Genomic DNA, 288358 nt, shown 5'->3' on the forward strand with positions numbered 1-288358 from the left:
TTACTAGCACACCTCGCATATGCACACACTAAATCAAGCAAAGTTATGGCCACAGAGAAAAAAAAAAAAGAAGCATATGATGCAAAGGATGCATTTTTACCTTGCATTTTCAAGGGCTCAATGGTTGAAGTGCTGCATTGTCTGGCTGCTTCAAGGCCATCAGACCTCTTGGAAACACAAGAGGTTCTACTCGTGTTGCTTTCACCAGCTGAGTTACTCCTGCAATGAAGGGGAGGAGTTGTGGTAGTTTTACTCTCACCAGCAGAGTTGCTTCTGGAGAATGGCCAGAATGACCTCGGAGAAATGGGGAGCCTACAGGTGGATGTAATGCTATTGTCCCTGGTAAGCTGGGAAGGGGAGAGATCCATAGAAACACTCTTGAACTTGAAAAAATCCTTGAATTTAGTACAATATTTGGATGAAGATGTTGATGATAATGATGATGATGATGATGATGATGCTGCTGCTGGTGATGATGATGATAATGACCCTGATGGTAATGATGATGATATTAATGATGATAGTGAGGATGATGAGAAGGCTGTGGACGAAGAAGGGGTTGTAGAAGGAGAGGCTTCACAAGGGGAAACCCTAGAAGGTGAAGAAGTACAGGAAAATGTTTCAAATGATAGATGTGGTGTAATAAAAGATGAAGAAAAAGAAAACGAGGGCTTGGAGATCTCAAAGCTGAGGTGCCTTGCCATGGACCTGTTGTTATGTGATTTTTGAAGAGAAAGCTTGACTTGTTGATGGTGGTGCTCAGATGTCCGTGGAAAACAGAGATCATCCCTTGCTGCCCAGTTGTTAGGAAAGGGAAGGGGCAAAAGCTTACCATCAGAAAAAAGCTCATCTGCAGACAGCATGAAACCCTTGGCTTGATCTGAGGCGCCATAGACAGGATCATTCTTTAAGAACTCAAAGTCTGCAGAATAATCATCTTGCTGGTCCCACTTTCTCTTTTCTGGAGAAACCCTAGAGCTGCTGCTATTACTGTTGTTGTCTGAGAGTGTGTCAATGTCTGCCATGGCGAAATCCTGCGAGAAGGAGATGCGAGGGCTCACCCAACCCTGCATTTCTCCATCGCCCACTTCACAGAGAGCATTTCCGCCATCGCCCACTTCGCAAAACAGCTTCTCTTCATCGATCAAAGCTCTTCTGCCATCGCGCGGTTCACGAAACCCTTTTGTTCTATCGCCCATTAACTTTTTCCCATCGTCCGCAGCTTTTCTGCCATCGCCCACTTTGCAGAAAGCTTTTGCGGCATTGTCCAGCTCGCAAAAGGCTTCCATGGAGCTCGACAAAGAGAAAAGAAATTGGCACTGTTGCGGAGTAAAGCCAGGTGCACTTTTACTCTCAAAGAGGGGGCATGCCTCGAGCAGCTGCCAGCAGAATTATATGCGCAAAGGCAGCCTTTTCTAACAACAATCACAGGCATAAAAGTGATGCGGATAACCAGAAAATTTTGCTTAATAATGAGAGGGATAAGATAGAAAACAAGCAGAAACCGCCATGTATATGGAAGTGCACACGAGTGCCGAGCTTTTAGAAAAAGAGGGTGCAAGTTCAAGTTCCGATGCATGGAAGAGAAGGGACAGCAGATATAAGAAAGAGGTGGTTGGGTGCAGCTTGCAAGAACGTGTTGGTGGGGAGAGAGTACCCACCCACATACAGAAGAGGAAGGAGAAGAGCCAAGCTGTCCATGAGAAGTGGTGATTCAATTCACCAAGGTGGGCCAAACTGCCAGCCGTAACACGAAATGGAAGGAAGTGGCCTGCTTTGATCGCTTACATACGGCTGTTTTTCAGGTTATCAAAGCCTACAACACATGCCCGGACACAAGTTTGGATGGAGAGTAGGGCGCCCAACATCCAATTTTAGGGCACGGTGACCAACATCCTCCAATTTTGGTATTAATTTATGAAGACTATTCCTTCCTCCTTATGTTTGCCTCCGAAGTTTATTTTTTAAAGGATAGGTATGACAAGTGGATTTCATGCACATGGGGAATCCTACATCTCTCTCTCTCTCACACACACACAACTTGGCTAGTGTGAGGGCCCTTATAAAGGCCATGATCCGCCCAAGTTCAAGTCCCACCGTTGGTCATATATGCCCTCGTGTTGCATTCTACCGATGTTAATACCTCTCTCTCTTTCTCTCTCTCTCTCTCTCAGCTTGCTTCCACGGACGTCCAACCCCTGAGGCTCCGTGAGGCATGGCAACTCTCTCTCTTTCTCCTCATCAGGCGACAACTATTCACTCCATGCTCCACGTATGTGTTCTGGCTCTTTGTGCCGCTATAGGCACATGAAGGCTAGGGAAGAGGCACTTGGGAGGATTGAGGGAGGGTGAACCCCCCCCCCCCTCTCTCTCTCTCTCTCTCTCTCTCTCTCTCTCTCTCTCTCTCTCTCTCTCTCTCTCTCTCTCTAGCCCCGTTTGTAAGGAGACCCGTGCTATGGTAGCACGAGAGCAAGACGATGCAGGCATGGAGTGAATCGGCAAGTAGAGGAGGATGAGGAGGAAGGATGGGAGGAGTATGGAAAAAAAGTCAATGATGAAGCCTTAAGGTATGCCCCCACCACTAGCAACCTATTAACTAAGAGAAATGTGGAAACATCTTTATAAGCATCTTAATAAGTCAATATTATCTCTAGTTACCCAAAAATACTAGGAGAAATGAGGAAACGTCTTTATATGCATCTTAATAATTCAATATCTTTAGTTACCCAAAATAGCATTTGAAGTGCCGCTAAAAAGCAAGTTCAATGGGCACATTAGCATTTCTCTTTAATCAACCCATTCTTGTGTGGGGAGGTATGTAGTGATAACCTAAAACAAGGCCAAGAGGAATAGTTGGAATGTCATAAAGAGTAAGTTTTATACCAATCAACAATGGACACGTTATCATTTTTCATGCGAACCTAAAACAAAGCCAAGAGGAATAGTTGGAATGTCATAAAGAGTAAGTTTTATACCAATCAACAATGAACACACTATCAACTTTTCATGTTTTTCTAGATTTGTTCCAAAGTTAGGAACACATACATTGGCACATGTTCTATTTTGGTCCTCTACCTTAATTTATATGCCTTGCTTAAGTAGCAATGGGTAATAAATATGTTACATGGGAATCGAGATGGCCAAGCCAACTTCCATTTCCTTGTTAGCATCATTGTATTATACTTTTGGAATTGCATTAATTTTTGCATACCACATTGGAAGTATGGGGGCTACTAAGAACTACGTTCTTTTCTAAACCATGTCAAGCTGATTGCAACAAACACCCTTGCAAAGCTAGACAAGGATTAGCATGCAATACCCCCTCTTGAACTAAAGATGACCACATGTAGAGGGTAACAACGCTTGATAAAAACCGTCTTTTCAACCAATTCGAATAAGGACGATTTATTAAATCCATGAGTTTTTGTTATGAGAATATATATATATATATATATTTCGGTTTTATAACTAGAATGTGTATTCCTTAAAACAAGACCTTGAAAAACATTTAGCTGATTTTCTTTGATCTAAACGAGTATAAATACAGTACAATCCAACTTCAACCAATTCAAATAAGGATGATTTATTAAATCCACGGGTTTTTGTTATGAGGATATATATATAATTAGGTTTTATAACTAGGATGTTATTCCTTAAAACAAGAACTTGAAAAACATTTGGCTAATTTTCTTTGATTTAAACCAATATAAATACAGTACAAAGCCAAAATTTTCAAGCTCGAGATTGTAACTTAAATCCATAAAGCAACATTTTGCACATGAGTTCATTTTTAACTTTTCAATGCATCAACTTTTCCATTTCAAGTGTAAGTTCCTTAGTCCAAACTTTTTCTAACTTTTCAATACTTTAGCTTGGGCGGGGTGTGTGTGTGTGTGTTAGCTTGGGCGGGGTGTGTGTGTGTGTGTGTGCGCGCGCACACACACACACGCACATATGCATGTGTTTGTGTGCATGCATGCTTGTGTGTGTGTGTGTGTGTGTGTGCGCGCGCGCGCGCGTGTGTGTGTGTATGTGAGAGAGAGAGAGAGAGAGTGTGTGCTTATGTCACATCATGCTAAATCATTCTTGTCCAATGGCTCCTCTACATTAAGAGGAAGGAATATTTAGATCCTATGAGATCTTTAATGGCATAGTGACATAACATACATAATTTTCATTTCAAAGCTATCATTATAACATGTTAAACCAGAGGTATACAAAGTACATGTACCTTTAGGAATGTATATATGTAATAATTCATGTCATCTATTTTAACCTACTAGAGAAGTGGGAGGAAAATATAACCTTACTAAAGAAGGGCATGTGAAAGAGAATTGTTATTTGGGGGGGGGGGGGCGCGGAAGGGGGGAGAAGTGGACCTTCACATGAAGGGAGCTTGTATGATTTCTTTTAAAGATTTTTTTAGTATTTATAAATTATGTTATGACTTGAGTTTTTATTTAACGTATTTTTGTTCGAGGATTTATTAGCTTTATTTTAGGCTATATTCTCGATTGTAGACGTGAATTATATTTATGCTTGCTTGAAAACATTTTCATGGGGCACCTTTTGCAATAGCTCATCTATGGAAGGGCAAAGTATTTAAAAAAACCTTCTTCAGAAAGCTCATTTTCATGGGGCATCTTTTGTACTAGCTCATCTTTGGAAGGGAAAAGTTAAAAAAAATGATCCCTTCTTCAATTGGCATTCCTACAAAAATAATGTACCCCACTTGTAAAAATGATGGACCCCATTTGTAAAAATGAAGTTGTACACACCATCTTTGCAACATGCTACCATTTTTTAAATTGTGGCTCATCACCTTTGGTTCTTGTCAACATGAAAAGGAGAAAAGATTGCTATTGTCCCTACTTTTCCAAGCCACACCATTTATGTCCCTGCTTCATGCCACTTCCATCACCTCATGCCTGTTGGTAGTGTTTTTGTCATTCTTTTGAAATATAAAATAACTCTAGTTCCCAATGATGAAAAACAAATCTTAACCTTTTGGACAAGCACCTGATTTTGTAGCACACATGTCTAGTAAAAGTCAACCACATTTGCACACATACATGTCCTACACATGGGATTCTCAAGTTGCCATTGATGATCACTCACTTGCCACATCCTACACATTTGTATACAATAATCTTACTTGGAATACTCTTTTCTAGTGTGTAGTTAATTATTTCTAACATTACTTAATTGTTACAACTTCACTAAAAGTTGGCACATTTGCAATGAGGTTGCCTAACTTTAAAGAGTATTCCATGCGCATTCAATATATAAGATAAATTTCAATCTAGCATTACTTAGTTGTTACAACTTCACTAAAAGTTGCACATTTGCATTGAGGTTGCCTAACTTTAAAGAGTATTCCATGCACATTCAATATTCTTGGTCTTTTGCATGCGAGACCCCTAAAGTTCTATATGTCAACTATCTTCACATAAAGGTATCACAAAATGGTGGCATCGGCATTTTCTTTCTATGCAAGTTACAACCAAGCTTGGACTTTGTTAAATGAGCCCAATAAATCAAGGTGTGGAAATATCAACTTATTCTTCCCTTATTTCATCATGGAACCTTAAATAAGTTTAATGTTTAGTCCACCTTACATACGTACGCCGTATCATGTCTTTATCTCATATATTTTGTAATGTCTTATACATCCTAGAGACTCAAGCCTATCTTAATCCATTTCATTAATATTGATCATGGCATTGTAGTACCTCAATATTTAGCTTACCTTGTTTAGCTCACACTTGCAATCTTCATTTCTATCCTAACCACACACCTCTACCAAGAGCCCTTTGTATAAACTCAAAGAATTTTCACAAGCTATGCTCCATTGCCCTAACTTACATACATTCTTTCTTTCAAGAGTACATAAGCTTCATAGTTTATTGTGTAAAGGACTAGTTTAATGAGGAAAATAATGAGTTTTCCTTTTTCTTGAATGCATGCATTAAAACTCATGTATTGGTGTCTTTAAGCAGGCTTAATTTATTCCAATTGAACTTATTTACCTAAAAAGTCCTACTCCCAAAAGCATTGATGAGGAAAACAATATGGTGAGAAAGACAATCTTGCAAGGATATCCATGTGCTCCAACTTAATGTTTACCTAAATTCCTACCTTACAAGCAAGCATTAATGAGGAAAAACAATATGGTGTGTAAGACCTAAGATATCCATATGCTCCAATGCCGAATTCAATGTTGCTTGGATAACCATCAAGGCCTCCACCTCCAATTATTGTTGGTGGCCATGATTGGGCTCCATTAACCTAATAATCACACTTTGATATACCTATTAATTTCATGTCGGGCTAGCAATCCTATAGCTCAACATTTTTTTAGCAATAATTAATGACTTATGTTCCTCTCGTGAACTGGGGATTCTAAAGCTACTACCAACAAAATGACTATGTAAACAATGCACCCTAAAATCATGGCAATTTTAGAGTGGATTGTAAGGCCATGTAGAGAGAAACATAAGGAGGTGGAGAGAGTTTCATAAAAGGGTGGAGAGAGGGGTTTTCACACATGACTTTTGCTATAGAGGGTTTGGACTTACATAGGGGAGTAGAGAGCATGCACACTTCTGTGTGTGTGGTGTAGGATCTTGGTACAAGGAGAAAACTATCACCACTCACTTACCTTTCCTCATAAAATTGGACTTGTGTTTCCAAAAGTAACCATAAGTCTTGTAAATATGGTTGTAACCATAAATAATTGCACTAACATGGGCATAAAATAATTGCACTAACATGTGTTTTACAAAAATAACCATGAGCCTTGTAACTATGGTTATAATTGCAGTCACATGGGCATAAAATATAATACCCCCAACTATACAAAAACGAGCGGTAGAGACATAATAACAAAATGTTAACACGTGGCCAAACAAATGAAGTAATTCTAGGTGACTGCAAAGCAATAAATATGTGCTATGCACAACCTTGCACCCATATGACAACCTAGTCGGCTCCATCATAGTGCGCATCACCTATTACTAAATAATGCTAATCATGTTAGTTACATACAGTCAATTGGACTCCTCATAATCAATCCCAACATGATAACATATGACAGGTACAAACAAAAACGCCAATAACACTAGCTCTTTATGTAACAATGTAATGGATCTTGTCTCCAAGTACAAGTTAATATGAATTAATTCAACAAATACCTTTCAACTACCAATCTCATTTGCATATGAAAGATGATTAAAACACATATACAAGTGAGAGGGATAAAAAAACCATTAGCAACATACAACACAAGATTGGGTTCAATCTCCCTCTTCCACCCCCATGTATGTGGCTCTCTCCACACAACATGGTATTTTATTCATATTGCAAATTTTAGCCCTTGAGCCAATAATAGAGTGCACGTACAATATTGGGCTTTCCTTTTACAAAATTGGCAAGGCACTTATCCTATTCACACCTATGTTCCTTCCACCATAAACTTTATTAACGTGCACCTACAATTTAAGCATCCATGCCCATACACAAAAGGGGGCGAATAAAATATATACATCAAAATCATGGCACATTGCTATAAAATAACCATACAAAATAGTTGACGCAAGGTAGGATCCTCCACATGCGACACACTTGCACTTCTCATCATCATTTACACCTTGTATAACCCTTAAATAAATTAATCAAATTAAGGTTGTCCTTCGCATATATTTAGCACTTGCACCTTGTGCAACCTTTCAATAATTTGCTCGCACATTCGACATAGGGTTTGGTTCCTACACATATATTACTCGAGCATATGTTCTTTATAACCACTCAATGTCATGACTCATGTGCAAGAATTAAATATAGTCAAGGGAGAACCATTAGCTAAGCCTTATACATGAACTATGGGAAGGAGAAGAAGAGAAAATAAGGTGGGAGGAGACTTTGCTGATGAGAGAACGGTGGGACGAGTAGACTTTGCAACAATTATAATTCAAGATGGTTCGGATGAGGGAATGGTCAAAACCGCCCACCACTGATTCAAGCCAGAAAAAGGTGATGACAAGGAAAGAAGATGAAGTAACATGGAAGGACCCGATAAGCAGACTTGGTTGCACGTCATGTAGTAGCGGACCCGGTTGTCCCCGTCGTGTCGGCACACTAAAGATCACTAGGGTCCTCTCTAGGGCAGTATACCCTTAGGAGTTGGCATAGGCTAGGGAGATGGCGACCTCTCCATCCCACTCCACTACACTCTCACACAAGAACGGAATACAATGCAGGAGCCAAGAGTGACATGCACATGCACAAGACTGAAGTCAACAAGAGTTAGAACATCACAAAACTATGTATTACATTGGGGGTCCTCCTCAATACACCAAGGTCTCTATTGCATCAAAAATACAATAAATTTCATACCCGTAAAGCAGTTCTCCTGTTTTGAAGAGCAATTATCCTTAGTTGTAAAGAATTTGAAGAGCAATTATCCTTAGTTGTAAAGAATTTGAACTCTGTAAACAATCATCCCATTTCGAAGAGCAACTATCCCGATTTGTCCCATGAAGTATACTCAAAGGTCGAATAGTGAAGCATGGCTCAAAGGTTGATCAGGCATGGCCAAGAGGCTCACATAATCATGGAATATAGATATCTCGTACGACACCTCAATTGTACCCTCATATGGTCTATGCAAGACCTCAATCGGTGATCCTCGCATGAGTACGACACCTCATTCAATACCCTCATACTAAGCTTTGAAATGTGTTAGATTTTCCTAAGAAGGTTAATTGTTAAATTAAGCTTTGAAATGTGTTAGATTTTCCTAAGAAGATTAGCAATAAAATACTGCATAGTTTCAATGTAAAATAACAAATGAATAACATGTATTATTCCATGAGATCGATCAAAGGATTTATTTATAGATCATATTTTTAAACTCATATAAGTAATTGGATAGAGGTCAATCCTAGTACCTTACAATTCTCACTAGTCCCGCTATGTTGCTTAGGCTCATCAAGCCTCAAGAGTTTAGTTCTCAAGCAATGGTGTGAGAGGTTTTCATTGCTTACAATTCTCACTAGTCCCGCTATGTTGCTTAGGCTCATCAAGCCTCAAGAGTTTAGTTCTCAAGCAATGGTGTGAGAGGTTTTCACGACTTAATTAATAGCCTAAGAGGCTATAAGAAGGTGCCTTTGCAAGACATTTTATGGATTCTTAAATAGACCAAGGTCTACTATAACTTAGGAAAAAACAGTGAGAATTTACATTACCTTGACTGGACTTGAGATTTTTATCCTTTGAGAAAAGGCTTGAAATAGTTTTGGGGTTAGGTTTGTCAGTGTATAAGATAAGTGTATATAACATAAATCTTTAAATTCTCAATTAATACAAAGATTACAATTCTTTAAAATTTAAGCTTATGAAGGCTTAGTTTGAATTTTTGGGTGTTGTAGTCTTATGGGGCCCAAGGAAAAATATATGTATATTAATAAGCTTTGATTTTTAACTTTATGAGCCTTGGGAAGTAAAGCTTAATAGCTTCATGCTTTAAACTGCCGCATGACTGAGATAACAAAGGGACAAAAAACACTCCTCATTTCTAATAAACTCTCAAAGAGTTCCAACTAGATGATCATTGCTTAGATCCAAGTGACGAAGATTTGGTAGGCTTCCAATGTCTTGAGGTACACAACCTACCAATCAGTCCTTGTGGAGGTACATGTATCTAGCTATAGGCTTTAAACTGTCGTGGGACTGAGATAATGAAGAGATGAAAAACACTTCTCATCTATTTATAATATAAAGGGGCTTGCACTCCCTCTTGCCACGTGTCTTTATTTTTAGGCATGTCCTATTCTCTCCTACTCTCTCAAAGCCTAGCAACTTTTTTAGGCATGTGGTTAGGCGCAGTAAATGGATGGACGAGAAAAAACCAAAGAGTTGTTACCAATCTGAATCCCATCTTCCCACACACCTCCCAACTTTCCAAACAGGGCCAAAACAGCATTGCATAGGACGTGGGAGGCCCAGTGTGGTTGACGGTATGTACGTGACGTGCATGTATGTATATATGTGCGTATGATGCGGGTATGCAAACTAATGTGTGCTGAGCATAAGATTCACAAGGAGATTACCACACAGAGGTTGTTAGGGACTGATAGTGTGCTTGGCAGGGATAATGTCTACTTTGAACCATGCATAAGGTGTTCTTGGTATCTCTTGGACTTCTCACATTCAACAATATCTATGTATAGATCTTGTAAAAGTGTAATGAGTGCTTGAGGAGCTTCTTGCTCGACATATGCCCAGCAAAACCAAGGTGCAGAAGCTATGAATTGTTTTGAACAAATGCATCATGACTACCTCTCTCTTGCTCTACATATGACCAGCAGGACCAAGGTGCAGAAGCTATGATTTTTTTTGAACAAATACATCATCATGACTACCTCTCTCTAGACACAATGACCTTTGCTTGCATGTTGAAAGTATGTGGAAGCATAACAGCAATTGACAAAGGGCAATGCATGATGAGATTGCTATACAGATGTTGCTTGGAAAAAATATTGTGGGGTTGTTATTGCTTTGATGGATATTTTGAGATTGCAGTGCTCTAATGTTGTCTCTTGGAATGTATTACATGTAAAATATAGCCTGAAAATAATACCATGTTTGGCAACGCACTGGTGGATTTGTATAAAGTGGCATGCTATGGGGAAAGCTGATGAGATCCAAAACAAATATTTTTTTGGACCAAAGCTAATATAATGTGTGTGTGTGTGTGTGTGTTTTCTTCCTATGTATACACATGTGCATGTTTTTTCCCATGGTAGACAAGTAGGCCCAAACCCACATATTTGTACTCATTTTACTTGGTGTTATTAGTAGATAACATGTGTACTTTTGCTCCTTTGTAGAATGGTCTGCCCACTCAATGTAGTGCTTGGTCTGCACTATTTGCACAATGTGCCCAATAGGAGGAGGTCAAGGAAAAGTGAACTTTTTTTAATGGTTATACAATTTGAGGACCTTTGTCTAGACATGGTCAAATTCACTTGCATCTTAGGCATGTGGGCAGTAGAGGAGCAAGTGACAAGGAAAACAATTGTCTGTCAAGGGTTCTTGGGCAACACCTTGGTGGACATGCATATCAAATGAATGATGCTTGCAACGATAACACAAGTGCTCTCGATGAGCTACAAATTAAGGCTTGCCTCCATGGTATGCATTCCTCCCCGTCCAGAAGACGGGTGGGAGGCTAGTTTCTAATAAGCTCTCAAAGAGTTCCAACCAAATGATTATTGCTTAGACCCAAGTGCCGAAGATTTGGTGGGATTCCAATCTCTTGAGGTACATGACCTGCCAACTGGTTCTCATGGAGGTACAAGTATCTAAGCTCCATCAAATTTCCTAATTCCTTGGAATGGGACCCTTCAAGTTGTTGAAGCTCAAGTATAAACTTTTCAAATTCTTTAAGTCTCCTATTTCAGAAGGTATTGAATCGTGCAGTTTATTCCAGCAAAGGTTCAAAGTTTCCAGGTTCTTCAGTCATCCAATCTGAAGGGGTATAGATCTCGTCAATTTATTACCATGAAGGTCCAGTTTCTTAAGGTCCAACAAATTTGTCATTGCTATGGGAAATGGGCCCACAATGGAGACTCCAAAAAGCTCTAATTCTGTAATGACATAATGCTCACCCTGAATGGGAGGAGAGCAAGTAATTTCAGCCTAAGGAGCAACATGCCCCTTTCTGCAATGATCATCTCCAACCCAAGCATACACTACCTTCCAGCCAAGAGAAGCTTTGATATTGACCAAGGGATGACGGAGCCGACTAGAACGTTGTATGGGTGTAGGGTTCTATATAGTGCATATTGGGGATGCCTAAAATACCATTGCACCATGCTAGGAGTTGGTATCATGGGTGATTCCATATTAAATACTAATGGGCTAGTGTTATTGGTGTATGCACATTTGGGGCCATGCTAGTGTTATTTGCATTGTCTTGCCAGCGATTCTGTGTTATATACTAAGCTAGTGTAATTGGTGTTTACGTTTGTGCCTTTCATATTTTCTCATGTTGGGATTAATTGTGAGCAGTGTCTGATTGATTGTATGTAACTAGCATGATGACATTGTTGAGTAATAGGTGATGAGCACTAAGATAAGGTTGACTAGGATGTCGTATGGGTGCAAGGTTGTGCATAGCACACATTTATCACTTTGTTGTATCATGTGGAGTTACTTCATTTAATTAGCCATGTGCCAAAATTTTGTTATTATGTCTGCCACCCTTTTTTATAGTTGGGGCATGCTATATTTTGTGCACATGTGAGTGCAATTATTTATGTTGCAACCTTAGTTGCAAGACTTATGGTTATTTTTGTAAAAGACAAGCCCAATTTTGGCCAAGACATCCAAAAGCACAACAAGAACATAAACTCAAGTGCCAGGAAGCTCAACCATCCCCAACATGCAGCAAATGAGCAAGCTGCCAAGTTAGAAGACAAGCTAAAAAAAAGCAAAAAGAGAAGTCCACAAGATTGAGAATACACTCAAGCTGTCAAAGGCCACCTCATAGGAGCTTGCTAACTCTCACAAATAGGAATAGGACATGGAGGAAAAGTAAATGAGTAGTGAGAGATTTCTCATTTACCAAGATCTTGTTGTGTGTGTGAGAGAGTGAGTGAGTGAGTGAGTGAGTGTGTGTGTGTGTGTGTGTGTGTGTGTGTAATAGTAGATGGACAAAGGGCTAGATTTCTCCTTGTACCAAGATCTTGTTAGTGTGTGTGTGTATGTGTGGTAGTAATAGTAGATGGACAAAGGGCTAGATTTCTCCTTGTACCAAGATCTTGTTAGTGTGTGTGTGTATGTGTGGTAGTAGTAGTGGATGGGCAAGGGGCTAGATCGTGAGAGAAAAGGATCTATGGAACCTTATATTATATTAATTAAACAGTGCTCATAGGGACCACATAGCGTTGTCAAATGTTGTTTTTAGGGCATACAAAAGTTTACATTTTTCTAGGCATACAAAAGCCATAATGTATAATAATTTAAGGCTATAAGTGTAATTACGTATTATGTAATGTAACTAAGTATTATAAGTATCTCTTTAATACTTGTCTCTAAGGAAGTCAAAAAATTTAGTAACATTTTTTTTTTGTGTGTGTTATCTTGGGTTTGAGAAATTTTACGGATCTCTGAACTTGGCTATTATTTTTAAACAAGGTGGCTTGAAAAAATGGGCTCTCCAAAATCCCATTTTGTTGCAGTAATAAAGATGGAAACTCAGGAAGTTGGACTGCATTCCCCAAAAAAAACCCACTTTGTGTGTGTGTGTGTGTGTGTGTGTGTGTGTGTGTGTGCGTGTGTGCGTGTGTGCATACTACATGTGTACATGTGTTTTTGAGTAAATGTTATATTAGCCACAAGTCACCTTTGTGATCAAGGGAATAGTTTTAAATACTCTTGACACAAACCCTTTTAAGAGTACAAGTCACTTTTGTGTGATCAAGGGAATAGTTTCACAAACACTTGTGTGATAGAAACCCTTTTAAGAATACAAAAGGTGTTTGGTAATCCAACATTGTAATTTTTAAGGTTACCTTTAACTCTAGTAGCACCCTCCTTTTAAAACTCCCAAGGGTGTTTGCGATGCCAACTTTGATTGATTATCCCCGTATGCCATCCCATGCTTTATGTCCTAGCTTATTAATGGAAAAAAGGCATGCCAACTTTCATTGACTTTCCTTGTACGTCATCCCATGCTGGATGTCCTAGTTGCATGTTTTGTGTTTGTCTTCACCATTATAAACAAAACTCATAGGGTATTTACAAACCTAGATTGTTGTGCTAAGATTAATGACAGTCTCCTCCTTTTTTTGGGAACAATAATTATATATATATATATATATATATATATATATTCCATAAATTCTTTTACAATAGGGCCTACACCAAGTTACAAAATTACATCTACAAAGCTCTATCCCCTATATGATAGTCTCCTAGTTGGTGACAAAACACACTTTTACATTTGGAAGCTCCACTTGTTGACATGGTTAGGCAATGTTCCCCTTTGGGCTCCAGCCTTCAACCACTAGGTTAGAAAATAGGGCCTCCAACCACACGATTGATAAAACTGTTTGTTCACACAGAGCCACAGGTGGATCCATGATGGCAACAGGTAGCATACTATTGTCACCCTCCCTCTAGGCGACAATGTTCATTAGAGAAGGGGTCACGGGCGCACGCTATGAAGGCACCCTTAGAATACCATCCCATGAGGCATTGGAGAAGGGTATATGACAGCAATAAACTGGATGTTATGCTTCTTTAGTCAAAAGCATTATGGAACGGTTGGAACTTTCTTCCTTTGGTTCTATAATATAATATGATCGCCCTTTACAAAAAAAGAAAGAGAAAAGAAAAGAAAAACTGGATCAAGCCTCAATTTTTAAGAATAGATTAGAAAGATGCATAGTTTTAAAAATGTTAGTTGTTCTCTAGTTTCAAAATGGTGCTAGGTGAGGCTCTTTTTTTTAACGGGCGCCCTCGCCCTTCAAAATTGACGGGTTTGGTGAAATATAGCAAGTTTTTTTAAATATTTGAGTGTAATTTTTGACAAGCGGGCATGACGCGTGTAAAAAAGAAACTATGGAGGAAGGGTAAGTAGGCAGGTGAAAAGAATTTAGAGCATACACTCCTTTCATGAAACTAAATAAGCAGCCGGTTTTTTTTTAACAATATTAAAAAAAATAGACGGTCTTTAAATGCCTCTCCCCACCGAATTATATTCAAATTTCTAAAATGAGGATAAATATATTTATCCACTTTGCTAAATTCCCATTGGCGGCACCGTGCGACCATAGGATCTAGATTCTAGTCTCTACGATCTACGCACGTGAGGCATTTAATCAAGCCGATTAATCATTGACCTTTGTAAGGTTAAGGTTGTTTGCTTTATTTATACTTTAATGCAGCTTGACAGCCACCGGAGGGTCCGTGCGATACGTCACACGTGTCACTAAATCCGTCATCCGACAAAGAACCCATCAAGTAACTCGTCCCATGCCCCGTGGCCCACCTTACCTACATCATGACACAGTTGAAAGCTTTCCCCCCTTTTTTTCTCTTTTTTCTTTTTTCACCTCGCAAAAATATTCCTTATTTTCTACCGCTTGTTGCTACTAGAATCACATTCCAAGTTCCAACCACTGCCCGAAAAAAACTATTTTCTCAAAAATTGGAAAACCTTCATACATAAAATTGAGAAATTATCAACGAAGAGTTTTTTTAATTTTTGAAGATATTTGTACTATATTCCCTCAAATTCTCTCTGCAAGTATTGGCACCTTCAAGCTATAAATTTGCAGGTATTTTTTAAAATTTGAAGGTGATATTACACTAAACTCGGGTTTTTTTCTTCGAGCAATGATTCCAACCTTTTATATCCTTTTTATTAACACTTACAAAGGCCCCAACTCTTCTGGCTACCGCTAAATACCGTCATGGTCGGCAGGGCATAGGTTCCATGTGTTGACATGGGTGGCCGTCGAGGCACGACAGCCCGTAAAAATGGTCATCCATCGGCCATTTTCTAGTAGTGGCTGCCCGCCGCGCCGCCATTCACCACTGGCTCTAGAAAATGGCCTCCCATCAACCATTATGTACTGTATGAATTTTTAGAAATATCCCAAAATATCATGTGACATTGGGGATACAGGCATCTGGTCATTAGGTTATAGCCAACTCGGTGTGAACACTCTAGGTGTAAACAACCTCTTAGTTAGAGTCAAAAGCTAGGGTTTAATGCCTATAAAAGGGTATTGTACTTGGTGGTTCATTCATATCTCATCTCATAATACAATCACCTTGTGTTATGCCCAACTTGCTCTCTCTTCTTCTTCCTCCTTAACCATGGAGAGATTTCATCCTCCATAGCTCCATGGTTGAACCTGTAAAATCACCAACATGGTATCAGAGCCTTGTTTTTCATTGCCAAATCATGACCTAATCTCTATCTAATCATTTCTTAGCACCATTCATAGGTTTGATTAGTTGCTAATTATAAAAACCCTAGATGAGAAGCTTGAGGGTGTTCTCCTTCATTGCCCATAGCTAGTGGAGGATTGATTTCTCCTTACACACCCATTCATTGAGCAAGCCATTGCTTAAGGCATGCTCTCAGCTCAAGGGTGCACACCACAACCGCATCAATCGATTAGAAACGCGCTAGATTAAGTCGGGAGAAGACGATTGAGAAAAACACAATTGTTTGGGCAAAAATGCAATTGATTAACGCAGCCAAATCGGCACAATTAAACTCATCCTCGGAGGTTTTCAAGGGTGGAAAATCCGCCTACAGCGTCAGAATTTCGAATAAGCACTTGTATCAGAGGCCTCGACTCTGTGTGCTTCACAAAAGAGAGTGCGAAAGGTGGGATTAATGCATGATTAAAAGGGTTAATCTCATGACTATGGGCTTCAATCTTAACTTAACCTATTGCTATAAGTGCCCCTTGAGTTTTTGAAGAAGATTTGTGAAAGGGCTTCAATTTCACACTCCAAGTTGCCCCTTCTTTTTTTGCACTACAAACAATAAATTGCCTCTTCTAATAAGTAATTAATCAACACTAATCCTTTTATTATTGGACCATTGAGGGTTCAATCATACCATTGGGGACTTGCTATTACTTGCCAAACGCTCATATCAAGAAAGCCCTTTGATTTCCCCCTCCGATGGTGCTCTCCAAATTAGGGTATTTTCTGCTCAAATATAAAAATTGCTTTCACCAATACCTTGATTATAGTGCTAATCATCTAAGGTTTTTAGGGCCATTAATGGTTCATATCTCACATTCAAGTGTTGCTAAACCTCTGTAAAGCATCAAATCAAATTTGCCCCTTGATTTGAGTGGCCAATTTATTAATCCAAAATCGGGTATAAATCTGTATTCAGCATTTTTTGGGACAATAGGATTTCTGAGCTTATATGCTTCATGTACCTCATCTATCATGCTCATAAATCAATTGTACAAGGGCAAGACACTGGCCATTGAGGCTAAGACCTCCTTAAGCAGATTCAATGCATTATCATTTGGAAGGGATATGCATCATCATCATGCCAAGCTTTATGAATACATTGAGAATATGATCCATCTTTGCCTACATGGATTTCATTACAGAATGAAATCTACATCAACATAAAGAAGATCAAGAGCTACATCGACATTACGAGGAGCTACATCAAGAAGATCTTCAGCATATTGGTCATCAAGGGGGGACTCTCCCTTTATTTCTAATTCCTATTTTATGTTCAGTCAAGGGTTCTCTACCCAGGTCATCTCCCAAAATCTAAATCTTTTGGACTTTTTTTTTTGGGGTTTGTAGCCTTTATGTTATAAAAGGCATAGGTGGCTTCCTAAACCAGCCAAGGTCACCCACCTGCGGTCACCCCTCTATCCTAAGTGAAATGTAATCATAATTAGATGTCTAGCATTTGTCATCATTATTACTGGCATTGTAAACCTAATTGGAGTAAGACCTACGGGCACCAACATGGTCATCACGTTTGTAAATAGTAACTAGAGCTAGCATTGACATCATAGTAGCCATGGATATGTTTTTGAGGGAGGGTGTTAGAAATACACCAAAATATCATGTGACATTGGGATATAGGCATCTGGTCATTAGGTTTATAGCCAACTTGGTGTGAACAACCTCTTAGTTAGAGTCAAAAAAATAGAGTTTAATGCCTATAAAAGGGTATTGTACTTGGTGGTTCATTCATATCTCATCTCTCATATCATTCGTAATACAACCACCTTGTGTTGTGCCCAACTTGCTCTCTCTTCTTCTTCCTCCTCAACCATGCATAGATTTCATCCTCCATAGCTCCATGGTTGAACCTATGTTGCCTATATGAATCTCCTCTCACCAGGAAATTTTCAATGTATTGTCTTCGGGCCAGTTTCCACGAAGCCTATGGCTTCGGGTAGAGGCCCCAGTTGGTTGGAATCCCAGCTCTAATTATTGTTTTCTATGGGCTATGGGGAAGTTTCGAGGTTGTAGCTAGATAGATGATGCCCCCCATTAATCTAGTTCACACAACCACAGTGAACCATTTGCATTGGACCCCTCTTAAATCACTTTTTTCCCCCAAATTTTCCTTTCTTAGGCTATAATTTATTACAAGGCATTAGAGAACCCTTGAGAGTTTTACATAGAACCATGCTTGCCATGAATCACCCAATTCCCAAATATGATGTACATTGAGAAACAATATGTAATCAAAAAGTTGACAAAGGGATTAGAGCACTAGCTTTCAGATAAATACATCAATTCATAAAGATATCAGGCCAATGAAAGTGCAGAGGATGCAACTCAAGATGCGATGATAGTTGACCTTAACACTAGCAAAAAATTCAATACCTCCAAACTACCAAGATAAAGAAGCTTCAAGAAACCATTAAACAATAGCATGAATAGCTAAGATCCCAAAAGAGAGCTCAAGAAGAGGAACAAGTTGAGCTTTAAAGTAGACTATAAAACTTCCATGAAAGTTAAGGTAGATTGTGTACCAAAATGAACAATTTAACAAAAGAGCTGGAAGATAAATCCAATAGCTTAGAAGATGACAAGAAACTTCATGGAGAGATGTAAATATAGGTGCATAATATGTAGGATAAACACATTATGCAACTGTGGCTGATGTAACCAAATAGCACCAACACAAAAGTCCAGAGTTTGTTAAAAGAGTTAGAGACAAAGAAAAAATGTTTAATGCTCAAAACATATTGTAAAATGTCGAGCAAAATATAAACTTGATAGAATGCACCCACAAAAAGCAATTGGAGACAATGGATGAGGAAAAAGTGCAAAACAAGGCAATATTTTTGTGGTTTGCAGCAGTTATATGTAGAGACATGTGAAGCGATAAACAAAGAACTACTACAAACCTCCAAAACAAGGGTACAAGATATAATGCAGGAAAAGGAGGCCATGATAAAGAGCTATCAAGCTATCTCATGGCATATTTAGACAGACAAATCACAAATGCCAAGGTTAACATCTCAAGATTAGAAAACACCAAAGAAAAGGAAGAATTAACACACAAATTGGTGGCTAATAGATTGATGGAAGAATAAATTACCTAGTCTTTGGAAGATAAGGAAGTACATGTAGTATTTCTTAAATTATGATTCACTTATATATATTTTTGCATGTAATGGAATGGATGTAGCGAGCTTCCTAGTACACTAGAGAGAGGATAGAGATAAAAGCTTCTCATTTCTAAAATCGCACGAGCTCCGAAAGGAAGCTCACCAAAAAATCGAACCCTCATGTATGCATATAAATATCCTTAAAATGTTTAGAAAAGAACAACACATTTTCTTTGAGATAATGACATAGTATATTATAAATGTTACAAATCAAGGAATACTGACATGCATTGCTTTGTATTTTTAATAAATACATAGAGAATCCCTTCGCTTGAATGTTGATGCAATTAGATTCTTGATCATGTGTCTAAATTTTGAATTTTCTTCGTGCTCACTTGGGTCATGTGTCGTATGTGTGTTGAACTCTTGATTGAATAATTGAACAAACTTGGACTACTGATGCTCAAAATCCTATGGCATAAACCTATGAGATGGAGATAAGTAGGTGGGTATGTAAAGCATGACAACTAAGGCCATTTTCCCAAAGGCAAAATTAACTTGGCTAAATACATTTATTGTAATAAATTTTGGATTTCATACACATTTGGGTCCTGGTGTCAAATGTTTCTTGAACTCTTGAATAAATAAAATAACTTAACTTGGATTGCTAATGCTTAAAATCTTATGGCATAAACATGTGAGATATAGAAAAGCGGGTGGGTACATAAAGCATGTAAACTCATTCCATTTTCCCAAAGGCCAAATTCAACAGATCAATCACTCCCCCAATGTAACATGCTACTCAAGGTGGTCAAATGTGGTATTAAAATATGTCTTCACCCCCTGGGTGCATAAGTTACTACCCTCAAGGAGTCAGGTGTGATAAAAACAAAAGACTAGGTCTACTCATTTGGTGACCTTTTACAATCATGGGCTAAGGTGGTAAGGCTTGTTGATGTAGCTTTAGTTTTTACAAGAGATGCTCATCGAGGGTCTTCTCTTTTCTTGATGAAGGCTCCATGTAGTTTGGTTCTTTAGTCTGTATTCCTCTTCTTTGTGCCCAAGTTTGTTGTAGTGTCCACATTTGGGCTTGTGTTTAAGTCTACACTCACTTTTGAAGTATCCTTTCCTTCCACAGTGGTAGCATTCTTTTATGCCCTTGTTGGTGTAGAGTTCTTGTTCCCTTGTCATACCTCATGTTCCATTCTTTAACAACTTCTTTTCTTCAAATATAGGGAGAAAATACAACCCTCAAATGTTGGTTCAGGTAAATTCTTTAGAGTGGCCACTAGTACACTATATTCCTCATGCATGCTTTTGAGAAGTATGGCAAGTGTATCCTTTTCACCTATCTTGGCATCAATGCCATTCAACTGGGTCATGATGCTTTTCATTTTGCTTATGAACTATACTAGTGACTCATGAAATTCCATCTCTAAGCCATAAAATCCTATTTTCAAATCAATATCTTGATTTTTGGCCTCCTTGGAACCAAATACTAAATTTAACTCATCCCATGCTTGTTTTTTTATGGTTTTGGAATCAATAGATGAATGAGATTGGTGCCCAAGTTCAATCCAATTAATAACAGTGCTTGTTCATCTTTTTCAGTCCAACCCTCAATTGAATTAGAGGGTGCATTATCCTTAATTAATTTCCATAGCTTTTTGTGAAGATACTTCATTTGTGTGGCCCACGTGGTGTGAAATCCTTCCCTAGAGAACTTCTCAACATTTGTGATAGTGCCTAATGCCATTGCTGCAAAGGCCTTACACCAGAGTTTTGACTCTCGATAGTATCTAATTACTTACAAATTGGCCCTATAGTGAACTTTTGATGTATGTGAGAGTTTTCAAGTGCCAAATACAATCCCCTCTTATGAGTTACAACGTCAATTTTTACTCATAATACATAATTAAATACTAATTATCCTAATTATACCTTAATTATAGTGATTAGTAGGGCTGATTTTTGGATGATTAAATTGAGCTTGGAGAAGACAACATTGATGGGGAATTTCACATGAGAATGTTTTCCTTGATGAGGAGATAAGGCACACTTAAAAGAATCAGCTTAATCCATGCTGAAAACATGCAAAATGCCTACAAATCGACCGACTGGTTTTTCTCTCTTTCCAAGTCGTACAATGGATCGTTTGGGCTGGGTGCCATGAACTGTATCTTAGTGGTGCAATGCTCTAGCTATTTCTAAGAGCAATTAGAAATATTCGAAGTGTGCGTGATTAATGAGGCGAATATATAAGTGGCAAGAGCGATAGCAAATTTGACCAATTCAGGGCGAAACGAAGGAATTCCTCCGGTGCTGCATATGGACGCCTTGATGTGCTTGAGATGCCCCTAAGTTTTGGTGGTCAATGGTAAAATAAACAATGGTGAGCTCAAGAAATTTTGGCTATAGATGGAAGTTTAGATAAGGAGGGCTTAATCTAGAGATTATGGCTAATGACATGGGAATGAGTGATTTGGGAGCTAAGAGAATGATTTGGAGAAGCTCAAAGAGGACATGGAGGCACTAATACCATGTTAAGAATTAATCATAGCACCTCAAGCATGGCTATTGTGTGCATGACCTAAACCCTAATTACCATGATTAAGAAACCTTAATCCTATAGTGGGTGCAATCTAAGTAAACACATAATGTGATGAAGAGCTAAACTAGTTAAGCTTGACTCAAGCACAATTAGGTTACAAGATTGAGACTTGTACTCATATAGAGGCTTGAGAGAAGCTTATGTTCATTGCTTGAAAATTATCCTTTTATATGAGGATGGTACACCTCTTACAAATGTGCTCATGTGGGATAATGTCAAAGTGTGATGTGGATGCATGCTCCTGATCCTGGTCCTCTACTCATGCCTTGCCCTAAATGGCACCACAAATCTCAACAGTTAATAATGACGAACCAACCCCTTCAAAAGGACTGAGATGCCAAAGAAGGATAGTGTGTATGATTGATGATGATGAAGAGTAATTGTAAGTACCACTTGCTTCAGAGATGTTTAATAAGCACATAGCATGGAGAAACATTTATCATGTTACCCTTAAGGACTAAAACCATTGCCAGGGTGATAACAAAAAGACCAAACTCACTGATTTCTGTCAGCCTTAGTAGAGGCCAATCAATTCAAGTTTTCATTCTTCACAAACTTCATGTTTTACTAGTAGAAAGTCTTTTGATGTAGATATTAAGGGGGGCAATGGAAGTCTACACTTGTAAAATCGAAGGGTATAAGGACCTCAACATCTCCACAGGGTAATGAGAGGTCTACTAAGATTAACCTTGAGGATTCAGATGAAGAGAAAGTCCAAGGAAGGAGCACATCCCTTGGCTAATGGAGAATAGTAAGGCCAATGTGTTGAGATCTCGAATTGGGAGTATAAAGAATGTAGTACAAGTGACACAAGTACCTAGCATTTACAATAATAATCTCATCAATGTTCCCTCCAGAATTTGGGAAGGTAAATGGTATGGATGGGATGGAAAAAAAAATTTGATGGTCATATTTGGACAAGACCCACAACTACTAATTTATCCATCCAATGCACTGTGAGATTGAGTTATTGTATTGGTTCATTAAAATTACATAGGACATCTTGTCCTTTCTATGCCAATCGTAAGAAATTCAATAAAACTTACTTTAGAGGACATGTCCAGAAGAAAGTTTCCCTTGGTCTACTTGTAGAGCAGAAAAGTGATAAAATTGTGTGTCATTTTGGCTAAAATCTTGCACATTGCATTTGTGCACTGTACTATGTCGTGCCCCCATAATGTTAATATGACATGACTCATGGTTCATATTGGTGAACATCAACATCCCATTCAACCAAGAACATCCAAGGCTAAGATTGAGAAAACAAAGAAGTTAGTTGCTGATGTCCTTAAGGTGGATAAACATGTAGGTCCTTGGAAAGTTCAAATGAATGTGACAAAGGAGAGTATGTCATCTATGATGCAAGGCAATGGTCTAGAGGGGTCCACAATACTTGGAAATGTAGAGATAACTAACTTTCATGAAGAGGTAGTCCCACATGTGGAAAACCAGAGGTATGGTCCTTTATATTGAGTAATTGTTGTCTTTGTGTTGTGCTCCAAATTGATTTTAATTATTTTAATTTCACATCAATTTTATAGGTTGAGAAGGATTGTGGCACAAGAGAAAAATCAAGGGTTCCTGTGGGTGAAGGGTTTAATAGCATTTTATTTTTGAAAAGAAGGTCAACATATTGCTTCTTCCAAGGAAGTCACTTTCTTGGCCAAGAGTTACTTGAAGATAGATGCTTTGTGTTCAAAATGTCGACTAAGGGACTAGCATATAAGATGTCGATTTGGTTAACCACATGAGATGGGGAGGGACTAGAGATTTAAACAATTCTTGGGCTGCTTTGTGTTTAAAATGTCGACTAAGGGACTAGCATATAAGATGTTGATTTGGTTAACCACATGAGACAGGGAGGGACTAGAGATTTAAACAATTCTTCGGGCAAAATTTGACCGCACTCATCAAGTTGTTAATTGGAACATGATAGCATGCCATGTGTATGATCCTAGGTAGATATATGGTTGTAGTTTATCAAAATGATATTTTAGAAAATGAAATTTAACCATGGTGTTATGTTAGAGAGTAGGATCTCATGATTATTATGACTTGTGAAATGAAAGAGGAACACACCAAAAGCTAGATTCTATTCTGGGAGTTGTTGAATGCAATAATCATGCAACAAAGTGGTTATCCACTAGTCGACTTCCATGGATTCATGGTAGATGAGGCTGGGGCTAATTAGTTATAGCGGTAAGAACAATATTCAATGGTGGCCAAAAGAATGCAATGGTGGAGAGAGAGCTCTCATGTTTTTTTAATTGGGAGCACATCCTACACCAATACACAAGGAAATTTATGAAGGAAGATGTGAGGAATGAGCACTTAGTAATGTGTGAAAAATGGAGGTTGTGCAAGACAAAGGAGGAGGCCACCAACCAAAGCAATAAAATCAGACAATGGTGGCATGAAGGAAATGTGCAAAATAATCACATTCCATCAATGGACATTTGGTTAAGCTAATGGAAACTGTAGATTATCGCACATAGGGTTAACTTATGTCTGTGTGGTAAGCTTAATTCATGATTACACAATATACTAGTAGCTTGCAATGAAGCCAAAAATGACTAGTACTTTGTCTTATTGTTAGATGGTAGATTCCATTGGAGGATGCATATACTCCAAGAGTAAACTTGGCTGAGAGCATGCATGGGAGCTGGCTAGCTAGGGAAGGATACAAAGCTAATATTACTCTCTATGATGCATATGTCTTAGATATGGCAAATGTTACAAAGTTACAAAACTAAGATTACTCTCTATGATGCATATGTCTTAGATATGGCAAATGTTACAAAGTGTTAAGCAATATGCTTATTTGATGGGTAGGCATGTTGGTGATGGTCCTAGCTTGAACATAAGTCAACAAGGGTAGAAGTGGACAATATCTCGCATTATCCATGTTACATTATGGAGAATCAAGATAGAAAGCAAAGAGGTCAACCAAGCAAGATCAACTTCCAAGTGCAAGGAGGTGGTGTTGCTTAAGTAGAAGTTGTGTTGAGATTTGAGGTGACATGTGAGCTAGAGAGAAGAGTTGAGAATTATCCCACATTTATGTACAAGCACAAGAGTGTACCTCCTCATATAAAAGGGGACCATTTCAAGCAAATGAAACATGAAGCAATCTCTCTGACGTTCTTTATGAGTACAAGTTTTAATCTTGTAACCTAATTGTGCTTGAGCCTAAAGCTTAATTAGTTTAGGGTATTCATCCTCATGATTGTGTTTAGGTATCATCCTCCCTAGTTTAGATTAGTATTAATCACGTTGTTAATATAGGATTAGTACACTTTCATCTCCATGGGAGCCTGATCCTAAAGCTTCAACAAGATGGTGTGGCTAGCCTAGACATTCAAACAGGCAACCAAATGGGCCATGTGGTTGAAGAGACAATCTATAAAACTTTTTGGGCAGTTCAAAGAACTCCACTCAACTCAAAAGTCAAGTGTTTTGGCTTGATGGTGGATAAGAAACTTAACTGCAATCAATATAATCAAAACTATACTAAAGACATGTCATCGCCTTGCTTCTACTCAAAGAGGAAGCACCCAGGACTAGGAGGACCCAAGCCACAAATGATGTGGTTCTTTAATGATGATGTTACACATACTTCACACGTAGATCATAACATCACACATGTTCCCAAAGAAGTTCCATCAATGTGGAGGTGAAGGCGAGGACTAGCCTGACAATGACAGAACTAAAAGCCCTGGTTAATGTGGGTTTTATCTTGCAAACGATGCATCCTTTCACTCATCTTAGAGCATCACTCATGTACCCCAACCACCAGATTAACACCAAATGATGCACATCATGGATCAACATCAATTCCAATGATGCACATTATGAATCAGCATCCCCAAGTGATGTGCATCATGGATCAGAATCCACACCCATGACTCATGGAGCTCATCATAGCACATCGTGATGCTCAAGGTGGAGGCCTATGATATCCAAGGAGGCTTAAAAAATAATTAAGAAAGCTGAAGATATGGGAGCTGCTCTATCATAGAAGAAATCGTAATGGAACCTACACAACACGTTATTTTTCATGTGGCCACGCATGGCTCTGAGAAGGAGGGGTTTGTATATGACGTGCATATAAAAAATTAAATGCCTAGATTCCAAAAAAAAATCTACCAGAAAACTATACCTAGCATGCAAGCATTTATATTATATTTTCTTGTGTATCTTGGGGCATAATAAAAATGAGCACATGTTTATACATTAGCCCACACTATCAACTATGGATGTATCATCAGCACTTAGCCATCCTAGGAACAACATTTAGTCGCAAATACCACTACTCTTTTGCCCATTTTTGGTTGTGAACTTTTACATCCCACCATCTAAGGAAAATTGCCACAATATGTAATGAAGGTTTTGGTTTTGAAAATTGCCATAATACATATTATATTTAATGCCTTCCTATCTTGTCGAGATGAAAGTTTTGTTATATTGTAATTAAAGTTTTGTTTTTGAAAATCGTCATAATATGTGTTACATCTAGTGCCTTCCTATAATGTCAAGATCTTGACACCTTGAAATATATTTTAACCAATGAATATGTTTTTCTATAAATTAAAGTCACGTTTTTAATAAATTAGTATCATAAAAAATCAAACAATTTCTTAGGAGTGACATAAAAGCTCGCAGGCGATAATTTCACCAAATGGGCAAAGGCATGGGCTACATGAAAAGTTGACGGTCGTATATTAGCTAAATTTTTATAAGAGCATGTAATTTCAATATATGGGTGCCTATTAGAGCTAGTTAGTGCTAGTGGTCACACTTCATTAATGAAGTGGTCGAACACCTTCTGAACAGGTTTCTTAGAGGTGCACCATAAATCTTCAACCTACTACCCATAGGCCAATGGTCAAGTAGAAAGTACCCAAAACATTTGTGCTCCATAATGACTAAAATTGTGGAGGCATGCCGAAGTGTCTGGTAGCACAAACTGAACTATGGCCTTGTGGGCATATTGAACCTCATACAAGGTAGCCACCATTAAGTAAACACCTTTTAAATTGGCGTATGATGAAGTGGAGAGAGTGATGCCCATGGAGTATCTAGTGCCAAGTATAAGAGAGATGGATTGAAAATGCATTTGCTAAAAGTATATTGTACTTAGAAAAGTTGGATGAAACTTTCTTGTTTAGCTATGCATGGTGTTATGGTAGAAAAGTATATATGCAATTGACCACAACCTCAAGATGAAGGAGCTTACAGAAGGGGGTTTAGTGCTTATATATGGAGGTGGCTCAAATAAACACAAAAAGTAAAAACTGCAAGGGCTAGGACCATTTAGAGCCACAAAGTTCGCTTAACAAGGGTCGGTGTGAATTGAGACCATTAATAGAGTGAAAATGGAAGGCTTCGGGTCAATGGCAACAACTAAAAAAGTAATATAGCCCTTGATGCTAGCTCAATAGCATAAAAAGAAATAAGAAAAAGGGGCTTAGGAGGAAGTCAAGGCCAAACAAAATGTCAAACATCAAACATTGTAAATGAATATAGCTATTCTTAACCTGATAGAGGAAAAGGATATGGAAATTGAACCTACAAGGTTAAGCGTAAGTGTGTCTATTTCAAGAAATTATGCACCTTGAATTGAATTAATTAACATGGAAGCAAACCACAATTTTCTCTCGTATGAAACTTGGAAAAAAATGGGGCAGTGTAAGATGGAGCCAATAAGAGCTAGAATTTGGAGTATACACTTAGGAATAGTCAATACTTTGGGAGTCTTAAGTTTCTATATCGACCCAAAATAATCCCCTACCAGGGAAGGTATATTTTGTGCTTGCGTGTATGATAATTGGAGAGATGTTGCTAGGAAGAGGATGGATTAGTGCATCAACATGCACCATCAACTAGGCTCACAGGATGTCACAGCTCCAACATGGAGGGATGTCCCTACACATGCCACTATGGGAAGACAACAATGAAAAATTAACCTAGAAAATCCAAAAAGATCCGGATCACCATCCCAAAAAGATCCGGATCACCATCCAAAAAGATCCGGATCACCATCCCAATACACATGTTGCTTGCCCTTGAACAAGGAAAATGTCAGAGTACCAGATTAAGAGAAGAAGCCAAAAGCAAAATCCACTCAGCAAGGTGGATTTTCGAGGATACTAAGGCAAAAACAATGGGTATTAAAAGAACTCTTAAGGATCCAAGGGTACTATGAAGGATAGACACAGATTAGGATTCTAAAACAACATGGAAAAGTGAACAAGGACACAATTGTTGCTAATGGGAGGCCTCTACCATGACAACCAAAGAGAAGAACAACTAAAGTTGACTAGCACCACATGAAGCTATGGATACCAGTGGGAAGTTTGGAAGCCCAAAGATATTATGAAGGGAGCAACAAAATCCAAGGATCATAACTAGTAGAATACTGGAATAGAAAAATAAACCTCAAAGGGAGAATGTTCAAATGGTATTAGCACCCAAAATTGAGCCCAACAGTGTGATGGACAAGAACCTATGTCAAAGCCATAAAAACCTTTTCAAATAAAATCACACTAACCCTAAACCATGGAGGAAAAGATGGAACCCAAACAAGAGCTTGCTCCAAGGGGGGTAAGGAAAAATTCGCAAAAATGTAAGAATATAGTCTAGAGAATACAAGATGTTACCCACAAGAACCTACCGGTGAATCAACATAAACCCAAACAAGAGCTTGCTCCAAGGGTAAGGAAAAATTGGCAAAAATGTAAGAATATAGTCTAGAGAATACAAGATGTTACCACAAGAACCTGCCGGTGAATCAACATAGATCTTAATAAAATGGATGGAATAGGAACTCCTATGCTCTAAATAGAACCTAATAGGTCTACAATAACACCACCATCCACATCTAGAACAACCTCAAGGTATGCTTGGGCATAAGTAGTGTGCTCAAGAGACATTGCCCTATAAGAGAACTAATGCACTAACATATTTCTATAGCCACTAATTAACTGATGTTATGGAAGCCAACAAAAAATGATGGGAAGATTCTAGTAAAATATTCCTTATACCCCCACCATCATGAAGACAATCACCTTGTGTTGACACAAGCACCGCAATGAATACAATCACCTTGTGTTGTATTTACTTCACTCCACCGACCAAGAGTAGGATCTTCGCTCAACTTGTGCAAGATTTAATGTCTTATCTTCTTTGTGTAATCTATTGTATTCCCTATATTGTTTACACTGAAAGGGATGTTAGCTATATTATACAATTGTTGTGATAGACACAATCCGCATTCTTTTTCAATCAAAAAAGGGTAAAATCTTGAAAACACCTATGATCACAAAAAATAGATAAGTCAATCGGGCACGATTCTGCAGTCACACGTCTACCTACAAAATCATGCCTCCCCAAGAATGCCAAAAAATGCATGTACCCCCCAATACTCTAATTGGGTTTACCAATTAAGTAATAAAACCATCAATGCTTCAAAATCACTCTCGTGATTAGTAGTAATGTCATGATCAACATCACGCCCTATATTTTTGTGACTGCATAATAACAGTCATGATTGGCAGTAATAACGCAATCAGCAACCATGCCCAGTGCTCGAAAAAAATATGTTTTTTAACCCTTAGAATTAAAGGCAATGCTTATGCTTAATCGACATTTGGACTTGAAAATCACTAGAAATCGTACAAATGCCAGGATTTTTAACTAAAATGTACAAATTTAAACCCTTAAAATTAAAGACAACGTTGAATTCCAACCGGTATTTCTAAATTTTAGCTGAGAAAATTATACTACAAATCGGGTAATGTGAGCTGACCACGCCCCATATATTCATGCATAATAATGTTTGTGATCAGTAAAATCATGCCCTATATTTTCGTGGCTACATCATAAATGGATGTGTCCAAAACCTTCATAATAACAACATATGATCGGTAGTAACGTCCCATATTTTTGTGACTGCATAACGAATGTATCCAAAACCTTCATAATTACGCCATTCTAAATTAGGATTGGCTCCCAAAAATAAGTCCATCCAGTTATATTTTTAACAAAAATCAACTATGATTGAACACCATCTCAATCAATGGCCATGAGATCTCTTGGAAGAAACTAGAGAATAAAAAAGATGTTTATTAAATTAAAAAAAGGAGATCACCCTCACTTCGCTGAATTGATCTTGGTAATGAAAGACCCCAATCTTACCATGATGATTGAGAGCCAACCCTCCCACACCTGGCCTAAGACATGTGTGTCTCGAGATGACAAAAACCTAAATAGAAGACTTTTGGGCCTTGGGCCACTCAATGGGACTCTTCTTTCATGCCTTGATGGGGAGCCTAAACTCCAACCCGAACCCAATATGCCATGGGAAACATGCAATGCATTAGTGAGGCAACTCTCACTTACCTCTATCTTGTTTGCTTGAATTGGGGACTCCTCATGGTAGCTATATCAATGGAAGCACGCCGACGTAGCTTAACAAGGCTGCACCACTCCTCTCTCTCACTCTCTCCCTCACACACACACACTCACACAAGCATTGAAGGCAAGTGATAGGCAAAGTAGAGACTCACACACACACTCACACAAGCAATGAAGCAAGAGATAGGCAAGGTTTGAGAGAAGAATAGAGCACTATCTTCACTTGAGAACATACAAGAGTGCATACATAAATGAGGATTCAGAGTTACAATTTGACCTTTATACTTGGCTCATAGTGTTCACACTTGGCTGGCCAATGTTAAAAATGAGGTCCTAGTGCATCCAATTTTGCCTACACTAGTGTAAATACCTTGTCCTAGCTAGTAACTCTAACCTTTTTATCCCATGGTGTGCCTTTCATATACAAGCCAACGATCGCACAAAAATAATCCATTATAAGATAAATATGAATTCTCTAGTGTCTAGGCCAACGAATGTGAAAAATATGTGGTGGCCAACCGTGGTGCCATAGAGGTCTTTGACAGCACTTAACATGCCCCCCTTCCTAATACAAATTCCTCGAAAGATGTCATTGAAGAAGTTTTGAATTCACTGGATAAAAGCAATGCAAGGCTTGGGATGATCTGCAAGGCAACATTAATAACAAGTAATATGTTTTTGGAGTAACAAGTAGAAGTTAACAAAGAAATAGCAATACAAGAAGTAATGAAATCATGACTGGCTAAGCTTCACAAAGATACTACAAAGATGAAGATTAATGATGCGGATCTAACTTAGAAATAGGTATAAGTCTACGATTGATGAACTGAGTTCAAAAAATATGCCTATGGTTACAACCATAGTCTTAAACACAATGACGCACGTACAAACCATCTAAAGCCATATGTTAGCTCTAGAAGTAAAACTGCATGTGATTTGACAATTACTTACAAACCAAAAGTGTGTTTTTTAAAAGTTTTTTTTTGCTTTTTTTATGAAATGAAGAGTGATAAGCTACCACCCCCCATGGAGACCAAAGCAATGGCCTAGTGACTCTCGCCAAGGATATCAAGAACCGCTACGAGCCTTCGATGATGATGGTTTATTACTGAAGCAAAGACACAAGGTTTCACCCTATGAGAAATCAAGGCATTGGTCTTATGGTATTATTTCTAGTTTGCCAAAAGACCTACTAGGATTCCACATGGCGATGGCTATCTTCTTGGGCATGTTTTTGTTTTTTATTTTTTATTTTTGTTTAATTATGCTTTTATATAATGTAACAACCATAGGCATATCATTCATTTCATAGCTTGTGAGCTTAAGCTAGGAAACTCACTCTCCTTGGCTACCATATCCACATTTTTAGTGAGATTCTTGTTGCCATCCCCCTCATGTGGAGGCATATTTGGAGTGAGAGAAATTTGCAAGGTTGAGGCATGGCCAGAAGAAGCGATGGCAACAATGCTCGTCAAAAACGGCATTTACATGTATTTGTACTACCAGCTAAAATTTGAAAAAACCCGCTATAACTTTATCAAGCCTTTATGTGTAAGGGTTGAATTTTATCACTTTGAGTTACAATACTGGAAAAATAGCCAAATTTGGCATAAAAATCCAGTTAGACATGTGAGCATGCCCTTTTTTTTTAACGGTTGATAAAAATGTTTTTGTTAAACCCTAAATGGCAGTTAGCCGATGCAGCACTAGTGGAGCAGATGGGTTGGCGTGTAGTCACAAGGAAGAGTAGGCAGGGCTTGGTGCCTTGTTAGCATAAGCATGGTAGCCAAGTTACAATAGTCGTGGACATGGCACCGGCAAGTAGGCGGTGAGTGTAGTTTCCTCCTTCACCCTCGTCTACACGAAGCTCACGTGCTGTGTGCCCCACAATGTCATCATGAGAGTTGATTGGTGGGCTTGGGCCTATAGCTAGTTGCACGCATGGACTCAAAACTGGCACAAGCCATGAGCCAACTTGGTGATGGCAGGAGCTGGCTCATGGACTCAAAACTGGCACAAGCCATGAGCCAACTTGGTGATGGCAGGAGCTGGCGCAAGCAACGACCTCCTGTAGAAGCAATAATGTGCCATGGTAAACATGCAATGCATTAGTGAGGTTTATCTCTATCTCATTTTCTTGAATCAGGGACTCCTTGTGGTAGCTACATCCATGGAAGCATGCCAAAGTAGCTCAACAAGGTGGCCACCACCATGCCTCAAGTGTAGCCACTCTCCTCTCTCACTCCCTTCCTCACACAAGCATTGAAGGGAAGTGATAGGTAAAGTAGAGACTCACACACACACTCACACAGGCAATGAAGTAAGAGATGGGCAAGGTTTTAGAGAAGAATAGAGCACTATCTTCACTTGAGAGCATACAAGAGTGCATCCAAGAATGAGGATTTGGAGTTACAATTTGACCTTTATACTTTGCTCATAGTGTTCATACTTGGCTGGCCAATGTTGAAAAGGAGGTCCTATAGTGCATCTAAGATTGCTTACACTAGTGCAAACACCTTGTCCTAGCTAGTAACTCTAACCTTATTATCACATGGCATGGCTTTCATATACAAGAAGAAATCACACATGTAAAATAATCCATTACAAGAGAAATATGAATTTTCTAGTGCCTAGGCCAATGAATGTGAAAAATATGTGGTGGCCGACCATGGTGCCATAGAAGTCTTCGACATCACTTAACAAAGACTATGAAAGACTCCTCCTACTGGCCTAAGATTCAAGAGGCAAAACTGTTGCTCAATGTTTACAATAGGATGGCAGTCAAATCAAACTATGCATCTCTCAAGGAGAGGACTCCAACAAAGTAGAAGGCCAAATGCACACCCGAGAAGCCTAACTGACAAAAAATAACATATCTTGAGGACTACATTTACAATGTACAAGGGAGAATATTGTTAGTAGATGAAGAAAAGGTATAGAATAAAAAGTTATACTTCCAATATCACTTACCATAGTGTATGTAGATGAAATACTAAGCTCTGCATAGAATACTTAGCCACATATGATCAAGGTACCAAAAGGGGTGTGGTAACCTACTATGATGGTAAAAAAGTTCCCGTCTTGGTCACATAATAGCTTATGTGAGATGCCTTGCATTTTCCAAAAGGGAAGAAACCCATTTTCCAAAAGGGAAGAAACCCATTTATTTCAGCAAAAAGAATATGGATTATAAAGACATATGCTAACTAGACAAAGTTAACAATGGGGTAGAATTTGCCCACATCAAAGACCATTAATTAGAAAATGCATGCAGGGCGGTGAGACCATGATAATGCAAGTGAAACCCACCAAACTGTATAGGTTGCACAAAGCTCAAAAAGATAAATGGGCAGAGATGTTCCATAAGGATTTCACCACCTATATGACAAAGCATGGATGCAAGGTGGTGAATCCATATTTGATGACAAAAATTCTCAGCCATGTGGCGGCATTGCCTTGTTGGATGAGCCACTCAGGGCCCCTTCTCTGTGACCCTTAGGGCCTATTCATGCCACTGGGTGAGTGGGAGGCTGGGGGGCAGTTGGCTACCCTCCACAATTCACACCAAGAAAAAAGAAAACTTCAGAGGCCCTCCAATGGTAAATGTAACACCACCAAAAACAGTCAGCTAGATATACCAAAAATAGTCAGCTAGATATACCACTGCGTTAGAGTTGATGAAGGCCCGCCATCATGTCCAAGAGCCTACAGCTTTTCATGACCATCAACCAATGGCTTCTTCCCGTTTTGGTATAAATATTTATCTTTTTCTTTTTTGCTTGTTTTTTCAAGTGAGAACCAAAAGCCCACCAGTGGCATCCACTGGTGAGTTGCTGGTGGGAGATAATGGCTCATGCGTGAACAGCTCCTCAGATAGCAAGGAGTTACAAAAGGATATTGGTATATGTAAAGTAGTCATCACGACTCCTTGTAGCTACTAGAGATTTAATGAAGAAGATAACAATAAATAAAGGCGGACAAAGTTGCAGAAAAAACTCCAAGAAGAGAAAAAGAAAAACGAAGTAAAGGAGGCCAAGCCTTGAATGAAGCACACACATGTAAGGCCCACTTCCACATCAAACTACGAAGGGCCTGTTCATGCCACTGGGCGAGTGGGAGGCTAGAGGGCAGTTGGCTGCCCTCCACATAGGAAAAATGAAAACTTTAGATGCCCTCCGATGGCAAATGTATCGCCACCAGAAATGGTCAACCAGATATACCACCACGTTGGAGTTGATGAAGGCCCGCCATCATGTTCAAGAGTCTACAGCTTTTCACGACCATCAACCAATGGCTTCTTCCCATTTTGGTACAATAAATATTTAAATTTTTAAATTTTTAATCTTTTTCTTTTTTGCTCTTTTTTTGCGAGAACCAAAATCCCACCAGTGGTATCCACTAGTGGGCCTGGTGGGAGATAATGGCTCAAGCGTGAACAGCTCCGAAGCTATAGAATAAGTAGCCACCCCACCGTCCCTCCCATCTTTAGTAGAGTTGCAACAGCTAAAAACAGTGGATATTGGCAATTATTCACACCACCAAGGGGAACTCAAGAAACTTTGGATATGCCTAGTGAGAGCAAGGTGAGAAAAAAATGTTAAGGAAATTCTTAACCCTCAAAAATGAAAGGAGATATCTATTAATCATGCAGGCAAGAGATTAAGAAATGCAGCATACAGACACCAATACAAAGGTTTTACAAGAACACGGGGGGAATAGTTATAGTATGCATTATGCCAACAGAGATAGTCAATGTACCGATGGCCACATTGACCCCGTGGGCCAATGTATTATAATTGAATATGGGACATCAATTGACTACCTCTTTGCCCATCAAGTAAGCCATAGTAGAAAGATAGGCCACCACCTCTCATGAAAGCATGAAAGAGCTAAGCTGACCTTGGGTGAGGCAGATGTACTAAGTTGCTTGTATTTGTATATTTTGCCTTATTTTTTTATGGTCACTAAAAATTAAAGGCTATATTTTAGGGATAAATTGCCCAAAAATGGGCATGATGCCCATTGAAAAAAAGCAACCTTGCAAGGTAGTTATGTTATTTAGGCACGTATGTATTGGAAAAAGATGAAAAGGGGCATCTAATCTTTTGTTTTGTTTGAAAAGTATGGTTTTAGTTTTTTTTTGGGTTTTTTGGGCACCACTGACTAGTGTGGGAACCCACTGGGCATTGTGGGACTGGATAGCTCTAGCAGCTAGGTGGGTTGGCAATGTAAGATTCCTCCCTCCAGCTTTTGAGGTGTAAAGGTGTAAGAACCTCCCCTTCTATTCTTGTAATTATTCCCCTCTCTGAAATAAAAGAAAGATCTTGTTTTACCCTGTTTTGGCCTAGAGAGAGAAAATGTCTAGAGAAAGATAATCTAAAATTGAGATATTTTTGGATATAAAAATCCTCCTAGTGTCTAAAATGGTTTAGCTTGAAATATATATTCAAAAAGGACTTTCCAATGTGCATTTGGAATTAATTGAAAATGTGTATAAAGGACCTTAGCCTAAGCGTCAAGATTTTCTGAAAATTTTAGATTATGCTCCAATTAAGGTTCCTATGGACCGATTGGATTGATCCAAGTGTGGGGATGAGATAAATCCAAAGAATAAAAGAAAATACCTAAAAATGAGTAAATGCTCACATAAGATGAAGAGTTGACTAAGTACAAGGTTTATTAGTTAAAAACTATGAGATATTACTAAAAAAATGAGATATTTTGGTATAATGATACATTTTTGACACCTTGGTAGGAGGGGGGAGACTCTAAGGAGGCACCTATTTCACACATGTGAATGAGTTTTTAAATCAAAAATATTAAGATATTTTTATGTCTCCTCTCTCCTAGATCAAACCAAATCAAAAAGGAAGCCAAACTGATCCAAATCTTATCCAAATTTAGCCAAACTGAAGCTGGAAAATTCTAGAACTTAGTTGGACTCAGTTAGTGGGCTCCCTCACCTATAAATATATCCTCATTCTTTTGTATTCTCATTTGTGAACTATATACCATGCCAGTATTACATTAAAATAATGATATTTTTTATTATCCTTTAAAAATCCTCTACATTTTGGAGAGATTGGAGCTTCTCTCTCTCTTCAACCTTCCTTGGAGCTTTCCTCTCAACACACTAACCAATTGATTGGTTGGGGGATTCTTAGCAAGCAAAAACAAGAGATAAAATGTAATTTTATGGTTTTTCTCTACTATTCTCAATGTTTTCACTTCTCAACCCCTCTCAAGCTTGAGAAGTTTCTAAATTAAGTGTTTATAATGCAAATCAAGCTTTTATTAAGAGTTGTAATGAATAATTAAGAAAAGTTTACATTTATGCTTAATTAGGATGCTTTTTATGTTTATCTCTCTCTCCCCAAAAGAATGGTCATTCCTATGACGACCAATTCTCTATTCAAATAATGCTTCTCATTGATAAATTCTCAATTCACAAATCTAACTCTAGGCTTCTGAAGCTAGAGGTTAAGAAAGTGGCTTTTTATACTTTTATGCTTTTAATTTTATAATAATCTTATGATTTAAATCCATAAATTGGATTGATGTTTAGTTATACTATCATAATTGTATTACTAAGTTTATTCTTTTCAAAAATATTAAAAATTATCAATAATAGCAGCAGAGCTATGGTAAAATTTTTAAGAAATTGATACATAATTCATTCTTATGCATAACGTGAAAAGAAGGCTTCCTACCATATTCTAGGATTGGTCATCCTATGCTGAAAGAATGATTTTCATCACATTCAATGGAAAACTAATTTTTAAGATTATGCATAATTAAATAATTAAGAAAAGAGAAAATTATGGTAATTTTATTTGAATGATAAAAGAGGAATTTCCATGATATTTAGAATTTAATCATTTAAATGGAAAAAGTGAAATTCTTAGTATATTGAATTAATGGATATTTTTATTAAAGAAAAGAGAAATTTTAGATAAATTTATTTGATGATAAAAGAGGAATTCCCATGACATTTAGAATTCAATCAATTAAATATAAAAAGAGGAATTCCCATGATATTTGAGATCCAAGAAATTAAATGAGATGTGATGTGAAATGTATGTGATGTGATGTGAATGGATGAGATGTGATGTGAAATAGATGTGATGTGATGTGGATCGGGGTAGATATGAATGGATGAGATGTGAATGAATGTAATGTGATGAGATGTGGACATGGGTAGATGCGAATAGATGAGATGTGATAAGGATAAATGTGGATGAATGTGATGAGATGGAATATGATGTGATTGGATGAGAATGTGAAGGATGCGACTGGATGATATGTGATAAGGATAAATGTGGATGAATGTGATGAGATGGAATATGATGTGATAGGATGAGATATGATGTGATAGGATGAGAATGGATGAAGGATGATGGGAATACATATGATTGGACGTGGATTAAGAAATGTAGATTGATGTGAAACAATGTGGAAAGACGAGAGTTCATTATAGAAATTGTATTTATGACCTGTTTTTAAATGACTGTTTTATGTCAAGAATGCTAGGGAAGCATTTTGACCGTCTTGTGAATGAGGTCGTGGTGGAGACCTAAGTGAAAAAGTTGCAACAGAAGCTGACGGAGAGTCAATGGAGGACGTCTCACATAGCAAGGTCGGAGGTCTTGACCAGCCTCGGTTTGATTTAAATGGTGAGCTTTCGGTATGGTGGATGAGGGACCAAGGAAGTGGCCTATAAGTGAAGCACTAGGTGACCTGCGAAGGATCCTAGAGGGTGCTGACCATACGGTGCTTGGGCTCTAGGTCGCCCGAAGATACCCACGCGTGCATCAAGGAAGAAAATGGAACAAGGAGTTAGAGTTGTTTTCTGAAACCGGGCATGGATCTGGTTGATTGACCTTGCTGGTCCTCAATAGATGAGTCCATGGCTCTTTTATATGGATCTGTTGGTTGATCTTGCTGATCTTCAACGGAGAGTCCATCTGGATTTTTATAAGTGAATATATTTTCAGGTACTATGAGCTAGGAAACTGAAATTCTCAAGGAGGAATGATCAAATGGAATTTTCGGTCTAATGGACCATTAATGTGTTAAAAATATGAATGAATTATTCTCTCTGATAATGAGTTCTGTATGTTCTTCTCTAAGAAGGGATCTTTATCCCATGATTCTGTGGGGGAGCTAACCAATCTAAAGAACCCCAGAATCAGTTGGATCTAAAGTCGGATTTGAATTATAAATAAAGGAACTTAATAAGAATTTTCGTATTGATAGGATCATGGATCGAGGTCATCGTGGTAGGAATGATAACCCCCAACTCGATGAGGAAGAACTCGACTTGGATGTTCATAAAACTCTTCATAGATCGCAGCTTAGACCTTTCAAGGGTGAAGGGAAAGACTTGGGCAAGGCTATAGAGAAGTGGATCAAAGCAATGGAAGAATACTTCGATGTCACCGGGTAGTATAACAAGAAAAGTAAAATGGCTCTTGCAAGGCTGAAGATAGTAGAAACAGCTAGAGTGGCATGGAGAAACCACTGCAAGATAAACCGTCTAGATCGGAACACCCAGACATGGAGTGATCTCAAGATTTACCTAAGGAAGAGATTCTGTCCTCCTGACTTTTTGGAAACAAAGATAAACGAATTCTTAGAGTTGACCTAGGGGAGTAGAACTATTGAAGTATATCACCAAGCGTTCGCTCTCCTCCTCAAGTACTCGCCCCACCGCTGGATGAAGAACAGCTGATGGCCAGGTTCATTCGAGAACTGAACGAACCTTTGAATATCCTAGTGAAGAATGCCAAGCCAGTTTTCATGGCTGAAGCAGTGCTGCAGATGGCGAAGGATTTCGCCAAGGCCTTTGATGTCAAGGTCCCGCCGAAGCCATCACCATCATCTTTCAAAAGATTTCTAGCTCCTGAAGGGGATTCCAATCTTCCACCACCTAAGAGACAACAAAGTCAGCTCAGGATATGGAAAGTTCCAGAATGGAAGAAAGGTCCTTTTCCCGGAACTCAATCCCCTGGAATTCAACTTTAGAAGTTCCACCCTTGAACAAGGGAGTGAAATGCTATAACTATCAAGGATTTGGACATCGCAGTATGGATTGTCCAACTCCTTTTGGATCAAGGTTTTCAGGGTGGGTAAATCAGGGACCAAGATTTCAGACTCCTGCTTCTTTCTTCTAGAGTAATCAGGTTCCTTTCCGCCAAAATCAGGGAAATCCCAGAGGTAGACCCTTTAACCAACCCTCAGTTTTAATCCAAAGTAATGCAAGACCTCCGCCTCAGAATAAGGGAAGTCAAAGAGAGATGTTCCCGAATCGGCCATCCACTTCCAAGGCAGTAAGGCTGGAAGCGATTGAAGAAGAAGAAGAAGATGAAAGAGATCATAGTCCATCTGGGAGATGAGGACATCTCATGTTTTTTTAAGTGGGGTAGGATGTAAGATTCCTCCCTCCAGCTTTTGAGGTGTAAAGGTATAAGAACCTCCCCTTTTGTTCTTGTAATTATTCCCCTCTCTGAAATAAAAGAAAGATCTTGTTTTACCCTGTTTTGGTCTAGAGAGAGATAATCCAAAATTGAGATATTTTTGGATATAAAAATCCTCCTAGTGTCTAAAATGGTTTCCCCTGAAACAAAAATTCAAATAAAACTTTCCAATGTGCATTTGGAATTAATTGAAAATGTGTATAAAGGACCTTAGCCTAAGGGTCAAGATTTTTTGAAAATTTTAGATTATGGTCCAATTAAGGTTCCTATGGACCAATTGGATTAATCCAAGTGTGTGGATTATATAAATCCAAAGAATAAAAGGAAATACCCAAAAATGAGTAAATGCTCACATAAGATGAAGAGTTGACTGAGTACAAGGTTTATTAGTAAAAAACTATGAGATATTACTAAAAAAATGAGATATTTTGGTATAATGATACATTTTTGACACCTTGGTAAGGAGGGGAGGAGACTTTAAGAAGGCATCTATTTCACACATGTGAATGAGTTTTCAAATAAAAAATATGAAGATATTTTTATCTCTTCTCTCTCCTAGATCAAACCAAATAAAAAAGGGAGCCAAACTGATCCAAATCTTATCCAAATTCGGCCAAACTGAAGCTGAAAAATTCTAGAACTTAGTTGGACTTAGTTAGTGGCCTCCCTCACCTATAAATAGACCCTCATTCTTTTGTATTCTCATCTGTGAACTATACCATGCTAGTATTACATTAAAATAATGATATTTTCTATTATCCTTTAAAAATCCTCTACATTTTGGAGAGATTGGAGCTTCTCTCTCTCTTCAACCTTCCTTGGAGCTTTCCTCTCAACACACTAACCAATTGATTGGTTAGGGGATTTTAGCAAAGCAAAAACAAGAGATAAAGTGTAATTTTATAGTTTTTCTCTACTATTCTCAATGTTTTCACTTCTCAACCCCTCTCAAGCTTGAGAAGTTTCTAAATTAAGTGTTAATAATGCAAATCAAGTGCTTTTCTTAAGAGTTGTAATGTTTATCTCTCTCTCCCCAAAAGAATGGTCATTCTTATTGACGACCAATTCTCTATTCAAATGATGCTTCTCATTGATAAATTCTCAATTCATTCACGAATCAAACTCTAGGCTTGTGAAGCTAGAGGTTAAGAAAGTGGCTTTTTATACTTTTATGCTTCTAAAATTATGATAATCTTATGATTTAAATCCATAAATTGGATTTAAGTTTAGAAGATAGTTATACTATCATAATTGTATTACTAAGTTTATTCTTTTCAAAAATATTAAAAATTATCAGTAATAGCAGTGGAGCTATGGCAAAATTTTTAATAAATTGATATATAATTCATTCTTATGCATAATGTGTGAAAAGAGGACTTCCTACCATATTCTAGGATTGGTCATCGTATGCTAACATAATGATTTTCATCACATTCAATGGAAAACTAATTTTTAAGGTTTATGCATAATTCATTCTTATGCATAATGTGTGAAAAGAGGACTTTCTACCATATTCTAGGAGTGGTCATCGTATGCTAACATAATGATTTTCATCACATTCAATGGAAAACTAATTTTTAAGGTTTATGTATAATTAATAATTAATTTAAGAAAAGAGAAAATTATAGTAATTTTATTTAAATGATAAAATAAGAATTTCCATGTCATTTGGAATTCAATCATTTAAATGGAAAAAGTGGAATTCTTAGTATAGTGAATTAATGGATATTTTTATTAAAGAAAAGAGGAATTTTAGATCAATTTATTTGATGATAAAAGAGGAATTCCCATGACATTTAGAATTCAATCAATTAAATTTAAAAAGAGGAATTCTCATGATATTTTAGATCCAAGAAATTAATGAAAAAAAGAGAAATTTTTAATATAATTTAATTTATGAATATTTATCAAAAGTGAAATTTTGAGCATTATTGGGAAATATGGGTAGAATTGATTTTTGTAAATCCCATGATTTCTTTTATTCAAAAGAAGAATATTGAATATATTTCACTTGAGGAATTTGAGAAAGAATATGAAAATAGCTGTCTCGAGAAAAAGAACCTTTGCCTAGGCCAAGCAATTGACAGAAATTTAGAAAAAGTCCCATCGTCTCGGTATCGAAGTAGAAAAAGCTACTAAATGGGAATGAGATGTGATAGGATGTGAATGGGATGTGATAGGATGTGGTGTGATGTAAATGAATGTGGATGAGATGTGATGTAAATGAATGTGGATGTGAATGATGAGATGAGAATGAGATGTGAGGTTATGTGAAAGGCTGAGATGTAAAGTAAATGGATGTGGATGTGTATGTGAAAGAATGTGATGTAAATGAATGTGGATGTGAGTGATGAGATGAGAATGAGATGTGAGGTTATGTGAAAGGATATGATGTGATGTAAATGGATGTGGATGTGGATGTGATAGGATGTGATGTGGATGTGGATGTGGATGTGGATGTGGATGCGATAAGATGTGATGTAATGTAAATGGATGTGGATGCGGATGTGGAATGAGATTGAGATGTGATGTGATGGATGTGAATAGATGTGATATAAATGAATGTGATGAATGTGAATGGATGTGATGTAATGTGAATCGAGATAGATGTGAATGGATGAGATGTGATGTGAAATGGATGTGATGTGATGTGATGTGAATCGGGATAGATGTGAATGGAGGAGATGTGATGTGAATGGATGTGATGTGAATCGGGATAGATGTGATGTGAAATGGATGTGATGTGATGTGATGTGAATCGAGACAGATGTGAATGGATGAGATGTGATGTGAAATTGATGTGATGTAATGTGGATCGGGGTATATATGAATGGATGAGATGTGAATGAATGTAATGTGATGAGATGTGGACATGGGTAGATGCGAATGGATGAGATAGATGTGATAAGGATAAATGTGGATAGATGTGAGGAGATGGAATATGATGTGATTAGATGAGAATGGATGAAGGACGATGGGAATACATATGATTGGACGTGGATTAAGAAATGCAGATTGATGTGAAACAATGTGAAAAGACAAGAGTTCGTTATAGAAACTATATTTATGACCTGTTTTTAAATGACTGTTTTATGTCAAGAATGCTCGGGAAGCATTTAGACCGTCTTGTAATGAATGAGGTCGTGGAGACCTAAGTGATAAAGTTGCAACAGCTGACAGAGAGTCAATGGAGAACGTCTCGTGTAGCAAGGTCGGCCGAGGTCTTCACCAGCCTCAGTTTGATTTAAATGGTGAGCTTCTAGTATGGTGGATGAGGGACCAAGGAAGCAACCTATGAAGAGTGAAGCGCTAGGTGACCTGCGAAGGATCCTAGAGGATCCTGACCATACAGTGCTCGGGCTCTGGGTCGCCGAAGATACCCACACGTGCATCGAGAAAGAAAATGGAACAAGGAGTTAGAGTTGTTTTCTGAAGCCGGGTATGGATCTGGTTGATTGACCTTGCTGGTCCTTAATAGATGAGTCCCTTAACTTGATCAATTGGGTCAAGTGTTAATAGTAGCAATCTGTTGGCACAATCCACTAGTCTCATAGTGATTTGCTGAAGTCATTATCATCATTCCAGTTACGAATAATTTGTATGAATTTCATCACACAATTACAACCTTTTACTGCTACTTCATAAATTTTTGATATTTTTGGCTTCTCGGTTGATCCACATTAGCCAATTTGCTCTAATACCAGCTGAAAGATCCCTGTCCCCAATCGCGCAACGAATTCATGGGTACTAGCAGTGGAAGTAGCACTTCTTGCGCGGGGCCGGGTCCCTCACTCGGGGCCTCGCCCACGGATATCCGGACAAGAGACTAATCCCTCGGTTCTTCCAAAACCGAACAAGGAAAAACTTCCCTTGCCCGGAAAGCACGGGCAATTTCTCCAGGATAATTTTACTCTAACGTTGTCAAAAGCCTTAACAAACAGAACCGATCTGACTGAACCCATAAGTCCCATAATCAGATCAAGGAAAAGATTGCACTTGGATCATAGAGACCAACACTTTTTTCCTCATTAAGAGGCACAGCCATTCATTCTTTTCCATAGAACAATTGTTTTATCCGGGATTTACTTCATCTATCGTACCATAACAGAATTGAGTTTCATTTAGGGACCCATCAATCCAGCCTAACCCCATCCAGTCCCGTGGGTTAGCCAACCGCCCAACCACTGTAGTGATGGGATCCATTTAAGAATTTGGTTAGGTTTTGTCCTGGGTACCAGGGAAAAGAGTTCCCAGGCCCCCTAGCCGGATATTCATGCAAACTTAAAACTAGTCACACCACTTACACACCCAATATGAAATTGCCTTTTTCACAGAATCAGCTGTCTTTAAAACAATCATTTAATGAAACCATAGTGTCACTGATCATAATCCTCCAAAATATCCGGTTAAATCCTAATTTCTAATTTTTCCTTCATCGGTGTACCTGTGCCATCATTGGCAACCACAACGCTCACCACCTGTCCACTCACAGGGGCCTTTTCAATCGTTCCTAGCTCATAGTAACCGGTAATATTTTCACTTATAAAAATCAAAATGGAATCTTTGTTGAAGATCAGCAAGATCAACCAACAGATCCATATAAAAGAGCCATGGACTCATCCATTGAGGACCTAAAAGGTCAGTCAACCAGATCCATGCCCGAATTCAGAAAACAACTCTTACTCCTTGTTCCAATATCTTCCCCGACGCACATGTGGGTATCTTTGGCGATCCCAAAGCCCGAGCACTGTATGGTCAACACCCTCTAGGATCCTTCGCAGGTAGCCTAGCGCTTCACTCATAGGCCGCTTCCTTGGTCCCTCATCCACCATACCGGAAGCTCACCATTTAAATCGAACCGAGGCTAGTCAAGACCTCGGCCGCCCTTGCTATGCGAGACGTCCTCCATTGACTCTCCGTCAGCTGTTGCAACTTTATCAGATTAGGTCTCCACCACGACCTCATTCACAAGACGGTCAAAATGCTTCCCCAGCATTCTTGACATAAAACAGTCATTTAAAAACATGTCATAAATACAGTTTCTATAATGAACTCTCATCTTTCCATATTGTTCCACATTAATTCTTATTTATTTTATATGTATTCCCATTCTCATCACATCATTTTCCATCTCATCACATCTTTTCTCATTTATCCGCATGATCTCATCCACTCGCATCTACCCATATCCATATCTCATCACATCATATTCGTTCACATCACACATCACATCTATCCCTATTTATATCACATCACATTCATTCATATCCATCACATTGATTCGTTCACATCCACCACATACATTCTCATAACCATACCATCACATACATTCTATCCACATTATATCACATCACTTCTATCCACATCATATCTCATTCATACACATCTCATCTCATTCATCCACATCCATCCAATCGTTCACATGTACGACTTCTCACATCTATCCATACACTCATATCTATCACTTCACATCCACATATATTCATGTCACATCACATCATATTCTTTCACATACACATCTATATCCATTCTTTCACATACACCCACATCCATTCTTTTACATAATTATTCACCTCCATTCTTCACATACACATTCACATCCATTCTTCATATACACATCCATATCCATACTTCACATACACATTCACATCCATTCTTTCACATACTCATTCACATCCATTCTTTCACATACACATTCACATCCATTTTCATCACATCCATTCTTTCACATACTCATTCACATCCATCCTTCACATACACATTCACATCCATTCTTTCACATACATCCACTCACATCCCATATCATTCATTTACATCCTGATTCACATGACATCACATCTCATCCATTCATTCACATCTATCTGATTCACATCACATCTCATCACATCTATTCACCTCACATCTCATCACCTCTATTCACATCACATCCATCCATTCATTCATTCACATCCATCTGATTCAAATCACATCTTATCACCTCTATTCACATCACATCCATCCATCCATTCATTCACATCCATCTGATTCACATCACATCTCATCACATCTATCTGATTCACATCACATCACATCTCATTCACATCCATCTGATTCACATCACATCTCATCACATCTATTCACCTCACATCTCATCACCTCTATTCACATCACATCCATCTAATTCACATCACATCTATTCACCTCTATTCACATCTCATCACATCTATTCACCTCACATCTCATCTCACCTCTATTCACATCACATCCATCTATCCATTCACATCTATTCACATCCATCCATCCATCCATTCATTCACATCTATCTGATTCACATCACATCTATTCACCTCACATCCCATCACCTCTATTCACATCACATCACATCCATCCATTCATTCACATCTATCTAATTTACATCACATCTCATCACATCTATTCATAGAATTTAAACATAGAATTTAAGAGAATTCTAATTTTGATATAAAAATTCTTTATACATCTATTTTTGCATAAAAATCAATTTTAATGGGAATAACACTTTTGAAATAAAAATAATTCCTTTATGCATCTTTCTATGCAAAAAAAAACAATTTTAATGAGAATAACACTTTTGAAATAAAAATAATTCCTTCATGCATCTTTCTATGCATAAAAATCAATTTTAATGAGAATAACACTTTTGAAATAAAATAATTCCTTCATGCATCTTTCTATGCATAAAAATAATTCCTTCATGCATCTTTCTATGCATAAAAATCAATTTTGATGAGAATAACACTTTTGAAATAAAAATAATTCCTTTATGCATCTTTCTATGCGTAAAAATCAATTTTGATGAGAATAACACTTTTGAAATAAAAATAATTCCTTCATGCATCTTTCTATGCGTAAAAATAAATTTTGATGAGAATAACACTTTCATGCATCTTTCTATGCATAAAAATCAATTTTGATGAGAATAACACTTTTGAAATAAAAATAATTCCTTCATGCATCTTTCTATGCATAAAAATCAATTTTGATGAGAATAACCCTTTTGAAATAAAGATAATTCCTTTATGCATCTTTATATGCATAAAAATCAATTTTGAGGAGAATAACACTTTTGAAATAAAAATAATTCCTTTATGCATCTTTCTATGCATAAAATCAATTTTGATGAGAATAACACTTTTAAAATAAAAATAATTCCTTTATGCATCTTTCTATGCATAAAAATCAATTTTGATGAGAATAACACTTTTGGAATAAAAAGAATTCCTTTATACATCTTTCTATGCATAAAAATCAATTTTAATGAGAATAACACTTTTGGAATAAAAAGAATTCCTTTATATATCTTTCTATTCATAATTAATATCAGTGATATCCATGCATATTCATAGGTGAATATGTACATGGAGTAATCAGAATATTTCTTTTAGATGCAAAAATGGTGGGAATTACTCTTTTGGAACAACATAAAAACAAACTTTCTTTTCCACAAAATTCTAGAAAATTTTGCCATAACCTCCTTTGTATGGCTGACCATTTCTCATTTTTATCATTCTTTAATTGACTTTAACTAACCCAAATTAGATTCATAGAACTCTAATCTACACAATTTTCTAAATTCAAGAGAGTAAACAATAAGAAGAGTTTAATTAATCCTTTAGTTCATCTTTCTAGGATTAAGAAAGGCTGGAATGTAAAGAAGAGAAGGGGGTGGCCTTTTCATCAAGGCATAGCATTTGAATTTAATTCAATTTACTGCAAAACATAAAAATCAAGAAAACCATAGATTTAAAATCAAACAAGTAAGAAAATTAACTTACATAGAGCTTGTAAGCTTGTAAGCTCTCCTTTGGCTTGAGGGATTGAGGGTTCTACTCTTGTTTGAAGCAAGAGTCATAGTAGTAACCGGCAATATTTTCACTTATAAAAATCAAAATGGAATCTCCGTTGAAGATTAGTAAGATCAACCAACAGATCCATATAAAAGAGCCATGGACTCATCCCTTGAGGACCAGCAAGGTCAATCAACCAGATCCATGCCCGAATGCAGAAAACAACTCTTACTCCTTGTTCCAATATCTTCCCCGATGCACGTGTGGGTATCTTCGGTGACCCAGAGCCCGAGCACCGTATGGTCAGCACCCTCTAGGATCCTTCGCAGGTAACCTAGCGCTTCACTCATAGGCCACTTCCTTGGTCCCTCATCCACCGTACCAGAAGCTCACCATTTAAATCAAACCAAGGCTGGTCAAGACCTCGGCCGACCTTGCTACGTGAGACGTCCTCCATTGACTCTCCGTTAGCTGTTGCAACTTTATCAGATTAGGTCTCCACACGACCTCATTCATAAGACGGTCAAAATGCTTCCCCAGCATTCTTGACATAAAACAGTCATTTAAAAACATGTCATAAATACAGTTTCTATAATGAACTCTCGTCTTTCCATATTGTTCCACATCAATTCTCATTTATTTCATATGTATTCCTATTCTCATCTCATCACATCTTTTCTCATTTATCCGCATCAGATCTCATCCACTCGCATCTACCCATATCCACATCTCATCACATCATATTCATTCACATCACACATCACATCTATCTCCATTTCTATCACATCGCATTCATTCATATCCATCACATTCATTCGTTCATATCGACCACATACATTCTCATAACCATACCATCACATACATTCTATCCACATTATATCACATCACTTCTATCCACATCATATCTCATTCATACACATCTCATCTCATTCATCCACATCCATCCAATCGTTCACATGTACGACTTCTCACATCTATCCATACATTCATATCTATCACTTCACATCCAAATATATTCATGTCACATCACATCACATTCTTTCACATACACATCTATATCCATTCTTTCACATACATCCACATCCATTCTTTCACATACTCATTCACGTCCATTCTTTACATACACATTCACATCCATTCTTCACATGCACATCCATATCCATTCTTCACATACACATTCACATCCATTCTTTCACATACTCATTCACATCCATTCTTCACATTCACATTCACATCTATTTTCATCACATACATTCACATCCATTCTTTCACATACATCCACTCACATCCCATATCATTCCTTTACATCCTGATTCATATGACATCACATCTCATCCATTCATTCACATCTATCTAATTCACATCACATCTATTCACCTCACATTTCATCACCTCTATTCACATCACATCCATCCATCCATTCATTCACATCTATCTAATTCACATCACAAAACAGGGTAAAACAGGATCTTTCTTTTATTTCAGAGAGGGGAATAATTATAAGATCAAAAGGGGAGGTTCTTATACCTGCACACCTTAAAAGTTGGAGGGAGGAACCTTACAGGATGACAAATTGAAAGCCTGGATAACTAAAATTCCCGAGGAGGAATGATCAAATGGACCATTACTATGTTAAAAATATGAATGAATTATTCTCTGATAATGAGTTCTATACGTTCTTCTGTTAGAAGGGATCTTTATCCCATGATTTTGTGGAGGGCTGACCAATCTAAAGAACCCCAGAATCAGCTGGATCTAAAGTCGAATTTGAATTATAAATAAAGGAACTTAACAAGAATTTTCGTATTGATAGGATCATTGATCGAGGTCGTCATGGTAGGAATGATAACCCCCAACTCGATGAGGAAGAACTTGACTTGGATGTTTGTAAAACTCTTCATAGATCGCAGCCTGGACCTTTCGAGGGTGAAGGGGAAAACTTGGGCAAGGCTATGGAGGAGAAGTGGATCGAAGCAATGGAAGAATACTTTGATGTCACCGGGTAGTACAACGAGAAAAGTAAAATGGCTCTTGCAAGGCAGAAGATAGTAGAAAAAGCTAGAGTGAAATGGAGAAATTACTGTGAGACAAACCGTCTGGATCGGAATACCCAGGCATGGAGTGATCTCAAGATTTACCTAAGGAAGAGATTCTATCCTCCCAACTTTTTGGAAACAAAGATGAACGAATTCTTAGAGTTAACCCAAAGGAGCAGAACTACTGAAGTGTATCACCGAGCGTTTGCTCTCCTCCTCAAGTACTCGCCCCACCACGCTGGATGAAGAACAACTGATGGCTAGGTTCATTCAGGGACTAAACGAACCTTTGAATATCCTAGTGAAGAATGCCAAGCCAGTTTCCATGGCCAAAGCAGTGCAGATGGCGAAGGATTTCACCAAGGCCTTTGATGTCAAGGTCCCACAGCACCATCATCTTTCAAAATATTTCTAGCTCCTGAAGGTGATTCCAACCTTCCACCGCCTAAGAGACAACAAAGTCAAGCTCAGGATATGGAAAGTTCTAGAATGGAAGAAATGTCCTTTTCCCGAAACTCAATCCCTTGGAATTCAACTTCAAAAGTTCCACCCTTGAATAAGGGAGTGAAATGCTATAACTATCAACAAGGATTTGGACATCGCAATATGGATTGCCCAACTCCTTTTGGATCAAGGTTTTCGGGGCGAAAAAATCAGGGACCAATTATCCAGACTCCAGCTCCTTCCTTCTAGAGTAATCACGTTCCTTTCCGCCAAAATCAAGGAAATCCCAGAGGTAGACCCTCTAACCAACCCTCAGTTTCAATCCAAAGTGCATAATATCATCTCGGTTAGTTAAGGCTCTTGACTATGTTAGAATAAAAAATATCTTGGAGGAATTGCCCGTGCTTTCTGGGTGAGGGAAGTTTTTCCGGGTTTGGTTTTGGAAGAACCGAGGGATTAGTCTCTTGTCTAGATATCCATGGGCGAGGCCCCGAGTGAGAGGCTCTGCCTTGTGCAAGAAGTGCTACTTCTGCTGCTAGCACCCCCGAATTCATTGCACGGAGGGGGTAGGGATCTTTCAAGCAACATACTTAGAACCCGGTTATCTGCAGTTGGGATTTGGGACTGTGGATATTTACCTTATAACTCCAAGGACCGTGACAATCTGACAGCTCTCCTAATTTGATAGCTTCTAACCAGACAGCTTCTAATCCAAATAGCTTCTAATTTGACAGCTCCTGCTACCACTTGACTCTTGCGGCCCAGACATAGAGGTAGAACTTGCTTGTGGTAAGTCCACATGCACATCATCTCATCACTCGAATCACCGGCATCCTCATCTTTTGCTTTATACCAACTAGCAAGCTCATCAAACACCACATCTCCTAAAATGAGCACTTGTCTAGATTGTAACATTTGTATTCTTTGCAATCCGATGCATACCCAACAAAGATGCACCTTTTTGCCAAGCTTCTTCCTCTTCTCATCTGGCACATGCACATAAGCAATGCTACCAAACACTTTTAGATGCCCAATGTCTGGCCTATATCCAGTAAGATGCATCTCTGGCATACTTTCATGTATGGCAGCTGTAGGTTTCTTATTAAGCAAATACACCATTGTGGTGCATGCTTCTGCCCAATAAAAGTTTGGCATTCTCTTCTCATTTAGCATTGCCCTAGCCACATCACCAATGACCCTATTTTTCCTCTCAGCAACATTTTACTGAGGTGTATACCTGCATGAAAGCTTCCTTCTAATGCCATTGCTCCTCAAGAAGTCCTCAAATGCATGTGAGGTGTATTCACCACCTCCATCTATCCTCAAGCATTTGATCCAACAACCATATTACTTTTCTGCAAATGCTTTGAAATCCATGAACTTTGCTAACACTTCTCTCTTCTCTTTATGAAAATAGATCTAAGTCATTCTGCTATAATCATCAATGAAGGTTACATTGTACCTGCTGCGCCGCTGATGGATGGACTTTGTACAGGCCCCCATACATCACTGTAAACAATCTCAAGTGGCCTGCTACTCATGTTGCCTTCTCTAGGGAATGGCAACCTTACTTGCTTTCCAAACTGGCAAGTATCACATACATGCATACTCCCGTCCTATTTGAATCTGGGTAGCCCACCAACTATGCCTCTTGTTGCATATTCTTCAACTTTTGTATGTTCACATGCCCAATACGTTTGTGCCACATCTCAATATCTTGGAACACATTACAGCTTTTAGAAAACATAGCTGACTTAAACTCTAGAATACCTGCATCCAATTTGAATAACCTACCTTCCTTCTTGCCCTTGGCAATAACTCTATATCCATTCTTAAAGTCTTCAACAAAGCAACCATGCTCGTTGAATTGTATCTGTAATCTTTTCTCAACCATTTGACCAACAAAAGCCAAAATCTTTGTAATGGAAGGCATATACAAAACATCTGACATAGACTTCACCTCAGTGTTATGCATCACCAATGGCTCACTCCCAACATGAGTGACAGCATGCTAAGTGTCATCACATGTCTCCACATATCCTTTTTCATCCATTGGTTTCATGTGCTCAAACCACTCACCATGGCAAGTCATGTGATTTGATTCTCCTGAATCCATATACCATGTATCATCATTGTCTCCATGTGTCATCATGGAACCCGCTACATACTTCATGCAAACAAATGATTTGCACTACCATCATGACTGCTCGATGCAAAATTACCACCATGTACTCTACCCCCTCTCAAATCATTTGGTTTGTGATAGCAGTCATGAGCCATGTGACCAAACTTTCCACAATTGTGACAATCCACATGGTGCATAGATGATTGTTGGCCTTGCCAACGACCATTACCGTCGACCTCTTTGAGGTGCATAGCCACAACCACCTCTAGCACCACTGAATGATGGCTGAAAATTCAGTTGACTGTGGTGACCTATTGTGCCAACCACGTCCACCTGTACGTCCTCATGGACTAAATATCCCCCTACCTCTAGCACCTCGATAAGTATAAAATGCTTGATCCCGTGCATGTTCATTTGTGCTAGATGAGGCACCTAAACCAAGTTTCATCTCTTCCACAATAAGCAACGAAATCATCTCATTAAAATCTAGGGAGTCTCCACCTCTAACCCTGATAGAGGTTTCAAATGCCTTGTACTCCTTACCCAATCCATTCAATGTAATGGCTACCAAATCATCATCATCCATGGGGGCCACCAATAGATGCTAGTGCATCAGCACATTCTTTGATCTCCTACACATAATAATTTATACTTATGTTGTTGTGAGTCACACCATGGATCTTTTGCTTCAATTGCATCTTCTTTGGTACTGTAGTCGTATCATACAACTTCACCAAAGTATCCCATGCATCCCTGGGATTATGTATGTCATGTATATGGCATAACATGGTGTTTGTAGCACAAATTGAGAAATAATGCAACACTTTGAAGGCCCTCTCTATCCAATTTTGATGTGCTATAAGATCGCAAGTGTTGCATTCATTTAGGGAACCCTTGGCTCCATCTCCTCTCATGTCACCAAGTTCCATAGTCCTTTGCCTTTGACAAAGTTTGTCATACAATACTTCCAAATGCAGTTGTGTCTATCAAGATTTTCACCAAGAAGTTTATTGAGACTTTCACTCATGTTACTTAGCACAATGTTCACTGAGGATTTCCAACAATCAACTCAGACATACACATACCTACATATACCTCGGCACCAATGCTGTCCACATACACATATACCACCTCGGCACCAATGCTGTCCACACATCCCACAATTTTTATGGCAATAACTTCTTGGACTCAAAAAACTATGTTTGGAAAAGCTGAAAATAACTTGACGCCACTCACAAAATTTGAGAAATGCATCCAAAATAGTCCTCCACTTTCCAAAAACCTTTAATTTTCTTGTATTATGCATACAAGACCACCCACATAGCATTTCAGCTCAACTATATACAAGACCACCCACATAGCATTTCAACTATATACAAACATTCCACTATGCCCTATTATGACAGGGCTTTTTGAGCCTTGCAATCCTTTAAATCACTGGGAAATGATCAAATCAAGTTTGGAACATATACATTGACATCCATACATCCTCCATGTTACATATAAACATCATCTAAGATCATTACATGCCAAATATTATACTCTGTTTTGATAAAAAGCTGTAATTAGTGATTTACAGTCACTAATCCCGCTGTAATCGCTTCAAATAAGATCCAAATTTAGGGCCCATGCATTAATTAGCTCTGTATGATGTTTCTCCACTTGTGTAAGAGGAATTGCTCTAATTTTAGTAGTGAGTGAGTAATTGATGATTTAGTGAGAGGAATTGCTCTAATTTTAGTAGTGAGTGAGTAATTGATGATTTAGTGAGATCTATTTTGTTAATTATAGGCTTAATCCTCTCCTAATCTGCTCGAAATCAATTCCAATCTTATTGTTTCTCACAAATGAACTTCCGGAAAGCTTCTCCATGCTCACATACACACATTTGCTAAGCTTTAGATGCATTCAACCACATCATATGATGATGGCTTTGGGAGGCATCATCCAAGTGTAAAGTTGTAAAAATTGCTCCAATGGATTGTATTTTCACTGCCACCTACTCCTAGTGGATTTGGGATGCTTGTTTATCATTAATGATTAGATATATACCTTAGCAATCCACCTATGTATGCTCCCAACACATCAATGCTTCCAATTTGTGCAATAGACACCTTCAATGGCATCAATTTGTAGCATGTGTTCTCTGTTTTTGTGAGGCTTCCAAAACATTGATTTTCCCTCTTTTGCAATGCATCTCAAATGGCTTCAAATCAATGCTTGTGCTTGCTCCCGAGTTTCTATTACATCACACAATGCCACATACATGTATCCTTAACCTATTATATGCATTTCCCTCTTTGCATTCAAGCTCTCAAGCTTTCCATTAAAGCTTGCAAAAAACCAGAATTTCCACTTACTTTGGGCAACTCAAATCTTGCTTTGCTTGTGTCAAATCACCTGCAATCCGCTCATGGGTGTTTAGCTTTGCTTACTCGTGGTCCTTAGCTTTCAAATCTGTTGAGTAGGTGTGTGCTCCAAGCTTCTCTTTTCTCCAAGCTCCAATGGATAGCTCCAAAACATAATTTTCCCTCTTCTTCACAAAACCCTAATAGAGAGCACTAGGCTCTAATACCATGATAAAAGATAGATCATGAGAGAGCACACACACATGAGAGCAAATCCTAATAGATTGATGTAGCCCTAACCATAGAGGGAAGCCATATCCACTCTCACACAATGCATAATAGAATAATACTACACACCACACATTGTGGCCTCAACCATAAGTCCATGTGATGCAATTAGCCAGGTTTCATCAAGTTTCTCTAAATCCACCAATCTTTTGGCTAATGCATTTTTGTTAACCTCTCTTGCACCGTAATTCGTAGGCTTGGAACTAAGTACTCCATACCCATCACAGCCTGAATGCCATAAGCTAGACGGAATGGAGTATATCCCTCGTTATTACCTTATACGATTTTTATATGCCCATAAAGCTATACTTAGCTTGTGTTCCCAATCCGTGCAGCTGGCTTCTAATGTTTTCGTCAAGATAGTACACATAATCTTGTTTGTACTTTTTGCTTGACCATTTGCTTGCAGATAATAAGGTGATGACTTTCGATGGACTACAAGGAATCTACGAGTAAGTGCTCATTAATGAAATGTGATCCCCGATCACTGAGTAATTCCAGTAGGCAGCCAAATGATTTGTTTATATAAGAGCTTAGTCGTGGTTTATGCATCATTTCATTTAGAGGCTCTTGCCTCTGCCCATTTTGTGAAATAATCTATGGCCACAATCACATATCAGGCTTGTGAACAGATGCACAGTTGGACTAATGGGTCCAACAAAATCAATACCCCACTTCTCAAAAGATTGTCTTACAATCACGGGGGTAAGCGGCATCCTGTCTCTTTGTTGTGGAATAGCAAACCTTTGACACTCCTCGCATCATTTTACAAACTCCATGGCATCACTTGAATAACGTGGGCCACCATAGTCATGCTTTTGGATTACTTTGTGAGCTGTAACTTCCCCCGCGAAGTCTCCTCTGTCTATTCCTGAGTGTGCCTCTTTTGGTATTTAGACAAATTTATCTTCCCGCACACATCTTCTTAGGATATTGTCCTTACCTAGCTTGTAAAATTCTATAGTAATCAATTAGTAAATCACGGCTAACTTAATAAGCCGATGCATTTTGTCCTTATTCAAAGGTCATTCGTGGAAAACCATAAGCTAGATAGTCTAATATCTCCTCACACTCCATTTAGGAACCATATCTAGTTTGAACAAATAAGCATCTGGGAGATCATAATCAATACCAGGTTCAAGTTTCCCATTCGGAATTCTAGACATGTGATCGGCCAACACATGTTATGTCCCTTTTCTTACTGTGACCCGTGAAGTCAAATTCCAAGAGTAAGAGCAACTAGTCAAATTCCAAGAGTAAGAGCAACTAGAGTGTGATTCTTCCCATAGTGCAAGGCTTATTCACCAAAAGTATAATAGGGCATGATGGTCCAAAAAGAAACTAAATTTTTTGGCCAATAGGTAATGTCGATATTTCTTGACAACATAAACCATGGCCAACTATTCCCGTTCCATGGTGGTGTAATTTATCTCTACATCATTTAACTAACGACTAGGAAAGCAGACTAGGTAATCCAATTTGAACTCACCAAGGTGTGCCAATACACATCCTATTGCAAAGTTTGATGCATGATTAGAATCATGTATTATACTACTTCAAGTGGTACACCATTCATCTCTGTGTATTTCCAAGAAAAGCAATCCTTGAATTCTTTGAGGAGAGTAGTGAGTTCATTTTCCTCAACTAGAGTCAAATCGTTAGCGATATAGACAGGTTTGTTTTCCTCCCCTAGCTCTGCAATATCAATTTCCTTAACCTCAGCTAGGTGGATCATCGTATGATGTGGACACAAACCATCTTCCTTTATTCTTTTAGCCATCAATTGGACCACTTTTCGTTCATCAATGGTGTATGTTTTAAAATGGTCCAGCACTGAGAGTCAGTATGGTTTATCTTCAACCTCTCTTTTTGTTTGCGCCATCACCTTCTTAGCCTCACGCTCAACTTTAGCCAGAGCCTTGTTTCGCTTTTGGCATCCTACTTTTGTGAGCTCGGGCGTTTTTGGCTCTTGTGGGATAATCTCCTCCTTATGTTTTCCTTCCAGGGATATCGTACTCAACTCCTCACCCCAATTCTTAGAGAACTCCTCATGCACCTTAGTAGCTTTGAGATATCTCAGCCATTGGCCGTCTGTGGATTTACTTCGTAAAACAAAGCATTTTGTCAAGCGATATACCTCTTCTGTTTTAGCCATCTTCTAAGGCGTTAGGCACTGGTGTGGCTTTGTGATCTAGTCCCTTCTATGCTGGAGGCTTCATCCTCTGTATCCTCTTCTCTTGGTTGCACATTTACCATGCACACTGAGCTGGTTGGCACATTTCTTGATTCAACGTATTGGGTTCCTATAGGCTACAAAACATCTATAGTGGTGGCCAGCACATGCATCCGGTTTTCATTGAAGTCTGGAGGGGGAGAGCGATGCATACATTACAGCTTCTTCCTCCTCCTTTGAAAATTCTACCATTGTCTAGCAGACTTGTAAGGATGCGGTTTGCTCCAATGGTGACCAAATTGTTGCCAAACAATTACCCTTCCATTAAATGTGCTTTCCACGTTTATAAATCTATCTTTAAGATTTGTGAATCCCATCGAGCATACACGTGATCTAATGCCCAATCATGCACCAATTTGAATTCGCTCATGAAAGGTCTATCTAAGATGATGTTGTATGAGTTCGGTTAGTGCAGAAAGTCCATTACAACAAATGTATGATCGTAGCGGAACAAAAAAAGGTTAAGTCGTACATTCCTCAATAACCCCATGGGCTTTGACCATGTTTTGTCTATCATTTTGACAGTTAGATCTACTCTTTCCAGATCTGGTTTTCCCCAATTCTCACAACATCGTTTTGTAATGATGCTCACCCCCGCTCCTCCATCGAGGATAGCCAATGCTTGGTACCCATTATGATGAATTGTAATTGTAGCATTTGTGTCATCACTCTCATAATATCAGCCCAATTGATTGACCAATATTTTGATGGATCTGGGGGTTCTCACCTCTGCATGCTTAAGGTCTTTTTCTATCAAAGGTGACCGGGTCTCCTCTGGCGAACATTAGGTTTAATCTTCCTTCTACCTAATCTTTTATATCTACCCACAATGCTGGCATAACAATGGTCCTAAGGGAATTTGAACAATGGTGGATAGTATAGCTACAAGACTGCCTATGTCTCTTGGCTCCCTGGCAAATGAGGGCTTCTTCCATGTGTTTGTCTCATATTCACCCCTAGGGAATGAATGAATGGTCATATCTTGCTCTGCCTCCTCAAAAATTCTTGCCAGGAGGTCACTATGTGTCCCTCCCGCAGAGTCTTCTAGAATTGGAGTAGGAAAATCCAATTTCCTTTCCCTTATCGGCTTGTTTCTTGCATACATTGAATCCCTTGTCCTGTTAGCCCTTAATTTGGCCTCCTGAATTTGTTGACACTTCTCCACTAGGGCCTTAGCTTCTTCAAGCTTTCTTATCTCTTCCTCAACATTTGGATATTTGCCAATCCCCTTAGGGTTTTTTGGTCTCTCTCTTTGTGCCTCTTGGGTACGCTCATCTGATTTTGGCACTCATTCACTTCCTTCCTTAGATTGGGTGGATCCGGTGTCAATAGTATCTTCTTCGGATCCATCCTAGATTGTGACCATGGTGTCACCCTTACCTACTTTTTTCACTCCTCCTTATGCCAGTTCTAGAGGTTGTAGCACACCTACTGGGTTCTTCCCTTTGTCCTGTTGTTTGGCTTGATCTCATGTTAGGACATTCAGTGGCGTGATGTTCCTAGGTTGCACACTTATGGTCCTGATAATGGCCTGGTTAGAAGTGGAAATAGAACTACTAGCATGATATGGATAGTCTTAAATCAAATGATCAATCCCACATTTAACACAAGTGTTGGCATGTCATTAGGCGATGTTGCCATTGGTTGAGTTTGATGCACATGAACCACATTCTTGTTAGGATAGTCTGCTATTTAATGAGGTCCATTACAACCAAAACATTGTAGTGGCCCCCTTCTCATACCTGAGTTCACATCTTTACCTCTCCATTGCACCATGGTTTAGAACATTGGCACAGGCATGTTATTTTGTAAGACATAAAACTCTGGCACAATCTCCGCAGCCTCCTCATAATAATCATTTTATTGATTTCTACCTCACGCATAATCTCACCCTCATCCAATGGCTCCTCAATCAATAGTTGGTTGATTTTGGCATGTGGTGGCGGTAGAACAGGTGGCGGAACGGGTGACATGTCTTATATTCAGAACATCCCTTTTGGTAAGTAGGATGGGTTTGTCCGCTCTGCAGCCGTATAACAGTTTGCACGAGTGGTGCTGTGGTAAGGCTAATGGTACTTTGGGTGCCGGCAGTTATGTCATGGTTTGGAACCTCAAATACCTGCACATAGAAGTGTCATAGTTTCCTAATTTCACACAATGAGCACAATAGAGTAGTGGCCTTACTCTTAATTGAGGGCATTCGGTAGTGGTGTGATTCATTCTACAAATGGAGCACCACACTTGATCCCTCCGAGGAGGGTAGAGATGAGCATGCCCATTCCCCTGATGCTTCTCCTCCATCTCTAACTTTTAATTTATCTAGTATAGCATTACTAAGCTCATCCACAGTCATCCACAGTCAAGTTTCCAACTTACTTGCTCCGGGTTTTGGGATGACTTGGATTCTAGAGCAATGCCTAGTTCCCTAACCATTCCTTGACCCATTTTTGAAGCCATATTGAGCAAATCTTCCCTTGTGACCGTGTTAAGATCTGCATTTGGATCCACCATTGGTCTTTGAGGAGCTACTCCCCCCCCTACCTAGACCTCGTCCTTTTCCTGCATAGGCTCTTGTAGGCAATTCAAGTCTGTGGGTAGGTCCGGCCAACTCATTATGGCGTGGCTCATTATTAGTAGCCTCCGCCGGCCGCCTTTGTTGAATTAAGAGCTCTATATCTTGCAAGAACTCCATATCATTGATCATTTTCTCTATGTCTTCCTTTGTATAAATGCAATCCTCACCTTCAGCAGTTTCCCTAGGTAAATTGTCTCCTTCATTGTGTGTATTAATGCCTTCCTTTGTCCTTGGCTCTTCATTGATAGGTCTAGATTTGGGATTTCTCCTTCAGTCATACCCAATTCCATACCATCAATGGTGTTTCATGATTGAAATGGATTTACATCCTCCATTTCCTTCTGTTTAGCCCTTATTCTTTGAGTATCGAGCTCTTATTTCCTTAAGCTCAATAGTCGCAGTTGTCTCTCTGCTTCAACCCTCTTCAAGTCTAATTCTATTTCTTTTGATGTTGGGAAGAAAACTTGACCAATCCTAGCCCCACTTTCCTTGTCTCTCCTAACCCTGTGGGTTCCACTAATCCTCATAGTGTTAGATAGCCTGGTACTCAAAGGCTAGGTTGGTACTTTTGGTCTTAGACCTTGTCCAGTGCTGGTTGACGGGCCTATACCCGTAGATTGTACTTTGTCTTCTGTGTTAGGTTGGAGATCAAAAAATCCCTTGGCTATATCAAAAGATACCACTAGATCTTGTAGGGGAAGATGGTTTTTCTTCCTCTCGAAACATAGGGAATCGTAGCCCTTCTTCCATGGACTCTTCACTACTTGTGTCAATGGTGGTTAGATTTCTCTGAGCCAAAACACTCAATTGAGTGCTCGCCAAGTGGCTTGAACCAACGCTCTTTTGATAGGAAGATCCTGTATGGTTGGTTGCACTATCATCGGGAGTAGGGTCATCCTCCAATGAGTTTACCAGACCTCAAGTGCATGAGAATGTGATGTGATAGGCTAAATCACTACCCCAATTTAGATTTTCATAGGGTTCTGTCGATCTGAAAATTTTAGGTCGTAAAACTATAGACTACAGTTTACGTCGTGAGATAGCAGCAGGGAATCGTTCATGCCATGAAACCGTAAATGGTTCACATCGTGAATAATTTTTTACACTTTCACATGTTTAATAGTCACTTTGCAATTCAAGTCCGCGTTCCCCTGATCTGAGTTGGTTGGCCTCAATTTGCGTAATAGAGGTACTTTCCTAACTTTGTCCTGACAGTCCTTGGTTCATGCTAGATCCATCACACTGACAGTTCATGCCATGAATTCACAGAAGACAGCTCATGTCGTGAAGTAGTAATCAAGGGTTCATGCCATGAAACAAGGAATGTTTCACATCGTGAAGTATGAAGTGGTTCACGCCATGAAACAGTCAATGGTTCACATTGTGAAGTACTTTTCTGCTAATTCATGGAATAAGATTCTTTAGGATCCGTTGTGTCAAAGGTGTCAGGATAAGGTACCCTATTTTTAGCAAGGTAATCCTAAAAATTGTGGCATTTATTGTGGAAGGCGGTTCACACCGTGAAGTAGCAGGAAATGGTTCATGCCGTCAACTATTTTCTGCACTTTCACATGTTTGGCCCCCATGTCAACAAAATGAAATTTGGGTGTAATTTACCTATCCAGATGTTCCAAAATGGTTGTGCTAGGAGTAAGGAATGTAATGCAAGCATTGGCTCCTTATTTTTATAATTTAAAAAAAAAACAGAAAACAGAGTATCACACCTACTCGTTCAGGCAGCAGGTTTGGTGATACAAACATCAAAATTAAAAGAAAAAAACGATGCAGCTTTCCTTTAGGATAACCTAAGTACTCACCCACACACCAAAAATAAACAATTTCTAAAAACTCTTCACTTCCAATCGAACCTTATCCATTTATCCTCATCACAACGCACTTTCAGAATGCAAAGGCAATCATGAATCTTGCATAGTGGGAGCTGAAGCTCAAAGATGATGGAAGAAACAATGGTGTTCCTCGGTAGCGGTGCCAAAAAAGTTAATGGCTACCACACCTCCCAAGAGATAACTCTAAACATTCACCATTGAAAGAAGCAATAGACAACAACCATCGTTGGGTACTTACCAATGCTTCAAGCTCACGTGCCTTGAGGTCCCCAAGCTCACTTTCGGAAGCTCCAATCCTCCAAGCTCCACCTCCATGCTGTCACCGTAGAGTCACTCGCACCACAACACGAGGTAATCTCTCTCTTAGTTCTCTACACATACATGCATAGAGAAGGAACATGCACTAGAGTACACTCTCACACTCTCTCTTACACACACAAGAAAAGGCGAGAGCTCTAGCACAAAGGGGCATTGTATCCTTCTATTATGAGAAAATGCCTTATAAACAATTGTCCCTTATTCTCACTTGGGCGCCCAAAACTTACTAAATAAAGCCTTGGGTGGCCAATATCTCATAATGTACAACTTTTATAGTGCCTTTGCATGAAACTTATTAATGTCCTCAAATGGAGGAGCATATTTGTTAATCCAAAATGGGATTAACACACAGGGTTCAGAGAGGAAGGAGCAGAGAAGCCCCAAAACAAGCTTCCGAACAGGGAAAGGAGTAGGCAGCCTTGGGGAAGAAAAGAATCTTGAAATTTGGTGAAAAGAAGACTAACACAAAGGGGAGAACGGCCAAGGATGTGAACAGCAGGGTGGCCAAAACAAAAAGCACCAAACCGATCAAGGAAGACTTAGTCGACATTGGCAAGTCCATCTTGTCACACGAGCTAGAGTAGCAAAAACAACAACAGGAAGCAGCAAACAAGCACAAGTCTGCAAGCTGGAACAAGTGATGTCTGACCTCCGTGGTACCAATGTTATGAACTTTTCAAAAACCATTGACACAAACTGGGTGCAGGGATCTCTGGCAGGCACCTTGAGGCCTTCCAAACTAGGAGGAGATTGTAAAATTCATGAACTAGTTGGACGTGTCAAAGATAGACAGGCATGGATAAGGCAGCTCGCAAGAGCGGCTACATCAAGACAAGGAAGAAGCCCCTCCCCCGGATCTAAAGCGGTACGCAAAAGCAACAATCTCTTATGACTCGCGGATCCGGGTGAGGAGGTAGCAGCTCATTCAAAGAGAGACCCTGCTAAAGCCCCTCACCAACAAAGTCAACTAGCATACAAGAAAAGGGAGATGCCAACGCCTAAACCTATAGGAACACCACCCTATGGGTGGAAATGAGGTCGGGTGCAAAAAGAAGGCCCAAGGAACTAGAGCACACTATGTAAAAGGAAGATCTCATCACCCCCAAGCAAACAGAACCCATACCTTCACCACAAGAATAGAAATGGAAGTTATGCATAGGGCAAGAGCGAGGCATCCAGAGGCACCGCCTACATCGAAGTGCAGTTCTAGAAGACTGACTAAAGGACTGGCATTGGGCATGCCTCGGTAACTAGCAGGAAGAGAACTTTTATGAGCCACGGTATTCCCCTAATAGCCCTACCAAGTTCATCTCAGGGGGCATTACAATGAAGGAAATACCATAAGAAGGCAGCTGGGTACAAGCCGTAAGGAATTCGGACAGGAGAATCTGAACCAAGTTACAATCTAGGAACAATCTTTTTTTGAACTGTAATTATGGGCTTCGCTGCTAGCGTAGCATCCCACCTCGCACTTGTGGTGACATGGCATGCTACATCATGGAATACCATGTCATGTATCATTCCACATCATCCCTCCATATGTCAACCTATGTAGACATTGTCAACAATCCTAAAATGAGATTGATCATGGTAATAGACACAAGATTAAGCATAAGATTAAGGTGGGTTATACCACACTAAAAACTCCATGAGTAAAGAGAGATAAATTGCACACTCAACACAAGATCTCTATTATATTCACAATAAACCATACAATGATATAGGCCTTCTAGCCTTATCCCATGTTACACATCATCATCCATGTGGCACTCCCTTTTTTACTCTTTCGGTCAACACTCATACACCATACAATATTACATGTTGGATTATTATCTCACCACAATATCTTGCACCTCTAGGGTGCTGTCCCACATACACACAACATCGAGATTACATCTCTCAACACCCCCTCTTAATCGAGGTGTTCCTCAATTCACCCATTACCCATAACACTAATGTAGCATTACCAAATGCAACGTGTCTCTCAATGCAAAATTGGAGTGTTAGCCAACGAACGTGTGTGCACATGTCTACCATCTTAGATACCTAGTCCATTTTGAGCCCACTTGCTCATAGCAGAACCACTGAGTCCAATTTGAACATAAATGTTTGGGTGGGAACCAACCCTGGATGTGCATGCACCTTGCACGTGCATCGCTCATGCACACATCACGATAACCATTTTGAGCTTTTCGATGAGCTCAGGCAGGGCAACCCTCATACCAATGGGTGAATACACATCTCGTTTTGAGTACACAGGCTCGGGTACAGTTACCCATCATGATACATTGGGTGAAAATCCAATTACAAAACATTTTGGCTGAAGCCAGGCAGCAAATCCATGTAAGAAATTCATCCACAACTTTATTTTTTTGTAAAGCCAATATTGCCTGATATTTCAAGGTCTTTAAAGCTTTTGTGTGTGTGACTTACATTTTTTCTTGTAGCTGTAGCATCCAAGGCCCCATGTGTGTGAATTAAAGTGCATGTTCCATATGAACATGGTCTTGAGGTCCCAAAAGAGAGAGAGTGTGTGTGAATGCCTCCCTATGATAATTAAGGATTTGATAAAACTTTAAGTCCATAAATCAAATACAACCACGTCTACAATAACACGCGATATTCATTGCACCATTCTGCTACATGCCAAAAGTGAGCCGCTTGCTTCAACAACTGTAGTTACTCTACCAGCTATGTGCCAAAGATGGCCTCTGCACATAGCCAAACAGAAACATTCCAAAGGGTTGAAATTGCTCAGGAAGTGGTTAAGCAAACACTTCAATGTTTCTATTGTCGTGGACCGCACAAAGTGGCAAAATGCATAGTTTGGAATACCTCCATGCCCACAGTTAACTGACATTTTACAATCCATATGTGAATGATCTAGCATTGATCACATATTCCAAGATTTCCCAAGGCGAGTTGCTTTATTGCAACCTGTCTCACAGAATACAACTCTTAACATCTTGAGTGTACAAAAAACAGGCAATTGTCCACGACACCCTTAAATGTGCTTACAAGTCAAGTCACGTGAAACAGTCAATTGTCCATGACACCCTTAAATGTGCTTACATGCTTACAAGTCAAGTCACGTGAAACAGTCAAAAAGAATGCAAAAGAAAACACTTTGAAGTGGGTACAAGAACATGTTTTAAAACAGAAGCCAAAAACAGAAGCAAAACCTTCTAAACCCAAGAAAAACAAGGGGCAACAAACTATCGAAACCAAAGTTGAAATAAAGGAGAAGGGAAAAGAGCATGTGGAGGACATAATCCCAAAAGAGACAAAAGCTACACATGATGCAAAAGCATCCACCTCAAAGGCTACCACTCAAACCACAAAACCCACGGTTAAGACAGAGAACAAAAAAACAAAAAAGAAAGTTCGTTCTCCTGGGCAAAAATAATGAAAACCTGACGATCCTAGGAAAGTCAAAAAATAATACTAGTATGTCACTTAGTGAGGATGAAACAATTTTTGATCCATCACTTAGTGCACCTCACAGACCAATCCAGAAACTAGAACCCACCCAACCACCCCAAATTGAAAATCATAATCACATGACATGCGTAACGCAAAAAGCAAGCTCAGGAGAGCATGCTTAGCATTGTTGAGTGTCATATAGGATCACCGGTTGTGATTGAACCTCATAATGTCAAACCTACAAAAGCAACCAAAATACAAAAACCAGAGGAGTTTCGCTTTCCCTTTTAAGAGGAAGACGTACTCTCTACATAAGAGTCATTAGAGGCACGAATGATGCGATTAAAAAAGCACATGAGGAATTCGATGAATCCCTTATGAAATTAAAGTAGTCTCTCAGATCCTCATTTGGAGGAGTGCTCTTCTTTCACCGATGAAGCCAGCATAGTGTCAACACTTACACCATTAAAGGCTAAACATAAAGGCTAAACATGAGTTATACCAAGACATAAAGAGCTATATAGAATAGCACTGTAAGGATTTGCAAGTTTCCAAACAGACCTCAATCAAAGTTGTCAGAGGACGGAGTGTGCCATTGTACACATTGGGTACTATTGAAGAAGCTGAAAGCCAAGCAGAGGATGAAAGTGAATGGGAATACAAAACTAAAATGGGATCTGAAGCTGAAACAAAAATTGAAACATCCATGGTTCCTCTTAAAGATTCTATCATGGTATGGTTGGATTTCCCTACGGGCAATGATGTTAAGCACAAACGTGTGTTAATTAGCCCTCGAGCTAGTTATAACATCATGACAATAGACACATGGGTGTCATTAGAAAAACCTAAAATTATCCCTAAAGATAATGGTCTTGCAAGAGGTCCCAATGGACAAAACATTGAAGTTCCAGGTTGGTTTAGCTATGCTACTCAAACAATCGGTGGTGGAAATATGAAATTTCGATTCCATGCTACCCCAGATTCCCTTGAGTAAGATGTCATCCTTGGTGGAACTTGGGTACGTGACTCATTGTATTCAATTGATGAATCCATACAAACACTCACCTCCTACAGGCCTTGTGAAATTACTATTACAAGAGGAAGAGACCTTGGAGGAGTTGGAACTTCCAACCTATCTTACTCAAAATATCCCAAGAATTATGGTTGGTTTAGAACTTTCCAATAACATCACCACAATCCAAGCACAACTTTATCCACAATGAGAGCACAATCTCATGACCCTCGAGTTATGGGATTTGTTAGGTCAACCAGCACTCACGGCTCATCCTGAAAGAATTCCATTTACACAAGACTTGAACATGCCATGTTTGGGGTACTTTCAACATAAAATTTATATTAAACTAACCCCCTTGCAAGTTTTTGTGGTTGAGTATGTGTTGGAAGCTTATTTGATCTTGGGGCATAAATGGACTATTGCTGCCCAAGCACCAATGTGCTTTGCTAGAGCGATAGGATCATCATGATGGTCAACAACACAAAGTTGACAATACTATACTGCCATGAAGATGATCCAATCCTAATGGATTTCTATGATGCTGAACATAAAAAGTTACAAGCCTCTTCCATGGAAGCCCCTCTACAAAATGACCTACCATCTACATCTATGTTCGACTCCGATAAAGCATCTACTCCATCAACCCCATCCTCACCAATAAAGTCCAATACCAAAACCTCACAATCATCAGCAGCTATTCCTGAAAAAATTCCCCAAGTGAAACCATCTATCTCTAAAAAGGAGCTCAAAGGAAAATCCCCAGAGCCAAAACCTCTTCATCATCGACCAACCTCACCAAAGGAGACGGTTGCATGCTCAAAAGCCTCATCTCATCAACAGCCACTCCACATGAGACTCAAGCCTCATCGCCAATAATGCCCATAAGTCTCAAACCCGCAACCTCAATGCAAACCAATGTGAAGGTAGGCCTAAAACCTTCCACTTCATCCAAAAAGAAAACCCCACCAAGACAACAAAGATCACGATATCTTAATGGTATCAGAATGTGGGTGGAAAAGCAACTACTTGTAGCTCAAGGCTAATACAAAGGTGCCAATCCAATCTAGGTGCCTTGTAAAAGCCTCTTCCATGCAACACTCAGAGGCCAAGGAGAATAAAAGTACTCCACAACACTATCCACAAAAGCCTATGCGAATTTCTCAAAGAACTCCAGCAACTCAACAAGTGTGGGTACCAAAAAAATTACTACAAGCACAAGGGTACTACAAAGGTAATACCAAAGCTTGGATTCCTAAGCGCATCAAGAAGTCACCCAAGCATGCACAAAGAAATAAACCTAAGCACCAAAGGCATCAAACACCAATTCATAATGTTTATCAAACCTAAGCACCAAAGGCATCAAACACCAATTCATAATGTTTATCAAAGATGGGTGCTTGTGCACGTGCTTCAAGAAAAAGGGTATTATGATGGTAATCCCATCATATGGTTGCCAAGATCGAACAAAGTAAAGAAAGCTCCACCAACACCTTCAACCCCAACAGCTTCACCTAAATTTTGACAAGAATGGAGGCCCACACAAAACCAAACAAGCCATTCAACCCCTCACACTAAATTTTGACAAGAATGGAGGCCCACACAAAACCAAGCAAGCCATTCAACCCCTCTCGTGCATGTAACACATACACAAGAGCTTGCTTGTTCGGTCAACCCCAATAGTGGTAACCAACCAAAAATTGTATCTACTGCATCGACAAAAATTGGGCCACAAATTCAAGAATCAATTCCCACGTGTGCAACGAAGATTTATGAGCCCATCAAGGACAAACTAACAATGCTCTTTTCACCCCTCTCGATGAGAAGCATGAGTGAAGAAGCTACGTGACAGACATAAGAACCTATTCTCTCAAAAAGGAGAGTAGCCACAAGAACCTTGCTCGCAAGGTGATAGCAAAAAACAAAAGGGAGTCACAGTGGCGCCTACCTGCAAAACGGTAGAATATCATGAGAAAATCCCAACAATCTTCAATAGCCAATACATTTTGGTTAAGATTATGGCATACTAATCTTTTGGCTAAGTCAATGTAGTGCCTGCTCCATGAGTACATATCCATACTCATGCACTGGAGAACATATGCACCAGAGCCTCATCATTGACAACATTCCAAGTACATCTTTGGATGGGAGGGCCATGGTGGGCGAAAGCTTGGTAAATGGTACAACCCATCGCTTGGAAATTTCATTCAAATTGCAAACCTCTCCAAACAAAAATTAAATCTTCACAATGCATAATCTCTAATCATTAATGAAGATATCTATATTATCATTGCAAGTCGACATAATTCTTTCATGCCTCACCAACAAGTGGCTACTTAAACAAGCAACAGCTTAATAAGAGTCTATGTGACTCAATTCTTGTACTTCATGTATCTCTGCTTCATAAGAGCACTTATATATATATAAAAACATAAATAGCACATGGGAAGAAGCATGCATGAATAGGTCCTGCTCCACAACATCTAACAAGAATCCTGCCATAAAAAGGGACATCATCGAAGGCCAATTTATTCAAATAATGAATGTCTCTTTAATGAATCAAATGAAGAACTGAGAATCACATTCTCGTTCTGATGATTTTGTCTATGTTCCTCCGGATTCCTCCATCTCTTCTCCCCCATTATTAACATCTCTTCGTTCCCCAACTAACACAAATCCCATGTAACTTTGCTTATGATTGCCAAAATACAAAGTAAGCAAAAAATATATTTTTTTAAAGCTCACAAAATTATAAAAATGCTATCATTCACGAAAACCCCACCACCCCCACCCGTTAGGAATTCCTGCTCCTCTAACCTTTTCATTTACTAACTAGCCTTTCTTATTCTTTCCGAAGAAACAATGACCATTGAACGTCACTCAACATCAAAAGCCATCAACAAAGCTTTCCAATTCTCCCCACACAAAGGTCTTAGTTTAAGTGAGTGTGAACACTTATGGCCATGTATATAAGTGAATATCTCTCATAATACAAAGAACTCTCCCATTGTGGAATAGAGTCTTGTTCTTGCTAATCTCTCTCTCTCTAATGCATGCTAGTGAGTGTGAGAGTGAAGTGAGGTGAGAGGATGGACGAGTACACGTAGTGCAATGCAGCGGTGTGACAACGCTCACGGAAGACGTGGTGGAATTGCTTCTCAAGGAGTTGTAGAGCTTGGAGACTTCAAAGTTTACGACCTCGGTCATTGGAAAGATCCTCATGACAGTGTGGTTCACCAAGTAATCTCTTGTTGGATGTGTTTCAAGGGGAGTTGGGGTGAGCCATAACAAAGTGTGGAGTGCTCTTAGATGGAGAATCTGGAATAAGTCTACATTTTCAATCACAACACTATAATTGGCTCCCTTTGCAGTAAAAATGGATGATCAAAGAAGAGTCAGACCAGTAGGTATGTCAAAGGAGAAGATAAAAGCATTGAGATGTGTAAGTTTCTTGTAGTTTGAATGGAGCAAATAGTTGGAGCATATCTAATGTTACTTGAAATACCATGGCTAAGGCACAAAAAGATCGAATGAAACTGGTATACAAATTAAATCATGCTTTGCATAGGCAAGAAAAAGGTCAGAGTACTAGTAAATCTAAGGAAAACAATTGACCTATCTGCCCAATCCTACATGTAAAAGGGTTGAACTTGCTAAATGGAGTGGAAGATGAAGAGGAAGAAGTAGTTCTTTGGGAAAATTTGGTGTCATTGTTTGAGTTGGATGTGGAGAAGATGGTGTTGAGATACACACTTGAAGTGGTGAATGTGCAGCCAAATTTTAAAAATGCTACAAAGATTTGCCAAAGGTTGAACCTCCATTGGAAGAGTCAAATCATGGATGGAAGGAGAGAAAACACATCAAAAGACATCTCAAAAAAGCATCAAAGTGCAAGAAGATGAGTTGATAGATCTAAACCTTGGAGATGATTGAGAAAACACCTCAAATTATGAAGATCTTGCACTAGTGCTCGACTAATCAGGAAAAGGTAGCAATGAGGGATTTTTTAAAGGGGGCAATGTGGCCAAGAGATCAAAATTGGTGAGCATGACATGGCCATTGTGGAGGAAAGCAAAATGTTATGTGGATTGAGATCTCTGTACACAACACCCTCCTAGTGCAGGTGCTCCAGAGCTAGCACTATCTCCATTGCATAAAACCTACACAATTACCACTGCATTTGCTCAAACCAAAACAAAACACACAACTCATATAACTGAAGGAGTTGTTAAAGTCATATAAGGATGTATTTTCATGGAATTACACTCATGGAAGGCATTGATCCAAGTTTGTACCAACATAGGATTAATACAAAGGAAGATCCAACAGAGCGGTAGTGATTGAATTTGAACTATGCCAAATAGGTGAAAGAGGATATATGGAGTTACATTGATATAAAGGCATTGCTCCAAGTTTCTACCAACATAAGATAAATATGAAAGAAGATCCAACAACAAATGTATAGGATGAATCCAAACTATGCCAAGCAGGTGAAAGAGAAACTATTTGGGTAGTGAGGTTCATATATCCAACTGAAAAGGCAAACTAATTATCACCTATTGTGATTGTGCCTAAGAAGAATGGGAAGCTTAGGGTGTGTGTTGAATACACAAAACACAACAAAACTTAGGGTGTGTGTTGATTACATAAAAATTGCGATAGAATTTTCCTTGTCTTTGTGGATAAGTTTTGATATGGCCATTGGAAACAAATTAATGCAAGAATCAAGATGGTTTTAGCTTGTGTAGTGTGCCCACAATATTGTCTAGGAAGGCAAAGAGAAATTAAGCACTCAAAAAGGAAAGCCCTAGGATTGATATACTCAATGAGCAAGTTTCAACACTATTTACTTGGATATGTGCTCGAAAACTAATTTGTCTTTCCTCATATACTCAATAGAAAGTTTTAACACTAACTACTTGAGAAATCAATTTGTCTTTCATGTTGACCATCACCTAAGTAACTAGGAAATTGGCAAGATGGATGTTGTTAATGATGTAGGAATTCATTTTAGGAAATGAGCATGCAACAACTAACTTCTTGTCTCGAATAGATTCTCATGAGCAACCCACTGAACCCCATGAACTTCAAGATCAACTTTACTAGGTGTAAAATTGCTTGTATAATAACCCTTGACCTAGAAGAAGGGAACACTCTAGGAAATAAGCATGCACTGAATTTTTATCTCGAATAGATTCTCATGAGCAACCCAATGGAGTTCAAGATCAACTCTACTAGAAGCAAAATTGTTTGTAATAACACTTAACCTAGAAGAAGGAAATGCATGTTATGATATACTTACTTTCATTATACAAGGTGTGTTCCCACCTAGAATGTCCAAAAATTAGAGCAAGAAGATGGCCCTCAATTTATAGAGTTTACATCCAAGCATCTAATCCCACTGATTTCTCCTTGATTCACTCCACCTCTCCCAGAATACATCCAAGCATCTAATCCCACTGATTTCTCCTTGATTCACTCCACCTCTCCCAGAATATCTCCACACTTTCTAAATCTTCTCATGCTACCCTTTATTCTCTCCCAGTAGATTCTTCTCACCTTTTCACAGGTTCTCTCACATTTACACATTCTCTTTTACAGCCTCTTGCCAAGGGCTTGTTCGTGCACTGATTAATCACTGAGCAAATTAATCCTCTGTTTTGTGTGTAAAAAATAGAGTATGCAATCTGAGGCCTTAGAGTTCAAATGAGCTCAAATCCTTTCAAGGCCATCAATAGCAATTAGTCTGGTAGAGGACTAAGCCAAGAAACACAAGATTTGACCAAACATTGAATGCTTAATCTCTGTTTTACCAAAGTCACCTGCAGATTTGATGAAGAGCTTGGATCTCACTGTAGACTTGATCAAATCAAATTTTGACTTCACCAGCTAGTAGAGCATGCTTGAAAACCCCTGGAGCTATAAGGAATTAGACCAATTTGATTTCATGAAGTAAAAAACTCAGATTTCCTCCAAAAAAATGGCGCCTGTAACTTTTTGAAAGTAGCCGAACAATTGTGTAAAATGGGTGTAGATCATTTATAAAGAAGATGTGTGCTCGACCACCATAAGCAAAAGGTAGTCTTAGTAGGAACACATCAAGGAATATTAGGAGGTCAATTTTATGTTGACATAACAGGCCAAAAGATCTTACAGGCTGGATTTTGGTGGGGCCGATAGTACTAAATGATGCATGGGCATATGTAAAACTATGTGATTTCAATTAGAGGCCACCATCTTAGCTGGTTGGATGATGCTGCACAACCAGATCCTACCTCTAGGACTTTTTTAAAAGGCGGGGTTTGGACTTTGTCAAGACCATTCTAGCCCTTAGCTCAGCGAAAATAGGAAAACAATGCATGGGCATATGCAAAACAACATGATTTATATTAGAGGTCAACCATCTTAGTAGTTGGTCAAACGCTGCGCACAACCCATCCTACTCCTAATCTAGTAAGGTTATAAAGTTATTGTGGCAGTGGTTATTTTCTAAGATAACACTTGGCACACTCGGTGGTGGGTAGTCCGCCCCATGGTGGAACCCACTTAATGACAGATTATTTGGATAAGTAAAAAGAAATCCGGATGCTATAACTTCTTGATTATACATAGCATCTTGAAGACCTAATACATATCTATATGAATCTATATCTATAACATGAGCTAAAGGATGTACTTGCTTATAAGAATGAAATATAGAATGTAAATAATTTGAAATTTTTATTTATTGTTCTATATATCCAAAATTAGAATTTTTTGCACTCTATTTAGCATCGTTTGGATGGTTACTCTGACCATATAGACATGTAATGCACCTCTTCTTTGTGACTTGGAGCTAAAGGAGATCCTCTCTTAACTACAGAACGTCGTGGCTTTGGAGCACGTTATGGATATTGTTGATGACCTTCCGGAGCACTTGGAGCACGTTATACATATTGTTGATGACCTTTCGGAGCACTTAGAGATAGTTTTGCTGAGCGAGTGGCTGAAATTCCTTGTCGAAGTGGACCACTATGTGCTGCACAACATGCCAATTGGCTGATACAGATAATTGTTTGGATCTTAGATTTTCCACTACGTCTAGTATGCTGGTAGAACACTGTTCTAGCTCTTACTCCAGTACCTAAAATTATTTCTTCAATTCTGCAACCTGTGTTTCCAAAAGCTTCTCCTTGCTTTCCAAATCTTGGATTCTACCTTCATAGTTGTCTACATCATTTTTGCTGATATCCTCATTTGTATTTAAAGGATTAATCCTACTCTACAAAATTTGAAGATTTACTCTATCTTCTTGAGCCTCCTTTCCATGTTGATCCACACAAAATTTATGCTATACTAATATTTTTGACATTTAAGTTCTGCATCTGTATATTTTCTTTGAAAATATATAATCACTTCCTATATTTGTGCCTTAACTTGATTAGCCTCATGTACTTCAGAGTGGAGATTCTATAGAGTTTATTGTAAATGCACTTGTTCAACTTCCAAAATCTGCACTTTTTGATTGACTATAGAGAGTGTTGTTAGCTCTGCTTTAATCTTCTTCAGCTCAGATTTTGTAGAATTTAGCTCTTTTTATAGGGCATCCTTCTAAGTTGTCATGCATGTAACTGCCTCCATGGTTTTAGAGGCACATTTTGTGATGTAATGAGAGGCTACCTTTAACGAATTAGTGTCCACCTCTTCCAAAAAGGCTTGCTCCAGATGGGCTTGCACCATCCTGACTCTCCAGATTCTGGACTTCCTCTAGATTGCCAGAAATTTGCTAGCCTTCCCTCTCGATTTCTTCAACAATTCCAACAACCTTGCCCAAAGTCAATTTGTCATGGGATTTCTTTCTTTTATTTCCTTATGGAGTAGCCCTAGTGCCCCTACTGCTGTTGTCAATGGGTTTGGCACACTGGTTGTTGGGACTCCATTTTGTAGAACTTGTAAATAAAGGCCAATCTTTTTCTTTGATTGAGAGCCTGCTCTTTAGCTCTGCTTGTAACTGGAGAAAAAGAATATGTGCCCAATCCCATGGCCCTCTTTGACATATATGTCAACTTATGAGTAAGAATTATCATCTCTATAATAAAGTTGAAATGTATTCTATTATAGGCATCCTTATGATTTGCTAGTTTATACTACTTACCCGCTCCCTTGGAACCAAAGTAAAATTCCATATCAGCATATGAGGCTACAAGAATATCTACTGTGCCCTCTAGTGGCAATTGAAAATCTTGAGCCATATATTCTGGAGTCAGTAGTAGTTGGGTGCCCTGTGTTGTTGTCTTGATAACTCTTATTCTACACCTCCTATAATTTCTCTATCAAATCATTGCTAAATGACTAAGGGTTCCACGGAAGACAAGCGAACTGTAGTAGCCCCACCTTTTCTAGCTAGACATGGGTGTGAATAATATTCACATTGAGAACAACAATAAGCTTCTCAAATTCCACCATGTTTGTGAAAGGAAACAAAAAGCAACAAAAGTGAATGTAAGAGAAAGGCAGAGAACAAGAGCGAGATGACAATGAACTTTGCAAATAAAAAGTGATTGTAAAAAATGCGAGTTTTGATAATAGAGATGTAGGGTGTGGTGTAAAATATTTCCGAATGGTAGAAAATGAGACACACTAACTCATGATGACTGGAATCACAATGCACACAATTCAAAGCAACAGGGTGGCTAAGAGAAATGAAGCGGAGGCCACCCCATGATACAATAATAATAACCCAATGGATTTGCAGACTAGCCAATGCGCATGATTACTACATGGACATGGACACGTGCCATATGAGTGTGTGAAAAAAATAGTGCACACTTGCACACTTGCACAGCAACACTAGTTCTAAGCCTTCCAAATAGGGCTTCAATGTGAATCCATTTACAAACTTTGGCAATTTTACACCATCTAATGATATTAATTCAAATGTTTCAAAGTCAGGCTTTTCGGATATTTGATATGGGCCTGTCTACCTTAACTTGACTTTACCCGGATGTGTACCCATTCTAGAATTAAATATTAACACCGGATCACTGATAAAAAAAAATCTTGAATTTAGCATTTCTGTTCATAAAAAGCTTCCATTGCTTCTAGATGACATTGGCATTCTAGTTGCTCTTGAGCCTTTTTTCTCCCGACACCAGCAATTGCTCTAGCCGATGTGTGACTGATTCTTTTGATGATAATCTATGAGTCACTGCCACCTAGAAACTAGGTATTATGAATTCCATTGGTACTACCGCTTCCAAACCATAGACCAATGAGAAGGGAGTACTTTCAGTCTTTATATGTTGTTCCTAAATGCTCAGAGTGCTGAATATAGTCTCTTATCCCAATATGTTCTATTCTCATTAACAATCTTCTTCAAGATTTACTGCAAAGCCTAATTGATGGATTTGGCCTGACCATTGGCTTATGGATAACATACTATGGACTTTTTATGAATAATCATGTGATATTCAATCAGACTCCAAATAACATGGTTCAGGAAGTGTCCACCCTGATCACTAACTAGTTTTACTAGGCAACCAAACCTGGTCATAATCATTTTATATAAGAATTTCGCTACAAATACAATTGTGTTATCTCTAAGAGCCTTGGCTTCCACCCATTTAGTGCAATAATTAGTGGCTACCAGTATATACTTGTTACTGGTTCTCTAAGCTGATGGTTGGAATGGACCCAAAAATCCAATCCCCACTTTAAAAATGATTTCAGAGGCAACACTAGATTGTTTGACATTTTATCCACTCCATTTGGTTGTCCTAATCTCTGGCAGAAATTGTAGGCTTTAACAAATTTCCACGCATCTTTCAGCACTATTGGCCACCATAATCTAGCATGGAATATCTTCCCACCTGCGATTTCTTCATAAAAATACCCTCCACTCATGCCTTGATGGGCTTCTATGCATTACTACTATTTTCTCATGATTTGGGACACACCACCTCAAGATTTCATCAATTCCCATCTTGTACAATTGTCGGGCTACAATAGTAAATGTTCTGCTTTGAAGTATTGGCCTCTTCCGATGGTCTTGGCTCATGCCTTCTAGAAATGATCCATTCATCAAGAACAATAACATTTCATCATACCATGTATTTGGTGGAACATCCAAAATAAACAATTCTGTGATGTCCAGAAACTGATCTAGAACATCATCCTCCGGCTCTCCGAATTCTATCTGAGATAGAAAATCAACAATAACTACATGCTCACGAGTCTACATTCGATGGTGACCTGCAAAAACATCCATCTTGCCAATTTGCCTATAAGATTAGGCTTGCTCACCAGATAAATTAATGCATGGTGATGAACATGAAAAACAAATCGATTATCCAATAGATAATGCATAAACTTATTATCATAATACACCATGCCCAGAGCTTCTCTCTATGTCGTGGAGTAATTCTTCTCAGTTGTGGATAGCATTCGACTGGCATAATAAATTGGATGAAACCATCCAGCCTTGGTTTGTTGCATTAAGGCACTATCGATTTGGCAACATATGATGCATCCACAAAGACATGAAACTGCCTCTCCCAATCTGGAGGTTACACGATCAGCATTACAAATAACATCATCTTTAGATGCTTGAATGCTTGTTCACACTTCTCATTCCAGACGTATAGAGCATTCTTCTTTGTGAGCAGATATAGTGGACATGCCACATGTGCTAGATATCTAAGAAACCTTGTATGCCATCATTTAATTTATCCCAAGAATTTGCTCAATTCTTTAGTGCTGTGTGGAGCTTGCGATCTAATAATTATGGTCACCTTTTGGGGATCCTTTGCTAGCCCATCTTCTGAAACAATGTGGCCAAGCAACCCTCCACTCCTTATTACTGCAAAAGCACACTTTACTGGATTTAGACTCAATCTGGTTTCACAGCACCTTTGCAGACACAATGTCAAGTGTTGCAGATTTTGCAAACAAATGCTGAAGTCATCCACAAAAACCCTCATAAATGTTGTGAGGTATGCATAAAAGATTTCGTGGACCATCCTCTAGACTGTGGTCAATGCATTCTTCAACGCGAAAGTCATTACATTGGAGGTGAACACCCCCCATTCTGTGACAAAGTCTATCTTTTCTTTATCTTTTTTGGTGTGATCCTTACTTAATTATGTCCATTGAATCCATCCAAGAATGAATACATCTCATGGCCACCAATTGCATCCATTAGTGAGTCTGTGAATGGAAGTTAAAAAGGTCTATGACTGTGGCTGCATTTAATTTTTTGTTAATCCACACACACCCTCAATTTGCCATTCTTTTTGGGAACTATGATAATTGGAGACACCCAGTTAGCTTTGTCAATCGAATAAATGAAACCTACTTTCAGTAATTTGTCAATTTCCTCTTTCCCTTGGTGAGCATAATTTGGATTCATCTGGTACATTTGTTGTCGGATGGGAACTGTAACTTCTTTGAGATTAATCTTGTGCTATTAATAAAAACTAGAGTCAGTACCCTTTATATCCATGTAACTCTAAGCAAACACATATTTATATCCTAACAATAGTTCTTGCAATTATTGTTTCCATTCATCTATAAGTTTGGCACTTCCTCAGACCATTCGAGGGTAGAGTCATTACCCTTTATATTCATGTAACTCTAAGCAAACACATATTTATGTCCTAATAACACTTCTTGCAATTATTGTCTCCATTCCTCCATAATTTTGACACTTCCTCAGACCATTCGATGGTTCTAATCATCCCCCAAGTTCATGTCGAACAATTCATCTTCTTGCACCCGATTCTTCCTCTCATAGGCTTTTTTGACACATATGAATGCCTTGATTTCTTCAAGAACCTCATCCTTTCTACTTCTGGACAAACTTCTTTGGTTTACTACTATAGAATTTTCTATTTTGAATTGGCCAAGATTCTATCTTCCATGGTTGTTCCCATAGTCGATTGCACTGCCATGTCTCTTGGCTCATATTGTGACACTCTCCAATCAAAATCCACCTCAAATAAAGAGACAAAATCTAGATTTTCGTTAAAATTTTCTCTTCCTCATCATCTTCCACTCCTTCTAGCCAATTGAGTCCTTCTACACACAGAGTGGTTGATTCAATGGGTTGACCCTTGCTTTTGAGAAGACAGATAGCTAGATCTTCTTCTTTCCTTTTTGGATGGTCAACCGATCTATCTCCAAATTGAGTCGAAAGGCACCGGTTTAATATTTGTGATGCCTAATCCATGAGCCATTTCTTCTAACGACACAATAACTCCAAATCCTCCATCAATGAGAACTCCGAGTATTGTCCATTCTTTAAATGTTATTGTAACTTCCAGAATTGCTTCATCATAGTCTGGAAATGGTTCTATAGAGCCACATTGAATTGTGTTCATCTGACTACTATTGGGCTAAATCTCTTCTAACGATTCCATAAGAATAATCTTTTTAAAGAGCCTTTGCCTATAATTAGGCACTAATTATAAGCTAAGCACATAAATTAATCCAATGTGATATTAGGTTTCATCTTTTGCAAATCTTCCCATAAATCATACATCACCGATGGATTAGTTGTCTATACTTCACTTGCCACAATCCAAGGTAACATTCGTACCCCTTTCTCTTGTCCACTTGACTCTTGGTGTTCCTGCCCTTTGAGTGGGTTTGTTATGTTCTCTGTTCTTCCCTCGTTGTTGCATCCCTCTGGATTTTCCTTGGAGTTCACTCATGACTCGGCAATGATACTTTTAGCCCTTCTTGGACTTATTGTATGCCTTTCCTACATCGTTCTAGGGACTTTTTTTTGCACCTTTTCCTTTTGATTTCAGTGCTTCCAGCACTTTGTGGCCCTTCTCTGCACCTTATCATCTATGGACGTCCTCCGGACATTTTGCTACCACCGTGATTGGCCATAAAGCAATGTGCACATTCTGAACCTCGCCTTATCCTTCATGCACTTACTTGGTGTCTTGGTTTTGGACCTGCCACTACTCCTCCCAATTATGGGGTTTTTCCTTTGTCCTTGGTCGATCCTGATTTTCCATATCAATCACTCGGCACATTAAGCCCTCGTGATTGCTCCATGATAACCTGTGGAGGCTCCACTTCCTCCCGAATTGACTGAGTTGAAGTGGATCCCTCTCCTTGTGTTTTCAGGAGTTCGCTGCTAGATTGAACACTCTGTCTTTTGATGTCCTAGTTCCTTGCAATAGTAACACTAAAAAGCTACACCGAGCGTCCCTCCTCGATCTCATCCATAAGGGTGAGCCTGTGGTATACCTGAAATCGACGGATATCTATTGCACTGAAACCGTGGATTGAGCTTGCTCTATTTGGCGCTGTGGGTGATTGAGTCTAGCATTGTATCGACGATAAGCCTCCGTAAGCATGTGTGGTGGTCTCGCATATAGCACAATAGAGAACAAATGAACATTCTTCTTTGGTATGACCTTGCTTTGAACACATCGTACACCACACATTGGATTGCAACCTAGATTTAGTTCCTCTTGCTCATCCTTTGAAGAATCCTCTTGAGACTTTGCTTTCCCCTTCTTTGAAGTGGAACTCTTCCCTAAACTACGTTCCGATCTTCGAGCAACTTCCACCAACCCATTAAATTTGCTGACTGTAAGATCCATAGATGCCACCGTAGGTTTCAACTTCTTTTGAAACAAAGAAATGTCTCCGAGACCTATGAACAGTTCTTGTCCTTCTAGAACTAATGAAGAAAGGCATCACACAAGGCCGCTTAAGTTGAAAATGCATTGGGGCCATACTGGGCATGCCAATTTGTTGCTCATCCCCATCAAATGTCACTAAATGTATTGCGTTATGAACTATAGTGATGGTGAGTGGCATGCCATTAGCCAACCAAGTGTTTTTTCCATGTGTGTATCTAGAAAATCCTTCTTCTTACCATGGAACTTTGGATACTTAAGAGACACACATTGGGCCATGACTAAAAACAATGGGGGCAAGATTGTGCCGGCAAGGCCAAGTGGACTTGGAAAGGTCCCCGGAACTGTTGGAGCTAGAGCAACAATAGGACGTGTCAATGGTAATTCAACACCTGCTCCAAGAAGCAACAACCCCATAAACGATAAATTTTGAGCAGCATGGGGGTGGAACATTGAAGTTTTCCATATACCGACTATCCTCTGAGTGAACACTAACACTATCTTCTCCGAGCCTGACACTGGCACCATTATCTTGCTCAATAGAGACATTATTGTCGTCGTCAATGTCCTCTCTTTGACGATGCTCAAAGCGAGCATCATAATGCCATTCTCAGTCTACAATCACTGGATAATCCGAAAATTTGTGAGTGGCTAATAAAAGTCATTTAACACGCTCATCTTCCAGCATCAAAAGAAGGTTTTCCACATTGGATTAAGCATGGATGGGAAACACAATTAGATAACCCTTTAGGAGTGCTAAAACATGATTGAATTTGAAAAATGGGAGACACTCTAAAAGACCCAGAGACGAAGACCCATGAAATGCAATCACTTCGACGCGATCAATCGGATGCGACAGACAGGTGAGCAAAATAGCGGTGTAAAAGCTAGAGGAAACCTCTTCATTTGAGAGAAAACACATCAACATCATAGTCACAAGAAATGTTTCAAGATTTTGGTTTTGTTTCAAAAGGTTTCATCCCTCGACTAAGAAACCGTGAGGTTTCAAAAAATCAATGATTTCATAAAGTATAAATACCTAAAGAACTCATAGTAGCTATCTAAAAATAGAGTGTAATGATGAAAAATTGTCTCTTCTCACACATCTCGCGGAACCATCCTTATTTTGGTGAGGCATTATGGCAATTTTACTTAATGAGATGCCACAAGTGGTTCAATCAAGGACTCTTAAGAAATTAAAGAAGAGTAGGTAGAAATTGGGAAAGATTTAAGATATTGAAGGAAGAAAAAGGGAAAAGGAGAGAGGAGAAGAAGACGAAATGAGAAGAAGAGCAAGGGAGAAGAAGAGGAGAGAAGAAGAGAAAGGAAGAAGAAGAGGAGAGAAGAACAGAATGAAGGAAGGAGGAGTAGAAGTGAAAGAAGTAGCAGAAGATGGAAAAGGAAAGGAGGGAGGTAGGACAAGAAGAGGGAAGGAAGGTGATAAGGAGAATATAGAAGAAAAACAAAAATAAAAAAGATCCTAGAAAATTTAGGGGAGAAAAAAAACCTATAATTTGGGTGAAACTGCCATACTCGAGAGGTTTTGAGGTTTTTAAAAACCGTTTCGAAGTTTCGAGGTTTCCAAAGCTAGAAATTGGTTTTTTTGTTGCTACTATGATCAGCATGCAAAATGGAGCGATGAACACCATCCTGATTTAAATGAGAACAAAGGTGAACAGGAGGACTTAACAAACATCGAACAATCCGCCACTTAACCGCCGGCAAAGATAGAGAATCCACCCATGCTAACTCCATGCAGCATAGACATAATGATTAGATGATGAAACTAGAGCGTGGGTAGGGAATCGATCACCGGCATGATCGCCAAAAGTGTTGGCAGATAAACCAACATAGTAATAGAAGATTTAACATTAAAAATTATGGTAGAATTAAACAATGAATAGTTCGTTTATACATACTGCAGACGAATGCGACATTGCACAAACAATGCGAAAAACGAAATGTAGACTCAAAGCTCTTCTTCTTCTTGATTATCCATCCATACATTCAGGCATGATTACAATGAGCGCTTGTAAGCATGTATGTAGTTATTGGCTTTGAGAATTAGAATGACACTTGTTATTGGTTATAAAGTTATTGTGGTGGGGTATTTCCTAAGGTAACATTATGGAGGTTTTCTTATAAGTGAGGCCCTCGAATGCTAATCCTACGTCTAACATGCCTATAAGAAGGCTAGGAAGAAATAATCCTACAAAAATCATAACATTATTTGGTTTAATCATTGTATATGGTACATCATGACAATTTGGAGGTCTTCAAGGGTAAAACTCATAAATAGACTATGCATATTTTTAAACAAATTCAAGGAGAAGTTCAAGAATCCCTGAAAGCCCAATTTGTCTCTTCAACTTATAAACATAATTTCAAGTAAGTTGTTGCTCACATTGGGATGGAAAAATAAGGAATATATTTACTAAGAATACTAATATAAAAAACTTCCTTGAGAAGGCTATTACACTAGAGGATAGTGGAAGTAACACCCAAGAAAATAAGCGGCTTAAATGTGACGAAACTAGGTGCATTTTCACTACTAGAAGAGGACACCATGGATGGTTTACTTGTGGTCACCATGGAGGTGTTGTAATGGAAGGAGTACATCTCCTCATGTAAGAAGTTCAATTTGATAGTTCTAGAGTCTACCTTTCATGAGCCACCACCCCCTACTTTGAATGTGATACACCATGGCAAGGCCAAACAAATTGCTTGGGGGAAGATTGTAGACTATCACTATGAAGACTCTACAAGTAATGTGAGTTTCTAGCTTGGAAAGAGATCTCTTAATTGATCATTGAGTAGTTAGACAACAATTATATAATAGCTCCATGTACCTGTATAGTCTGGACTCATTATTGATAGTTAGATGGAAATTCCAGTCTGAACTCGTTATTGGTGAGTAGTTACATGGAAATTCTAATATAGCTCCATGTACGTGTGTAGTTTTGTGTTATGAATCTAAATTCCTAGTATTACATTAAGCACCAACGTATGGCCTAGCTCATAGGAGCTGGCTAGATGGTTTAGTACCATGTGTATATGGATAATTATATCAACAATAGATTCAGCATAACCTTGCATGTAACACTATTGAGGATACTCCGTACCGAGAAATACTATCTAGCATCATTCTTAGGACTAGCATTGGCATGTATAGTATAAGAGATTGTGATATTTGGAATGTCTCCCTAACAACGGTAACATTTGAGATGCTCAAAAGATTTCTTTATGGATTTTGATTATGGTAGGTAATTTCATGAAGGCTATCACACATGCTTACACATTGACCTCAACAATCAAGTAGATGATGAAGATGGTGCTGATGGTCTTCTAAGTTCCAAATACACTCTCATTGTCATTGTGTATGATGAAGGAGATGATGCAAATAAAAATTATCCAATTGAAGATTATTTTCACTACTACACCTTTGTATATGACAAAGTGATCAAATTCAAGAGAGCAATAAAAAATGAAGAGTCTTTCATTCTAATGTCTCCTTGTTTAAGACACCATGAATGCCATCTTTCTTAACTTTTTAGATTGCCTTGCAAGGTACTATGTTCTCGAGTGTATAGAAAACTTAGATATGTAAAGGTGTGTCCCGTTTAAAAACTATACATGATTTTCAATTACAATTAAGGCTACTTTTTTCTTAAGAACTTGTTTGTTAGAATCTCAAGATGGCTTGCCCGGTTTTCTCCTTCTTCTTATGTTTCTTGTTTTTTCCATTGGCATCTATATTATTCATTGAATTGTTGTGCGTCTTTTGAATTTGATTTAAAAATGAGTTTGAGCTCACAACTGTGCTTTGGTCCTAGGAGCAACAAGTTGACATGCTTTTTATTTATTCCTTCTCTTATATTTTGAATCCTTTCACTTTACTTTTGTAAGTTATTCTAGTTTGTATTAATACTTGAATGAATCATTTCACATTACTCATGATCTCTCATTGTTGTGTACAAGAAGGAAACACAATGAAAGACGAATGTTGATAGAGAGAGTCTAGAGTTTAGGTACTAGTGAATGAAAGGAGGCCTAGGGAAGAGGCAAGATGAGTGTTGATTTAAGAGGTTCAAAAAAATATACATTAAGATTCAAACATTAAAGTCATTAGATGAAATGCTCATATGAGTGAGTTGTTAAAATAAATAAAGCACCCTTGACAATCTTGCGAATAGATTGCACCCATATGTGACCTAGATGCAATAAATAAGGCAACATAAATCTATGGTATGGATCTCATTAGAGAGAGAGAGAGAGAGAGAGAGAGAGAGAGAGAGAGAGAGAGAGAGAGAGAGAGAGAGAGAGAGAGAGAGAGAGAGAGAGAGAGAGAGAACTAAACAAAAGGAGGCCCATGGAAAAGGCAAGCTAGAACATCTAATATGAAGATAGCAATAAAATATGTAAATGGCTAAATGAAGATTGAATATCATGCAGTCTGTCTGGTTTTGAAATCATCAGATGTATATGGGTAACTTTTGAGAGATGAAAGGATGGTCATGATGTAGTAGCCCTTATATAGTATAATATATATTTCCCAAAAAAGAAAGAAAGAAAGAAAAGGCAAGCTGGATGTTGATTTAACACGTTCAAAAAGTGTACATTAAGGTTTAAACCTTGGAATGGTTAGAGCAATAAATAATGCACCCTTAAGAATCTTGCAAATACTAGTGGCATGACCCATCTGTGAACGAGCAAGAGTATCCTCATCCTCATTGTTGGAAGAGGAGAAAAAGGCCTTATATTTGAAGCCCACTTTGGGCCTCATGGTCCTCAACTTGACAACCCACACACATATATATATGAACATATCGTGCTTGCCATAATAGCAAAGCTCACTTACTTTTCTTTAAATAAGCACCAGACTTGGCATACATATGTATCTAGCATTCCAACCCAGTGTAGTCGTGACAACCAAACACACGTGAGCAAACCATTAAAACAATCTTTGAGCAACTGGATTATCTCTCCTTGGAAGCCGATACTCCTCGCTGCCATCTGTCCAAAAAAATATATAAGACAATAACTTTAGCTATTGCACGATATAATTTTAAAGAATAAAAATGCTAAAAGATAGAACCTCACAAAACTCATTTGGTGGATAAACATTTGAGACGAATGGCATTTGAATAGGCTTGTAAACAACAAATCAGAAGATTCTGTAATGTCCAGTGCCTATGCATCGAAAATCTAACTTATTAGACTTTTCATAGTCTAGTTGATCCGCAATCTTAGATTGTTGTAAGTGTTTGGACCATACACACCTAGCAATAATCTAGATTCCAAAATATATAGATATTCCCTGTTTAAAAAAATTGTATCAATAATAATTTATATTTACAATTAAATGCAAAAACTACAAAAAGTAAGTTTTTATATCGTAATACACATGTACACTCTAATAGTTCGATCATTAGAGCTGCTTCTTGTCGTTGAAGGTAGAAGAAGCAGAATTTGCAGAGTCTTCATGAGCTCTCACTTTTGCGAGCCTCTTCCAACACTCTTCGATGTGGTGTCCTAGCTTGTGGCAATAGTGACACTTTCCTTTCTTCTTCTTGGTGTCACCCTCTGACGAGTCCACTTTGCCTTTTTCCTTGGAGAAGTAGGCTTTGTCTCCTTTGCTTGCATCACCCCTAGATCTGTTCTTCCTTGTCTACTCCTCTTGGAGAAGTAATCCAACCAACTCCTCAAAGGATATAGGATTGCCTCCTTCTCTCATAGAGAGATTCAGAGAAGTATGGAAACTCTGATAGGACTCAGGTAAGGAGTTAAGAATGGTGGTGATCAATTTCCTGTTAACTACCTCATATATATTTAGCAAGCTATTCTTCAAGGTCTATTACCTTGGCAAGATGATATGAAATGGAATCACCTTTGTCCATGGTCAAGTCATCCAGCACCTGCATCAGGTACATGACTCGTGCTTCATTACGGGACTGGAACATGGTCTCAAGGACCACCCAGGCAGCTGTTGTAGAGCTGTAGGATCGGATGTGAGGTACAATCGAGCACTTAACTGAAAGAGCAATCATGGCCATTACTTGAGCATCACGGGCATCCCACCGTCTTTGGTCTTCAATGGGTCTGGGAGGCGGTGCTGTAATGCTTGTCACAAACTTGTGCCATAGTTTGAGTCGTCCTTGATGTCGAGGCACCAAGAATTGGCGCAACAGGACAAGGCTCTTACCCCATGACAATCTCCCATATCCCCTTGGCAATTAAGAGATTCTTGAGCATGAAACTCCATAATAAGTAGTTGGGACCATAAAGTTGATCTTCAGTTTTGTCACATGAAGGCACCGAATCTAGAAAGCTCAGTGGAAGTGGCTCTGTCTGACATCCTCACAGTAGTACGAGACTTTCCAAAGATGGAGGGAGAACTAGGAACAGGAACACCCCCCCCCAATGTGAGCTCTTGGAAAAATACGAGAAAAACAGATTTACGAGAGTGTGCACACAAGGCACTGAGATATGACGAGATTGAAGGTGCGATTCGTGGAAGCATACCAAGAACAAGGTGTATACTTGAATGAGTGAACACATGACTCTGGGAATAGTGCACAAGAGCTAGAGTGTCATGGATGCTTCCACCTTAGAAAAATTTCCCTCATGAACAAGAACCCCAAATATGCAGCACGGAGGCTTTGAATTTGATGAAAAAATGTATGGAAAAGAAAGTCCCAAATTTGTGTACCATGTGGGGTAAAGGAGATGGGCGGTGATGACTACGCTTGGAGGTCGTCTGGCTGCAGAACCTTGCTCTAAAACCGCAATGTTAGCTAATTCCCAATCAACAAGATAATCAGCATAACATTAAGGGGATTGTGGGAGTACAAGATGTAGTGGAAAGCATAAATTCATTATACAAGTAGGTCTTTTTTATAGGAGAGACCTCATTACATATTCTAAGCATATGCTAGATGTGATGCCACCACATGTGCTAAATAAGATTCCACCACATATTCTAAGTATGATGCCACCACATATGCCTTTTAAGAGGCCGCTCCTACACAAGAGACTTATACAAAGTAGCGGTTGTTCACACACATTGGAACCACTTTATTTAAAGCTTACATTCAGTGCTAGTTTACTCAACCACCTAGCACTTGTTTTTCCCACATTAATCACTATTAATATTTAGCACTTGCTGGTCCTTCCCAAGTTAGAGGGTCTACAATTTAGCCATGAAAATTAAATAGATTATGGTAAACAATGATGACTATATTATAGCAAACGTTGAGACTAATACCTTCAATATCTTGTTCATCGCCATAAATAAATGAAAGTGATCTCCTTGCCACACACTACGTAATATCAAATATAACACTACAATTCACTAATCATTTACGCAAGATTATGAAGTCTCTCTCTCTTTCTCTCTCTATTTCTCTATAGACATTAAGTATTTCGAACTAAGCAAGAAAAATTAATAATGCAACTGTAAAGGAAAGCAAGTCAAAAGCAAAACATTTGCTTATCCAAATGTTATGAGAAAACAAAAAAAACTCACCATGTCCCTATAACCATCTCAAAAAATTTGAACCACCCCTTGAGCAATAGATGGGGCACTCCATACTTGTGGATCTGTATGGTGGCTTTACCTCAATGTCAACCATTTATTCCACACAATATTGTGTAGTTTGTTGGTTTTGAAATCATCAGATGTATATTGGTAACTTTTGAAAGCTGAAAGGATGTTCATGATGCAATAGCCCTTATATAATATAATATATAAAAGGCAAGGTAGATGTTTATTTAACACGTTCAAAAAGTGTACATTAAGGTTTAAACCTTGGAATGGTTAGAGCAACAAATAATGCACCCTTGAGAATCTTGTAAATATGCACCTAGAAGTGATATAAACCTACGGTATGATCTTTAAAAAAATCAAAATCAAACGCTCTTTTACTTTTCTCATTGTATTCCTCTTCACGACGCAATGCATAGGCATGCGCTGGGGCAAGTAGCATTCAACATAAGCGTGGTTTGGAGCGAGCTCTAATGTCTGTGCAGGAGAAGAAGAAGTGATCGCTGTCTACGGTTTTGATCCCCCCTTGTTCAGAAATGGCCGATGCGTTTGCGTTTCTGCCTGGCCAGCAGACTGTGGATTTGTCTGTGCTGGTGAAGAGGACGGCGGAGACCTCCTTTCTTTCTTTCAAGGAGCTCTGTGACAGTAGCCCCGAGCGATCGGATGCAGAGAAGAAGATTGGCCTCCTCAAGTTCATCAACAAAACTAGACAGCGCTTGCTTCGCCTCCTTGTCTTGTCCAGATGGTGTGGCCAGGTCAGTCTTCCGTTTCCCTGAAAGAGATAACACACAGAAAAAATGCTTTCATTTTTGGCCTACGAAATTCAGTTAGAATCTGTATGTATATGTGTGTGTAGAAACCTTTATTTTATGTGGGCATAAAGATAGTTTTCTCCTGCACATGTGACATATTGACATGGATTTGCAGAGTAAGCTTTCCATCTTCCTACACAGACTGTGCCACAAGCTGAGCTCTTACTTAGAGTGGCACCATGCTTTCACGTTCCCAGACAAAGAGCCATATGCCGAAGGTTGTGTTCTCATGGTAACCTGTCATTACTGTACAAATCTTGGGCCCTCCCCTATTACTATCTGGCATACAATGGCAAGCTCGAAACTCTCTAGCCATTCAAACCCTTACAGTCCTCTGACAGCTTGCCACTTAGCATCATGAAGAGCCAAGGACATGGTGAAGCGTTTAGTTAAAAGAGATGAGAGAAAAAAACCGTGACAAGTAAGGGGAGGGGGCAAACAGTCACTGGTAGGGCTAAGCCCCACCCCATTTCGAATGTGGTGTGTTTTGGCAAGGTAGCTCCAGCCTCGTCTATCTTGTGGGCGGCAATATCCTGTGTAGGTATAAGGTGGGGTTCTGACTGGGCAGTGTGCTGTGGAGACTCCCTCAGTGCTCATGTCCATCCACACCACGAAAAAATGGGAAAAAATACGGAGTGGGAAAAATGAGAAAACACCTCATAAGGGCGGGCACACCCACAACAAAGGCCCTGATGTATAAAAATAGACAGGAGATGACTTCTAACAGTATTCCGCGTATCTCTCATGCCACTCATGCCTTCGAGTGTGCTAGTGAGGGAGAAGCTATGGGTGAAAATGTATCAATGCATGTTGAGGGGCCAGCCATGTCTCATGCTTACAGGGTACATGTATCTATGCCTTATGCATCACCTTTTGGTCGTAAAATGATGCCAGTCACACAGGGGCTGTCCCAATGACAAACATGGGGGAAAACATGTTGAGATGCAAGCACATGCATCAAAGTCTCGTGACTTCAAAGCTAGAGACAAATCTGTGAAGTTTGACGCATATCATGGGGAATATGATGCATGAAACACACTTGCTTTTATTGCCTAGTTTGATATTGCTTTCAGTGATGAGGATTTCACTCAGAAATCCATGATCCGGCATGTAAGCATGTTCATGAAAGACACTGCTGTTCATTGGTGGCTCACGGAGAAGCTGTCACCGAATCTTGTTACATCATGGGAAGAGTTCAAGAAGAGGTTCTATGCTCAATTCTTGCCTCCCAATGCATTGAATGAGATAACAATGAAGTGCGATTGGGTGAAGCAAAATGAGGGAGAATCAGTGAATGCATATGTACAAAAGTTTTGGAAAGTGCTTTTGGAGGTATCTCCATTTATACATGTCACCGAGGCGGAAAGGAAGAGAAGGTTTCAATCGGGATTGCAACTCGTTTACAAAGCGGGACTACAAATGTATCCTGGTTACACCTTACACCAATTAATCGCAGCCGCCACCGCCACCGAGCAATTGGAACTCAAATTGAGTCGATCCAATAAGGCTAAACCTTCATTTCAAGGCAAAGAGAGGGTTGTCCAAAACTTGCAAAATAATGGACAGCCACCTAAAAAGGACCAAAACCAAGATAAAAATGGTCCAAAGGCTGAAAATAACACTACCAACAAGAAGCGTTCCTTCAAACTGAGAGACTATGGTTTCACTCCGGAGCAGAAAAAGCAATATATGAGTGAGGGGAAATGCTTTACTTGTGGTAGCATCGAGCATATTGCAAAGGCATGCCTAAACAAGAAGAAGCGTGATAATGCAAATGCATCAAAGCCTAATGTGAAAGAGTGCACAGAGCGGAAGCAGAGTGGCACTAGAATGTGCTGTACAGAGAGTGCAAGAGAGAGAGAGAGAGAGAGAGAGAGAGAGAGAAAGAGAGAGATATGGAGAAAACTGTGCTGAATATACTGAAGCAAAACAGTCCCAAGCAAGAGACACTACGAGTCTCATAAGTGAGGGAGCAAAATATGTACAAGACTGAATGAACAGTGAGAGGCCAGCACTCACTATTTATAGCAGAGGTAAGCTGGCCGATTGGAACTGCAAATCAGGTTGATCGGAGCTACTGGACAGGCCAATTGGAAAATGCCAGAAAAGGTAGGAAAAATTTCAAAAAAATACTAGAAAAAGGGGTGGCCAGCCCACAAGCAAGGGCCATGCAAAAGGGACCAAATGGGTACCATAAAAGAGCAGAATCTGGGGATGAATGTGCTAACACCCCCTCTCAGCACCAGATGCTGAACAAACTCTGAGAATCCGAAGATGAGGAGCCAAGGAAGCATGAGAAACCGGCTCGGTGAACAAATTTGCAGCATTCTCCGTGAAACCGATCCCGTCAAGTGGGAAGACTCTGTTGGACACCCACACGCTTAATAGCACAACTTTAAAACCACAAATTGAAATAGACAACTTAATACAACTTGAAATTGAAATGAAATGAAATGGAAAGATGGACACCAGTACTGGGGCCGGAACGGGCCGACCCCCCCCTCAATATATGATATATTTATTGGGAGTATTTAATAAATACAATGCTCCATGGGTTCCAAGAACCAGATGATGTCCATGTACATACTAAACAAATAGGTTCGAAGTCGAAATTCAATGTAGATGCTCGAAGCAGAACGACCACTAGCGTGGTCCAGTCTCTACGGTCCTGTGCTTTCACTGGACTCCGCAGAGAGCGCCTCACTGGTGTTCCGAGACCACGCACAAACAGGCGCTCTCGTACTAACGCCTGGCTCTCCTGATCTCAGCACCTTTGGACCGAGGTTCTCCAATAGAGCTTGGATAACCCGGCACCGAACGGGTGTTGGCAGTATAGGGAGTCGGGAATCCCTTATCAGATTTAAACACAAAATACTTTACTTAAATCTGAAATTCACTTACTTGTGAATGGCTGATAGAGAACCAATACCCTTGGTATTTGTGTAGAAGATGTAGCCACCCAGGAGATGTGAAGTTCTCTTGTAGTTGCTGGTGGATAGAATGAGCAACCTCTTTCAAAGTAGGAAATAGAGAGGCAGCCTTAGAAGATATAACACCTTGTTGAAGAAACAGTTGCCTCGTGGTGAACCACCAAGACAAGTACCACCGCAAAAGACCACAGCCGCCTGTTGTGAGAGGAGGAGTACAGCTTACTGGTGGTGGACAATGACTTGGATGCAAGACGCCACTTGTTGGTGATGCACACGCAGCCTGCTGGTGTTGGACACACAGCCGGCTTGCTTTGGTAGGCTGCTTAGGAGGATGGAGAAGGAACTGGCGCCTGCAGGAGATGGACAGCAGCGACCGCTTGGCTGCTTCAGGTGGGGGCAGCCGCCTGTAGATAGTGGGCAGCCACCAGCAGCGATTACAGAGGTGCAGCCTGATGGTAAGAAGAGGCGCAGCAGTACTGTAGGAGAGGAGTCGTCAGTGCAAAAAGTCACAGCCGCATGCTATAGCACGTGCTTGCAAGGGAGAAGGCGACTGGTTGCAGCCTGAAGAGGCGTGGAGGCAACTGGGTCGCCGGCTGCTGAGGGAAAAGCAGCCGTACAGTAGTATGCGCAGCCTGTATGGGAGAGGCAGCATGCGAAGAAATGATCGCCGGTTCCTCCACGTAAGAAGGTGATCGCCAGGTTCTCAACGCTGAAGGTGAAAGCCTTTTTTTTTTTGGGAAGAGTGCATAGGCTCGAGATTGGACATCTTTGGTGCTTCTACAGCAGTGTATAGTTCAGCCCAACTCTTGGTCTTCAGAGGTCTTGTGTTTGGCTTATCGTCAGTTATACCGTCAGTCTCTTCAAAGATAATAAAGCAAATACTATCTTGGTAACGGGATAGGGGGCCCTTCAGTGGGTAATTCAGGGCCCCATATGGTGTACAATTTCTCTCTCTCTCTCTCTCTCTCTCTCTCTCTCTCTCTCTCTCATCTCTCTTAAAAGTTTGAAGTCTTAAAGTGGATTGTTAAACTCATGAAATTCAGGATACAGAAGACGGTGTGAGCATTTGTGTGACAGGATCCTCCGATATGAATACTTCCGCTGCATGTTACAACCACCGCTCCCTCTAAAAACTTCTTGACCTTGGGCAAAATGATTTGCACGAGAATTTTGCATTTTAAAGTGGGTTTAGGCTTATTCCATGCAGCTTGATTTAGCCTGAAAGTCCTTATGCAGTACATCATACGAAAATTGAGGATCAACATGCTGAGTACCAAATTATTCTGTAGCCAAATAGTGGACGATATCTTTTGCCCATTTTGGAACAACGCACAGTTTTGCTTTCTGTGACAGTGTTGTTACAGGATCAAAGAGAACATGGCCCTGGATTTTCAAGTGAAAATTAGGCACAGGCGCATCCCATGCTTGTCGAATGTCCACAAATCCTTCCTCAAGAGTGTCACAGAATCGCTGTAGTTCCGCATTGTCACAATGAAGAGTCTGCAAGTCAGATTGCAATTGTCTGCATTTGGGCTCAACAACGTTTGCTCTTCTGCCTTCTCTGCTGTTCGTTTCTGTCCTGTATATAATCTCAGTTCAAAGTGTTGGTTCCCCTCTTCCTTCTGTCTACAAGCTGCAACGTCCGTGTGTGTGTGTGTGTGTGTGTGTGTGTGTGTGTGTGTGTGCGCGCTCTGTGTCTGTGTTTTTCTTTTCCTTCCTTCATGGCACAATCTCTAGGTAACGGAAGAGCAAACGGCTGTAAGAACAGAAGACAGCAGGACGTGCGCTTGTGCACGTGCACACACGCACACGTGCACAAGCGCGCACATGCACACCGCGATGGTGTGAAGTCATGTACAGCAGGCGCCCAAGAGCAGTGAAGACACTGGTGAAGACGCTGCAAAAGCGGCAGCAGGCAGACGGCAGCTCTGCAGAGGTGTGCGCGAGCACCGATCACACCTGTATACAATCCCCCCCCCCCCACACACACACACCACACACACACATGCACGCACACGCGCACAGACTGTCCACACAATATTTGCTTTACCATGAATTTACAGTGCAAAAGCTCGCTGAAATGCTACAAACGAGGCTGAGTGAGGCAGGGCACTTAAAAGAGGAAACAGTAGGCTTTCCACTAAAGTGTGAATGGAATAGTAATGCAAAAGTGCAAAGTAAGGCAATGAAGCTATTTAACAAGTTTCCCATCTTCTTTTGATCATAATTGCAGTTCACTACTTACAAGTTATAATTAAATGTGAAGTATGTAAGTGACTGTGGCTGCTGTTGGTTGCGAATTTACTTGTTTTCTAGAAGTTTTGCTGATTGAAGATTCGTCTCTTTCCCTTCCAGATCCCCTTGGTAGAATGTTGTCAGCAACTTGTGGGGACTCTCTCCAATCATGATACAAGTTTTGTCCAAGCAGCAGACTCGCTTTTCTTTCTGCATGAGGGTCTACAGCAAGCTCGCGCACCCATGTATGATATTCCTTCAGCAGTGGAAGTCTTGCTCACAGGCAGTTATAGACGTCTACCTAAATGTATTGAGGATCTGGGTATGCAACCAATGTTGGCTGGCGATGAGGAGGAGTCAACGCTACAAAAATTGGACACCATGCTGCGTTCACGACTGCTTGACATCCCATTACCAAGAGAGGTAACTGCGGTAAAGGTAGCAAAGGGAATGGTCACCCTTCATGTTGATGAGGAGTTCGAGGCTCAGTTGACTCTTGGGTACAGAGGGAATCCATTACTGTGGAGAGTGTTGCACTTGAGGGTTCTTGTAGGGGAAGGCAGTGGCAAGCTAAAACTCACTGATTTACAGGAGGGTAGCCTCAGGGATAATTTGGAGTGTCGGATGGCTGCTCTAGAAGATCCTTTCCAGATTCTGTATTCTGTTTTGCATGAATTCTGCACTGCTTGGGTCATGGACACAATTATCAGGCAAGTCCGTGCATTGCAACAAGGGAGGTGGAAGGATGCGATCCGTTTTGAAATCATCCAAGAGGGATCGGCTGGTAGTTCGGCTCAGAATGCAGGTCAGGGACTGGTGATTGCTCTTGATGGAGAGGCTGATGTTGGCAGTGGGAAGTCACACCTTTCTCCAGGTCTAAAGATTGTATACTGGCTAGACCTTTTCAAGGGTGCAGATGGCCCGTCTCTCCCTTATCTCAGAATTGAACAAGGACCTGATCATCATGTAGCTTGCTCTCATGTGCCATCTGTAATTGATTCAGCTACTGATTACGATGCACAGTTCCACATCAACCTGACTTCCATCGATGTGGAAAGACTTCTCTTGAGGGCTATTTTATGCAGTATACATACACGGCTCCTTGAGGTGCACAGAATTCTAAGAAGTAGCTCTCAACTTTGCAGAATAGAGTCTGATGTGATTTTGCGTACAACAAAGAGCACAGCAGGTACAAAGGAGACTAATATGAATGAGGTATGGGTACTTTCTATAATCCATTAAATCAAGTCTATTGTTCAGGTTGTTTGATGCATTCATCTGTTTGGGCATTGTCAATTCATAGTCACATCTCAATGTGGGTGGGACTAAAATAGAATGGTTCTCTCCCTCCATTGGCCGGCTGTTCCAAAGTCAGGTTACATAAATGAGGGGGCCATACAAAGTGGATTGATGTTTGGTCTTGATGGAAAAAGTAATGTTGCTTTAACCCTAATAAAACACCTTGCCATGTTCCTCTGCCTAGAGTTACCTTGTGCTGCTTCCCATCTCCTCTGAGAGCACGGATTAAATCTAGCCTTACCTTTCCATTGTAGGGAAGGGAGGGAGTGAGGCATGCATGTGCTCCATGACCTCCATATAGTAAGCCAGATAAATATGCTAAAGTGTTAGGCTCTTGGTTATCTCCCGCTACAATTCATTGGAGGATGGTGGTAGCTATTTTTTCCAGTGCATATGGCATAACCGAGGGTGTGTTGGCGTGTGCCGCTTCAGTCGGAGGACAAGCTAACTAATGTGGCTCTTGAATTGCACAAACGGTCATGTCTTCTCGCAGCCATGGATGCCCTAGTTGATGAAGGCTTTCTGGAGGGCACGATGAGCCGGGTGGGGTTCCCCGTGGAGTGGATCCGTGGTGCTTCATTACTTTACGGTCTGGCAGGGTTGTCCTTTGGCACCTTACCTTTTCTTATTCGTCGTCGTGGCCATGAGCAGTTTTCTCTCAGCTCAAGAGACGGTGCTCCAGGATATCGCCTCTCCCTCTGTACTCAGAATGGACTTAGAGTTTGCAGTGACACAGCAGCTTACCTATCAGGAGATGTGGGGAATCTCCAGAGATTTGCTGAGGCGATTGAGATCTTTTGTTGTGCATCAGGAGCGTAGATCAATTGGCACAAGTCGTGTGGTTTCTAGGTAGGCTTTGCACCCGCCTCAACTTTGTTGGAACTAAGTGCTCACTAGGAGTACTTATAGTCTTGGTCATCTCAGTGTATGCCATGCGGCACTCAGGGATTTATCCCATATGCACTCATGCTCAGCTCTTGTACTTTCCCCCTATATATTCAAGGGGTCACATCAATGGAATTATCTCAGTTTGCTTCATCCCTCTTGCACTTTTCGCCATGTTCTAGTTTTGTGTGATACCATGCTAGATTTCTAACATGGTATCAGAGCCATGTAGATTCCTCTTCTCCTCAGCCCTTTAGTCTAGATCTAGCCATAGATTTTCTCTAGGTCTAGCTTCCTTTTTAGCTTTGCCCCATCGGGGGTCTTAGATCCAGCTCTAGCTACACTCCTCTCCTATTCTTTGAGGTGCTGCTGATCTGCCACAAGCTGCCCTCGACATGATCTGCTGCAGCAGCCCGCTATGGTGTCGCCCTTCTCTATACTGCTGAAACAGGCCGCTCTCCTGTTCTACAACGAGTCTTCTGCTGCTGCTGAATCTGCTCGACATCTCCAGCTCCTATTCGACATGACTCTACTGCCCTGATGTCGCCCATATTTTCTGCAGTCGACAGTCCCTGATCCCGCCATGGAGCTACTTCTTTGCTTCGAAATAATTCTGGTGCTGCCTTGCCTCAACGTGATGCTCATATGCCCCGTTATTTTTCTGCCCCGCTTCTGTTCAGCAAGCAGGCCGACCTGCTCTCTTTCCCTGGGGTCATCTCCATTTTCCTCATTATGCTACAGCAGCAGGCCGCTTCTGTCGACACCTTTCTTGCTGCTGGTGCTGCAACAACAACTCGTTTTTATTCTCTCAAGGCTGCGCACCTCTTGTTTTTCAGTATGGGCAGCCCCCATTCTCTGTTCAAGACATATTCTCTACTGGCTGCTCCACTCCTATATCAAAACGAGGTATTAGTTGGTGCTCTTTTGCTTCTGACAGGCCCGTATGCCTCTCTCTCTGCAGCAACATTTCCTCTAAGAAATCTCTGTTTGCAGCTGCCTTTCTCTCGGGTTACCCCCTGGATAGCGTGTCTGTGACATGGGCTTGAAAGGGTGGAAGACCTGAGGTAAAAACTAAAATGGATTATCCTTTGTATGCTGCAATATTCTCAGTTCTATTTCATTCTTAAAAATTAATTTTCAGAACTGAATTTTATCTTGTAAGAGAACAGACACTGCCCATCAAAATAGGGGTAAGACATTCTCATTTCTGATGCTGTCTCTCATTTATTTATCTTTGGCATCTCTTCTTGGGTACTCTGCCCTTGCTCTCTGCATAAAAAGACCTTTTTTTTTCTCTCCTACTTTGGTCACCACATGATGTAGGCCAAAGAGGACCCTGTTCTGGACTTACCTTCCCATCTCTCTCATATTTGTCTATGCTTTCATGCTATCTACCACCATTGATCACCAATGATGTAGATCATGGGGTAATGTCATGTCTACATGGACTTATCTTTGTCCCTATCCAAGAGGCACCCCTGCATTACTCATTCTAGCAGGAGGATTGCCCTTGAGGAGGGATTATCAATCAAGGTCCATCTCTCTGTCTATCTACAATCAGTCAGTCTCTCTGTCTATGTGTCTATCTTGTGTGATCTTACAGTCACATGTCTCTGACACTCTGTCTATCAGTCTATATGCCTATCTTTTGTGGATTAGTTACCCATGTCCCCATCTATCATCTAGTTGTCAGACTCTCTAATGTCTATCATGCAGTCTCTCTGTCTGTGGGACCACTCTACTGACTGATTGTCTATGTCTAAGTCTATGATCCATTTCTGTCCCTACCCTTGTGGACCCATATGAGGATATCACTTGAGGAGGGGTGTCTTAGGATCTTGTCTTATGTTTCTGTCCTTCAGTCTTAGTCATTTTATCTTGGCTTGTTTGTCTGTCTAGTCATCAGTCATCAGTCTCTTTATCTTTCCTTATTATCTATCTTTGTCATCTGTCATCTTGTCAGTCATGTCCTCCTAGTATCACTTAAGGAGGGTGTTGGAACTAAGTGCTCACTAGGAGTACTTATAGTCTTGGTCATCTCAGTGTATGCCATGTGGCACTCAGGGATTTATCCCATATGCACTCATGCTCAGCTCTTGTACTTTCCCCCTATATATTCAAGGGTCACATCAATGGAATTATCTCAGTTTGCTTCATCCCTCTTGCACTTTTCCCCATGTTCTAGTTTTGTGTGATACCATGCTAGATTTCTAACAGACTTGGCGCCCAGTTGAGGCTTTCCAGTGGATCCTGAGGGGCACTCCACTCACTATCTTGGATGTTAGGTGGGCATCGATCTCTCTCTGGAGGTGCAGCTCGCCTCTCTTCTTCTGAGCATTCGGAAGAAGCTTTTGTACTGGAGCGAACCAATGTATTGTAGAGTGGTGGTGGCAAACCAGGTCCTTGCCACCATGTGGTACATTACTTCTTGTTGGGCCTTCTCTCGAGCATGTATTGGTTAGGTACTTGCTTAAATACAAGAAGTAATTTGCTGAATTGACAAGAGACACACAATGAGCTGGAACGGCTGACCCCTCCCTCAAATAAAGTATATTGATCTTGGGAGAATCAAGTACATAGTGTCATGGGCATTTCTGACCAGATTTTCATACCAATGCATATGAATACAGTATTGCAAACAAGTGGTTGTCAATGTAGACTTGCAATCTACACTACCCTCTCAAGTGCCCATGTTTCCTACCATCTGCTCTCTATTGTTCCACCAACCCATGGTAGCAACAATCTGCAAGAGAGCACGAAAGACAAGAGAACACTACATAGGCTATGTGATCTTGTAATCCGGTTCCTCCCTCTTGCTACTTGCTTCCATATTTAAGCATAAAAGCTTACCAATTGCAAGTAGAGTCGATGACAGCGGAAGTCTTTGCGATGGAAGTCCTTGGAGTGATGAGATCTTCGATTTGTCGTATTTCTTCGCGACAAAAGTCTTCAAGAGGATGAAGGGAACCTTGGGAAAGCTTCCCCTATGGTTCAACTTGAGAAAGGAGGGTTGAAATTAGAGTTTTCGGCAAAAAGACCAGAAATTATAGTAATAAAGAGAGTTGTTTTGTTGAATTTCAGTCATTGGGAGTGTGTAGGAGAGTGATTAGCATCCGGAAACACTCTTGGAAGCTTGAGAAACACCTTAGCAAGCTTGGAAAATGGAGTTGGGAAGGAGAAAGTGCAGAAAATGCAGCCCAACAGCCCTCATGAAGGAGGCGCCAATCTCTAGAGAGAGGAGGAGTGAGGTGGTGAGTTGTCCAGTGTAGGTGGCAGGCAGGTGCTTTGTGGAGCAAGCTAGAGTGGACACATGGTTGGTTACTCCCTTTGTACAAAGGGGATAAGGTCTAGGCGGTGGACATTGGGTTATGTCTACCTCGGGACATCAGCGTGTGTGAACACCGGGCTGGTCATAATTTATAAGTGAGTTTTGGTTGCCCAAAACTTAATGTGTATACACACTCACTTATAAATCAGTGCTAACTGCTAAGGCTAGGTTTATGACCAATACTTACCACTTGTGAACCTGTCACATGTCACATAACCATGTCAGCAGACAGTTTAACACGTACGGTTCACGGGCGGGCGTTTCCTTACCCGAAACTACACATTAGTCAAGCAAGCATGAAAACAACATGCAATTTCAATTGCAAACAAGCACATAAAGATGCTATGCAATGCAGCATTGGTATGGACAATCCCTGTTCATGAGACTACACGAAAATAGACGTGCTCCAGGCTAGTACATGAGGTACTGCCTGCAGCAAGCTTGTGTTCCTTATGATACACAATCTGCTCTGGCTGCAAGATCTCCTCAAGCTCATCCACTTTTGGTGGATCTTCAATGACCATTTCAGTGGGCTCCGGCCCTACATACTTGGGAAGGAGACTCACATGAAAAGCATTGTGTATGTGCCAATGACTAGGTAATGCTAATCTGAAAGCCACTGCATTGATCTTCTCGATCACTCGAAAAGGCCCATAGTACTTGGTTGCAAGCTTAGGATATGCATCCTCTGTGCCAGGCTCTTTGCCATAGTCACATGGGTCGAGGGACGGGGTCGGGGGACGGGGACGGGGACGGGGACGGGGACGGGGAAGGGTTTGGGGATGGGGAACGCCTGGAGGCGGGGAACGAGGACGGGGGGTGGGACGGTACACAAAAAATGCATCAATATATCCGTCTAATGTTAAGTATTTATATTACATTTGAGTACTTTGAAAGAAAGGACACAAAATGACACAATTCATGATTCATATTACAAAAATAGTGTACTGCTAACTAACTGTGTACACAAAGCACAATACAACTGTTGAGACTCACGGTGAACTATAGTGCCATAGTCTACTGTCTCTAGAATACAGATACTAGAAAATAAACCATGTCTACATAAATATAGCTTGGGTAGAGGGCCCTAAAGGCTGAGCTGCACATGTGACATCCAAGATTGAAGCCTACGGCGTTTCGCTAATCAATCAGAATCCATACTGAAGGAAATACTGGTCTCATTGTCATGAGCACCAGTCTCTGTGACCTTAACCTGCTCATTCTCCTTCTCTTCTCCTTCTCTTGTTGTTGCTCCCACTCCACAAAAGGATCGGCTTTTGCAATCACCCCCTTGCCCAACATACGCAAGTTTGCACTTACAAAAACCAAATCACGGGCTTTTTCTACGCCAAGGCAGTTTCTCCTTTGATGCAATGTGACTATAGGAGCTTCATAGTTGCTCCAAACAAGAGGAGCTCACAGCCTGGCTGAGAATGCGAATAGCCAATTGTTGTAACTCTGGTCCATTTGATCCAAAATCCTCCCACCACAAAGCCGCCCCAACCCGAGTCCGATCCTTCTGTGCATCGGGGCAACCATACATGCCACGAAAAGATCTATACTCTCCAAGTGAGTCTCTTATTTTGCGCCCTGCACTAGGCTCTGGCGCCAATCTCTCTAAGATAATCCGCCAACCACTATTCAACTCTCGATCATTTTCTTGACCCTTGCCTTGAAAGTCGGGGTCCAAAATGTATGCTGCTGCATGCAAAGGAGAATGATATGCATTCCATCTTTTGACACAAAGATCTTGAACCATCTCATACTTGCTCTTGAGAGTGTCCTCCTCATCCTCGTCATCATGATCAAATTGCTCTTGCTCTTTAATGAGATCTTCCAATTTCTCAATCATCCAGTCCACGGCCTCATACACTTTCCCAATGCATGGCTTCATCATGCCATCCACAAGCCTCAACAAATGCATTATGGGCTGCACCATTGCATCAATGCGACGCACATGCTCCCAAAACTCAAGATCTTCAGCATCATCTTTGCATTTCCACCCTCCAGTAGTAGAGGCTAACGGAGATGTAGTGAACTCATCACTAATGAAAACCTGCCTCAATGCGGCACTACATGTACTTAGCCGGCCCAACATCGGCAGAAAGTTATATGCAAACCGTGTCTCCGAATACTTCAAGAGCTGCTTGCTTGATTTCTTATGAAACTCATGTAGTAAGAATTGATGATTCAACACAAAAGTGACCATGTGACTTGCCCTCTCAATGATGGGCGCAATCCAAGGCAACTTCCCTATATCCTTCAACAAATTATTGAGGCAATGTGCCATGCAAAATGACACCGTCACATGTGGATACATCCCTTCAACAATGGCACGTGCTTCCCTGTTGGCGGCCTCGCCATCCACAACAAATCCCATAACAAGGTCACCACCAACAAACTCTATTGCCTCTGTCCACTCTGATGCAAGCACATCAGCACTCTTCCCAGTCCTTGATGCATCATGCGATGAAACGAAATACATCTCTCCTCGAGAATAGGCCACTACCCCATGGATAGACCTCTTTCGTGTATCGCTCCATCCATCAGCGATGAGAGACACTCCATTCTTTTTCCCCACATGCTTTGTGTTCTCTGCAGCTTGCTCTACAACATGCCTCTCTTTCTCAAGAAGAGTGGTACGCAAGGTCTCTGAGGATGGGGGAGTGTAAGATGGACCATACTTGCCATAACCTTGAAGTACTCAGATCTGGCAGCATTGAAGGCAATATGATCATGAAAAAAGAAGCGAGCCACTGCCGTATCAACATCCTCCTTTCTCTTGGGATCCCATTGCTCTGTCGACGTGTAGGAACTGTGGATAGCATGCTAAAGGACGCATGTGGTGTGGAGGATGTATGGCTAGCTGATGTTGATGCAGAAGCTCTAGAGGCTCTACTACATGCCTCGGATACAGGTGGCCTCACAAATGCTACGGGGTCAATTGCCACAGGACGTGCTGCCCTCCTTGCTTTAAAGAGAGACGCTTGTGCTGCAGCCCGCTCTAAGAGCTCTCTCCTCTTCTCTTGGCTTACATTTGGGCAAAACTGCACCTCATGCCCGGACTCATGGAGAAGGTGAGCTCTCACCTTGTTTGCCCCACTTGTTCGTGTGTATGGGCATAACTTGCAGCACCATTGAATTGAACCTCCCCCGCTTCCTGGTCTCTGGGCAGTCACCTCTTCCCACCAAGACCAATTTGAACCCTTGCTCCCAACATGGGTTGTTCCTCCTCGCGAGGAAGAGGCCATTGTGATTGAACTTTGAGCTTTGAAGGCTAGCCACTGATGGCACTGGGGCTTGGGGCCTGGAGGCTGGGCAGCTTAGATGGAGACTGGACTCTGGGATAGTGGGCTTTCACTGTCACAAACCCCTATATTCTAGGGACATGCGGATGCGTGTCAGGCCTAGAAACATGCGGATGCATGTATGTATTATACTTGGGTATGCGTATGGATCATATGAGTGGATGCATATGAGTCCAAGGACATGGCAGGACATTTGTGGACTTTTGGGCGGTGCTCGTGTGGATTCCGGCCATGCACACATGGTGTGTTATGATGGCAGGCGGAATATTTTCAAGTACAAGAATGATGATAGGTGGTTCTCCAAGTTTACATGTGCACAATGCATAAATGATGCATGCCATAACTTTATTTTACTTTGTGTGACATTGTCTTGCTGCCTGGACAATGCTTGTTATTTTGGCTTGTGAAGTCCGAGGGACCGGGGACGCCCGGGCACCTTGTGGACACGTGTGTGCACTCCTGTTTGGGCCTAAAACTGTGGGCTTATGGGTTTTGCAGGTGGTAAGTGCGTCCACACTCAATTTACAGCTTACTTCATTTACTACTAAGGTTTATTGGTTTGCAGGTCCACACTCATTAATAAGTGGCCGAACAACTTATAATGCGTTCGCATTTGGTTGGACCAAAATTAATGAAGTCCGGACAGCTTATGGCCATTTCCCATTTGGTTGGACCTAAACTTATAGAAACAGGACAAATGGAGCACTATGGGCTGGACACCTACCTGGACACCTTATGGGGACACATGTCAGCCAGCATGTGTACCCACCAGGCCCCCGAGGTGGCACCTGAAATAGGCGCCTCCCTCAAGAGGCCCTTTTGGGCTGTTTTATTCATTATTCAACACATTGGAGAGCTGGTTGGAGCTTTGGGAGTTGCTACAGGGCTGGTTGCTTGCTTCCTGGACTCACACAAGCTTGGATATCGATCCCCACACTCTTCTAAAGGGCTGGTTGGTAAATTTCAGACCTGCAATTTCTGGTTATTGCGAGTTTTGGGCTGGTTACAGGTGTCCAAAGTCAACTTGGACAGTACAGGACAGCTCTAGGGACCTCCACAGGGCTGTAGGACCCCTTACAGTTGGATTTCTCGCGATAGAAAGTTGCTGTTTTGGACTGGTTATTGCACAAAACAGGCCGGACAGCAATGGAATATGTGAGCATGGATGTGTCTCAAGGATTCGTGGTATAACAGGTGCTTAGGGCAAGCATTGGGGACACTTGCTCGCGGAGAACACAGGTTTCTGAATCAGTTTCTCGCGTGGAAACAGGGCCTAAAGATCCATTTACATCTTGTGCAGGGCGGAGTACCTGTGAGGATTGTGATACTCTTGTGCAGGGCGGATGTACCTGTGAAGAGGCTTGTGCAGGGCGGATGTACCTGTGTGTAGAGCGATGTACCTACAGATTCTCTTGTTTGAAATGTATTCATTCATGATGTATTTGGAAGAATCAGGTGCAGGCTGGTGGTGAATCCCCAGGCACCCGTAATCTTGTACTTTGCAGACTCTTTTGGTAATATAACCTAAAGGGGGGGGGTCAGCCTATCATCGGCCCCTATATGTGGTGTACTGTCATTTTCAGCTTTGTGGTTGTAATGCTCAAGTGTTAAGTGCTCAGAATCTTGTTCACATTTATACGATTCCAATACACACGTCCGCCTCCCGTTACATTGGTATCAGAGCTCAGTTTTTTTCCTCATTGGAAAACGGTCTGAGGCTTGGAATCATAACTGGTGACCTGATTTGAGTGTCATGGACAGCCACATTTCTGATAGTGTGGAGAACACACAGGACCGTGAATTTCATGGTACAAGGGATGCAAGAGATGCTGCAGGCAATGATGTCTATGGAGATGCAGGTACTCATGACACTATGCATTCTGATTTGGAATCTTTGAGGCGTCAAGTGCGACGCTATAGGGCTGAAACCGAAGAGCTTAGGTCATTGAAAAATGACCCGGATGTACAAAGGGTGTTGGCTGCGAAGGCAAAGGCTTCGGTCCATGAAGTCACTTTTGAAGCAATTGCAAAGGAAATGGATGTTGAGAAACCCCGAGACCTTGTACTTGCATACCTAATGGTTAAGAGTGATGTATACACCGAAGCAGATGGTAGATTGGCTTTCAAGAAGCCACCCCTCATGGTTGCCCGTGGTGGTGCACATGATGCACAACAAGCAGGAAGAGCACAGCAAGTGCCAAATGCTGAAAGGACAAGAGTCCCTGGTGCTAGGCTTGATGTAGGTCAAGAGAAGAGTAAGGATGAGGGATCCTCTACTCATTCCCGCTTTGCTCCAAGAAGACATATCCGTTCTCGTGTTGAACTTTCCACTCATTCGGAGAGTGTGGCTCAAGAGAGAACGAAGAGGGATCGTGAATCTTCATCGCGGCATCATCACCATGGAGATGATCAGGATGTACATAGGGATGCATATAGAAGGAAGAAGCCTCGAGAGTTCAAGTCCGGTGACAAGGATGTAAAGTTTGAAAACTTTCAGGGATGGATGGACTCTACCAAAGCACTTGCTTTCATTAGACAGTTTGAGATAGCTTTTTGCAATGAAGACTTTTCGGAAAAGTCTATGCTCAGGCATGTGGGAATGCATCTCAAGGATACGGCAAGTGATTGGTGGCTTGCAAAATAACTTGATGGAAGTGCTGCCCCAACTTGGTCTTCTTTCAAAATTCAGTTTTATGATCAATTCTTACCACCAAACTTTGCAAAGGATGTACGCAAGGAGTGGGATTGGTTGTCCCAAGATGAGGGAGAGTCCGTTGCTTCATACATAGCAAAGTTTTGGAAAGTCCTTCTCAAGGTTACTCCCTTCATGAAGATTGGAGAGGACGAGAAGAAGAGAAAGTTTGAATCGGGGCTCCATCACATCATCCAACAAAGCTTGGGAGTGTACCCAAATAAGACCATACAAGAGCTTATACACTCAGCCATGATTGCGGAGAACTTGCACATGAAAGCACCCACAAATAAGCCATTTGCAGGTCAAAACAAGAGCAAATTCAGGGCTGGTTATGACCAGAAAAAGGGTGGACAGCTACCTAAGAATGCTCCCAAAGATGGCCGAGATGCAAAGGATGACTCCGAAAAGAAGCCGGGGGGTAAACGCCACAATTTTGGGCTCTCAAAACAGCAATTGGAAGAGTACAGGAAAGCTGGAAAATGCTTTAAGTGTGGCGGTAAAGATCATATATATCTTAAATGCCCACAGAATCCTAAGAATGCTGAGCCTAATGTGGAAAAGCCTCTTGTGAATGTTGTGCCCGATGTGCAGGGTAATACAGGGCATGAGCCCAAGAGTAGAGTCATATGCAAGGCTTGGGGCAAATTGAAGGATCAGCCCGCTTTGTTTCTTTTTGATGATGCTTCCACAGATAACTTTATATCCGTACAGATGGCTGCCGCCATAGGTCTCAATGTGGAAGACATGGGAATGCAAATGAATGCAGATGCCGCCTTTGAGGGCAAACAGGTTGATGTAACTCCGGTCATTGGTAAGCTCCGTGTACATATACAAGACTACCTCGACCATGAGAGCTTTTTAGTGGCTCCTCTTATAGGTTGTGATGTTTTGTTGGGGATGCCCTGGCATCACCGTTTAGAGCCTATTAAGGCTTACAAAGAGAAGAAAATCAGCTTTGTACATAGAGGCCGTGAGCACTCTATAGATGCTGGTACTACTGGAAGTACCATACCTCTTGTAAGCCATGTACAAATTAATAAGGCAATAAAGAAATCAGCTTGTTCTTACTTGGTTTTTATACGTGATACCATTGAACATTCTAGTGTTGATGTTAGTACATTAGATCAAGACAAGCTTAACTTTTTGAATGAGTTCAAAGATTGTTTTGTGAATGCTTTGCCAGCAAGGTTGCCACCCGAGAGGCCGGAAGATCATTGCATAGATCTAATTCCCGGTAGCTCTCCACCTAATAGGCCACCATACAGGGTGAGTGCTAGTCAACAAGAAGAGATTATGGCACAGGTGAATGAACTTTTGGAAAAGGGTTTGATTCGGCCTAGTTCCTCGCCATATTGCTCGCCGGTACTTCTTGTTCAAAAGAAGGATGGTACTTACGGGATGTGTTGATTACCGTGCCCTCAATAAGATAACCATCAAGAATCGGTTTCCGATTCCGCGCATTGATGACATCTTGGACAAGCTTGAAGGTTCGGCATGTTTCAGCCGAATAGACCTCAAGAGTGGGTATCATCAAGTGAGAGTGGCACCTCAAGATGTACACAAGACTGCATTTAGGACAGCCTTTGGTCTTTATGAGTTTTGGTGGTGCCTTTTGGCCTTACAAATGCACCCGCTACCTTCAACAGGATGATGGACAGGGTGTTCAGAAAGCATAGAAAGCTCACGGGTATATTCTTTGATGACATTATTGTATTCTCAAAGAATGAAGCCCAACATCGTGAGCACCTGGCTATTGTGTTTAAAGAGCTTAAGGAAAATCAGCTCTACATAAAATGCAAAAAGGAGTGAATTCTTCCTCCCAGAGATTCACTATCTTGGTCACATTGTATCAAAGTATGGTGTGCGCATGGATCCCGCAAAGATACAAGCCATGCAAGAATGGCCAGAGTTGAAATCAGTCCATGAAGTGAGGAGCTTCCTTTGTTTATGTGCTTACTACAGGAGGTTCGTCAAGCATTTTGCTTTCGTTGCCGCTCCGTTACATGAGTTAACGAAGAAGAAAGCAATCTTTAAATGGACACAAGAAGAGAGAGATGCCTTTCAAAAGTTGAAGAGTGCAATCATCTCGGGACCGGTACTCATTATTCCGGATTTGCACAAACCTTTTGTGGTGGAATGTGATGCATGTGGGGACTGCATAGGGGCTGTTTTGAACCAAGAAGGACATGCCATTGCCTATGAGAGCAGACGCTTGCAACATGCAGAGCTTTACTTACAAGTTTATGAGAAGGAGTTGTTGGCTGTAATTCATGTCCTTACTATTTGGAAACACTATCTTTTAGGCGCTGATTTTATGGTCAAAACTGATCATCAAAGTTTGAGATACTTTTTGACTCAAAGTAAGTTCTCAGAGAAGCATATGAGATGGGCAAATTTCCTCTCAATGTTTCATTTTCAGATTTTACACACTCCAGGGAAAAAGAATGTGGTGGCAGATGCCTTATCTAGACGACCACAGGTTCATGCTATTACAGTTGCATACCATGAGGACTTATCGGATATGCGTAATACTTATCATATGGATGAGGATTTTGCACATGTATGGGCTGATTTGCAAGAGGGTATTGCTGTCCCATCTTATGTCATAAGAGATGGATATCTCATGATGCAAAATCGTATGTGTGTGGTAAAGAACCTTCGCCATAAGGTTATGGATGAGTGCCATGCTCCTTCATATGCAGGTCATAGAGGCATTTTGGCCACAGCACAAGCTTTGGAGAGGTATTTCTTTTGGCCAGATATTCGCAATTGAAGCATATGTACGTGAATGTATGGTATGTCAAAAGGTCAAGTTTGACTGACATAAAGCACCTGGATTGCTTCAGCCTTTGCCTATACCAAAAGAACCATGGGAAAGCATTGCTATGGATTTCATTATGGATTTGCCAAGGACGCCACAGGGAAATGATGCTATTTGGACCATCATTGACAGGTTTAGCAAGCAGGCACATGTCATTCCCGTGCGCAAGACAATAAAGCCAGATCATATGGCTAGGATGTTTTTGGCACAGATATTCAAACACCATGGCATGCCTAAATCTATTGTGGGGGATAGAGATCCTAGAACCACAAGCTTATTTTGGCGCGCATTGTTTGACAATATGGGTACAAAGCTGAACTTCTCATCAGCTAACCATCCACAGACAGATGGGCAAAGTGAAATAGCAAATTCAGCCGTCCTCCACTTGTTGAAATCTTATGTATCCGACCGCAAATCGGATTGGGAGAAGTATTTATCACTTGTGGAGTTTGCCTACAACAATACGGTACTACCACCCATCCTTCGTACAAAGGATGAGATTTTTGCAGCAGATGAGTATGTCAAAGACTTGGATATTGCATTTGCACAGGTACGGACAGCCATAGAGAGGTCTTAAACCAAGAATAAAAAGGCAGCTGATAAGCATAGAAGGGATGTACAATTCAAACAAGGTGATTGGGTCTTGCTGAAATTTGAAAAGGCACGCCTTCGGAAGAGGCCAGGGAAAGAGGGAAAGTACCCTAAGCTTTCCAACAGGTACTATGGACCTTTTCAGATCTTGGAGAAGATCAATGATGTTGCATTTCGGCTTGTACTCCCAGATCATTGGAACATGCATAATGCTTTTCATGTGAGCCTATTGAGGCCTTATGTGGGACCGACACCGTTTGAGCCGGTTTTGGAAGACCAACCCGAGGTGGATGAGCTGGAAGAGATTCTTCAATCTGAACAGATTGTTTTTCACAAGGAACGAAAGCTTGCGGGAGGCAAACTTGTTCGTAGGTACCTTGTGAAGTTCAAGAATTATTCAGCTTTGGATGCGAAATGGATGGATGAGGCCTACTTCCAGGATTACCCAGATCTTTTGAAGGCCTATCTGGAGGCTTTTCAGTTGCGGTCAACTGATTAGAAGCCGGGGGGATGTCACAAACCCCTATATTCTAGGGACATGCCGATGCGTGTCAGGCCTAGAAACATGCGGATGCATGTATGTATTATACTTGGGCATGTGTATGGATCATATGAGTGGATGCATATGAGTCCCAAGGACATGGCAGGACATTTGTGGACTTTTGGGCGGTGCCCGTGTGGATTCCGGCCATGCACACATGGTGTGTTATGATGGCAGGCGGAATATTTTCAAGTACAAGAATGATGATAGGTGGTTCTCCAAGTTTACATGTGCACAATGCATAAATGATGCATGCCATAACTTTATTTTACTTTGTGTGACATTGTCTTGCTGCCTGGACAATGCTTGTTATTTTGGCTTGTGAAGTCCGAGGGACCGGGGACGCCCGGGCACCTTGTGGACACGTGTGTGCACTCCTGTTTGGGCCTAAAACTGTGGGCTTATGGGTTTTGCAGGTGGTAAGTGCGTCCACACTCAATTTACAGCTTACTTCATTTACTACTAAGGTTTATTGGTTTGCAGGTCCACACTCATTAATAAGTGGCCGGACAACTTATAATGCGTTCGCATTTGGTTGGACCAAAATTAATGAAGTCCGGACAGCTTATGCCCATTTCCCATTTGGTTGGACCTAAACTTATAGAAACAGGACAAATGGAGCACTATGGGCTGGACACCTACCTGGACACCTTATCGGGACACATGTCAGCCAGCATGTGTACCCACCAGGCCCTGAGGTGGCACCTGAAATAGGCGCCTCCCTCAAGAGGCCCTTTTGGGCTGTTTTATTCATTATTCAACACATTGGAGAGCTGGTTGGAGCTTTGGGAGTTGCTACAGGGCTGGTTGCTTGCTTCCCGGACTCACACAAGCTTGGATATCGATCCCCACACTCTTCTAAAGGGCTGGTTGGTAAATTTCAGACCTGCAATTTCTGGTTATTGCGAGTTTTGGGCTGGTTACAGGTGTCCAAAGTCAACTTGGACAGTACAGGACAGCTCTAGGGACCTCCACAGGGTTGTAGGACCCCTTACAGTTGGATTTCTCGCGATAGAAAGTTGCTGTTTTGGATTGGTTATTGCACAAAATAGGCCGGACAGCAATGGAATATGTGAGCATGGATGTGTCTCAAGGATTCGTGGTATAACAGGTGCTTAGGGCAAGCATTGGGGACACTTGCTCGCGGAGAACACAGGTTTCTGGATCAGTTTCTCGCGTGGAAACAGGGCCTAAAGATCCATTTACATCCTGTGCAGGGCGGAGTACCTGTTGAAAAGATGCAGGGGGGAAGAGAGCTTGAGCTCTTGCAAGCACACACACACACTCACAAAACCCTAATAGAGAACACACAAGGTGAGAGGCTGAAAATCTTCTTCTTCTCTACTCAACACTCAACACACCATATACAAGAATAAGAGTACACATAATATGAAAGGTACTCAACCAATACATACACGGGTTCTCTATAGTGTGAACCCGACTAAATGAGCTGGCGCTATAACTATGCCAGTCTCTAGAATGGCTGTCACACAGCCTGTCATCCCACTGGCCGCATATCACCCAAGATCTCACCAACCATGCCAGTGGTGTAAGTGTGGGGCCTTTCCCCCAGGCGGGTCATCAGTGGTCACCGCCTCACTAGACGAGCTCGATATCTCAACACTCCCCCTCGAGCTCAACTCCATCTCATGTACACCAAGCGAAGCCCTGAATTTGCGGAGCTTCTCTGTACCCAATGCTTTGGTGAAGATGTCAGCTACCTGATCCTCTGTGCTGACATAAACAAGGTCAAGATCTCCTGCCAAGACCTTCTCTCTGACGAAGTGGTAGTGGACCTCTATGTGCTTCGTACGAGCATGAAAGACTGGGTTCCTGGCCAACTGTATACTGCTAATGTTGTCACAGAAAATGACAACTTGTCTATCCACTGATAGACCCAAATCTGCAAGTAGCTTTCTCAACCAAGCTACCTCACGTGCTGCCATAGCAGCTCCTCTGTACTCGGCCTCTGTACTCGATAGAGCAACCGTAGGCTGCTTCTTGCTGCTCCAAGTCACAGCAGCACTCCCCAAAGAAAACATGAATCCACTGGTAGATCTTCTATCTGAGATACTACCAGCCCAATCAGCATCTGTGTACCCATGTACACATATCTCTGTCCCAGTCTCATAGAATAGTCCACAATGCAAAGTAGACCTCACATACCTCAGTATGCGTCTCACTGCATCCAAATGCGGTTTCCGTGGAACCTGCATAAACTGACTCACCAACCCAACAGCATAGCTCAAATCTGGTCTGGTGATCGTCATGTAGATCAAACTTCCTACTATGTGCCTATACATAGTAGGATCCTCCAAGATCTCTCTTGAATTTGCACTCAACTTGCCATTCTGATCCAATGGCACAGAAATAGGCTTACAGCCTGTCATACCATACTTGGACAACATGTCCAAGCCATACTGTCTCTGCAGTAATCCAATACCATGTGGTGACCTAATCACCTCAATGCCCAAGAAATATCTGAGCTCCCCCAGATCCTTCATCTCAAACTTCTGTCTTAGCAAGATCTTTACATCAAAGATCTCTGCATCATGGTCCCCCGTAATGATCAAGTCATCTACATAGATGACAACAAGCACAACTCCTCTATCACCATGTCTCACATACAATGAGAAATCTGCATTGGCTACATGAAAGCCAATAGTGACAAGATATTCAGAAATCTTGTCAGACCATGCTCTTGGTGCTTGCTTTAAGCCATACAAGGCTTTCTTCAACCTGCAAACATGCTCGGGGTGACTCACATCCTCATAACCAGGTGGCTGCAACATATACACCTCCTCTTGCAAATCCCCATGCAAGAATGCATTCTTTACATCCATCTGATGTAAAGACCATTGCTTTGACGCAGCCACTGCTATCACAACTCTCACCGTTGCCATCTTGGCAACTGGGCTGAAAGTTTCCTCATAATCAATCCCATATGTCTGCGCATATCCTTTGGCTACCAATCTAGCCTTGTACCTGTTTATGCTTCCATCACTGTTATGTTTAACTTTGTACACCCACTTGCATCCAATGGCTTTCTTGCCTTCAGGCAATTGCACTAAATCCCAAGTCTCATTTCCATATAGTGCATCCATCTCCTCGTCCATAGCTTTCTCCCAACACACATTTCCAACAGCCTCATCAATGCATGTGGGCTCAACAACCTGCACAACCTTTGCCATATATGCATAGTGATGTGCCACATAACCATCATAGGTAAATCTCTGCACAGGATTTCTCACTCTCCCAGATCTTCGCAGCTTCTCATTCATGGCTTCCATAGCCTTCTTTACACCAGGTGTTCTCATAGCTGGGATCCCAAGCTCCTCATCAAGGCTCATATGTGAGCCACTAGACTCTCCATCAACATGAGAATGCCCTGCAGAAATGTCAGGCATACCAAGGGGCTCAACCACTTTCTCTTTTCCTTTATGTGATGTACTAATCACATTTGCAGGACTGGTATTATGACGCAGCCTGCCACTCCATGGTCTATCAACAGACCCACTAGATGAGGACTCTCCTGGTCCACTCAAAGACTGTGATTGCTGACCTGCATTCTGTGCAACCACACTTCCACTCACATCAGCCCCAACAGCTTCTTTTTCAGCAGCATACCAGCTGCTCATCTCATCAAAGACAACATCCCTGCTTACCCTCAACTCACGTGTAGCAGGGTTATAACACCTGTATCCCTTTTGCTCAAGGGAGTATCCAATAAACACACATTTTTCAGCTTTTGGATCCAGCTTAGTTCTCCGCTCATCTGGCACATGCACATATGCAATGCATCCAAAAACTTTCAGATGAGACAAATCTGGTTTTCTGCCAGTAAACTTCTCCTCTGGAGTTACATCATGTATGGCTGCAGTTGGAGTCCTGTTCATGATGTATACTGCTGTAGAAACAGTCTCAGCCAATAGCAATGCGGCATATTCTTCTCTTCCATCAATGCTCGCACAATCTCAGCAATGTGCATGTTTTTCCGCTCAGCAACTCCATTTTGCTGCGGAGTGTATCTGCATGTAAACTGTCTCCGAATACCATTCTTCTTCAAAAATTCAGAGAACTCATTGGAGAAGTACTCTCCCCCTCCATCTGACCTTAGGCACTTTACATATTTCCCTGTTTGCTTTTCAACCAAAACTCTGAAATTCTGAAAGTGAGTGAACACTTCACTCTTCTCCTTCATGAAATATACCCACACTTTCCTTGTGTGGTCATCAATGAAAGTCACATAGTACCTGCAGCCTCCCATAGATATGGTCTTCGTAGGACCCCATACATCTGAATGCACAACATCTAGTGCATTTCTGCTCACATATCTGTTACGTGGAAACACATGCTTTGTTTGCTTCCCAAATTGGCATGCTTCACATATTTTCTGCATACCTTCCACTTTAAATTTTGGCAGCCCTGTCACAATTCCTTTTGTCTGCATAGACTTCAATCTCTGCACATTTACATGTCCAATTCTTTTATGCCATATGTCTGTGTCTGCAACAACTCCTGAACCATTTGCAAACATCGCAGCACTCATTTCAGGCATGTCTACATTCAATGTAAACATTCTGCCCACTCTGTTGCCTTTTGCAACCAACTTGCACTTGTCTTTAAAATCTTCAACATAACACCCATCAGGGTTAAACCGAACCTGCAAATCCTGCTCAATCATCTGGCCAACTGAAACCAGATTCTTTGTTATGTTCGGTACATGAAGTACATCTGCAAGGTACTTCACTTTGCCATCCTGCATAGACAATGGCACATCTCCAACGTGGGCAATTGGATGAGCAGTGTCATCCCCTGTTTCCACAAAACCTGGTCTTTCCGGGTTTTTCATCTCCTTGAACCACTCCCCATGACTCGTCATGTGGTTCGAAGCGCCTGAATCCACATACCATACATTATCTTTTTGTGCTGCATCAACATTTTCAGACATGGCATTCACGACATGCTGCATAACAAACAACCTTTCATTATCCTCATTATTTCTGCTTGAGGAGGATGCATAGTTGTTTTGCTGCACTTTTCCATTTTGCATGTCAGCCTGCTTCTTATAACATTCTGACTGCACACGTCCAGGCTTACCACAATAATAGCATTCACGTGCATCATTATATTGCCTTTGCCAATTTCCACGGCCTCTTTGACTCCCCCTGCCTCTGAATTTGCCTCTTCCACCTGCGTGTTGTTGTTGTTGTTGATTCTGGGACTGTTGTTGCTGCTGCTGCCGCTGGCCATAATTCTGATTACCTGTTCTGCCACCTCCTTGACCGCGTCCACGGCCTCCTCTACCTCGTCCTCTTCCTGAACTCGTGTAGAAGACCTGTTGCTCTGAACTGTTTTTGCTTTGTGAAGACTGTTGGTTTTCACCCAAGTTCTTCTCTTCGATAATCAGCATAGACACCAAATCTGTAAAGTTGGGAATGTTTTCCCGAGTCTGAATAGACGTCTTAAACGCCTTGTATTGTGGCCCGAGACCACGTAGACAGACTTCCACCTTGTCATCATCATCTACTGACACACCAATAGATGCAAGGGATTCCACAATACCCTTTATCTTCAGCGCATAGTCATTCACAGACATGCTCTTTTTCTCCACAGTATGAAGTTCATTCTTCAACTGTATCTTGTGTGCCTTGGTATTTGTTTCATAAAGCTTTACCAAGGTGTCCCACGCCTCCTTGGGGGACTTGGCATCCTGAATGTGCCCAATCATGGTGTCCTGTATACTAATGGAAAGCCAATACATAACCTTCCTGGCTCCTTGGTTCCAGTCTTTAAACTCTTTCACATCTGCAGCAGTCGGATTTATATCCGGTATCTCCGGTGCCTCTTCATGCTCACCTTCTATGTAGTCCCAATAGCCTTTTCCCATCAGGAAATTCGTCAACCTGAACCTCCAAGCATGGAAGTTATTCTTATCCAGCTTCTCAGCCACAATCTGTGTTATGCCATCATTAGACATCTTGCCAAACACACAATTTTACCAGAAACTGCACTCTGGTTTTTCTTGCACAAATGCTGTATTTTCTGCAGCGGTACTGTAGTACTCTCAAATGGCACAACGAGTGACTTCAATGTGCATACATACACCCAATGGCAACTGTAGACCTCTTTGCAGTACCCACAGTGTCTGCACAGTCAATCTGTCTTCCTGCAGTTCTTAAAACAGAGTTCTGTAGAGAATCGATGACTTACCCGCAGTGCTCGAAATCGCCTGCTTTCTGAAAAACAGAGGTCCAGACGCGCCCGAAACGCGTTTTCGGCCCGAAAAATGTAGTCCGTAGGACTGTATAGTAGCCCAATAGCTTTACTCCCGCGAAGAAAGCTCCTCAATCAGAGATCGTTGCCGGTGCCTCCCGTAGAGCTCCCGACAAGGGTGTAGTCACCAACACAAATAGGGAAGAGTAGTTGAAGCTCTTACCCTCGTACCGCTTCCTGTGGTTCTCTTGCTTGCAGCTCAGCCCTTAGCACGAACCAGGCTCTGATACCATGAAAAGATGCAGGGGGGAAGAGAGCTTGAGCTCTTGCAAGCACACACACACACTCACAAAACCCTAATAGAGAACACACAAGGTGAGAGGCTGAAAATCTTCTTCTTCTCTACTCAACACTCAACACACCATATACAAGAATAAGAGTACACGTAATATGAAAGGTACTCAACCAATACATACACGGGTTCTCTATAGTGTGAACCCGACTAAATGAGCTGGCGCTATAACTATGCCAGTCTCTAGAATGGCTGTCACATAGCCTGTCATCCCACTGGCCGCATATCACCCAAGATCTCACCAACCATGCCAGTGGTGTAAGTGTGGGGCCTATCCCCCAGGCGGGTCATCAGTGGCCACCGCCTCACTAGACGAGCTCGATATCTCAACACCTGTGAGGATTGTGATACTCTTGTGCAGGGCGGATGTACCTGTGAAGAGGCTTGTGCAGGGCGGATGTACCTGTGTGTAGGGCGGATGTACCTACAGATTCTCTTGTTTGAAATGTATTCATTCATGATGTATTTGGAAGAATCAGGTGCAGGCTGGTGGTGAATCCCCAGGCACCCGTAATCTTGTACTTTGCAGACTCTTTTGGTAATATAACCTAAAGGGAGGGGGTCAGCCTATCATCGGCCCCTTTATGTGGTGTACTGTCATTTTCAGCTTTGTGGTTGTAATGCTCAAGTGTTAAGTGCTCAGAATCTTGTTCACATTTATACGATTCCAATACACGCGTCCGCCTCCCGTTACAGTCACCTGTGGCAAGAACTTGTGCTGCAGCCTGCTGTGCAGTCATTGCACACCGTAGAGCAGAGATGGAGGAGAAGTTGAGAGCGAGTGTGCACATTAAACAGGTGGTAGCAGAGACAGAGGAACATGGAAAGCGCACAATAGCACAGACTTGGATGGAGGAGAGTAGCGATGGAAGAGCAGAGAAGTAGGAGAGCAAGACTGCAAGTGCACATGTGACAGGTCACATCAGAGACGGAGGGAGTCTGGACTCTGGAGAGCACTCGATCGCACACAACAGAGACAAAGGAGAGCAGAGATCACTCGACGCTTGCATGACTGGGCCTTCTTTTTTACAAAAAAAAAAACATAAAATGAGGCGCCCGTTCATTTTTTTCCCTTCCCGTCCCCATCCAGCCGTCCCACATGTTTAGGGCGTCCCTTGATAGGGGACGGCTATCCCCTGGTGAGGGACGGGACATGGGACGTCTCCCCTGTAGAGGGACGCGTCCCTGTGTGAAAGGTAGGCCGGGACAGCGTTCCCCCATCCCCAAGGCCTGGGACGGGCGTCCCCTGTGACTATGCTCTTTGCAAGTCTTGCTTTCTCAAATTTAAGCAATACCCAATCATTCTCTTTAACATCCAATTGCCTTCTATGCTTGTCGGCAGTCTTTTTATGCTTGTCTTGTGACCTTGCAATGGCTGTCCGCACCTGAGCAAAAGCAATATCCAAGTCTCTTACATACTCATTAGCCTGCAAATATCTCATCCATTGTGCGAAGGATGGGTGGCAAAACCACCTTACCATAAACAATCTCAAACGGGGCCTTTCCCGTAGATGCATGCACCGTGTTGTTGTATGCAAATTCTACAAGTGGTAAGTACTTCTCCCAAGAAGACTTCTAATCCGCCACATAACATTTCAAGAGATCCAACACGGCTGAATTTGCAGCCTCACTTTGCCCATCCGTTTGAGGGTGATAAGCTGATGAGAAGTCCAATTTGGTGCCCATATTATCAAATAAGGCCCGCCAAAAGAGACTTGTAGTCTTGGGATCTCTATCCCCCACAATGGACTTCGGCATTCCATGATGCTTGAACACTTGTGCAAGATATATTTTAACCATATGCTCAGCTTTGATGGTCTTTTTGACTGGCAAGAAATGAGCTTGCTTGCTAAACCTGTCCACAATTGTCCAAATTGCATGATTACCCTGTTGGGTCCGTGGCAAGTCCATAATGAAATCCATTGTAATACTTTCCCATGGTTGCGTGGGAATAGGCAATGGATGAAGCAAACCTGGTGCCTTTTGCCCATCAAATATCACCTTTTGACAGGTGATACATGCACATACATGTGCCTCTATGTCCTTCCGCACGCCTGGCCAAAAGAAATACCGCTCAACCATGTGCGTAGTAGGCATTATGCCTTTATGACCAGCATATGGAGGAGCATGGCACTCATCTAAAACCTTTTGCCTCATGTCAGACACCACACATAGGCAATTATCTTACCGCTCAATCGTGTGCGTAGTAGGCATTATGTCTCTATGACCAGCATATGGAGGAGCATGGTACTCATCCAAAACCTTTTGCCTTATGTCAGACACCACACATAGGCAATTATCTTTCATGTGATAACCTTCTTTGATCATATATGAGGCATGTGCATGACTAGCCATCGAATCAGCCCAAATAGTGGCAAAATCAGCATCCGTATGATACAAATCACACATGGCAGACAAGTTCCCATGAGAGACAACTGAGATAGCTGCTACATACCGCTTTCGTGGCAATGCATCGGCCACTACATTCTTCTTTCGTGGGGTGTGCAAGATTTGAAAATGAAACATAGAGAGGAAATTGGCCATCCTGATATGCTTCTCTGGCAACTTAGTCTGGGTAAGAAAATACCTCAAACTCTGGTGATCTGTCTTCACAGTGAAATCAGTCCCAAGAAGGTAATGTTTCCAAATAGTAAGTGCATGATTACAGCCAAGAGCTCTTTTTCATAAATGCCAAGAGAAAGCTCTGCATCATGCAATCTACGGCTCTCGTAAGCCACGGCATGTCCCTCTTGATTAAGGACAGCTCCTATGCAATTTCCAGATGCATTACATTCCACACTAAAAGGCTCCGGAATGATCAACACTGTGGACCATGAGTAGTTGCATCTTTCCATTTGAGGAATGCATCTCTCTTTACATTAGTCCATTTGAATGTGGCCTTCTTCTTTGTCAAATCATGCAAAGTGCTGAATGAACCTGCGGTAGTAAGAGCATAATCCAAGAAAACTACAGATTTCATGCACTGAACTCAATTTGGCCCAATTCCGAATTGCATCAATTTTTGCAAGATCCATCCGCATTCCATCTTTGGACACATTATGCCCAAGATAATGTGTATCTCTGACAAGAAGAACTCACTCTTCTTTGCATTTATGAAGAGTTTATGCTTAGAGAGTTCTTAAAAAACAATGGCCAAATGAGCTCTATGCTCTTCTTCGGTCTTCGAGAAGACTAGGATGTCATCAAAAAAGACACTTGTAAATCTTCTGTGCCCACGGAATATGTGATCCATCATTCTATTGAATGTAGCCGAGGCATTCGTAAGACCAAAAGGCATAACAAGATACTCATAAAGCCCAAATGCTGTCTTGAAAGCAGTTTTGTGTACATCCTTAGGCACTACACGCACTTGATGATACCCAATCTTGAGATCAATTCGGCTATAGCATGCTGATCCATCCAACTTGTCAAGGATGTCGTCTATGCGTGGAATCGGAAACCGATTCTTGATGGTAAGCTTATTCAAAGCTCTATAATCCACACACATACGAAAGGATCCATCCTTCTTTTGAACCAAGAGGACGGGTGAACAATATGGGGAAGAGCTTGGCTGAACCAAATTCTTCTCAAGAAGATCATTCACCTGCTTCATGATCTCCTCTTTTTGGGATGCACTTACACGATAGGCTGGCCTATTAGGTGGTGAGCTACCCGGCACAAGATTAATGCGATGATCTTCCGGTCGTACGGGGGGCAACTCATTTGGTAACTCATCAGCAAAACAATCATTGTGCTCTTGCAAGAATTTCAGCCTATCGTTACTAAGAGTGTTTACATGTACATTATTTTCCTCATCATGATCTCGTACAAAAATCAAGTACGCAAAACACTCTTTTTCATTACTTTCTTAATTTGTACATGGTCTTGTAAGCCTTGCACGGATCAATACGTGTATGCCAAGGATTTCCAAGCAATTCATCACAGCCATTCAAAGGCGCTACAAGAAAATCCTCATGATCCACATAGCCTTGAATGTGTATGCGTAACCTGCCAGAAATAGGCATGACCTGCACTTCTATACCAACAAAGGCAGCCCTTGCTCAATTTGAGGACCCATGTCCTCCACTTCAATACCCAAAGCAGTCTCTGTGTGGATATGAAATTCTCAGATGCACAATCGTCAACCATGAACAAAGCAGGCTGATCCTTGAGCTGTCCCCAAGCTTTACATTCAACCCTGTCTTTGCTATCATGTGAAGTGTTGCCCTGCACATCCAGAACCATATGCACATTAGGCTTTAATGCATTTGCATTATCACGCTTCTTCTTGTTTGGGCATGCCTTTGCAATATGCTCGGTGCTACCACAAGTAAAGTATTTCCCCTCGCTCATATATTGCTTTTTCTGCTCCGAAGTGAGACCATAGTCTGTCAGTTTGAAGGGACGCTTCTTGGTAGTGTTTTTTTCAGTCTTTGGACCATTTTAGGTGGCTGTTCATTATTTTGCAGGTTTTGGACAGCCCTCTCTTTGCCTTGAAATGAGGGTTTAGCCTTATTGGATCGACTCAATTTGAGTTCCAATTGCTCGGTGGCAGTGGCGGCTGCGATTAATTGGTGTAAGGTGTGACCAGGATACATTTGTAGTCCCGCTTTGTACACGGGTTGCAATCCCGATTGAAACCTTCTCTTCCTTTCCGTCTCGGTGACATGCATAAATGGAGACACCTCCAAAAGTACTTTCCAAAACTTTTGTACATATGCATTCACTGATTCCCCCTCATAGACTAATGCATTTTCTTTATAAGTGTGTTCCCCTGCAATTCTCCCCCTTGCAAACCTGTCACAGAATACCTCAAGAGTGTACCTGATACCTCATGTTGGGACCCTCCTTAGAAGACCGCATGAGAGGGTACATGTGGCATTTTTTGCAGCATCCAAGCCTATTTGCTCAATGCCACATGGGTGCTCTCATTTTGCAGTGTTGGTATCTGACTGAGTGAAGGCTTATTTATGACTCTTTCAAAAAAATTTCATATGATGTACCTCAGTGGAATTTCAGTTTGAAGGCTATCTCAAGCAATTAAAATTTTGGACATTTTTATGTGTCTTTTTCTTGAACTATTTCTTGTCTCAAGTGAGCAATTTGTTTTTGGTGGATATCCAAATTCACAAAAACTTGCTATATAAAGATCTACATTATTATCAGGATGACATGATGGTAGATGCCGGGGAGGTTGGTGAAGAGGTGCTATGTGTTCGAGCATATGGACAAAGCTACTTGGCTCTTGGCATCAATATCAGGTATTTTTCATGCACTCATAGGTGTTTATTATGCTTTCTTAGTTATCTTATTTTTTCCTTGGTTGTGCCGTCCACCCCCGTCTTTGGGTACCGTTTATGATCTTTCTACATGGGCATGTCAGATATGCCTTGCTTTTGTGCTGCCTATGATTGGTATTGTTAATCACTGAGGTAGGGAGATCCCTCAAGTTTCTGAGACAGTCCCTTGTATGTCTGTGTGTAGTGCTTTTAGGCTGATTCTCATTGAACATTGTTGATCTGAATCATTAGAGTGAGTTTGTGCTTTGAGGTACCTTGTCTCATCTACAAGAAGATGCAATGAGCATGCCATTCTCCTTACTTGTTCTACCATGTATCAGGCAGGGACTCTGTTCTTTTATTGATAGTACTGACAAAGAGATGACTTGCTTATGGCACATGCAATCAGCTTGTGATGGCTACTCTTTGCTTAGCACAATCAGTTATTAAAACTAATGTACTTCAAGAGGAAGATGGATTATCACCAATAATCTTTACCATTACATGTTGACAAGTCTCACGTTTACAAGTCAGCTGCATAGAAGCTGGTCAAGCTGCTCAGGACATGCCTTTCTTCACGAGTACTATCAATTTTTATATGTATAAAGGCTGAACCTGCCACCTTGCGCCAGGCATGTCTGCCTGTGGGTTCCCTGCCTGCTGCCCAGGTGTCCAGGGTCTGACTTGCATGTGATGATCTGTGAGAAGACACTTGATCCCTGGGTAGCCCATCTCTGACAGAGGCCACCCGGTTTGGGGCAAGTGTGTCACACTATTCACAGGCTGGGATGAACACTGTTTGGTGCAAGGTGCTTGACACTATCCACATGCAGCCATGCTGCATGCCTATACATATACATGTTATCTATATGTATGTATGCGCGCATGCATGTACAGGATGTATTAATGTAGTATGTATGCATGTTCGCCTACCTCCCTGACTACATTCGTAGGCGAGCCAGTATTAAAACCTCACCAATAACTCAATATCTCAATTTTAGCCAAGTATTTTCTTTATTGCATGTGACAGTTACAGCTTGTCCTGTTTTCAGTAATAGTGTATCAACATGTGTCCTTGTTTAATCCTGGAGTCCATGTATAATTCTGTAGTGCGTGAATGGAATCTATATCATTGCTTCTAGGTAAATGGGACTTTCTTTTTCTTGAAATTCAGGTGATCAATGGTAGGTGAGGTTTTTTGATATTCATGTTTGTTGTGTCCGGCCAGGACTGGGAAATCTATATTGAGGTCTCACAGTACATCACTTGCACCAGCTATACTCGTGGAGACTGAGGATGCTTTGAACCAGGGACTGTTAAGTCCACTTGATGCTTTCATTTCTCTTCGTAATAAGAGTCTTCTGCAACTGTATTCATCCATTGGGACTTCATTAAACCTCAAGGTATATATCCTCCCCCCCCCCTCTCTCTCTACACACACACACAAGAAGAAGAAGAAGAAGAAGAAGATATATATTAACATCTTGCAAAAGACCCAACGGGTCTATGAGACAAAAGGTGTACAGTGTGTCCATGGAATCTCATCATGGAAAAAAAGGACAACGTAACAAAAAAAACTAACACTTATCCCTAGGAAAATGTAGATATGTATGGATAATCATCGTCATCCTCATCATGCAGGATCACCGTCCTCATCATTGTGGATACAAAGTGGGTGTAGAGGATAGGAGGGTGTGAGTGTGGAGAGGGAGCTATCCATCGATGTGTGGTAGGCCATAAAGGATGTGCGGCATTGCCGAGGGGGTGAGGAGGGCCCCTAGATCTGCAGGGCCGAGGAGAAGCTGGGACGAGGTAGTAGCTACAGATGCTCGGTGGTTTATTGTCTTCAAAAGACCACTTGGGGCTATGAGACCAAAAATGTGTTACAAAGTATCCTTGGGTTACAATGATCCTGTTAAATAACATCAATGAAAAAGAACCTAACACGAACATCAGTTGCATACAAGCAAGTAGTAGCTAACTGAGGAAGGGCCTGTACAACTAGAGAGATTGAGGCTCATGGGGTGGTGGAATCCTACCATTGCCATGGCTTGAAGGTTCATCATCTCTCTAGAGAGTTCACCCCCCCCACTCTCTCTCTCTCCCACCCGCCCTTGCTCAGGCCCCCAAGGCAGCAACATACCTACCTGCTGCTACTTGCCTCCCCACTTGCAGCTAGCCATCTATGGGGGCCACCAGCTGAGGAGCAAATTCAGTACTAGAAGGGGGACCCCTTCAGTCCAACATGGACAGCTCGCCGGGCAACAAGGACTAGAGGTGAGAAGGAGAGGAAATACAGCTCGATTTGGGCAAGCTCACAGATGATCGGCGACCCCCATATCAAAACATGCCTGACCACCATGAGAGAAGTATGCAAAATGCAGGATATTGACATTGAGCACCTACAAAAGAAGCTTGGGGAGAACAAGGCTAGTGATGACCTTGGGCATGAGTTGCATGCCTTCATGCAACTCATGGAGGCATGGAAGAGGAGATGGATAGATGGAAGGCAGACATGCAGGCATACATGGCAACTCAGCTAAGCAAGATGCAGGAGGAAATGGTCCAAATGTTGGACGCAAAAACCAGCCACCACACCTCACTAATCACGGAGCTTGAGGTCCAAGTCGCCACCCTTAGAGTGGAAAACGAGACCTTGAGGGCATGTACTCAATTCGAAGAAGGAGAGATTCAACTATCCCTCAATGATGAGCTGAATACACTTAGAGTGCAATTGAAGACCCTCCAAGAACAAGAGGAGAAGAAGGCAAACCAGGCAACCACATGGGCCGAGGTGATTAAGAAGACACAGAAACAAGTGGAAGAAGCAAGCAGCTGGATTGAGGTTGCCAAGAAGCAACGGAACCCACCATCATCCCCAAACATCATCAATGACACACTTGAAGAGGAGAAAAGAAGGAAGATTAGAGCATTGAATGTGAGAGTGGTGGGATGGAAGGAAGGAGCCTCGCCGAAAGAAGACGCCATAGCACTATGCAGAAAGCTGGAAATCGCTGATACCCCCTTCGTCGAGGCATGGAGAGTGGGCAAAGACACCACCAAGGAACGCGCACTCATCCTCAAGTTTGCGGGGTTGGAGGAATATTCGAAAAAGCATAGCCATTCATATTACACCTTTTACTTAATAACCACCTGCGAATTGATGACCTCCTTGTGGGGTTGGTAGCGATCGAACGATCAAAGGTCTTGTACCAGTTTTTTTCGAAAATGAAAGGCGGAACAAAAAAAGCAGTTTTCGAACCTTTCCAATCAAGGCGAGGCAAGCATTCCTTACCAAAAGGCGGGCACTGAAAGGAGACACGAAAGGCAGGGAAATGGGCAGTGTACAGAGATGGGAGGGTGATCATCACCGAGCGCATGCCCAATGACGGTGCGAGACCTATGAGACCAAGCTAGAGATTGCGGTTTGGAACTGCAATGGCGCCTTGAGGACAGATGCAGGTCTGTTCGAGGAGACATTTAGCGGGAGAGACTTGGTCTTATACACACAGAGACTCATCAGTGCTAGGGGAGTCGGCTTCCAAAGGTGAGAGTGGAACCGGGCTATGGACACATAACGCAGTAATTCTTTCAATTAAATACCTGGACTTTATGACACACACACAAACAGAATCCTCGCTCCCTCGCTCAACACCAGATTGGCCCCGAAGTCTGGCGCCCCTTTCGGTATTTATTTATCAATTAATTCAAGGGAAATTACAAGGGTATGTTATCTGTAATTACAAGAGCAATTCACAGCCAAGAAACCCATGTTCTAAGGAAATTTCGGCAGCATTTCGGTACATAAACCTTCCCTGAACAAAATCCCAAGTCCCAATGGTCCACCTTCTCTGGTCATGCAATGTCGAAGCTTGATCCAAGAGATATCTGAGGGTAGAAATCAACAGCAACTAAAGAACAAAAAGAAAAAGAAAATATATGTATTTACTTAGGTAAATACAAGGAAAGCAACTGCAAAAGTTCACCACCTGGTGACATACCCCCCTCTTGAAAGAAGCAAGCGACCTCGATTGCAGACCACACATGCTAACGGATGACATAGGACGATAACAAGATTCCCCATGTTATTAATGCCATCGCATGTATCACTTGCTAACGGATGACACAGGGCGATGATAGGAATTCCCCACTACCATTAGTGCCATCGCAAGTCGAGCCTTTCAATATACATGTTTCCGGATGCAACACAGGGCGATAGCACGTGTCCCTGCACTATTAGTGTCACAACACGTATAATCATTCATTGAAGTGTAACAGATACAACTTCAAAGCACTGAAAGTCCATTCATTCATTTATTGACAACAAATGTCAAAACTGTACATTGCCAAACATATGATACAAGTGAACAGGTCATTCAAAATTCAGGTTCATGTCACTGTAGTGTCGCAGAAGCAGAAATAACTGGGACAGACTGTCCTTTCAGCTTCACATCCAGAACATGAGTCTTGTCCCTATGTACAATTGTGATTTTCCTGTTGAAAGCATCCAACACTGCATGTTTCCTATGAGACCATGGAATTCCCAAGAGGACATCACATCCTTCCAAGGGCATGATATGAAACTCCTCTGTGTCCACATAACTCTGTATATGCATGCGAAGTTTGCCAAGTATAAGAGTGACAGGAACTGAATGCCCAGGGCATGCCAAATCAGCCTGTCCAACTGGTCCCATCTCTTCAGCACGAATTCCCAACTTGGCTGCCAATGTCGGTGAAATAAAGTTAGCTCGAGCACCAGGGTCGAAGAAAATTAGCACTGTAGCATCTCTGATTTTACCCCATGCTCTGCACAATTGTGTCGCATCATCACATGGCTGGTCACCAACTATGTCAGGTACCAATCCTGCACTCGGCATTGTCTTCTTCTTGGGTGGCCCTTGTTTATCCTCCGCATCTTTTGTTGGCTGTTGTGGACATTTTGCAGCCATATGTCCTTTCTGTTCACAGATGAAACATTTCCCAGCTTGCATCAATGCCTTTCTCTCTTCAAATGACTTGCCATACAGTGGCCTCTTTTGTCCTTTGCCTTGAGGTTCCTTCTTCACTGTGCTCTTGAAACCACCTGAACCTCCTTGAAGCAGTGCATTAGCCATGTTTGCATTCTCAATTAGTTGAGTCATGTTGGAAACATTGGTCTTAATACAGTAATCCTTGATCTCTTTGGGCAAACCACAGCAGTACTTCTCTATTTGCTCTGACAATGGCACTGTCTTGTAAGAAGTTACTGGCAAGAGTGCATCCCAAAACTTCTTATTGTACTCTTCCAGATTTGCACAATTAGCTGCATCCAGTTTGTGCCATGCTGTCATCACATCCACTTCAAAAGTGTTTGTCAGCCATGCAAAAGAGAACTGCTGCTTGAATTGGGCCCATGTAGCAGGTGCCTGTCCTTGCATCAACAGTGAGGTCCACCACTGCAATGCGTTAGCTTTCAAGAAAGTAGCAGCCTTCCGCACCTTAGAAGACTCTGTGAAGTTGCCTCCAGTGAATGCTGCATCAAACTGCTGAATGAAAGTCAGCGCTTTCAATTTGTCCTGCATCCCACTGAAAGTCTCAAACTTCACTGCTTGACCACCTTCTTTGTAATCCTTTTGCTTACTGCTCTTGGGGGTCAAGTAATTATAGACTGGCGGCTGTAAGAATGGTAAATCCTTCTGCACTTTCTCTGCACCAGTCCTTGATGCCCTTTGTCCATTTGGCTGAGAAAATTCAGCCACACTAACAGGTGCTGCAGGCATCAAAACTAGGCTGAAATGTGTCTGAAGTCCAGGCTGCACACCTATGTTGGCATAAAGAGGGTTCACATATTCTATAGGCATCAGCCGTGGTGACGCTCTTGGCATCAAACCTGGCAAAGCTGTGGGCGGTCTAGCCATGGCCTGGAAAATAGACCCACCACCAAAATAACCGGGTTGGGCAGCAACCAAAGGAGGAATGGTCGGCAGAACCATTTGTGCATTACTGCCCTGACCATTAACTGCTTGATCCTGTGCCTGTGTAACATGCTGCACTGGATTAGCTGCCACTGCTGGTGTCTGCTCTACATGCTGTGGCATCCTTGGCACTTGTTCCTGTGCCCTCTCAACTGCATGCTGAGATGATTCAGCCTGGGAATCCCCTGTCCTTGACTGCAAATATCTCTTCATCCTGGGATTCTTCACCAGCTGTTCAAAGGTACCAACCATGCTCAGGAGCTGCGCATGAAATAAATCCTCTTGTTCCTGTTCTTCTACTGACATGGCTGGCTGTGACAATGGCTGTGTCCGCTCAGATGCTGACACTCTGGCACCTGTCATCTCTCTACGGTGTCGGCGGGTAGAAGAGGAACTCTCTTCTGCTGGGAGCTTTCCTTTTCCCTTATCTGCCATGCTGTCTACTGAGCCCTCAAAGGAATCTTGTATCCAAAGAAAGATCTCGTAATCTTTCTCACCTGTAATCAGCTGTACCTCTGTGTGTGTGTCTCTTGCTCACCCAATGCAATCCGTGTCCGGGCTCTTGCAGAAAAGAGGACCCTGTCCCGGCAACGGAACCGTGGAACCGGGCTATGGACACACAACGCAGTAATTCTTTCAATTAAATACCTGGACTTTATGTGACACACACAAACAGAATCCTCGCTCCCTCGCTCAACACCAGATTGGCCCCGAAGTCTGGCGCCCCTTTCGGTATTTATTTATCAATTAATTCAAGGGAAATTACAAGGGTATGGTATCTGTAATTACAAGAGCAATTCACCGCCAAGAAACCCCTGTTCTAAGGAAATTTCGGCAGCATTTCGGTACATAAACCTTCCCTGAACAAAATCCCAAGTCCCTGGTCATCTTCCTTGGCCTTCTACCACTCAAATAAGCCCAAAACAGTGAATTTCAGCTTGCTGTATTTTCTGTACAGACCTGTTTTCAGCTCTGTACAACCACCATACTGTCCTGGTAGACCCTAGCAAGGTCCCTCTGCAATCTGGCATTAACTGGGCCTTGGAACAGCCCCTGAACAGTCCAAAAACAGCACTGATTTAGTGCTGAATTGGACACCTGCGTGGTGAGGTAACTACCCTCACCGGTTCCTACTTTGGAGCAGCAGTTAGCTGCTCCTGTTCCTGTCAAAGGAGGCTCTTGCCTCAGCCAAAAAGCATATTCCCCACACAGCTGTACACAATTCATGAGAGTAGCCCACTAGAGGGGCATTTCCATAGCTGAATATAGGTTAAGAGAGGCTGTGGGGAGCAAGCTCAACCCTCAGTACATAGAGAACAGGGAAGGGGAAGCTCCAATAGCTCTGACCAACATTCTCTTTTGTGACCACATCAGAAAACGTAATGTGGTCATGACACAGTGACTTTTTCATTTCATGGACATTCACAAATGTGTATCTACATTTATGGCCAGGCACACTATCCTGCACCATTCTCAGTGGCCAAGTACACTGTCCTGGTCCACTGTTCGTCAAGTCTTCAGTGCCCAATCTTCTGGGATTTCAGGGTCCCAAGGCTCAAGTAAACCATCAGTCGCACGAAGTCCCAATGGTCCACCTTCTCTGGTCATGCAATGTCGAAGCTTGATCCAAGAGATATCTGAGGGTAGAAATCAACAGCAACTAAAGAACAAAAAGAAAAAGAAAATATATGTATTTACTTAGGTAAATACAAGGAAAGCAACTGCAAAAGTTCACCACCTGGTGACAGAGAGGATACAGATGGGAGTCTGTTCACCGCCCACACCCACGCATAGTAGGGGGTACTCGGGGGTCGGGAGGGGTGGCTTTATTATACAGGGAGGAGCTTCAACATGTGATACAGGTGGTCGGACGGGATGAGGCCTCACGGTTCTTGTGGGTGAGGATCCAAACAGAGAGGGCCCGAGACATCTACCTTGCAGTGTGTTACTTTGCACCCTCCAATTCTAAATATGCCACCCATGGAGAGTCCCTGTACCTGCCCCTTTATGGTGACATTATGAAGTTTTCTAGTCTAGGGGACATCCTCCTGGCTGGAGACTTCAATGCCCGCACCGCAGGTGCATAGGTACCCTTCTCTGAGACAGATGATCCCATGTACCAGGAGATTGACACGATGGGTACAGATCTAGAGCGGACATCACAGGATACAGCAGCCCGCACAGACTATGGAGAGTATCTCTTAGCCCTCGGCGGGGCTCATAGGCTAGCCATTTATAATGGCCAGGCTAGATGCCCTAGATCCAACTCCTTCACCTCCTACCCCTTCGGACATGGAGCTAGTACAGTGGACTACCTAATGGAATCCCTCTCTTTGATCCCACTCATTTCGGAGTTTACCATCTCTCCTCGCCCCATCTCTCCTTGCAGTCGACCATGCACACCTAGCCTTCTCACTCGCATGCCGATACACCATGCAACCACCTGCTTTGCCCCATTACCGTTCGAGATACCACTTCACCAGAGAGACCTCTTCCATCTATTCTGATCACGTCTACAGCATCCTCTCCGACCTCGACCCCCACATCCCACTTGATGAGCTTACTACACACCTCTCAGCCACCCTCCATACGTCCGCTGCAGCTGCCTTCCCACACTCCAGAGCCACCCCTACATCACTAGGAGGGACTGTCCCACAGAATAGCTGGTACGACGAGGAATGTCATGATACCCGACCCCGTCACATCGGGAGATGCCACTAGGATCCACCACTCACCAGCAGGCGTGAGCGATCTTTCGACGTCTCACACAGAGAAAGAAGAGAGCCTACCTAGCAAGGCTTGAGCAGGAGCTATACGAGCTATTTCTTGGAAGGGACTGTAAGGAGGCCTGGAGGATCTTCCAGGATCATCGCCTTCCAACTCCGATTACTTCACCCAGCACCTGGCACACCTATGCCACCTCTCTACCATGTCCACCTCTCCCCCATCCACCCGAACCTCGTCCCCCACACTCTTCCTTCTTTCACCTCAGCATGGTGAGATGCTATTGACAGGATGAAGACTGGGAGAGCATAGGATCATGATGGACTCCTCACCGAGCATTTCTCCCATGCTAGAGACACGCTAGCCCCTTTACTGGTCAAATGTTTAACATGGCTTTATGTGAAGGCTTCCCCGTCAGCTGGTCATCGAATACTATTGTACCTATCTTGAAAGCAGGTGACCGCATGGACCCCAACAACTATAGGACTATCATGATTGGCCACACCTTGGCCAAGATTTATGGTTTGATTTTGGACCATGAGCTTAGTAGATGGTCTGAGGAGCAGAGACTCAGAGCTCTGGGGCAGGTAGGCTTCAGGAGAGGGCACTCCACACTAGATCATATCTTTACACTACGGGGGATCATTGAGGAGGGGAGAGCTCACGGGCAAATGGATATACTGCAGCTTTGTGGATTTCCGCAAAGCTTTTGACACTGTCCCACGGGCCTGACTGATCAAGAGACTGTAGGATATGGGAGTGCCAGCAAAGATGCTGTGGGGGATCATTACACTCTATGAGTCAGTCATAGGCAGAGTACGGGCTCCAGGAGGTGACTAAGAGATCATACACAATACTATTGGGGTGAAGTAGGGTTGCCCCTTGTCTTCTACTTTATTTGGTCTATACATTGACGAGATCTCGGATTACATAGACAGACAGGGAGGACCAAGAGCACATTTGGCAGGAGTCTTGATACCGATTCTCTTGTATGCAGATGATATTGTTCTTATTTCTGATTCACCAAAGGGGCTGCAGAGGCATTTGGATGCATTACGGGCCTTTTGCGAGGACCGGGACCTTACTGTGAACCTTGGAAAGACCAAGGTCATGATCTTTAACACCTCCTCACAGTGGATAATGTTGGGGTAAAGGCATAATGCCCACCCTTATAGTGTGTACAAGCCCATAAGTTATAGTACATAGTACACTTAGTACTTTTAATGTACTAAGTGCACTATGTGTACTAGTGCAATATACATGTGTGATAGGGGAGTCACACACTCATATCATTATGAGTTGACTTATCCCCACAACTCTCTCTCTCTTCTCTCTCCCTTGTTCTCTCTGTGTATGTCTCCCACATGAATTACCTAACCCTAATTCTCTCTCCCATTCAACTGGTATCAGAGCTAGTTATTTTTCTAGGGTTTCGTCACTGCAGAGAACCTGCGTGTGTTGTATGGATCTGCGTGTTACATCATAGCAGGGGTTGGTCGCCTGTGAGTGCTGGTTCTCGTGTGTCAGGCGCAGAGGTTGTGGTGGCAAATCTGGGACGAGTAAGAAGCTCAGGCTGCCTAGCGCAGGTAGCCAACAGTCAGTCGTAGGCTTGCAGCAAGGCGCCTGGCCACATAAAGCGTAAAGCTACTAGGAAGGCGGCGAAGGCAGCTGGGAGCGATGGCGTAGAAGGTCGCAGGCAGGCGAGCGAAGAAGGGGTGTCAGCGCTGGGCGTCAAAAGGCGTGGAAACAGTCGCAGCAGCCAGGCGAACACGCGTATGAGCGCTGGAGGCAGACGGGCGTCAATACAACAGGCGAACACGACTCGTCCCGTGTAGCGCTGGCCAGGCGAAGGCTAATACGTCTACAAGCGATCCGTTGAAGCCCAGGCGTGTTATCGCTGGGCGATTTCAAATGGTCCCGGCTAGTTGTGCTGTCGTGGGAGAGTTGGCGTCTCAAGCAGCCACGCTGCCCAGCAGGCGCAGCCAAGCTGCCCAACTAGTCAGCGCAGCATCAACCTCAGCGCAGCATCAGCCTCTTCTTGGTATCAGCATCAACCTCAGCGCAGCATCAACCTCAATAGCATTCAGCAGCATCAGACGTGCCCCCCCCCCTTTCTCCTGCAACAACTGAAATTCAGCCTGCAGATCAGAGAAATTCAAAAAATTAAGAGGTATTTGCCTTCAATTTTGGGAATTTCTTATCAATTCAATCAATTGAGCAGGTACAAGTGCCGAATTGCTCAATTTCTGAGCAAAATTGGCAAAATTGGGTGACATTGGTCACAATCAGGATCAATTTGCAGGAAATTGGATGTCGAAATTTGGGGCTTTTGATGTAATTGTGCAATTAAGCACTCATACATGCTGTATGATGTGAGAAATCGCACATTTGGGCAAAATTGCAGTAAATTGCAGTGCAAATCAAGGGGCTTTTGTGCCGATTGGATTGATTTGCATGCAGGCAATCGCATTTGATGCTGTGGATAATGTGTTGATGCCTGACAAGCACGCACTGTATATCACCAGCCTTTGTCTGCATCCAGTTGTCTTCAGAATCACCAGAGTCGCCCCAGCACCTCTACTGCAAGGCGGCAATTCTCTTTTACTACAGCTGGTCTCTCTGTACCCAAGGCCCACACCATGACTCGAGAGGCCTCCTCTTTGTTCACAAGGTGGTTACCCAATCTCCTTTGCCTCAGCACCCAGTTTCACAAGAAGGCGACCATCCAACTCTTCTCACCTACACTGTTTCCCTACAACAACGATACCCGCCAGCCTGCCTAGCATTCCACTCTTGCAGTCTTTTTACCCTTTACCTCTTCTAGTCGTGGCGACCCTCAGCTTCAAGGCGGCCTCTTCACTGCTTGTGCGGCCTCACCCAGTCGCCTCCAGCCTTCAGCGCTAGCAGCTATGCACTCCAGAGCCACAGTCGTCGACTCAAGGCGGCCACCTCTCGCACTTGTAGCTGCACTCCAAAATCCCAGCAGCTCGACCCAAGCTTTTTGTCACTGCTGAATCCCAAAGCAGCTCTTTGCGCTGGCTTGGCTCCCTCTCTCTTTCCACAACCAAAGGCGACCCTCTCTATATGAATCTCCTTTTCCTCGCACAGTGGATTTTTTCTTTTGTTTCGCTGCAGTCTCTCGCCTGTGCGTCAGCTAACCAACGCTATGCCAAAAGCCACAACTGCAGTTGACCCAGCATCCGTAGCAGCTACTAGCGGCTCCCCCACGGTCGGCAGTGTCCCTCCAGGCGGCCTTCGTTTCTTCTACTCGGTGACGATCTCTGCAGCGCCTGCAATCACGACCTTTTTCTTTTACTGCGCCCTCCAGCTACAACACAAAGCGACCTTCCCTCCTTGCAGCTGCACCCCCAGCGCTTTCTTTTTTTCTCTCCCTCTTCCTACGTCAGAGAGCTCTCTCTCTTACAAAGCGCCAGCGCTTCCTTTTTTCCTACAGCCGCCCCACCACCTTCGCTTCGCCAACCTTCTACAGCATGCGCTGGCAGCAGCTTTGGCTGCTACGTGGCCATTCCTTTGTTAGCCATGTTTATATTATATATATATATTTTAGAGTTTCACTAATGACCACCATATTCCCTTTCACATTAAAGCTCAAGCATACTATCCACACCAATATTTTATGGCCCAAGCCTCCATACACCTTCAAACACAGCTTCGATGCCCATTCACTTCTTTGACGCGCCCACAATCAAAGCCATCGAGCAGCTGATATCATCCTCAGTGGACCTCTCACCGGACAGGCCTGTACATGCTCACATCAATACATTTACCCTGTACACCTGACAATGCTCTCAAAAGCAAAACTTCACACACGCCATGTACATGTATGTACACATTTCAACTCCTTTTTTTGTCCACACATATTTAGCAACCCCCTACTTCTGCTGAGACATTCATGTCCAGCAGCTGTACAAACAGGGATGAAATATTCAGATTTTCCTCTGTACTCTCCACAACCTCCTGACATGCATCACAAGCTTCCTGCTCTTCTTCTTTCACGGCTAACATCAATCGAGCAAAATATTTCTTCAGTCGTAAACCATGCACTCTCCTTTTATGCTTCTTTCCATTCAAATCAGCAAGCTGATAACTCCCATTATCAAATTTTCTCTCAACTTTATACGGACCTTCCCACTTTGTTTGGAATGCAGTATGAAAAGTACTATCCAGCTTGCTATTATATCTGAGAACCAGATCACCCTCTTCAATTTCTTTCTGCTCCACCTTCTCATTCTCTCTCTCTTGTCTTTTCAATTGCATAGCTGCATAGTGATCAAATGCTAGCTCTCTGTCCAACTGGACTATTTGCAAGGCCAGTAATCTTTCTTTGTAACAATCAGTAGGTTCATGCCCTTCTTCAATCAAAAATTTCAAAGCTGGAATTTCCACATCAATAGGCATGAGTGCTTCTTTCCCATAAACTAAATGAAAGGGTGAAAATTGTGTACCAGATTTTACTGCAACCCTGTATGCCCATAATACACGATTCATCTCTATATCCCAATTCTTGATATGACCTTCTGTCATTTTGGTTATCATCAGCTTAAATTCACCATTGAATCTTTCATTCAAGCCATTGCATTGAGGGTGATAAGGAGTGGAGTACTTGTGGTTGATATTCAATCTTCTGCATAAATGGTCAACTACCTCTCCTCTAAATTCAGGTCCATTATCTGATAGTATCTCCAGAGGAATACCAAATCTGCAGCATATATATTCATACACAAAATCAGCCACCTCTTTACTATCCACTCTCTTCACTGCCTTCACTTCTGCCCATTTTGATAGGTAATCCACTGCAGTAATCACATAACACTTTCCTCTGGCTGTCCTGGGAAGTGGTCCAACTGCATCCACTCCCCATCTTTCAAAAATGTCATATATCAGCATAATATTTCTCGGCTCCATTTTTAAGATCCTCTTCCCCATTCTCTGGCACTCATGGCAAGACCTGCACCAGTGCTGAATATCCTTCTGGATGGAAGGCCATACATAACCCTCCAGTAATATCTTCTGCAAGGTGATCTGAAATGCATAATGACCCCCACATGCTCCCTCATGATTTGAAGATAGAATATAATAAATCTCTTCCCTCCAGGGAATTCTCCTCAATACCTGATCAGGCAAGCGTCCTGAGAGTAAATAATCCACCACTCTGGACAAGTATTCCCTCCCTCTGTATAATGGCTCTTCGATTTTTGCAATTACTGGATCCTGATTAATTGCCTCCTGAGCCAACTCATGTGCCATATGATTTTCCTCCCGCCGCACATGTTGAATACTCCATGCTGTAAATTGATGTAGCAGCCTTCTAACATCAGCCAGACATTCTTTTAATCTCGGATTCTTTGCTCGCCAGCTACCCAAGACCTGCTTTACTACTAATAGAGAATCTCCCTTTATGATTAGCTTTTGAATTTTCTGCTTTAAAGCAGCCTGCAACCCTTGAAACAATGCTGTGTACTCAGCCTCATTGTTACTTTCAGCTTCCAGAAGTATCCCATCCTTTAGAATCAACACGCCTTCTGAATCCTGGATTATATATCCCCCGGTGGCCTGATGTATACTCCTCTTATATGAACCGTCAAAGAATAAAACATGAGCTCCAGGAATGATAATCTGTTCCTCTTTTTCTATCTTTGAATCCACTTCTTTCACCAGTATCGGGCCATCCTTGTATGTTAGAAGATATGCCAGAGTTGCCTTGCAAGTATCTTCAATCAAAAATGAGAAATCATACTCTTGAAGCTTCACTAACCATCGCATCATACCTTTTGAGAGTGAAGTACCATTCACCAGCTGAGGGAGTAGAGTATAGTTTGTCAGCACCACAAATGGTCTCATCAGGAGATATGACCTGAATTTCCTGCAAGCATATACCAGACTTGACAAAACCAATTCAGCTTCAGTATATTTCCTCTCTGCTTCTGTCTTCACTCTACTTGCATAATACACAGGCTTCATATATCTGGATTCATCTCCTCTCTGCATTAAGATTGCTCCAACTACATCCGGACCAAAAGATGGATTCACATAAAAGACCTGAGAGAAATCCGGAGCCTTTACACTGGAAATACTTCCCAATACTTCTTTCACTTTCTCAAACACTTCCTCGCATTCTTCATTCCATTGCAATGGTTCTTTCTTCATAGCCTGCTGAAGAGGATAAAGCAGTTGAGACATTAAAGGAACAAATCTTGCCATATATTTTACCTTCTGGACAAAAGTCTGCAGCTGCCTGGATGTTGATGGTGCAGATAATAAGACAAGAGCTTTTATCTTCTCTGGATCAGGTTCAATTCCATTCTGAGATATCATATGCCCCAACAGCTTCACCTTTGAATGTCCTAAATGACACTTCTTTGGATTGAGCTGTCCACCTGCATCATCCATTTTAGAAAATACATGCTCCAATTTATTACCATGCTCCTTTTGAGAACTATACACACATATATCATCCAAAAAAGCTCTCACAAAATGATCTGTAAGAGGTGCAAGTACTCTATCAGTGTTCCTCTGATACCACGAGGGTGCATTTTTCAAACCAAATGGTACTACTCGGTAACAGAAGCAACCCCACGGTGTAATAATAGTGGTTTCAGCCTGGTCTTCCTCAGCAATTGAGATCTGAAAATACCCAGAGAAGCCATCGCATACACTATACCTCTCGTATCCAGCTACCCTGTCCAAAATATCATCAATAAACGGCAGAGGATAGTGATTGCTTTTTGTTGCAGCATTCAGAGGCTTGTAATCAATACAGACTCTCCACCCACCTGTATGCTTTGGAGTAAAGACCACTGGATTTGCCCAATCTGAGTGATCTACTGGATAAATTAACCCTGCTTTTAACAACTTACTCAGCTCCTCTCTTAATACAGGCAATAGCTCTCTATTTATCCTTCTCAGTTTCTGAAACACTGGCCTCACACCCTCCTTCAATACTATGGGCATTGGTTCACATTTGAATCCTCGAATCTCTTCATATGAAGTAATAAACAAATGGGGGAATTTATGTATTACCTTCATATACTCTTCTTTCTCCACTGGCTGCAATTTAGGATTCAGCATGCCCTGTAACAGCTTCTCTTTCTCTGCACTGGGTGATGGAGGCTGCATCAGACTGTCCATATCTTCAAGTCTGCTCTCTTCTTCCTTCTTTAACTCCTCTTCAGCTCGCATCACATGCTCATTTTCTTCCTTCATTATAAATGATACCTGGCTCTCATCATCAGACGCAGTTTCACTATCTGCATACTCATCAGCACTTGTTTCTTCAGGCTCACTCTTCATTTCCCGCTTACTACTCATATTGAACTTCCTGGCTCTCCCTCTCCTATTATGTACTGTTATAGTTCCCCTTTTCCAGTTTTGGATGGCACCCACCTGTCTGAGCCAAGGTCTGCCCAAAATCAGCGGATAAGCTCCCAAACCAGCCGCCATAATATGGCAATTTATATTGCAAACCACACCAAAAGCAGTCACTGGCACTTCTGTACATACACCTAGACACTTCACTTTTGCATGATTTGCCAGACAGAGTCTAAAGTCAGAACTAGCATTCAGCTTCAACCCCAATCTCTCCATACAGGACTGAGTCATCACACTGATTTGTGCACCGCCATCAACATATGCTTCTCCAACACTCACACTTCCACACCAGGCATCAACTGATGGACAAATATCAGGAAGGTCTTCCACAGACATCAGCTCCATTTCACCTTGTGTGGGCTCCTGCTCATTTACTTCCCTTTTTTTGTCCACACAACGTGGGAGATCCCAGCAAAGGGGTAAAAGCCAAGAAAGGGGAAGGAGCAAGTCCCGCTCCAAAAAGGACTTGGAATGCCATTATTGTGGCAAGAAGGGACACATTAAAAAGCAATGCTACAAATGGAAAAATGATCAAAAGGAAAAGGGAAAAGGCAAAGACAAAGAGAAAGATGAAGCCAAAGATGTAAAGCCAAAGGGCAAAAGTGGAGTCAAGATTGAAGAAATCAATGTGTCACATGCAGGTGACAGTGAGGAGGTCCTATTTACGTCTTCACTTGATGCCCATTCACTTCTTACAGGTGGTCATGGTATGCACTCATGGATCATTGATTCAGGTGCCTCCTTTCATGTCACAGGTTGCAGAGACTTGTTTGTCAGGTATACTGCTGGCAATGAAGGAGTGGTTTATTTGGGTGATAACCATGCATGCAAAATTCTTGGCAGAGGTGATGTGAGGCTTGTGTTTTCAGATGGGTCACAGCTTATGCTCCATGATGTCAGGCATGTGCCTGAGATCAAGAAGAATCTGCTTTCTTCTGGACAGCTTGATGATGCTGATTATGTTACCACATTTGGTCGTGGAAAGTGGAAAATTAGTAAGGGCTCACTGGTTGTTGCCAGAGGCTCTAAGGTGGACACTCTTTATTTCATGCATGCAGGTGTTTGTCACCATGCTAATGTAAATGCAACCGAGCTGCCGGAAATTTCTATGTGGCATAGCCGGTTGGGACACATGAGTGTCAAGGGAATGGAGCAATTGTCTCGTTTGGGTTACTTGCCTTCTCTAAAGTTTTCAAGTTTTCAGTTTTGTGAGCATCACAGAGGCTCTATTCCAGACAATGACATACTGGCATAGGCTATGGGAGCTTCCACTTGATAGATACCCCCGGCTAGCCCTGGAGTCCTCGAGACAGTTGACACTTGAGGGAGATACAGAGTGCTGGTATGCACAGGTAGGCACTTGGTTTGGCATGCACGGTATGCAGATGGAGGCAATCCCCCCCTTCCAGTACATCATAGAGGCCCCGCCATTTGCTCTTAGCCGCACAGAGTGGAACAGGGTTATCAGGAAGGACATTGTCAGACTGGATACTCAGAGGACATGGAGTTCACCTAGTCGTCCACTGGGGACAAAGATGGCCTTCTACAGAGATCACCTCCTATGCCTGACAGAGGATGGGTTCATCATCCGTCCACGCTACATGGACATACACCTATCCTTTGGGGTGAGATGTGCGATCGGCCAGATCCGCACCTCTTCCCACCAGCTGAGAGTGGAGACTGCCAGATATGGGCCTAGGGCGGCCGCACCAGAGGACAGGATATGCCAGCTCTGTCACACAGAGCCCGAGATAGAGGACCATTACATATGCCGATGCCCCGTGCACTATGAGATTCGGGGGAGGTTCCACTGCCTCTTCCGAGCTGGGTTTGGACCACTTTCCAAGATCATGGACCTCCCGGATCAGAGATGTGTGGGACTTTTTCTTCTAGAGCTCCGTATAAACAGGGAGTCCTTAGTGAGATCCAGATCAGCTGTACTTGCTCGAGGACCAGCACAGAGAGCTCTCACTGACTTCTTCCATACCAGCATATCCAGACCACAAGCTAGTGTAGGAGCTCGGCCGAGAGGTGTGACACATGACAGAGCCACTGAGCTATGCAGAGCTGGACGCCCCAGACCCCATGGCCCTCGCCACCAGAGGAAGATCCTGGCCATCATCTCCCATCATCGCAGGACCTTCTCGCGCCAGCTCAGTTTTACCACCTTGAGCACCATGTCACAACGGCCCATGAGGGATGTATTAAGGTGATATGAGAGCTCTCTGGTCATGTACCTAGATCAGATTTTAAAGTTCTAGATTTTTGTTATCTTTCTTTATTACTATTTTAATACAACTTTCTTTCTTCTTCTTTCTTTCTCTCTCTAGTTGTACAGGATGGAGCTAGCTAGATTTGCATAGCATGATTGTATACCCGATGCATACAGTACTGCACATTGAGCCCCTAGTGATAGAGCTCCATCCATCCCTTGTCAGTTTTGATGGTCCACTCTAGTTGTAGAGGATGGAGCTAGCTAGATTTGCATAGCATGATTGTATACCCGATGCATACAGTACTGCACATTGAGCCCCTAGTGATAGAGCTCCATCCATCCCTTGTCAGTTTTGATGGTCCACTCTCCCATCGATCTTTAGCTTTTCGTTTTGTCTCATATGCCAACTTCGGCCTCTAGTAGACGTTAATAAAGCTTTCTCTCTCTCTCTCTCTCTCTCTTTCCACCATGGAGTTTCACCCATCATTCCAAATCCCAAACCTAGGACTTGTGTACTGCAGCACTACAGCTCCTTCAATTGGTATCAGAGCTTGGCTCTAGCCTAGTTAGGGTTTACAATATGTTTCTATGCCACTTTGACTTCGCTTCTTGCTTCAGCTGCTGATGTACATCCGATTGTCTCCAACAACCTGCAGTTGACAGCTTAGGGTTATGGTTTATACCCCTAACAGTGCTGTTTCTGTCGACACCAGCACCATTGCATAGACTTGCTGCTGCTTTTGCTGCCTATGCTCGCCGACAAAGACTGCTGCTTTGCTTGTCGCCTCGCTGTCTTTTCACCTCAGCCAGTTGCGCATCCTTGCCTACCAGTTAGCAGCGCGAGTCAGCTGTGCATCCTCGCCTGCTCTATTCACCTGCTACTGTGCCCAGTTAGCAGCGCCACCTGCTGCCCATGACCAGCCGTATCACCTGAACCTGCTACCCGCAGCCTGCGCAACATACTTGGTGTCTACTGAACCACCCAGTCACCAGTTGTCGCAGCCCAATGCTGCCCTTGTGCACACCTCTGTGTACGCAGTTGCTGCCTCTACCTAGCGAAGCCACGTCAACAACATTCTGCCCTCAGCAATTGTTAAGAACCACTTGTTAGCATAATCATCACCCCTCTTCACCTGGCTGAGCTGCTGGGTTTACCCAAGCTCTATTCTCTGTGCCTAGTTCTCAGCCACTTCATCAACATCAGTATCGTCAAGACGAACAGATTGAGAAAATTTAGGGTTTTTGTGATTTGGGCCTTTTTCAAATCAAGGTGATAATCGTATAATTAAACACTTCAACGTTCAATTAATTTGCGGGTTTCAGCAAAATTGATTCATTAACATCAAGTTGAAGCCTCTGTAAACCCTTCAAATTGGGCCCTTTTTTGTTTTTTTTGGACAAAGTTAACTAATTAAGGACATAACACTTCAACACATCGTGCTCGCTGAAGCTCCCGCCCCCTCTCCCTGCTCGCGTTGCTGCACAGCGCCCGTCGCCCTCCCTGCCTGCTCGCCCCCTCGCCTTCCCCTCGCTCCTTGCCCCCCCCGCCTTCCCTGCATTGCCCGCCGCCTTTCTTTTAGCCCCCCCCCCCCCCCCCCCCCCCCCCCCCCCGCCTGCATTCGCTGCTGCGCCCCCCCCCTTCCGCCTGCCTTCGCTGCCGCCGCCTTGCTCTGCTCGCCGCCTTCCTCTCCTTCGCGCCTCCCCCCCTTGTCTTTGCGCCCTCCTCCCCTCTGCAGCGCCTCATCCCCCCCCCTCCACCAGCTCGCTTTTCCTCCCCTCCCTCTTGCGCGCAGCCCCCGCCCTCCCCCCCCTTTTAGGTTTTTTCTCCTTCGCCTGCTCCCCCCCCCCCCTCCCTCCTTTTTCTTGCTTCCGCCCCCTGGGGGTTTTGTTTTCCTTTTTTGCTCCGCATTCCGCCTCTCTGTGTGCATCTCGGTTCCAGCAGGATCCCGCCTTCGCCTCGCCTTCAGACTCTGATGGAGGCTCCTCCCGCCCCGCCTCAGAGGGACTCATCCGCAGCCCCCTCGCCCGCCCCTGAGGACACCCCCATCAGGCTTTCTCTTTCGCCAGAAGAGGAAGCGAGCCTCACCGCAGAGGTGGAACGCCTCCAGGCTCACTCCACCATCTGCCGTATAGTCGGCACTCGTCCCAGCAGAGGGGAGATCAGGGATCTTCTTCAGGCCCCCCTTCTTGCAGATGTGGGCAAGATCCTGGATGTACAGCTCCTGGGCCGGGGACATTATCAGATCGAGTTCGAGGCCGCCCAGAGCGTTGCCAAGGTCCTTGCCATGAGTCCCCTTGACATCAGGGGTGCTCGGGCTTTCTTCAGACCTTGGCAGCATGGATTTGACCCAGCAGCGGCGGAGCAGGGAGAGCGCCTCTTCCATGTTACAGTTTGCTTCCCTGGACTCCGCCGGGAGTATCTTCCGCTCCCCTCCAGGCTCGGAGCATTGGTGGGCTCGGTACTAGAGACTGGCCCCTCAGCAGCTTCAGTGGTGGCCAGAGCAGCTGGGCTACCTTCGGTCAGAGTGTTGGTGTCTGACATCTCCTCCCTTCCTAAGGTCATTTTGCTACCTAGGATAGGGGGGGGGATGGATAGATCAGAGAGTGGAGTTCTCGGGGCTCCCGAATCAGTGCTTCATTTGCAGGCAGGTCGGTCATCTGGCCAAGGCCTGCCCTCGCAGGAGACCCCGACCCTCACCACAGCAGCAGGCTACTGATGGCCCGCCCACAGATTCGGCTCGGCAGGCTGCCTCCGGGACACCTGCTCAGGCCACAGAGACCTTGGAGTGGCACAGCCTGGACAGGGGCGCCGCCGAGGGAGACAGCCACAGCAGCACGCCCAGAGACCGCTGCAGCAGCAGCCACAGTCTCAGCCTCACTGGGTTCCCGTGAGGAACAGCTTTTCTCCCCTCCAGGAGGAGACCCCCGCGGTGACGACTGAGGACCAGGAGATGCCAGCACCCCCTCCTTCACCCCCCCCCACCCCCATCCCCTCCCATCGCCTCGCTTCCACCATCTCCTCCTCCGGTCTCTGCTCCGGTTTCGGCAGCGGCTCCCTCTCCACCCCCCTCGCCTCCCCCTCCCCCTCCGCCCGCCTCACCTTCCCGGGAGGCCCTGGCAGTTCCCTGGCGTTCACCTGCAGTCCGGAGAGCGCTGAGCACTGACCTCGCTCGAGCATCACAGAGGAGACCTATGCCGATTAGGGCTTCACGGATTTCATCTATCCGCAGTCGGCTAAGTCGCCTTGGCATTAGACAGCGCTCGGAGGCTTTTGATTATACCTTCACACGGCTTTTTGGAGTAGAGGGCCCCCATGAGCCAGCACCCATCCGAGTTCATGTAGTGATACCTCCGGCCCGCGGGGAGGAGGCACTAGACTCAGCGGTGGCCTTCTCGTTCCGTCTATGTGGCCCTTGCGACCGGGAGTGGACTCTAGAGCTCGCTCTCAGCACTTTGAAGACTCAGGCAGTTGAGTTTTCTCATCACATGAGCGATCTGGAGGTGACAGATGTTTTGGGAGTTGGCTCATTTTTTCTTGGATCCCGGGAGTGTGGATACCTCAGGGATTCGGCATTTGGTCGTGCGCATAGTGGCAGACTTAGCACGCGACCTTGGATATGTGTGTATACACGAGGTTGCTCTGTCAGAGCGGGAGGCAGTCGCCATGGGCCACAGCCACTGGCGCCTGATCCGGGATTCTTGCAGTACACCGGGTGGGCAGATTCGCAGCTGCTCGGATGGGGACTACTCTCCATCCAAGCCACTTGCGAAGGCCCGCCGTACGGCTGAGACAACATCCACCTCAGCAGGGCATCCATGAGGATCATCTCATGGAATGTACAGGGCCTTGGCGGAGCACACTTTATACACTATCGTGGTTGCTTGAGGCAGGAGCTTCAGAGATGCCTGGTTGGTGGCAGCATTGATATTTTGATGATGCAGGAGCACCACTTGGGTGATAGCAAGATCCGGAGATATGGTTCGGTGATGCCTGGTAGATGGGACACTTTTTGGTCTGCAGGGTTTGGTCCTTTGGGTGGACAGGGAGGAGTATGCATGATCATTGCAGATGTATGGCGGCAGGCCATTGTGGATCGAGGGATCATTGTGCCTGGTAGAGCACAGTATGTCATTCTGAGAATGCATGATGAGCTATTGGGTGTGCTCAACGTCTATGTGCCCAATCATGCTAGTGCCAGAGCAGAGTTCTGGACCCAGGTTACGGATGCATTGCCAGAGGCCGCACATTGGTGTGTCGGGGGAGACTTCAACATTGAGGACCCGGCAGATAGGGTGGGAGGCAGTCATGTTACAGTGCACGGCACGGAGCTTGCAGCTTGGGACCGGTTTTGCATGTCACTGAGGATCACTGATGCATGGCAGCATGGGGCTTTCTCCCGGTCTCAGGACAGTCTTAGTTTCTCTCGGTTGGATCGCCGGCAGGGAGGGACTAATCTATCACGGATTGATCGCTTTTATGTGGGCGACTGGTTAGGGGAGCGAGGGGGCTCCGTCGGCATTCTCGCTGGCACCTCATTTTCAGATCATGCGCCAGTTATATTGACATTGGAGGAGGGGACACGGGAGCCCAGCTTGCAGTTGAGGATCCCAGAGAGGGTACTTACAGATCCCAGTCTCACTGAGGACATTGAGAGGATCTGGCATGATAGTCAGTGCTCTGACCAGGATGCAGCGGGCCAGTGTGCCCAGGGACTCACCGATCTTAGCTCTTTTCTACACGCTGCAGCTTTGACTCGGCTGGGAGAGATTCGCGAGCGGGAGCATCGGCTGAGACGCAGCCTTGCTTCGCTACAGCGCCTTCAGGAGCAGTAGCTTGCATGTGAGTGGGTGGCGTCCCAGCTGAGCCAGGCACGCCAGGAGGTTAGACAGGTAGAGGAGCAGAGACATGAGTTTTACTATCGTCGTCAGGCCTCTCAGTGGACGCAGCTTGGTGATAGAGTGACTGGAGAGTTTTTTGAGATCACTGGACCCCGTCATGTGCGAGCAGGAGTCTGCCAGCTTGGTAGACCGGATGGATCGGTAGCTACTGAGCTCGGGGAGATCAGAGCCATTGCCACTGCATTTTATAGAGACCTGCTTTCAGCGGAGCCAGCCACTGAGGATCGAGATGTTTGCAGACAGACTGTGTGGGCCCATGTGCAGAGGAGGGTCACAGACCGTATGCGTACAGTTCTAGGTGCGCCTCTGTCAGAGATTGAGCTTGCCGAGGCCTTGAGGGTCCTGCCGCGACATAGTTGCCCAGGGGAGGACGGACTGACGCCGGCCTTTTTTATGTGCTATTGGGACCTTTTGGGGCCAAGCCTCCGCAGGGGCTTTCAGCATGTTTTGGACACTGGGGTGATGCCGCAGAGCTTTTCAGAGGGCTTGATCTATCTTATCCCCAAGGGGGAGGGAGTATCAGATGATATTCGGCATTGGAGGCCTATTACGATCCTCAATACTGTCTACAAGGTCTTAGCAAAGGCCTTGAGTTTGAGGATCCAGCCCTTCCTGGGGGAGTTGATTCATGCTACTCAGACAGGATTTGTCAAGGAGCGCAGTATCCTTGACAACATCTTTACTTTCTGGGAGGCGACGGCCCGAGCTAGATTTCTTGGCGAGGACTTGGTCGTGATGCTTCTTGATTTTGAGAAGGCATACGATAGAGTTGATTGGGGTTTCTTAGAGGGCACTATTCTTCGCCTGGGCTTTGAGCCAGGATGGATCAGAGGGGTGGCGGCTCTGTATTCCACAGCTCGCAACCAGGTGCTGATTGCAGGAGGACGGGGGCCGAGTTTTGAGCTGACCAGATCAGTCCGTCAAGGGTGTCCCCTTGCCCCTTTTCTTTTTCTCTTCTTTGCGGAGGCTATGAGCATGTATTTGACGGCAGAGGAGGTTGGTTTGAGAGGACTTCAGCTCCCAGTCTGGGGGGAGGACCTGCTTGATGCTGAGTTTGCAGACGACACGGGCTTATTTTTGCATGGCCAAGAGGCCAATCTTCTTCCGGTAGAGCAGTCGCTCTAGGTTTTTAGTGCAGCTTCGGGAGCATTGATCAATTGGCGCAAGACAGTGGCCTTTTGGATCAGTAGTGCTCCCACTCCGGCATGGAGCCCGGACCCCGGTTTTAGATGGATTCCTCCAGGCACAACAGTGCGGTATTTGGGATGCCAGATTGGCCTAGATTTGTCACCTGAGTAGCAGATTGCCCCGCTTCTTCTGAGCATTCGGAAGAAGCTTTTGTATTGGAGTACAGCTCGACTATCCTTGGCTGGGAGGGTGGTGGTGGCAAATCAGGTGCTGTTAGCGACCATGTGGTACATTACGTCTTGTTGGATTTTCTCGAGCTCTTGCATCAGCCAGGTACAGAGGCTGATCAGGAACTTTCTGTGGTCTGGGCGGGACGGTCAGCCAGCTCGGGCAAAGGTTGCATGGGCAGTTATTACACTTCCGCTGGCTCAGGGAGGTTTGGGCATTATAGATCCAGTCGATCAGAGTAGAGCCTTATTGGGGAAGCTTATTGTTCGGGGGTTGCTTCCAGGCGCTGAGCCTTGGAAAGAGCTCCTCTTGCAGCGGCTGCAGGCTCGGGCGCCCCCAGCAGGGGGTACTTGGGCACCAGAGATTCGCTGGATCTTCATAGAGATGAGGAGGACAGGCCTCAGTAGAGGATGGGAGGACAGATTTGCTTTGAGTATCCTGAGAGCTTGGGAGCTGCTGAGACCGGGGCTCTCTCAGCGACCTCCTTCTTGTGTTGAGGAGCGGGCCAGACAGCCGCTCATCTGGAGCCCAGCGGTTCGCACGGAGCAGGGTCATATGCTGGGTTCTCGGCCTCGTCTAGCCTGGGGACCTTTAGCGGCAGGCCCAGCTCGTAGTTTTGGAGACTGGCAGGCCTTCTGCAGTCTCCCAGAGGAGATCCAGGTGGAGAGGCTGAGTCACTTCAGAGGGAGATTGATTATGAGGGATGATATTCAGGAGGCACTCACAGAGGAGTGGTTCACGCCTCTCGAGCCAGTGGCCCCACGGTGGATGGGAGCCTTTACACAGTTGGAGATCCTGATTGCAGTCAGAGCTTGCACTGAGGATGGCAGTTGCCTCTACTATGAGATTCAGGATGAGGGCAGACTCCAGAGAGTGGAGGTGGAGTCGCCTTTGGTTGCAGAGTGCACCTTTCAGAGGATTCGGGTAGTGGCCGCTGCTTCTCGGAAGTGGCATATTGACCCCGACCCTACAGATGTGCTCCCGGATTGGTGCATATGGGCATATGCAGCGCGCCCCTTGGCCCGGCTACAGTGGGACCCCGGGGAGTACGAGTGGCATGATCCTTATGCATCCCTTGAGGCTACAGAGATTACCTTTTTCCAGTATACTGTTCAGCTGGGGCGGCATATTTTGACGGCGAGGAGGACGGTCTCTCCAGCGGGGCAGCGGGGCATTGGCGGCTACAGGGACTCTCACAGGAGTTCCTGGAGGATTTTTGGGCTCGGCTCTGGGCTAGTCGACAGGCCCGCAGGATCTCGACTTTTCAGTGGCTGGTCGCCTACAGGGGCTCAGCAGTTGGCACTTGGCTTGTTTACAGCGGTCTTCCGGCGGCTTGCGTCCGATGCGGCCACCCTATGGAGACACAGAGACATTGCCTTTGGGATTGCCCTCAGGCGCAGCAGATTTGGCTGCGGATGCTGCGTATTCTGGCTCCCCTCTCTCCAGAGGGTATGTTTACGTGGGGTGCCGCTGCTTGGTCGACCTCGTCAGGGCCTGCGATGGGCTATGAGATGGAGCAGGGCAGTCAGGCCATCAGATTTATTAGGGGCCAGCCTCGCCTGGTTCCGGCACCGGATTTCTCGTCCGCCAGCTGGACACAGGAGAGGAATTTACGATGGGAGCTCCTCAGCAGCCTCACCATCTGGTTCACCTTGAGGGCCCGGTGCTTCACGGCCTTTGAGGGGAGATTGGAGCCACCAGCAGAGACTGTACGGGGGATTTGGCAGGAGTTGATCCACACCCTGCGAGGACAGTACGACCGCATCCGGGGAGACTTGGATGAGGCGATCTTGCGGCGCCAGGCTTTTCACACCACTTGGCGCTGTGGCCCCTTCTACACCTTACACACGGGATCCCCCCGTTGGCACTACAGGCCACCTGTTTGGCTCTTCCCCCCCCCCTATTGTATGATTTAGCCTCTCAGTCCTTTGTGCTGATGCTTGTATTTTGCAGCACCTAGGGAGAGTCTCTCGGGCTGCCATGCTGTATTCACTGCTCTTTTTCTCTTATGAGCAGGAGAGATTTTTTGTAGCCTTACGGGCGTTTTTTATATAACTAATGAAAGGATCTTTTCTCGGGGAAAAAAAAAAGTTAACTAATTAAAGCCTCATACGACACATTGAGAGTCTTTTGCCCTAGCCCCTGGGCCTAAATGTAGGTGAAAGTCATGTGTGGTCAAGCTCTTTTGGCATTTGTTCCCATTAATCTTTTCTACTAAACCATTTCATTGAGGATAATAGGGAGTTCACATGGCATGGTTTATTTTAATCTTTGTACTAAAGATTCAATCAAGTCATTTCTAAAAGACCTCCCTCTATCTATAAGGATCTCTAATGGACACCCAAATCGAGCACACGTGTACTTTTTGGGAAAGGATGCGATAGTCATTGCTTTATTATTGAGTGTGGCCTTTGCTTCTACCCACCTTGTTGCATAATCTATGGCCACCAATATGTAATACTCCCCATGTGAGGAGAAAAGAAGTGGGCACATAAAATCGAATCCCCAACTTTCAAATGGACCATATGTTACTTGGATCGGGTTATGAGGAACTGACTCTGGAGAGGCTATGCAGCAAAAAACTCAATATATAGGTTGTTAGTTCAAACCTCATGACATTTTTGGGTCTAATGGTGTGATCGAGTTTTCACATGATCATGCACAGGCGATACCTTCAGACACTGCAGAGCCAGACAAAGAACGAAGAAGACCATGGGATGGAAGTACCTTGAGGATTTCACGATATGTGATGACCTCGACTGTTTTTGTCACCCACCGGAGTGGACAAAGACCACAGTTTGGTGGATACGAAAAAACTAGCACCCTGTACCTCTTGACATTCAGGATGGGTACCACATGATGACATTGACATTTGGTGCAAAGAACCATAAAGAAGAAGCCGACGTAAAATTTTACATAAATATTCCGCATTCTTGAAGAATTCTCAATGATATTGCCGACCCTGTCATCAAGCTAAGCAGGAGGGGATGTCACGTGCATCTCACACTTGGATGCGGTGGACATGATTGTACAAGATAAGTGCAAGCCTTGTGGCTTGTCACCTGGTCCAGAAGCACTTCAGGCCAAGACAGATTCTAAGGGGGAGGGATGTAATCAACCTTCTACTTTGTTCTTCAAATTGATCATTGTCTTGCCGAAAATTGTTCCATATGTAAGTTGGTAATTATCAGATAGCTCATGGAGCATGAATTGTGATTTGTATATCTTTTGAGTGGCTAATTAAGCTAGAATGCTCATTTCTATTTACAGGTGGCGAACGCCAAAGTTTTTAGTCGGGGGATCATAGACCAGATGCCCAGATGATTGGTTTAGCACTCGGGTGGTCAAATTGGCCAGAACGCCCATACGAGTGATGAGTGGTATTTAAGGTAAAACCATATGCTCAAATCATTGCACAAACCATGAACAAGTGAATCTTTACAACGAGCCCTCCTGGATCTACTCTTGTAATTTCCATCAAACAGAATTTCTATCAATCTTTATGAGTTGGGATATTTTTAACATAGAAGGTTATGGAAGAATCACCTCTTAATTAAGACATGTGGCATCTAGAATAGGACACATGGCAACTAGAATAAGACAAGTGTCCCTACACTTGTCATTTCATACTACACTTGTCAATTTAGCTTAACACTTATCAAATTAGCTAGCCACTTGTCATTTGGAGCTCACTCTTTCCATTCTAGAGCATTGAAGCCTCAAACCTATCAATTGGAGCACTCCCTCTTCATTGGAGCACTCCCTCTTCATTTGGAGAATACATTTCTTATCTATTGTAAAGATTCAGGTACTTTGTGCTTGAGGTTTGATTCAATAAATTTTTCCAAAGGGGGAGGGGCCTGTTCCCCTCTCAGTGAGGTCTTGTTTCTCTTTTCTCTGAATCCTACTTTCTTTCATTATCAGTGAGTGTTGATTAAGTGGGTTCGCTACAAGTAGTTCTGTAATTTTGTCGCTTTCACGTCGATGTGTCAGGGAGACCTGCCTCTATAGCCCGTTTGAAACACACCACCGTGAGGAGCACTGAGTCAGTACTGACTCAGAAGCATCTCCCCAGTCATTAGATTCATACACATAGAACATCACAACTGAAACATCAAAACAAAGGACTTTGCAATCACTCATATCTGACACAAACCAAACCCTGTCTGCTTCAGATAGACAAAACACAACAATGTCTCAACAATCCTGAGACCCGGGCACAAATAAAAAAAGAAGAAAAAAACGCCACGAGGCTCAAGGATCCCCCACATGTAGATCTTGGCGACAACACTTCAAAGCATCAATTTTAGCAGCTACAACTGAAGATGAATTGAAATGGGTCAAGTCTCTAATAGAGAAGTTGCATAGAGAATCTAGTGGACACACCACCTAGCTACTTCTCCGATCTCCAGTTCACCCTCTGCTTTGATCCAAACGATTCCTCTCACTGCACTGTGCCTCCAAGGGTCCTCCAAGGACAAAATAACCGGAGCATGATCGGAGAAGGTAGTGCCTGCCAAGATACCAATCATGTCGCCACGACCGCAAGCCCACTCATCCACATAAAATCTATCAAGTCAAGAAAGATTGGGACCAGTGCTCCTCTATCAGACCGCGAGAAGCACAGACTCTTGAGGCTGCGTCCAAACTCTGGCAGGGTCCTGTCCCCTAAGTGCCAGGATCAACTCCGCCCAAGGAGAGTACTCTGAGCCAGAAACTGAAGCCACCTAGGCCTCCTCCGAGTCTATCCTCTGGTGACTCTATCATGTTGAAGTCCCCATTCATGCACTAAAAGTTAGCTTGAGGGAAGGATTGACGAATTGTACTCCAGAAGGTGGCTTTTGTTGTAGCGACGTTCAGAGCATAAATGTTAAGGAAGCCCACATAGTCCTCGTCGCCAATGCTAACGGTAACCCACTGAGCCCGCCTAGTTACTATGATGCCTGAGCCAACTATTGCTGGCAAGAGCTTCTCAAACTGGCAGAAATACAAACCCCCCCTGCATGCCGGAGGGGCCAAAACAAGGAGACCAAAAAGTGTGACTCTTGCTTTTTGTAGCGAGATGTGTACGCCCCTCGGAAAGATCGTGCTCCTCTAGGAAAAGAATATCAATGGGTCCCCTAACTGCTGCTCTATGGAGCTCTCCTCTAAGGACGCCATGCCTTTGAAAACACTGAGGCCCTCCCAAACCTTGAATGTTCCATGAGGCAATCTGCATATCAATCTCTGTGGGAGGCGGAACTGCTCTCCACTTGAAGAGTCTTGGGTGTAGGTTCCGACGAGTACTCCCTGTTCCGATCTCTATGACCTAAGCCTCCTACTCCAAATCCCATTCCATCCTTGGTGCTGCACTCAAGGGGATTCCCCTTGAGAAGATGATCGTGCCACTCTTTGGCGTGGATGGCTTGGAGTGATGAAACACCGCACAGATCCGAATGAGAGCCACCATCTCCACTAAAATATCAGTTCCTTCAACAAGGAGACATCCAAAGAAATTGTAATTCATAGGCTGCCCCAGGATCCGGGGAGAGCCCTCAGCTTTGTTATTTACTTTGATGCAGTGTCCATTGCTTAAGTATTGACGTGCTATCTATTTCACAACACAGTATTGGAACGTTCACACCTCCCCAAGTGTATTACAGATTCTTGATTGTTCCCAAAGCTTTGCAAACTCCATCCTGTGGTGCATTGGTTGGTGTTCCCTTGTACATCAAGGAAAACATTCACATTGTTAGCACATTCATCCCCAGTTTTTGCTCATTTATGGTGCCCATTTGGTCCCTTTTGTAAGACGAGAGACTCGGGAAATGTGATTACCTGGAACCAACGGGCTGATGTCGGTCTCCAGAATCCAACGCACTCCACTGCTTTCCAACACTCCCAGCAAGTCTTCAGGTGAGGGCCAAGATACAGGAAGACCTCAAGAGTTCTTCACGTGATGATGGTACCTTGAAGGCTGCAATACACAAGTATGGTAGTCTCACTTAAATTTTCATTGATTAAATAATGTTTGAATATACATTAAAATATTTATATTATGCTATAGTAAAAGTTGTTCAACTGAACACTCTTATTGCACAAAGTTGGATATCTGATGCATTTTCACTTTTCTCGTTTTTTGTGTTGACAGATTTTTGAAAAAGGTACTCTTAGATTCAAAAAGTTAGCCGAGGGACCCAAGTTTGGCACGGATACGTTGATCATGGCTTTTCCTAACTGTGGGGAAGCGTTCTTCTTAATGCTTCAACTTGACAGCAACTTCATGCCCATGCTGACCCTTATTGAAGGCCAGCCACAACAAGGTTCAATGCTTAGTGGACCAGTGCGGGTTGTCCGCCACATGAATATTGACGTGGGTTCTTTCTTCGTGACAGAGGATGAAGTGAATTTCAGCATTTTGGATGAAAGCAGACTGGTTTTACAGCGAAGGAAAGGCTTAGCCATGGGTTTGAATGGAGGAGAGATCAATAGTGGACTTCTTGAATCCCCTGGTATCAAGAGGTTGGGAACCGGGTTTGGATCTGGTATAGCACATAAATCAGACAAGGACAGATCTTTAGGGGCTGAGAAGGGAAGTGTTTTTGCTGGTCAGGTGTGGAAGCATAATGATCCTGGTGCAGGGCAAGCTAGCAACATGGGATTTGGGAGTCAAAGCATCCTAAGCAAATCATTACCTCATAGCAACCTTGCAGGGAAATCATTCTCAGGAAGTTTTAGCAGTGTTGGTGGATGGCCAGGCGTTCGACAGTCAGTAGTTTTGCCTGGGATAGGAAGTCCAGGTGGTACTGCAAGTCCTACGAGGAACTCCCCAGGAGGTACAGCAAGTCCCTCTAGAAATCTTCCATTTCAAAGAACAGCCGTTGGATCCAGGCCAACGCTTGAGACAGACAATCTTCCGTTAAAGTCACCCCTGAACCCAGGGGAAAGTGCAACCTCACCAATAAACTTGGATGATGATGATTTGTCAAAGTTGATAGATTCAATCTCATCGAAGACAACAGTTGTTCCAACAGTTGGTGGTTCCAATGCTTTTGATGATGGGGTTTCTTTGACTTCACCTTCAAGGCAAACTCGAACACCAACACCATTACGAGGGTCACCCTTGTATCGGAACTCCATGCCAAATGCAAGGCCATCTCCTAAAAACTCTGTTCTTCAAAGCAGCTTGCCACGCAACCCGGTATTGTCACCTGGTGGATCTGCTCAGACACCTTCTCCAGCAAGACGATCCCCTATGCCAGATGCTTTAGGACCAAAGACAGACAATTCAGGTAATCTGATGGAGTCTTCAGAAATGAATGAGCTTCCACAAGCTTCTCTTCCACTGTCTTCTCCCATGAAGGCGGCTGCTCCAATGATGTCCGAGTCCTCAGTGCAGAACAGTTTGGTACATCATACAAGCTCAACAGAAAAACCAAATTTTGAGTCAAGCAAACATAAACGAAAAAATCCAGATTCTCTCCTTGCATTGCCATCTCTTCAAGGGTTGACAAGAACACAGGTTTTCAAAAAAAGGAGAACCAGTGCTGAAGCATTTGTACAATCAGTTGAGCCATTGGCCTTTAGTACGTCAGATGATATAAGCTTGTCCAGCACGTCACAGATATCTGTGGGCCAGCCATATTCCATCATTGTAGCAGAAGCTAATGAAGGAAAGGCACCTTTGTCCTCCTATACTGCTTTCCTTCTACAAGTAGCCAGGAGATGCTCTCTATGTGTCAAGCAGGCTCGGCTAACCAGTCAGATGGATGCACATAATATTCCTTACCTTGAGGAAGTTGGCCTCCGAAAACCTTCTACAAACTTGTGGTTTCGGCTGCGCACCTCAACGGTGAGAATGGGTTCTGGGACAAAAAATTTGGGTGGGTGGGAACACATATGCTTGTGTCTCGGTAACCCTGGAAGTGCGGCATGGAATGTGAAAATACAGGATAATTATATGAAAGAATTCTATGAGCTCCAAAGACACAAAAGTCTGCCACAAGCAGCTCAAATAATAGCCTCTGAAGCAGATTCTCACATCCGGTGCAGTAGTGAAGGATTTGTACTAGTTTATGACTCTGTAGAAGATGACAGCATCATAAACATGATGGAAGATCTGGACCGTCTATGGAATGCTCGAGCATTTTCTTTGGGGATCAAGTGGCTCTTGGAAAATAAAGTTGATGAGAAAGGGGAGGCTGGGCAAGATAGGCTACTGAAGTTGCAACATAAAGGGCTTTCAGGTGGAGGTGAAGGGGAGAAGACATGGGAGGTTATGAGAAGAGCATTTCGAGTTGAAGGTATTGGACTTACGAGTGTGTGGTTCAGCTATGTTGGCTCAGTTATGGCTCGTTTTGTAGTGGAGTGGGAGAAAGGAAAAAGGGGATGCACTATGCATGTCTCACCAGATCAACTATGGCCCCATTCAAAGGTTGTTCCTAAACAAATTCTTCGAAATTGAGAATTTGCAAAAGCTTTTATTTTCATTAACATACAAATAGGCTTACATACTACATATCTTAAGCTACTGTTCATGCAAGTCCTCACGTTGTGATCTGTAATGCTGCAGTATCTGGAGGATTATATTAATGGGGGAGAGGTCGAGTTGCTTCTTGACTGCATTCGGGTAACCGCTGGGCCGTTGCATGCTCTTGCTGGTGCCATACGGCCTGCTCGTATGCCTGTGGCTACCACTCCCATGGCTTCTGCAGGTAACTTAGGTCCTGGTGGATCTGTAAAAGCTATTCAAACAGTTGGTCAGGTTCTCTCACCAACTAATTCTACGGTCACATCTCCGCCTAGTAATCATGGAAGAGTTTTAACTACTGGGCTGCCTGGAAGTGGCAACACAGTGGCTGGGAGTTCAATCCAGGGTTCACAAAATGGAGCAATTGTCTCTGGACCAGGTAGAGGAACAGGTCTAGTGCCAAGCTCCCTTCTACCAACAGATGTATCTGTTGTGCTCCGATCTCCATTCTGGATTCGCATTGTTTACCGCAGACAGTTTGCAGTGGACATGCGGTGCTTTGCTGGTGACCAAGTGTGGCTGCAGCCAGCTCCACCACCACGAGGGGGTGGACCTGGGACTAAAGGCTCACTTCCATGTCCACAGTTTCGGCCTTTTGTTATGGAACAGATTACAACAGGTTATAGTAATGTGGACTCAGCACCCACAACTGGTGCTGCTGCACTTTCTGGACAACCTGCTCAAGCAGGACCCTTGGGGATTGTGAGTGGTTCTGTACAAAGTTTGGTTCAAGTTTCTGGTGGGATTTCAAGCAGGGTCAATACAACTCCAGCTACTGTTACACGGCCTGGTTTAGGGAATGGAAATCAACAATCACCCACTCTCCTTCGAGTGGGGAATCCAGGGAATCTGTTGGGTCCACAAGGTTTGGTTCCTTTAAGTAGCATGACACCAGGGCGCAGCATTGTCCCTGGTATGAGCATGGGTTTTCATCCTTCTCATAGAGAGTTGAATGCTGCTGGATATGGATTTTCAGATGATGGTGGCTATGGAGGGGTATGGGTGCCTTTAGCTTTTCTCAAGAAAGTGCTGAGAGGAACTTTGAGATACCTTGGAGTTGTCTGGCTTTTTGCCCAGTTTCCTGGCATTATTAAAGAAGTATTGGCTTCTCACTTGAAGGAGAATGAAGGAGCTCTCTTAAACCACGATCCTGAGACCCCCGCTTTGCGGTTTTATATCCAGTAAGTCTTTTTCCTTCTTTTTCTGTAACTTTGTTTAGAAGTCCTACATGTCGTGTTTGAAATCTTTATATTAATTTTTCTGGTGTGCATTCCATCTCAATTATAATAAATTTACTGCACACAGCAGCGCCCCCCCCCCCCCCCCCCCCCCCCCCCCCCCCCGCACGGCCCTTCTGTCCCTACCTTCACTTTGGCAATATCATTCCCACAATCACCTGTGACTATCAAGTCATCCACATAAATGATAATCACCGCCAAACCATTTTGTGTCTTCTTCACATATAGTAAAGAGTCTGAATTTTCCGGATGAAATCCAATGCTAATGAGATACTTGTTAATTTTGTCATCACTCCATGCACGTGGTGCTTGCTTCAGCGCATATAATGCCTTCTTTTAATCTACATACATATGTGGGAAAATCTTGGTGTACATAACCCTGTGGCTCTTCCATAAACACCTCTTCTTGCAACTCTCCATTCAAGAAAGCATTTGGATTTTTACTGATTTTGGAGAAAACCCTCAATTTTCACAGATTACAATAGCTTCAATTAAATGAGAGGGTTTGCATGTGCTGATCCCTTTTTTAATCTACATACATATGTGGGAAAATTTGGGTGTACATAAGCCTGTGGCTGTTCCATAAACACCTCTTCTTGCAACTCTCCATTCAAGAAAGCATTCGGATTTTTACTGATTTTGAAGAAAACCCTCAATTTTCACAGATTACAATCGCTTCAATTAAATGATTTTGCACCTGATTTTGAAAAACCCCAAATTCAGAAATTAGGGTTTGCATGTGCTGATGCATATGGTCACGGGCTTGGCTGTGTTGGTCCAGCCACAACAGAGGGGCAGAGAGCACAGGGCCCCAAGGTTTCCGGGCAGAGGATGAGAGGCAATGCCAGGCGCAGCGCTTTGACGAGGCCACCGGGAGCACAAAAGCTTGTCGGAGAAGGGAAACTGTTGGACCGGAGCAGCCAGTTGAGAAGCAGCGACAACAGAGCGACGCAGAACAGGCGAGGGTGGCGACGTGAACAATGTAGGTAGCTAAGAAGCAAAACGATGACGGAAAGGAAACGGGCAGGCTGGAAGCGAAGGCGAAACGTCCAAGCTAGAAGCGAAAAATTCCAAGGTGGAATGGTTGATGAAGAAAATCGTCGTGGGTGAGGGAAAACAGGCCAGCAAGGCAATGTGGTGCCCAGTGCTGCGTCTGCTCGGATGGGTGGTGCAGCTGGGGTCCGCCGAGCCGGCTCAGAGACTGTGCTTAGTTTAGCCCGGCTGAGCATGGGGTCCGCCAGGCGAGCGCAGGCGGTGAGAGCAAGTCCGGCCGGTGCGACGTCTAGAGAGAGAATCAACGGTGGCTCTGATACCAATTGTTAGATCATGGCTATGGTGGATCGTGCTACTCCATGCCTGCAAGGAGAAAGAAAGATATATTAAGCATCTACTAAAGACCCAATGGGCCTATGAGACCAAAGTGATACAATAATGTCCATGGCATATCTCATCATGGAATGGAAAATAAAACAGAATGAAAACATAAATATAGCTATCTCACTGGGGTGATACAAAACTGTCCATGGAAACTCGTCATGGAATACTAAGAACATAAAAACATGGGAGCAACATCAGCTCCGAGTAGATGGTATACCACTCTCCAAAATGTCAAGCATGGGGTTGACGAGTATGGCCGAGAGGTCTCCCTCAGCTATGTTACGTGGAAAGGTAGCTCGATGGCGGTGGAGCATGTCCTGGATCTGGAGCTGATGAGGTGATTGTGGCCGACGGGGAGGTCGAGGGCGTCGGGCATGCTGGAGTGCAGAGGCTCGGTCTGAGGTAACTCCTCTCAGGTGGGGTAGGTCCAGAGCAGCTCATGGAGGGTCTACAAGATCCACTATGTCGGTGTCCTCCACCTCCTGAGTCCGGAAGAAACTGGTGATGGTTGGCTGTCGAGGGAGGGGGCGGGGTGGCTAGGGCCTTTGTCTCAAGGTGTCCCTGTGTCTGCGGCGGAGCTCAAGCACGAAGAGGCCCAGGCAACGCTGGTCCTGGAAGTCAATGATCTTGGAGAGTGGACCGAATCCCTCACGAAATAGACAGTGAAACCTCCTGCGGATCTCATTGTATACTGGGCAGCGGCATATGTAATGCTCCTCCGTCTCAACCTCTTTGTGGCATAGTCGGCAGATCCTCTCCTCTTTGGGTGTCCGTACGAGCTTCCCGGCTCTGAAGATGCGCTCAGCTCTACCCGTCTCCACTCTGAGGCGGTGGGAAGAAACCCGTATCTGGCCAATCGCAATCCGCATGGCATGGGACATGTGAACACTCATCAAGTAGCCCGGCTGCTGGATGAATCCATCCTCAGTGAGTGTGAGGAAGTGGTCTCTGTAAAAGTGCATCTTCGTGGGGAGCTCCGGGGGTGTGATCCATGTGCAATGTTTGTAGAGGCTAAGAAGATCTGTCTGGATAACCTGGTTGGTATCCTCGTGAGACAGCCGGAAAAAAGGGGAGTCCAAACTGTACTGAAGGAGGGGTAGGCGGTCCATGCAGAGCCCATATAGTGAGAACCAAGTGGAAACTAGTGCATACCGTACTCTAGAGTGCCCCTCAAGTGCTAGCTGTCTGGAGGACTCCAAGGCAAGCCTCGGGTACCTGTGGGGATCCATGTGACTGATGTGATGAAGGTACGTGACTGTCTGGAAGAGTGCCTCCACTACCATCGGGGCTGTAGCAAACTCTGCCTGGATAATCTGGTGTGAGACTGATGGTTTGCTGCGGATCATACGGGAGAACATCATGACCTGGGGCCTCTCAACTTGCTGCCAATCCTCATCGGATAAATCTGGCCCCCAGAAAGCTGCTCCATACATCAAAGCTGGTGTGACGAGGGTGTCAAAGCCAGCCCTTCGTCTTAGGCTCCTGGAAATGTGTCTGGAAGCACTGCCGCTCAAGTAAGCTCAAGGCTGCATTTTCCCGCTTCACTCTAGCATGTGTTGCGAGAAGCATGGTAAAGCGTGGGCCACTGAAAGTTGTTGGTGTTGGACTCACACACTCACACACACAAACCCTCACATTAGGGTTAGGTGCAAGATGGAGAAGCTCACACAGAAATGAGAGAGAGAGAGAGAGAGAGAGAGAGAGAGAGCCAAAAGTGTGATAACCACAAAATGCAAGTCAACCCTAGAAGTACAAAATATTATATGTAGAGTGTCCTTTCACACTCGATATCCAAGGGGAAAAACCACATGGGAAAAAGTGCCCTTGGTTAAGCCCTGTTCACACATAGCACTGCCATAAGTGAGCATATGCCTACAAATCCCCCGTGTGGTGGAAGTGTGAACCTGTACAAGGTAGCAGATCACTCTCTGTATGAGAGTAAGCCCAAAGCTTTGCGGAAAGCTTCAAACTTTTCTCGAGGTAAAGCCTTTGTGAATAGATCTGCAACATTATCCTGTGTAGGGCAGTAAGATAAACTGATCTCCCCTGCATGTAACCTCTCTCTGACATAGTGATAATGAATCTCAATGTGCTTGGTACGTGCATGAAATACTGGATTTCGTGCCACGGCCATAGCACTTTGGCTATCACTGAGAATAGTGGTGGGTGTTTGCTGACACTCACGAAGATCAGCCAATAATCTCCTCAACCATACACAATCTACCGTAGCTGTGAAGACTGCCCTGTACTCAGCCTCACAAGTAGATGTGGCAACAGTGGGTTGCTTTTTACTCAACCAAGATATGCATGAACTGCCAAGAAAAAAACAATTCCCACTGGTGGATTGCCTGGTATCATAATCACCAGCCCAATCTAAATCACTGTATGCATAAAGATGCAAGCTGCTCCCCCTGGGATAGAACAAACCAAGATCCAGGGTACCTTGAAGATAACGAAAAATGCGTTTGACTGCTTGCCAATGCTTTGTGCCTCGGTTGTGGATGAATTTGCTCAACAAAGACACCCCAAAAGATATGTCTGGCCTCGTGTTACACAAGTAAATGAGACATCCCACTGCCTGGTTGTAAATGCCGGCCTCAAAAGGCTCTCCAATATCATGCATAGTAAGCCGTACACCTGGTTCTACTGGAGTAGAAATGGGCTTACATTCATCCATGTGAAACCTTTTTAGCAAACTTTTTATGTACTTAGTTTGCTGCATAACAATGCCATCATCTGTATGCATAAACTGTATGCTGAGATAGTAGTGTAAAGGCCCCAAATCTGACATATCAAATTCAGCTTTCAAATCAGCTTTGAAATCTGAAATGTGTGCTTTGCTAGTACCTGTAATGAGCATGTCATCTACATACAAGATGACTATGAGAATATCGGCACCGGTTTTCTTCACATACAATGTGCTTTCAGCTGGACTATTCACATAACCTTGGCTGGTTAGATAAGCATGTATTTTATCATACCAAGCTCTTGGAGCTTGCTTTAACCCATACAATGCTTTGTGTAACCTGCATACTTTATGTTCTTCACCAGGAACTACAAAACCAATGGGCTGATTTACATATACTTCCTCTTGTAAATCCCCATTTAAGAATGCAGTTTTGATGTCCAATTGATGCACTTTCCATTCTTTATGTGCAGCCAATGCAATCACTGATCTTATTGTGGTCATTCTTGAAGTAGGAGCAAAAGTGTCCTCATAATCTATTCCCTTTTTCTGGGAGTAGCCTTTAGCCACAAGTCTTACTTTGTACCTGTCAATAGTACCATCAGATTTCCTTTTGACTTTGTACACCCACTTTCTTTCAATGACATGCTTGCCTTTAGGCAATTCCACAAGATCCCAAGTATTGTTCTTTATGATAGAAGAGGTTTCAGCTTGCATAGCTTGCACCCAATGCTCATTCTCATGTGCTTCTTCATAAGAAGAAGGCTCGTCTGAATCAAAGAGACCACCCATGGCTAATGCAGACTCCCCACGATGTATATTCAATGCATGGCTGGAACTAGCCCTTGTTCTACCTGTGAGTGGAGCTGCAAGTTTGCTTTCTTGTTTTCAGCAACCATCTTGGCACTGGCTTGGCTGTGTCTATGGCTGTTTGCTCTTCCCTAACAAGATCTTCCACTCCTTCCATAGAAGGGGGCTGAATGGCTGGCTGTTCCACATGTTCTACATGAGGATTTTCTTGTGTAGGGACTGGCTGATATGAATCTCCCCTAATTGCAATGGGTAATAGTCCATCAAACATGTCCTGTATGCCTGTATTATTACTTTTATACAAGCTGTACATGGGCTGTTCTGAATTTTCAGCAAATACCACATCTCTACTGACAAAAATCCTTCGTGTTGTTGGATTATAAAGACGGTATCCTTTGCTCTCATTGCTGTAGCCCACAAAAATGCATTTCATTGCTTTGTCATCTAGCTTTGTTCAGAGTTGTTCTGGCACATGTGCATATGCCAAACACCCAAATGTACGCATATAATCCACTGTTGGCTTTCGGCTATACCAAGCCTCAAATGGTGTTATGGTTTTCAAAGCTTTTGTTGGTCACATGAGTTGCACACATTATAGCTTCCATCCAAAAATTGTGAGGCAACTTTTGTGCTTTCACCATGCACCTTGCCATCTCCATGAGAGATCTATTTTTTCTTTCAGCTACACCATTCTGTTGCGGTGTATAAGGCACAGTACATTGGTGTTTGATGCCCTTTTGAAGCATATAATCCTTGAATGCATTTGACATGTATTCTCCACCTCTATCTAAGCGGAGTGTTTGGACTTTATATCCACACATATTTTCAGCCATTGCTACAAAGTGTCGAAAGCATGCAAACACCTCTGCTTTCGCTTTCAAAGGGTAAACCCAAGCAAACCCGGAGTAGTCATTAATGAATGTGACGAAGTAAAGATGCCTCCCTATGGATGGTGTCCGCATTGGACCACATACATCACTATGTATGAGCTGTAATTTACTCTCAGCTCTAACAGCTCCATCTTTGGGGAATGGTTTTCGTTGCATCTTTCCCAAAATACACCCCTCACATACATGTCTTGGTGGAGATTCAAGAGGCGGCATATTATCAACCATATGATGCTTCTGCAAAAGCATCAAACTCCGAAAATTTACATGCCCAAAACGAGCATGCCATAGCTCTGCATCATGCATAGCAGGAGTGTGGGCAGCCATTGTATTTGCATCATAAGTACGCTTGTCATAGCTGTCCAGCTTATACAAGCCTTTGTATCGTGTTCCAGAAGTGACTATTTCATAACCCTTTGATGGGTCTTTTACCAAACACTTTCCATCTTCAAATTCAACCTTTAAGCCTTGGTCGTTTATGGCTGAGACGAAGAGTAGATTTTTCTTTATGCCTGGAACATACAATACATTTTTCATACATATATTGACACCATTGGCTGCAATAAGTATTACATCGCCAATTCCCTTTACTGGATATGTGGTATGATCTGCACATGGTATAGTGCGGCCATTTGAAGCATAAACCAAGTGTTGAAATACATCTTTGCATGAAGTGATGTGGCTCGAAGCAGCACTATCAAAATACCATGATACATTCTGTCTGTCAGATGCAATGCAAGACATCATCGTCTGAAGCACTTGGTGTGTCACTAGTGCATGTGACCAAAAAAGTGTACTCTTCCTGAATTACATTAGCTGATTGCTGTGCTTTGTCATCAGAAGAGTCTGTTACTGCATTGCCTGCTTCTTTCCTTTTCTCTTTTGCAATCCGCTTCCTACATTCACTGATGTAGTGTCGAGGCTTATGGAAGTAGTGACATTTGCCTTTCTTTTTAGGCTTGTTTGCATCCCCTTTGTCAGACTTTTCACCACCAGAAGAGGGCTGTCCATGACCAGCCTTGCTAGACTGTTGTCCCCCATGCTTAAAGCTCTTTGCTTTACCCTTATCCTTGGCTGTAAATGCCTTGTCTCCACCACGGTTGCTCGCTAAGTTTGCTCTTGTTTGCTCTTCTTGCAAGAGTAAACCCACCAGCTCTTCAAAAGTGACGGGATCACCACCTCCTCTCATAGAGAGGTTGAGAGAGGTGTGAAAGCCCAAGTAGGAAGGTGGTAAAGAATGAAGAGTGTTGGTGACCAGCTGTCTGTCCGGGATAACCTCATCAATGTTGAGCAATTGTTCCTGCAAATCTTTCACTTTGGTGAGATGATCTGCCATGGAATCACCCTCATCCATAGAAAGAAGATCCAATTGCCTCTTCAAGTAGGCAACTCTTGCCTCCTAGGTTGCAGGAAACGTTTCTGTTCAGGAAACGGCAAGCCTAAGTAAACGCAAGGAAACGCGAAACCCATTTACTAGGAAACGTTGGGGGTAGGCTAAGATTTGAAGAGAACACAGACATTTAGAAAAAATATAGCACATGTTTACATATAGTTTTTGAAGGGAGGAAACATGTAAAAGCATGTAACAAAGTAGATGAAAAGAAGACCATAAGGGCTGAAATTCATTAATCAATGATTGTGCAAGATACAACTTGTTTACATGGGAAGTAGGAGTCCATAAGGGCTGAATTTCAGCCATCAATGACAGTGCAAGATACAAATTTATTACATGGGAAGTACACCCTCATCCTCAACTAGATCCTCAAGGCACTCATTCAGGTTGCATGGACCCATGGAGGATGGAGGCGAGTAGAGAGAACACTGGGAACATAGACTGTGAGAAATCGTTTTTCTAAAAAAAAAGGCTGGTGAGTCTTTTTTTTAAATGGACCTTAGAAAAAAAGCAAAAAAAAAAAGGAACCCTGTTGGCCCTTTTTTTTTTAATGCTTTTACAAAAACGGACCACTTTATAAGTGGCCCCCGTTTTTCTTTTAATGGGCTGCAACAAAACGGGCCACTTTATAAGCGGCCCTCGTTTTTCTTTTAATGTGCTGCACCAAAACGGGCCACACCCGAGGTCAAAAATCGTTTTTTTTTTTTTTGGGGGGGGGGGGGGGGGACTCGCCGTTTCCTAAGTGTTTCCCATGGTGAGAAACGTGGCCCTTCTACAGAAACGCCGAAACGGCGTTTCCTACCCTTCCACACACGTTTCCTGCAGGCTAGCTTGCCTGGTTGCGTACCTGATACATTGCTTCCAATGTGTCCCATGCAAGCTTCGATGTCTTGCAAGAACGAATGTGCGGAATAGTAGTCCTTTTCACTGAAAAGGCTATCAATGACATGGCCTGTGCATCCCTAGAGTCCCATCTCTTCTGCTCTTGTGTGGGAGCAGGTTCTACTTCAGGAGCTCTTTGAGCACCTCCCCTTTGAGGCGTGGCTGGCTGTATGGTAAGTGGGCGTGTGTCATCACCACACACGATGCTCCAAAGCCCTTTGGCTACCAGCAAATTACGGATCATGAAACTCCAGAGGGAGTAGTTAGATCCATCCAACTTGTCCTCCTGGGTGAGCACACCAAATACATCTGTAGCATTTTGAGCCATGTCAACAAAATATACCTGCAAGCAAACCAAGCACCAATGTGCACTGCCAGGCAACCAAATGTCCTGTGCAAATGTTTGCCTGCAAACTGAAGCAAGTGTAAACTTGCACCAAATTGTCCAATTACACACAATGTGTTTACATATGCGACAAATCACAGCTGTAATGCCCAATTACATGCTCCAATCTGAAAAGCCCCAATTTTTATGCACTCCAATCGCTTCAATGTGCAGTTAATTGGCCAATTTTCACAAAAGCCCTAAATTTCTGCCTCTAAAAGAGGCTCAATTTGCTGATTTTGACCTCAATTTGGAAAACCCCCAAATTCTAAGCAAAGTAGCATGTCCAATTTGTCCAACTTGTCATCAAATTGATTTGGGTAACTCTGCAGTAGGTGCTCTTCTTGCAATTCTGACTCCTGCAAGTTTCTATGCAGAGGGGAATTTCGGCAAACCCCCAAAAGTTACTGAACCTGCACCAAAATGTCTGCAATTTTTTTTAAATTTTTAATTTTTTGAAATAAAGGTACCTGCACGTTGCGGGGGACCACGGAGCTGCAGGCGCGAGTGTGTCAGCCGACGGTCTTTGCGTGCACAGTCGGCCCAGTCACTGGGCCAGGAGGAGGTGGAGGTATGCGCACTAGCTCGGGCGGGACCAGGCGGCGGAGGTCTGCGCACGAACCTCGCTGAGGAGGTAGGGCGGAATGGGCGGAGATTTGCGGACTAACGCCGCGGAAGAAGTTGGGCTGAACGGGCAGCGGCGGCTGTCTGCGCACTAGCACCGCCGAAGAAGCTGACGGAAGCAGACACGCGACGGACAGAACTGTGGAAGCGACGGAAACTCAATTTGTTGCAGATTGTAGGGGCAGAACTCCACAGGCAGCTCCCAGCTCTGTTACCAATTGTTGGTGTTGGACTCACACACTCACACACACAAACGTGCACATTAGGGTTAGGTGCAGGATGGAGAAGCTCACACAGAAATGAGAGAGAGAAATGAAATGAAATGAAATGTTATATTGACGTCTTCAAAAGGCCAAAGTGACCTATGAGACCAAAGTTACAACCATGTGACATCTGATACATTGTCTGGAAAAGAAAAGAAAGAACTAAGTATCTAGCCCCACAATACATCAGTAGGGGGGGCATCCGGAAGCGGCACCTAGAGAGAGAGAGAGAGAGAGAGAGAGAGAGAGAGAGAGAGAGAGCCAAAAGTGTGGTAGCCACAAAATGCAAGTCAACCCTTGCATGTGTGTCACATCCATATAATATAGAAGTACAAAATATTATATGTAGAGTGTCCTTTCACACTTGATATCCATGGGGAAAAACCACATGGGAAAAAGTGCCCTTGGTTAAGCCCTGTTCACACATAGCACTACCATAAGTGAGCATATGCCTACAAAAGTGACACCAAGGTAGACATAGGATGAGACAATCTCCACAGGATCCCCTCTATATGTGAAGCTCAATCTGGATGTGACGGGGCGAGAGGTATTGAAGACCATTACCTTGGTTTTACCAAGGTAAACAGAGAGGTTCCGTTGAGTGCAAAAGTCATGTAAGGCATCCAACTTTCTCTGAAGCCCTTCGGCTGAGTCTGAGAGGAGGACAATGTCATCTGCATGAAGTAGTATGAGGATCAATATGCGTGCCAGTGTGGGACCAGCCCGGCCTAATCCATCAATGAAGCTCGAGATCTCATCAATGTAGAGGCCGAAAAGAGTGGGTGATAGAGGGCAGCCCTGTTTCACCCCAATGGTGCTGGAAATCTCATGTGATGTACCTCTTGGGACTCTCACTCGTCCGGTGACGGACTCATAGAGGGCGATGATGCTCGAAACCATGTCAGATGGGACTCCGATCTCCTGTAGATGGTGTAGGAGGCGGGCTCGGGGTACAGTATCAAAAGCTTTGCGGAAATCCACAAAGCAGCAGTAAATCCTCTGGTGTCATGCTCTACCCTCCTTGATGATGGCACGGAGGGTGAAGATGTGGTCAAGGGTAGAGTAGCTCCTCCGAAAGCCAGCCTGTCCCGAGGCTCTGCATCCCTGGCTCTCTGCAAATGAACTGAGCTCCACCTCTAGCACTGATCCATAGAGTTTGGCCAATGTGTGGCCAATCATGATTGTCCTGTAGTTATTAGGATCAAGTGGATCTCCGGCTTTGAGGATGGGGATGATGGTGTTGGTGGACCAAGAGGGTGGAAATCCTTCACAAAGGGCTCTATTGAACATGTAGGCTAGTAGGGGCGCTAGGGTATCATGCGCATGCGAGATGTACTCGGCAGTGAGTCCCTCATGATCTTGGGCTCGCCCATTGCGTAGTCTACGAATGGCCTTGAGGACCATGCCCTTTGTGAAGAAGGTGGAGGTGGTGGGGCGGGGGTCTGGTGGTGGGGGTAGGGGTGGCTGATGGGGGATATGATAAGAGGGAGCGTGCATAGGAGTGCCATGTGTCTGGGCAGGTGATAGGTGTGGGAGGGCGATGTTCTCGGAGTTTTCTCCATGCCTCTTTGCAGTTCCGCCCTAAGAAAAGTTGGTATAACTCATCCTCTTTCTGAGCATATAACTCCCGTTTCTTGCGTCAGGTGAGCCGTTGAGAAATCCGTTGCGCTTGGCGCTTCGTGATTTGCCCAATCCGTACCTCATGCTTAAGACGGGAGCATGTGGCCCTACATTCGTCATCATACCAAGAGTTCTGGGGCATGGAACCGCAAGGTGGCTTGGCGGTAGACCGCCGCGTGCAGATGAAAGAAGCTGTGGCGGATGTGTGGAGTATGGTGGTGAGTTGTGTTGTGAGGGTGGATAGGGGGACAGTAGGTTCCACATCTTGGAGATGGCAGTAGATGTGGTTAGAGTAAACAAGGTCAAGCTCATGATCAAAAAGGACCTGAGTGTAATGTGAGATGGGGGGAGGTGGTGGAGGGATGGGTGGTGTGCAGGTAAGAGTGAAAGAGAGGTAGGCATGGTCAGCTTCAAAAGGGGGTGGCGGAATGGAGAAGTCAGGGAAGCGAGAGAGAGAGAGAGAGAGAGAGAGAGAGAGAGAGAGAGAGAGAACAATGCTCAAAAGAGAGAATATTGGTGCACAACTCAATGATAGCTTGATTGATTATGATGTGAAGTACAATGAGTACATGTTTTTATGGGTTGCGAACCTTATCTTTTGACTTAACACAATCACACAGACAAATACACACACGACACATGGCAACACTTATCTTATCCAGTTATAAGGAGTGCTCACACACTTATACACATGAATAAGGTTACACACTTACACAGTAGGTGGTTACACACATGAACACACAGGTTGACACATACGGGTACACACATGAAGCTCCGAAATACTCAGCATTGGCAGGCTTCTATTAGCTTTGTTAAGACATATGACAAGAAATTAAGACTTCCTAGAGGTTACTATGGACAATAGGAACTTTCCAGAGAATTATCACAAGTGTTTTTGCACTCTACAAATGACCTCTCTCCTCTAAAGAAACATAAGCGCTTTAGCTTCAACCTGAGTCCATGTACACTAAATATAAAGCACAACTCATATCATTTACACGAAGATGCAGGACACATGTGATGCATGCTTGAACTACTTTCTTTGTGGTAATAATGTCGAACAACTTAACACTGTGTCTTCCAACATTTAGCAAGTGCAGAGGGGAAAGACTAATTAACCCCTCGACACCTGCCCAAATTTGGGGTTCTTGTCCAAATTGACCAAAATTCGTCAAACAGGACCACCATTCGACGCATTGAGGTCTTCATAGTGCCATGGAGGGTGCGGTAGCATGGAAAAGACACCGGAGAAGGCGACATCATTGGCATCGAGAGGGGATTTTTCCTTGATTTCTCTCTCTCTCGAAATTGTAATTTCATGTTTTTTGTGTGTTTGAGTTAGGGTTCTCTGCCCGAGATGTCCCCCAAAATCCGAAAAATAATCTTGTGTGTTATGTTTTTCTGTATGCTTCTCAGCTTAAATGTTTGTACTGCCTTGTGTTACAAAAGGCTCTATAATTTTCTCGTTAACCCTGTTTTGAGTCGCCGCCGCCGGGGGGGGGGGGGGGGGGGGGGGGGTGTCTAGAGCTGAGAAATCTTATGTGTGGTCAAGCTCCATTTGTAGGCTTGATGTGATCTGTTGTATCACGTCAAGTATTGCCACTGTGATCTTTTGCATCACGTGGTTTCAGTGAGCCCAAATCACCATAAGTATGAAGGCCACTTCATAAGATATCACCTTCGCTCCGAAGGGGAGTTTGTTGGTTATTTCGGAGCTTCATGTGTGTACCCGTATGTGTCCACCTGTGTGTTCATGTGTGTAACCACCTACTGTGTAAGTGTGTAACCTTACTTATGTATATAAGTGTGTGAACACCTGTTTAGGTGTGAACACTCCTTATAACTGGATAAGATAAGTGTTGCCATGTGTCATGTGTGTATTTGTCTGCGTGATTGTGTTGAGTCAAAAGATGAGATTTGCAACCTATAAAAGCATGTACTCATTGTACTTCACATCATAATCAATCAAGCTATCATTGAGTTGTGCACCAATATTCTGTCTTCTGAGCATTGTTCTCTCTCTCTCTCTCTCTCTCTCTCTCTTTCTCTCTCTCTCTTCTCCTTGCAGACATGGATCATCATGATCCACCATAGCCATGATCTAACAAGCAACTCATCCATGTCAGGATTGGACTCCACTGTAGCAAACTAAGATGTCAGGATTGGACTCGAGTGTAGCAAACTAAGAGTTATGGTTTGTCACTTAGGAGGATTTAGTGGCACATACGCCTTTTGGCATAGCATGGCATTTATGACCATGGAGCTTGTTTGGTTCACTATGTCCGGACTAGCAAAAGACATCTGGTCTGTCTCTTCATTTCTTGTCTAGGGATCTCCCAATGGAGTGGAGACTTCATTGCTTTTGTACTTTCCACGAGGAAAGCTCAGTGAAAGCTCCTCTTCTGAAGAAAGTGGGATCCTTCCTCTGGAGTGCCTAAAGCTATGAAGCTTCATTTTGAGCCCTTTTACTCATGGAAACTCGCTTCCTAAACATCGGACAATCTTACAGGCTGATTGTGACTCTGATAGTGTGTCATGTAGCATATACCTCGAGAGTCTCAACTCTTCTGGGACGGGTCACCAAAGATGCTCTTCCTCATAGGATGAGGTAGTCAAGGCATTACCGAGGGTAATTGCGCGGAGGAGGAGGAGGCCTTTTGCTAGTACTGGGAACTTGTGGAAGCTTATGCTAGTATTGGGAACTCAAGTGGTTCTTTCTCATAGGAGGTGCTACTACAGGGGAAGTGTACAGAGCGTAGTTGCAGTGAATCGTGTTCCATTTCGATGGCCATTTCAAACACGTTTCTTTCCATGCTTTTTTCCCCTTTGACTTTGTCGCATGGATTAAATTTAAAAAAAAACGTACCTTTGATGTGAGGCTGATTTGCGCTCCTTTCAATTACTGAAAGCTTATACAATACTTGTGGGTAGCTTTCCGAACCTTCTCATACTTCCCCAATACTTGTGGTATCTATCGTTGCTTGCAATTGCTCTTTGTTGCAGTCTGCATCTCCCTTGCTTTACAAAGGCAAGCCCAAATTTCCCGTATTTCTAATGGTTTTAAGACTAATTTCAATTTCCAAAAATTTCTTCCAAATTTCTTTCAATCCCTAAAGTCCACAAAAACACCGCAATGAATTTGTGAAATTGGGACCATTTGCACAACATTAAATTTCTCTAGGAGATTTGAGTGGATTAGGAATGTTTGAAAAATGGTATCAACTTGGTTGCAATTTCACAAATTCATTAATGATTGTTATTGACGCTATGGTGGTACAATGATGATCTCAATTCTCAAACATGATAATGAATGTTTTGCATGCATTTTTAAGGCTTATTTTGTCATCATCATCTTTGTTTACTATCTCAAAAATTGGCAATTTAGGGTTATCTTGCACTTCGTTTTAAACCCTTCTCTCCCATGCGAATTCTATAAAACATTTTGCAAGGTTTGAAACTTATGAAACATTTTTAAAACCTATTTTTGAAACTCGTGGTCAATATAGCCTAGAGGAGTTTGGCCTTTTAGAGCTTTCAAAGGCCTTCCTTTGCTAGTATTGGTATCTCATGGAAGGAGTTCTGGGTGCCTTCAATGAGATTATGCAGACACTTGAGAAGGGGTGTGTGGGAGGAGGGGATTGACAAGACATTTGTCATTGGCAGCCCATTACCGACACTCACAGAATCCTTGCCAAAACCTTCCTATTTATGGGACTATTTGAGTGTCACCATTTGGTCCCTTCACCAGTCTTGACCAGTGTTTCACACATTGATTGCAGCCAAGGTGTGAAGGAGGATTTTCCACAGAAGAAAGCTGAAGCATTTACTGGCAAAGTTTGGCCTGAAAGATGGCTATGCAGCATGAGCACCATGAGATTTTTATCAATAAAGTGACTTATAATGCTTATAAGTCAGTATGTTTATACATCATTATTGAAGGACTGGATATATTATTATTTTGGGCATGTTTATGTGGACAAAAGGAGGTGCCTAGAGTAAACTTGGGCTACAAGCCTGGGAAAAGCATGAAGTTGGTATTTATTTTTGGCAAAAGGGAAAAGCACTTCAAATATAGAGCAGATCAACCAAAGATTGATGGTTGCACCAACCAAAGAACTGGGATCCAAAGAACTAGGGACTACCGTTGGGGTTTATGTGGGAGCACGGCTCACCATGGAAGCTGTGTAGATTGGGGTGGTAGTTTTCTTTGGACAATCCTTAGAAATGTCCTTTTGTATGGCAAAATAAACACCTACCCTCCTTGTATTGGGTTGTTTCTTCTAGACCGAGCTTAGCCCTGCCTAAGCTTTCGTAAGCTTGGGCGCATTAGTCGAGTTCTTGAAGCCAGAGGCTCCCATGTTTGGTTTTGGCCTTTTTCCCTCGAGGCGGGTGCCTTGGGAGTGGAAGATTGGCTTTCCTCCGTTCTACTTCATGTGAGCACTTTGCGCAAGTGAGTGCATCCTCGAAGGTGGATGGCCGAAACATACGCACTTGTCAATGTATTTGCATGTCGGGGCCATAGAGGAACTGCCCTTTCTTGTCCTTATCAGAAATACCCAATTGCAAAAAATAAGTTCGAAATTTTGACGCACCTCCCTGAACTCGTCTTGGAATCGCTCAAGGTAATGGGGCGGTCGCATGGTCACCATGAAATCGTTTCGGTGGCTTTGGAACTCGTTTCATGTTTTAGTGTTGAAACGTTTCATGTGCATATTGAAACCATATCGTTTCATTTGGGAACAAAGGTTGTGATTTTGTGTGCTTTTTAGCTTTTATAACTCTTCCTCTTTACTTCTTTCATCCTATTTGTTCTTTTCTCTTCTCTTTTGTATGTCTTCTTTGTTTAATGATGATAAATATGCTAATATCATCTTATAACTATTGGTCAATACCTTCACATTTTCGGAATATGATCGTTTCGGTCCAACATTTCATTGTCCACCTACTTGGTGTTGAAACGTTTTGTTCCAAAATAAATCGTTTCAGCATCGTTTTGTTTCGATAGTGAAATGTTCCGCGGCGGTCACCCTGGGCCGCGGTCGTCTTGGAATCGCTCAATGTAATGGGGCAGTAGAAACCGCCATACCGAATCTAATGTGGGCATGGGCCCACTGAGTCCACCATGGGATAGCCTCTCTCTCTAAATACCAACTAGCCAAGACCACTCTGTCAGTATCATTCTTCTTAACAGTAGCAAAATAAGCTTCAGATTGATGCAACCAAGAATAAAGGGTTGTGGGATCGAGTTTACCATTATACTTACTGAAGTTCATCCTCTCGAGAGGATGACTCCAGGAAGAAGCTGGTGTCGTTCTTTCGTGCTCCACGCGTCGTTTGGCATCTTCTTGTGTGGAAGCACGGAATGCTGCTACACGGTCTTCTATCAATCGAATCTCCAATGCGTGCATCTGTAACTCGAATGGCGAACTCGGCCGTGGTAGTAACGCTCCACGAGGGTTACGTGAAAGAGGATCTGTTATCGGGTTTTGGGAAAGAGAAGGAGAGAGAGGAGGAGAAGGAGAAAAAGGGGTTGGAGTACGGGTTCTTTCTTCTAGGGAAAGATTTGCGCCTTTTGCTCTTCCAACTTGGTGTTCTGGTTTGCTAGTGCTCACATCATAGTTTGGAACATCTTGTGCACACTCATGTTTGCCGCCCCCCAAAGGACTGCCTGGTGCTCCTTGTTCTTGAATTCTTTGTTCTCTCTCTTTGTCCAATTTCGCCATATAGTGGGGATAGGCACATCCTTTCTGCACCGCAACAAAACCATCCACTATGTGTGTGGGAGACTTTCCGGAGGCTAAAAACCAACCGTTCTTCAAGGGACAGGAGTCACACACCGAAAGGAGTGGTCCTCCGGAGTCTAGAAACCAACCACACAAGCATTTTTTTTCCCTCTAGTTTTCTGGCTGAATCTTCGCACTTAAAGAACACTCTGACATGCAGAAGCTTGATGAATAGAATCAGTTCTTCAATGGACAGAGTTCAGCAATCTTTCATGACGAAGATAACACACAAAATAGAGATATGTGTGCAGAAAAAGAGAGAGAGAGAATGAGTCGGACACGCAAATCTGTAGATCTTCTGGAAAAGATCCGACTCTTGGACATCCACCTCCAGCTTGGCTTTAGGCTTCCCTTTGACTGTCCTGGCCCTTGGAATACTTCGGCCCCTTGTGAGTTGTAAGATGCTGAAAAGACTTTCTTGCCCATACTTTTATTGGCACTAAGCTGCTGGTTGGTGGGTATAAGCAGGGGTCGGCCTGTTTAATTCCCCTGACCTGAATTTAACATGCCATAAATATGCGACCTGAATTTAACCTGTCCAGCCTGCTTGGCAGCCACTGTGCCCTGGCCGCCTACCAGTCTGACTGCCCATGGGCTAGCGGACTGGTTGACTGGCTGGCTAAGCCCATATGGGCTGGCCGACCAAAGCCTAGCCCCTTCTTGGTCTGTTGGCCAATGGCCATGGGCCTCTTTGGACCCTTTGGGTGGCTTAAAGCCTACCCCTTCTCTTAGGCATGGGATATAAACCGCTTGGGGTAGCCCAAAGGGCTGTCCCCTTCTCCTACATGCAACTACATGCTTCCTACTCGGATGCCTGGTATCTGGCTACAAGCCGAACACCTGGAACACTTGTCATCATTCTAGAGGGTGACTCACAATATGGACTGGTGTTGCTTCATGTGTGGGATTTGCACACCTTACCAAGACCATGTACGGGACTTGTACACTTGACCTTGGACGCTTAGAGTGGAACATTGGTTTATTCGTCAGGGATGGGGGCTCACAAGGGACGAGTTTCCACTGCAGGTCCTGCACTTGCTGTACAGATATGTCCACGTGGCATCCAAGTGCAGGATGCAGGTGACAGTTTGTGTGAGAGAGGCTCATGTGTTGTGATGGAGGTATCCTATATGTATAGTCCCAATAAATCATATCTGATCACCCGGTTCCTGTCATCCTGAGAGAGCTTGATGAATGGGGAGTCCAGGTCACACTGGAGTTGGGGAAGGCGATGCATCGTGAGTCCCTACCTCATGAACCAGGTGCATACTTGGCTATACCATGATTTGTGCCGATCTGCTGCTAGCTGCTTGGAGGACTGTAGCGTGAGCCTCGGGAGTCTCTAGGGGGCCATGACATTGATGCGAGTGTATGGAAGAGTGCCTCTACTACCGTGGGTGCTGCAGCAAACTCTGCTAGGATAATATCATGTGGGACTGATGGTTTGTTGCGTATCATACGGGAGAGCATCATGACTTGAGGCCTCTCTATCTTCGGCCATTTGGACACTGTTTAGACTAGGTGCCCAAAAGGGTGCTGCATACATCAATGCCGGAGTGACCAAGGTGTCAAATAGCCACATCTTGGTCCTCAGCTCCTGGAAATGGGCCTGGAAGCATTGTCTCACCATGAGAGCAAGAGAAGCATACCCTTGCATCAGCATGGCTCATCGAGAAGACCGGTCCTGTAAAAGTGACTCCCAAGTCCACACATGAGGTGCAATCTCCACTAAGAGAGAGAGAGAGGGAGAGAGAGATGTTAGTCAAGGTATGAAACTACAAAGAGAGGTTGGCTAATTAATAATAAGAGATTCTTGTTATTCTTTCTACTCAAGTTTCCAATGAGTAACCTGCCCTCTTCTGACATTTGGGTAATGCCTACAGGAACTGCGTTTTTGCTGTGAGTGTATACCGCCAACAACTTGTACTCCAGGCTATCAATGTAAAACGTTACCAACATCTACCTCAACCTCAACCTCAACCTCAACAGCCACAATCACAGCAACAGCAATCACAACCACCACCCCAGCAACAACCTCAACAACAGCAGCAACCGCAACAGCCACAGCAACAGCAGCAGCAACCTACAGTTGGATCAGACAGCGATCTTAGTCTAGCTGAGATGCAAGAAATCGGAGACTTCTTTGCAAGGCGTGCTGCATTTGAGCCTTACGATGCATCAAGGTTAGCATCTTTTGTAACAATGCTCACTCTGCCAGTCCCTGTTTTGCGTGAGTTCATTGGCCTTATAGCTTGGAAGAAGGATTCTGCGAAGGCAGCACAGCATGTCCAAGCTACAGATCCAAATCAAGTACCTCGCCCCAAGCTGGAGCTTTGCCTTGAAAATCGAACAGGGCTTAGTCAGGATGCTAGTACACAACAAGAGGAAAACCACCCCTTGCAGACTCCTGTAGTTGGTACTTTATCTCCGAAAAGTAGTATTGACTATGACCGCTCCCGTAGCATGGTAGATTTCACATTAACGGTGATCTTTGATCCAATTCATGTTCCACACATAAATGTGGCAGGGGGGGCTGGATGGCTACCCCAATGTGTTGCTGTAAGACTGAGGTATATGTTCGGGGAAGGTAGCTGCATATCGCTCCTTGACATGGAAGGTAGTCATGGTGGTCGGGCTTGCTGGTCCCGGGTCGAAGACTGGGAACGATGCAAGGAGATAATCGCAAAAGAAGTGGAGGTTTCGGGGGGTGGAAATGCCACAGATCAAGGGCAAGGAAGGTTGCGCACAGTGGCAGAGACTATCCAATATGCTCTTCAGTCTGCTCTACAACTTCTTCGTAAAGGATCTGCCAATGTGCCATCTCCCATGCCTGGATCGCTTTAATAATGTGCATCTACAAGAAGCTTCTACCTTACTTATAGGGGCAACATACTGTGGGAATTGTGATTGGAATATTCCATGTAAAGAGAGTCTATGCTGAACAGATTCTTTTGCAGTTGCTGGTGGATTACGATCCATACTTTCTCAGGGGTCTGTAGAATTGATTTGTTATTTTCCTATCCTGCCTTTTTTTAGTCTGCTTCGCTTGTGTCTTGAGAGGAGTTGCCAGGTGTGATGTATATCACATTTGATTCAGATGACTCGTATGTAATTATTATAAAATTTGATGAGTGACACATGATTATATGCCTTTCACAAAGCAGGTATATTCCCTTGGACTGTAAGGCTACACTAAGACATCTTGTATAGTTTTTATTTATGCTAGGTGTTATCAAATAGCATATCATAACAACTTGTACAGTTTTTATTTATGCTAGGTGTTATCAAATAGCATATATTCCCTTGGACTGGAAGGCTACACTAAGACATCTTGTACAGTTTTTATTTATGTGAAGTGTTATCAAATAGCATACCATAACAACTTGTATATGGAAGGACTTTGGATATTCAAACGTTGCAGCTTGTCACTGGCTTGATATGCTCGTAGTGCAGGTCTGTACACAATGTGCAGGTCGTAGTGCCAAAGAGATGCAGAGGTGGAGGAGCCTATCTTTTTCTTCTTCAACATTTTGTTCATTTGAATCCCCTGCACCTCTAAGCCATCATCTTTGATTGCAGCAGTGTCCATTCTAGCTATGTATTGCGTTTTTGGATTAGCTTTAGAGGTAGAGGAAAGGGGAGGGGGTTAGGTCCTTTGATCACAGCAGTGTCCATTCTACCTATGTACTGCGTTTTTGGATTAACTTTAGAGGTAGAGGAAAGAGCAGGGGGTTAGGTCCTTGTAAAAAAAAGAAACACATGATGTCTTCATTCACTTATTACAGAACTTAGCTCATGAGCTTCTCGAGTAGGTGCATACCCTTATGAATGTAGTTGTATTCAGGTTATGATGAGAGCATAGGCACGACTAAATTCTAGCTTAGGATTTCAGAGCAAGACAATGATCTATTAAACCCAATGTTCCTTGCTCTTTATTATCACGTCCGGTCTAATTTGGGTTTTACAAGATTGTATAATTGTTTCTTGTTTTATTGTGTCGGCCACTTTTTTCATAAGCTTGCAAGATGTAATGGTGTCTTCAACAGCATGCCCCAAATTTTCATCAGTGATTGTGGCTGGCTAAAATGGAGGTCTAAGGTTGGAACCCCTGCATCTTAAAATCAAGAAAACAACTTAATCATTCTTTTGTGGTCCTAACTATATTTGGTGTGATCCACAATAAATTCAAACTAGGAAATGGGGCGATGGTTAGAAAGGTGCAAGAAGGAACTCATACAAAAGCTTAGGTTGAACTCTTTTAAGGGTTTGATGAAAAATTCATAGAAATAGCAATATAGTGTGTATAAAAGAAAGTATTGGATATGTGCAGGGCTATTTTGTGGTCTGACGGGGATGTAGAGTGATTGGATGTAGTGTTTTTTGGTGACATAGCAACGTGGTTGCCAAGTTGTATGTGCTTTGTGTATAGGTTCAAGGGTGTAGTTCTTTTTGTTCGGTTTTGTTTTTTATTTTGGGAAGAAGGTTTAGAGCTAAGGCATTTGTGGTGCCTTAAGAGCTAAGGCATAGTGGACGTTGTGAGAGGATTTTTGTGTCCTGTGCAAAGGTGATGTATGGGTGTATATGGTAGCTTGGGGTGAGCCTTTGTTGGCAAGGATGGTCACCATTGTTTGAAACCAAACACCTAGAATGTATGTGAAGGCCATACAACGGCTATGAAGTGAACTATGCATGGAGTATGTGGAGAGCCAGGAGATCTACATGATGGAGAAAATGCGCATGGAGCAATGCATGGCAGTTTCTTCGTAGGAGAAGAAATGCATTTTTTTTTATATGAAAGGGATTTTTGGTGCAGAAAAAAGGGGTTAGTTTGGAGTTTTGGAATGCTTTTGAGAGAGCCATTGGAGAGGAGGACAAGAGAACGCATAAGAGAGAAGAGGAGTCGTCAGAGTGAGTAGGTTTGGGCAAAACCAGAGTAGAATGTGTGCAAAGGAGTCAGAGGATCAGCTAGGTTGCAGAGGCAAGGCCTACGATCTCTGTATGCATTTCTGTTAGAACTTGGTGCTGCCCAGAACTTTGCTCAGCTGTTGATTTGAAGATCTACAGAGGTGGTTGCAGTATTCATCAAAGAAGTTTGATGTTGTGGTGATTCTCCTTATTTCTGCGATTTTTACTGTTGTTTGAGCTCAAGGTCTAAGGGTTGTTGAGAATGGCTTTGTTTTAGCAAGTTTGGAAAAAACAAAATGTTTGGCTTTAAGCATGTCGTGAATGGATAATAGAGTTTTGTGTTTTACTTCTGATGGAGATGTTTTGATTGAAATTGTTGAGGAAAATCAATTGTGAGTGAAAATTTGAAGTTTTCTGAGTAAGGGTTGACCCAGCCAGTGTCAACTGAAAGCCAACGGTGAGCTGAACATCAAGACCAATCAGCTGAACATCAAAACCAGTCAGTTGAGGGTGTAGAAAGATAGAACTAGTCTTTTTGGGTTGAGAGGAATCTGTTTTGGGTCAAGTCAGACAATGTTGTGGGTTGAATGGAATCTAACAGTCAGTTGCTATCACTTTAGGAATTGTCAAGCTAAATTCTCGTGAGGTCTAGGGTGTTAGGAGTTTGTGAGTCTTAGAGGATACAGAAGTGGAAAGATCTGAGTCAGATCAGTCAGGTGAATGCTAGGCAAGGTGCTTCTTGTTTATATTAGTTTCTTTCACTTCTCTTATGCTAGTTTGTGCAACCATCTCCTATGCTTTTGTGCTAGCTGATCTCATCTCCTTCTTCATCTATTGTGTAGGCTCAGTATGTGCACGTCTCCTCTCTATCACCATGAACCACACCAAGTTTCATAGGTGAAGGGAGTGGAAGGTCTCAAATGTGCATCCCTTCACGTGTTTTCCACCACAAGGCCGACTCGGTTGTTTTCTATCAAAAGCTTTAATACTACTTTTTTAAAGCCCTCTTTCACATGAGTTATCTTCCCTTCACATTTGTTTTGTGAGGTTGCACTCCATAAATGGACACGTGTGGACACATACATGTGTGCAATGCTCACATAATAACATGCTCCTGAGGCTCCAAATTAATGCAACAAGAGGGTATTTGTAGATTTGATGTGTGCCTTGTGCTAGGTGTTTTCAGTATTGGATTAAATGCTATAGAGGCCAGTGTTCACAGTCTGATTTTCTCTTCCCATGGTGCCTCCACTGAGGATCAGAGAGTTCTTATTTAGGGCTTTGATCAATAGGTTGGAAACCACTTGAAGATCAGCTCAAGAACTATTTGTTGCATCAGTGCATGAGTTGTTCAAAGGAGAGAGAGGTGAAGATGTAAACCAATTCTTGAGGAGGATTGAATTTGTAGCTCTTAGTAACAACAGAAATGGATGCTTATAAATTGAGGATGGTGGGATTATTGTTGGAAGGAGCAGCCAGAGAGTGGTATGAAGATGTGGCTACAAAGGGTGACAAAGGAGATTGGGACATATTGAGGGGAGCTCTGAGAAGGAGATATGGAAAAGTGGACAGCCTAGAAGATCTTTGAAGAGAGTTGAGTAGGTTATATCAAGGGAAGGAAGAGGAAATTACAATTTTTGTGAATAGGTTTGAACCAGTTTGGAGAAGGATTCGAAGAGTTTTGGGAGAAAATCAGATGCCACCAAACTTCCTGAAGAAGGACAAACTCATAGGATTGCTACATGGGAGCATTAACGAGAAAGTGGAGCTTAAGGATCCAAATACATTTGCAAAAGTAGTAAGGATGGCTACAAAGAAATGGAGGAAGAAAATGAGGAAACAAGAGCTGGCTAGAAAGGACAGGGAAGCAAGCAGGCTTGTAGTGGAGCCTTTTCCAATGGATATACATTTGGAAAGGGAGCCCCATGTGGAGGCTCCAAGGGTTATAGAGCCAAATAGAGGGAAGGATGAGCTTCATCAAGAAATTAGAAGTCGACAAAGCAAATTGGAAACCTGAATCTTGATGTGCAAGTTATTGAAAACCAAGTAAGAAGACCACAAGGGGAGAGACATCCAAGGAATAGAATGGATCAGGTCTAGTGTTACAATTGTGGAGAGAGGGGTCACATAGTGCATCAATGTCCCCAACCAAGAAGAGAGACAGGATGTATATATCCCATTTTTCAAAGACCATAGGGTAATAGAGATGCAACCAATAGGGATGGAGTTAATGGAAATCAAGTGCCTAGACAAGGACAAGTGCAGTCCCAAGGTCCTTTGGGCAATGTGAGTATGATTGAAGCAGTTGTGGAAGAGGAAGGAGACGCTATTTTGCTAGCCAATAAGAGGACAAGGATGCAAAGGTCAGAATCCAAGAATACAAGTAGGGAAACAAGAGCCAAGAAGAAGCAAGAGAAGGGAAAGGCAACCATAAACAAGCTGAATCCAGCAAGCATGGAAAAGCTAGGGTTAGAAGAAGGAAAATTGGCATGGATGATTTTCAGTTGGGAGAGGGGACAGGCCCCTTATAGTCTCATGTCTGATGTTAAACCTAAGAAGGCTGATATCACTTATGGTGGTCAGCTTTTGTAGCAGCTGAATTCTAGCATAAGGAGATAGTGGCACAAGCTTGCAAGTGTTAGGAGAGTAAGAATTAGAATACTTGAGTCAAATGTGGTTCAACTGAGTAAGGTTTTTGATATTCTTCCTATTGTGGATTTCTGGATTCATGGCAGGAAAGTTAGCAAGGTTTATATTGATGGAGGAGCCCAGGTGTGTATCATAACGGTGGAGGCCATGTATGATCTTGGGCTGGAGGTGACAAGGAAGTCTATTTTCAGTGTGAAGATGGCCAATAGCTCAAAGGTGAAGTGTCTTAGTGTGATCAAAGATTTGGAGTTGAATGTTCTTGGGTAGAAAGTGATGATAGATACACATGTGATGCCAGCAGGGGTTGGAGCATACCCCATTATTTTGGGAAGACCTTGGCTAATTGCTATGAGATCTAGACATGATTGGTACAAGGGCTACATTGACTTGTTTGTTGATAGGCCTAAAGAGAATAGGATACAGTATGATTTGAAGATAAGCAAGATTTTGGAGCTTGGAGATGAGTTGGAGATGGATACAGGGACTAATTCAACCACTTTTGATAGCTATGATGCTTATTCTAGAGGATCCTTAGATGAAGCTGATGATGACATGGGTTTGGATCAGAGATTGTTGGAGCTGGATGTGGACGTGTGGGGTGCATATAGGTGAGGTTAAAGGGGATGGTGTGGCTAGTCATATGACTGAACAAGGTGGTGTACAAGGTGTAGAGCCTAATGTACCAAAATCTAAGCTAAATGATGCTTCTCCGTGCATTGTTGATACCTTTCTTGATGCTATTGATGTTACTTCCTTGGATGTGGTTGATGGAGATGGTACAGATGATGTTGAGTCTTTAGATATGGGTTATGTGGATGCTATTGATGTTACTTCCTTGGATGCTATTGATGTTACTTCCTTGGATGTGGTTGATGGAGATGGTACAGATGATGTTGAGTCTTTAGATATGGGTTATGTGGATATCCACCTAGGTCCTTATAATGTGGATGCAGAGTATATGGAGAAGATCTAGGACTTGGTTGATGTGAAGAGTCGATATGATGATGATTTTCATGCAAATTATGTTTTGCAAGAAGAGAAGTGCTTTAAGGAGACTTGTGGCTCTATGCTAGGCGAGGTTGAGGAAGATTGGATTGATGATTTGGGTGACCAAGTATATGTGGCATGTATGCCTTGGAGCTTAGGGAGTCTATCTTTATGTGGATACAAACTTGCAGCTAAGGAAGAGGAGGCTTGGCTTAGGGACATTGATGCTACAATCTCTCATCTTTGCGAGAATTGGCCCTCAGGGTGGTTTGGTGGATGAAAAGATCTTCTATGATGGTAGGGATGTTTTTGGGAAAGGGAAAAATGCTTTACAGATGCAGGTAACAAAGGGACATGCTGAAATCATATATTCAGAAGATTTATGGGCTTTAGGACCTATGTGGGATGAAGGCCTAATGGAGGTACACAGAGTTGAGAGGAATTTTGAGTCATATGATGAGATCTCTATAATGAAATCATGTGTACATGAGAAAATAGTCTGGTGGTGAAGGGTTCAGGGATGATCAGAGACCTTGGAAGAGTCATGAGATGGTATGAAAGAGAAGAGGATGAATGGCATTTCAAAATGTCTATGAATAGAGGGACTAGAAGGAGGGTTCACAGAATATACGCTTGGATGGTGCGACCTTTTGATAGAGGCACAACATTCATGTTGTTTGTAGGTTGCTTTATAGGTGTTTGATCCAGGTGGGAGGATAAATTCAATTGAATGGCTATGGAAAATGATATTTTACCCTTTTTATCTAGGAGGAATTTGGGTTGTACAAGAGCAAAGGACACATAGTGAAACACTTAAAAGTGTTTCACCATGGGGTTGGGGCAATATGTGAGATGATTTTTGTGCCCTATGCAAAGGTGATATATAGGTGGATGAAATGTATATATGATAGCTTGGGGTGAGCCTTTATTGGCAAGGATAGTCACCATTGTTTGAAACCAAACGGCTAGAATGTTATGAAGGCCATAGAATGGCTAGAAAGGGCATTGTGCATGGAGGTACACCGCAGAGATCCAGGAGATCTACATGATGAAGAAAATGTGCATGCAACAACGCATGGCAGTTTCTTGTTAGGAGAAAGAATGTGTTTTTTTCTCTATGAAAGGGCTTTTTGGTGCAGAAAAAAGGGGTTAGAGTTTGGAGTTTTTGAATGCTTTTAATAGAGCCATTGGAGAGAAGGATGCTAGAGAGAAGAGAAGGAATCAGAGTGAGCAAGTTTGGGCAAAATGAGAGCAGAGGGTGTGCAAAGCAGTCAGAGGATCAACTAGGTTGCATAGGAAAGCCCTAGGATCTCTGTATGCATCTCCATTAGAACTTGGTGGTTCCCAGAACTTTGCTCAGTTGTTGATTTGTGTTTGAAGAAGATCTGCAAAGGTGGTTGCAATATTCATCAAAGAAGTTTAATGTTGTGATTCTCCTTGTTTCTGTGTTTTTTACTCTTGTTTGAGTACAAGGTCTCACGGTTTTTGAGACTGGCTTTGTTTTAGCAAGTTCGGAGAAAACAAGAGTGTTTGGCTCTAAGCATGTTGTGAATGGATGATAGGGTTTTGTGTTTTGGTGTTTTAGTTGTGATTGAGATATTGTTTTGATTGAAATTGTTGAGGAAAATATGTTCTGAGTCAAGGTTGATCCAACCAGTGTGAGCTGAAAGCCAACAATGTCAAAGAGGGTGAGCTAAACATCAGGTCCAGTCAGCTGAGAGTATAGAAAGATAGAACTAGTCTTTTGGGTTGAGAGGAATCTGTTTTGGGTCAAGTCTGACAGTCAAAGTTAGTCAGACTTTGTGGGCTGAATGGAATCTAATAGTCAGCTGAGAGGAATCTGTTTTGGGTCAAGTCTGACAGTCAAAGTTAGTCAGACTTTGTGGGCTGAATGGAATCTAATAGTCAGCTGATGTTACTTTAGGAATTTTCAAGCTAAATCCTTGTGAGGTCTAGGGTTTTAGGGGTTTTTGAGTCTTAGAGGATATAGAAGTGGAAAGATGTGAGTCAGATCAGTCAATTTAACCAGGCAAGAATTAGGCAGTCATTAGCTGAAGGTAAAATGGAGTGAAATAAGTGACTGTAGAGTTGAATCTTTATAGGATGTGTGGTTCTTAAAGGACTGTGAATGTGAGAGAACATAAAGGTGAGGAAATCTGAGACAACTGAGTCAGGTGGGTCAAGTAAGAGGTAGCTGACAGCAGACAGAAGTGAGAAGCTGATATGTTCATCTAGTAGGGTCCTAGACCAGGGGTTTTGAGGGTTGATGGACCTGGAGGAAAGCTTGTGAGTCTGTAGGACAAGAATCTGAGAAAGGTTAGGCAGTTCAAAGGCAGTGATCTGAGGAGATAGAGTTGAAGATCAGGGTTCTTCAGAGTCAGATCACACCTTAGAGGAAATTTTAGAGGGTTAACTGATTCAGACTAAAGAGGGTAAAGTGTCCGGCTGTGTTGGCAGAGGTTTAGAGGGTATCTGTAGAGCTATTGTGTGCCTTTAGGTGGATGTTTTCAGTGGATTGGATGGTATAGAGGCCAGTGTCCAGAGTCTTCTTTTCTCTTCCCAACGTGCTTCATTTTCATTGTTATACTTCCTCAGGATCTGATGCAATTGTTGCACTCAACTTCTTTTTGTTGTAGAAGATCTCTTTAATGCAACTAAAAGTTTCCAACAAGGAGCCCTTATATAGCAATGCCAAGATTCATTTCTTAGCCCTTGGTTGTCGATTCTATGGTATTGCAAGCTGTTAAGATGCAAACAAGAGTGACAACATATATTTAATACTCAAATGAACATCCAAAATGATACAAAACGCCAGGTTTATATAGGGCTCCTAGTAAAGGGATTCAATTGGGCCTTTTTTTAAATTGAACTTTGAAGAGGGGAGTTTGAGGAAGCTCTTGTTGAGGAGGATGCTTGCCTGTCGCAACTTAGCATTATATAGGAGGGGGCTTTAAGGAGACAGTAGCACAAAACTATAAATTCTCTACATGTGCTAACAAAAAGAGCATCAAGGGACATGGATGTATCATGTGGGCCTTGGGCATTGGGCATGGGGCTATGGGCTAGGCCTAATGTGGGGGCCAAGGACATTAATATGTGTGAACCCATAGGCCAAGTATATAAGTCAATGGCTGATAACTTTGTAAGGATCTTATTACCTTTTATCAACTAATGACATTATGGTCTCCTTGCTTAGGCAAGTTTGGTGGTTGCTTTCTCCCATTGAGTAGCCCTTGGTGAGGTACACCCATGTGTGGACTCCATGTCATGAGTCTAATCCATCTCTAATCCACCATTAATCTTCCTCAATCTCTCACTCCTCTTGCATTGGTATCAGAGCATCGTTTTTCAAAAAGCAAGCGATTTCGAGCACTATGGGTAAGTCATCGATTCTATGCAGAACTCTGTTTTAAGAACTACAGGAAGACAGATTGGTTGTGTAGACATTGTGTGTGCTGCAAGGAGGTCAATAGTTGCCACTGGGTGTATGTATGCACATTGAGGTCACTGGTTGTAACATTTGAGTGTAGTACAGTACCGCCCCGCAGAAAATACAACAGTTTGTGCAGGATAAACCAGAGTGCTATTTCTAGTAAATTTGTGTGTTTGGCAAGATGTCAAATGATGGCATAAACCAGATTGTTGCTGAGAAGCTTGACAAGAACAACTTCCATGCTTGGAGGTTCAGGTTGACAAATTTCCTGATGGGAAAGGGTTACTAGGACTACATAGATATGCAGACTAAAGGAATTGTGACAGGGCTGCCAAAGTTTAAAGTTGAAGGTATGCAGAAAATATGTGAAGCATGCCAATTTGGAAAGCAAACAAAGCATGTATTTTCACGTGACAGAAATGTGAGTAGAAATTTTCTAGATGTTGTGCATTATTCAGATGTATGGGGTCCTACGAAGACCATGTCTATGGGAGGCTGCAGGTATTATGTGACATTTATTGATGACCACACAAGGAAAGTGTGGGTATACTTCATGAAGGAGAAGAGTGAGGTGTTCACTCATTTTCAGAATTTCAGAGTTATGGTTGAAAAGCAAATAGGGAAACATGTAAAGTGCCTAAGGTCAGATGGAGGGGGAGAGTACTTCTCCAATGAGTTTTTTGAATTTTTAAAGAAGAATGGTATTCAGAGACAGTTTAGATGCAGATACACTCCGCAACAAAATAGAGTTGCTGAGTGGAAAAACAGGCACATTGCTCAGATTGCGCGAGCATTGATGGGAGAGAAGAATATGCCGCATAGCTATTGGACTGAGGCTGTTTTTACAGCAGTTTACATCATCCATGAACAGAACTACAACTGCAGCCATACATGATGTAACTCCAGAGGAGAGGTTTACTAGCAAAAAACCTGATTTGTCTCATCTGAAAGTCTTTGGATGCATTGCATATGTGCATGTGCCAGATGAGCTGAGAACTAAGCTGGATCCAAAAGCTGAAAAATGTGTGTTTATTGGGTATTCCCTTGAGAAAAAGGGATACAAGTTTTATAACCCTGCTACATGTGAGTTGAGAGTAAGCAGGGATGTTGTTTTTGGTGAGATGAGTAGCTGGTATGCTGCTGAAAAAGAAGCTATTGGGACTGATGTGAGTGAAAATGTGGTTGCATAGAATGCAAGTCAGCAATCACAGTCTTTGAGTGAACCAGGAGAGTCCTCATCTACTAGTGGTTCAGTTTGATAGACCATGGAGTGGCAGGCTGCGTCATAATACCAGTCCTACAAATGTGATTAGTACATCACATAAAGGCAAAGAGAAAGTGATTGAGTCCCTTAGTATGCCTGACATTTTTGCAGGGCATCCTCATGTTAATGGAGACTCTAGTGGCTCAGAGACGAGCCTTGATGAGGATCTAACACCTGGTGTAAAGAAGGCTATGGAAGCCATGAATGCAAAGCTGCGAAGATCTGGGAGAGTGAAGAATCCTGTGCAGAGGTTTACCTATGATGGTTATGTGGCACATCACTATGCATACATGGCAAAAGTTGTACAGGTTGTAGAGCCCACATGTATTGATGAGGTTGTTGGAAATGTGTGTTGGGAGAAAGCTATGGATGAGGAGATGGATGCACTATATGGAAATGAGACTTGGGATTTAGTGCAATTGCCTGAAGGCAAGAAAGCCATTGGATGCAAGTGGGTGTACAAAGTAAAACATAACAGTGATGGAAGCATAAGTAGGTACAAGGCTAGATTGGTGGCCAAAGGATATGCGCAGACATATGGCATTGATTATGAGGAAACTTTCAGCCCAGTTGCCAAGATGGCAACAGTGAGAGTTGTGATAGCAGTGGTGGCTACGTCAAAGCAATGGTCTTTACATCAAATGGATGTAAAGAATGCATTCTTGCATGTAGATTTGTAGGAAGAGGTGTATATGTTGCAGCCACCTAGTTATGAGGATGTGAGTCACCCCGAGCATGTTTGCAGCTTGAAGAAAGCCTTGTATGGCTTAAAACAAGCACCAAGAGCATGGTCTGACAAAATTTCTGAATATGGGTACACAGATGCTGATTGAGCTGGTAGTATCTCAGATAGAATATCTACTAATGGCTTTATGTTTTCTTTGGAGAGTGCTGCTATGACTTGTTGGAGCAGTAAGAAGCAGCCTATGGTTGCTCTATCCAGTACAGAGGCCGAGTACAGAGGTGCTGCTATGGCAGCATGTGAGGTAGCTTGGTTGAGAAAGCTACTTGCAAATTTGGGTCTATCAGTGGTGGGGATAGACAAGTTGTCATTTTCTGTGACAACATTAACAGTATACAATTGCCCAGGAACCCAATTTTTCATGCTCGCACGAAGTATATAGAGGTCTACTACCATTTTGTCAAAGAGAAGGTTTTGGCAGGAGACATTGACCTTGTTTATGTCAGCACACAGGATCAGGTCCCTGACATCTTCACCAAAGCATTGGGTACAGAGAAGCTCCACAGATTCAGGGCTTCGCTTGGTGTACATGAGATGGAGTTGAGGTCGGGAGTGTTGAGATATCAAGCTCATCTAGTGAGGCAGTGGACACACTGATGACCCGCCTGGGGGATAGGCCCCACACTTACACCACTGGCATGGTTGGTGAGATCATGGGTGATATGCGGCCAGTGGGATGACAGGCTGTACAGCCATTCTAGAGACTGGCATAGCTATAGTGCCAGCTCATTTAGTTGGGTTCACACTATAGAGAACCCTAGTATGTATTTGGTTGAGTACCTTTTCATATGGTGGGTACTCTTATCTTTGTATATGGTGTATTGAGTGTTGTGTGAAGAAGAAGAAGATTTTCAGCCTTTCACCTTGTGTGTTCTCTTTTAGGGTTTTGTGAGTGTGTGTGTGCTTGCAAGAGCTCAAGCTCTCTTCTCCCCTGCATCTTTTCATTTATGATGGTTAGTGCAACAATTGGTAATTTGAAAATTGGTCCAAAAAGCGAGAAAATGTTGCTAAAATTTTGTAAGAAATCTCTGTTTGGGCAGTAGCAAAAACCCTAATTCAGTCACACGGGTTTTAAAGGAAATCTCCAAGCCAATTACACCATCTTAAAGCACTACCCAAGAGCTTTGCATAGAGCCCTAGAAACCTAGAATCCGACATCCCTAGGATTCCTAAATTAGGGTTTTACAGAAAATAGGAAATCCTAATTCAGTCCCAAACCCTAAACCAACTTCAAAATCCTTTTGCATATGTTCATATTACTCCCTTAGGCCTTATCAAGCCGACAATCTCTTGATTTTGACACCATTTGGATGGTCAACCGAGCATAGTTGACTGTTTAAAAAAAAGTCAGAAACAGAGAATACTTAGAGTTTGACTTGGGTCAAACTTCAAATACCATTGGATAGCTCTTGTCAAGACCTACCTATCGCACTAAAATGCAGCACATAGACCATATGCTTGAGAGTGATGGTTCAGTGTTGGTTATGACTCATTGGCAGATGATTATGCATACATGACTGTACATGACACTCATCATGCCGATGATGTTCCTACTCATGGAGTGTATGCACTAGTTGATGCTTATGGAGATCCAGAGTATGGAGCATATTCTTTTGATTCATGTGGATGCTCAGGTGACACTACATGTTTTATGGCAGCATCACTATTCACGTTTGGCTGTACTATATGCCATATGGGGTGCATAGTGGATGAATACTTATGGCATATAGCTGGTTTTGAGGGCATATTTGTAGCTTCTTCTAGCACGAGTCTTGATGCATATATGTGAGCGCTAGAGAGCTACTACAGCAGGCTGGCTTCGGATGTGGTTACAGGCTTGACTTCGGATTATGCTTTTGTTGCCAGAGCTGTTTGTGGATCATGAGGATGTACCTATAAGCTTTCCCTCACATATGGATGATTGCTCTCAGTATGTGATGATGCATATGGTGTATCCAGGTTCTCATTTGATCCAGGGGGATACCTATGCCTAGTTGGGAGATGTAGCCACTTTATCTTTGATTTGGGTGGCTTGTACATTGTGGAGGATATCTTGTCTAGCATTTGGGATAGCAATCCATTTGATCTAGGAGGATGTTGGGTATGCCCATTTGTAGGTTTTGAGCTTTGGATTATATGGTTACATATTGCCTGCCTTGGATAGCAGTTTACAACCATGTGAGTTTTGGGGTTGATCTTGACCATGCTTTTAGGCCATTTTTATGCCGTATATGGTTTGCATGGTTATGGGAGTTGCATTCCATCTCATGGATTGATACTCTATGGTTTCGAGGATGAAACCTATTGGATGGGGATGGTTTGTAATAGAGCTTCCTGGATCATAGTCACATGGGCATATGGGCCATGGGCACATGGATACACTTTGGGGACATGGATGTATCATGTGGGCCTTGGGCATGGGGCTATGGGCTAGGCCTAATGTGGGGGCCAAGGAGATTAATATGTGTGAACCCATGGGCCAAGTATATAAGTCAATGGCTAATAACTTTGTAAGGATCTTATTACCTTTTATCAACTAATGACATTATGGTCTCCTTGTTGCTTAGGCAAGTTTGGTGGTTGCTTTCTCCCATTGAGGAGCCCTTGGTGAGGTACACCCATGTGTGGACTCCATGTTATGAGTCTAATCCATGTGTGGACTCCATGTAATGAGTCTAATCCATCATTAATCTTAATCTCTCACCCCTCTTACACTACCAACCAACCATTTCTTATTGAAAGCTTGCACTTCTTGTAGGTCGGTATAGGTGGCTTGTTAGAGGGCTTGTTCTTGCGGGGGATGAGACAATTATTAAAACTATCGTGTTTCTACTTAAATTTTTCCCCTAGATTTTCATTTGGAGATTTGTCTTAGTATCCCTTAACATGGAAATATTTCACTTCAATTTAAATGAAAGCTCCTAGACGCATGATTTTATCATTTTGAGAATGTAGTTAGGTTCTCATGTCTGTGAGATCCCCCTGCCCCTCCTCCGCGGTGCCCCCTCCCCCCGAGGGCGCTGGCAGTGAAAGCAGCGTCAGCCTCCTGTGCGCGGGGCGGGGACCACACTTGAGGCCTTGCCCGCGGATGTCTGGACATCCGAAACCGAGCCGGAAAAAACTCCCCTCACCCGGAAGGCACGGACAATTCCACCATGGGAAAATCTTCTAACGGGGGAATTAATCTAACGAGTCAAAGTCTTAACTAGTTAAACTGATCCAACCGAACCTGAAGTCACATGGTCAAATCAAAGAAGAGACTTGCACTTGGTCCATAGAATCATCGCTTTTTTTCTCCTTTAACGAGACACAGCTCTGCTGATTCCCTCCCACAGAACAAGGGTCTTCTTAGGACTTAATCTAACTAACGTAACTAATCGTATCTTAATTGTTTCACAGGAATCATCCAATCCAAAGCCTAACCCCAACCGACGACCCATGGGTTAGCCAACCACCGACCATTGTATTGGTGGGATTTCTTTATAAAGATTTGGTTGTGTTTTGCCCGGGTACTGACGAAAAGAGTTCCCACGCCCCCTAGCCGGCGTTTTGTGCAAAATTTGTAAAATTTAAAGTAGGCATACCACGTACACACCCGATATGAAATTGCCATTTAGAACAGACGACTGTCTTTAAAACATCCTTCAATGAAAATCATAATATTACTGATCATTAGCTTTCAAAATTCTGAGTCCATTGTATTACAAAATGTATCCTCTGGACTCTTCGTTGAAGACCAACTGGCCAACCAACAAGATCCAATATCAAAATTTGATTCACAAAAGTCATTCTTCTTAGTCCATTTGAATCTTCCTCGACGCACGCATGGGTGTCGTAGCAACCGCGAGCCCGTGCATCACTTGGTCAGAACACTCTAGGATCCTCCTTAGGTGTCCTAGTCCTTCACTTAGGGACCGCTTCGTCGGTCCTCGCCCATCGTACCACTGAAAGTGTACCATTTTAACCGTACCGAGGCTGGTCAAGACCTCGGCAGGCTTTGCCCGCGACGAGCGACGTCCCTCGATGACTCCCCGCAAGGTGTTGCAAAACGAACCTCCTCTTAGTAAAACACATGCCAAATGCTTTCCCAACATTCTGGCATAAAACAGTCCTTTAAATGAAAAACAGAGGTTCTATGCAAGTAAAATTCTCAGTTTGAGATTGGTTCCACAAAACCTCTTTTTCCTTAATTCCCAATTTCGTAATGAGAATCCTTGATCTCTCATCAAGGTAATCTACCCATCATTTGACTGATTGTCCAACTAGATTCTTGGTGATTTCGATCAAAGAAAAACTAGTTTAGTTCAACGGTAGTCTATTCTTTGTATTTAGGAACTGGAATTGATCACGAAGTTTTTGCTTGATTCAGACCGAGAGATGGACAAGTAGGTTTACTATCCGTCCCTCTCGTAGTCTAACCAAAATCATTCTAACAAGGATTTTTATCAAATAAACATCTATTTTTGGATAAATACCAATTTAGTGATTTAACCAAATAAAATATCTAAAGATATTCTTTCTACCACTTAGTTTCTCAACCTTAATTTCCTAGGTAGAATTATGGTGAAATTTCAACTTTTGACACCAAAAATTAATTCAAATCTTTCTTTTCTTAAATATCATAAAATTTTTAACTAAATATCAATATCTATTTTTTTGTTTTGAATAAGCTTAAATTTTCTCTTTTTCTCATTTAATGAGAGAAATCCAAATGTCATAGGAATTCCTCTTTTATCATAAAATAAATCTATCTAAAATTTCTCTTTAAATTAAATTAAAAATATTTAATATTCCAAATATACCAAGAATTCTTCTTTTTCCATTTAAATGATTGAATTCCAAATATGATGGAAATTCCTCTTTCATCATTTAAATTTATACATACATAAAATAATTTTACCTAAAATTTCTCTTAAAAATTAAATAAAAATATCCATTAATCCTAATATGACAAGAATTTCACTTTTTCCATTTAAATGATTGAATTTCAAATATAATGGGAATTCCTCTTATATCATTTAAATTTCTCTTATGCATAAAAATAAATTTAACTACAATTTCTCTTAAAATTGAATAAAAATGTCTATTAATCCAAATATGACAAGAATTTTACTTTTTTCATTTAAATGATTGAATTCTAATTATGATGAAAATTTCTCTTTTATCATTTAAAATTTTCTTATGCATAAAAATAAATTTAACTAAAATTTCTCTTAAAATTGAATAAAAATGTCCATTAATCCAAAAATGATAAGAATTTCACTTTTTTCATTTAAGTTATTGAATTCTAATTATGATAAAAATTACTCTTTTATGATTCAAATTTATTCATGCATAAAATAAATTATCTAAAATTCTTCTTTTATTTTAAATAAAATATCAATTATTTTAATATTCTAAATTTTTCTCTTTCTCCATTGGAATACATGGATCTCCATTATCATGGAAATTTCTCTTTTTTCATAAAAATAAAATTACTAAAAATTTCTCTTTTTCTCTAATTAACTATTTATGCATAAATATTAAAAATTAATTTTCCATGGATATGATGAGAATTATTCATTTAACATAGGATGAATAATCCTAGAATATGGTAGGAAGTCCTCTTTCACATTATGCATAAAAATGATTTATGTGTTAATTTTTTAAAAAATTTACCATAGCTCCGCTTGCTATTACTGATAATTTTTAATAATTTTGAAAAGCATAAGACTTAGTAATACACTTATGATAGATTAACTATCAAATAGATATCAATCCAATTTATGGATCTAAATCATAATTTTATCATAATTTATGTAACATAAAAGCATTAAAAAGCCATTTCTTTAGCCTCTAGCTTGACTAGCATAGAGTTTGATTTTAGAATTAAGAATTGCTCCATGAGAAGCATCATTTGAAAAGAGAATTGGTCATAGGAATGACCATTATAACTTTTTGTGATTAATCATTAGAATTCTTTGGAGAGCTTCATTTGCATTGAAAAACCATTCATTTGAATACTTCTCAAGCTTAAGAGGGGTTGAAAAGTGAAAAACATTTAGAAGATTAAAGAAAAACCATAAAGTCACATCTTACCTCTTGTTTTTCTTGCATGCTTCTCTATTATTAGGAGAGGCTCCCAACCAATCAATTGGTTAGTATGTTGAGAGGAAAGCTCCAAGGAAGGTTGAAGAGAGAGAGAAACTCCAATCTCTCCAAATTGTATAGGATTTTTAGGGGATAATAGAAAATATACTTATTTTAAGGTAATAGTGGCATGGTCTAGTTCACAGATGAGAATACAAAAGAATGAGGATCTATTTATAGGTGAGGGAGGCCACTAACTGAGTCCAACTAAGTTCTAGAATTTTTTAGCTTCAGTTTGGCTGAATTTGGACAAGATTTAGACAAGTTTAGCTCCCTTTTTGATCCAGTTTGATCCAAAAGAGAGAAGAGAGGAGAGATAAAAATATCTTAATATTTTTAAATTTAAAACTCATTCACATGTGTGAAATAGGTGCCTCCTTAAAGGCTCCCCCTTTTCTTACCAAGGTGTCAAAATTATATGATTACTCCAAAATATCTCATTTTTTAAGTAATATCTCACAGTTTTTAACTAATAAACCTTGTACTCAGTCAACTCTTCATCTTATGTGGGTTACTCATTTTTGGATATTTTCTTTTATTCATTGGATTTATCTCATCCCAACACTTGGATTAATCTTATTGGCCCATAGGAACCTTAATTGGACCATAATCCAAAAATTTCATAAAATCTTGACCCTTAGGCTAAGGTCTTTTAAATCATTTTTAATTGATTCCTAATGCACCTTGGAAAATTTATTTTGATTTTCTATTTCAAAGAAATATATTTTTGATATTTGTAGAATTTATACATCAAAAAATATCTCAATATTGAATTACCACTCTCTAGAGTTTTTCATCTCACTAGGCAAAAACAAGGAAAAATAATATTTTTTTTGTATTCAGAAATAGGAAATGATTACAGGGGATTGAAGAAAAGGCTTATTCATTATTCAGGGCTGAGGAGGAATCTTACAATGTCTGTAATGCATTTCTCAAGAACACTTCACCTTGTCTATATAATGCATTTCTCATCAAGAACACTTCACCTTGTCTTTGGCATAAAATTCCTTCTAGATCCATCTTACAATTTACTCCTATTTTGACATAGGCTTCTACACCACCTTGTTTTATTGTTTTTTGGTTATCTTTCATTTCTCCTTGATCTTCTCTTCCATTAGCTTTTTGTGAGGTTATCAATCTCGAGAGGTATGAATTTTTCATTACTTATTGGATTACAGCAATGCTTGTTGCTAAGTTAATCTGTCGATCATGTGTATGAAAACTGGTGGTTTTTTACAATTAAGTTTGGGCTATATTATCGTAATTGACCATTTGTTAGCCAAGTTATGCATCTATTTTTGTATATAGTATTAAAAAAATATAGAAAGAAGAAATTTTTTCTAATAGCATGGTCCCTAAAAATATTCCCAAGTGTTTAAAAAATAATACAAAAATAGGACATTTTTATTGTAGCATGGTTCCTGAAAATATTCCAAAGTTTTCAAAATTCAAATATCAGACTCAGTCTTAAAAAATGTACATCTTTTTTATGTGATGCATAAATAATCATTTTTAACTTTTATATCATGTCCCCAGTTTTATAAATTCTATATAACTTGATACTAACCACTATGTTAACATGGTTTCATGTGCTTGACCTACCGGCACTTTGTCATCTTTATCTACTTGAATGAGCACTTATTTTTTTTAAGATGGTGCTTGAACATATAAAGTGATCTTACCTTGTGCTTAGTGTCAAATAGAGAAATTCTAAGGACTTTATGTACATACTTGCTTAAGACTAGTAATAGAGGTCACATGATTTTATGTTTGGTCGACCTAGTGTGAAAACAACGTGGCACTCTAGAAAACACAAGAGGAGAGGGAAGAATTAACCACATATGGGCAATTGGACCTAGACGTTGTTAACCCATTCCTATGGTTAACAAGAGCTCGCACCATTATCTTACATCAAGGAATCAAGGTAGATACACCAAAAGGTCATACATGCTAGCTATCAAGCAATGGTGTCTAAATCTACAAATTGGACATACACCCGTAATGGTCCGATGGAATACTTAAGGCAATTCCCGCTTCAAGAGCGTGTTCAAGAGCGTGTGGTAGTAAGTCAGGATGAAATCCTAAGTGAGGTACTTCATGGATATATTATGAGAGTAGTCATTGTAATAGCATTAGGCCTCCTATGAGCCTAAAGTGCTCGGTCGGCTATAGTTTAAGTGAGTGTAAACACTTATGGCCATGTATATAAGTGAATATCTCTCATAATACAAGGATACTCTCCCATTGTGCAATAGAGTTTTGCTCTTGCTAATGTCTCTATCTAATGCATGCTAGTGAGTGTGTGAGTGATATGAGGTGAGAAGAGGGACGAGCACACGTAGTGCAACGCGACGGTGTGGCAACACTTGTGGGAGACACGGTGCAATTGCTTCTCAAGGGGTTGTAGAGCTTGGAGACCTTGAGGGTTACGAGCTCGACCATTGGAAAGATCCTCATGACAGGTGCAGTTCACTAGGTAATCTCTTGTGTTGGATGTGTTTTAAGGGGGGTTAGGGTGAGTCATAACATTTTTGGCACCACTGCGGAGGAGCCATCCCTTGGCTTTTTCCATTGGTTTTCTATAATCTATGCATTACCCATTGCCCATTGTCTTGATTAGTGGTTTCCCATGAAAGATGTGGATTTGATGGTGATTTGTGTGTGATTTAGTGTAGAATAGCTCTCTTTTTTGTTTTGTAAAGAATGTTTTTTGTTTAATTTATAACCTAAATTGTTGTTTTTTGTTATTTTTTTAATGTGATTTTTAATGTTCTTAGGGCTTGCACATAGAGTGTGTTAGGCTTAGTTTGCATTCATTGCATCAAACAATGCAATAGAATGTAATTTTTGGTGATTTGTAGCTTACTTTAGAGTTAAACAGAGAGCTAGAATCATTATTTAATTTTGCTTAAATTGTGTGTTTTGAATTGTATGCATTAGAGTGTTAGCAACAAGTAATAGAATTAGCTTAATCATTGAAAAAAATTCTCAAAACCATAAAAAAAACCTTGAAATTGACTAATCTTTCTTAATTGATTGGTTTTCATTAAGGGTGATTAATCTAATTCAAGAGGTAAAATTTTTAGAAAATGTATTTTTTGGGATCCAAATTGATCATGTAAGAGGTTAAAATTAGTGTTTTGAGAGCATCTAAATACATCAAAACACCTTGTGCACTTTTGCCGCACATGTCGGAGCTAGGGACTTGCCAAGCACCGTGTGCGAGCCACGAATGGCTACAAAGCACACAACCAGGAAACAAGCAAGCTTAAAACAGGGAGTAATGGTGTGTTACTCACCGCTCAGACCGCCGTCTTGTGAAGGATTCTCGCGCCTGCGATGAAGAAGGAGCGGCACGCCGCCTTGCCACAAACAACCGTGCCGCCACACGCAATGCTCGATCACTACACACACTCTCTCTCTCTCTCTCTCTCTCTCTCACACACACACACACACACACACACACACACACACACACACACACGCTGGAGAAGGAGATGGAGAAGATGAAGCAAGAGCACTCCTTGTATTCAAAACTTAGAGAATGAGAGGTTTTAGGTTACATTTGACTTTTATATGTGACCTGGCCATTCACACATGGGTGCCCACACATGGCTGGTCGATCTTAACCCTTATCCTGATGAAATTCGAGGTACGCCTCTCATCGGCAATCACCCAATCCCCTTACCCTTTACATGTGTGCCGACAAGCCCGGCCCATGACTTAGAATACGTAAAATAATTACGTAAAAAGTAATACGTCTCAATGTCCACCATAGGTTAACATGCCCCCCTTCCTGATGTAGATTCCGTCCTCAGAAGCTATGGTATGGTAAGCTCGATAGGGTTTGCTGTGTAGGCTGTATCTGCAAAACAGGGAAGTAGAGTGAAAGCATGCTTGGTCTTCAAAAGATATAGAGTGTATCAAAAATAAAATCAAGCATGTTAGACCACAATGGAAGTATGCATGAGAACCTAGTTTAAGAGGTCACAGTAAGAAGCTAGCGTAGCAAATTAACAGGAGTTTAAAACTATTGAAAGTAATTCAAGAGTTAGCAAGGTGTCAAAGGTTAATCAAGGTCTACGACTAGCCTAAGTCAAGGAAAATTACCAAGCTTAATAAATAAACAGATGACCACAATGTGTCTATTCTAAGAACAAGCTAATCCCAAGAGCCTAAGGACACAAGAAATATCAGAGTCATAGGGGTCTTTTGCCTTAATTTCTTTTATGCACGTGATAATTTTTACAAATAATGGCGACCTCCCTAAAGTAAAACTAGCATCGACCCTGGTGCCGTGTTTACCACAAGGCCTTCTCCAGGAATCTACTAGCTCACCTTAGGTAAGGCTACCCCCTACCAACCCAGGGCATCAGTGTGGAGTGGAATACTCCTTGCCTACCAAGTGTCAATAGGGCGATAGGCCGACATGAAAGCACATAACAGACATACATTGCCATTTTTTGTAGGCCTTTCTTTTTATTTTTTATTTATCTCTTTAAATTTTTGCTTCCAAATTATCATGTGTTCTTACATCCTTTCGACAAAGGGGTAGAAGCTATGTCTTAGAGGTCAACACACACGGCGAGGTTGTTCAAGCATTAAGATGGTTTTAACCCTAGACCTAAGACAACCATATTCCAAAGTTAACTAAAGACATCATGCATTCCCAAGAATTTTTAAAATAAGGTTAAACTCAATTAATGATTTACACTAACACCTTAGGCAACTTCAAAAACTAAGTAGTGCTTGACAAATTCCAAGTGGTCATGCATTATAGTTCAGGCAATTAATTGAATAGTAAAAATGAAAGAGAGTGGGCATGGAAGAATTACACCTATATTTTGGAGATCTCCTTGATTCGACTAGAAATGCCTGTAATTTGATGTAGATATCCATGTATGAACATTGCGGCAGTCCCAGGACTATGAAAGCGAACCCACCTCAAACTTTTCAACCTGTACAATTAACTAACAAGCACTATACCTCGAGAGGCACATCAGTGGAGGAAAAAATAAAGACTCCTTTGAGGACACAAAACTAGAAACAACTTGAAAACACTAACCTACCTACTACCAGTCACACCACACCAATACTGAAGGATCAAGGTAAGAGAATGTTGTAGAGTCTTGGCTGTAGCCCTAAGGCAAAGCCTCTATCCGCATCATCCAAATAAATAAAATCAGCCTCGGTAGTGCCATGAGTCTCATCCGTCCATTCATTCATCAGAAATATCTTCTTCATCCTCCCATCCACATAGACTCGTCGTCAAGAATGTAACAGCAGCGAGGATAGTCATCCTGTGGAAAAGTAAAGACTTGGGATATCGGGGATATGTCCTCTACACGGAGTAGGGGTCAGTCGTGGTCAATAGGTGAATTAGCCATTCTAATTCCTCAACATTTCCCTTGCTGGCTAGTACATCTATATGACCCAATTCGGTTTTAATTACAAGATAGCACATGTGAAATATCTGAGAAAGAGGTACAGATGCCTCTCACCAAAGGTGGGAGTGGATGAAGTGCTCGTGCATCTGCCATATCTGCAAACACAGATATAGCATTAGTAGGTTCATGAAGACAGGTCAATCTTGTTTCTAATTGTGTGCGGATAACTCTCCTCTTAATGTGCTCTTGCTCTTTTCACTATAAATTTTTTTTACTTTTCTTTTCTTTTTTTGTATATGAAGCTATATATATACATTCCCTCGAATTTGGAAGTTACATGGTCAGGGGAGATGGTTAGGGAGGAAGCCATAGAATGTCGAACGTGAGTACACGCTCCCCCCTTCCTTGGGTAGATCATATTTTTTGCCAATGATGTTGTAGCCACTTGGAACCAATTTGTCCAGTGGGTTATAGGTGGTGATGTGGGCAGATAGCTTTTTATGACCCTTGTGGCCACATCAAGTTGCAGAGATGGTAGTGTACGCTCCCATGAACGAACGGAGGATATGGCTTCCGATAATATATTTACAAGGGGAGATGTAGACTCATTGGTTTCTTGGTGGGTATTGACAAGGGTAGGTGTAGAGCGTGCAAAAACTTCTATATCAACGTGTGAATGGCATGAGGAGCTAGAAGCTTCCTGTGACTCCCCCCTTCCTGAGCTAGGTGGTATCGATCGATATTGTTTGGGAATCCAAACTAGCTCTGGAAGAAGTGGTGTGGAGTACTCCATTACCTTTCCCTTACCACAGTCTTGAATTGTCGTTTGGGGTGGCAACATTTGGCTTACAGGATTTTACAAGCGATACAGAGGAATTCAGCTTATGTTTAGGGACCCAAATCTGGTCATTCCCTTCGTAGTACCCTTGGGCTGCTAATAATATTTTAGGAATCCAACGTGATGTTACCTTGCCTTTCCTAGGGCGAGTAGCTGCTTTCCTACTACGAGGCTTCTTGTTTGAACGAGATTGGGCAGTAGAGGTAGCCGTTAATGAAGCTTTTGGGACCCATTTGTATGTACTCTTTGGTAAAGTAAGTGGAGCCTTGGGGACCACATTGCCTGTCTCCACTCTTGGCATTGAAGCGTTAGAGGGGTGGCAAACAATCAAAGATGGTGTAGCCACTTGACTTTGTGATTTTTCCTTATCTAATGTTTTGTCCAAAGTTGATGGCTTAGGTGTGGAACCCTGAGTGGTCAGCAGAGGCTGAGAGCTGGTTCTTGCATTATAACTTGCCTGGTTGCCCAATCAATATTGCACTTGGAAGCTAACATCCATTTGTGCCCTAAGTTTATAGTTCCCTCCATGGTACCAGCAACAACAGGCAGGCTGCATAACCAAAAAGCACTGAACCACAGTCCCCTTGTCATAGGCAATAGGAGTGTGCAGGATTCCCAAGACAGTCGTTTTCTTCTTATTGATACCCTTAACTTGGATGGCACTCTTGGATAAGGGTGGTTTTCCAAGTTGACAACACACTCCATATGACAACAAATTGTGTTGAGCACCCGTATCCAATAATGCATTGTATAGCACCTTCTCGTAAGGACTCTGTAGCTCAATTGGGTATCGTAGAGGCGGGTCAGATTCCAGTGAATCCTCCTCTGCCTCCGCGAAAAATGCTTGCGTAATCCCCAAGTTGGCCTCTTGTTGGCACCTAACACACTGCTGGCATTCTTTAGCTTCAACTCTCGCTTGTATCTTCTTAAGCTCAGCCTGTTCTTTAGCTGCCTTCTTCTTCTGATGGATTGCATGTAATTCCTCTTGGCTTAGGGGGTCATAGTATCTTTTGAATTCACTCCCATTGAGGAATCCAACGGTTTCAACTTTGTCGAGAGTCTCCACTCTTGGATGGTACCTTGTGGGGTAATTTCACATACTCTGTACGGTCCCTTACTAGCATATTTTAGCTTCTTCTTTTTGTTACGCACTCCATACATCAGGACTTTATCCCCAACTTTGATGTCCTTGTTTTTCAGGTGGCGATCAAACCATTTCTTCCTTCTATCCTTCTCTACAAGGGCATTGTACACCGCCAATTGTCTTTCTTCGTCTAATCGCTCAAGAATATACAAACGCTCTACTAAGGGATTGCCATCCCAGCCCTCTTGAGTAGCAACACGAAGACTAGGAATGACAAATTTCCATGGCATGACTGCTTCTTGGCCATATACCATCTTGAATGGTGTGCAATTAATAGCCACTTTGTACACACTGTACGTAGTACGATAGGCCCATAAAGCTGCCGTAAGCTTTAGATCCCAATCCGTGCGATGAGCCTCAATTGTCTTTGTCAGAATAGAGATTAAGTTCTTATTGGTACTCTCGGCTTGGCCATTCGCTTGCGGATAATAAGGAGTAGATTTATAATGGGATATCATGAAATTTGTTGTTTGTGAGCTCCTTAATCACTTCATTTATAAAATGCGTACCATTGTCGCTCACAAGTTCAAAAGGACAACCGAAGCGTGTGATTATATTTTCAAAGAGGAACTTGGCTGTTGTCCTTGCATCTGCCTTACGTGTCGCTTTCGCTTCAGCCCATTTGGTCACATAGTCAGTGGCCCACAATAATATAGCGAGATTGTGTGTTATGCACCGTTGGGCTAATTGGACCTACAAAGTCTAAACCCCACTTTTCAAATGGCTGGTTTACTTTAATTGGATGTAGGGGCATTTGATCTTTCCACTGGGGTTTCTTGTAGCGTTGGCATTCATCACAACCCTTCACAAAAAGTGATGCATCTTGGAACATAGTGGGCCACCAATACCCTGATTACAATATCTTTCGCGTAGTTAAGCCTCCTAAAAAGTGACCACCGGCTACGCCCATATGTGCCTCTTGCAAAATATATAGATACTTATCCTCTCGGGCACAATGCCTAAGAATGTCATCCTTTCCTCTTTTATAAAGAGTCCCGGCCATTAGGCAATAGGGTTCGCATTCCTTGATCAGCTTTCGAGCTAGATCTTTATGAAGCTCTTTGGGTGGAAAACCATTAACCAAGAAGTTAACAATCTTCTCACTCCATTCAGGCATTGTCTCCACCACCATGAACAAGGAAGTGTCAAGTAAGTCATCATCAACTCCCATAGGAGCTTCACCATTAGGTATACGAGACAAATGATCAGGCCATAACATGTTTTTTGCCAAGTCTCACAACAACAGTGAAATCAAACTCAAGAAGAATCAACAACCATCCTGTGATTCTTCCGGTGGGAGCATGGTTTGTTCACCAGATACAACGATGCTTGATGATCCACATAGAAAACAAACTTGGTGGCAAGAAGATAATAACTAAATTTCTTTACTGCATATATCATTGCCAACCCTTCTCACTCCATAGTGGTGTAGTTCATTTTAGCATCGTTCAACTAGCGAGACTGGCAAAGCTAATGGGGTAGTCTAGTTTATGTTCTCCAAGTTGAGTTAGTACACACCCAATAGCAAAGTTTGATGCATCAATATGCACATGGAAGATTAAATCCCAGTTAGGCATTCGTCGCAACATTGGAGCACTCGCCAGGGCCTTCTTTAATAACTCATATGCACGATCACAATCTTCGGTTCAAATAAACTCGATGAGAAGCTTGTACAATGGTTGAGCTATCTCAGCGAAGAATAAAATAAACCTTTGATAATAGCCAACATGGCCCATAAAGCGCTGGACTCCCTTATAGTAGTTGGTGGGTGGGGGCAATTCTAGAATGACCTTGATTTTACTTTCGTCGATGGAAATCCCATTTTTGGACACTATATGCCCTAGAATAACTCCGTGTTTAACCCAGAATTGGCATTTGAAAGGATTCAATGAGATGCGATATAATCTACAACTTTCAAAATACTTTTTGTAAACACATCAAGTGCTTATCCTCCCAAGAGGAATGAACACAAAGATCATCTAAGAAGGCTTCACAAAAGTCCCTTATATTCCTTAAAGGCTGTGTTTATCAATCGTTGGAATGTTGCAGGTGCATTGATTAAGCCAAAGGCCATGACACGAAAGGCAAACACTCCAAACTCCGTTATAAAAGCTGTTTTAGCTTGGTCCTCTACTTCAATTGTGATCTGATTATAACCAAAGTGCCCATCTAAAAAGCTATAAGCCTCCTTGCCTTCAAGCACATGTTCCGAATACGGCAAGGGATAATGATCTCTTCTGGTGCTGCAACTTTTTGAGATCAATGCACACTCTGAGTTTCCCATTCTTCTTTTGTAATGACTATTGGAGAAATCCATTCTGTGTGATCAATAGGGTATATGAATCCACATTTTATAATTATGCTTTTCAATTTCCTCTTGTACAATCTTTGCATACTTAGGATTCATTGGGTAGGGACGTTGCTAGACTGGTTTAGCACTGCTAATCATTGGAATTGTGTGTTGCACCACATTGGGTGGAACACCCTTCATATCATGGTATGTCCAAGCAAATATGTCCTTGAATTCTTTAAAAAGCATCTTAAGTGTAGCTTCTTCCGTCTTGGTGAGGTCTTGAGCAATAAAAAATGGTTTAGACTCCTCACCTGGATCTGCTAGTTCTATCTCCTTAACTACCACCGCCGGGCCATCGTAGACACCGCTACTCCCATTGGTAGGCATTCATTGGGCTTTTGTGTAGATGACTTTACGTCCCCCCCCCCCCCCGCCGGTGGTGGTAAAAGATTTGAAATGCTCAGGTGCGGGGTGTAAGTCTACCGATTCTTGTTGTGCCATGCTTTTTTCTTTAATTTTCGCTTCCTTTTGTTGTGCCATGCTTTTTTCTTTAATTTCCGCTTCCTTTTGTTACTGAGCTAACTCTCGGTTTTGACGCCTTCTCGCAGTACGACTTAGTTTTGGCTTCTCTACGATTTCTAATTGGGCAATGTCATGAGGTTGCGGACTACACCACATGACACTTTGGAGGTATTCTCCCCAATTATCCACTAACTTCCGATGAACGTCATATGCTCCTACATAACTAAGCCATTCTGCAGTGGATCTCTCTTTGTTTATTCTAGCTGGTACATTATCTCGATAAAATTGTTGCTTATGTCTCGTCTTCTTCTTACCTAGTTTCTGATTTTTGTTTATATCAAATTCAGACTCACTTGATCGATCTTCACTTGTGTCCCTCTCACTCTCAGATGAACTGCAAGAGGTTACTATCCTAGGCCTTGAGCACATGGATTCCACACTTGGGTGAATATTCAATTCATACCCCCTATCAGGCTCAGAGTTAGTTTCTTCTTGACATTCAGACTCGGAGTCGCATTGGTCAGAGTCTTTGCTACTTTTAGTGTCAAGGGAGTTTGCCACTTTCTTGCCATCAGAAGTCAAGTGCATAACACCTATCATGTTTACTGGCACTAATGGTGGCATATCTTGTCCCTCAGGTGTTACCCAACTTGTGCCTCTATTTTCCCATGTGTCTATGGTTGCCGCTAGGTGTACCCAATCTACATTATCTGACTCAGTCATGCCTGGTAGTAGGACATCCATATATAAGGAGAATCTTTCCCATCATCGATCTCTTTTTTGCATGTATAGCAATACTTTAATGGGGCTGAGTGAATAGTGGTATCCGATCGATTAGCGCGCGCGACCATTCTCAAGATTAACTCGAATGACAGAGTCCTGGAATTGTAAGTAGACATGGTTTTTCGACCAGTCATGCACCATTTGTGCTTCCCTCATGAAAGGACGTCCTAAGATCATTTGATATGACATGGGATGCTTAGAGAAATCCATTACAATGAAGATATGCCTTACCTTGTATCCCAGAACCTTGATCTTAAGGTCCCTTAGCATTCCAATAGGTTTAGCTATAGTTCCGTTTGCCATCTGAACCACTATGTTTGTGACTTCTAAGTGAGGCCTTCCCATAGATTCCCAGTAGTTTTTAGTCACAATGCTCACTCCAGCACCACCATCAAGGATTCCCTTTAGAGTCAATCCTTTGGTAGTAATGGGGAGGGTTGCATTAGATTCGTCACCTTCAAAGTACTGTCCCAACTTGTTAACAAGTATTTCAACGACCGAGTCTTCATCTAGGTTGGGCTGTAGATCCAAATGTTCCTCCTCATCTTGAAGCGTGTCGGTTTATCCATATTTGCAAATTGTGGTAACCCTACCTTTAGTTCTCCATTGATGAGAAATGCCCGAAGAGCTAAGAATAGCTCAAGATCTCCGTATAACTTGGATATGATCGTGGTTCTGATTTCAGAGGACATGAAATCCATTAGTTTGGACACATTCATATATCGACCCTTGACTAGGGACTGGTGGTGAAGATGGAATCACTTCCTCTTCGATGGGGTCAGGCATTCCGTCACTAAACATTCTTTCAAGCAAGGAGGGTGTCTTCCCACTTCCTCGTGTCCTAGCCTCACTTTCTTCCCAAATGATACTAGTAGGTATAGCTAACGGTTTATGGCTCCTGTGAGGCTGAACTCGTGTAGGAAACACTGTGTCTGGGATCTTGATTTTTCTAGGTTCTGGCTGCTCCAGTTCTCTTTGTGTTTCTTCCACCAAACCCCTTAAGTGTTGCACTTGTTCAATCTCCTCTACTGGGTTTGGGTAAGTCCCAATCTTTTTCTTGAGGGGGTTTTTGGCCCACGTGGCTTGTCTTTGAGAGTCTCAGTCAGTCTGGGTAATCAAGAGGGCATTAGCTGAATTGGTTGTGGGGTAGGAGGAGTTTCTTTTTGTTTCCCCCAATTTATGTCTTTGCTTGATTCTCCTTCGTTGGCGCTCCCGAGTGGGTTTCTCCCTTAAAGTAGTGGCTTTGGTCTCCATGGTTTCTATTGAATCAGAATCATCTTGAGGATCATTCATATACACAGGGTCGTCTCTTGTCCCTATATTAGTCTTTGAACTAGGTTTGGAGCTTGTGGCATTAAGCGATCTCTTCCATCGCGTTTTCTTTTTCTTTGCTCAAGAAATTGATGCATTATCCCTCTCTTCAAGAATGTAGTTTTGATTTTGAAGCATTGACCATGTGACTACATTTGCGGGTACAATAGGTGTGGTTCCTAGTGCCTCATTGGTGACCTCAACCAAATTCAATGGCGTAATCTTGGGTGCACTTGGATTATGTGGACATTGAGCAATCAAATGATCTATGCCACAACGATTGCATGTAAGTACCGGCATTCCCGATGTGCTCCCTTGATTTGGTTGCATTTGAGTAGCGATCTTCTGTAGCCTATTAGGGCACTCCGCTACACGATGCGGTCCACCACCACAATCGTAGCATTGAAGAGGTGGTCTCTTGGCAAAGGTATTAAGGTTTTTCCCTCTTGTGGGCGAGAGCAGCCGCTTGATATACAGGCTTGACTTGCCCGAAATGATCCTCCATGTAATACTGGGGAGTCATTTCAAACGTATCAATCCCATATGGAACAGTGGGGTCTCCTCTTCTCATAATCCCCACACGCACTATGTGACTCACAACCCATCTGGTTTATAGGGGTAACCCTCGGCGGATGCGGAGGTTGTGGTCCTAGCACTGGCGGTGGTAACGGCACAGACTAGACTAAATTTGGGTTCCTTGGAACTATGTGTTGTGACGGTTGCTCGTTCAGCAAGTGGTGCAGGCATCAGTGCGGGTACTTGAGGTGTGTTTGACCAGGCTAGTGGTGCCTGATTTGGTAACATACGCTTAAGTACTAGGCAATCCTTAGATTGATGGCCATACTTACCACATGTATTGCAAGTGCCATTGAATTTAACTCTAAATGTGGGACATTCACTCGTGCTATGTGGTCCTAAGCAAACCAAACACCATTATTGCTCTCTTCTTGGGTACATATGGCTATTTTGAGGAGTTTGATTACCCCTAAAGTATTCTTGGAGAGCCTTAGTAAGTTCAGCTAGACATTTTGGATATCTTGGTCTCCTTTGGCAATAGGTCTTACAGTCATTGGCTCGTGCCCAGATACTTGCAAACTAACAGACTTTGTCTCCAAAGACACCTTTTTACCTGCAATCATCAAGTTGTCTTCTAACTGGATTGCATTGGCAGTGACTGTTTTCCACGTCGTAAGACCTCTAATGACTAGGCCATTGTATATGTCCTCATGGCGCAATCCTTGGATGAATCTATCAAGAAGTTGGTTGTTATTGAAGCACTTATCTTGGGAATACAGCGAGAATTTAGATGCTTTAGTCGACTAATAAAGTCTCTCACACTGACTCTCCTTCCTCGCGTTCAGCTTTTTGGAGTTGAGATGCTACACCCCAAAGCACACCCTCACGTATGTATTCTTTCAAGAACAATCTCTTGAGAGTGGGATAGTGAGTACGCTCTTCAACCCTTAAAGTTTGATATACCAATCTCCGGCTTTTCCACTCAAGGTTAAGCCTAAGGCTTTACACTTATGTAGCTCATTATGCTCTTCCAAGAAATCACACACGTGTTCAAAAACTTCAATGTGCTTCCTAACATCTTCGTTACCACCACTGAAGTTCTGAGTGAGCTTGGCAACTTGTACCGCCTTGCTTCTAGGCTCTCTCTCAAGTATGCCATGCATGTTTTCCACAATAGATCGTTTGAGCAAATGTTGCTAGATCACCTAAGTGAGCAGGCATAGCTGATGGAGGCACTTCTGGTCCTGGTTGACAGGAGTTGGCACTAGTCTTGGTATGTATGCAGCTGACGCAGGATATGATATGTGACTAGGCATAGCTCCTCTTGGATAAGGGTTTTGATAAGGCATTCGTGGAGCATACGCCATTGGCATAATAGGAGGCATAGGAGCTACATGAGCATGAGTAGCGATAGGTACATATGGTTGATATGCACTGGTACGCACTGTTGTAGGTATACTGTACCACTAGGCAGCAGTGTTGTACTAACTACACTGGTAACAGGTGCATTTTTCGTTCTCATGCTCATCATCGGAGTAGGCATTGGAAAGTTAAGCTAAAGTTGGAAAGCTAAAGTTACTACTCGTGGGCTCAACCTGCATTGAGACTCCAGGCGAAACAACATACGAAGGATCTACGGGACTCACCGAGGGAGTCTCCAATTGTGACAGGGTTGGTTGTTTAGCCTTGCCCGTATTCAAAAATCTCATAGGGCCAATTGAAACTAGGTTCACTCCCCTATTCTGCCTCTCGAATTGGATAATTCTATGGATAACTTCACATATCATTTGTTGTTGTTCTTCTAGATTGGTGGCACTAGATGTAGATCATATGACTTCTAACCAACCTACATCGTATGTGTAACCCGTGTATAGGTCAGTGTCAGAGTCTCCGTGTGTAGGTCATATTCCCAATTTTCATTGAGAAATATCCAATCCAAACTTGGCTTGCCAAAAGGTCCTCTCGAAGTGGACGCAATGTCACTTCTTGTGGTTTGACTTCTAGGGGCCTCTACCTTAGGAAGAGCATCAGAAGAAGGTGGTAGCTCAGTAGGGCCTTCATTAAATGAAGTGGGTAGAATATCCACATGGACACTCCTTGGGAGGGCAGGGTCTACATGAGATGTGAATGGCGAATCTACTTCCCCACCTCCTTCGTTTACTTCACTTGTCGTCGCTCGCAGGTACAGAGCGCGTATCTCTACTAAAAGAGTCTCTATTAGACGACGAAGCATGCTAGATCCGAGTTGTGGGACCCAAACTAGCACGTTTTAGCTTGCTTCATCAGAGTTCTGAGGATGCCCTTCCATGACTTCAGAGTCAGAGGACGAGTCACTAGCCACTATTCGTGGGTCACGTCTTGGGTTGCACTTCCTTGGGTTCCAATAAACTGAAGGCTAAGATGCTAACGTGGAGGGATGGTGTGAGCCTGCGTAAACTGAAACGCTTTCTAGTTGCTCAGACTCTAGCACCCGACCAGAGCGTAGATGCATGTGATGTGGGTATCCTACACGGGCGTTGGTAACTACCCTTGAAGCCCACACAAGTGGTTTCTCAGGTGTTTCGCACCCCGTTTTTACCCCCTTACTTATGGTCAAAATTGGACTAAGGCATGTGATAGCTCAAGACGAGCGTATCGTTCAAGGGGTCCTAACGTGCTTTACAGCATAGTGTTCGCCTATCCGGAGCTCCCGTGGCCCTCAGAACACTCTACTTGTGCCTGTGGGGGGAAAGGTGAAGGCTTTGTCCCACATGCCCACTCCACTCCTTGGGGGGTAGACTATATAGAGAGCTTCACTCCCCTTAAGCTTTCACTTAAGAGGAAGCTATGGAGGCTCACTCTCCTATATATAATTATCAACCGAGATCGGGGTCAGGGTTGGGGTCGATTGGGGGTTTTTTCTTTTTCAATAAAAAATTTCTTTCCATGCAGGTTGGGTTGATTTAATTTTTTATTTTGATTTTTTTAGATTTTTTTAATAAAAAAAACTTTTTATTTTTTACTTTTTTATCTTCTTTTTTTAAATTACTTTTTTTAATGCTTTTTTTTAACAAACACGCCTCTCTTTGCCTTTCCTGCAGGATAAAATAGACTTCAAACAACAGCCAAGCTGCATCTGGAGCTTGGTGCAGGGCAATTCCCCGACAACAGTGCCAAAAATGTGCGCTTTTGCCGCATGTGTCGGAGCTAGGGACTTGCCATGCACCGTGTGCGAGCCACGAATGGCAAGCACACAACGGTGTGTCACTCACTGCTCAGACTGCCTCGTGAAGGATTCTCGCGTCGCGAGATGAAGGAGCTGCCGCCGCTGTCGTCGCTCTGTTGTCTCGCCGCCGCAATCGTGCCGCCACGCAATGCTCGATCGCTACACTCTCTCTCTCTCTCTCTCTCTCTCTCTCACACACACACACACACACACGCTAGAGAGGGAGATGGAGAAGATGAAGCAAGAGCACTCCTTGTATTCAACACTTAGAGAATGAGAGGTTTTAGGTTACATTTGACTTTTATATGTGACTTGGCCGTTCACACATGACCGGCCGATCCTAACCCTTATCCTGATGAAATTCGAGGTGCGCCTCTCATCGGCAACGATCACCCAATCCCCTTACTCTTTGGGCAAACATGTGTAGCATCTAAGCTAATTTGGGCAAACGAACACTCGTTTAACCTAATTAAGGGTACGCCAAGCCTCCTGAGGCTGTATAACAGGCTGTAATCGGCTGTCATAAAGAAGAAGAAAAAGAGTGTGCTTTAAGGAGCAATTGTGGCAGTTTGTCATACATAGCACGATAGAGAGATTACATGGGCCGACACCCTCACTAAACCCAATGGCGACATATTCGAGCCATTGAGATCAATGTCCCAAATGCACATCCCAATAGCATTGGCCATGCAGCGACAACAAGTGTGTCATCGGGTTTTATACCCCCTCTCACTTCAATCCCACCGGGCGGGCTTTGGTTCTTTACCTAACATTCCCACAAATCCTATAGGTACCAACCCTTTGCAACCCCTAGATGCCCACACCTTGGATATATTGACTAATCTAGGAAGGGGGGTTTCCCAACAAGGACTAAGTGAGTCCTTACCCATATTAACACTCACACACGGCCTCAATGACTCATACAAAAATATAGCCGTACAAATTTCCAAAATCATGAACAAATACGATGAAACAATAATTAATCTCCCATTTTAGATTAATTTATACAATTGTTGATGCACAAAGATTAGCATTTCCTTGCTTTATCCAATGATGTGCTCAATTGTGTGAATTAATTAAAGATTAGTGGTTAATTAGAGTCCTTGATTAGTGTAAAAGAGGAAAAGATTAGTGAAAGAATTAATCTTGGATTAATTCTTAATCACTTTTTTACGTAACTCATTAAGGCTAATGAGCATTCAATGAGTAGATGCTCATGAGTTATCAAAATTGTCCATTTTCATTTATGAAGGGTGTAAGGGGTGTCATTAAAAGGTTGACTTTTTTGATTCCCACTTACCTTTTTGGAAAAATGCCCATACCCCTTTCATTTTAGATTCAAAAAATATTCCCCCCCAAAAAGGGAAATTCGTATTTCCCCACTAGACTCCCCAAAAAAAATGGTGAAAAAATTTTGGACGTTACTACCGACTGTGAAAGAAACAATTCCGGCCATGTAAGAAATTCCTGTGAAAAATTTCAGCCGTGAAAGAAATTAAGGCGAAAAAATTCTGGTCATGAGAAAATTCCGCCGACCGTGAAAGAAATTCTAGTGAAAAAAACCGACCGTGAAAGAAATTTCGGTGAAAAAATCCGGCCAATGAAAAATCAGGCGTTGAAAAAAAATTCAAATTTTTCATAAAGTCCGATTCACGACGTGAATTTAAAGTTTCACTACGTGAAACAATGGAAGCTTGTATCTCCTAAATTGTATATTTGATGAAGGTGCCCTAGGGCTCATTGGAAAGCTGACATCGAGCTCTTCGATTTGGACTTGGCCGTTTGAAGTCAAAATCAACCATTTTGGCCTCCGACAAGTAGCCTCAAAATTCGACCCGAAAATTAAGGCAAAAAACAACCCAAAAACCACGAAAAATCGTAAAAAAAAATAGCGTAAAAATGACGACGAGCCATATTTGTGCTACTTTTTGAGGGTCTAAACGACAAAATTACAAATGACTCGGGGAAACAAAGTTATAGTACTTAAAAAATACTACAACTCCCTCATACAAAGTTTTTCAAAATTCCTTTTGGAACACCCTCAAAAACGTGCTGCGAAATAGGGAAAAAAATCTCAAAAAAATCGTCTTGATACAGTGATGGAAAATAGGTTTTAGGACCTCCTCTTCGATCTTAGCATATGCTTTTTCCAAAAAAATATCTCAGGTCGTTCACGTGCATATAGCGCCTAAGCTAATTAGGACAAATGGACACCCGTTTGATCCAACGAAGAGTACACCAAGCCTCTTGAGGCTGTAACGGGCTGTGGGAAAGTATAAAGAGCAAAAAAAATCCCAAACAAACAAACTGTGATTGCTCATTAAGGAGCATTTAGGCACTCTAACATGGCCATGATAGAGGGATTGCCAGGGATCACACAAGGACTGAACCCAATGGCTGACATCTTCGAGCCATTGAGATCTATGCCACAAATTCACCTCCCAATGCCATTGGCCATGCCTATAACAAGCATGGCATTAGGTTTTACACCCCTTACCACTTCCATCCCACCGAGCTTTGGCCCCTTGCCTAAGATTCTCACAAATCCTATAAATATCAACCCTTTCCTGGATGCCCACACCTTGGACATACTGACTAGTCTAGGAAGGGGGATGGCCCAAGGACTCACTGAGTCTCTTCCAACAAGAGCACTCACATAACGGCCTAAGTAACTCATACAAAAATACGACCGTACAAATTTCCAAAATTGATGGAACAACAAACCCTGTTCAATTCATTCAAATGTTTGAATAGAGATGTGAAGACTTTAACTGCCCCACTAAGGTACATGCATTGAACTTATGCCTTAGAGGGAAAAGCTAGTCGATGGTTCATCGCATTGAACTTATGCCTTAGAGGAAAAAGCTAGTCGATGGTTCATCGCATTGATGCGCCAGCAGTGATCAAGACCAACTTCAAAACCTTGAAATCAACCTTTATTCATGGCTTTTCCAGACAAGGTGATCGGTGGAGTGCAGTGACAGAATATTCAGTTGAGCGTCAACCAAATGAATCCATTAGAGATTTTATCCTTAGGATAAAATGCTTGGACTCACGTTGTGAGTCATGGGAAAAATTAAACGATGTTCAATTGAAGAGATGTTTCATGATGGGCTTAAAGAATAACAGCTTACACAACTTGATCATTGTAACCAATCCGGAAACATTCGATCAATGTTGTAAAGAAGCAATACGTTTAGATGACAACATGCTCGAAACCAAGGTCTAATTAAAAGACAAGGAAAAGGAGCTTGTAGAGGACATTATCCCAAAAGGGGACATAAACACAAAAGAGCCAAAAGCTATACATGATGCAGAAGCATCCACCTCAAAAACCACCACACAAACCTCAACACCCATATGTGCGACACAGGATACAAAAACCCAAAAGAAAATTCGATCTCGTCGCATGGGTAAACATAATGAAAAACTGACAACCCAAAGAAAGTCAAAAGCTGAAACAAGTTCTAGTACATCACTAAGTGAGGATGAAACAACTTCTTACTCTTCACTCAATGCACCACATAGACCAAGAAACTAGAACCCACCCAACCACCCCAAATGGATAATAGTGATCACATGACATATGTGGAATGCCAAAAGCAAGCTTAGGAGAGCATGCTTAGCTTGGTTGAATGTCTTATAGGGTCCCTGGTTGTGATTGAGCCTCATAATACCGATCCTAAAATAGCAACCAAAATACAAAGCATAGAGGAGTATTGCTTTCCCTTTCAAGAGGATGGCATACTCTCTATAGAAGAGTCATTTGAAACAGATTGTATGAATTATATGCTTGAGAAAGCACGTGAGGAATTCGATAATCCCCTTATAAGATTAAAATAGTCTCTCAAAACCTCATTTGGAGAAATGCTCTTCTCTCACGAATAAAGCCAGCATTACATCGCACTTGCATCTTTAAGGGCTCAACCTAAGTTATACAAGGACATAACGAACTCCATAAAACAGGACTGTGAGAATTCGCAAGTTTCCAAACAGACCTCATTAAGAATTTTCAGAAGGTCAAGTGTGCCAGTGTACGCATTGGGTACTCTTGAAAAAGATGAAAGCTAAAATGAGAATGAAAGTGAATGGGAGTATGAAACAGAAATGGGATCTGAAGCCGAAACAATAACCAAAACACCCATGGTTCCTTTAGAAGATTCTATCATGGTATGATTGGATTTCCCTATAGGCAATGCTGTTAAGCACAAACGCGCATTGATTAGCCCTTGAGCAAGTCATAACATTGTGACAATAGACACAGGTGTCATTGGGACAACCTAAACTCATCCCTATAAGAAATAGTTTTGCAAGAAGAGCTAATGGACAAAACATTGAAGTTCCAGGTTACTTTAGATACGCGACTCAAATAATCGATGGCAATATGGAATCTACATTCCATGTTACGCTAGATTCCCTTGAGTATGATGTCGTCCTTGGCAGAACTTGGATAGGTGAATCGTTGTATTCACTAGATGAATCCATGCAAATAGTCACCTTAAACACTCCTACAAGCAATGTACAATTGCTATTTTACGAGAGGAAGAAACCTTGAAAGAGCTGGAACTTCCAACATATCTTACACTGAAAAGATCCCTAGGATTTTGGTGGGATTGGAAATTTCAAATAAAATCACCACAGCTCAAGCATAGCTTTATCCAACACGAGAACACAAATCTCATGACCCTTGAGCTATGGGATTTATTAGGTTAACCAACACTCACGGTGAGGAAATGCACCTTATTAGGAAGGCAACCCCCTATTGATAGCGGGTATGCTTTACAAGAAGAGTCCAGATGATATCATGTGTCCATGAAGATGACTTTGTTGCCATTCTTGAACAAGCCCATTTTGGCATAGGCTGGAGGACACTTTGCCGGGGACACGACTACAAGGTTATCCAGGTTGAACTTTGGTGGCCTACACTCTTTGGAGACTGTTAACTCATTCCTAGGGTTAACAAGAGCTACCATCATTATCTTACATCAAGGAGCCAATTTAGATACACCAAAGGGTCATACATTCAAGATATGAAGCAATGGTGTCCAAAGCTACAACTTGGACGGGTGCCCGTAATGGTGTGACGAGTATTTATGGCGATTCCCGCTTCAAGATTGTGTGGTAGCAAGTTAGGGTGAAGTCCTAATTGATGTGCTTCAGGGATATATTATGAGAGTAGTCAAGTGTCTGGCCGGCCATAGTTTAAGTGAGTGTGAACACTTATGGCTATGTATATAAGTGAATATCTCTCATAATACAACATACTCTCCCATTGTGTAACTGAGTCTTGCTCTTGCTAATCCTCTTGCTAATCTCTCTCCCTAATGCATGCTAGTGAGTGTGTGTGAGTGAAGTGAGGTGAGAGGAGGGACGAGTAATGGTTAGTGCAATGCGGTGGTGTGACAACGCTCGCGAGAGGCACGGCGGAATTGCTTCTCAAGGAGTTGTAGAGCTTGGAGACCTCAAGGGTTACGAGCTCGGTCATTGGAAAGATCCTCACGATAGTTGTGCAGTTCACTAGGTAATCTCTTGTTGGATGTGTTTCAAGGAGGGTTAGGGTGAGCCATAACAGACGCAGCTGAGTTTGTTAAGCGTTGCAAATGAATGCCAAAGTTTTGGCATAGTCCATAAGAAGGAAAGCCTTGGATGCCAGTAGTTTTGGAACAAACCTTTGAAAAAAGGGCTTTAGATTATGTGATCCCATCAACCTAGTTGTGTTGTTGCTAAGGGAACCCAGCCATGTTTTATCACCATCACCACATATTATTTCACAAAATGGGCCAAGGCCAAAGCAATGCAAAAAGCTAACACAAAAGCTACCACCAAGTTTCTCTCTGAAAATGTGATTACTTATTTTTTGATTGCCCACTAGAAATAGTGAGTGATAGTGGCACACATTGTATCAATGAATTGTATCAATGAAGTGGTGGAGTATAAGTGTATCAAACAGAAATAGAAACTTAAGCACAAGGAGTAGCTCCCCTTTCGAATGGTTTTACCATACCCTTGGGGCCTGAGTATCTAGCACCACGCCAGAAGCCTACGCCTTACTGGATCTCGATAAAACTACTAGAACCATCTAGGTGCCAAAATCAAAGAAACATGTGCCTTGGACCCCCGCACACATGCACCCTCAAACATAAAATCCAAGTGGGTGTGGAGACCCAAGGTCCTACCTTCGATACCACCCCTGAAGTCTCAGTGGGAATGGAGACCCAAGGTCCTACCTTCAACACTACCCCTAAAGTCTACAAGAATGGAGAGCAATGGAAAAAACCCTGATGTGCATGCTAGACGCACCAATGAAGTTGGTGGAAGAACCCTTGGTCATGCCACCAAGCCCGTGCGTGCTATGTGGCTGCATTCGAAATAGTTCTAAATTCTGATGAGCCACCAAGGTGCCACGTGCTCCATTATATCCCACAATTGTGCCCTAGCCCCAGAGGGATCCCGTGGTACCATGACACCTCGTGCGCCTTGCCACAACATCAACTCACACTAGTCCCAAAGGGATCCCCATGGTCCCATGACATCCTGTGTATGGCTCGCCACAACATCAACTTGCCAGCTCGAAGGCCAAAGTTCAGACAAGCGTACTAGCCAAGCTGACCACAGTGTTATCCAAGCTTTCGTCGTGGATGGGTGCCTCGTCTTCTCAACACACGCATGGTAAGCCTCAAATCCTAGCCATGTGTACATATGTAATGTAGCCCTCCCCACTAAAGTATACGGTTTGCTACCTTCACCGAGAATGATAAAAAAATGCTAAAAATTCTAAAACCCAAAAACATAACAAGAAACGTCAAAAAATAACTAAACACATGCACATTTTTTCCTCGTGCACACACATTTACATGTGCGTGCACCCCCTCTTACACACATCACATTTTCACCACCGCACATGCATCTACACTCTTATACATTCATCTCCATTCACCCGTGCACACACGTATCCCGCACATGTGCACACCCCAGAACTCACATCCATATATACACATTCACTCGTGCGCACACTCACATCTGCATATACACATTCACTCGAGCGCACACTCACATCTGCATATACACATTCACTCGAGCGCACACTCACATCGACATATACACATTCACCTATGCGCACACTCACCTACACACGCATGTGTGTACATATACCTGCATTCACGCATTCCTACATGCACCCCACCTTCGCACACTATGCATATGCACCCTCCCTACACATTTTTCATACATGCACATTCACACACGTGCGCACCTGCACGTGCGTGTATACACATGTGCATGCGTGTATTTGCACACACTCCACCCATTTGCACCGTCGTGCACACCCACTCAGGCACGTTTACTCACACTTGCATGCACACCCCTATTTGCACAGTGCACACACTCCCCATTTAAACCATCCACCTATGCACACTCATTCTTGCATTCACATGCATGTACCTTGCATACGCACACATGCCCACACCTTTGCCCATTTCACCCCACTCATTCGAGCGCATGTGTGCACACTTTTGCACACAATCACTCGCTCATGGACACACATGCACACGCCCACCCATTTATTGGTCCGGCACTCAACACAATCCTGCATATACCTTGCTCGCACTCGTATTCACACACGCACAATCATTCGCACACGCGAGTGCACCCCGCTCAATGTGCACATCGCCCCCCTCATCTCCAAAAATCAAAATACCCCCCCCCCCCCACCTTCCTCTTTTTATTTGTCCCTCCCCCCTTAAAAACTTTATTACAAAAAAAACCCATATTTCTCTCTTTCCCTTCATTAATAAATAACTGGCTTTCCATTAATAAATAATAATAATTAAAAAAAGCCTCCCTGCTTTTATTTTTTCTCTTTTTTTTCATGTTAATTTTCTTCCTCTTTTTTAATTGTTTTATTCTTTTAAAAAAAATTATCTCTCGTACTTTTTATCTTTTTTTCCTTTTTATTATATTTTTCTTCTATTTAATCCTCCTTTCTATTCCTTTTATAAAAAAAACAAACCCCTCTTTTTGTTTTTTTTCCTCCCCTTCTTTTTTTTTTCTTTTTTACGTTTCAGAAAACAAATCTCCCTCTACTTCTCTTTTTTCCCTTTGTATAAATGTGCAAATAATAATAATAACAGTAATAGTTATCATCATCAGCATAAGAAAATAAAATAGAAATCATCATTTATCACCAGGCTTCTTTTTTTTTTAAGGGATACCCTAATTGGCGCAGAGGGGTGCGTGGAGAGAGAGAAGACCCAGCGTCGCCTGCGTGGAGAGAGAGGAGAGGCTCTGGCTTCTTGATGGTGCGACACGTGTCCTGGTCGCCTGCACCACCTTCCAATCATTTTAGCCTGTATCAATGCCACGCGGCACCACCCTAGTCACCCTTATTCTTCTTTGACCAATCCATCTCCTTCAAGGACAATATACTACTATACTCCATGGTGTCCAATCTGGTTATGTCTAACATTGCCACGTGGTGTCATTTATTTATCAACTCCACACACTTGTCTTCCTCGATCTCATGGCACCACCCGCCACCTAGCCTTAAACCCATTTATGCAAATTCATTTCACTTGGCCATAACCATGAAAACCCTTATCCGTTGACAGCACAATAAAGGTCTACCTTCCGTAGTTCTATAGCATGTCCAATCATGAGTACAACTCGTTGTGCATCCTTTGATTGTATCATACCGTCTACTCTTACCTAGACCATGCCCTTGCATGGGCAAAACTACCATTTAGACTATCCATGTGGCTTACCCCACAAGACATCTGGATAAGACATAGTAGGCCTTCACCTTTTTTTGAAGCCATATGTTTGAAGATCAGAAGGGCAACCTTGAGACGAGTTCTCATGAGGAGCCCAGGGCGGGCATGAGTCTTCTGGTGTAGAAGCCCCCCTAGCCAATCAAGTCCCCTTCTCGGCAGATAATTCAGGCACCTAAGAAAATCCCCCATAGTCGAACCCAACCACCTCTCCAACTCACCCCCATAGCCCTCGTTGGCAGACAATTTGGGCACTAAAGAAAATCCCCCAACCAACCACAAGAAAATCCCCCAGAGCTGAACCAACCACCTCTCCAGCTCACCCAACTCCAACTCCCCCCCATAACCCTCTTTGTTAGGAAATACTCAACATCTTCCATGGGAGCCCCTTCCTCTTCCACTAAACTCTCTCTGTAACTGTATCCATGAGCCCCCATCCTTGAATCATTCCACGAGGGGCCAGATCTCAATGAGGAACCACCATAGACTACTTTGGTGAAAGAAGCTAGTGAAGAGGATGGGAAGGACCTAGGGGTGTCCTTGCTTGTTCATGAACATCAGCTCACATATCCCCCAACCATGCAAGATCTCACATTCCAAGGCAACTACCATAGTCACCTGGATAACCCCTTTGATATGGCCAAAATCTGTTTAGTGAACTAACACATGGATTCCTTATTTGCCTAGTGGAAGATCGACCACCCACAACACACTAGAGGAGGCTAGCGTTTTGTTGATCCTAGGGACTACCCAACTGTAAGTCACATAGGAGTCCAACCTGAGTGACATGCACCCTATCTCCTCGGTGATCACCAAATGTGGCGAGAATACATGGCCACAGAGAGTGGTCACCTTACAGGGTTTGGAAGCCCTTTGAGATCATGCACCGATCCGACTGATACCTTTCCCGCAAGCCTTTCATTATATATTTCTATGAGATCAACAATTTGGTACCAAATGCGGGTTGGTAAATCTCACCCAAATCTCCTCGCTTTGAGGTCGATCCAAAGAAGTCTAGCCTTCTTAACTTTGGGGGAGCACTCTATTAAGTGACGTCTTTGCTAGGATCAAAGGTTTGGTGGGTTTGAGGAAGTGTTGTTTGATGCATTGTAACTGAATCTATTATCGTATCAATCAGATTCATATTAAAGGTCTCAAGTATCTCTAGATCAAGTCTAAGAATGGTTTCAGATAAGTTTCTTTTTTGTGAGCTCACATGTCCAGGTTAACGCCAAGACATGTGTCTAGGTATATGCGTGTAAACTCACGTATGCAGGCTTACATCTTCAAGTTCACATGTTTGGGCTCATGTCTACAAGTTCAAGCCTCTAGACTCACATCTATAGGCTCACGTTTGTAGGTTCATGTATGCAAGCTCACATCTTTTAGGTCACTTGTCCAAGTCTACGCTTCTAGACTCACACTATAGACTCATGTCTACAAGTTTACGTGTCTTGGCTCATGTCTCTTAACTCACATGTCTAGGTTTATGTATGTAGGCTCATGTCTTTTTTGTATGAACTCAGCTCATATACTTTCCTTGTATGCAATGAGCATACCTACAGTATGAAAATTTAGGAACTAGGCCTATAATAGGGTTGGTGTGTAATTATTGGGTAATAAGTATACTTAATTACTTGGTTCAGATTGTATGATAAGAAAATTTCCCAAAAACATAGGTAGGTGTGTCTGTATATGGCCATTATAATTAGTGTGTACTATATTAGTTATACCTGGCCCCAAGCTCATGTCTACAAGTTCACATTTCCAGACTCACGGCTCACATGTCCGAGCTCACAACTTACGTCTCTAGGGTTCATGTGTCCAGATTCACGTCTTTTTGCGTGAGCCTATGGGCTCACCTCTCCTACTCAAGAGTTGGTTTAGCCAAGCTGTTTATGGTTTTTGTGTTTTTTTAACTTAATAGGATGTGGTTAATGTTCCTAATCTTAATTAATAGTTCTGATACAAGCAATTAAGTGTTTTTGATTATTTTTAGATGTTTACATGCTAATTTAATAATGCATGATTGATGTATGAAAAATATAAAATGCATGAATTAAATTTGATAGTTTCACTGGAATTCAACCTAATGGAGCTCAATGCTTATTTTTTCAAAGTGGATTCCACTCCTAACCATAATTGTTAAGCTAATCCTTTGATCAAAGCAATGAAATCTAAGCCCCTTGGACTCCAATTTCATGCAAATCACCAAAAAACCAAGATTTTATCTTACTAATAGTTGAAATAGAATGCCCGAATGTAAAATAACCTTTAAATTCAAATCAAATACACAAACAAACACATCTAATGGCTCTTAAACAAAATGTTCTTCGAAGTGTGACCTTCTAATTAACACCATGCAATATTGGGTAATCCAAATAGCTTGGAATGGACGAAAAAATAGAGCTAAGTCCTAGGCTACTCCCCAAGAGCAATGCTAAATATGTTCTAGTCAAGAGCTTACCTTAGCCTTACTGAAGCATGTGGGATCTTGCCTTCGAGCCGCAAATGCAGCTTCCCATTATGGGTGTGTCAGCTCATGTGTCGCGTCCTTACTCCGTTGTCACACTGGAAGCACTTCATTGCCAAAGAGGTAAAGGGAGAGCCCTCAATGCCTAGATGGAGGCAACAAGCGATGGTGCTTCATGATGGTTCTCTCTCACAAAAGAAGGAAAAAGAAGAAGCTAATAGAAGAGAAAAGCCTACAATCACACCTATTCAAACAAGCAGTCATCAAGCAATTTAGAACACAATAGCATGCAAGTAAGCAAGAAGAGGGAAGAAGGAGAGCTCACAAGAAAACTATTACAAGGGAATGATTGTGTATTTCTTATTAGCAAAAATGACTTATATACAAGTGATAACTTTAAAATGGAAGGAAATGATTGTGTATTTCTTATTGTTAAAAATGACCTATATACAAGCAACTAACTTAAATATGCAAGGGAATGATTGTGTATTGTTTATTATAAAAAATGACTTATATATATGTTACTAGTAAAAATGGTTCAACCTCTATTACTAGTCTTATGCAAGTATGTACAATAAGTCCGTGGACTTTTCCTATTTGACATTAAGCTCATGGTAAGGCTTCTTTATATGTTCTAGCTCTATCTTACAAAAGTTAAGTGCATGTTCACGTGGGTAAGATGGTAAAGCGCCTTACGGTAGGTCATGCAGGTAAAATCATGTTAACCAACAAAGTGGTTAACAGTGCCCCCTGTAGGCCTTTAAATTTCTTCCCCTTAATTTTTTGAAACACCTCCTCCCTTGGAGAAAATTTCCACACAAACACACGCACTCAAAACTTGAGGGTTTTTTTTAAGGAATCTTTTATTTTTTTTAAGTACCACATGATGGCGATGTAAGCTCGCATGTGCCACATGGCTACATAGGCTTACATGTGCGATGTGGCAATGTAAGCTCATGAGTGCCATGTCCATTATTGAAATCCATTCTTATTACATATATATTTTCTCACATGTTTAATTAAGGGTTTCATATTTGCCATAAATATCACATGTGAGGTTGCAAAATTTGATACGTAGGCCAACCTTTGAGGAGTTTATTTTACCATTGTAGACTTTTTAATTTGGTGTGATTGAGATAGTTTCATTTCCTACATATACCATGACTTAACTTTGGGAAGAAGTACAAGAAGAGAAGTGGGGCTCTAGGAGGTTGTTGTAGACTTTCTTGATAACTCTTCTTGGTTGCAATTTTTTGGACCTTCATCTAGACTTACATTTGACATCATCATATACAATATCTCTAGAGAGAGAAATCTACCTTGAATCTAGGTTATATGATTTGCAACCTTTGGCATGTGAGTCATAACTTTTGTGAAACTTAGCATCTACTTTCTTTGTCTTTTCATCTAGGACATGCAAGTTTTTAATACATCCAAAAAAAATCAAGTAGGATAAATTGGATTTTCTACGTGTGTATGCTTCTCCTAGAGTGAGGCTGACAAGAGCTCCTGTAGGACTCCTCTTTGAAACTTAGCATCTAATTTCCTTGTCTTTTCATCTAGGACATGCAAGTTTTTAATACATCCAAAATAATAATAATTAAGATGCATTGGATTTTCTACATGCGCATGATTATCCTAGAGTGAAGTTGACAAAAGCTTTTATAGGACTTCTATACTACTTTCTCTCATTAGCAAATTGGAAGATTTACTTCATTTAGCATCACCCTACCGAGCAATTACCAAGTTTTTCCTTTCTACTACTAGATTTTTTAATGGAGTTTAAGAGCATGTATATCTAATACCTTTCTTACAATAGAAATCTTTAAATTTCTTTGTCATATACCACCTCCTTTACCAAATCTTTGAATTTCTTAGTTATATACTACCTCCTTTACCGAATCTTAGGATTTTAATGCATGTGCCACATTTTTTCCCTACTAAGGCTTTGAACTAAAGCTTGAAAAGCCTTCTAACTCTCTCTTTGGTGGGCAATAATTTTCCCATTATCTTGGAATTCTTCAACAAAATAACTATTTAAATTAACTCTCATTGCCGTACCTTGCTCAATAATTTGACCAATCAAAATTAGTTTTTTGGTGATCCCAATCATCTTACAATTCTAATTGTATATGCACCATGAATGAAGATATAAACATTAGTTGTGAAATTAACGAAGTTAAAGTTATATCATTGGGTTGATTTGAAATTAAAGCTAGATATTTGGAGCTTTGAGCATTGCTATAGGTGAATGATTTAGGGTCTAACAGTAGTTGCTTGGCCCATCTAAGACACTTTCTTCATTCATTCCATTTCCCAATGGTGGCCATGAATCCCACAATAATTACGCACTTAGTTTTCTTTATCCATAATCTCTTTCTTTAGATACTCTATAGTAGCAGGCTTGATTTTTGATGGGCAACCTTGCCCTTAAAAATTGATGGGTTTGGTGAAATATAGCAAGTGTTTTTGTATTTTAGTGCAATTTTTTATGGGCATTTTAAAAATTTGCAAGCATTTTATAGCCAAAATGCTCAAAAATAGGCGTGACACCTGACAAAAAGCAACTATGCTCTATAGATTCCTCTTCTTTTTTGAGAGTGATTTTGTTGTTACCATGAATTTGCAGGTTTATTTACTTTGGTTTCATCTTGAATTAGATTCCTTGATCTAGTGTTGTAATGACCTCTTTCTCTTCAAATATTTCTTCTAAATTCATCTTCTTGAACGAAGAGTGATTCCAAGTCATGAAGTAAATAATTCTTTTGGTCACACAATTAGAAGTGAGGAAGTGCTCTTTCTTAACTCCCTTGAGGATTTTATGCGCTATCTCTTCATCAGAATAAGATATTTCATGCTTATCATTTGGTTGTTGTATGTGAACACATTATCATTAACTTGTATCAATGCTTCAATGGAGAACACTCACCTTTGGATTAGATATTATCTTCCTTTTTGTTGGGGCGTGTCCTTAATCTTCATTCTCTCAATTTTTCCATCTTACTTCATCAGCTTCAAGTTGAACACTCCAGTATGACTTTTATAAGGCACCTACACCATCTATTTATAATGCAATCGCATCTTTTGTAATATGGTACTATGACTAGTGAAGCCCCCTGACCTTGAGCTTAAATGCTAATGGAGAAGTCACTCATGGCATTGTTGGTGCAACTCGATCTTTTTGCAAATGTATGGAATGCATGGCATCAAGGAAAACGTAGAATATCAAACTCTACATGTGTGACACAAGATCCAAGATCTCAATCTGTGTTGGGGAATGTTCTCCTGCTCGAGGCTTGCAACCACCTCAACATTCATGTGCACTAGCTCCTTGCAAAATGAATGTTCTCCTACTCGAGGCTTGCAACCACCTCGGCATTCATGTGCACTAGCTCCTTGCAAAATGATTCCCCTCACTCCATATTGTCCCTATGATACTAGATTATGTGAGGCGCATGTTGAATGGCACATTGGCAACCATTTCTTAGAAGACATGGTAAGTCATGAAACTAGGCACTACCCATGTCAAATCTAGTTAATTGGGGGGCATACTACCCATGTCAAATCTAGTTAATTGGGGTGCATATTCACTCAAATTTATAGTGGGTAAATTATATTGGCATTAATCAAAAGGCATTCTAAGGTGGCTACTAGGCCTTCGACGGAAAGATTATCAAGGGTTTCTTGCTAACCTAACACCACTCTTCCCAAAAAAAAAAAAAAAAAACGAGTTTATGCGAGCAAGTTCCTTGGAAGTGGGGTCAACTCAGACCCTTAAATACACCCCAACTATGGATGGCCCTTTTTTCATAAAGAGGAAAAATAGGATAGGGGCTTCATAAAGCACTAATCCAAAATTGCGCCGGCCATGGGGCTCGAACCCATGACCACAAGGTTAAGAGCCTTGCGCTCTACCAACTGAGCTAGGCCGGCTGGTTGAACACACACTGATCAATAAAGGATCAGAACTAATCATACAAAAATATGGATTTCAAAGCTAATATTTCACATTCTCAATTGCCCCTTTTCTCTTTACCAACGGCTTCCTCTTCATTTTAATTTTCAGCCCTGCACGCACCTGAACACTAGCAGTACAGTTATGTATGAGGAGAGAGGATGCCATGCATAAATAACACACGCAAGGATAGATCAAACAAAAACATTATCCTACTCAATGGCGAGACTATGTAGACAACAACAAGCCAATGCTAGTAGAGTGAGTGCATTATGATATAAATCTCAAAAATTGACTTGTAATAACTAGGAAATAACACGTGTATAAGCAAATCTCCCTTATAAGTGTCAAGGTGTGGTGAATAAGAAGAGTAGGTGAGTGTCCATTTTATCATGGTAACACAGTTGTGAAGTCCTTAATTTAAGATTACTTGTTTGGATTGCCATATGATTTAAGTGTTCCACAATGTTATTAACAATGCAATTGGTTTCTTCTATTTGGGAATTCCTGCTTGAAAGTTTAAACTAAATTTCAAATTGGAAATGTGGCATTACAAGTAAATCTCTCCAAGTGCTCTGTTATACCTCATTTGCATTAGTCAACAAGTTTCACATTCATGTAATTTTTACCGTCCACAAATGGAAACACCATCATCAACTTCACAAGATAAGAACGCATCTCCCAATATGGATCTGTAATGAGGTGTAGGAACCCCTTTAGTCGTAGATTTTCTAGGTCTTACCCTGGTATATGGCAAAGACATCGTCTTAGCTCCATAGAAATCATGAGTTACACTCTCAGTTGACATCTGGCTTGTGGCATCATCCTCTCTCTCCACTCCCTCTCTCTCTTGCATAATTTCAGTTTTGATATCAAGTGAAACTAGGATCCTTTATAATAATTGAACTTCTCTAAACCTCTAATATTCAATCTACCCGCCCCCATTTTCTAACAGGCCAAAAACTTCTAGATGTTTCTTTGATCATGCAGCTCTATGTTGTTGATCTTTAATGCCTCAACTTTGTCTTGTGTTTAGAGCATGCTAGTAAAATTGTCTCGTATCTATACTTCCCCTTGGGCACCTTCCTAAGCACAGCCCACTTTATAATTCTTATGAAATGCTTTGGATGGCTCTCTCCTGGGCACAAGCTGATGAACTTCAGCCCAGGCATTAAAGACAAAGCACTTGACATCAGTGCTAGAATTTGAAGGTTGCAGTACCCTTCCAAGGGGGTCAAAACCTTCACAAGAAGGGTTAAAAAACCATAATTCTTCAAAGGAAGGGAAGGGTTTTGGAAATTTTAGTTATATGCCCTTCCAATCTCTTCATAAAGAAAATCCCTTCAAAAGAAAAAATAAGGGTGCCCTTCAAATTCTAGGCCTGCTTGATATCACTTATTCACAGACTAGGAACTCATTCCATGGTGAAGAAGGAATCTTCCTATACATAACACAAGCCCTTTGAAGGCCCATAAGATCAGCAATCATGGAGCTTATACTTTTTCTTTTCTTTTTTTACACTTTTTACCAATCTTTTTTGGTTGGGGTGGGGTGGGGTGGGGTGGGGGTGGGGAGATGAGGATGCTTGGAGAGGCAATGTTATTGAATCTACTTATAATAGGAAGAATGCTTGCTGTAAAAAACTTGCGAGTTTTCAACTTGACCTAATAGTCAAGTACTCCAAATTGCCTCCATTTCTCGGTGACGAGATGCCTGTTCATCCTTTACGATAAAAGAAGCAGGTTTGAAGAAGGATCAGAGTATACAGGGTCGAGCTAAGAGGGTCCTCTATCATACTCCTTACATTTGTGCTATACATGTAGCATCTTACACAAAGAGTGAGCACTACGGAAAACAAGCATGGATTTTCCACTCCATGTGCTGCCTCTATGAGTTTATTGCAGTTTCTAAAACAGCTAATTATCTTTCAATCTTGTGTTCTGGCATTTATCTTCTTCACCTTTTTTGCTATTGATCTATCAAGACACATTCAGCTTGAGTTACATCAGAGGCATTTTTTACAAGATTTACCTCAGAAAGTCCTTCAATGCTTAAGCTTTGGCAACTGAAGCTTAGAATCCCACTTGATTTATGGTACTTTGCAAATCCTACAAAAACAAACACCCAGTCATTGGCTGCATAGAGCTCTATCAAGTTGACCCTAGAAGCTTTCAATGCACTTGACTTGAGTTATTTGAAAAGCCTTACCATGATTCGCAAAGCCCCTAAGAGACCATCCTGCCGTTTTTGCACTGAGCTGGCCAGTCACAAAGCTGAGCAGAGCTGTGCCATGTCAAAACCGAGGCGGTTTGAAAACTCAGACTTGGCAAGTTAACGACTCTGTGAGAACCTAGCAGAGTGTCTCATCACTCAAGCTTGGGTGTGAACTCAAGCTGTAGTCCCATTGGTAAAAATGAGAGATCCACAGGCAGTAAGTGTCCAACAGGCCCAGAAGTCAACAGCTCAGACCACCATTTTTACATGTCACGGAAGGGTTTCTTCAGAATTGTGTCTGCAGTGTGCCCAAATCGCCCGGAAGGCAGAAACCTGACGGAAATTCATGCCAGCAGGGTTTTAAACAGCTTGGAGCCCAGCAACCTTTACCGCTGGGCTAGGCAATAAATTGATAGTGACAGGAATATAATATATTCTCTAGCCCGGACAAACCCCCCCCACCCCCCTCCCCCCCACCCCTTTCCATCCGGCTGAAGGGACTCCTCTCCTAGTGCGCAAGAGGTTCAGCCTCCACCCCTGGTGCATGGGCAATTCTGAACCCAGCCTCGGTACCTTTTTCATGGTTGAGGATTCCTGAACACAAGCTCGACAACAATATAACGACCAATTTCTCATCTCTCAAGCTCAAGTGTAATCTCAGCGCCATTTTCATGATCAGTGACTGGTTACTGGAAAGAAACCCAAAGCTATGCCTTTACTTCATAACCTGACATCACACTGACCAAAAACTCATCTGTGGAACATACCCTTTCGCCTTGATTAACTTTTTTAAGCTGTTTAACTTCTCATGGATATAGTTACTTCTTGGGTGTGTTTTGTCCCCAACAACAAACTCATGCAATCCATTATGACCCTCAAACCAGGCCCTCCCAGGCTTCTTCCATGCACTAGTGCAATCCTTCATCTCACGTATGCCGGCTAGATGATCCCAGTTAGAAACATCAGCAAGATCTGATATAAGTGTAAGCCCAGATGAGTTGTTAGGATCCAACTGCACAATTTCCTTATAGCATTGCTTTCCTAGCTGTAAATTCCCATATGTCTTGCATGCAGTGAGCAATGACATCCACCCAAAAACATCAGGTGAGATAGGCATGGTTCGAAGTAACCTTTCTGCCTCATGTAAACAGCCTGTACGGCCCAGAAGATCAATCATGCAATTATAGTGCTCGATGCTGGGCACAATTCCCAGGTCTTTTGTCATTGATGTGAAATGTCGGTGACCTTCCTCTACTTGGCCTGCTTGACTGCATGCTGCCAGCATGCTTGTGTATATCATGCCGACAGGTTTGAAACCTTGATGTTGCATGTGCTCAAGGTATTGACCAGCCAACCTCCAATTACCTTGCTGAGCATAACCTGAGATCAAGACACCCCATGATGCTAAGTTACGCTGAGGCAACACTTCAAAGACCTTGCATGCCTCCTGGAGACTCCCACATTTCGCATACATGTCAATCAAACTATTTCCAAGTTCTGTGTCTATCTCAAGCCCTTTTCTGCTTATGAGGTCATGTATAAGCCTCCCCTGGAAAATGGCTCCAATACTGCCAGATGCCTTCAAGGTGCATAAGAATGAGACTTTGTCTGGACTTGCGCCCTCCAGCAGCATCTTCTCAAAGAGCTCAAGAGCAGGAAAACTACATCCAGTCTGAGTGTATCCTGCAATCATTGCATCCCATGACACCACGTTTCTGTTCGGAAAATCCTCAAATAGTTTGCATGCTTCGTCTAGACTGCCACATTTGATGTACATATCAATCAGAGTGTTCCTAACAACCACATCAAACCCAAGTTTACATGCTATTATCTGTTCATGGACCAGCTTTCCCTGGCTAAGAGCCTTGATGTTGGCACATGCTTTCAAGATGCACAAAAAGGTAGCTTTATCTGGTGTGACATTGTCCTGCTGCATATTTTCATAAAGTTCAAGAGCAAGGGGAGAATACCCATGCTGAGCATATGCTGCGATAATGGTACACCATAACACATCATCTCGATTCGACAATTTATCAAACACACGACGAGCTTCGATAAGGCTCCCACATTTACCATACATGTCAACCAATGTGCTTCCAATCTCCACATCCGAAGCCAGTCCACTGATAACTGTTTGATCATGAATCCATTTGCCCTCCTCTACTGCAGTGATACTGCAGCATGCCTTTAGAAGGCACACGTATGTAACTTTGTTTGGCATAATGCGTTCCTGTTGCATCTTCTCAAATATATGAAGAGCATCATAGCCAAGCCCATGGTGGGTATACCCCATGATTAGGGTATTCCACGACACAACGTCCCGATTAGGCAGGCCTTCAAAGACTTCACATGCCTTCTTGAGACTCCCACACTTAGTGTACATGTCAACAAGAGCATTCCCAATCACGGTATTTGATGTTATCCCACTTTTTAGAATCTTCTCATGTACCACTGCGCCCTGACTCAGGGCTTCACTGATGCCGCATGCTTTCAAGATGCATGAGAATGTAAACTTGTCGGGCTCTGTGCCGTCTTGTTGCATTTTTTCAAAGAGTTCCCACGCAAGAAGACCCTCCCTATGTTGTGTATACCCTGCAATCATGGTATTCCACGACACAACATTCCTACATGACAATCCATCAAAAGTTTTACGAGCTTCCTTCAGGCTTCCATATTTAGCATACAAGTCTATGAGGGCACTACCAACCACCACATCTGATTCGAGACCACTTTCAATGATCTGATCATGGACAAGCATGCCCTGACCTAGGGTTTTCGTGCAAGCACATGCTTTGAGGATGCAAGAAAACATGAACTTGCTTGGCTGAAATCCATCATCTAACATGCAATGATACAATGTGAGAGATTTTTCATGCTGCCCAAGGGCAATATGGGCGGATATGATGGCATGCCATGTGTGGGAACTAGGGTTTTTGATGCTAAGAAACACTGTGTTTGCTTCAGTGAGGTGACCATATGAGGCGAAGAGGCGGATGAGGGGGTCACCAAGGGGGGGGACAAGGTCCAAGTTGCTTTTGGAAATGAAAGAATACACAAGCCTTCCAGCTGCCAGGTCTTTTCTTTTACTGCATCCTTGCAAAAGACAGTAAGCTAGGTTTCTGGAGATGGGCATACCTTGCTTGAGAATGCCATCCACGGCCTGCAGAGCCTCATCCAATCGCTTGCCTTGACATACATTTTTCCAATCTTCAGAAGTTCCAAAGCATTGCAGGTCCTTTGCAGCTCTGGCCCTGTGTGGGTGATTGATGAAATGTGAGGTAGAGAGTACAGACATGCATGCATGTATGTATGACCTTAGCGCCTAGCATTACCTTGCACAGTTTGCGATCGACATGTCAAACCATCTGATGTGCGCAAGCGTTGAAGAGGGTGCTTCATCTCTCTCTCTCTCTCTCTCTCTCCTCTTTTTTATGTGTAGGCCTTTTATGTCTTTTTTGCAATATATTTCATGCTTATTACTCATATATTAATATTAATCTTTTTTTGACCAATAATATTTATTTATATTAACTTTTCCAAATCTGTCATTAATTAATACTAAAATTATAGTATCTCCTATCCTTACATCTTGCACACATAATGAATGGCTTCTAATCCTAGAGAAAATCCTAACGCTATCAGAACTGATGGTGGTGAACACTCAGATGAAATCATCATGACTGTGCTCAGCAAGATACACAGAAAAATTTGATGGGTTTGCATTTTTCAAAAATGTCCTTGCATGCAAGTTGAGTGAGAGAGAGAGAAAGAGAGGTATGTAAGATGTTGCACTAATGGAGACGAGAGAGAGAGAGAGAGAGAGAGAGAGAGAGAGAGAGAATATTGAACATACAACACTCCCAAGCTGACACAAAACATTCAGTTTCCTTTCATTGTTTCAGGTGGACAGGTTTGTGGCATATCTGGTTAACTAGGAATGCCTTCATATTTGATGCAAAAGTGGGTATTACAACTCACATAGGTTGTATAAAAGGGCTACTATTATGGCAAGTCTCTTACTTGCAGTTAGCTCATTTGGTGGAGAATGACATGGCTATATATTGAACGAGGGTACTTCAAGCTACACCTATGGTTCGGAGTAATTAGTGAGGGAAAGCTAGTACATCACATGGCGACCATGTGACCATTTGTAAAGTAATTTTTGGTAATATATCTTCTATTAGGAGAGAGAGAGAGAGAGAGAGAGAGAGAGAGGAGTATGTAAGATATTACATAGTTTGAGACGAGAGAGAAAGAGGGAATCGAGGGAGACTAGGTGCATGAGAACCAACTAATCATCGAGAGAGGGAGAGACTAGTGACTTAGAAAGAGAGGGATGATTTGTACCTGATTGCAAAGAGGGATGATAAATAGTCTAAATAAATCATGCACTAATTTTGTGGCATGCTACAATTTTGGCTATTCACTTTTTTGGGGTTAGAAACCCATGTCCCAAAGGCACCATAAATAAAAGGGAATATTCTTTTATATTAATTGGATTAACCAATTTATTTCATCGTATCCCCCATAACTCCAATCAAACCAATTTAAATGGGAAGAAAAGAAACCAAGAAAAATTCATGTGCTATTGAACTAATTACAAACATGGCTCCAAGATGCTGAAGATGATGAAAATCTGCTTTGTCTAAGGCATGGAATGAGAGAGAGAGAGAGAGAGAGAGAGAGAGGGTTCTTTAAAAATCCATAAAGGTCTATGCGACAAAAGGTGACAACGTTGTGCTACAAAATCTGGTAATAACAGATGAAATGAAAAGGATAAAAAGAAAACTTGTTTACCTTAAGCCGAAGGCCCAAGGGCCTTAGACTATACATACATCATGTCAGCATTGGTGTGCCATTACTATCCACATCAATATTCACATCCATAAGGTAGGATACATCACCTACTAGGGGAGAACGACTTGCTGTTGTTGAAGTAGATTTTGGATCTAGAGTTATTGCATACAAGGGACTCTCCTATGTGGTCAAAGTCGTCGTGTCCGTTTGATTTGGCAAGCCCTCCCAATAGTAACTCCATGTGGGCACGTGCTCATGATAAGGCACTGGCGGGTGTGCCTGCACTAAAAATCATCCTGCTCATGGGCATGTCATGTGTTGGTCACTTCATGTGGTGTCTAGGTAAAGTACTCTGTGAGGATTCTCTGTCATGTGTCTCCTCTCGCTCTCTATACTTGGCATAGTCCATCTCGTTGGTGATGCATATCCAACAGAAATAGGCCAAGACATCGCTAGTCCTCATAGTCCATGATCTTGGAGAGTGGGCCGAAATCCCCCTGAACAGGTGCAATGGTATCTGCCTTGTATCTCATAGTACACTAGGCATCTACATATGCAATACTCCTCTATCTCTACCTCTCCCATGGTACACTTTTTGCTCCTCCTCTATGCCCTTGTATCTCCCTGTCTATATCCTCAAGTTGTGGGATGATACCCAAATTACACCAATGGCTATCCCACAGCATGTAACATGTGTCTCAGTAGGTAGCTTTGGCCTCTATATGAATCCATCTAGTGTAAGCTTAAGGAAATACTCTTTGTAGAAATGTGATTTAGAGGGTAGCTCTTGTGGAACCAACCATGTGGTATGGGTGTCTAATCTAATCAAGTCTATGCGGTGAGGCAAGTCATCAATGTTCAAGGAATGTGAAGTAAACCAGCTCCTAACCATGTCACACCCTTCCAACCTCTATGATGATTCCAAGGCTAATCTAGGAAGGCAAGCACTGCCAGAGATCATCTACTACCGTAGCAACTGCAAAGTCTGCCCCCATGATTTCATGTGATATGGATGCCTTACTCCGGATCATCGTGGAGAGCATTAAAATATGTATCCTCTCAAAACTTTGCGAGTTTTTGCCCTAAGTCTGCTAGTCCCCAAAAGGCTATCCCATAAGACACTACAAGAGTGACCAAAGTATCAAAAGAGTCATTATTTTGTGCTGGGTTCTTGGAAATGTGCCTGGCATCATTGTCTCTTAACGTGGTGTTGGCCTCGTAAAGATCGGTCCCGATAAGATAATACCTAAGTATAGGTATGATGAGACTATCGCCACCTCCCCTCCACCATATGTAAATGTATGTCTTTTTGTTGGTGCCCTGGAGGTGGTAAATATCATGACTTTGGCTTTCCCTAGGTTTACCATGAGGTCTCGCTCATCATACAAAAGCCTCGTAAAGCATCTAGATGCCTTTATAGCCCTTCCTTTGAATTTGAAATTAGGATAATGACATCAGCACATATGTGGATAGGTATTAATGTATGAGTTTGTCAATGAAGCTCTCAATCTCATTGATGTACATGCGAAAGAGGGTAGGTGATAAGGGGCAAACTTGCTTCACCCCAACACCCCAATGGTGCTCCTAATCTATTCTATCATACCTCTAGGTGCCCCAACTCTCCCTATCACACCCCCACATTGTTGAAATATACAAGTGAATAGGGTGTGTGCGGGAACAAGCCCTTGGATAGAGGCTATAAAAGAGAATGAGTAAATGTGAAAGAACGTGTGAAAAGGTGAGAAGAATCTACTGGGAGAGAATAAAGGGTAGCATGAGAAGATTTAGGAAGTGTGGAGATATTTTGGGAAAAGTGAAGAGGTGGAGAGAATCAGGGAAAAGAGGTGGAGTGAATCATGGAGAAATCAGTGGGATTTGATGCTTGATGTAAACTCTATAAATTGAGGCATTGCCCTAATGAGAATTTGCTGGTTTTTGAGTATCCATGCCTACATTAATCTATTTGTTAATCACCCACTAATTACATCTTAATTATTTATTAATCACTTTGTTAATGATGTTGATTCTAGTGTTTGATCCACCATAGCTCATCACAATGCTCTAATTTCAACATGGTATCAGAGCCATGCCTAGAATCCATCATTTTGTAAGCTCATTATCTTGCTAATTATTTTGCTAATTAGCAAGATAATTTCTACTAATTAGGATTAGTAAAAAATTATAATTTTCCCTCTTTTTTCAACTCACCTTTGTACCCCCAGCCAGTGGAGGAGCTCCCTCTCCTTGCACACATAAAATTAGGCCAAACCCTTCTAGCACATGATAGCTATCTTATAGCTCTTCAAGCCTATCTAATCAAAAGCGCAAACCGCCAGCGAACGAGGGAGAAATTGCGAATTTACTAGGCGCCGTTTTTCTGAGCTGATTTTGATATTTCTACTTCCACAAATCAAATGTGTCTAATTCCTCTTAGCCCCGAGGGTTTTCAAGCATGCTCTACAAGCTGGTGAAGAAGACAGAATTCAGTTTCATCAAGTCTACAGTGAGATCCAAGCTCTTCATCAAATCTGCAGGTGACTTTGGTAAAACAGAGATTAAGCTTTCAATATTTGGTCAAATCTTGTGTTTCTTGGCTTAATCCTCTACTAGACTCATTGTTATTGATGGCTTTGAAAGCATTTGAGCTCATTTGAAGTCTAAGGCACCAGATCTGGACTCCCCGCATACTTTGTTTTTTGCACACAAAATAGTGGATTAATTTGCTAATCAATGATTAATCAGTGCTAATCACTATATTTTGGTGCAATTGAGGGTTCAAATTAACCATTAGGTATCTGATACGGATCCCTATAACTTCAGATTGCAATTCGGAGTTGGTTTGGTACTCCAACCATTCCGTACAAATTGGTTACCCTTGATTTAATGTAATTTCTGGTGATTTTATGCTGATAAATTTGTTGTAATCATATATTAAATGCCAGATTGAGTTGTAAAAGGGTAGACACTGCCCTTGAATCTTGAAATTGGATCAAGAGGTAAGACCCCCTTCACATCACCATGAGTACAGCACAAGAAATAGCCAAATTTAATGGGGAGCAGTTTTATACATGATGGCAGACGAAAACCATGTATTTGCTCATGAGGAAAAATCTGTGGGGATTAGTTGAGGGAAGAGATGAATGTCCAGAGAGAGGAGAAAATGAGTGGAAGAGCAGGAATGAAAAAGCATTGGGACTTATTGCACTCAGTTTAAATGATGAAATCATTCATCACATCATGGGGATACAATGGGCAAAAGATGCATGGGATGAACTCAATAAATTATTTGGCACACAAGCAAAAAATTCAAAGATAAATCTGTTAATGCAAATTGCAATTCTACAAATTGGACATGAAGGAAAGTGAACCTTTAATCACACACTTGAACAAATATAAAAGCATTAAGCAACAGCTGGTAGCTATTGGCAAAAAGGTAGAAGATGATGAGGCACTAGCAGTGCTTCTGAAGAGTGTGGACAAAGGTGAATATGAAAATATTGTAGCAACACTAAAGAATGTACCTGAATTGAAGCTACATGAGATAGAAGCAACTCTACTAGAGCAAGAGAGTAGAGGCAAAGAGAAGAAACGGCTGGACTCAACAGCAGGATAAGAAAAAGCATTCTTCACCCGAGGAGGATTCTCTCAAGGACGAGGACGAGGAAGAGGCAAAGTAGGAGGAAGGACCTTCACTTGCCACAAATGTGGAAAGCCAGGACACATGGCGAGAGACTGCTACAGCAAACCCAGTGGAGAAGGAATGACATCGGCAAACTTCATGGAGGCTCCAAAGGAAGTGGAGTCGGATCATCTTTTCTGAGAGAGAAAGAGAGAGAGAGAGACCCCACAACCCAATGTAGCCTGCCCCAACAAAGTAAAACCACCTCTGAGCCACCGATGATGTAGGCCACATGGTAAATGTATGTATGAGCACTTTAGTCAAGGTCGCGGTCAAGGTCGCGGGCACTTATAGTAGCCTTGGACACATAGAGAGAGAGAGTGTCAAGGACTATAGAGTTTAGGGACTTGAGGCACTGGTCGCGGGCTATCAAGTAAGAGGGAAACTTGGTATAGGGTCCAGGTGTGCTAGAGAGTATTAACTTGAGGGGAGGTGTTGAAATATATAAGTGAATAGGGTGTGTGCGGGAACAAGCCCTTGGATAGAGGCTGTAAAAGAGAATGAGTAAATGTGAAAGAACGTGAGAAGAATCTACTGGGAGAGAATAAAGGGTAGCATGAGAAGATTTAGGAAGTGTGGAGATATTCTGGGAAAAGTGAAGAGGTGGAGAGAATCAGGGAGAAATCAGTGGGATTTTATGCTTGATGTAAACTCTATAAATTGAGGCATTGCCCTAATGAGAATTTGCTGGTTTTTGAGTATCCATGCCTACATTAATCTATTTATTAATTATCCACTAATTACATCTTAATTATTTACTAATCACTTTGTTTAATGATGTTGATTCTAGTGTTTGATCCACCATAGCTCATCACAATGCTCTCATATATGCTATGGGGAAGTAGGCTACAGGAATATTTTGAATAGAAAAGCATGTGGGACATTGTCAAATGCTTTGTGGGAATCCACAAAACATCAATACACATGCTTGCTCCTATGATTGGCTTCCTCAATGATAGCTCTGAGAGTGAAGATGTGGTCTAAGATCGAGAAAGATCTCCTAAATCTGGCCTGCCCCTTGGTTCATTGCATGTGTGTCTCTACATGGTTGCCGATTTCTATATCTAGGACTAAACCAAAGACTTTGGATAAGGTATGCCCAATCATGATGGTGTGATAGTTGTTGGTGTCGAAGGCATCCCTGACTTTTTTTATGGATCAAAATTATGGTGTTGATGGCTCAAATGTGTTCAGCTTGGAGATCATTATGGTCCTTGGCCTTCCCTTTTTAAGCTTGCATATGGCGATGTTGACAGCTCGACTAGGAAGGGTGCCCCAAGGTGTCACATGCATGTATAATGTGTTCAGCTTGGAGATCATTATGGTCCTTGGCCTTCCCTTTTTAAGCTTGTGTATGGCCCTAGTGCCATTGTCCATCGAGAAGAAGATGATTTGGTTGGTCTAGGTAACATGAGATGTGTTAAAGGTTAGTTGGGCTTGGACATCATAGAGTCTTTGTGCATATGCATGCCATGTAGCTGGGGCGTGATGGGAGTGGTGGGAAACCTCTCCTCCTCCAACATTAGTCATGCCTTGGAACTATCTACATTTAAAGACAAACTATAAAACTCCTCCTCTTGCTTGGCCAAGAAAGCCCTCTTCTTATGTTGGGTAAACCATTGAGACCTTCTCTACGTTTGGCATGCCATTACATTCTTCATCAAACCAATTGTTTTGATATATGGATCCAATCTAGGCTCGATTTTGTTGGTGGGTAGCGGCGCAAGGGTACATGGCTTGGGTTGACTCATGGAGAATAGATGAGAGCTAAGTGTGAGATAATTTGATGGATATTCACACTTCATAAAAAATTGATGGATGGTTATTCAAACTTCATAAAGATTTGATGGATATTCAAAAAAACATGGGATGGTTTGCTACAACATGTGGTGCAAAAGTTAGATGTCATAAAGATGTTGGATGAATATGAATGACATTTTATGAAAGAGGATACACAAGAGCTTTGCTAAACTGGAAGATCTTGTTAGGCCTTAGGATACTGGAATAAGTTTCTTGAGAAACCTTGATATCTTGCTTTATCAGACTACATCTGATGATTCGTCTCATCTAGCATTTGCTTTGAGATTTCCACTCTGATTAAGGGATCTGACCAATTTAAGGGTGTAAGGAATTCTTGTCTATATAGTAACATGCTCATACCAATACTTCGATGGTGAGAAGCATTATAGGCAAATTCCACCAAATGAAGATAATTCAACCATCTTTTTGACTCAAGACCATAAAAGGCTCTATTAGTGTCTTTAATAACTTGATTGACCCTCTCAGTCTTTAGCCTTACATCCCTAAACTCTTGAGGATTCAAGCTTTCTCTCCTTTTTCAACAAAGCTATAATTGGGGCAAAGAACTCATTTATCAAGATCTCCTCTTTCATCTTAGAAAGCAAAGGGTTGGAAAGTGTAGTTATTACTAACAAAGAAACCTTTCAACTCTAAGAGTGTCAACTACATTCTCCTTCCCAAACCTGTACTTTATCTCAAAGTCAAACTCTTGCAAAGTCTGCATTTATCTTCTTTAACGTATGTTAAGGTCCTTCTAGGAAAATATATATTTCAAACTTTTATGGTCTATCACTAAAGTTAATCTCTGACTAAGCAAGTAGTACCTCCATAATTTCAATACATGATAACAGATAGAAGTTCCAAGTCATGAACTGTATAATTTCTCTCATGAGATTTCAACTTTCAAGACACATAAGACATAATAGGTCATCCATCTTAAGTGAGAATTTCCCCGATTGCAAATCCACTTGCATCTGTAATAACCTCAAAGGGTTTGCCAAACTCTGGCAATTTTAGCTCGGGGTTAGCTACTAAGGAAACTTTGAGATTATCAAAAGCACTTTGATACATTGGAGTCCATTTAAAAGGCACATCCTTCTTGATAAGTACCGTTAGGGGAGAGGGGAGAGGGAATCTTGGCATATCTTTGAATAAATACGTGGTACCAACCTGCCTAACCAAGAAATCCTCAACTTCCTTCACAGATTTAGGCTCTGGCCAATCTATAACAGCTTTTACTTTGGCTAAACTAGCTGAGTTTCCATCCTTTGGAAATAATGAGTCCTAGATATTTAATGCAATCAGTAAAGAAAGTGCATTTATTCTTTTTGGCAAAGAGTCTATGCCTTCTCAGCGTAGGATCTCAAAAACTTTATGAACATGCTTTAAAAGGATGAAACATTGAGTCATCTAAAACTACAACAGGGCAAGAGGTGTAGTTTTAAAAAATTATGAAAACTGCTAAAAATGCCACCTCAAACACACTTACATGAATAAACTTTGAAAAGCCCTGTTTTCATCAAATATTTGAATTTTTGCATAACAAAATAGACTTACAATTTAAAAACTTGCTTAAATACCGAAAGCTTTCAAAGCATACAAAGGAATCCAAAAAAAAGTATACATACAAATATAATATTTTTAACAATTCTAACTTCACGTCTACATTAAAAGAATAAAAAATGGCATTTCTTAAAGTATTTTCCAAGACAAACGTAAAGATCACTAGAAAAAGCTTGAAATTTGCATCCGTTCACAAGCAAGAGAACTTACCGAAAATGGCTTACAAGATTTGAGCAAGAAGACAATGTCAATTTCCAAAAACCAAAGTTCTCAAAATATGGTATTACATTAAACAAAAGACTCAAACTAGCTAAGGAACAAAGGGAAGATCCTCTTCCACATGTGTCTCACTTTGATGCTGTTTCTGAGATGTAATACAAGGTGGAGAGTGGTGGCCATCTCCATAATCTGTCTCTACTCCATCAACACCTTTGTATAGCTCTAGATTAACAAACTGCATGCTGTTTCTGAGATGTAATACAAGGTGGAGAGTGGTGGCCATCTCCATAATCTGTCTCTACTCCATCAACACCTTTGTATAGCTCTAGATTAACAAACTGCATGCTCTCCTCTTGGCCAAAGAGAGGTTGGGGCTCTCCAGAAGCATTAACAACTCGAGGGTTTGCACCCATGTTCTTCATCCCAACCTCTTGAAACTCATCAAAAACTCTTTGAGAGCAACAACACTTTTCTCTCGACGATGAATTTGCCTTACACAGGATCAAGCTCCACCGTAACAACATTGCGACTTCTCTTCAATGCACTGGCTGTAGGTGTGCCTGTGCCCAGTAAACAAATCCAAGATCCACTCTCCTTTCAAAGAAAGGAGGTCAATGAAGTCCATCATAAGAAATTCAAGCTTTTAATATGGTGGTGCTACTGAACTCTTTGAGCTTTTTAAAGACCCCTTGTCTTTCAAAAATATTTGTCTGATTATGCTTTATAGCAAAATTAAAACTCCCTCTACCAACTGAATCTGGTAGGAGAGTGAAAACTAATTGTAGCAAACTCAGCAGAGCAAAGGAAAGCCTATCAAGTTTGTAATGTTGAATGTTGGGCTTAGTCCTACAAAACAAAAAAAGGCAAAGGTAAGTAACTAACTAAGATACAAAGAAAGTCAAGGAAGTAAAATGGAGAGTTCTCTAAAACAAAAGTTTCTTACTAGGTGTGCAGAGTTGGTGAAATGTTCTCCAAATTTGAGACTCTTCTAACCTTTTCCTTTCATTTCGAGCTTGTGCCAAGTGTTGTTCAAACTCTTGAGGAATGTTTTTGAGAGAAGTACGTGGGCCTTTATTTTGCAAAACAAGGACTAAGTGTAAAAGAAAAAAATATATTTAGATTCTAGAATCCAAGGACCTAAAATAAAGTTGACTTAGTGACTTTAACAAAACAAAAGAACAAGGTTATTTGATGTTGCTGACCATAATTTAGATTACTTGTTTGGACACCACCTTGGCCATAGCCACAGCGTCACGGCCTCTGCCTCGTCCTCTACCTGCACTTGTGTAGAAGGTTTGTTGCTCTGAACTACCTTTGTTTTGTGAAGACTGGTCTTCACCCAAACTCTTTTCTACAATGATCAACATTGACACCAAATCTATAAAGTTGGGAATTATCTCTCGAGTCTGAATAGACATCTTGAATGCCTTGTATTGTGGCCCAAGACCACATAGACATACTTCCACCTTATCATCATCAACAACAAAAACACCAACAGATGCAAGGGATTCCACAATGCCCTGGATCTTCAAAAGTTTTGGAATGAATTAGGGTTTTATGAATCCAGTAAAACCCTAAATTAGGTCCACTTCCAATATCCGATTTGTGTACCTAATAGCTTGTTTCAAAGCTCTAGAGAATCACTTTGCAATGATGTAAAGACCTTGTCACTTGCCCAAAACCCTGATGAATTAGGGTTTTTCTCACAATCAAAACCGGACATCATCTCCTTTGCAATGTAATCAAGTGTGACCACACATGCATTCATTGCCAAATTGCCCTAGTGTCCAATAAAATCCAATTGCATGTGCATTTGACCACTACAAGTCACTTTTTGCATGCCAAAATTACTGCATAAGTGTCCACCAATACCTCGCCCATGCATCATTTTGCCACAAGGTTTGTCTCTTGATGTTGCCTTGAGAATGTATGTTGGTGAAGCACGTTGAAGCTTGTCGATCTCCCAGCCAAGCTCTTGCAACCTCTTTACCCAAGTTTACAATCCAAGGGAAAAGGTTTGGGCCATTTCTTCACCACCATGTACCTAATCCCTCACTGTACCGCTTTCCCACGGCACTCACGGCACGACGGTGAGTTCAAGATATGCTCCCGGTCTCTCCTCCATATACCGGGGCACCCTCACACATCACTAGTATGAGTGAATGAATCTCAAATAGATGAGTTGAGATCAATTACCCAATGAATTTAAGCATGACTCATGCTTAATATACAAATATCCATAAGCTCAAACATGTACTCATGCTCCATTAAGCACCTCCAATGATTCAACACATCCAAAAAAGGATACACTTACTTATCAAACTCCTTTCCCATGTCATCCAAAGAGAGACTCACATCTTTGACACAAGAAAGAACATTGATGTTGATGTTCTTCTCACGAATTCCTCGCAAAAAATGCCCTTTTGTTATATTTATTTCCTCTGTAATGGGCTTAAGAGTATCTTCACTACTAGTACCTCTCCCTCTTTGACTTGCATATGGAAGCTTCGCTTTCTCACCTTTAATTTTTCCCTCTTCTCATAACTTAAAAATTTCCTCTCTTGAAGGTCCCAAATCTCACCATCATGGAAGGCAAGCTAAAACAAGTTTTCGTGCCCTTTAGTATTGGCTTTACTTGATCTCTCATCCCTTCTAGGTTTCTTGGTGATAAGTCCAACTTGATCAGAAAGCATGATTTTGAAAGCCTTGTCAGATTTCATTGAAAAGATGCAGGGGGGAAGAGAGCTTGAGCTCTTGCAAGCACACACACACACACTCACAAAACCCTAATAGAGAACACACAAGGTGAGAGGCTGAAAATCTTCTTCTTCTCTACTCAACACTCAACACACCATATACAAGAATAAGAGTACACATAATATGAAAGGTACTCAACCAATACATACACGGGTTCTCTATAGTGTGAACCCGACTAAATGAGCTGGCGCTATAACTATGCCAGTCTCTAGAATGGCTGTCACACAGCCTATCATCCCACTGGCTGCATATCTCCCATGATCTCACCAACCATGCCAGTGGTGTAAGTGTGGGGCCTATCCCCCAGGCGGGTCATCAGTGGCCACCGCCTCACTAGACGAGCTCGATATCTCAACACTCCCCCTCGAGCTCAACTCCATCTCATGTACACCAAGCGAAGCCCTGAATCTGCGGAGCTTCTTTGTACCCAATGCTTTGGTGAAGATGTCAGCTACGTGATCCTCTGTGCTGACATAAACAAGGTCAAGGTCTCCTGCCAAGACCTTCTCTCTGACGAAGTGGTAGTGGACCTCTATGTGCTTCGTACGAGCATGAAAGATTGGGTTCCTGGCCAACTGTATACTGCTAATGTTGTCACAGAAAATGACAACTTGTCTATCCACTGATAGACCCAAATCTGTAAGTAGCTTTCTCAACCAAGCTACCTCACATGCTGCCATAGCAGCTCCTCTGTACTCGGCCTCTGTACTCGATAGAGCAACCGTAGGCTGCTTCTTGCTGCTCCAAGTCACAGCACCACTCCCCAAAGAAAACATGAAGCCACTGGTAGATCTTCTATCTCAGATACTACCAGCCCAATCAGCATCTGTGTACCCATGTACACATATCTCTGTCCCAGTCTCATAGAATAGTCCACAATGCAAAGTAGACTTCACATACCTCAGTATGCGTCTCACTGCATCCAAATGCGGTTTTCGTGGAACCTGCATAAACTGACTCACCAACCCAACAGCATAGCTCAAATCTGGTCTGGTGATCGTCATGTAGATCAAACTTCCTACTATGCGCCTGTACATAGTAGGATCCTCCAAGATCTCTCCTGAATCTGCACTCAACTTGCCATTCTGATCCAATGGCACAGAAATAGGCTTACAGCCTGTCATACCATACTTGGACAACATGTCCAAGCCATACTGTCTCTGCAGTAATCCAATACCATGTGGTGACCTAATCACCTCAATGCCTAAGAAATATCTGAGCTCCCCCAGATCCTTCATCTCAAACTTCTGTCTTAGCAAGATCTTTACATCAAAGATCTCTGCATCATGGTCCCCCGTAATGATCAAGTCATCTACATAGATGACAACAAGCACAACTCCTCTATCACCATGTCTCACATACAATGAGAAATCTGCATTGGCTACATGAAAGCCAATAGTGACAAGATATTCAGAAATCTTGTCAGACCATGCTCTTGGTGCTTGCTTTAAGCCATACAAGGCTTTCTTCAACCTGCAAACATATTCGGGGTGACCCACATCCTCATAACCAGGTGGCTGCAACATATACACCTCTTCTTGCAAATCCCCATGCAAGAATGCATTCTTTACATCCATCTGATGTAAAGACCATTGCTTTGACGCAGCCACTGCTATCACAACTCTCACCGTTGCCATCTTGGCAACTGGGCTGAAAGTTTCCTCATAATCAATCCCATATGTCTGCGCATATCCTTTGGCTACCAATCTAGCCTTGTACCTATTTATGCTTCCATCACTGTTATGTTTAACTTTGTACACCCACTTGCATCCAATGGCTTTCTTGCCTTCAGGCAATTGCACTAAATCCCAAGTCTCATTTCCATATAGTGCATCCATCTCCTCGTCCATAGCTTTCTCCCAACACATATTTCCAACAGCCTCATCAATGCATGTGGGCTCTACAACCTGCACAACCTTTGCCATATATGCATAGTGATGTGCCACATAACCATCATATGTAAATCTCTGCACAGGGTTCTTCACTCTCCCTGATCTTCGCAGCTTTTTATTCATGGCTTTCATAGCCTTCTTTACACCAGGTGTTCTCATAGCTGGGATCCCAAGCTCCTCATCAAGGCTCATATCTGAGCCACTAGACTCTCCATCAACATGAGAATGCCCTGCAGAAATGTCAGGCATACCAAGGGGCTCAACCACTTTCTCTTTTCCTTTACGTGATGTACTAATCACATTTGTAGGGCTGGTATTATGACGCAGCCTACCACTCCATGGTCTATCAACAGACCCACTAGATGAGGACTCTCCTGGTCCACTCAAAGACTGTGATTGCTGACCTGCATTCTGTGCAACCACACTTCCATTCACATCAGCCCCAACAACTTCTTTTTTAGCAACATACCAGCTGCTCATCTCATCAAACACAACATCCCTGCTTACCCTCAGCTCACGTGTAGCAGGGTTATAACACCTGTATCCCTTTTGCTCAAGGGAATATCCAATAAACACACATTTTTCAGCTTTCGGGTCCAGCTTAGTTCTCAGCTCATCTGGCACATGCACATATGCAATGCATCCAAAGACTTTCAGATGAGACAAATCTGGTTTTCTGCCAGTAAACCTCTCCTCTGGAGTTACATCATGTATGGCTGCAGTTGGAGTCCTGTTCATGATGTATACTGCTGTAGAAACAGCCTCAGTCCAATAGCAATGCGGCATATTCTTCTCTTCCATCAATGCTCGCGCAATCTCAGCAATGTGCCTGTTTTTCCGCTCAGCAACTCCATTTTGCTGCGGAGTGTATCTGCATGTATACTGTCTCCGAATACCATTCTTCTTCAAATATTCAGAGAACTCATTGGAGAAGTACTCTCCCCCTCCATCTGACCTTAGGCACTTTACATATTTCCCTGTTTGCTTTTCAACTAAAACTCTGAAATTTTGAAAGTGAGTGAACACCTCACTCTTCTCCTTCATGAAATATACCCACACTTTCCTTGTGTGGTCATCAATGAAAGTCACATAATACCTGCAGCCTCTCATAGATATGGTCTTCGTAGGACCCCATACATCTGAATGCACAACATCTAGTGCATTTCTGCTCACATATCTGTTACGTAGAAACACATGCTTTGTTTACTTCCCAAATTGGCATGCTTCACATATTTTCTGCATACCTTCCACTTTAAATTTTGGCAGCCCTGTCACAATTCCTTTTGTCTGCATAGACTTTAATCTCTGCACATTTACATGTCCAATTCTTTTATGCCATATGTCTATGTCTGCAACAACTCCTGAACCATTTGCAAACATCGCAGCACTCATTTCAGGCATGTCTACATTCAATGGAAACATTCTTCTCACTCTGTTGCCTTTTGCAACCAACCTGCACTTGTCTTTGAAATCTTCAACATAACACCCAACCTGCAAACCCTGCTCAATCATCTGGCCAACTGAAACCAGATTCTTTGTTATGTTCGGTACATGAAGTACATCTGCAAGGTACTTCACTTTGCCATCCTGCATAGACATTGGCACATCTCCAACGTGGGCAATTGGATGAGCAGTGTCATCCCCTGTTTCCACAAAACCTGGTCTTTCCGGGTTTTTCATCTCCTTGAACCATTCTCCATGACTCGTCATGTGGTTCGAAGCGCCTGAATCCACATACCATACATTATCTTTTTGTGCTGCATCAACATTTTCAGACATGGCATTCACAACATGCTGCATAACAAACAACCTTTCATTATCCTCATTATTTCTGCTTGAGGATGCATAGTTGTTTTGCTGCACTTTCCCATTTTGCATGTCAGCCTACTTCTTATAACATTCTGCCTGCACATGTCTAGGCTTACCACAATAATAGCATTCACGTGCATCATTATATTGCCTTTGCCAATTTCCACGGCCTCTTTGACTCCCCCTGCCTTTGAATTTGCCTCTTCCACCTGCGTGTTGTTGTTGTTGTTGATTCTGGGACTGTTGTTGTTGTTGCTACTGCTGGCCATAATTCTGACTACCTGTTCGGCCACCTCCTTGACCGCGTCCATGGCCTCCTCTACCTCGTCCTCTTCCTGAACTCGTGTAGAGGGCCTGTTGCTCTGAACTGTTTTTGCTTTGTGAAGACTGTTGGTCTTCACCCAAGTTCTTCTCTTCGATAATCAGCATAGACACCAAATCTGTAAAGTTGGGAATGTTTTCCCGAGTCTGAATAGACGTCTTAAATGCCTTGTATTGTGGCCCGAGACCACGTAGACAGACTTCCACCTTGTCATCATCATCTACTGACACACCAATAGATGCAAGGGATTCAACAATACCCTTTATCTTCAACGCATAGTCATTCACAGACATGCTCTTTTTCTCCACAGTATGAAGTTCATTCTTCAACTGTATCTTACGTGCCTTGGTATTTGTTTCATAAAGCTTTACCAAGGTGTCCCACGCCTCCTTGGGGAACTTGGCATCCTGAATGTGCCCAATCATGGTGTCCTGTATACTAATGGAAAGCCAATACATTACTTTCCTGGCTCCTTGGTTCCAGTCTTTAAACTCTTTCACATCTGCAGCAGTCGAATTTATATCCGGTATCTCCGGTGCCTCTTCATGCTCACCTTCTATGTAGTCCCAATAGCCTTTTCCCATCAGGAAATTCGTTAACCTGAACCTCCAAGCATGGAAGTTATTCTTATCCAGCTTCTCAGCCACAATTTGTGTTATGCCATCATTAGACATCTTGCCAAACACACAATTTTACCAGAAACTGCACTCTGGTTTTTTTTGCACAACTGCTGTATTTTCGGCACAGCGGTACTGCAGTCCACTCAAATGTCACAACCAGTGACCTCAATGTGCATACATACACCCAATGGCAACTGTAGACCTCTTTGCAGCACCCACAGTGTCTGCACAGTCAATCTGTCTTCCTGCAGTACTTAAAACAGAGTTCTGCAGAGAATCGATGACTTACTCGCAGTGCTCGAAATCGCCTGCTTTCTGAAAAACGGAGGTCCAGACGCGCCCGAAACGCGTTTTCGGCCCGAAAATTGCAATCCAAAGGACTATATAGTTGCCCTATAGCTTTACTCCCGCGAAGAAAGCTCCTCAATCAGAGACCATTTGCCGGTGCCTCCCGTAGAGCTCCCGACAAGGGTGTAGTCACCAACACAATAGGAAAGAGTAGTTAAAGCTCTTACCCTCGTACCGCTTCCTGTGGTTCTCTTGCTTGCAGCTCAGCCCTTAGCATGAACCAGGCTCTGATACCATGAAAAGATACAGGGGGAAGAGAGCTTGAGCTCTTGCAAGCACACACACACACTCACAAAACCCTAATAGAGAACACACAAGGTGAGAGGCTGAAAATCTTCTTCTTCTCTACTCAACACTCAACACACCATATACAAGAATAAGAGTACACATAATATGAAAGGTACTCAACCAATACATACACGGGTTCTCTATAGTGTGAACCCGACTAAATGAGCTGGCGCTATAACTATGCCAGTCTCTAGAATGGCTGTCACACAGCCTGTCATCCCACTGGCTGCATATCTCCCATGATCTCACCAACCATGCCAGTGGTGTAAGTGTGGGGCCTATCCCCCAGGCGGGTCATCAGTGGCCACCGCCTCACTAGACGAGCTCGATATCTCAACATTCATTCCTTCTTTGGTATGGTTGACCTATTCATTTATGAAACATAGTTTTTGAAGAAACAACATGGACAACTTCATATCTCTAAATCAAGGTTATGGTCCAAAGCTAAAATCTTTGCTTCATCATCAGTCAAGTCAATGTAAACCCACCACAAAGCAATTTTATAACTTTCAACATAAGGATACTTTGTACAAGCAAATAATGAGTTCCACCCAAAATAGAGTACCTATACTGATCAACCTTTGACTTTTGGAAGCTCCTCTTATTAGCACAAGTTTCCTTGTCCACAAGCACAATAAGTGGCATGACATTTATAGTGAGCCTATCTATCATTTAGAGTTTGAGGTTGTGAACATAACTATCAACAATGCTACAAACTTCAAGTCTTCTTTGATTTGTGAAAGGATCAATTGGAGGATGCTCAATGTTCTCCACAACAAGAAACAATGGCCTCTTATCTACCATGTTTTTCCGCTTAGCTTTTTCTCTCACAAGGTTCCACTCATTGTGATCTAGGTCACCTTCAAGTGGGACTCCTGGACCTGATGGGAAAATCTTTGCCTCAGAAATCTCAGTAGTTTGTGTTCCCTAACCGCTTCTTGGGCGCTTTCTTCTTGTACCACTTGTGGTAGCTTCATAAGGATCGACTTCTTTATCCCGACTTTAACTTTTATAATCACTTTCATGTGAAGACCTTTCTGTTTCTTGTTACTCCTCATTATCCTTTGAGATTTTATCAAGGTTAAACATGATGTCGATCAATTCGTGAGAAAAGCATCACTAAAGCTTTGTAAACATAAACAAGAAGAAGACATTAAGGTAATGAAGCAAAAGAAAACCACCAAGACAACTAAGAAAGAGATTGCAAGAGCGGCTATGAAAACAACCTAAATAGGTACTCGTACTTATAAGAAAACCACCAAGACAACTAAGAAAGAGATTGGAACAAGAGAGACCATGCAAACAACCTCAATATGTACTTATATTCTAGAATACAAACAAGTATTAATGTGTCCTCTTAAGTGCATTCTAGAATACAAAAAAAAAACTATCTAGTAGGTCATATATTCTAGAATACATTTTCAATGAAAAAAGTGAGAACAAAGAGTAAAAAAGTACAAACTTGAGATGCACAAACTTCAAAGAGTATTCTAGAATACACTTTTGTAACATACCTCCGAGATTACACAAGTTATGATTAAAGAAAATCCTAAGTTTTGGATGCTATAGATTTCAGTAATGAATTCCAGCAGGTTTTCAGTGGGTTTTCAACACTAAAGATTCTAAGTGTTAAAATTAAGTGAAAATTCAAGATTGATTTTTCAATTAGTTAGTATACCCAAAGTAAGCCTTTAAGTGTGTAGATGGACATGCAAATCAAAATTTGATTAAAAAAGTAAAACGTGACCTATTTTCAGAGTTGACTTTCACATACAGCTGATTTTGGCGATTCCGCCCGTGCAAAGTTGTAGACCACATGCATTCTGGTAATTTTAAGCACCTACATGACTAGTATTGTAAGATCCCTGTCCCCACCGCGCAACGGATTCGAGGTGCTAGCAATGGAAGTAGCACATCTTGTGCGGGCAGGGGTCCTACACTCGGGGCCTCGCCCATGGATATCCGCATAGGTGACTAATTCCTCGATTCTTCCAAACCGAACTCGAAAAACTTCTCTTGCCCGGAAAGCACGGGCGATTGCACTAGGATAACTTTTCCCTAACGTACTCAAAAGCCTTACTTAACTGAACTGATCTGACCGAACTCGTTCCATAGTCAGACCAAGGGATAGATTGCACTTGGATCATAGAGACCAACGCTTTTTTCCTCATCGAGAGGCACAGTCGTTGATCCTTTTTCCATAGAACAATTTTTGTTCGGGATTTACTTTATCTATCGAACTAAACAGAAATTGAGTCTCGATTTACGGATCCATCAGTCCAGCCTAACCCCATCCAATCCCATGGGTTAGCCAACCACCCAACCACTGTAGTGATGGGATCCAATTTAGATTTTGGTTAGGTTTTGTCCCGAGTACTAGGGAAAAGAGTTCCCAGGCCCCCTAGTAGGATGTTCATGCAAACATAAACTAGTCACACCACTTACACACCCAATATGAAATTGTCTTTTTCTTAGCATCATCTATCTTTAAAATAATCTTTTAATGAAACCATTGTGTCACTGATCACAATCCTCCAAAATATCCGATTGAATCTTAATTTCCAATCATTCCTTCATCGGAGTATCTATGGTATCTTTGGCAACTAGAACGCTCACCACCTGTCCACTCAAGGGCCTTTTCAATAGTTCCTAGCTCATAGTACCCAGCAAAATAATCACTTAAAAAATTTTCAAGATGGAATTTCCGTTGAAGATCAGCAAGATCAACCAACAGATCCATATAAAAGAGCCATGGACTCATCCGTTTTGAGGACCAGCAAGGTCAATAACCAGATCCATGCCTGAATTCAGAAAACAACTCTTACTTCTTATTCCAAATATCTTCCACGACGCATGTGTGGGTATCTTCGGCGACCCAGATCCCGAGCACCGTATGGTCAGCACCCTCTAGGATCCTTCGTAGGTCACCTAGCACTTCACTCATAGGCCGCTTCCTTGGTCCCTCATCCACCGTACCGGAAGCTCACCATTTAAATCGAACCGAGGCTGGTCAAGACCTCCGCCGACCTTGCTACGCGAGACGTCCTCCGTTGACTCTCCGTCAGCTGTTGCAACTTTATCAAGTAGGTCTCCACGACCACATACTCAAGACAATCAAAATGCTTCCCCAGCATTTTTGACATAAAATAGTCATTTGCAAACAGTTCACAATTACAATTTCAATATGAACTCACATCTTTCCAAATTGTTCCACATCAATCCATATTACTTAATCCAATTCCAATTCATAAGTGTATCCATTCTTGACCAGATACATCATTTTCCATCCCATCACATCAGATTCATTCACTTCGCATAACATCCATTCCTATCTTTCTTAATTTACATTACGTCTCATCACTTCCATTTCTCATTACATCTCATTCGTTCAGATCTTATATTATTCATTCACTTTCTGATTCACATGACATCTGATCTCATCCATTCGTTCATATCGACTTCATATCCATTCACATTCATATTTGCATTTATTATTCCACATACACATCCACATTCGTACATCTACATTCACATCTACATCCATTTTCACATCCACATTCATACATCCACATCCACATCCACATTCATACATCCACATTCACATTCACATCCACATTCACATTCACATCCATACATCCATATCCACATTCACATTCACATTCACATTCACATCCATACATCCATATCCACATTCCACATTCATACATTCACATCCATATTCACATTCACATCCATATCCACATTCCACATTCATACATCTACATCCACATCCACATTCATACATGCACATCCACATCCACATTTACATTCACATCCATACATCCATATCCACATTCCACATTCATACATTCACATTCACATTCACATTCATACATCCATTCACATTCACATCAATATCCACATTCCACATTCATACATCTACATCCACATTCACATACATCCACATTCTTACATCCATATCCACATTCCACATTCTCATTCACATTCACATACATCCGCATCCACATTCCATATCTACATCCATATCCCTATTCACACATCCACATTCACATTCACATACATCCACATTCACATTCACATTCACATGCATACATCCATATCTACATTCCACATTCATACAACTACGTCCATTCTTTCACAAACATACATCTCCATCTATTCCTCGTTCATTTTCATCTATTTGATTCGTTTCACATCCTCGTATCTTTTTATAGAATACAAGAGAATTCTTATTTTTGATATAAGCTTTCTTTACGTATCTATTTATGCATAAATTCCATTTTAAGGAGAATAACACTTTTGAAATAGAAATCGATCTTTTTATGCATCTTCCTACGCATAAATTCATTTTAAATGAAAATGACACTTTTGAATTAAAATTCAATCTTTTATGCTTCTTCTTATGCAAAAAATCAAAATTGATGAAAATAACTCTTTTGAACTAAAAATAGATTTCTTTATGCATCTTTCTATGCATAAAATCAAAATTGATGAGAATAACACTTTTGGATTAAAATAAATTCTTTATGCATCTTTCCATGCATAAATCTAATTTAGTAGGAATTACACTTTTAGAATAAAAGAATTTTTCTTATGCATCCTTTTTATGCATAAAATCATTTATGATAAAAATCACACTTTTAATATTAAAAAAATATCTTTTATGCATATGTTTATGCATACAATTCATTTATGATGTTTTAAAATCACACTTTTAATATAAAAAATATCTTTTATGCATATGTTTATGCATACAATTCATTTATGATGAAAATCACACTTTTAATATAAAAAACATATCTTTTATGCACCCATTTATGCATAAAAATCATCTATGATAAAAGTAACACTTTTATATAAAAATAATCTTTTGTGCATACTTTTATGCATGAAAATCAAATATGATAAAAGTAACACTTTTATAATAAAAGAAAATATTCCTTTATGCATAAAAATCTATTTTGATGAAAGTAACACTTTCATAATAAAAGAACATTATTCCTTTATGCATACAAATCTTATGGGGATTCTTACCAATGGTCATGCCCCCTTTACTCCAATATTCCCTTGCATGGACCCTTTTCAACCAAGGCCTTTCAAGAATCATAGGATAAGAAGTTTGAGTCCTTTTCATAATTTGGAAATCTAAAGAGCAACGTTGATATTCCCATGATAGAGATCACCACATTTTGGTCACAACACCTTTAGATTTCACACTTACCTTGTTTGTCATCCCTAAGGTAAGACTAAACTTGGGACTATTATTTAGTCCTAATGTTTCCATTAAACCTTAAGAAATGACATTGACTGCATAACCACCATTAGCAAGAACATTCTTCACATGCAAACCATTACATACCACATCAACTGGAGGAGAATAGATGCCCACTTCTATCTCCACTAGTAGTTGAATTGGTGCATCCCTCTTTCTCCTTCTAGCATTGATGCCACTTCTCAAATCCCTCCTCAAAGGAACCAATGCAATAATTTGTCCATATGTAACGTTTACCTTTTGTAATCCCATATCTTCCACAATGGAATAAGGCCCTTGGTGGAGAGGCCAAAGTCATCGATTCCCGAGTGCCTCCTTCTTCTTCAAACTTTCACCCTCTTCCTTCATTTGTGGCTTCAAAGAGGCTTTTCCTCTTCTACATCATTATCCTTCTTAGGTCTCCTCTTGAGCAAACATATCAACAATACCTTTACCCTTATCTTCAACAACACATTCTTCCTTAGTGGCATCTAGTAATACAAGATTAGAGGAAGAAGAAGCTCTCCTACAACAACCTCTCAGCTAATAGTGCCCTTTCTCTCGGCACCCATGGCATGTAATGTGTGAAAGATTAGGAGAGCCATAATTTCTCACCATGTTTTGTGCATTTGCTTTCCCTAGGGCAGGCCTTCTCTCACAAGCTTGTAGAAGACCAAGCCGTAAAACTGATCCATCTTTTTGCCATGAGTTGAGACACGAGCACATCAAGAAGTGCATTAGATGTAGCCATGCTTTGTTGTTGTTCACTAAAGGTGACCAATTTAGGAGCATTAGAATAAGGTGTAACCATTGATGTAGGCAAAAGTGGTAATACCCGAGGCTTTGGTTGATCTGCATGTTCCTCCTCAAGACTTGATTCCTAACGTAGGGCTATCTTCAAGGTCCCAGGCTAAGTCTTTAGCACCTTCATACTTGACCATTTACCATATCATAGGCTTTAACCCAAAGATTAAATATTACAAGATCAACCCATCTATCCCTACCATGACTGATGAGGCTTCCTTGACCCCAATGCTATGAAAATTATTCTCTATGCACTCTCTCAGCTCAGTGGTCTATTCACCATAACCTTTCGAATCAGAGAAAGATGTGAGACTGCAATTAGCAAATTGATCATACTTCTCTTTAGGTAAGAATTTATCCAATAAGGCTACACTTAGCTTATCCCAGTCAACAATTCTTCTTCTTTCTCTTCTGCCCACTTAAGAGCCCTTGTCTCTAAAAATGAAGGTAACAATTATGCCCATACTACTGTAGAATTCCTATCCCCATTACCAATGCAAGCTCTTTTAAACTCACAAAGGTAGGTCTATGGATCCTCCTCCCCACCATGACTTCCATGAAAGACAAGATTAAGACAAACATGGTGTAGAATAATCTTAAGAAAAAAGAAAAAGAGAAGTAACAAGATAACTAAAATTAATTATCTCCTTCTATATATATGGCAAGAACAACACACCCCTTATTTGCAAATCTATTTGGCATACTGGGAATACTATATGTTGTATCCATGAGTTGCATCCACAAGGAATAATTCTCACTCCTCTCAAGCAAAGGGTTACCATGCATATTGTGGATAAGAGGTAATTGATACATAGAGGATAACAACACATATCTTCCTTTCTTCTTGATTAAGGCTCACAACCTTAAAACAAGATCAATACATGCACATCCCATGTTACTTTATATTCAAGTATAGGAAGGATAAGTAGTTGAGGTGATTGTAAGATTTCCCTTAATCTTGTAGCACCAAAAAGAAAAATAATGCACAGCTGATGAAAAATCTTTTGATTCACTAGAAGATTCATAGACAAGGTAGCAGAGGGTTGGAAGGGTTGATTAGGTTAAACAGGAAGATTTGGACGAAACATTGAGACATGAACTAGATTTTACCTCCCCTTCGAATAAGGTTGAGAATGATCTTTTATGATGATTAGCCTTATTGTTTGAATCTCTCATTCCAATTTGGAAGAAGTCCACTTCAATTAGTGGTGCTGAAGAACACGAAATCGATGGCTTTGAGGTAAAGATCCTCTCCTTCTCTCTTGAATTTGATGAGGTCCTGGTAACGAAACCAAAACATGTACACTCTCACCAATATAAATTCTAGGGCTTCTCATTTGTGACCTTGTTGGGTGCACAATTATTAAATTACAATGAGAAGAGAGAAATTAGACATGCTAGAAGAGGTAACGAGAGGAGACACAATAAGAGAGAACATAAACACAAGCATGGGTCACTTCACATATATATCCAAAGAAGCTTACTAAATTATAATATCACCATCAAGACCCAAGGAAACTAGAATTCCATTACTAACACATTAAGTAGGAAAGAAATAAGATATAAGAGTATGCGACAAGAGAAGGTAGCTCTAACATCTAGGGAAACTCTATGCCTCAATTTTTTAATGTTTCTAATGTGGTTTACAAAAGAGCGCAAGAGGGCTCCTTATATAGTATATTTCTCACCCTCTTCTCAAGAATTACATTAAGAGATAGAAGAAGCATTCCACTTTGGATTGTCTAAGCATGGATGTCACTATCACTTATCGTTCTTTACTACTTTTCGCATGTGTCTTCTTGATTTATTTATTCAAAGATTTATTAACTTGGAAAATATTAATCTCAACCCCACCTTGATCCCACATATAAAGGCCCCTTAATTATACATATCCAAAGTCTCTTTAGTCCTTACAAGACTTCTAGAAGGATTATTCTCTATTATGCATACTTGCACACTCCTCCACATGCTCTCCACAAGCTTGGTATGTGTAATGCATCTTGTTTTACTAGAATTACCATTCTATGTAGACATAAGGCCGACTCCTATCTTATGACTCATCACCCATTCTATATATATTTAGCACTATAACCCATTCTAGTGTATTTATAAATCATACACATGGTATTTACAATAAACACTCCAATCATTCTAACACCCAATACAAAATATTACATAGAAATCCTTGGAATCCTCCATGATGTGAAACCAAATATTTGGAGCTGAATCATTATAAAGCCGTTAACAATAATGAGCTGCTGAGACCTGCCGCCACCAAGCCACTAGGCTCTTGTATAAGCTTCCCAAGTTACCAACAAACCCCCGTGATGAGAAAGTATTCACATAAGCTAGCTTCTTATACAATCCCCTTCTTGGTAAACATTATTGGCATACCAAATGTCATGTCCCACATGGATAATCACCACACATATAACAAAATGAAATTTTGGTATTACATGCCCATTAGTCTAGCATCTTAGCAGAGTCAACCTCACTATGTCATTGTAGCCACTCACTCTTTCACCAAACTTAAGGGTTTTGATTTTTGCGAGCTTTATAGTGCGACCTTTGTGGAAATTTAATAAATTTTGTGAGCTTTTTAGTGTTAGCCTATGGGGACTCGACTACCTTCTAGATAATGGTTGAGCACCTTAACGATGTCAGATTGCAATCAGGCCCAAAAAAAACTTACAATGTCTGGTTTTTTGCGAGGATCACAGCAGTGTAGTTTGTTTTGCCAATATTCTTGAGGATTATCTATAGCCAAAGGATCTACGATTTAGCTACCCACTTTTCTAGCACTCTTGTAGACTAGACCAATACATGGCCAATAACATGCAACATATGCACTAAAAGTGTCTGGATTGTCTGGCAGAGTTGTTGTATGTTGAATATGATCATTCTAACTTTTTGTTATGGATTGGATCCAAGCTCATCCATATGTAATAGGGCCAAATCTACTTCTAGCTTGACAAATGCATTGTTCATAGTATGTCCATACAATATCCAGGGCTTTGTCCTCATCGGAGCTTTTTACCTATTTGAAACTATGTATCTAAAAGAAAACCACAAATAAACCAAAAATCTTGTCCCAGCATGACTGAAAGCAATGTACCATGGTAATTGCAAGAAGATAACAAAACATAAAACATAAAATAAAAAACATGTATCAACACCATAAAGCAAATCCAAACAAAAAATAGAAGAAACTTAAGAGACCTGCACCTCTCATCACATGAAGAATACAGACCCATACCAATTTATAAACCTATGTGTAAAACCACACATCACTAAGTAAATGATTATATCCAAAATAAGGACCATAATCTCAAAAGCGTATGTTAAAATATCCAAGTACATAAGTTTCAAACTATAATAACATTAAATGTTTCTGCTACTCATTGTTAATCACCCCACTATCTGGACCCGAAGAGAGATCGTGAAGGCAAGTCTTAGCAACATACTCATCTTTCTCAATGTGGACAGACAATGATGAAGTAATTCCATTGACTCCCTTGTTATCCCACCATCACACCCTGCAAACACATTGGTGATACAATCACTAAGGCTTGTGAATGTTCTGACAATCCACCTACCAAGAAATGAACATATAAAGTTTAATAAATGGGCTTCAACAACACCATTTGATTTCCTCTAATGACATTGTATGAACATGGGGTACTATGTTTTAGAGAACCTTACCTATGTAGGTACACCGACCTCTTCGCTCCTCCACGTATATATATGTCTACCACTTTTGTTGATTGTGCAGTGAGTTTATGGCTGTACTCCATCAAAATGGACCTTTTAGGGGGAAAGATATTGTCGGAGACCATTGCACCCACCTCCGTATCACATTGATGAGACTCACACTCCATTTTGATAGAAGACCCCCATTTGCAAACTACAAACCAATAGGACACACATCATTCATAAACACATAAACACCATGTATGAAAAGAAATATGTAAATGACATAAGCAAAAGGGTGATGTCATTTATCTCCTCTCCATTTAGATATATGTAGCCATAGTCTAGAAGCAATGTATAGGAGTGATGTAACACACCAAAAAGGGGGGGCTCCTATGTCCCCCCATAGTCTATGCAAGTGCAGACTCTGGGGGCCGTGGGAGCCCCCCCTTTTTGTAAGATTATCCTATTAGCTTTACCCTACATGCTTTCCTTCATATGCAAGGTTATCTTATTACCTTCACCCTTTATAAAGAAGCCATATGGCATCCTTTTTATCAAATGGACTATTTTGGGGGAACAAGAATAGAGGGGTCTCCCAAATAATTTATAATATTTTGATTGGATTTTCAATAGACGTAGCTTGCCTCCATGAAAGTTCATGAGCCTCATAAACTAACCTTTTAATCCTTGTAGATCTCCTAATTTCACCCATGGCGGCTCTGTTGATGCCACTTCAACATTCATAGTGACATCCCCTTGCACATGTAGCATGTGAGAATAGGTGGTAAGTTTGGTGATACTTTGCCACATGAGCTTGATGCCACAACACTTGCTAAATGAATGCCCTATAGGTAAACTCTGGGAGTTTATCACTGAGCTCTCCAGACAACATTCTTCTTTTCTACAAGGAAAATCAATTGAAGTTGCCTTAAGCTGAGAACATTATAATAGTCCCTTTAACTAACTATTGTTGTTGGGTGAACCCTGAGCACCATGTGTATGTTTCCTGCCACATACTTATCATTGACTTCACCTAGGATAATATAATTTTCAATTTCCCACAAGATAGCAATAGGCCTTGTTAAAATGAATCTTGGCTGTAACACACCCTATTAGACAAGACAACACCCTGATCGAACATTTCTTCTTGTGGCCATTTTCCCCAATTTTTTAAAGAGCTACAATGTCATTTTCCAACATCAAAGCATGTGTCCTTGGTTGTGATCAAATAGGTTAAACCAAAAGTTATGGCATCGAATTAGTGAAGAACTTAAACAGCAGCAAGAATCAAAGGCATGATTTGAGGCATCAAAACCATCATAAAGGGCATCGAAATTGTGACTGTAGCATCAACATATACAATTAGGGGCATTATAGTTGTCTACAATTAGGGGCATCAAGACTATGATTTATGGCATCAACATTTGAGCATTGGAGGAATCAACATCTATGCATTGGTTGGAGGCATCAAAAACATGATATGTAACATCAGCATCCAAGCATCAAAGGCATCAAAAACATGACCTATGGAATCAACATATCCATGCATGGGGGAGGCATCATACCTAAGCATAGTTGGCATCCAAGCATCAAAGGCATCAAAAACATGACCTATGGAATCAACATATCCATGCATGGGGGAGGCATCATACCTAAGCATAGTTGGCATCCAAGCATCAAAGGCATCAAAAACATGACCTATGGAATCAACATATCCATGCATGGGGGAGGCATCATACCTAAGCATAGTTGGCATCAGCCTTCATCACATTGGGAGTCATATGAAATCTGACAGCCCTTGATCTGAACATACTTACTCCACACAGCTCCTAATCTGACAACTTTTGATCTGAATAGCTTTAGATCTAACGTTTCCTAATCTGCCCAGTCCTATGAGAGGATGTGGAGCACTATATGAGGACTAGATCAAGCTAAACTAACAGAAGACACTATGACTGAATCTCATGTCTTCCATTCTCTTACTAATAGATAAGCCTACACCTATAAGAATCTCACCCTTTAGACTCTATCCTCACACTGAATTTCTCTCTCTTACCTTTCACTCACACCACTCTTTAAGACAACAAATAAAAACCACAGGCAGCTAGGTCCTCCTTGATCCAATAGCTCCTGTCTCATAGCAATCCAACAACCAACAAACAACTCCCCCAAACACAGTCTATTGATAGCACAAAGGCAACATTCAACACATGAAACAAGAAATATCCTCAGAGAAGCTAAATAAACATGAAGGTGCTCAGTTCTCATTAATTAGAAAGAGAGAAAAATAGGACATAAGATTCAAACAAACTTTAAAGCTCTTTCCTTGTTGATTTGATTGCGTTGACCCTATGTCTCATGCATACACACACAATGAAAGAGAAAAGACTGAAAGATAACATAGCGTTCACAAATTCAACCAATAACTACTGCATCATCTTCAGACTCATCATTGATCATCTCACTCAAAACCATAAACTTCACAAAGCGCACGCACACACACACACACACATATATATAGTTACATAACCAAAACTCCCAGCTCTCACTCTTTTTCTCCATTGTCTTTCTATGTGTGTGTGTCTCTGGCTATCTCTCCGTCTGTCTCCTTTACTATGTCTCTTACTGTGTGTATCCGTCTATCCCCCGTGTGTGGTATATCGTGACCCTCAACCAAGACTTGCTTTTATAAATCCAAAATGAAGACTTACTCTATGTTCCTTAAAAAAATTATATGCCGCATGATATCTTCAAACTTCCATTTCCTTCTTTCCTTTTTTGTTTGCCTATATTCATATGGATCTGTCTTCACAATCAACTAACCCTTTTTAGCAGGTGTATGGCCGTTACATATTTATCATCCATTTGACCTAGTTAATTGCATTGATTTCATACATCATTCACCTTGGCCTACATTCTAGACTAGCATGTGTACATTGCAGCTTCCTATCTAACATAATTGTGCTAGCTTTTAGACACTACCTAAAAGAGAAAAAGGGTTTCCAAAAAAATTTGTATCATAGATAACCATCCCCCTAGAAGATGGTACATTCATGTACCGTCTCCAAATGTAGCTGCATCTGTTCTTTACTATAGCTAGCCATCCCCCTATGTAAACTCTTGCTTTCATGATCTTCTTGGACACCTTCTGGACACCTCCTGAATGTAGTAGAGTCCAACTTGCAAATCAGAGTCCACATAGCTTCCCATAAATCATTTATACCATGCACACCATTTGCAACCTAGATTTTAACCTAGTCCTTTACACATTCATGATAAAGCATAAAAACCATTCCCATCTTGCCAACAACACATACGACTCTAAGCTTGATGCATATCAACTCGTCCATGAATCAAAAGATCAGTTTTGTTTTCTCTAGGATCAAATGGCACCAGGACAACTAGCCAAACCGCCATCAATAGGCATGCATACTCTCTAGGATCAAATGGAAAACTAGAAATCATAGCAATCTGCCACATACATGTATACTCATCTCCTTTAGGATCAAATGGCATATCCATATACCAATCTATAAATAAGTCTCTATCTTCAAACATTACGTTTTCTAAAACACATGTAGCATCATATTCATGTGCATCAAACACCTCATCAAACATATCTTGCCCATAATCCAAACTCTTAAGTTTTGTTTTGCATCATCCAAAATGGTCATCATTCTTGCATTCTCTTGAAATTCACTTTCATATTCATATGTGTCCACATCCATAACATGGTCCAACTCACCTGAATCATATCTAAAACATCTAGCAATCTGCCACATACATGTATACTCATCTCCTTTAGGATCAAATGGCATATCCATATACCAATCTATAAATAAGTCTCTATCTTCAAACATTACGTTTTCTAAAACACATGTAGCATCATATTCACCTCATCAAACATATCTTGCCCATAACCCAAACTCTTAAGTTTTGTTTTGCATCATCCAAAATGGTCATCATTCCTGCATTCTCTTGAAATTCACTTTCATATTCATATGTGTCCACATCCATAACATGGTCCAACTCACCTGAATCATATCTAAACATCTTCCTTATCCACACAAGAAGAGAAGGAGTTATTCCCTTCCTACTCTCATAAGTCACCAAGTCATGCAGCGTCTCATCTAGAAGCACATCCAAGTCTGAATCTATATCCATAACTGGTATGTCTACATACAACCCATCTAAACATCTACTCAAATTCCATTCCCACTAAAAGCAACATATCATCAGCATACTTATTCACATACAAACATTATGTCTTCTTAACCTAATTACCTATCTCAGTAATTGCTTCTTCATGTTGGCTCGCACAATATTCATCGCACAATATTCATCAATCGACAACACCACATTGTATTTTAACATCATCACTAAAATTTTCCTTCAAAATCAAATCCATGTATGTACCTAGATCCTTACTCGCATAATTACCACCTATATTCATTCTCGCAAAAGATTCAAAGGCCAATAAATCTTCTAGTGAATCATCCATAGGCATGTTAGGTGTGCCATCTATGTCTTGGTTATCTAGCTCACTTGAATCAAAACTCTCATAACATGTGGATAAATCCATGCGCATACCCTCAAGATGCATCCCTTCTCCATCCTTCTTACTCACTCCCATGACCTCCAAATCTATTTCTTGTTCACTTTTAGCATACTACTCACTTTCTCCTAATCATTCTGACTCATAATCATACTTTCCTTTTGTCTCATCTTCATCCAACTCACTATACTGCACTTGAACCTTCAAGTCATACACAAACCTAAGCTTATCTTTTTTCAAGATAAGATGACCTTTTAACCAATCTTGTGTAGCTCCCACTCCACATAGCCAAGGTCTACCTAAAATGAGTGCATACCCATCCCCCTTTGATGGTCATAATATAGAAATCCACTTTCCTTTTGATTTCACCACACATCCACTTCTACTTGTTTGATCACTCTCCTAAACACTTAGCCTTATTGTTGTTCACCATCTTTCCCTTGATGTAGGTAATCTCATGAATCTTTAGCCCTAACTTATACATAAGAATCTTAGACATAATACATTTATGTGCTCCTCCATCCACCAAGGTATTAGGTACAATCTTACCTTTAATTGCACAGTCTACAATAGGAGCCACATCTTCATCCACATCTATGGGAGCAACATTTACCTCAACCATAGGTTGAGGATTTAACTTATGAGACCTCACACTTACACCCTTGAAGAATTCTTTCCTTAAGGCTGGCATAGCAAGTAAATGAGGTAAGAAGATATTAGGCTTGAATTGTTGAAGATCCTACTTGATATTATATGGTTCTACTCCTTGTCCCAATGGAAAACTCCTGAAAGTGATTCTCCTTCTCCTCCTGGCTTTGGTCCCCCTTCACTTGGTTTTCTTTTCTTTCTAGCACCTTTTGATGGTCCAACTTCATCCATGGGCTCTTTCCCTTTACTCCTAGTCCTTTTAGCAACTAAAGCATCCAAGTCCATTGTTTCATTTGGTTTCTCCAATTCAATGATGGTCTCACCAGCACGGGTGAAGAGGGACACAATATACTTGCAAAGATTTTGACCTCTTTGACAGCCCCCCCTCCATGGATAATCTTCTATTTTAACCCAATCCTTAGATCGCACACTACACACACAACAATCAACACACATGTTACTTGTGAGATGAACGTTTAATGCTCATATTCTTTATGAGATTACCAATATACTCACTTGTCATGAATGAGATCGAGCTCAACACGTCAAACTCATCCTCAAGTAACATTTGTCTCACTTGATCAGAATGAAGCTCAAGATCTCTCTTGGGCGCTGAAGAACGTACAAATTTAGTTGCGAAGAGACATGTCACCTACCCCAATCAACATACCAAACTTGTGTTGAAATTTGAGCATAATGATGAGCTATGGTGGATCATACACTAGAATCAACATCATTAACAAAGTGATTAGCAAATGATTAAGATGTAATTAGTGGGTAATTAACAAATAGATTAATGTAGGCATGGATACTCAAAAACCAGCAAATTCTCATTAGGGCTATGCCTCAATTTATAGAGTTTACATCAAGCATCAAATCCCATTGATTTCTCCATGATTCACTCCCAGAATATCTCCACGTCTTGCCTGATTCTCTCCACCTCTTCTCTTTTCCCTGAATATCTCCCAGAATATCTCCACACTCCTAAATTCCCTCATGCTACCCATTATTCTCTCCCAGTAGATTCTTCTCACCTTTTCACAGGTTCTTTCACAATTACATCTCCTCTTTTATAGCCTCTATCCAAGAGCTTGTTCCCACACACACCCTATTCACTTGTATATTTCAACACCTCCCCTCAAGTGAATACTCCTAGTACACCTAGACCCTATACCAAGTTTGCCTCCCCTTACTTAGTAGTCCACGACCAGTGTCTACTCCTCCCCTCAAGTTATCTCAGCACACCTGGACCCTGTATCAAGTTTCTTTCTTACTTGACAGTCCGCGACCAGTGCCTCAAGTCCCTAAACTCCATAGTCCTTGACACTCTCTCTCTCTATGTGTCCAAGGCTACTATAAGTGCCCGCGACCTTGATTAAAGTGCTCACACATACATCTACCACTTGGCCTACATCATTGGTGGCTCAGAGGTGGTTTTACTTTATTGGGGCAGGTTACATTGGGTTGTGGGGTCTCTCTCTCTCTCTCTCTCTCAGAAAAGATGATCCGACTCCACTTCCCTTGGAGCCTTCATGAAGTTTGCCAATGTCGTTCCTTCTTCACTGGGTTTGCTGTAGCAGTCTCTCGCCATGTGTCCTGGCTTTCCACATTTGTGGCAAGTGAAGTTCCTTCCTCCTACTCTGCCTCTTCCTCGTCCTCGTCCTCGAGAGAATCCTCCTCGGGTGAAGAATGCTTTTTCCTCTCCTGTTGTTGAGTCGAGCCCTTTCTTCTCTTTGCCTCTGCTCTCTTGCTCTAGTAGAGCTGCTTCTATCTCGTGTATCTTCAGTTCAGGTACATTCTTTAGTGTTGCTACAATGTTTTCATAACCTCCTTTGTCCACACTCTTCAGAAGTATAGCTAATGCTTCATCATCTTCTACCTTTTTGCCAATAACTGCAGTTGTTGCTTAATGCTTTTATATTTGTTCAAGTGTGTGATTAAAGGTTCACTTTCCTTCATGTCCAATTTGTAGAATTGCATTAACAGATTTATCTTTGAATTTTTTGCTTGTGTACCAAATAATTTATTGAGTTCATCCCATGCATCTTTTGCCCACTGTATCCCTGTGATATGATGATGATTTCATCATCATATCATTGAGTTCATCCCATGCATCTTTTGCCCACTGTATCCCTGTGATATGATGATGATTTCATCATTTAAACTGAGTGCAATAAGTCCCAATGCTTTTTCATTCCTACTCTTCCACTCATTTTCTCCTCTCTCTGGGCATTCATCTCTCCCTTCAACTAATCCCCATAGATTTTTCCTCATCAGGAAATACATGGTTTTTGTCTGCCATGTATAAAACTGTTCCCCATTAAATTTGGCTATTTCCTGTGCTGAATTCATGGTGATGTGAAGGGGGTCTTACCTCTTGATCCAAATTCAAGATTCAAGGGCAATGTCTACCCTTTTACAACTCAATCTGGTGTTTAATAGATGATTACAACAATTTTATCAGCATAAAATCACTAGAAATTACATTAAAAAGAGGGTAACCAATTTGTACGGGATGGTTGGAGTATCAAACCAACTCCGATTTGAAATCTGAAGTTATAGGGATCTGTATTAGATACCTAATGGTTAATTTGAACCCTCAATTGCACCAAAATACAGTGATTAGCATTGATTAATCACTGATTAGCAAATTAATGCTCTGGTTTGTGTGCAAAAAATAGAGTATGCGGGGAGTCCAGATCTGGTGCCTTCCACTTCAAATGAGCTCAAATGCTTTCAAAGGCATCAATAGCAATGAGTCTAGTAGAGGATTAAGCCAAGAAACACAAGATTTGACCAAATAATGAAAGCTTAATCTCTGTTTTACCAGTCACCTGCAGATTTGATGAAGAGCTTTGATCTCAATGTAGACTTGATGAAATTGAATTCTGTCTTCACCAGCTTGTAGAGCATGCTTGAAAACCCCCGGGGCTAAAAGAAATTAGCTCAATTTGATTTGATGAGCTCAAGATCTGCAGATTACTCCTAGAAAATCTGATTGATTCTAGGCATGGCTCTGATACCATGTTAAAATTTGAGCATAATGATGAGCTATGGTGGATCATACACTAGAATCAACATCATTAACAAAGTGATTAGTAAATGATTAAGATGTAATTAGTGGGTAATTAGCAAATAGATTAATGTAGGCATGGATACTCAAAAACCAGCAAATTCTCATTAGGGCTATGCCTCAATTTATAGAGTTTACATCAAGCATCAAATCCCATTGATTTCTCCATGATTCACTCCCAGAATATCTCCACCTCTTGCCTGATTCTCTCCACCTCTTCTCTTTTCCCTGAATATCTCCCAGAATATCTCCACACTCCTAAATTCCCTCATGCTACACCCATTATTCTCTCCCAGTAGATTCTTCTCACCTTTTCACAGGTTCTTTCACAATTACATCTCCTCTTTTACAGCCTCTATCCAAGAGCTTGTTCCCACACACACCCTATTCACTTGTATATTTCAACAACTTGTGAGGTCTACTCTTTGTTCACAGTGAGAAATGGGGAGACATCATATATATTAATTACCTTTGTTACCATTTGTCCTTTCTTCCATCCAATGGCAGGTGGTGTGCACTGAACCACCTGTCGATGGAAGAGCATGAATCCCTTCTGCCCAGCACAAGACTCAACCTTATGTTCCTCTTCCATTTGTGTACAAGCACACAAAGAATCCAGTATTAAACATGCAAAAGTTTGCTGAATTGAATGCTGTTGTTGCATGCAAGTCCACATCAACCTGATTCCACTTGGGCACCTTTGTTTGAGAGCAGCCCTCCACCATGGTATTTGAAGGAAAATCAGCAACAAACACCATGTCCACACAGTAGTCTACCATCTTTCCCCTTACCTTCCCCCTAGTACAAATGATATTCAATCCTTCCAAAGATTTTACCATCATATCCGATGGCACCTCAAGGCTTTGTATGTCACGAGCGAGGTCAATAACATTGATACAGTATGCCAGCACTGTGCTTGCACACAACATACAATCAACCAACGATTCAGTCTATTTAGGAATCAAAGTCAATCAACCATCGGTGGAGTAGGATCTTACCAGAAGGTACTAGGTGGGTCTTGAGTGTATCTACTCTGTCTTCACCCACAACCACCAGTGGAGTTGCTACTAACCCCCCTTTGTGTAGAATGGGCTTGCTTCGCTGCCTCCACTACCTTTTGAACTATATCTCTACCTAGGTTCACAGGTGGTGTGACAAATGTACTACTTGAGTGGCTGGTCTACGCATGTGAGGTGGAAGGCTAGTTCTGCCAGAATAAAAGCCACATCATTAAAAGCCTTGCCAACACCTTTAAAAACAAAAACTTGCTTGTGTGATAGGTTCACAACATACCTCAGCAGTGGTCTCATGGTCTTGCCGAATCACCACCAAACTCATATGTCTCCTGTACAAGTCAATTTCTTCTTCAGGAGCCTCATTATAGTCAAGGTCTAGCCATAGAGAGGCAATGTTCCCTCTCTATGGTAGACAGTGCTTGAAAGCATGACACTAATAATAAGCGCACATACACAAACACTTAAATGTCCCAACCTCAAACAAGAAATGTCAAAACCTACTCGGCCCAATCGCATATTTTCGTACATGTAAGTTGGAGTATCGGGGAGGCTCTGACTCAAGACCACCAGAGATAAGCTCCTTTTGTAGCCATCGATACACCACACGGCATGAAGCAGACTTCAAGGTAGGTTGATCAATCAGGCAGATTGTGGTGGAACCCTCCATGGTGTGTCTTGAATGCCTTCTTGAAGAACTTTCTCCTACATGTGACTACATATTCCTTAAACGCCTTTTCAGAGGGGAGGCAGACCTAGTCAGCCGTTTTGATTTCAACTAGCAAAGCCTGACCAAATTCTACAATTTGTAGCCAGAAAACAAACACATGGAGCCAATATCTAATCTTCCTCTTGTGAGTTGGGAGATACTCTAAGGCACGAACATTGGACTGCTCATTGTTTAGCATCCCAACCAAATAAGATTTTGCAGCATTCTTCACACATGCCATGCCAATAAGGTATAGCTTCTCCTCTGTGGCTATGTTCTTGGTCAGTTCATGCCATGGTAGGGAGAGCAAAGCTTGCTAGTAAGCCTCTCCATTGCGTGGGTCAGCTAGGCGTGTCATTTTGTGTGCCTTGTTTTGGTACAAAACCTCCACCTGTTCTATAACCTTTCAGACGACTGGCATCATCCAAGTCCTTTGATTTCTCCTCAATGCATTGCTCCATCTCATCTCTGAAAACAAGTTGCGTCAAGATTTGAATTGGGATTTTGTACCACCCCTTTTTCCCATGCATATTGACGTTGCGAGTGAGTTCCTCCTCAATAAATGCACGGTCCTCATCATCAACCGCTACCAGCAAAGTGTGTAAGTCCGACTCACCAAGCTGACTCAATTGAAACACCCTATCTCTTCGAATTGTACTCGGTACATAGCCAAACTCATTGACCTTGAATATTCATAGAGAATAGTCAGCATGTATAAAGAAATGAATCTTGAAAAAGAAATTACTAATATCATGGGCACACGTTCTTACTTGTTAGACAAAATAACAACTTCCCGACATCACCTTTGTTGAAATTGACAAACTCACATTTCACAGAGCAATTCTAAGATATGTCCGTAGGATGATCTTCAACATGTACCAAAACACTGAAGACCAAGCATTGTTACAAAAAAATTCCAAAACAGAGATATTAGTAGGATGATCTTCAACATGTACCAAAACAGTGAAAGACCAAGCATTGTTAACAAAAGAATTCCAAAACAGAGATATTATAGCACTGAATAATACCTTAATTGATGCACTCCATGAAGGCCTTCCATCTGTTGTTGCCATCCAAGATATGTTCCATCTTTCCACTCACTCAAGAGAATGGGCCCCATTCATTGTTAGTATGTAGGAGTGCCTCAAGTTGGTCATTCACTGCCCTCCAAGCATGAGACCAAGACTGAATATGAGCCATGTGATAGGTGATTCCTCCCCTTCTAGGTTGATCATAGACACAATAAAGGATCCTTTACTAAGCATGTACCCACCCATCTTCCTGAATGACCGATAAATTGTTCTCTTGGTGTTTTGGTAGAGCTTTCTTACTACCTTTGTGGGCACCATCCTGTAGAGAGGTATCAATGGGGGATCAGTGGTGAAATTAACTTTGATCCTTGAAAGGAATCCTTGTGGGCTTCTAGTTCTCATCCTCTTCCCAAGAATATCTATTTTTCTAACTTGTTTGGAGGTGTCCTTTGTGCCTCTGCCCTCTCTTTGGCTGCTTTGTGTCTCATCTACGCCTTCCCTTTCAAGACCCTCCTCCCTCAGCACAAGATCCTCCAAATCCTGCCCTTCATTCTCCTCCTCATGAGTGGTCCCACTGGTTTCTCCAGAGGTCCCATTCCATGGGTTGCAACACAGGTAGTCTTGGCATGTTCGGCCCCTTCTTCATCTCCTTCTAAAATCACATTTTGTGGCTCTTGAAAACGTAAATATTAATGGAGCACCCTTTGAAAATTATTGGGAGGTGCTGATTTCGGAAAGCAACTTTCTTTCACTACGTTGAGTGTGAAAGAAAGTTGCCTACCCCAAATCACTCGTGGCAGCCTCTTTGTCCCCAAATCTTTGGCTCTAAAGAGTTCGTTGAATAGTTTGCGTTTTTAATCATACAGTAAGGTCTTGCTATGTAGGAAGCATAAACCTCTGAAAACCTAAATATTAGCAGAACATAGGCCTCTGAAAATTATCAGGAGGTGCTGATTCGGGAGGCAACTTTCTTTCACCCTGAGCGTGAAAGAAAGTTGCCTACCCCAAATCACCGAGGGCAGCCTCTTCGTCCCCAAATTGCTGCTGGCATCCTCTAACATTCCCAAATTGCTGCTGGAAAACTTTGGCATCTCCAAAGTCGGCCTCCTTGGAGAAATAAAGGTCAACATATTTCTTTCACCCTCAGCATGAGAAAGAAAGATGCTGACCTATGGACACACTAGTGAGGAGAAAAAAAGATGCTGACGTACTATAGTCACACCAATGCTGGCAACCTCTGGAATCTCCAAAGTCGACCTCCTTGGAGAAATAAAGGTTAACATATTTCTTTCACGCTCAACGTGAAAGAAAGTTGCCAACCTATAATCGACTTGTGAGCAGAAAAAAAGGTCAACATCTTTCTTTCACGGGCTGAGTGAAAGAAAGATGTTGACCTATAGTCGATTTGTGAGGATCACTAGATTGGCCTGTGAGCAGAAAAAAAGGGCGACATCTTTCTTCCACACTCAGAAAGAGGCCGACCTATAGTCAGTCTATGAGGTGATCTAGATTGGCCTGTGGGACGGCAATATGGGCTTTCCCTTCACCACCATTAAATCTAGTAGAAAAAACCCACCAAAAAGTCTAGAAATCTAGACAGGTCAAAAACCCACCAAAAATAGGAATAAAAAAATGAACTTGTAGCATGCACAGTAAAGATAATTTTTGAGTTCGATACTTACATTTAGATGCACACAATGTATTTGATTGAAATCCCCTTGCACTTTGTGAGATCCGTTTTTTTGAAAAATGATGGAAGATATGTAGATGATCTGTTATTCAATAGGATTGAATTTGGTGGGTGCCACTTGCCGACTTCATTCATTTGGGGATGTGGCCGATATTAAATTAGTGCATTAGGAATGTTCTTTTTGTAAAAAAATTGGTAGTTGGTGGCTGCTGCTGTCTCAAGTGTCTGTTGTGTTTATTTTATCCATTTATGAATGAATGCACAACGTTAATATCTCGAACACAAAACCATTGAGGAAGGAAGTATACTGTTTATCAAAAATGAGTCTTGCATCTGGAAGCAATATTAATAACAAATCCTCTAGATATCCACTCCATCATCTCTGCTCCCAGTCTTCAAGTGTGTGTGAAATGGAGGAAGAATCTCCGCTTCTTCCAGGACGTAAAAAACGTAAATCTGTTGTGTAGGTTGAAAATTTATCCAGAAGTGGAGACCTGCAACCTCGGCTCCAGGTGGGGTCTAGGTTTATGCTTCCTACACAACAAGACCATTCAAACTATTCACCGAATTGGAGCCAAAGATTTGCGTTAGCAAACTATCCATGGAATTTGAGAGATGTACCTTTCGTTTTCATGGAGTGAGTTGCTTGTGGAAGGGAGACCATTTCGCACGGGTGATCTCATGGAAAAGCTCGTGTTCAGAAACCCTAACTCAACAGAGGTCGCCCAAAAAAGCACAAATCGCATTCAAAAAATCAGGAACCATGAAAATACACCTAATATAGCGATTAGGTAAAAAAATAGACGTGAAAAATTCCTTGAAAGGAAAAATGGAATAATAAATTAGCACTTTAAAATATAAGTCGACTCTTGATTTCCAGTAGAGATGCAATGTGATAACCATGATTCACACAAGAATTGGAAGGCTTGCCGGGTTTTATAACTAAACCTTGAAAATTATTAGCCATATACAACAATAAAGGAAGTTTGAAAACTTCCAAATCTTAGCAGAGATATTTCCAACTTATTTTTGTAAATCTACAGACACGGGACCTTATTTCCAAATCACGTAAGAATACTCAAAACTGAGAAACATAAGCCCCTTTGTTAAGCTTGGATAACATAACAAAAAGAAGTTACACAATCCTAATCACTATCTATCATCATCATAGTCATCCATATCTTCATCTTCCTCAGCATTTGCCTCAGCACCATCGTCGTCTAATTGTGATGTGGAGTTGGGAGTGCGAGGGTGGTTGGGATCATCACCGGAGGTGATGTCATCATCAGCCATGGGTGGCTGTTCTTCTTCCTCCTCCTCCTCTTCATCTTCAGACTCATTCTCCTCTTATGTATACTTTGAGAAGCGTGCTGGAGTCTCATCCGGGAGGTCACTTGGTGAGAGAGCTTTGGTGGCAAGGCGTCGCTTCTCTCTTTTTGAAATCTTTCTCCAATAAATATCGGAGTTGAGGTCTGATGATGGAGAAGAGGAAGGAGATGACATGAATAAGAGCCGAAATGAATAAAAGGAAGGAGGAATGACAATGTTTAAGACAATAGGTGCTTTATGTAGAAATCAATCCACATTCTTCTTATGTGGATTGATGGAGTTGAGGTCTGATGATGGAGAAGAGGAAGGAGATGACATGAATAAGAGCCGAAATGAATAAAAGGAAGGAGGAATGACAATGTTTTAAGACAATAGGTGCTTTATGTAGAAATCAATCCACATTCTTCTTATGAAAGTTTTAGGATAAACAAATGTAAGAATAATAAAGACTTTATTAATATGTTGGTTTTTAAATATTCATCTAGATTTTAATAAGATTAATGAGTCCTTGGTAATGGGTGGGAAGATAAGTTGTCCTTTTCTAGATTTGAAGAGGAGGACGAGTGATGATTTCTTGAACATTGACTTTGTGCATATTATACATTTTTTCTTTTTATTCCCAATGAGAATGAGTGATATAGATTAAAAAATTAAATTGCATTGCATTCCAAGAGTTGTTAGCTCTTATGTTAGTATAATTTATTATATATTTAATTTCTGTTGACACAATCCCAAATGTTCAAGCATATTAATTCTAAACCAACTTTTCTTCACATAGGGACGTCATTAATGCAACCATTTTTTTGGGTGAGATTGGAGGTGCTTCCTTGGAGGTTCCTTTCCTAGGGGGGAGGGCAGGGGCTTCGTAGAAGTCATTGCAACCTATTTTAGGGGTCTTCTCAAACATCATTGTGGAAGACACAAGATGGTTTTGAGATACTAGGTCCCACAACCATGCTACCTAGAAAATCGAGGGGGATAAATACTATATTCTTGAACAAAGTCTGTCCAACTTCTACATGGCACATGGTGACGAGGTTGTTATAGGGTCAACATCAAAGGCTTTGAGAAGTGCAACATCACCATGTGTGTTTTTTAAATTATGTTATTATTGCAATTTTGTGTTGCTAACCATGCTATTATTGCAAGTGTGTGCAATTGCTAACCTGTGGTCCTATGCTATGCATTGGGTACTAAACATTGTAGTAGAAGATGAAGAGATGCAAACCCCTTGCAAGTTCTTTAACCAAGATGTTATTGATATTGACATAGATCCATCATTTCTAGAACCGATGTCTGTATTCCAAATCATAAGGGTCCTTCCACCCAATGATGTGCTACACACTTTCATGAGAGACTATGTGTGTGAATACAAAGGCAAGAGTTCCTCCCCAAAGAATATAATGGAAATTGTATTTTTGAGCTTATGAATGGAATAAAGTATATGGAGATGGAGCAAAAATATGAAGGAATTGTTTAGACAAAGCCTCAAACACAAACCAAGTCAAACAAGTCCTTCGTATTGAGAAAGTCAGTTTGTGGTGGCACATTTCAGTGCATGAAAGAGACGTGTGTGTTCTTGCTATGCTCCTCTAGGCTGAATAAGCTTTACTGGGTAAGGACAATTGATAAAGGCACCACCTCAATAGCAATGGGTAGTTATGGTGGGGAGATAAAATGTTTTTTCTACAAGCATGTACCTATATGCACAGATAGATGCTCTACAAGTGCTCACTATTTCATGCCAAGACAATCAGCACATGCACACTTGTTTATACATCGAGGATTCCACTCCCACCAAGTTCAATGGGGCATGTGCATAGAAGCCCTCCATAACACCAAGATCCTTGTGCAAAAAGTTGTACAGATGGACCATAATGTAGGCCCTCAAAAAGTGCAAAAAGTTGTACAGATGGACCATAATGGAGGCCCTCAAAAAGTGCAAATGATTGTTACAAGGGAGCTCATTTTGAAGGAATTCATTGATGAAGACAGATTACAAGGAGAGCACATGTCCGAGCTGGAGTTTGTAGAGATGGCAAATGAATTGGGAGGCTTGGTCTGGCTGGACAAGTAAGGAATCATACCATGCTATTATAAATGCCACATTATTGCATTCACTTTTGATCTGATGTAACTACGTTTCAGGTTGAAGCAAATTGTAATGCAAGCTAGGAAGGGCAATCGACTTGCTAGGAGTGGGCTTGAAGCTATCTTAGATTTAAAGCGGAAGTTCCATTTAGAGTTCTTCCATGGGAGCTGATTTCCTCTCCAAGCGCAGTTTGAGTCGGGACGTACCTACATTTTTAAAATGTCATAGGGCCTAGTTCAGGAGTTGATATTGTTCAACACATGGACGCTGATAAGAATGGATACCTCAAGGATGCATGGGTGTGTTTTGATCACGTTCATCGAATAGATGGATGGCACACGATGGCTGCACATGTGTATGACCCAAAGTAAGTATCCATCACCTTCCCTAGTAGATGGATTAGCTCTCTAACTTGTCTGTCCACTAAAATTGTTGTGTTATTTGTGGATGAGCAATTATTGACAATATCAGGAGGATGAGGTTGCCCAAGTAATGTTTTGGGATAATCTAAATGCTATAATGGTTGAGCACACGACAACCGAGCTAATTTTTGTGGTTTTATGGCTGACAAAGCAGGGTCCAATTGGAATGCCATTCAACGGGTGTTCAACAATGGAGAGGCAATGCCGGATAGGGAGAGGTCATGCCTTTTTCATTGGCAAGACAGCCTCAATAGTCACACGGAGAAGTATATTTTCTCATGTCATCGTGAAAGCCACATCAAAATGTGTGAAGAATGGAGAACATGTACATCCATTTAGATATTATCATATCACATTCACATCCATTCACATCTCGTGGCATCCATTTAGATATCATCATATCACATTCACATCCATTCACATCTCGTGGCATCCATTCACATCTCATCACATCCATTCATATCTCATCACACCCATTCATATCTCATCACACCCATTCACATTCATCACATCCATTATAGCCATTCAGATCCATCACATTCATTGCATCCACATCACATCACATACATTCCATTCACATCTATCCTTATCACATGACATTCATTCCATCCATATCACATCACATTCATTCCATCCACATTACATCACCTCCACATCTATCCACATCACATCTTATTCATTCCATCCACATTGGAGTGTGATCTTCTAAACGTCAAATCACCCATAGGGTAATTGATCATAATTTGGGCAACTACTAGTCTTGATTCATAGAGACAATGCTTTTTTCCTCATCCATGCAAGGCACAGCCTCTGGCCTAGTCTTCTAGAATAGAATTGCCTGAGAACCTATTTATCTAGCGTAATCTATTTTGGAAATCTACCTGACTAATCAGGTCCACCCATCCGTAGGAGGATGGTACCGTTGGGGCACTCCATCCTCCCACTTTCCACCCTGCTCACGCGTCAATTTATTTTCCAATTAATCCTACCACACTGTTTGACATAAATAAACATGTTCTTTAATTAAGGCCCTTTCACAAGGTTCGTTAAAACAGCCTCTGTCCATAATACAATAATGCTAAAGACAAGATTTATAAAAAAAGTGTATACATAAATCAATTCCATACAAGCCAAACCGACTCTCTTATTCTTTCCTTTATACTGCCGATGATCTAGAATTCGGTCTTCCAGCCTCTACATGCTGGGGCAAAACCCTACGGGACCATACACCTCATCGTCGGTCGGGCGAGGACTCAAGCCGGTCTATCGCCCTCTCAGGCTCCGTCGCTCGATCCTCCCGCCCCTCAGAGGGATGTCTACGCACTAGGGTGGGCTAATTCACCGCACTAGCTTGGGCCCTCAGAACTAGGCAGCATCACAATCACTCGCCTCAATCGACAAACCTCATTCTCCGAGTGGTATAAGGGATACCATGGGCCGACTCCGGGCCTTACTAACATCTTCGCCGTCCGGCTACATAAGCACAAGAACGGGGCAGCGTTAAGGCAGGAAGAAGTTATACCTGTACCTTAATTTAACCAAGATAATAATCCATTTACTCAACTAAACCATAGGACTAGAATCCATGTTACCTTCTTAAGAAAACAATCCTTTTCACAAAGATTTAAGCATTTCAACTTGAGATTACCACATCCAGTCACATCACATTCATATCTTATCACATCGCATTCACATCTTATCACATCACATCTCATATCTTATCACATCATGTTTACATCTCCTCTTATCACATTCACATCTCATCTAGTCACATCGCATCCATTTACATCCCGTCACATTAATTTGGCTCTACATCACATCTTATCACATCCACTTTTAGTACTGTTTTCTACTTTTGATACCGATGGGACTTTTCTAAGTTTATGCCGATTGCTTGACCTAGTTAAAGGTACTTTTTCTCGATGGATATTTTCATATTCTTTCTCAAATTTCTCAAGTGAAATATATTCAATATTCTTCTTTTGAGTAAAAGATTTATGGGATTTACAAAAATCAATTCTATCGATATTTCTCGATAAAATTAATAATGCTCAAAATTTCACTTTTGATAAATACTCATAATTTGAACTATGCCAAAAATTACTCTTTTATCATTTAATTACTTGGATATCAAATATCATGGGAATTTCTCTTTTTGCATAAAAATAAATTTACCAAAAATTCATCTTTTTCCATTTAATTACATGGATCTCAAATATTATGGGAATTCCTCTTTTGCATAAATATATATTTACCAAAAATTACTCTTTTCTCTTAATCCTAGAATATGGTAGGAAGTCCTCTTTTAGCATTATGCATAGAAATAAGATATGTATTATTTTCTGAAACATTTACCATAGCTTCGCTGGTATTACTGATAATTCTCAAATTTTTCTAAAGAATAAAAACTTGTAATGGAAATATGATAGTAGTTACTCTTTTATGCTTTAAATCAAATTATGAATTTAAATCATAATTTTAACCATAATCATAAACTTAATTATGATTATCTCACTAAATTAAGCTAATTCTATTATTTCTCTTTTCCCAAATTGATAGGATAATCTATTTCTCATTTAGAATCAATCAAAGTAGTTTTTAACTACTTATAAATAATCTAAAAGAAATAACCATTATTTTGTTAACATAAAATCATAAAAATACCGTTTTCTTAATCTCTAGCTTATCAAGTCTAGAGTTTAGCTTTGAATTAAGAGACTATCATTGAGAAGCATCTTTTTTCAAAGGATTTAGCCATAAAGATGACTATTCTTTTAGAGAGATAGATTTACTTAAAGAAAGCATTACAAATAAGTATAAAGACTAACTTTCTCTTAATTAAGCATTAAGACTTTAAGGGAAAGCTTGATTTAAATTAAAACAATTATGTAGAAAGCTTCTCAAGCTTAAGAGGGGTTGAGAAGAAGAAAGTCATTGAGATAAATTGGAAAAAACCATAAAATTTGATTTTACCTCCAAGTTTGACTTGATTCTCTATTAGTAGTGAAGTCCGCGACCAATCAATTGGTCCACCAAGAGGAGAAGAGCAACTCCAAGAGTTGTTGTAGAGAGAGAGAGAGCTCCAAGCTCCCAAGAGAGAGGAAAAATTAAGGGATAATAGAAAATATGATTATTTTAATATAATACTGGCATGGTATAGCTCCAATATTTTTTTTACAAAAGACTAAGGGTCTATTTATAGGTGAGGAGGCCACTAACCGAGTCCAACTAGGTTCTAGAATTTTTTAAGTTCAGTTTGACTCAATTTGGACAAGATTTGGACCAATTTGGCTCCCTTTTTGATTTGGTTTGATCCAGGAGAGAGGAGAGATAAAAATATCACAATATTTTTGAATTAAAAACCCTTCCACACATGTGAAATAGGTGCCTACCTCAAGAGTCCCCTCTCCTTACCAAGGTGTCAAAATACATCATTATTCTAAAATATTTCATTTTTTTAGTAATATCTCATAATTTTTAACTAATAAACCTTGTACTCAGTCAACTCTTCATCTTATGTGAGCATTTACTCATTTTTGGTATTTTCTTTCATTTTTTGGATTTATCTCATCCCAACACTTGGATTATCCAATTGGCCCATTGGAACCTTAATTGGATCATAATCCATAAATTTATGGAAATGTAGACCCTTAGGCTAAGGTCCCTTAGGCTAAGGTCCCTTATACCATTTTCAATTAATTCCTAATGCACATTGGAAAGTTCATTTTTAACTTCTGTTTTAGGGGAATCCATTTCAGACACTAGGAGGATTTTTATATCCAAAGATATCTAAATTTTGGATTATCTCTCTCTAGGCCAAAATAGGGTAAAACAAGATCTTTCTCCTATTTCAGAGAGGGGAATAATTTCAAGAACAGAAGGGGAGGTTCTTACACCTTTACACCTCAAAATCTGGAGGGAGGAATCTTACATGTATGCCTACCTTAAATTTTGCTTGAAGCACTGGGGTTAGGGGGCCTGGAAACTCTTTTCCTTGGTACCCGGGCAAAACATAACCAAATCTTTATAAAGGAATCCTACCAATACAGTGGTTGGGCGGTTGGCTAACCCATGGGCTAGTTGGGGTAGGCTGGATCGGGGGATTCCTGCGATACAAATAGTTACAATTAAGTTACGTTAGTTAGATTAAGTCCTAGGAAGATCCTTGTTTTGTGGGAGGGAATCAGCGCGGCTGTGCCTCGGTAAAGGAGGAAAAAAGCGATGATTCTATGGACCAAGTGCAAGTCTCTTCCTTGATCTGACCATGTGACTTTTAGGTTTGGTCGAATCAGTTTGGTTAGTTAAGACTTTGACTCGTTAGATCAATTCTCCTGTTAGATGATTTTTTTGTTTCCATAATCTTCAGCCTAGCGAGAGCCATTTTTCTCCTCTCGTTGTATCCGAGGGTGACATCAAAATATTCCTCCATGGCCTCAACCCACTTCTCCACAGCCTCGCCCAAGTTCTCCCCTTCACTTTTGAAGGGTCTTGGCTAAGTTCTGTGAGTGAAGGAACTTACAAACGTCGGGATCAATCTCTTCCTCACATCAGTGAGAGGATCTGGCTATCGGCCACAATTTGCTTGCCTCATAATTCTGCCAAAAATGATACATTATTAAATTTTTATTTTGATTTTTTCAACAAGATCCTAAGACTTAAGAGGTTCGAAAAAGAATTGCTTAAACAAGATAAACGATCTTATTGGAGATCTATGACATATGTCCAAGTAATAGATCTTGCTTCTTCAATTCGTCATATAATAAACAATCACTTATATAATAGGGAATTTTTTTACAAAACATTTCTTTATTTATATAAAGGTTGTAATATGTACATAGAGCATTCTCGGCTCCAAAAAGTCAAAACCTCCTCAGGAAATGCATAAGACCGCAATACTGGGCTACAGACATGCCCCGATACAAATGTTCCCTCACTGCCAAGGGAGCTATTATCTTCTCCTTTGGATAAAAATGGCTAAGAAGTCTGTAGATATGGCAGGAAAGTCTGAAATCTCGAGGCATAGGGTGATATAAAATAACACCATGAATCACTTTTAGCCTCATCAAAATCATGGCCAACGAGATATTTTCCCTCAGCATGAATCACTTTTAGCCTCATCAAAATCATGGCCAACGAGATATTTTCCCTCAGCATCACGCGCTGGTCGCAAGAGGCATGGACATATTGCCCTGCAAACCACTTATGCTTCCGCCTCTCCGTTGGGTCTGGAAAATATAAATCCTCGAAATGGCTTACGAGTTTGCCTTGGCTCGTTTGAGTTGTATAGCGAAAGATACGATATGCTCGAATGTGAAGGCAATCATATCCTGTTTGATTGGGTGAGATCAAGAATACCAGACAAGGGTGGAACTTCCATCTATAAAACCAAATTCTTTGATTAAAAATCTTCATTAATGAAGCTTAAGGAATGAAAATACAATACGTAAATGCTCTCTCTGAGTTTTTATTATAAATTTCTGATAAGAATTCATTTTTCCTTATTAGCTTTCAACAAAGCTCTGATACTAGCTGTCAGTCTCTCACGCGGGGTAGGGATCCACACTCGGGGCCTTGCCCATGGATATCCAAACAAGAGACTAGGCCAGTGGTTCCTCCTAAACTGAGCCCGAAAAAACTTCCCTCGCCCAGAAGGCACAGGTGAAGGGGAGAACTTGGGCAAGGCTGTGGAGAAGTGGGTTGAGGCCATGGAGGAATATTTTGATGTCACCCTCGGATACAACGAGAGGAGAAAAATGGCTCTCGCTAGGCTGAAGATTATGGAAACAACCACGGTGGCATGGAGAAACCATTGCAATACCAACCATCTGGTGGATAGGAATACCCAGTCCTGGAATGATCTCAAAGCTTATCTAAGGAAGAGATTTTGTCCCCCTGGATTTTTAGAAACCAAGATGAATGAATTCTTAGAGCTAAACCAGGGGAGCAAAACTATTGAAGAATATCACCAAGCATTTGCTCTTCTCCTCAAGTACTTACCACCACTAAACAAAGAGCAGCTCATGGCCAGGTTCATTTGGGGAATGAACGAACCTTTAGACACCCTAGCAAAGAATGCCAAGCCAGTTTCCATGGCTAAAGCTATAAGAACGACGAAGGACTTCACCAAAGCCTTCATCACATTAAAGCCTTGCCAAAGCTAGCTCCCTCATCCTTCAAGAGATTCTAAACACTGGGAAGTTCTTCCAATCTTCTGCCTCCAAAGAGGCACCAAGGTCCCAACCAGAATCTAGAGTCAAGAAGTTTTCAGAATGACGGAAGACCTTTTCCTCGAAGCTCTTTCTCAGGAACTCCGACTCTTTCAAGAATGCAGAGGGAAGAGCTTCGAAGTGAGAACAAGTGCTTTGGATGTCAGGGGTTTGCTCACCAACTCAAGGATTTTCCATATCCTTCTGTGGGCCAAGGGAGCCAGGGTCCCAAAATTCAGAGACAGACTCCTTCGTATCAATCCAATCAGGGTCCCCCATGCCAAAATCAGGGCAACCCCAGAAGAGTGCCAGCTCAGCCTGCAGCCTCCATGCAAAGCAGTCTCCAAACTCCCTCCCAAAATTGGGGTAACCAAAGAGAGAGAGAGAGTTCCGCTTCAGATTGCAGCAGCCAGAGCCGTCACTATAGCTGAGGAACTGGAGGAAGAAAAAAGGATAGATCTATGCCGCAATTGGGGTAACCAAAGAGAGAGAGAGAGAGTTTCGCTTCAGACTATAGCAGCCAGAGCCGTCACTATAGCTGAGGAACTGGAGAAAGAAAAAGGATAGATCTATGCCGCAATTGAGCATTAGGGGAAGAATCATCAATTTTCAGTCCTCCAGACTCCAGCAGAGTACCAGGGTAAGTAATTTAAGCTTTTGATTGATTCAAGAAGTACTCATTTTTTTATTTCCCCAGGATGTCTGCGCAAGTTAGTCCTAAATAACAAATCAGGGAAACCTATGCAAGTGGAATTGGCCAATGGAAAGATTCTTTTCACACACCTTGAGATAGACCTTATTCAGTTTAGTCTAGATGGGAACGTAACAGATTGCCAGTTTAGAGTCCTACCCTTGGGAATCTATGATGGAATCCTTGGAATGGATTGGCTCCATAAGAATCAGACTGACATTAATTGTCACAATGGAACCATCTCTTTCCTTGACCTTCACAGGAATAAGGTTCAAGGAACTGGAATTTTCGGATCCCCAGTGCTGCAATTAGTCAAGGCTTCTAAATTGTTAAAAGGGCTTAGATAGAGGAAAGCTGTTTATGTCGTTAAGATGAATCCGGTAGATATAAAATGCAAGGCTAAAGAACCAGAGTGGTTAAGCGAGTATGCAGATGTGCTCCCAGAAGAGCTGACTGAGATGCCTCTGTCTCTCGTGAAGTAGATCATGAGATCGAGTTAACCCCGGAGCTCAGCCAATAGCCCAGCGTGCATACAAAATGCCAGTCCTCCCTGAAGCCATAGAACTTAAGGAGCAGTTAAGATAATTGTTAGAGTAGAGATTTGTCAGACCCAGTGTCTCACCTTGGGGTGCGCCCATTCTCTTTCAAAAGAAGAAAGATAGAATGTTAAGACTCTATATTGACTACAGAGGATTGAATCAATTAACAATTAAAAATAAGTATCCTATCCCAAGGTTCACCTTGATGATAGATCAAGGTTCACTTTGATGATAGATCATCAAAGTCTCAAGTGGATCTTTACCCAAAGGGATCTCAACATGCGTCAAAGGAGATGGATGCAGACCCTGCAGAAATTCGATTTTGAAATTAAGTATTAGCCAGGGAAAGAAAATGTGGTGGCAGATGTGCTCAATAGAAAAGCCTCCTTGCTTGCAATTACAGTGGTGTCAAATCCATTAATCAGTGAAGCAAGGGGGAGAATCATGCAAGACAAATTCTTTGCCCCTATTGCTACCTTCTGATGCAGGAAAGCAAGACTCCTCAAGAAATGAGTCGAGTTCTTGGGTACAAATTGGATGAAGGATGCATGTATTAATAATCGGCTATGCATTCCCAATGATGAGGGAATAAAGGGAAGGATTCTGAGAGAAGCCCATGATAGCCTGATAGCTGGACATCCAGGGTTTATAAAAACCTATATGTCTGTGAAGAAAAGCTTCTTCTAGCCCAGGACTCAAAAAGGATGTACTTGATCATGTGCAGCAATGCTTAATGTGTCAGCAGAGAGTCAAGGTAGAGAGAGTCAAGATGCCAAGAAAACTGCAACCTCTAGACATTCCACAAATGAAGTAGGAATGTATTAGTATGGACTTTGTCACTGGATTACCTTCAGTACTATCAGGCTACAACTCCATTTTTATGGTAGTTGATAGACTAACCAAAGTTGCCCATCTAATTCTAGTGAAAGAAACATACACTACAGTGGATGTTGCTAGAGTTTTCCTTAAAGAGATCTTCAGATTGCATGGCTTACCTAGGAAGATAGTAAGTGACAGAGATCCCAAGTTCACATCAAAATTTTGGACTGAAGCAGTAGGAACTTTCTTGGATCTCAGTACAACCTATCACCCCGAAACAAATAGCCAGACTGAAAGAGTGAATCAAGTAATAGAAGATATCCTTCGATCATGCTTTGGTAGGGAACCCAAGAAGTGGTTAAGCCATTTACGTCTGGTTAAATTTGCTTAGAATGCTTCTTATTATCGAGGCATTGGGATGAGCCCTTTCAAAGCTCTGTATGGACAAGGTTGCCTTACACCATTGACTTGGTCTGATCCATTTATCAGAGCCGAGATATCTAGACAAATGCTTGATGACATGGACCAGCAAATGCAATCAATCCGTAAAGATATTAAGGCAGCCCAAGATAGGTAAATGCAGTATGCAAATAAAAAGAGATCAGAGAGAAGAATCAGATATGGTCTTCATTCGAGTATGACCAAAAAGAAGTTCCTTATCTTTAGGGAAGTACAACAAGCTCTCTCACAGATACTGTGGAGTGTATGCTATTATAAAGAAAGTAGGTGATCTAGCTTATAAACTTCTTCTGCCTCCCCATGTCAAGGTACATAATATATTCCACGTCAGTTTGCTTAAGAAATATGTACCCAGCCCGAGTCATGTGCTTGATGATGAACAATTGATTTCTTCAACTCAAGGCCATATGGTACTCCAACCTAAAGAAATCCTTGATATTCGAGAGAAGGTTATTTAGGAGCAGAGTCCTTAGAGAGTTTTTGGTCAAGTGGAAGTTCTTCCCTCTAGAAGACGCCACCTGGGAGAAAGAAGAAGAGATGGTAAAAGATTACCCCCACTTTGCGAGATGAGGACATCTCGCGTTTTTCAAGTGGGAGAGGATGTAAGATTCCTCCTCAGCCTGAATAATGAAAAAGCTTTTACCTCAATCCCCTGTAATCATTCCCTATTTCTAGAATGCAAGAAAATATTATTTTTCCTTGTTTTTGCCTAGAGAGAAGAAAAATTCTAGAGAGAGATAATTATCCTAATATCTAAAATATAAAAATTCTCCTAATATCTAAAATATATTTCCCTGAAATAGAAGTTCAAAATAAATTCTCCAATGTGCATTAGGAATCAATTAAAAATGATATAAGGGACCTTAGCCTAAGGGTCTAGATTTTCAAAAATTTATGGATTATGGTCTAATTAAGGTTCCTATGGGCCAATAGGATTAATCCAAGTGTTGGGATGAGATAAATCTAATAAATAAAAGAAAATACCCAAAAATGAGTAAATGCTCACATAAGATGAAGAGTTGACTGAGTACAAGGTTTATTAGTTAAAAATTAAGAGATATTACTTAAAAAATGAGATATTTTGGAGAAATGATGAACTTTTGACACCTTGGTAAGGAGAGGGGGACCTTTGAGGTAGGCACCTCCTTCACATGTGTGGAAGGGTTTTTAATTCAAAAAAATTATAATATTTTTATCTCTCGTCTCTCCTGGATCAAACTGGTCCAAATCTTGTCCAAATTTAGAACCTAGTTGGACTTATTTAGCAGCCTCCATCACCTATAAATAGACCCTCATTCTTTTGTATTCTCATCTGTGAACTATACCATGCCAGTATTACATTAAAATAAGCATATTTTTTATTATCCCTTAAAATTTCTCTACTTTTGGGGAGCTTGGAGCTTCTCTCTCTTTTCAACAACTCTTGGAGCTCTCTTCTCCACTTGCTAAACCAATTGATTGGTTGGGGGCTTCACTTCTAGAAAAAGAAGTAAGCTAATCCTTGAGGTAAGAATTAATTTTATGGTTTTTTGTTAAATTTTCTCAAATGACTTCTCTTCTCAACCCCTCTCAAGCTTAAGAAGTTTTCTAACATTTTTAAAAAAAATTCAAATCAAGCTTTCCCTAAGAATATCAATGTGTAATCAAGAAAAAGTTAATCTATTTGATTATTTAGAATGCTTTCTTAAGTATATCTCTCTCTCCAAAAAAAAAAGTCATTTCTAAGACTAATTCTTTAGCAAAAGAATGCTTCTCTTTGATAATTTCTTATTCCAAAACCAAACTCTAGGCTTGTTAAGCTAGAGAATAAGAAAATGGTATTTTTATGCTTTTATGTTAACAAAATAATGGTTAATTCTTTTAGATTATTTATAAGTAGTTAAAAACTACTTTAATTGATTCTAAATGAGAAAGAGATAATCCTATCAATTTGGGAAAAGAGAAAAAATGGAAATAGCTTAATCTAGTGAAATAATCATAATTAAGTTTATAATTATGGTTAATTTATGATTTAAATTCATAGTTCAGATTTAAGCTTAAGAATAGATCTTCCATCATATTTGCATTACAATGTTTTATTCTTTTAAGAAAAATTAAAAAATTATTAACGAAGCTATGGCAATTTTTTTAAGAAAATAATACATATCTTATTTTTATGCATAATGCTAAAAGAGGACTTCCTACCATATTCTAGGATTGGACATCCTATGCAAAAAGAATAATTTTCATCATATTCATGTGAAATAAATTTTTAGTATTTATGCATAAATATTTCATTAAAAGAAAAGAGGAATTTTTGGTAAATTTATTTTTATGCGAAAAAGAGAAATTCCCATGATAATTGAGATCCAAGTAATTAAATAGTAAAAGGGAAATGTTTGGAATATTTAAAATAATGGATATTTTTATTTAGTTTAAAAAAGAGAAATTTTAGATAAATTTATTTTATGCATAAGAAATTTTTAAATGATAAAAGAGGAATTCCCATGACATTTGGAATTCAATCATTTAAATGCAAAAGAGGGATTTTAAGCATATAAAAAATGGATATTTGTATTTAATTTAAAAGAAGAATTTTTATGGTATTTTAAGTAGAGAAAGGTTCAAATTAAATTTTAGGACAAAAGAGGAATTTTCACCATAATTTAACCTAGAAAATTAGGGTTGATAATTAAATTGGTAGAAAGAATATTCTTAGATATTTTATGTGGATAAATCACCAAACTGATATTTACCCAAAATTAGATTAAGGGAAGAATAGTATTTTTATAAAAATCCGATATTCTCATATAGAACCATTTCTTAATCTATTATGTTTAGGAAGGAATGAAATTCATTAAGTTGGAATTTTCCTTAGAGTTAGAAGCTCAGTAGATGTTTATATGAAGAAAATCCTTGGAATCAAAGTTAGAAGTAAACTGAATAATTTTGGCTAGACCACGACTGTGAGGGGGGCGGCCAGTAAACTACTTGCCCATCTCTCAAATCTGAATCAAGCAAAAACCTCGTGACCAATTCCAATTCTTGACACAAAGAATAGACTATCATTGAACTAGCATAGTTTTCCCTTACCTGAAATCACTGAGAATCTAGTTGGAAATTCAGTCAAATGATGGGTAGATTACCCTGATGAGAGATCAATGATTCTCATTAAGAAAATCTAGATTAAGGGAAAATGGTTTGTGGAACCAATCTCGAATTGGGAATTCTACTTGCATAGAACCTCTGTTTTTATCCTCATCAAAACTTGTTACCTAGGCCAAAAGACCTGGTCGCCAAACTCATGCCTGTAAAAGTTACAGTGTGATTGAAGCTTTTTTAAAGGTTGTGTGACGTCCAGAACCCAGTGTGGACCATATCTTCAAATGTAATGTGCATGTGACCTAGAAGACACCTTAGGTGATGATAGTATAGCAACATGCCTCTTTCACAATAGAACCTATGTTCATGTCGAAGGCGGAGCTGTTTAGCTACAAATCCATCATATCGTTCCTTAGGTTGATCTTTTAGGACCACTATTAGCTTCAGAAATCTAACTGCTACCACGATATCTGGATCTGGAATACGGTTCCAAACTCGTATATCTAGGTGAGCATTTTTGCCTTGACTTGCAATATCTAGAAATGTTGATGGTGCAAACTATGAAAAATTATAGCAAACATGAGAACCTCCGCGCTTGGAATCATGGAATTGTAACGGGGTCAGCCTCCACTTGATAGGTATGTATAGTGGATCAACCCTCTGGGCTGGCGACGGGGAGCACTGGTATTGCTGACTATATTCAAGAATTGTGACATTTCCTTTATGCCATTCTAATTGTATACCAAAATCCTCGATGCAGGGATTGGTATTATCTATGATGATGGCCATGTAACCTCCATTTGTGTGAACGGTATTTGCTTTGCACCACCTGCAAAAACAGTAACTAATCATGAATGTAACAATTTTGATCTCGAGCAGGTCCGCTAAGTGGGGGTTTGCCAACTTTGTATGATTTGCCACATTTGCCCATAATGTACCTTCTCCTGCTATCGGTTAACAGCTCCTTCAAATCGGGCATTGGTGCATGATGAGGATGGGGTATATAAGGTTACCATCTTTATGTTATTGTAGAATAGGCATCTAGAAGGATTCTTTGTGTTGGTTCAAACGGTGTGATTTTCATCAACACCTTGAACATTAGCGTTGGTTTCAATAAGGGGTTGCCTGCCCTGATAAACCCTTCATACTCTGCACATGACAAGGACTCAAGAATATTGTTGTCAACAACAAAATGGCTGAAGGTCATCTTTTAGTTGAATGTGACGTACCTCTTAAAGCGACCTTGGTGGGGATAGGTTAGGTGTCGGCGGCAACTCCTAGGGGTGAGAGTGTTAGTGGGAAAATCTATAGGTATAGAAGGAAGACGAGAGAAAATGCAGTCAGCCTCAGATTTGTTAGTAGGACTAACACTCCGATAAGGTTTTAGTATTTTACTGACTATAGAAGAAAACACTGGATAAGTATATGGAGTTGAAGAACCTTGTGTTTCTTCCTGCCCTTCTCTTTGAACTAGGGGGTGGGTGGGTGAGCTTGTTTATTTTCATAAACTCCTGAAGTTCTGTGATATCTTTTGAAGTTATGTTAGGATATTTAATATGCATTTTATTAAAGTTATATACCACAGTAGTCATCATGGCTTCTAATTGTTTATGTATATAGCGCTAGAGCTTTAGAATGCCATATGGGTGATAAAGGGTGGATTCGGCTAGATTTAAGTGCTTGTGTGTATTATAGACTTCTATCCACCCATGACTAATGATCCAATGGTAGCTTTGTGCTACAACCTCATAGTTGGCCGGTGTATTAGGAATAGCATCTGGGGTATAAATAGGTCAACTTTATCGACACTGTTATCCAAGATGTCGGATTGTTGCAACAATCGACACCAACTATGTAGGTTTAACACAATTGGATTCAAGGGGGGTAGAAGAATATATCACTGGGATCTGTTATTAGTACTAAGCTCCCCCCCCCGAGAAAAATACCCATGATGATAGTGGGGTCTGCATCTCTGTCTATATTTTATTTGATTAGTAATAAGTCCTAAACTAAGGCCTTTAGATAACTTAATTTCATACTGGAGAAGTGAGAGGGTTAATGTAGATAAAAAAAGAGTTAAAGTTTGAGGAGGGGCCCGAGGAGTGACTGGCAAAACAAACCTATTTCCGAGGCTCATTCAATAAGTAGTTGCAATTCGTCTGTAGGCTCCTGTCTTTCTCTTCTTTCTCTGATGGCCAATTGGCATTCTAAGTCCTAGATTCTCGATTCCTTTGCTTGCAAAAGATCAGAGATGGTCACTTCATGGACCATTCAGGCTACATCTAATTCTTCATATCTTTGTGTTGCTATTTCTTGCGCCCTTCTTGTTGATGCCTCCAAAGCTTGAGCATCTCCAATCTTCTTTAGTTGCTCTCCTGCCAATAATTGGTTGCTCTTTAGCTGTTGAGTGACATGATCTAGTTCATGTTTATGTGGCTAGTGAGCATCTGATCTATCTCCAAGGTTTTAGCACATTGATCATTTCATTAAGGCTTTAACCTTCTTTGCATGGGCTTTGTTTGTTTGTTGCCGTTTAGTCTGAAGATTGACCACTTTTTGTTCAACTTCCGTGACGGATTAAATGAGGGTGGCAATTTTCTTAGTTAATCCTTAACACCATATTAGATAATTTGGGAAAAATCCCATTCCCATTTGAAAAATGGGAGCATGGTGAACTTGTCCAAAAGTTTGTCAAAACCCCCTCATGTGACATATCATTGGAAAGATCTTGAAGAGTAGAATCTAAATCTATGATCTCCGACAAATTTGGAGTTAGTATGTTTAAGATATGTCCAAAACTATATGGAGTAATTGATTCCCAAAATGTGAGATTTTTCCCAAATTACCTAATATTGTCTTCAGGCTTCTTCTTTCACTTGGAACAGGGCCTAAGCCTCCTTGAGTTGCTGTGTAAGTTATTCTTCATTTTCTCAGGCATGAGTCACCTCTTTTTGAAGTTGCTCTTCAGCTTGTTTAACTTATGTTGTTAGCTTTGTGTTCTCTTTTATTTTTTACACACATGCACATCTGAATCTATGTCATCCACCATAACATCATCTTTGTTTTTGTACCCACTTACCAACCCATCAAATACCAAATCTCTAGAAATGAACACTTGTTTAGTTGCTGGATTGTAACATTTGTAAGCCTTTCAATCTTGAGCATAACCAAATGAATATGCACTTCTCAGCCTTTGGGTCTAATTTCCTTCTCTTCTTATCTAGCACATGTATATAGGCAATACATCCAAAAACTTTAAAATGCCCAATTTCTCACCTAAAACCTATCATCCTCATCTTAGAAGTACTCTCTTGTATGGCAGCTGTAGGTGTCTTATTAAAAATGTACACCGCTATGGCACATGCTTCTACCCAAAAGTACAAAGGCATAGTCTTCTCATTCATTGATGCTCTGTCCACTTCACCTCTCACACAATTCTTTCTCTTAGCAAGTCCATTTTGTTGAGAAATATACCTACATGTAAGGTGTCATCTAATACCATGGTCTCTCAAGAATGCATCAAATGCATGTGAGTTGTACTCACCACCACCATGGTCGTCTAATACCATGGTCTCTTAAGAATGCATCAAATTCATGTGAGTTGTACTCATCACCACCACCATTTGTCCTCAAACATTTAATGTAATGACCATATTGCTTTTCCACAAGTGCTTTGAATTGTTAGAACTTGCCCAAGGCTTCACTCTTATCTTTTAGAAAATATATCCATGTCATCTTATTGAAATCATCAATAAATGTGATGTAATACCTTCTCCCATTTATTGATTGGACTTGCGTGGGACCCTATATATCACTATGAACAACCTCAAGTGGTCTTCTACTCATTTGAGTATCCTTGGGAAATGGCAACCTTGCTTGTTTCTCAAATTGGCATGCATCACAAACATGTGTACTCCCATCATAATTGAATATAGGTAGACCACCAACAATGCCTTTTGTTTGCATATATTTCAACTTTTGAATGTTTACATGACCAATCATTTTGTGCCAAATATTAATGTATGGCACTATCCCACGTAAACATTCAAAAGGATTGGTCATGTAAACATTCAACTTTTGAATGTTTACATGACCAATCCTTTTGAATGTTTATATGACCAATCCTTTTGTGCCAAATATTAATGTATGGCACTATCCCACGACTATGAGAAAACATGGCTGACTTCAATTCTAGAATTCTTGCATCTATCTTGAAAAATATTCCTTCTTTTTGACCTTTAGCAATCAGTTTGTAGAGCCATGGTTAAAGTCCTCTCATTAAATCTCACTTGCAATCCTTGTTTAAACATTTTTCCAAGCGATGCCAAACTCTTTGTAATAGATGGCACATGCAACACCTCACACATAGTTTTCACCCTGCCATCATTCATCCTCAATGGCACACTACCAACATGTGTAATAGGATGTTGAGTATCCACCTATAGCAACATATCACTGGTTTTGTGTTGGCATCATGTTATCAAACCACTCTCCAAGACATGTCATGTGGTTTGATGCACTTGAATCCATGTACCATGTGTCATCACTCTCTTTGCAAGATGTCATAGTACCCATCACATGCTTCATGGCAAACAAATGATTTGTATGTCCTTCGTTGATAGATGATGCATAATTTCCATGTTGTACTTTACCACCACCATGAACATCATTTTACTTTTTGTAGCAGTCTCTAGCCATATGTCCAAGTTTGGCACAATAATGACAATCAATGCCATACATATTTTGTTATTGTGTTTTCCAACAACGACCTCTACCCCACGAGTTCCAAACCTCCCTCTAGCATGAGGGTAAAAACCTCTACCACCATGTGCACCAAATGAAGGATGTGAATCTTGTTGCTGTGGTGGCCTACATGCCAACCACATCCACTTGTATGTCCTTTCAAACTAAATCTCCCCCTACCTCTAGTGTGTTGAAAAACAGGCAGAGGGAGAGGAGACACACACACAGGAGAAAACCCTAATGTATATTTCAAACCCTAACCATCGAGGGAAGCCATCTCCCTTCTCACACAATGCATAAAGCCATAATCCATAATACACAAGACACACTATGTGTTGTGTCC

At 41.6% G+C, this 288358-nt stretch overlaps 4 protein-coding genes, 1 long non-coding RNA gene, 1 other non-coding gene and 1 pseudogene across 6 annotated transcripts in view; 1 reads left to right on the forward strand and 6 right to left on the reverse strand.

Annotated features, from left to right (window-relative positions):
* The window catches only part of LOC147614847 (uncharacterized), a 3025-nt gene extending 1317 nt beyond the window's left edge, over positions 1 to 1708 (reverse strand). Inside the window, exon 1 of the mRNA XM_086780170.1 lies at positions 101 to 1708. Within this exon, the coding sequence (XP_086636296.1) occupies positions 101 to 1289 (1189 nt within the window). The 5' untranslated portion in view covers positions 1290 to 1708. The remainder of the gene's footprint in view (positions 1 to 100) is intronic.
* A 9522-nt stretch (positions 1709 to 11230) lies between these two features.
* On the reverse strand, positions 11231 to 85782 carry LOC147614848 (uncharacterized; annotated as a pseudogene).
* A 1828-nt stretch (positions 85783 to 87610) lies between these two features.
* Positions 87611 to 174856, forward strand: SWP (RNA polymerase II transcription mediator). The gene is made up of 7 exons (XM_086780171.1): positions 87611 to 88027; positions 93370 to 94464; positions 120452 to 120546; positions 121793 to 121967; positions 151232 to 153514; positions 153653 to 154791; positions 173442 to 174856. Exons 1-7 carry the CDS (start codon positions 87809 to 87811, stop codon positions 174400 to 174402), a joined length of 5967 nt encoding a protein of 1988 aa, XP_086636297.1. The 5' UTR covers positions 87611 to 87808; the 3' UTR covers positions 174403 to 174856.
* LOC147614850 (uncharacterized) lies at positions 124959 to 126953 on the reverse strand. Its single transcript, XM_086779744.1, has 2 exons — positions 125149 to 126953; positions 124959 to 125058 (listed from the first exon to the last, which is right to left on the reverse strand). The coding sequence occupies exons 1-2, from the start codon at positions 126951 to 126953 to the stop codon at positions 124959 to 124961; spliced, it is 1905 nt and encodes a 634-aa protein (XP_086635870.1).
* A 47908-nt stretch (positions 174857 to 222764) lies between the features above and the next one.
* TRNAK-CUU (transfer RNA lysine (anticodon CUU)) lies at positions 222765 to 222837 on the reverse strand. Its single transcript has one exon. It is a non-coding gene; the product is annotated as a tRNA-Lys (tRNA).
* Positions 222838 to 224289: 1452 nt separating this feature from the next.
* LOC147614852 (uncharacterized) lies at positions 224290 to 225465 on the reverse strand. The gene is made up of 2 exons (XR_015262992.1): positions 225068 to 225465; positions 224290 to 224967 (listed from the first exon to the last, which is right to left on the reverse strand). It is a non-coding gene; the product is annotated as an uncharacterized LOC147614852 (long non-coding RNA).
* A 193-nt stretch (positions 225466 to 225658) lies between these two features.
* LOC147614853 (pentatricopeptide repeat-containing protein DOT4, chloroplastic-like) lies at positions 225659 to 228490 on the reverse strand. Its single transcript, XM_086780172.1, has 3 exons — positions 228406 to 228490; positions 228209 to 228324; positions 225659 to 227665 (listed from the first exon to the last, which is right to left on the reverse strand). The coding sequence occupies exons 1-3, from the start codon at positions 228426 to 228428 to the stop codon at positions 225807 to 225809; spliced, it is 1998 nt and encodes a 665-aa protein (XP_086636298.1). The 5' UTR covers positions 228429 to 228490; the 3' UTR covers positions 225659 to 225806.
* Between the last annotated feature and the right edge of the window lie 59868 nt (positions 228491 to 288358).

The sequence above is a fragment of the Cibotium barometz genome, chromosome 41 (genome assembly GCF_041138505.1).
Source record: "Cibotium barometz isolate CiBa-2024 chromosome 41, ASM4113850v1, whole genome shotgun sequence".
NCBI lineage: Eukaryota > Viridiplantae > Streptophyta > Polypodiopsida > Cyatheales > Cibotiaceae > Cibotium > Cibotium barometz.

Excerpts from the sequence above, each read along its gene's own strand:
- SWP (XM_086780171.1), top strand. The coding sequence starts at position 87,809 with ATGGCCGATGCGTTTGCGTTTCTGCCTGGCCAGCAGACTGTGGATTTG. Across the intron at positions 120,547-121,792 it reads GCTCTTGGCATCAATATCAG|GACTGGGAAATCTATATTGA; the intron begins GTATTTTTCATG and ends GTGTCCGGCCAG. Across the intron at positions 154,792-173,441 it reads GCTTTGCGGTTTTATATCCA|GAACTGCGTTTTTGCTGTGA; the intron begins GTAAGTCTTTTT and ends TAATGCCTACAG.
- LOC147614850 (XM_086779744.1), bottom strand. The coding sequence starts at position 126,953 with ATGGCAGATAAGGGAAAAGGAAAGCTCCCAGCAGAAGAGAGTTCCTCT. Across the intron at positions 125,059-125,148 it reads AGTTATGTGGACACAGAGGA|GAAAATCACAATTGTACATA; the intron begins GTTTCATATCAT and ends TGCTTTCAACAG.
- LOC147614853 (XM_086780172.1), bottom strand. The coding sequence starts at position 228,428 with ATGTCGATCGCAAACTGTGCAAG. Across the intron at positions 228,325-228,405 it reads TCGATCGCAAACTGTGCAAG|GGCCAGAGCTGCAAAGGACC; the intron begins GTAATGCTAGGC and ends TCACCCACACAG. Across the intron at positions 227,666-228,208 it reads GGATGGCATTCTCAAGCAAG|GGTATACACAACATAGGGAG; the intron begins GTATGCCCATCT and ends CCATGATTGCAG.